Source organism: Prionailurus bengalensis, chromosome A2 (genome assembly GCF_016509475.1).
Source record: "Prionailurus bengalensis isolate Pbe53 chromosome A2, Fcat_Pben_1.1_paternal_pri, whole genome shotgun sequence".
Lineage (NCBI taxonomy): Eukaryota > Metazoa > Chordata > Mammalia > Carnivora > Felidae > Prionailurus > Prionailurus bengalensis.
In genome coordinates, this window is record NC_057348.1 from 15348336 (window position 1) to 15578347 (window position 230012).

A 230012-nucleotide genomic window follows, 5' to 3' on the forward strand; every position below is an offset into this window, starting at 1 on the left:
AAAATTAAGCTCACAGTCACTCTGTGTGGTGATGTGTGTACGTGTGTGTGTATGTGTGTGTGTATGTGTGTGTGTATGTGTGTGTGGATGTATGTGGGGGGGTGGGGAGGGAGGTGGGTATGTGTGTGTGGGTGAAAGAGAGAGAGAGATTCATTATTTTATCAGTTTTCTTGTTGGGCATTTGGGGACTTTCCAACTTGCATCCTCTACGTATGGGATAAACATCCTCGTTCACAAATCCTCATGTGTCCTCCTCCGAAACGGAATTTACTGGACCAGTATTATCACAAGATTTTTTTTTGACACACATCGACAGGGTGCCGCAGTTAAATCGGTTTTACCTCTGCCAGTCAGGTACGAGCCTGCCCACTTTGCCAAAGCAGCACCAAACCAGAATTTTCTTTAAAAGATATCTTGAGAGGGGAAAACACAAGGGTAACTCATTTTAGGTTTCATACCTGATTATTTCAGGAAGCCGAGCGTACATCTTCGTGCTCATTAGCCCGTTGGGTTTCTCTTTAGTAGAATTTTGCCCGTCACTTCTTGTCTGAAGGGTTTTAAAAAAAATCTATCTTAAGAAGAATAAGCCTGTGTCATGTCTGGTGTTCTCATCTGGTTGTAAAATGAAAAGCCATCTCAGGGCTCACTCTCGGCCGCTCTCTCCGTGGAGCGGAGCCCACGACCTGCTGGGCAGAGCAGGGTCTGTGGTGCGGAGACAGAGCCTGACACAGCGCCTGGCACCCAGGAGGCCCGCAGCAAAGGCTGGGTGCGTGCTGTCCTGGCAGATGTGCACCCCCCAGGTGATCCCCGTAAGCCCTCAGGAGGCGTCGCCTTCCTGCGACCACAGGGGACCCTGTACGAAGCCACGAGGATGACGCGCAGCGCTCCTCCTGACCTTGCTTCCCCGCCTCCCACTTCGTCCCTCTCTCTCCATCTGCTCCTGGTGAGTCCAGACCTGTTTGGATTTGCCTTTCGATTTTTCCCTTGGCCGAACTACAGACGCGCTCCCCAGTTTGCTGCGGCCTGATCTGCAAAAGCCCCACCCCCAGAATCACCGGCAGTCAGTCCCGGATGCCTGGCTTAGAGGGTCGCATCTCTGAAAGCTGCTGAGGGTGGGAGCTGTGATGCGTGCAGAGGCAGAGGCAGGCCTCCGAAGAAGGCTCAGTCCAGGCTGATCTGGGGCATGAGGACACCCCGGGCAGACCAATAACTTGGTGTTCTATCAGGTTGATTTTTTTTTTAAGATTTTATTTTATTTTATTTTATTTTATTTTCTGCTTATTTATTTATTTTGAGAGAGAGAGAGAGAAAGTAAACGGGGGGGGGGGGGCGGGGCAGAGAGAGAGAGAGAAAGAGAGAGAATCCCATGCAGGGCTGGATCTCATGAACTGTGAGATCATGACCTAAGCCAAAACCAAGAGTCGGACACTTACCGGCTGAGCCACCCAGGTGCCCCAAGCTTTTATTTTTAAGCAATCTCTACATGCAACGTGGGGCTCAAACTCGCAGCCCTGAGATCAACAGTCGCACGCTTTACCGACTGACCCAGCCAGGCTCCCCCCGGTGGATATTTTTAAAAAACTTCTTTAATGGGAAAGAAAGAGAAGGTAATTTTCTGTTTGAAAACATAGCGTGCAGAGAGAGCTCTTTTCCTCTATGTTCCCGGAGTGGCTTCTCTACACCTTGGTCCTGAGTTTTCTGTGTTGCGATCACCAGCGACTTGTCTCTCGCCTTCAGCGGGACTGTGAATACCGGGGAGGTGTGGGCTTGCCCCATTTGTCTGAGGTCCCCGGCACCTGCGGCCGTGTCTGCCCCATAGAAGGTACTGGAATGAATTGCTGACTCTTTTTCCGTAAAAGGCTGTGGCAGACACATGGGCTCAAAGGGAGGGGCAAGAAACCCACACATTGCTGGTCTCGGGACCCTTTGGATACCGAGGCCCAGCCCTCGATGGCTCGGAGCCACTATGGCTGGGCTGTGGAGGGAGGCTCAGAGGGGTGTCCCTTGCCCCCCCCTACCCCCAGCTGTTCCTGGATTTTCCCGCCTCTGCATCCCAGCTCACATTCAGCTCACCTTGTCCTGGATTAACTTTAAAACGCAGCAGTTCGGCTTGGGAGAAGAGAGGCGGGCAAGCTGGAGGGGATCTGAATGAGGCCTAGGGGCTGGGAGGGTCACCGGCGCGTCGTGAACGCGAACAGCAGAAGCAGGAATTTTGATTAGAAACAGAGCAGCCCGAGGCAGAAGGGGCTCCAGAGGCCACCTTGAACGATTTACTGTTACTGTTCTTTCGCACTCACCTGCATGCTTTAAATCACTTAAGCTCTCTTTAAACATTTTTAAGAGAAAACAGCTCTGTTAGAAACCTGCTGTGGACAAAGCGAAAAAGAGGGAACACGGTTGTTTATTCTCCAGTTTTCTCCCTCCTGGTCCCAAAGTGGCAAGATGCTCTCTCTGAGCCATCCCCAGGACAGATGCAGCTTCTGGGAATAGGATTCGGGGACCAACACACTCACACACACACACACACACACACACACACCCTTCCTGGTCCCAGGCTAAGAGACCATCCCTCTAGGGCCCCTACACCCTGCCCTCACCTTTGCAAATAGCATCTGTACTGAACTCTCCACCAAGGATCTTATTTGCTTTTGCTGCCTTTTATTGTCGGGAACCCTGACTGATACTGTTTTGTTTGGAACTTTTCCAAGGGCTGGTCACCATCTGGGAAAACCATGTCACCAACAGCAATGTCATCGGTGGCATTTGAGTTGCCCACTCAACTCCCCTTGCTCAGTCTGCATTTCAGAACAGCCGCATTCACTTCTGGGTCAATGGTGTTTTCTAGAATAATCACGCTCAAGCAGTTACGCGTTGAAATGAACGCCCTGTGTTTCTTCTTTTCCTTCTCCTTCCCTTCCTCCTCCTCCTCCTCCTCCTCGTGCTTCTTTTGCAATTGGGGCATTGTGTTTATTAAAAAAAAAAAAATCATGTGTCTGGGTAGATTACTAAATTCAGGAGAGCCTCCTAAAATACCTGTTACAAATGGAAGTCACTGGGGCTGAAAGGCTGGGGAACCACTGCTGTAATCCTGTTCCCAGCGATTTCTGCTTGTTTCTCCCATGCCAGAAGCCCGGACTCACACCACTATGCTGACCACAACCACAACAGGCACGTACAAATACAGCCAGTGCCGTTTGTCCGCGTCTTCTGTGAACTCTCTGCTTCACATACGCTTTCTCCTTTTAGCTTTGTCCTGCTTCTGAGTTGCTACTTGATATATAATACCTGTCCTCACTTCCCTTTGCAGCTGTGATAAAAAAAAAACCAACAGGACAATAAAAAGCACTAATCTTGTATAATGAAAAAAACACTATGGATATGATATTAACAGCCCCTCCTGGAACAGGGCGCGGCTGTACTCGCTTCCGGGTTGCCACCGATGGGTTGGCCGCGAAGAAGTCACTGGATTCTGGCATCACATGGACGAGCCTTTCCCACTCCCTCGTCCCACCCCTGTTCGTCAGAAGCAGTCCTGTCTCTTCAACGGCTCGTCTCCCCACGGCTGTCCCATCAGGACTCAACGCTTACTTTTGCATTCGTGTGTTATTTGCGTAATGTTCCCCCAGTTAAAGATACAGTTTGATGAGTCTGAGTGAGTGTATACGATCGCGTAATCACCATCACGAGCCAGACCAGAACCACCCTTCACCCTAAGAAATCCCTGTGCCCCTGTGCACGCGCTCCCACCCCGCCACCAGCGTCGAGCCACTGCTGGGCTGCTCTCTGTCACAGTTTTGCCGTTTCTAGAATTTCACGTAAATACTCTCACCTACGGTCTTCTGTGTTTGACTTTGGTTTCCCTTTCGCATGGTGGAGGGTGTTTTTGGTTTGTTTTTTAAGTTTATTTACTTATGTTGAGAGAGAGAGAGAGAAAGCATGAGTGGAGGAGGGCCAGAGAGAGGGGGGGAGAGAGAGAGAATCCCGAGCAGGCTCCCCACACTGTCAATGCAGAGCCGGATGCGGGGCTTGAACTCACAAACCGTGAAATTGTGCCCTGAGCCGAAGTCAGCCGCGTAACCAACTGAGCCACCCAGGTGCCCTCCCCCCGCATAGTGTTTTTGAGATCCACCTGTGTTGTTCCGTGTGTTGCTATCTTGTTCCTTTTCATTGCTGACCAGCATTCCATCATACGCACCCTCTACAGTTCATTCCTCCGGTCACCAGCTGATGAACACTTGGCTGCTTCCCGTTTGGGGTGGTGATGAATAAAGCCGTTGTACGCATTCAGGCACACACATCTCTGTGCGGACATGTATTTTTTATTTCCCAGGTAGATATCTAGGAGCGGGATGGCTGGGCCATAAGGTCAATTTATGTTTACCTTAAAAAGACACAGCCATGGGGCGCCTGGGTGGCTCAGTCGGTTAAGCGTCCGACTTCGGCTCAGGTCACGATCTCGCGATCCGTGGGTTCGAGCCCCGCGTCAGGCTCTGTGCTGACAGCTCAGAGCCTGGAGCCTGTTTCGGATTCTATGTCTCCCTCTTCCTCTGATCCTCCCCTGTTCATGCTCTCTCTCTCTCTGTCTCAAAAATAAATAAATGTTAAAAAAAAAAAGATGCCGCCATACAGTTTCCCAGAGCGGCCATGCCGGTCTGCGTTCCCGCCAGCAACGTGCAGGGGTTCAAATTGCTCCACATCCTTGTCAGCACTTGGCGCTCTCAGTGTTTGCTGTTGTTGTGTGCTTTACCCATTCTAACAGCCGTGTTGCCGTGTGTGGTTGTGGTTCTGCTTTGCGTTTTCCTGATGACTAATGACGAGTATCTTGTCATGTGCTTATTGGCCATTTGCTTATATATCTTCACTGGTGAAAAGTCTGTCCAAATCTTTTGCCTATTCTTGTATTGGATTGTGTGCTTTTTTTTTTTTTTTTATCATTGAGTTGTACAATGTTATTTTTAATAGGTCAATTTTCCCTGTGGCCCAGTCTGTGGAACGAAAGTCTGATTTCTGTCTCAGTGGCTGTATCTCATTTAGACAGATTGAATAATAGTGGAATTCATTACCTCTCTCCATCCAAGTCATGCTGACCATCACAAAGTTCCTTTCATCCATTGTGCATTTTATTTTATTTTATTTTTTTAACGTCTATTTATTTTTGAGAGAGAGGGAGAGGGAGACACAGAACTCGAAGCAGGCTCCAGGCTCTGAGCTGTCAGCACAGAGCCTGATGCGGGGCTCGAACCCAGGAACCATGGGATCATTACCCAAGGCAAAGTCGAGCACTTAACTGACTGAGCCGCCCAGGCCCCCCCAATCCTTTGTGCCTTTAAAAAAATTTTTTTTAAATGTTTTTATTTTATTTTTGAGACACAGAGAGACAGAGCATGAACAGGGGAGGGTCAGAGAGAGGGAGACACAGAATCTGAAACGGGCTCCAGGCTCTGAGCTGTCAGCACAGAGCCCGACGCGGGGCTCGAACCGACGGACTGTGAGATCATGACCTGAGCCGAAGTCGGACGCTTAACCGACTGAGCCACCCGGGCGCCCCTCCTTTGTGCCTTTTAAAACTAAAAACGTATTTGGAATCTGAACCCTAAACATGGTTGCCATGACTTTTACTTCTCTTTCTCAGGAATATAAACAGGCAACAGTACTCGTGTAAGTCAACACCCACACATAAGCTGACACTTGCCTTTTCTTTTTCTGTGTCAACTGAAGTTCAGTAATCACAAACAGGACTTGTAGAAATCTGCTCTAGAGATATATTCCGTAGCTTCTTGATTCTCTGATGGGCCATTGCTCTGAGTAAGAAAACCCTTACATCGGGAAATTTATACTTTGGCTCAAATCCCTGGAGTTTCTGATTTTTCATAAAATGCCACACATGCCAGGGACCCTTACACACAGTTCATCCCCGCTTCTGTGTCTCACCCGATTCCCTACCACGACGGACACAGAATGAAACTAATAATTTAGATAATTTAATAATACTTACCATCTGTAGACTGCTCGCTGTGTGCCTGGCCCGAGGGACTTTGAATCCATTGTCTGACTTAATCCTCACATAAACCCTGAGAAATGGTGACTGTCATTATCCCCACTTACAGATGTGGAAGCCAAGGGTTACAGCGGAGGGGTAATTAACCAGCCCAAGGCCTCCGCACCAGCAGGGGCACGGCCAGGTTCAAGCCTGTTCCATTCTGTTCCAGCCAGAAACCCGTGGCGCGTGCACAGAGGCCCATGTTGGCCACTTAGGTGGGCCCCCTTCTGCGCCCTTCACTCTATTTGGAGAAGTTGGAGGCTAACTCTGTTTTCTAGACTCCTCGGCTAGAGGTCTGAATGCAAACGAGGTTCTGCTAACGGGCTGCCCCCACGCACGCTTGGGGGGCTTTACAGGTCACATGGTGCTCCTGCAAAAGACGCTGAAGGCCTAACCTCCAGCACCCGGCGAACGTGCCATCATTGGGAAATAGGGTCTTTGCAGATGTAATCGGGTGAAGATGACGTCACTAGGGTGGGCCCCGATCCAACGTGACAGGTGTCCTTGCCAGAAGAGGAAAATGCCGTGTGAAGACAAAGACACACGGGGAGACTCCGTGAGACGACAGAGGCAGAGATTGGAGCCATGCAGCTGGGAGCCAAGAAACACCAAGGGTCCGCAGCCACCACGGGGAGCTAGGGAGAGGCGGAGAGCTTCAGAGGGAGCAGGGCCCCACCAACATCCTGATTTCAGACTTGAAGGCTCCATCACTGGGGGAGAATGAACGTCTGTTTTTAGGCCACTAGCTTGAGGCGCTTTGTCAGGGGAGCACAGGCAAACTGACACAGCGAGGTGGACACAGGGCAGAGGCCGCTGGCGGCTGACCCCGCGCTCACGGTGGCGGCATCTTCGTGGCTGCGGGCAGTCCCAGCAGTGTCCTGACTCCGGGTCTCAGCCGGGAGGCTGGACTCGAAGCCTATGGTTCAGGGGCGGCCCCGGGTCCCCACTTCCCCAGCCCTTCTTCGCTTTGTAGGCGCTCAGTTTCCGGTCTGACATCCTCTTCTGCCCGATTTCCTGTAACTGCCTTAAAAGAGGGGAAGGTTCTCGTGAGGCGATCAGGGCAGGCTCTGCTAGACTGATGGAGGGGCGCAGGGCTTCCAACCCGCCTTGGCCTCCTGATTTTCTCCCCCTGACCTCCAGATCGGGCGTTTTCCGGTCCTCCATCAGCCCGCATCTCTTTTGCAGAGCCCACATCCTACGGGTCACCCCCGCAACCTGAGCCGGATTGTGACAACTCGTTGACTCCGAGAACTACATTTCCTTGCCCCCCCCACCCCCCTTCCCCGTACGGTTCTGAGTTTGACTGGGGCCAGAACTGAGGCTCTGCCAGACCCGAAGGCAGACGTGAAAGCCACGGCTCAGAAGGAAGGTTGTCTATTAGAGGCGCGGAGCGGGGGCAGGGCCGCGGACGCTCGAGCGTGTCCACACCTTCCTTGCTCGAAATTCTCCCTCCTCCACCGGGGATCACTGCCAGATGCTTCACCGTGACCCCGCAGAGCGGTGAGCCACCGCACCCTGGTTCGCACTTAGGATGGCCAATCCCTTCTCTGAACGTGCTGTTTCCCTTGTCCCAGGACCAGGGGCGTCGTGTTTCAGGGCTCTCTGTTCCTGTCCTCTGGGGATTACGGTGCGATCGGGTAGACTTAGTTCCAAGTCTTCCTCTCTCTCCTGTTTGCTTCCCTGATTAACGTAACTTTGACGCTCATTCTATCTGGAGGTCGGGTGCTGGGTCAGGACAAGCAGGGAGTTAAGGATCGTCGCTGGCAGTGGGATCCACTGGGGACTGTTAGGGGCTGACTGATGCCTGCTGTACATTTCAAAAGGCCAAACACCAAGGCGGATTGGAGGCTTGAGAAAACCCCCACCGAGAAATATCAAGCCTCTCATTCTGTCTTGATAGCTTCCCTTTATCTTAGGGGATAAGGGTTGTTACGGTGATAGACTGAATAGAGAAGGGTTTGGTTTTTATGTGATTATTTATAGGCGGGGCCATAGCTCGTGGGAACCCCTGTGAAAGTTTTCTTCCCTTAACTGTGCTGGAGTCGTGTTCCCTTAACACCACGGACGCCACCAGCCAGGAGGAGGTGGTTTTCTATGATTCCCAGAGCCGGCTTGGTTTCGTCTTCTCGGCATTGCCCAAAGGCCCGCAGGGAGCCCACAGCTACTCAAGAAGCCGGGAACAGCCAGGGCAGATGACCCAGCGGCTGGGAATGGAAATGTTTTCTTGGTCATTTTTCCATCCGCTTATTTGGGCTTTAGAATGCGTACATCTTGTTTTTTTTTTTTTAAGTTTTAAAATTTATTTAGAGAGAGAGAGTGTGTGTGCGTGTGTGTTTGGGGGAGGGGGAGGGAGAGAGGGGGAGAGAGAGAGGGGGAGAGAGAGAGAATCCCAAGCAGACTTGTCACTGTCAGCACGGAACCCGACTCGGGGCTCCAACTCGTGGACCGTGAGATCGTGACCTGACCCAAAGTCGGACGCTCAACCGACGGAGCCACCCAGGCGCCCCGCGAATTTGCACATTTTGGAGTGAAGTGCGTGGCAAAGCTCCAGAACCAGTCACAACTCGTTGATGGGTACAAACTGCTTTTGCTTGCCAAAAGGACGCAGAACCTGGCTGGAAAAACCACTTGTCACACTTGAACGATCTGTCCCTAAGGACATTCCTGGACCCTAGGGATCCTTGTCACGTACCCCAGGTGACACTGCCTTTGCCCACAGACTGGAGAGTCCTAGGGAAACCCTCTGAGGAGCCATCCCAACCCTTCCGTCTCCACCTGAGGTCTCCGGGCCACACAGACCTTCCCTCACCTTTGGCTTCCGTGGCGCAGGGACGCAATCACATCTCTACGAGCCCCGGGAAGACTCAGGCTTGCTTCGCACACGCTGCTCTTGACTGCTGGCATTATCCTTGCAGACGGAGGCTGTAATTATAGCAATCACTTTGCCGGATAGACCTGGAGTATCCCCGGTGATTAATGGAAGAGATTCACTCAAAACACAAGATGTCTCATTTTCTAGCTGGGTGTACAAGCACAATGCTGGGGAAATGTAGCCTGAGCTACACCAGATGAAATGTCTCCCCAGGTTCCTTTGAGTCCCGGGCAATTGGAAACAGCAGGGGTGTCTCCTTGTTTGCTTAGAATCCAAAATCATATGCAGGATGGGGGGTGGGGGGAGGTGTTAGAGGTCCCAGGTGATTTTAAAGCAAGTTTTTAGGATATCTAATTTCAAAAGCGATTCTCTGTAAGGTCACTATAAAAAAAAAAAAAGTTGGAAAAGGGGCGCCTGGGTGGCTCAGTCGGTTAAGCACCCACCTTTGGCTCAGGTCATGATCTCAGGGTTTGTGAGCTCAAGCCACGCATTGGGCTCTGTGCTGACAGTACGGGGCCTGCTTGGGATTCTCTCTCTCTCCCTCTCTCTCTGTTCCTCCCCCACTTGTGCCCTCCCTCTCTCTCTCTCAGAATAAATAAATAGGGGCACCTGGGTGGCTCAGTCGGTTAAGCGTCGGATTTCAGCTCAGGTCACAATCTCGCGGTTTGTGAGTTCGAGCCCCTCGTCAGGCTCTGTGTTGACAGCTCGGAGCCAGGAGCCCGCCTCAGATTCTGTGTCTCCCTCTCTCTGACCCTCCCCCACTCGTGCTCTGCCTCCCTCTCTGGCAAGAATAAGAGTAAATACACATTTAAAAGTAAGTAAATAAACTTTTAAAAAGTTGAACATTATAGGAAAAAAATGTGAAAGAAACCAAAAGGCATCCATAATCCCACCAGCCACAGGGAACCCTTCGTGGCATTTTAAAACATCTACTTCCATCCTTTTTCAGGGCATTCATATGATAATAGCTCTTATGAAATATTCTTTTTTTTTTTTTTTAACTTTTTCTCTGCAGCATACCCCAGTCAACACATATGGAGCACCAGCTCTGTACCGGGATGGTTTGGTCACTCTATTGGCATTATCTCATTTAATTCTCTCAAGTACCAGAAGGAAAGATAGTTTGATCTCTCCCATGTTACAGATGAGGAAATCGAGGCACAGAAGCGTGAAAACACTCGCCACCCCCGGGGCGCGCCTGGGTGGCTCGGTTGCTTAAACGTCTGACTTAGACTCAGGTCATGGTCTCATGGTCTCACGGTTGGTGGGGTCGAGCCCCGCGTCGGGCTCTGTGCTGACAGCTCGGGGCTTGGAGCCTGCTTCGGATTCTGTGTCTCCCTCTCTCTCTGCCCCTCCCCCACTCATGTTCTCTCTCTCTCTCTCTCTCTCTCTCTCTCTCAAAAATAAATAAATAAAAAACAAAAACAGCAACAACACTTGCTCCGGGTCACGCAGCCGAGGCAGGATGCAAACCCGCTAGCCTGGCCCCGCGCACCTGCTTGGCTGCTCCCACCCCGAGCCCTGGCCTCCCGCGCGAGCGCCCCCCACCAGCGAGCTGTCCCCCTGCGGGAAGTGCCTGGCACGAGGCGTGCTGTGCAAACCCTTCCTGAGCACCTGTTACGTGTAAGGCGTTGTGGCTACGGCGTTAACAAACACAGGGTCCTGTCCTCAAGGACCAAAAGCGTGGCAGGGCTGGAGGGGACTCGGGGAAGGGCCTCCGGGGGGCCTCCGGCAGGCCACAGTGAGGGCAAAGACCCGCGGTTGGGGTGGCGCGGGTCCGCAGACCAGCTTGATCACCTGTAAAGGGGACGGGGCTTGCTCTGTGGATCCTGGTGAGGCCGACCCGGCCAGGGCAGTGCTCCCAGTCGGGTGGTGGGAGAGCCCTGGCCGCGGGAGGCGCCTTTGTTGCCACGGTGCTGATCGCAGGAGGGGACCTGTGAAAGAGTAGCCTCGGTGCAGGTGCCTTCTGCCGCTCAGCAGGGAGACGTTCGTGGTGGAAGGATAAACCCAGGCAGGAAGCAGAGCCAGGACCAGCCCCAGGCGGCCGGGAGGACATCCCCGCCCACGGCCAGCTCTCACACTGCTGGGCTCTGGGAAGGCTGCGTTCGTCGCGGCGGGGAGGCTCAGGTCCGCCAATGCCACGCCGCCGGCCTTGGCCAGCTCATCCTCGGAGCCTACAACTGCGGGACACCGGGGGCAGGCTGGGCTGCCGCTCCTGCGTCCCTCCCTCCCTCGTCTGTCCTCCGGTGCCGAGGACAGGAAAGCGGAGGTGTGGAAACACTTTGAACAGCCCGAAGCAGCCAGCCGTGAGGTCTAGAGGGGCGCTTTCGCTTGCCAAAAAAGTAGGTTATCGTCATTAAAGCACATCTCTTGAAAATGGAGCCTGTCCCCTCTGGATTGGTGACTGGGCTGTGCCCCTCTGCTGTTAGAGACGGTGTCAGCGTCTGGGAAGCATGCCCTGGCGACCTTCCCCACCCCCCCCCCTCATAATAGCCACGACCACGGCCCCAGGCATTTCCTCCCGGAGGTGCTGGGCCCAGAGTTCCTGATGGGCTCTTTCAGCAAATGCACAGCATCAGGCAGGTTCGAGGATTTCCCTCTTGCTGAACAGATAAGGACATGACCTTTGGAGAGGCCGAGGCCATGCCCAGACGCAGCCACTGAGAGGCAGAGTCCAATTTTAAGCCCAGAGTCACGTAATCACACATGGCCCGCTCGGCCACGTGGTGACTGCGTCCCTTTGTGACCCTTGAAGTTCCCATCGGCCTGGGAACCATACATTTAAATCCTCTAGGCTCATTGAGAGTAGTTTAAAAAAATCTTTTAAATGTTTATTTAATTTTGAGAGAGAGACAGAGACAGAGCATGAGCAGGGGAGGGGCAGAGAGAGAGGAAGACAGAATCCAAAAGGCTCTGAGCTGTCAGCACAGAGCTCGAGGAGGGGCTCGAACCCATGAGCTGTGGGATCATGACCTGAGCCAAAGTCGAAGGCTCAACCTCAACCGACTGAGCCATCCAGGAGCCCGTAGGGTCATTTGGTTCAGGCAAAGCCTTCCTGGGCGGGGGGAGCAGCCACCAGAGAGGCTCGTGGGCTGTTCTGTCTTTATCGCCACCTACTCCAGGTGCCTGGGTTCTGTCCTCGCTCCATCCCCAACGGGCGCTCCAAGGACAGCTCCAGGAGTGGGGGGGAGGGTTGGGCGGCACCTGCCAGCACCCAACGCTGCACCCTGAGCCTGAGGGAGGCGGGGAGGCTCAGGACACTGAGGCTGGAGGCAGAACTCCTGAGCCAGATGTCCCACTCCTGTTTCTCCAGCCGGCTTCCCCCCTCCCCCCCACCCCCGCCACCTGCTATTCTGATGGACATCATCTACACCCCACCCAGTCCTACCTCTTGGTTTTGCTCCTGACACCCTTCTTTCCAGGGACACACTACCCCCAGGTGCAAGGCCCAGCCCGTCTTCCTCCCTCCCACACAAAACACCCCACTAGCCAATGCTCCCTCCTCTCCACTCCTGGCCCACGTGTCTCACCGGTGAACATGGGGGGGGACCCTCCAGAGAGTACCCCTCCTGCTCTGCTGCCCACCCCTCTCCTGTTCCCGCTTGCCCTTTCGTGGTCACCTTTTCTTTTTGGTAAGGGACTGTTGCATCAAAGCTACCATATTGTCACAGGAGGCAGGAAACGATAAAGATGTAACATTTGTGGAAGGACGCTTGTAGAATAATATTAGCATTAGGCCTATTTCAGCTTTTTTTTTTTTTTTTTTGCTTATAAGACTATGCATAGCTTTTAAATTTTTTTTAATGTTTATTTTTGAGAGACAGAGAGAGACAGAGCATGAGCGGGGGAGGAGCAGGGAGAGAGAGGGAGACAAAGAATCCGAAGCAGGCTCCAGGCTCTGAGCTCTCAGCACAGAACCCAACATGGGGCTCGAACCCATAAGCCATGAGAGCATGACCTGAGCCGAAGTCGGACGCCCACCTGACGGAGCCACCCAGGTGCCCCGACTATGCATAGTTTTAAATGCCCATTGAACGCCCGCATTGGCCGGTGGTCCTCACCACCACTGTCCCCACTTTCATTAAGAGCTCCGGCTCCTGCCACAGGGGTTTGTTCAGAGGACACACTGCCTTGTAGGGATCTGAACACAGGAACCCACCCCAGGCCCCCAAGAGTGGAGGTGCAGTGGTCGCGAGGGAAGGCCTCGTTGCAAAGGTGACCTTGGAGCAGCGGGCTGAAGGGGTGGATGGAACCAGTGGTGGGGCTCCAGGTAGAGGCATCAGCGAGAGCAAAGGCCCTGAGGGGGCCTGCCTGGCGCGGCAGAGGTGCTAGAGGGCAGCATGAGTGGCCCGTGCGAGTGGATGGGGGGAGAGTCAGAGCCGAGGTCAGGGGCGGCACTGATCACCGAGGCCTCGCGGAAGGCCTTAAAGGGCTCTGGGTTTTGCCCGGGTGGGCTGGAGAGCCTTCGGAGGGTATTGACCTGTTTTGGACTCACGATTGGAAGCATTTCTCTGGCTGCTGGGTAGAGAACAGACTTGGGGGACAGGACAAAAGCGGATGCAGGGAAACCAGTGTGGAGGAGGTGGGTGGGTCTAGTGGCCGGATTCTAGGTACCTTCTGAAGGACAGGCTGGCGGGATTTCCTGACGTCTTGGATGTGGGATACCAGTGGGAGAAGAAGAGATCAATGATGCCACAGCTGATTCTATAGAGAAACAATTTCCAAAGCGCTCCTGTGCATAGTGTTCGAGTCTCCGCTGGCCCCTGGGAGGTGGGCAGGACTTCTCTTTATAGATGGGACCTCTTGAGGTCCGGAAGGAGAAGAAGCTGTCACTGATCACAGGACCGTTTCTCAGGCCCACGTCACTGCTGCTCATGAGGCATTTTATCTCATTTCTTGTTTTATGTTATGAGAAAGCCCCAGAAGGGGAGCTGTGAAGGGCAGGAGGGGGGCAGCTGGGCTGAGGTCTGAGGGGGTTGCTGCACCAAGGCCAGCGTGACAGGAGTGAGGGCACCGGAGGCAGGGCAGGGGGGCTGTGGTCAGAGTCTGTCCCTGCGGCCCCCACCCTGCACTGTGAATGTCCTTCACCATCAACAGAACGACCATGTAATTCGGCCAGATGATGCCAGGCTGCGTCGCCTACCCTGTCAGCTCCCCTCTGGCACCGGACCGCAGACTAGACTATTCATTCTCCCGCTCCAGCACTTTCTCGTGGTGGGCACGGCATGATTTGTCCTTGACACCAGAAGCCCCACTGGCCTCAGAACAACTGGGAACCCAGATCCTTTGAGGTAATCTCGGGAGGAAATGGTAGAAATGCGATACCCGATCGAGTGCTCACTCCTATGAGCAGCTGTGAGCTCTAAAGAGGCATAAAATACCTTGTCACCCAGTTCATCAGGCAGGGTCCTGGCTGGAACAGAATCCAGCCCTTGTGGTGCCGGAGACTTCAGTGATGGGGCTATTATGGAGTTCGCGCAGGTGAAGGAAACATGGAGAACAGCCACAAAGGGGGGCTGTTGCTCCCTCTGGACCTGAAGGACCTGAGAAGGAAGAAAAGGTGCTCTGGGAGCATGGGGAGAGCTGGAGCTGTAAAGGAAGGGCCACCCCATAGAAGCTGTGGTCATGGGGCCATGGCCATGGCCATGGCCAAGGCAAAAGCGGGGCCCATCAGAGAAGACCTTCTCTGCCTCTCCTCCCCCCAGTGGAGATCTCTACCAGTGCCTTGCATTGGCCAACCCAACCAGAATTTGGAAGGTGAGGGAAACTCTGGTGACGTAGTCCTCAGGACCCGCCTCGTGGTGCACAGGGCAGGGCAGAGAACAGATGAGGGGGGAGGCAAAGAGAATAACCAACACACCCAGAGATGCCTTAACCCCGGGGGAGATGTGCGCTTAAACACCACATCGATTGTTCATTACTGCTCTCCATAGACCGGGCCTTAAGTTGCAGCTGGAGAAAATCAAGTTCTTGGGAAAGAACATCCTGGTAGGAATAGTGATGAGGTATTAAAAACCAGAGACTGAAATCCTGGCTCTTGAGGGTGTTCCAAAACAGACTGAAACAATCACTGACTTCAGATGTCAGAGATCTTCCAGAAGGCAGAGGGATAGACACAAGACCCTGGAAGTCATTCCTAGCTCTAGTATTAATCTATTTTCCAAAATGGCATAGGTAACTTTGATATAATGGAAACAGAAGTCATTTGCAGGCTAACTATATACTAGCATCTAAACTCAGACTACTATTATGTAACTCTTTTCAGGGCAGACACATCATGGTAATTGGAATGGTGTCGATGGTTCTTAAAGTCCTCATAAATTCTAAATAATTAGAATACTTTGGAACCGAAAGGAATTCGTTGTAAACGATGACTAAACACGTTGCCGTCTTAATGTGAAATATTTTTTTAAGAATGACTGCTTTTTTACCTTTCTCTTTTCCTCCAACAAAAATCTAAGTTTCCACGGGAGAGCAGCTGGCCTTTTTGAATTGAGCAGAACTTGCAACTAATTATAAAGCCAAAGATCAATGCCTATCAAAAATCAAGTCAGCCTGGGAATCTATTTATTTTCCTGAGCTGTGTAGGCGGCTTTTTCTGATAACCTACACGCACTGTGGTGTCTGCATTTTGGAGACATTCTGTGTCTGAAAAGCACCCTACAATCCACCTTGCTTCCCAACACCCAGGTGAAGTCGGTGGCATTTTCCTATCAGTCCTCTCTAGTTGCCCCGCGGGACAAAGGTTGGGCCACAAAGCCCTGGGTTCATTACATCTATCCAGACATGGGAGCCTAGACCTGCAGTGGGGCCTGAAGGCTTTGCTGGGTGGTGCCATCTTCACCCCCGTGTGTCTTCCCCTGTGACTCTATGGCTGCCTCATGGTGTCTTTTGCCCATTTTGTTTCCCTTTCTCCTCTGGTGGGGATTTTTTTTAAGAGAGGACTTCAACTCAGAAGGGGTTGCATTCCGCTCCTTCTAAGGGAGGGGGTATTTGGGGCTGCTGGGCCAGCACCCTTCATTTTGTAGAATCCAGGAAACAGGTAAAGAAGAAAGACTAACAATGAGATTTGGATGAATAGATATTAAAAACTAAGGCAGTCGGAGCGGCAGATTGATCTATATACGAGAGTCTGAGAGGAGAGGGAGGGAGGAAAGAAGAGAAGGTTGGGAAGAGAGATGGAGGAAAGACGAAGGAACCAGAACGAGACCAGATCCCAATGGTGTCTGTCTCAAAGAGGTCTGGGAACCTGAGAGGGAGGCATTGAAAGGTCTGGGGAAAGATCTGAAGGAATTTAGCAGGATGTTTTTCAATTATGTTCAACTGTTGGCTTGTTGTTTATTGGAATGCAACCCCACCCATGCCAGGGTCACGCGTGGCTCTTCTGGGTTTATTCGGGTTTGTTTCTTTTCTGTGGGTGGAGGTGGAAGTCGTCCAGCCTTGCAGACTCTTCTCCTCCCCACTTCCTCCAACACTTGGCTCTGTCAGCCTCCCGTGGCTGCCCTTCTCTCTCCCACTCCATTGACCCCTTCCCTTCTGCCCATAAACAAGCTCAGATCTCCGCGCTCGGAGACGGCTTCCTGCCCAGTCTTCTGCCCTACAACCTTCTTCCCTCTTCCTGGTTTCCTCTTCCTCCCACCCTAAATTAGGCTGCAGCGTCGGCTCTCAGGATCCCTTCCCACCACGGCCACGCGCATCAGGACCTTAAGAACGTTGGCAGCGGGCCTCTGGCCTGCTCCTCTCCCCCACACTTCTGCTTCCGGGGCAACGCCTCCCTCTGCCCTGCCTAACCCCTCAGCCTTTCCGGTTCCGGTTGGTACCCGCTCGTGGCCGCTCCCTCTACTGGGTCCTCCCCGCACCCCCCCAAACAGGTTACAGTCAAACCGCTGGGGCCCAGCCCGGCCTTCCTCCTCTGCCCCCCACTTCGGGCACAGCTGCTCCTAAACCTCGTCCAGGTCGCCCAGCCTCCGCCGTCAGCCTGTCCGCCTTTCTCCGTCCTCCTCGGGGTCCTCCTCAACCCTTTCCACCCCACTTGCTGCCATTCCCTTCTCCCCGGCGTCCTCGATTCCGCGTCTCTGCGGTCTCCAGCTGCGTTTCTCTCCCCGGAAGCCCCTCTTAGAGTCCTTTCCCCCTGATTATAAATACGTCCCGAGTCTCAGCAACCGTCTCTCCGTTCTCGCTCCACATTGCCACCCAGTAGGGTCCCCTTTCTAGGGCTCCCGTGAAGGTTAAATAAGGGTGTGGGGAACAGCCTTAGCACGCGACTAGTCCTTAAAAACTGGTGTGATTCTTCTGAAGACGAGAAGGCAGTGTCCCCTGATGGTGGATTCGTGCCTCCCGCTGATGGGTGGCGCCTCCTTCGGTCACTCTCAGGCCCCTGGACACTTCAAAGGAAAAAGCCATTGGGTAGTTGCATACAGTCGAGCGGCTGTGATTTCCACCGTGTTCCCTCCTTTCCTTTTATCGTGCCTTTTCTTTTAGTTCTGACGGCAAGAAAAAGGACGCGAAAGGAATTCCAAGCGTATGAAAAGGCTTGTGCTGATGTATGAAACCAAAGCCTGTCATTCATGCGTTCAGTAATGTGAACAAGGTGGGGCGCCTGGGTGGCTCAGTCGCCCGGGTGTCACACTCCTGATTTCAGGTCACCATCTCAGGGTTTGTGGGATGGGGGACGGAGCGCCGTTTCCCAGGGCTCTGTGCTGATGGCTCAGAGCCTCCTCGGGATTCTCTCTCTCCCTCTCTGCCCCTCCCCCACCTGTGCACTCGCACGTGTTGGCCCTCTGTCAAAAATACATAAATCAACTTAAAAAAAGGGGCGCCTGGGTGGCGCAGTCGGTTAAGCGTCCGACTTCAGCCAGGTCACGATCTCGCGGTCTGTGAGTTCGAGCCCCGCGTCGGGCTCTGGGCTGATGGCTCAGAGCCTGGAGCCTGCTTCTGATTCTGTGTCTCCCTCTCTCTCTGCCCCTCGCCCGTTCATGCTCTGTCTCTCTCTGTCCCAAAAATAAATAAACGTTGAAAAAAAAATTAAAAAAAAAAAAAGAACATTAACAAGGGACACTCCTTGACTATTTCCTCTGTGCCAAACTGTGCTAAGAAGTTAAGATGATTATCTCATTCAATTACTATGAAATTCCTATAAAATTGCTCCGTGGGATAACCGCTAATACGGTCACTCTTCCGCAAGTAGGACTTTTCTTCAGGAAATATTTGTTGTTCCAGGGCCCACGCTAAATGAGGAGGGACGGGAAAAAATTAATATATTGTCCTGGAATCAATAGGCAGAGGACTGTGGAGGCAGAGACAGATGCATAAACAGAAACATGCAGTAAAATATTAGGCGAACGACCAAAAGCAACTGTTTAGGGTCCAGATGGGCACAAAGGAGGGAATGGCCCCTTCTGGGTATCATTCAGCTGGACAGAAGTCCTGGGGATTTCCAAAGGTTGGGAGAAAAATGGACCTAGGGCCACCATCTCAACCAACACACGTTGTTGTTGTTGTTGTTGTTGTTGCTGTTGTTGTCGCTAAACCAAGGCTCTCAGCTACCCTCCTTTCTCCCAGTCACCTCCCCTTGCAGGTTCCTCCCTGCACCCTCATTACCGCGTTATCCCCCCAGGCTCTTGGGTGTGCTCACTCCCACCTTAGAAAGAAAAGCCCAGGCCAGTTGTAAGTCATAAACCCTTTCTTGGCATCGCCAGCACATGCTCACACACGCTTACTTGAGAGAAGGCTACCACACTAACACCTTGACATCTTTGGGGGGGGGACCCAAAAGGCTGACCCCAAAAGGGGGTGAGTGCCCGGTGGCATAGAGCCAGGGACCTAGGTGCAGAGGCAGATCCCAATTTCACGGTACCTGAAATTTCTACAGCTTGTGTGTGTGGGGGGGAGATCCCCTTAAAGAAAAAGAATATAAAAATATCAAACTGTTGACAATTTTGCCCAAGCACATGACCATGTGAACGCTGTGCTAGGGTCTCCCACGGGTGAGTGGCTCTGGAGTTTAAACTTCATCAGCTTCCTTATAAATCTCTCTCTGGGCAGATGTGGCCATGGGAAGACCAGACCCCACTTGAAAATCCGCGAGATCTTGGAGAGGGCGTGGGGTTCCACAGACCATGCAACAGGAGGGTCTGATCCGAATCTCAGGGGCTGGCCAGAGAGACTGACAGCTGGGTTATAATCTGGAGGGAGGAGAGGCCAGGGCGGCGGAGGTGCTAAAGGCAGCTGAGTTGATTCCGGAAAGGCCCGTCTGAGAACTCATGTTTATGGAGGGGTTGGGGAGGAGGGCCCCGGGCCTGCAGGGTGATATGAGCCGGCTCTTTAAAAGCTCTTAAAGCCTTAATTAGAAAATTATGATAGCCAGATCCCCTGCCCTCACCTCCCACCCAGGGCACATGGTAAGATCTTTCTTCCACTCTGATTAGCCTCATTTTGGAGCTTGGAAAGAAGCTAATCAGAGGGCTGACATTGTACGAGCCACTTCAAGTGCGATTCAGAATTCAGCATGATGAAGGGAGTCGTCGGGAGCGTGATTATAAAGAAGTGCTCCAGAGTAATTAAGGCACTGAAGGTACAGGGCTCTCTGTTTAGGGGAGGGTGGACAGGGGCGGTCGGAGGGAATGCGCACAGCTCGGCACCACCCTGGACAGCTCCCACCTCTGCACACGAACCAACTTCCCGCATTCCCTCACGTCAGGCAGCTTCTCTTAAAATCCTTACAACAACCCTTTGAGTTAGGTGGGTTAGTTTCGCTCAGCTGCTGTAACCGATCACCACAAATTTAATAGCTTAAAACAACACCCATTTCCATTTCCTTGAAGTTTTGGATGTCAGAAGTTCGAAAGGGGTCTCACTGGGCTAGAACCGGGGCGTCTGCCAGGCTGTGTTCTTTTCTGAAGGCTTTGCGGGGAATTAGTTTTTCTCGCCGGTTCCGGCTTCCAGGGGCTGCCTTTGTCCCACGGCTGGTGGCCTCTTCCATCTTCAAAGCCACCAATGCCAGGCAAGTCCTTCTCACGGTGACATTGACTTTCCTGCCTCCCTCTTCCACATTTAAGGGCCCTTGTGATTACATTGGGCCCCTCTGGGTAATCCAGAATACTCTCTTTATTTTAAAGGCAGCTGGTTACTTCCCCTTTGTAATATAATGTGACACATTCACAGATTCTAGGAATTAGGGGATTAGGATGTGAACACTTCGGGGGTCACTATTCTACCTACTATGGCCGGTAATATATTTTTTTTAATGTTTATTTATTTATTTTGAGAGAGAGAGAGCAAGAGCGAATGGGGGGAGGGGCAGAGAAGGAGAGAGAGAGAATCCCAGGCAGGCTCCACCCTGTCACTGCAGACCCAGATGCGGGACTCGATCCCATGAACCACGAGATCATGACCTAAGCCAAAATCAAGAGTTGGACATGTAACCAACTGAGCCACCCAGCTGTCCCCCATGGTAGGTAATCTTATTATCTCCTATTTTCCAGGTGACGGAAATGAGGCACAGAGAGGTTATATCTGACCTGCCCAAAGCCACACAGCTCATGAGCAGTAGAGTTGGGATTTACCCAGGGCATCTGATGACAGACTCTCTATTCTTTTTTTTTTTTTTTTAACTTTTTAAAAAAATGTTTATTCATTTTTAAGGGAGAGAGGGGGAGAGAGAGACAGAGCACGAGTGGGGAGGGGCAGAGAGAGGGGGAGCCGCAGAATCTGAAGCAGCCTCCAGGCTCTGAGCGGTCAGCGCAGAGCCCCACGTGGGGCTTAAACTCTCATGACCCGAGTGGAAGTCGGAGGCTTAACCGACTGAGCCACGCAGGCGCCCCATGGACCCTTTATTCTTCACCTTTAAACTGTACTCCTTTCATTTGTCCCTCGTTCTTTCATTCAGTACTTTAGGAAAGGCTAATGTGTTGACGGAAAGAGAAGGATTTAAGGTAAGATGAAGGGAGCAAAAGGCCTACAGACGAAAAAAAGAATGAGGGGCGGTGCAGGGATGGCTGGTGGCACGCATGCGCAGGGAGAGGCGCGCTGTGTACCCTAGGGCAGAGAGCCTTCTAGGTGCCTGTCTCCCTGCGTTAGGTCACAAGGCACCTGGATTCAAATCCCAGCTCCGCACCGATAGCTGTGTGCCTTCCAGCCAGTGTCTTAGCTTCTGAGTTTCCGCATCTGCAAACTCATAGGAGCGGAACCCACCTTGTGGGTTTGGTGTGTTAACGAAAACCTACGTGAATCTCCCTGCTGTGCCTGGAGCCCCGACGGTGCTCCCTAAGGGCTGCTGTTACTCCCCCTCTCTCCTGGCCCCGTCTCCCCAAGGCGACCCAACTTTCTCACATGGGAGTATTCACAGAGGAGGTGGCCGCTGAGATTTGTGGGTCTGAGGAGGCAGATCTGAGGGCAGGGGTGGCTCCGGGTATCCGTTCACCAGGCTAGATGGGGAATCTATTCAACCCCCTCGGTTGCTTTTCAGGAGGCAGAACCTGGTGGCCAGCGATAGGTTACAGGCTGGAGGAAGCTGAAAGAAACAAGGAGCCCTGTTTCCTCTGTCTCCGGTAAGCCACATTCGATTTAATCAGGGGGAAGTGCCTCTGTGGCCAAAACGAATCTTAAAAACACGAACATCATCCTGTCCTCTCTTTCATTTCCCTCCTCCCTTCCTCGCATTTTTGTTTTTAGAAGAAGTTGCAAAAGAGGGACATGAAGAAGACATGAAGTGCCCATGACAGTTAGAATCCCTTGATTGCAAGCAACAGAATCCAGAATCTGGCTAACTTAAATGGAAGTCGCATTGGGTGGAATGATGTGGGGTGACACAGAATTGAAGACAAAGCTGAACTTCTGGGTCTCAGGAAGACAGGAGCAGGGCAGTTGTGGGGATCTGGACAGGAGAGAGACATGGAGGGTCTCTCCGGGGCAGTGATGCCCTAAGGGGGCCCTTCCCACCGACCCCGGGCTGGCACCGGGCCCACTCTTCGTCTTTCCGGTAAGCAGTGTTGCTGGCCTCTCCCAGGACACTTGCTGGCCCTTTATCCCTCCAGAGCATCTGCAGAGGGGCAAGAGGGAGCTCTGCAAAAGAGAACCGGGCAGTGGAGAAGGAAGGAACGATGCCAGGAGGCGGACAGGTCGACCCACGAGGCACCTCCTACTGCGTCTGTCAGTGTATCTTTCATCCCCAGCCCCTCCCCTCCAGAACATTCTTTCACATCTTCATTCATTCCATTTATCCCGCAAAGTACTCTTTTAGTGGCCCACTGCCACACACACACACACACACACGCAGAGGAACAAGAAAAGTGTCATGCTTCTTGGTGCATGGGGAGAGAAAAATGCTTTCTCTGTGTTTCGTGATGGGGCCAACCGAGTTTGGTCAATACAGGACCCGGAGCCTAGTGATCTCTTGCTGTGTCAGCATCAGTCTGAAGAATATGGACCAGTGTGTCCAGTGTGGCATGGCCTCGTGTGTTACAGTCAGCCACAGGCTCAGCAACCTGCTCAAGGTCACAGGGCAATTTAGGGACAGACTGGCTCACTACTGGCTCCTTCCATGAAACAACCCAGGCTTTTGGGGGTCCGTTAAGAAGAACCCCTCTTATCTGTCAGGCACAGCATTGCCCCATCCTGGGTGAGGATGTCAGTGGTACCCCCTGAAAGGGCTGGAACCCAGCAATGGGGGGGGGGGCACATGATGGCTGTTCTTGGGTTGTGCTTCTGGGAGGGGTGGCGCCATGCTGGGAGTTCTGAGCAGACACAACTCTCTCAACAGTCGGTGCCCCTGGGGCTTCAAAAGGGAAAACAAAGAGAAAAAAGAGAGAGACTCCTTCGATCTCTGATCTTCCAGAACAAGGCAAACTTCTCATTTTGAAAGAATCAAAACCCCAATCTGTCTCACCGAGAGACCAATGGAAGACACAAAGTTCAATAGATTATTTTTTTCTTCAACTGTGGGATCCCACTTGAAAGCAAAAGGGTTTCTTTCTTTAACAGAGAGCGACCAGTGCCATGGGAGTGGCCCCAGCTTGGGGAATCCAGAAACGTGGTGTGTCCAAATGCATCCAGAACCTGAGGGAGGGTAGGCTGTTTCAGGGTGTGCTTGGCAGGTCATTTGAGCAGGGGAGGGGGTGCCATACTGGAAGAGGAGTTCGGTTTCCAGAAGAACTGGGGAGGGGGGGGGGTCTCCTGCTGTCTAGTGACTTCCAAATCACATCCTTTTGTTTCAAGGAAGGCAGAGCTGAGCGAGCAACTCTAAGCAAGGTTGGCCCTGCAGTGGCCCCTGGGCCTAAGCGTCCTACTCTCAAGTCAGAGGAATCTAAACCCACACACCTCATTTTGCCTTTATTATGTGTCATTTCTAGGCTGTCCCCACACCCAGGCTTTTCTTCATGAACAGGCCACTTGAGTCAAAAACACAACAAAACAGGGGGCGTCTGGGTGGCTCAGTCTGTTACGTGTCTGACTCTTGATTTTGGCTCAGGTCATGATCTCACAGTTCCTGAGTTCGAGCCCCATGCCGGGCTCTGCACTGAGAGCCTGGAGCCTGCTTGGGAATCTCTCTCTCCCCCTCTCTCTGCCCCTTTCCCGTTCTCTCTCTCTCTCTCTCTCTCTCTCTCTCTCCCCCTCAAAAATGAATAAAACAAAACAAGACACAATAACGTGAGACCAACCAACAACATGAAGCAAAACCAGTAAGGTATTTTGCCAGGATAAAATATCTTAAGCCCAGATGCGCATTGCTTTGGTATCACGTAGAGCCCATTCTATCTTTCTGATACCTTTAGCCATCAGCTGGTGGGAGGTTTTCAGAGCCATGCGCACACATCACCTCCTCGGAGGGGCTGGCCATCCTATTCCGAAGAAAACAGGGCTGAGCACCAGCAGAAGCGCCCCCACCCCGGCATATATTAGGTGTTCCAAAAATATTTGTTGACTAAATAAATGGCAAATGCGTTCGCGGGGGATGCACCCAGAGCCAGTCATTCCACAGCATTTCTCGGGTGTCCCCCCGAGGTGGGTACAGTAGGCACAGTGTGGGAAGAGCTAAAGGAAATAGGTACCTCATGTTGTTTCCCTGGAGGAAACTGCAGTTTCCCGAACTGTAGTTTTTGGGAGGGAAAAAAATGTACTTGGAAGTTATAGGAGTTCGTGAACTTGTAGTAGAAACAGAGCAACAAGGGGACGCGTCTGCAAGTGATTGTATTTATCCGCCAGAAATGCTGTGAGTGCTCAGCCTCACCCCTGCCCTCCCAGAGCCCCGAGTCTGGAGGGGTGAGGGAGGGGGGAGGGGAATGCCCAGAGACAGAAGGCAATTTAGGTTTCAGACTTTATTTGTTTATTTAATTTTTTAAAGTTTATTATTTTGGGGGGGAGAGAGAGAGCATGAGTGTGAGTGGGGGAGGGGCAGAGAGAGAGAGAGAGAGAGAGAGAGAGAGAGGGAGGGAGAGGATCCCAAGCAGCTCTGTGCTGTCAGCACGGAGCCCAGCGTGGGGCTCGAACTCACAAACTGTGAGATCATGACCTGAGCGGAAATCAAGAGTCGGATGCTTAACCAACTGAGCCACCCAGGAGCCCCTAGGTTTCAGACTTTAAAAGAAACCGATTTAATGTGGTTTAATTGCCTTAAAATCAAGGTAGAAATTTGACCTCTAAGACTCAAAAACATAAATTTTAAGTTAACGAAGTTTATCTTATGGAATCGACTTTTGAAGCTGAGGCAGAGAGGTTGGAGATCATCCAGCCCCCCCTACATCTACATTATTATCAGACGTAGAAACCGAGGCGCGGATTAGCCAACGAATAACTTTCCAGATAAGGAAGAGGCTCATATCCCTGGGTGGGGAAGTCTCAATCTCTATAAGGTCGTGTATGGTGGGAAAAGCATCCAACACGATAGCTACTTTGTGATGCCAACCTTAAAGCTTCCAGTTATTTTGGGGCGCCTGGGTGGCTCACTCGGTGAAGCCCCCGACTTCGCTTCAGGTCATAATCGCACTGTTTGTGGGTTCCAGCTGCGCATTGGGCTCTGTGCCGACAGCTCAGAGCCCGGAGCCTGCTTCGGATTCTGTCTCCCTCTCTCTCTCTGCCCCTCCGCCATTCATGCTCTGCCTCCCTCTGTCTCAAAAATCAATAAGCATTAAATAAATAAATAAATAAATAAATAAATAAATTAATTAATTAATTTCATACAGCATTGAAGCACAATGTGAGAGTGGATGTTTATCAAAGTGAGAGTGCACACTTGACCCGGTTCTCTTCGCAAGTAACATGACCACGAACGATACGGAAAGACCGAGAGACTGCACGGATCAGAAATTAAGGAGACGCTTGTGACTACATGCGCCGTAATAGACGTCTCCCGGTTATGTAAGATGTCAACAACAGAGGGACCCGGACGGCGGGCATACGAAAATTTTTTGTACTACCTTTGCGACTCTTACACAATTCTAAAACTATTTGAAAATAATTTTTTTTTTTTTTTTTTAAACAGGAGAAAGCATGGCGTGGTGGACTGTGTTCCTAAAAACGGTTCCAACAACCGTTTGGTTCCATGTGCTGTTCTAAAAGTTTGCCGCTTCCTCAATGAGAGGTGGAGTCTGTGTCTTTCCTTTGAATGGGGACAGATTACTTAACTTCCCTGTGCCTCGCTCAGTCGCCTCTGTAAGACAGGAGAAACACTAACGTTGTTTCAGTGTGAGGGAACACGGGCCAGACACTCAGACAGTGCTTGGAAATGTTGGATGCCATTGTCGTTGCAGGGCACAAGTTAGGAACCCTGTCATCACACTGGGACGCAAGGTCAGAGCTCAACTGGCAACCAGAGTAACTTGATAACTGGATCTCTGGAATTCCTTCAACTCCTGCTTCTGGGGACAATCCTTCCTGGGGGGTAGAGACGCTAAGTCTGGAGGTGGGTTGTGGTGGGGAGGGGGTAGAGAAGACAAGTGCAGATTCCAGGAGTGGACAGTAATGGGTCGTGCATTTGTTCAAGGAAGGAGGAACTCCTTTACGGGGGGCGGTGTCAGGAGGGGGTGAGCTGGAGGGGGTGAGCTTGCACCTTGAAGGTTGGTTGAAGGTGCACTTGTGCAGACAGGCAGGGACGGGTGGCAGAGGTGGAACCAGGGCGTCATCAGGCGTGTTCTCATGATCTGCCTGAAAACAGACGGGGGGATGTGCTGATGAGCTCCAGGAGAGACGGTCAGAAAAGGAAGTTGGGGCCAGACCTTCAATGACATGATCAGGACTTGGGACCAAGACTCTCCTTTGCTTAGAAGGACCAGGCAAAGAATTAGTCACCAGATCGTCTGGCCCCCACTCAGCTTCCTTGTCAATTCCCACCCCCATCTGGTCTCCCTATTTCTGTTCTCTTTTCTCCCAACCAGCCCACCCATGGTCAGACCTAACTTCCCGAAACGTGGCTTCCACTTAAGGTGTTCCACGGAACAGAGTCTGTACTGACGACCGTGTAAGCCTTTAGCTGCCAAAGGTCGTATCTGCTGAGTAGAGAGAGGGAGAGAGCTTGCTTGAGAAAGGAGCTGACACAGAGCTGGCAATGAAAGGGTTGAGAGAAAGATCCAGCCCTCCCCAAAGATACCATTCCATCCCCTTGATGGAGCGGGCTCAAATCTCCCCTTCAACTTTTCAGTTCATAGAAGTCAATACATTCCTTAAAAAAAAAAAGTCTTTAAAAAATATTTATTTATTTGGGGGGCGGGGGAGGTAAGAAGCAGAGAGTGAGGTGGGAGAGAGAAAATCCCAGGCAGGCGTGAAGCTGTCAGCACAGAGCCCGGCCCGGGGCTCGAGCCCACAAACCGTGAGGTCATGACCTGAGCCAGAGCCAGAAGCTCAAGCGACCTAGCCACCCAAGCGCCCTGGAGGGTAACTCGTTTTAAATCCAGGCTCCTTCTAAGTCGTCTGGCGCGGTGCCCCTGACCAATGATTGGCTCAGGAGCGGTCATGTGACCACGTTCCTCCAATGAGATGTGAGAGGGGAGGTCTCTGGGAGGAGCCTTTGGGAATGAGGCTGCAGGAGAGGTAGGCCGTGTCTCTCTTGCCCCTGAGATGGCTTGGGCTGTGACACCTGAAATGGCTGTGTGGTCACAAGGTGCCACTACGCAGTGTGGCCAGCAGAGAAGAAACCTGGGCCTCTGACGACACCGAACGCGGACTGTCTCTTGCTTGAGGGTCACCCTCTTTTGCCTCTTATTCCCTGAAGGAACAAATGACAAACGGGTTTGCGTTGGGGTTTTCAGCTACTTGCAACCTTGATCTTGCAGAGCCTGCAGGAGGCCAACCCACCACCATCTTATTTTACTGAGGGAAGAAAGAAGGCCCAGAGGGACAGCCACGTGTCCAGGTTTCAAAGCTAAGTCATGGCAGTGTGACTCAGGAGACCGGCCATCACTTCTAACACAGCCCTCCTCCTGTCATACCACAGCTTCTAGAATCTTCAGCCTTGCCCTGCCCTGGCCAGCCCAGAGCCTTCTCTGTAGTCAGATGTGTCTATGGAAGCTCACCTGGTTGGAATCCAACAGGCAACATTCCATCTAATTAAGCAACTGTAAGCGGGAAGGCTGTATCTCCGGAGCCTATCTGTGTTTTGTGATGAGTCTTTATAAACCCTCGCTGGCTGTTGTGACGGGTGCCGGGGAGGTTGCTGAGACCTCGGTAAACAGGGTCCTGCTGGGCCACAGTGGGGGCTGTGGCAGTGTCTGTTTATAGAATCCAAAGTCTGCATTTGGATAATTACCTCCATGTAATTGTCAGATTAATGTCACCTGGGCCAGAAGGTCTGTGTTTTGATACTTAAGGAAAGAAAAAACAAAACCCTTTGGAGATGCCCAACGGCTGTGAACTTGAAACAGCCTGACTCCTAAAAATTGGGGAACCCGGCGGCTCGGTGAGGCCAGAGCACAGCCAGCAGGGTGCTGAACAAGCAGGCTTGTGAACGAGGCAGAGGGGAGGCCGACAGAGAACATGTTGATTTTCCTGCTTTCCCCACCCACCCCCACACCCCCAAACACATGCACAAAAGTGTGCAAGTCCTCTGAGAAGCCGGCAGCAGTGGGCTTCTGATCTGGCCCCCTCTGTCATAGGCAAAGTGCACGCTGGAAAATTCAGGAAGAAGAAAGCTGGGAAAAAGCTGCGTCTGAAAAGAAGCGATTTCCTTCTCGAACACCCGAGCCGTCGCTCTTGTTACCCAAGGACAGTAATTTTGCCGCACGGAGGTAAATATCCTTCCCTCGAAGGGCTCCCCAAAGAAACTAAGGCTGGCGGGAGAGGTGCTGACTGCCCCCTACCCACCGCCCAGCCAGACAGAGTGATGCTGATCTGTGCGTGGGGGGCTCCCCCAGCAGGTGCTCCAGGGCGGCATTTCCGTCCAGGTGTCAAGGTCGTTTGGAGGGGGTGAGGTCCTCAGGCAGATGCTCTGCGGACAGGTGTGGAGGGCTGTGTATCTTTATGGCCGCTGAGAGGCTCTGAGGGGTGAGCGGTGAGTGTTTGTGGGGAGGAGACAGTGCGATCAGTCCTGTCCACAAGAGGGATCGTGTGTGTGTGTGTGCATGGGCATGAGCACATGCGTTCTCGAACACAAGACTCTGCAGGGATTTATGGGTCCCTGATTTATGGGTCCCTGGTGCTGCGGGAGGGAGCACTAGACCAGGAGTCGAGTCATGCTCCTAGAAATATAATGTGAGCTAAACACCTAGCTTATAATTTCCTCGTGGCCACTTTAGAAAAGAATGAAATTAACTTCAAGAATATATTTTATTTAACTCAGCCTGTCCCAAATATTATCATTTCAACATACGGTCAATGTAAAAATACATAAACACGGGACGCCTGGGTGGCTCAGTCAGTTAAGTGTCCGACTTTGGCTCAGGTCATGATCTCACAGTTCGTGGGTTCAAGCCCCGCCTCGGGCTCCGTGCTGACAGCTCGGAGCCTGGAGCCAGCTTCAGATTCTGTGTCTCCCTCTCTCTCTCTGCCCCTCCCCACTCATGGTCTGTCTCTCTATCTCTCAAAAATAAATAAACGTTAACAAAAAATTTTTAAAAATGTGTATATATATATGTGTGTGTGTGTGTATATATATATATATATACACACACACACACACATTATATATATATATATATATATATATATATATATATAAATGTGATCCTTTACATTCTTCTTTCTTTTAACAAAGTCTTCGAAACCTGGTGTGTGTTTTACGCTCTCAGCGGCATCTCGGCTTGGGCCAGTCACACATCTAGTGTTCAATAGTCACATGTGGCTCGTGGTTACCATACTGACCGGTGTGGGTTTAGAGACTCGAACTTGATTCCCTGCTCGCTTTCGTTCCAGCTCTGTAGCCCCGAGAAAATTATCTGTGTGGAGCCTCAGTGTTGTCATTGGTATAATGATATTAACAATAGTCCATCTCATGGCAGTTGCTTGGTTAGTGTCTTGTGTGTTGCTGGGGACCCAAGGGGCCAAGTCAGTGCTGCTGGACTGGCTGGTACAGTGGGGTGTTGGAGCCGGCTCATTCTGGTTTCCAAGAGTGCCTTGTTAAATACTCAGGAATTTCATAAATACTCAGGAGTTTCTCGAAATCAGCCAGGCTAAGAAAACATTTACACCATGGAAATGGGTGAATGCTTCCACATCAGTCCCTGCCCCTCCAGGGTGGATTGTTAAATGTGTGCACCCGCTGAACGTGGGTATATTTGCATGTGATTGAAGCGGTGAGTGTGGACCAGAGGCCGCTTCCCTGGCTGTTTTCCCCTTGCCGAGTCCTCATCGATCTCCACTGAGGTGCCCCCGGCTGTGTGAGCCCCTTTCCCACTGCGAGAGGCAGCACCGAGCTGCAGCTGAGTCGGCGCAGTCTGGAGTGAACCCTGGGTCCACTCTTTGCTCATCTTGTAACTGTGGGCAGGGTATTTAGCCTTTCTGTGTGTGCCTAAGTTTCCTCATCTGTAAAAATAATACAAGCTGAATTTCATAATGCATGTGATTGCCGAATCCCTAGGTAGCACACCTGAAACGAATTTAATAGTATATGTCAACTACAATTAAAAAAGAAAAATAATAGCATCCGAGAAATAGGTTGCTCCTGTTGAGGGGTAAATACCATCCATGGAAAGTGAGAGAAAAGCGCCTGGTACATAGTAAGTGCTCTATGACGGTGCCAATGAGTATCTGCGGATTCTATTGGTCGCTTCCGGCATTCCGGAAGGGGCGGGGCTTATGGCAGGTGGCGGCATCCGGAGGAGGCGCTGGTGAGATGGTGGGGCCGCTTTGGGCCTGGGGTGGTCTTTCCTTCCCTCCCATCCTCTCTCTTTCTCATCCTGCCGCAGGAATTGACCACCTACTGTGTGTGTGTTCAATGGCGAGGGGATGAGCCCACAAAGCTGAGCAAAGGCTGATCCCTGTCCCTGTCCTCTTGGAGTTTACAAAAGCTCTTCGGGGGCTTCAGTGATTTTTTAACAGTGTAAGGGGGTCCCGAGAACAAGAAGTTTGAGAACTGCCGCGCCTAGGGTATAATGGACAGGCCATTAACGTGGAGGCCAGAGGGCTTGACCCAGGTTCTAGCTCTGTGACATATTATTGGGTTTCTAATCCGTGGCCTCGCTTCTTTCTCTGTACAACGGGAGCGATAATGTGGATCACTGTCCCGGCCACCTCCAGGGCTATACAGCCTTTGTGATGCACATGGAATTCCATTCTTGCTCTTCTCACCAAAAGTGACATATTTTCCGTATTGATTAATAGTTCTTATATATATTTTTAATGTTCATTTATTTTTGAGAGAGAGAAAGAGAGAGAAAATGAGCAGGGGAGGGGCAGAGAGAGAGGGAGACATAGAATCCGAAGCAGGCTCCAGGCTCTCAGCTGTCAGCACAGAGCCTGATGCAGGGCTCGAACTCACGAACGGCGAGGTCATGACCTGAGCAGAAGTCGGACGCTTAACCGACTGAGCCCCCCCCCCCCCGGACGCCCCTATAGTTCTTATCATTTTTAATGGCTGCTTGTTAGTTCTCCAAGTAGATGAAAATAAGCACATTTTGAAGATAGCGAATTTCTGTACATTGTGGTACTTGCAAAATAGTGACAAGCCAGCCCACCAAGGTGACCTGTGAAGTGTCACTTTATACCTTCGTGGCTTGGAAGAAGGGGCCACTTAACTCAAGTGGGTAGTGGGGAGGGTGTTGCTCTCTTTACCAAACACTTCCACTCCTATTTCAAGTACTTTTGGAAAACATGGGTGATTGGAAGTCAGGTGAAAAAAAAAAAACCCTACTGACTTCAGGGTTCTTATTCAAAATCTATCCCTTTTCTTCCTCCCTGGTGGTAATATTTTTAGGATTGCTGGGGAACTCTGGATAAAGATGGGTTTAGGACTCCATTTGTCTCTTCACACTGATTCACTCAACAAATATTTATTGAGGAACTGCTACATGTCAGGTATGGCAGAAGGCTATTGGGATCCAGAGAAAAAAGGAACATCTTTGTTCTCAGGGCATCGAGGTGATGCAGGTGTATGAACAACCAAATATCATCAGTGCTGTGGTGGTAAGCGTGGGACATAGGAAGGAAAGTGGAGGTCTGACATTCACTCATTCACTGATTGTATTAGCTATCTATTGCTGGGTAACAAATTGCCCCAATAGTTGACTATCTAAAACAACAATGATTATTATTACAAAGTTTTGGTAGGTCAGGAAATCAGAAGCAGTTTGGCTAGGTGGTTTTGGCTTGAGGTCTCTCAGGATGTTGATGTCAGGATGTCAGCCAGAACTTAGTCACCTGAAGCCTTGACTGGAACTCAAGGATCTGTTTCCAAAATGGCCCTCCTCACATGGCTGTTGGCAAGAGGTGTCCGTTTCTCACTATTGAACCTGGACTGCTCCAGTGTCCATGACTTTGGCAGCTGGCTGCCCCAGAGCAAGTGATCCTAGAAAAGGAGGTTGAGGCCACAATATCTTTTATGATCGAACCCTAGAAATCATAGACCATCTCTTCCACCATATTATATTGGTACCAAAGCATAGGAGGGGACTACCTGAGGGGTAAATAACAGGAAGGGAGATCATTGGGAGCCACCTTGGAGGCTAGCTGCCACATTGGTTCATTGAATCATGCAACTGCCATTTGTTAAACACCTTCCAGGAGTGATACTGTGCTCAGGACTGGGGATACCAACATGGTTTCAATTATAGTCAGGGACTGAGTCTGCTCAGTTTTGTATCTCTGGTGCCTGGAACACAGAACGTCTCATTAAAGGCTCATTTGTTCGTCAGAAGGAAGCAAAATGTAGGAGTTGGACCTCCAGAGCCCATCTGTTTAGGTTCAAATCTAGCCTCTTCCTTCCAGCTCTGATTCTTTTCTGATAAATCTTGTTTAGCCGGAGTTGGTTTCTGTTGCCTGCAGCTAAGAATCCTAACTGATACACTTGGTTTTTCTGCTAATCGCCTTTGACTAGCTCAGAATCCAAACCAGAATCCCCATGTTGCATTTAGTTTTTGTTTCCTTAACCTCCTTTAATCTGGGAGAGGTTCTCAGTCTTGCCTTGTCTTTTATGACCTTGGCACTTCTGAAGAGTACTGGTCAAGCATTTTTGTAGAATGTCCCTCAATTTGCGTTTGTCTGAGGTTTTCTTGTGATTAGGTTGAGGTGATGCCTTTTGGACAAGAATACCAGAAGTGACATTGCGAATGCTATCAGGGATGCGTGATATCAACATGTCATTACTGGTAATGTTGACGTTGATCCCTTGGTTAAGGCGATGGGTGTCTGCTTGATTTCTGTTTTCCCCTTTGTATTGAATAATTATCTTGAGTCTATGGAAATATCCATTTCTCATTCATTGGCCCACAGATTTTAGCAGCCATTGATGATACTTTCGGACAACAGTTATTGCTGTGCTGTTTGCCTCTTGGTTTCCTGTTTCTGTCATTCCTTCTACATTTATTAATTGAAATTCTGCTCTGAAGTAGAACTGTCCCTTCCTATTTATTTATTCAGATATTTACTTAATCAGTGTGGGCTTGTGGATGTTTTCTTTTTTCCTATGGGTTATAATCCATTACTATGATTATTCGTTGCTCAAATTATCTCAGATTTGGCCATTGGGAACTCTTTGTTTTAAAAAAATTTTTTTAATGTTTATTTATTTTTGAGAGAGAGAGCAAGAGAGACAGAATGCAATTAGGGGAGGGGCAGACAGAGAGGGAGACACAGAATCCAAAGCATATTCCAGGCTCTGAGCTGTCAGCACAGAGCCCAACACGGGGCTCGAACTCGCAAACCGGGAGATTATGACCTGAGCCGAAATCAGATGCTCAACTGACTGAGCCACCCAGGTGCCCCAGGAATTATTTGTTTTTTTAAAAGTTTATTTATTTATTTTGAGAGAGAGAGAGAAAAAGGGAGAGAGAGCATGAGCAGGGGAGGGGCAATGAGAGAGGGAGAGACAGAATCCCAAATTGGCTCCTTGCTGACAGTACAGAGCCCAATGCAGGGCTTGATCTCACAAACCATGAGATCATGATCTGGGCTGAAATCAAGAGTTGGATGTTTAATTGACTGAGCCACCCATGACGCTCTGGCCATTGGGAGCTCTTAAGTTGGTTCTTATATATATGGGATAATTTTTTAAAATCTCTATTTTTTATTATAAAAGTAATACATGCCTGGGTGGAGGGTACGTGGGACCTTTCTGTACTATTTTTGCAACATCCTATAAATCTATAATTATTTCAAAAAGAAAGTTAAAAATAGTAATATATGCTCATTGTAAAAAAAAATGTTCAGGAAGTACAGAAAAATATAAAAATCGTTATCTCATCCCTTAGACATAATCTCTGTCTGTATTCTCTTTTTTTTTCTCTCCAGACTTTTTCCTTATCGTTTTAAATGGTATCATAACACAATTATGGCAACTCTGAGACCAACATGTTCGTTTTGTAATGGAGAAAATACAGGCCAGGAAGACGGGAATTAATAAGACAGTAACACTACCAGCCCTGACTTCTGTGTCTGCCACCTGCTCCCAGGCCCTCCTGGTGCTCTGCCTCATCTAATTCCTGCCCCTGGGTGGGGTAGGGTGAACAATACTGATCAGACAGGGTATCAGAGGGTCTCGATCTATGAAGTCAGGGAGAAAAAGGTATCAATATTGGTTCGTAGAAACAGAAGGAGGTAAAGCCAATAAATTCAGGAGAATGCACACAGGTCAGGCCGACTCTGCAGAGAGAGGAGAGGGGGGGAGAGAGAGAGAGAGAGAGAGAGAGAGAGAGAGAGAAAGAGAGGTGGGGGAGAGACAGAGATTATTACAGGGAGAGAAAAAAAGGAGAAAAACAGAAAACGTCGAATTTTTACATTCTTGCTACTAGGAGACGAGGCAGCCAAGAACTCAGTGGGTGTTTAACCAAACAGACTTAAGGTTTAGGTCAAGGATGGACTTCCCACCTCCACTCCGGGTTGCCCTGACAACCTCCTCCTTCTGGTATTGACATTATTGCGAGAAAGAAGGAAAAAATAGGCAGATGAAGTCATTAGAGGCGGAACCAACTGTGATCTGGCTTGCTTCATCATGCGGGCAGGTCCAGGGGGAGCCCAGGAGAAGCACAGGGCTCTTGGGCTGGGGCTGCAGACAGGGGCATGGCAATGGCGGACTTGAGCCTGTGGGCTGGACACTGAGGCTTCTCTGAAATTCTGGTGAAGCTGGTCAGTGTAAATTAAATCCCAGTGGTTGTGTATCCTCATTGTCTCTCCTGCTCTCGGAACTAGTCAAGGATGCTTAGAAGAAAACCTATGACCCCAACTTAGGAAATGGCCACCATTCCCTCTTCCAGATGGCCTCAGTTACCACATCAACCTGGACCTCAGAGCCCTCTCTTTGTTTCCAGCACCCAAGAAGGTTGGGACCATCAGAGGGATGGTCCTAACCAGTAGTTACTACTCTCTTCTCTTTCCAGAGAGGGAAACTGAGGCTGAGACAGTCAGTAACTTGCCGAAAATCGCCACGCTAAGAAGTGTTCAGGAATTCAAACCCAGATCCGATCAAGTCAAGGTACGTGCTTGGTAATTACCTCACCCTGTGGTACAGAGCAGTGGTTCTCAAACTGGAGCTTGTGGAAGGAATCCCTGACAGGGCTTGTTAAAGCACAGGGTGCTGGGCCCCCACCCCCGCTTCTGATTTGGTAGATGTGGGGTATGGCTGGACAATTTGCATTTCTCATAAATTTCCAGATGGTGTTGACGCTCGTGATCTGGGGACCGCATTTTGAGACGTGCTTACATAAAGCAAACCATTTAGGGGCGCCTGGGTGGCGCAGTCGGTTAAGCGTCCGACTTCAGCCAGGTCACGATCTCGCGGTCCGTGAGTTCGAGCCCTGCATCAGGCTCTGGGCTGATGGCTCAGAGCCTGGAGCCTATTTCCGATTCTGTGTCTCCCTCTCTCTCTGCCCCTCCCCCGTTCATGCTCTGTCTCTCTCTGTCCCAAAAATAAATAAACGTTGAAAAAAAAAATTAAAAAAAAAAAAAAAAAGCAAACCATTTAGCCCTTGAACCTCAAATACAGTCTTTATAGAATAAAGAGGACTAGATTTGCAGTCTTTGATTGTGTTCTCAGGTCTCTATGTGTTTCCAGAGGTGCTTTAGCCAGGGGGCAGGGATAAGAGGATTGACAGAGTTTATTTTATATTTATTTATTTATTTATTTATTTATTTAATGTTTTATTTATTTTTGAAAGAGAGAGAGGGAGAGGGAGGGGGGAGAGAGAGAGAGAGAGTGAGTGGGGGAGGGGCAGAGAGAGAGGGAGACACAGAATCAGAAGCAAGCTCCAGGCTCGGAGCTGTCAGCACAGAGCCTGAGCCGGGGCTCGAACTCATGAACAGCGAGATCGTGACCTGAGCTAAAGTCGGATGCTTAACCGACTGAGTTTAAATCATGGAGAGTTCGGGACCCCCATCCTTCCCTAATACCTCTTCACATATTGGGGTTCTGTGTGAAATTTTATTAGAAAAGGGGTTCCTGTGATGAGACACAAAGGATTTATCAACTTCTGAACTAAAAAAGATGTCAAAATGCCATTTGTTCCTATTATCTATTGCTGTGGCTTAAAACAACAATTTTTTTTAATATATGATTCTGTGGGTCAGGAATCTGGGCAGACCTATTCCTCGGGGTGCCCACAAAGGTTACTCAGTGCCATACATCTGGTGTCCCGGCTGATCTGGAGGGCCCAAGATGGCGTCATTCACATGTCTGGAGCCTCATTGGGGGTGGCTGGAAGGCTGGGCTCAGTAGTCACTACAGACTGGAACACCTATCTACCTGTGGCTGCTCTAGCATTGGGGTCTCAGGGGTGTTGGACTTCACAATGGCTTAGGGCCCAGAGCAAGTATTCCAAGAGGCAGAAAGCAGAAAGCACCAGTCTCTTTAAGGCCCAGGCCTAGCAGCCACCATGGCATTATTTTGCCATCTTCTGTTTACCAACAAGGTCAACGGAGCTCCCCAGCCCCAGATTCCCAGGGAGGGGACATCCACCCCACTTCCCCATGGGTGGAATGTTTTGTCGCTATCTTTGAACTGGACCTGACAAGCCTCATCCACACTTGAACGTTATTTGGCTGATGAGACCCTGGTCCTTGCGCCAGGTGTGGTAAAGGGATGTGAGTTGCAGGCGTGAAGGTATTTTGCATGGGGAAAAAAATGATAATTGGAGGGTGGAGTTTAACACGTCCTAGAACGCCTGCTTTCGAAGTCAGTCATCTTGCTGGAGGGAGAAGATGGGCTTCCAGCCTCATGGAAAAGCTCGTGGAGAGAGAGAAACCCGGTCCCCCATCTCCACCCCAACAGCCCAGCCGAGCTCCCAGCCCACAGCCAGCACTGACTCGCCGCTGTGTGAATGAGTCATCTCGGAGGGTTTGGTTCCTCCAGCCCCAGGCGAGCTCCTTAGCCGACACCATATGGAGTGACACGACACCAAATCGGGCACTGTGTTGGTTAATGTTATGTGTCAACTTGGTTGGGTCATGGTGCCCAGGTATTTGGTCAGACGTTATTCTGGATGTTTCTGTGAAAGTGCTTTATGGTTGAAATCAACAACTAAATCAATGGACTTTCACTAAAGCAGATTCCCCTCCGTGATGTGGGTGGGTCTCGTCCAATCAGTTGAAGGCCTTTATAGAACAAAGACTGACCTCCCTGAGTGAGAAGGACTTCTGCCAACAGACAGCCTTTGGACTCAAACTGCATCTCAGCTCCATGGAACACCAGTGTTTGATGAATATTAATAAGTCCTCCGCAATTAAAATAATGGTTCCATGGTCAATAAGTTTTGGGGAAACCCTTTGCCAAATGATGCTGTAAGGTCTCTGCATCGTAGAACTTCTCGTAATTTGGCATGGATCTTTCTCTGTATAGCACCTCTGTAGCCTGGGGGGAGGCTGATGTGGGCTTGTTGTGAGCTTTCTGACAGCAAATCTTTATTCTGTTTTGAAAGTGGGTCACCCTGGTCAGTTTCCCCTTCTTTCAGAGGGTCTCATTTATGGGAGAAAAAGGGGGTCTTCTTCTCGGGTGAAGGGAAGGTGGTGTGTTGCTTTGTTCTCTTCCATCAGGGTGGCACTGTGGGCCCATGAGGGAAGACTTCTCAGTGTGAGAGCTGCTGCCCCAGTTCAGCCCTCCCCCAGCCCCTTAGGCCTGCCCCTTCTGCAAAGGAGTTTGGACCACTCCGTTAGATATTCTAGAGCAGAACCAATGAATTATTTACTGTTGTCAAAGGATGCTAATGAGATGCTAATGAATACATTAGTGTAATTTCAAGGCAATTCCTGGAGACTTCTTTCCACTCAGGGCTACTGGCTCTGCCCCCTACTGGCCTTGGGAGGTAGGAGTTGGCAAAAGAGTCAAGGAACTGAAGACTTCCCAGGCAGCTAGCTGTTCCTGACCATGGAGGCCAGAGGACTTCAGAAATTGCTTTTCTTGCCCTGCATCTTCCTAGATGTAGTTTTGAGGATGTGAAGAATGGACATCCAGAAGATTGTTTTACAACCACACAAGCAGGACAGCACTCAAATCACTTCCTCCAGGATGTCTTCCCTGATCTATCTCTATTTCCTGTACTCTCCTTCCTCTCCAGGCTGAAGGATATGTCCATCCTCTATGTGTTCCATACTCCCTATTCTTTTTTTTTTTAAGATTTTATTTTTAAGTAATCTCTATACCCAACATGGGGCTTGAACTCACAACTCCGAGATCAAGAATTGCACGCTCCATCGACTGAGCCAGCCAGGCACCCCCTTAGTCCCCATTCTTACTGCCATCACAGATTAAGGGGAAGGGGGAGGGTTCAATTGTCTGTCTCCACCATTACTCCTGAGCTCTTGAGAATGTGCATTTAGTGTCTTTAAAAAAATTTTTTTAATGTTTATTTTTGAGAAAGAGAGAGAGAGAGAGAGAGCACGAGCAGGGGAGGGGCAGAGAGAGAGGGAGACACAGAATCTGAAGCAGGCTCCAGGCTCTGAGCTGTCAGCACAGAGCCCAACGTGGGGCTCATACCCACGAACCATGAGCTCATGGCCTGAGCTGAAGTCGGACACTTAACTGACAGAGCCACCCAGGCTCCCAGTGTCTTTTTCTCTCCTTATCTGCAGGACAGAAGATGGTGCTTGGTATGTACAAGCTGTTCAGGCATTGATGGGTTGAATTGAATTGTTCATGTGTGGTTAGTTCGATTCAGAAGGAAACTTGGTTATTTTGAGAGGGATTTGTCTTTGCCTTCGGATCTGCTAAGCAAATTTAACATGTAAGCAAGACTCAGGTGGAGAGCTGTTAACATTCTTTAAAAAATCTTTCCCAAGCACTTTGGCAACCTCCGTTTGATGAACAGCTGGCTGATTTCATGTAATTTAAATGTATTTATAAGTAAGTCCAATAGGGCCAATTTCTATTTGGCAAAATCTATTAGCTTGTCTCTTACGGTATGGCCTTAGAAGCCATTTGTTTTCATTTCATTTCACTTCTTTCCTCCCTCCCTCCCCTCTCCCTTCTTTCTTGCCTTGTGTCCTTCCTCCCTCCTCCCTCCTCCCTCCCTTCCTTTCTTCTTCTTAAGGTATTATTATGCAAGCTTGCCACTCGTTCAGGTGGACTTTTGCTCCCAAATTTGACAGAATAAGCAAGTATTGGGAAGCGTATCAGTGGCCATGTTTCTTGTCTTTACTTCTGTATCGCTCTGATGTTATAACTGACTGTGTTACACCAGAGATATCAGTTAGCTCTTGGTACTCACAGGGCAGGCCATGGGCTGACAGCATCAGCATCTCCCGGGAGCCTGCTAGAAATGCAACATCCACCCTAAACTTTCTGATCCCTGGGTGATCCATACGCACGTACATGTTTGACAAGCAGAGGTTCAACTAACCCTATCTCTACCTTCTGGATGATGTGGGGACTGAGCCAGGGGAAAAGTATTGAAAACATACTTCTTTGCGATTTGTCAGCACTAAGCAGCCTACACCTTTACTGGATCTACACACTGGCCACGTTGCCTTGCCTGCCCCGCCCTGAGCTCCTGGGAGGGGCAGCCTCACATACAGTACTAAGGGCTGCCATTACATTGTGCCAACGGCTTTCCATGCATTCTCTCGTTCAGTCCTTACAACAGACCTGTGAGGAAGGTGCCACACACCTGTCCCCCTTGACAGATGAAAAAGCTGGAGATTAGAGAGGTGAAATGGCTTGCTTTCGGCCACCCAGCTTGGTGCAGTACCAGGCCAGTAACAAGGATCCTGTAATTGAGAGCTCTTAGCATCCTCCTCCTCTTTCTGGGGCCAGGGTGGTCAAGATTTAAACAGCTACAGAACAGTCCAGTTGGCTGATAAACCACATCTTGGTGGTCATCCTGTCTTTTCAACCCTTTGTGCCCAAGAGAACGGCATTTCCCTACGTGAGGCTGAGGGCCAGGGATAATAAATATCTCATTGCCTGCCGCATCCCAAGACCACTCGCTCTTCCTCTTCTACATTCTTCTCCTTCTCAGTCTTCTCCTCCTCTTTCTCCTTCTGGTCTTCTTCTGCTTCTCCTCTTCCTTCTGTGCCTCTTGTCAAGCACTTGAACATGGCTGAGCTTCTCTTTCTTTCCCCCTGCCCTCCTTTCCCCCTGGGCTCCAGGTAGAGAATTCAGATGCTGCTGCTGCTGGTGATGGTGATGGTGATGCTCATTGATGATGATCATGGTGATGGTGTGGTGACGGGTGGCCGATGGTGATGTCGATGCTGATGGTAATGGTGACGCTGATGGGTGATGGATGATGGTGCTGATGGTGATGCTTATGGTGGTGGTGATTTTGTTGTTGTTGTTTTGCCAAACGGGATTTTCAGTCCCTCATCTCCCTCCAGCATTCTTATCTTCCACCCTGCTAGGAGAGAGGTCATTCAGTAGAAGAACATGAAACTCTGCCACAAAAGGCAGTCAGTCTTAGGGAGAGAAAGGGTGGTTTGTCGTGTAGATTTAGAAACTCTGTGGGTGGGTGGAGGGTCACGAAGGGTAAAAAAAAGTCTACATGGAATGAGGAGGGAGGAGAGAGGGTGCTAGAAAGGAGGGACTCTAGGTCCTTCTCAGACACATATTCTGCTTGGTCTGAAAGGTGACTAGTAGGAAAAGGATAGATATGTTTGCCACTCTCTCTACTTGGGGTGTGTTTGTCAGCAGCCATTGGGAAGCCACTTCAGATGAAGGACCTGTCAACAAATCCTGCTAGCCACTGCAGGACATTGAGGGGCAACTGCATTATTGTTACCATTAATATCAGCCCACCAGTCCCCGGGCTCCCTGCGTGTGCGCAGCACTTGTTAATTCTTTACGTACAAGATCTGTACACCCCGTAAATTGGGCAGAGTGGGAAACTGAGGCCTATGCTGTCTCTTATTTGTCTGCTGTGTAACTTGGGCTGTAAAACACTAAGCTGGACCTTAGGGAGTAACACACAACTTGTGTTCTCTGTATATAAAACTATACTGATGATCAACGATCAGAGGAGTATGATTGTTGGCTTAGTTAATTTATTGTCTACTTGGGAGGAAAAGACATAGGCACATAAATTCAAGGGCTAGTTAATTGTACAAGAATGCAAGAGATGCCAAAAGATGGTATGACTAAAGGCCAAATTGAAGCCAGAGGTGTAGGTGCTATAAGAGCTTATTAACATTTATTGATTAAAATTGCAGAAACCACCAGAAGATGGGCAAGATACATTTCATGCATTTGCAAATAAATCCATGTCCCCTATAGCCCACTCTTAGACCAGCAATAACGAATTCGAGTATATTCCAGGCAAATTAAATTCAATACAGATCTTCCTGGACTTACTATGGGGTTATGTCTCAAGAAACCCATCACATGTTGAAAATGTTGTAAGTCGAAAAACGCATTTATTTATTTTTTAGAATATTTTTCAATGTTTATTTTTTTTAATTTTTTTAATGTTTATTTATTTTTGAGACAGAGAGAGACAGAGCATGAACGGGGGAGGGGAAGAGCAAGAGGGAGACACAGAATCGGAAACAGGCTCCAGGCTCTGAGCCATCAGCCCAGAGCCTGACGCGGGGCTCGAACTCATGAACCGTGAGATTGTGACCTGAGCTGAAGTCGGACGCTCAACCGACTGAGCCACCCAGGCGCCCCGAATGTTTATTTATTTTTGAGAGCGCGCGCAAAAGCACAAGTAGGGGAGGGGCAGGGAGAGAGAGACACACAAAATTTGAAGCAGGCTCCAGGCTCTGCATGGGGCTCCAACCCACGATCTGTGAGATCATGACCTGAGCCGAAGTCGGATGCCTGACCAACTGAGCCACCCGGGAGCCCCAAGTCAGAAATGCACGTAGCACACCTAACCCACTGAACATCACAGCTTAGGCTGGCCGAATTTAAACATGCTCAGAACACTTACATGAGCCTACAGTCCACTTGATAATATAGTGCTAAATAGCTCATGTGATTTATTGAATACTGTCCCAAAAGTGAAAAACGGGAAGGTTGTAGGGGTGCAGGATGCTTGTCAGTGTGGTGGTTGTTCACCCTCATGACCTCGGGACTGACTGGGAGCTGTGGTCACTGCACCTGCCGGGCATCCTGTGAGAGGACCAGACTGCACAGCACTAGCCCGGGAAAATATCAACATTCAAAATTCAAAGTACACTTTCTACTGAATGCATATCGCTTTCTCACCATTGTCAAGTCAAAAAATCATAAGTAGAACCATCGTATGTCAGGGACCATCTGTACTGTTTTATACATTCAGTATTTCTTCAAATAGGATTATCTTTTTCTAGAAGCAATCACAAGGCCTAAGAAGATTTGCAGCAACAGAAAGGATTCTTTGTCTCCCCTGTAATGAACAGATTAAAAACTTAATCCCAAGGTCCGCTTCTGTGTCCAAGTATAATTGTGGCGTGAGTCACTCCAAATGGGTTTTCTCATGAACACACAAGCACTATTATAAATGGCACTTTTTTGATGGGGGGAAACCCCACATTTAAAAAGTCAACAAAAGAGGTCACTTTCAGCAGACTCTGTACCCTGGAAGGGATGACCAAAATGGGTGCTTTTTAATATCATTTAATCATTTAATATCATTTAAATCAACATCGAAAATGTTGATTTTACTCCAGGCCCCTCAAGGTCAAGACTGCTTTGTGGCAACCTTCGGAAAGACATCGGATCTTAGTTTCCTAGTTTCCTATTTTCTCAGTTTCTTAGTTCCTGACCTCTCTGACGCTGGTTCTGGAAAGGTTATCATGAGTTCTTTGGCCCCTCAATGCTACGTTTGACTTTCATTCAGCTCAGCAAGAACTGTTAAAGAATTATCCATGACACTTGTTAAAATGATGAGGGGGACTTTGGTGAGAGATGTAGGGACCGCTGCAATGGGGTTTTGCAGTACAGATGGGGGACTAGGCTCAGCTGTGACTATAACAAGGAAAAGTGGGAATTTAGAGCCAAGGACAAGGGTGTGAGGGGTCATTGGATGAGCTGAGATATAATCAAGGAAGCCGGCTGGCCTCAGCAGGGCCAGGAAACTAAAACATTTACCCAAAGCCCCATGTGCCAGGCACCAAGGGAGGCATTTTACGTGGGTTGTTGTACTTAATAGTGACACCATCTGGGCAAAGCCAATGCCATTATTGTTGAAGGCGGGGAAAGCAAGGGTAGGGGATCTGTCCAAGGTCGCACAGCCAGCGAGTGACTACACTACGATTCTACCCCGGATCTGCCTCCCTCCTGAGCTTATTCCTTTGGCAAGGTGTCACTGAGGGTGTGCGCAAGCTTCAGTTCCGGTCCTGGGGTGCCTGGGTGCCTCAGTCGGATAAGCTCCTGACGTCGGTTCAGGTCGCGATCTCACAGTTCACGAGTTCGAGCCCCGCCTCGGGCTCTGCGCTGACAGCTCGGAGCCCGGAGCCTGCTTCGGATTCTGTGTCTCCCTCTCTGCTCCTCCTCCACTCCTACTCTGTCTCTCTCTCTCCAATAAATAAAACAAAAACAATTTTTGTTTTTTTTTTAAAGATTCAGTTCCGGTCCTCAAGGAGCTTGCTCTCTGGTGGCAATATCACCGATGCACACGCATCCCATGCCACTTCCTCCTCGCCTGAAGGGGGCCCGTAATAGACAGGAGATCTATTTCTTTCCTGTACCATCTGGGCACTTAGCAGTGTGCATAGACCAACTCCTTACAGTCAATAAAAGTAACAAATGCCATTTGTTGATTGTATACTCTGTGTGGAACTTGGCAAAGCACTTTACATAATAATCTCATTAAAAGATTTTTCATCCTCCGAGCAACCTAACAGGTGGGCACAATAATGCTCATTTTACAGACTGAGCAGCTGAGGCTCAGGGGGGCTGAGGAGCTCCCCACGATCCTTCATCTTGAAAGCAGCGCAGGGCTGAGCTTCAAAGCCGGGCTGTCTCCGCCCCCCGGCACGTGCTCTTGGCCACTCACTATGACGTCACAAAGGCCGGGCCGCTCCCGTTTGCTCTCCATCTACGGTGGACTCATGTCGTTCACGGCAATTTTGTTCTAAGAAGTCACCCGAGGGGCGCCTGGGTGGCGCAGTCGGTCAAGCGTCCGACTTCAGCCAGGTCACGATCTCGCGGTCCGGGAGTTCGAGCCCCGCGTCGGGCTCTGGGCTTATGGCTCAGAGCCTGGAGCCTGTTTCCGATTCTGTGTCTCCCTCTCTCTCTCTGCCCCTCCCCCGTTCATGCTCTGTCTCTCTCTGTCCCAAAAATAAATAAACGTTGGAAAAAAAAATTAAAAAAAAAAATAAAAAGTCACCCGAGCACTGTATGGGCCAAGACTGAAGTTTTGCTCCTAAGGAAGATACAGGGTTAGGTTCCTGAAAGCCTCTGGTCCTTGAGTTTTTGTCAGCTGATCAATTTCTCGTGTGTGGGTTTCTGCTTAGTGACACCTTGTTTCATATACGTTGTTGATTCATTGGCGCTGAACTCCCGGCCCACAGCCCTGTAATTCGGGCCAAAGGAAAGCTGCCTCACACACGTACTTTGTCCATGAGACACACATCCCAGCTTTATTGTGCTCGGGGCCACTAGCCAGCACCTTAGCACTTACTGTCCAGAGCCATTGGAGACAGTGAACTCACCAGCGAAGAGCACAAAAATGCAAAAATCATGGCACGTAACATCCTGGGAAAAGGGCCCTGTGTATAGGACAAGAGCTGAAGCAGGGAGGTAGATTGTCACCTTGTTCCGCCTCAGCTGGGAACGTGCATGGGATTGGGAGGGGGCACTCAAATTTTTCACACCTCTGAGTATGTCTGTGAATAACACAAAAGTACCGTGAGTACTGATTTTGGGGGTTACACATAGATTTTAGGGAGATTTTGTTATTTTTTTCAAGTTTATTTATTTTTGAGAGAGAGAGAGCTAGAGCAAGGAAGGGCAGAGAGAGAGAGAGAGAGAGAGAGAGAGAGAGAGAATCCCAAGCAGGCTCCACACTGTCAGCACAGAGCCCCATGTGGGGCTCGAACTCACGAACCATGAGATAATGACCTGAGCTGAAGTTGGACGTTCAACTGACTGAGCCACCCAGGCGCCCCTGTACTTGCCAATTAAAAAAAAGAAATTCTTAATGTTTTTATTTATTTTTGAGACAGAGAGAGACGGAGCATGAGCAGGGGAGGGGCAGAGAGAAGGAGACACAGAATCTGAAGCGGGCTCCAGGCTCTGAGCTGTCAGCACAGAACCCGACGTGGGGCTGGAACTCACGGGGGTGTGAGATCATGACCTGAGCTGAAGTCGGAGGCTTAACCAACTGAGCCACCTGGGTGCCTCCATGTACTTGCCAATTTTAAAAGATTGCATTTAAGGAGTGCCTGAGTGGCTCAGTCGGTTGAGTGTCTCACTCTTGATTTGGGCTCAGGTCATGATCTCATGATTTGTGTGATTGAGCCCCATGTCAGGCTCTGCACTGACGGTGTGGAGCCTCCTTGGGATTCTCTCTCTCCCTCTCTCTGCCCCTCCTATGCTTGCATGCTCACCCTCTCTCTCTCTCTCTAAGTAAGTAAATATATATTTTTTTAAATTTAAAAAAGATTGCATTGAAAAGACATGTACTGAATACCCACTGTGTGCTGTCCACAGTGGCAGATAGATAAATAGGACATGGTAAAGAGACTATTGCAATGGTCCAGGTGAAAGGGGAGGGGAGCTTCCTCTGGGGGTTGTGCCGGGCAAAAGCGGAGGGCTGGGGAAATCTACCTGAGGGCAAAGGTAACAAAACCTGGAGACCGATTCCATGTGGAGGGAAGGAGAATGGGCCATGTCCTTGTCAGCTGGGTAGGTGGGTATCGCAGGATACTTTCTGTTACGATAAATAGAAAACCCCAGTTGAATGGGCATGAACGACGAAGGGCCTCCCAGGCTCCCGTGCATGGGAAGTTGAAAGGTGAGCGAGCCTCGGGCAGGGCTGGATCCGGCAGATCCTTCTGTGGCAACAGGACCCGTTACCTCTCCGCCTCCAGTCTTAGCAGGCTCTCCTTGTGTGCTTCTGGAACGGTTGAGGCAGCTCCTAAGGTTTTTATTCCCACACAGCAAGAAAGAGAATCCAGGTTCTAGTGTTCCCAGCAGAAGGCTTCTGTGCTGCCCTCTGAGAACTCTGGCTTAGGTCAAGTGCGCGCCTGAACTGTCTCCATGGTCAGGGGACGGAATGAACAGATTGGATTAAGCCAGACCTCAGACCTGAGGGATGAGAGGTCAAGCCCACAAGACTAAATGGCTCAGAATTGGGGCAAGGGATGGTTTTCTCGAGGGATGTCCAGGAGCCACGATCAGCAAAGAGGGAGGAACAGATGCCACGGGGAAGTGTAGGTGAGAAGCCTATCTATCTACACCGTAAGTGATTTAATTATCAGGGCTGGAGCATTTTTTTTTCTTTACCAAAAAACGATCCCTATAGTAGCAAGAATCTTGGGGTTTGCTTTAATCTCCATAATGGATGACCGAAAGCCATTCCCAGAAGACCTGAATCAATGTCTGCCATGTGACAGCTCAGGGAAGAATTTACACGGCTGTCCCAGCGATTTATTTTTGGAAAGGTCACAAAAGCGTGGAAATAAATGTCAAGCCGGAATTATTTATGACTCCTGCACTTCTAGGTCATTTCTAGTAAATTTGCCTTACCTCGTGAGGTAAGATAGAGGAATAGTCTTGTTTTTACACCAAGGGGAAGAAATGGTCAGAGAAATGGAGACTCCCCTTCCTGGAAATTCCTGACACGCAAGCTTTTGTATTAGACAAAGAGAAGGCAGAACAAGGTGGGGGGGGGGGGCAAGGAAATGAACAGAGGGTACAGAAGGGAGGCTTCGCTGATGGAGCTCAGATCTCTTTATTTAACAAAAGATCTTGATTTTTTTCTGCGTACGAAGTCACAGAAGCTGAACTACGAAGCTCCCTCTGGCTGCTGTAACTGATCACCACAAACTTGGTGGCTTGAACATCAGTTTCACTGGGTCAAAGTCAAGTTGTCAGCAGGGAAGCACTCCCTCTGGAGGTTCTGGGAGAGGATCTGTTTTCTTTTTCTTTTTCGTTCTGGTAAAATATTCATAAAACATACCATTGGAAGCATTTTTAAGTGTCCGGATCAGTGGCATTCAGTTCATTCATGTTGTTACGTAACTATTTACCACCATCCATCCTTCTGGGACTTTTTCATCTTCCCAAACTGAAACTTTGTACCCATTAAATAGAAACTCTCCATTTCCCTACCCTCAGCAGCTGGCAACCACTACTTTCTGTCTCTGAATTTTACTACTCTAGGCACCTCATACGGTATCATAGCATATATGGAATCATGTAACACTTGTCCTTCTGTGATTTATTTCTTATGTGTCCTTAAGTGGCTTGCTTCATTTAGCGTAATGTCTTCAAAGTTCAAACATATTGTAGCAGGTGTCAGAATCTGCTTCCTTTTCCAGGCTGAATAATATTCCACTGTATGTATATATCACATTTTATCTCGTCCATTCGTCACTCAAAAACACTTGGGTTGCTTCCACCTTTTGGCTACTGTGACTAATGCCTCTATGACCATGGATGTACAATGATCTCTTTAAGACCCTGCTTTCAATTCTTTGGGGGTATCTGCCCAGAAACACAGTTGCTGAATCCTATGGGAGAATCTATATTCTGTTTCAGTGCTCACATCTCCTCTTCTGTCACAAACTTCCCTCTGCCTCTCTCTTATAAGCACACCTGTGATGGCATTTAGGGCTCCCCAGGATAATCCATGATAATCTTTTTCATCTCAAGACTCTTAATTTAATCACATCTGCAAAGTCTCTTTTGCCATATAAGGTGACATTCCTAGGTTCCGGGGATTAGGACCTAGATATCTTTGGGAGTCATTATTCAGCCTCCCACACAAGCAAATAGAAAATGCAAAAGGAACACAGAAATCTATCATAAGAAGGAAGGCCCATAGAACCGCCCTGTCCCTAGAGATCATCACAGGAAATAGTTTACGACATATTTTTCTAGATTTCTTTCCATGCGTATACTAACAAATGTATTTCTTTTATTTCCTTTCCTCTTTAAAAAATAAAAAGTGGGGTAACTTTCTACACAGCCCAGCAAGTTGTCTCTTTCATTTAATAATGTATCTTTGCAGCAAGCTCTTTAAGAGCAAAAGGGATTTACTTTCATGTTACTGTCTTCTTTGATGTAAAAATAGCAACTTTCCAGTAAAGCAAATGACTTTTAGAAAAATTCTATTTGAAATAATCTCCTAGAAATGTCAATGTTCACTTTAATTCATAAGAGGAAAGAGAGATTTTGAACCAACATAAGGGTGGAGGCTACTTAGAATTTAGCATTTTGGGTAAATTAGAGAAAGGACACTCTGGTTACATATGGATACATCATGACCTACCTGAAGGCTAAATTGCTTTAAGTGTGGCATGTTAATGTGAGAGTCAACGCTTCCATGGTATCAGTTTAAATTAAGCATCTACTATCAGGGGTAGAGAGATCAGGAGATTTGGATTGGAATCCTGGCTCTGTCGTCAACTGGCTGTGTGGCTTTAGGCAGGCAAGCTGTATCCAATCCCTGGGCCTCAGTGTCCTAATCTTTGGACTGGAAGCTGTCCAAACTCCTAATGACCTTCCATTCTGCAACGTGGGAAGGGCACTATTCTGGCAGGCTAGAGATCCAGGGGTGAATAGCAAACCTTCTACTAACTTGCTTATGACCTTGAGCTAGACTGTCAGTTCTGCAGGGTCTCAGTGGATTCATCTGTAAAGTGAGCAGGCTGGTCTAGAGAGTTCTCCAGATCCTTTCTAACTCTCACATTCTAAGGCAGTGAGTCTCAAACTTCAATGTGCCTAAAAATCCCCTGGGGGATCTTGTTAAAATGCAGCAGATTTGGGTGCAACCTGAGATTTGACATTTCTGGCAAGTTCTAAGGCGAGGCTAGTCTGGAGACCACACTTGGAATAGCAAAGTATTTGGATTTTGAACTGTCAGGAAACGTTGCTAAAGACTTGGAAATGGGCAGAAGAGATTCCTGTGAATCCCTTGGCTGGAGTGCTGGTCTGGGGGGTATATATAGAATATGTACCTTTGCTGGTCCTCTGTTGCTCAGCTCTGTAAGAGTAGAAGTTAAAATGTAGAATTACTATCCATTATGGATAGTAATGGGCTGAATCTTGTTTGAAAGAGGTGCACTTGATTTCAGCCCTGTAGAAAAAGATGGTTCTCAAAACATTACTTTTTTTTTTTTGTCCTGTGGGATAACCACCAGTTTTGCGCGATTACCAAACTCATTTCAGTATTCCTGATTGCCCACATCTATACGGTTTTCAAAAATCTCCTTTATGTGGGTTTTACCCTTTTAAAAATCATATGTTAACACCACTGGTCCTTTACAATTCATTCGTGGATTCATCTTTGTAGCAAGAAACACTTGCGGGTGGGGGGTGGGGGGGAGGTTGGGTTGGGGGTACAGAAAACTCTTCAAGGAAAGTGGTTGGTCAGGAATCCTGCCTTCCTGACTCCCAGCTCACCTATGCCCTAATCACGGTCAGATAATTCCCTTCCCAGGGCTATAAAGTCACGGAATATGGTGGGGAAAGCTCTTTAACCACCATTTAAGGATCAAGAGGTCAAACGACCTACCCAAGCCCAGCGGGCAATTTTAGCTAAGCTGGGATTCAAACCCTGGCATCAGAACTCTCCCAGTGCTCTTTACACCACCTGCCATCCAGTTTATTCTGGGGCCACTAAGCTGATGTCCCTCACTCCTCTGCAGCAACTGGAGTAATCTGAGCCCCCGGAATCTGGTTTTGGTGACGCCAGAGACGGGGTGCACTACTGAGCTGGAGGGCGGGGCTTGGAGTCAGGAGGCGGTGCCCGGGAGCGGGGGGGCGGAGCCCGAGGCCGCCGGCGCCGACGCCTCCGCCCCACGGGCTGCCGGGAGTTCGGCCCCGGCCCCGCTCCGCTTCCCCCCGGCTCCGCCCCCGCCTGTCTGTGTCTGCGCCGGCCGCTACCGATAAAGTTGTTGTTCTGCCAACATGGCGGCGCCCATGGTGACTGGCCGGCCCGTGTTCGCTTAAAGGTGGGAATTGAGGCGTGAGGAGCCGCAGGCCAGAGCCTGTGAGCAGGTAAAGTCCAGCCCCGGGCTCAGCGGGACGAGACACCTCGGGCGAGGAGGTCTCTGCCCTCGGATCTGGAGGTTCCGACTTGCTAGGGGCAGCAAGGGAAGGTGCGGGCTGGGTTAGGTGGTTCTGGAGCCGTGCAATTTCTGATCTGGGTAAGTCTCCGAGATCCCGGCCTTCAGACTCTTTGAGCCATGGACCCTGATGATAGCTCTGGACCCTATCCCATTCCCAGATGAATACACGTGTACACGTAGATTTGTACTCAAGTTCCCTTGCTACTGCTCCCCTGCCCCGATTCATCTCTGGATCTTTGCTTCCTGGCCTGGGGATTTGGACTCAGCTAAAAGCCATCCGGTACATCTCCGTGGCCCAGAGGTTATTGTCCCTGCATGTTGAGGCTCGGAGGTTCTCAGAGATCTTGTGGGTCTTCCTCCTTATCTTAGAAGATGAGATTCCCGACAGAAGATAATTTGCCCGAGGCCCCACAGGGAATGGGTCCTTGCAGAAGCCACAATCGGTATTTTTGGTCACAAAATTTGTTTTCTTTAAGATGCACTTTCCCTGGTCTAATTTTGCACATTTTGGGGGGGGGGGGTGCACACAGATACCCTCCTGCCCTTCTTCCATGTGTTCTGTTCTTTGCTTGTACTGCTCTTCCCTTAGGTTTCTCTGGCCATATGTGATTGTCGTTTTGGGTCCAGTTCTCAGGCTTTTCCTCTGACCATCTGTTGGTGCCTCCATCATTCTCAGAAAACAGCCGTAAATGCCCCAAGTGAGGATGAGGTCAGGACCGACTCTAAAGAGGAGCAGAGGAGTGGGGATTGTTATTTTGGAAGGGTGTGGAAGAAGAGACAGGATTCCAAGCATCGAGGCAAGGAACTGGATGAAACAGAGCTAAGGAAGAAAAGGCCAAGTTGATTGAACATACAAGGCGTGAGCCACACCTTTCACATTGACGGACTGAACATAGTCCTCTAATGAAACGGCCGCACCTTGTCAGGAAGAGGCAGTGCCCTTTTTAGGACTTTGGTGGTGGAGCGGCGGAGAGCAGGGCCTGCTGAGCTCCGGGAAGTTCTGTAGTATATTGTCAAGGCAAATTGAACCAACGTTTTAGAATTTCTGAAAGAAAGGAAGTGAGTTTTATTCAAGGCCAAGTTAGGACAGCTGCTGGCACACACAAGCTTCACAAAGAGAGTGCTCCTGTGAAGGAACATTTGGTGTAGGGTTATATAAGCTCTAGCAAGGAACATTTGGTATTGGGTTATATACTTTTTTCTTTTTTTTTACATAAAAAGTTACAAATCCTTAGACAAAGAACATGTTAGAAAGTTGCAGAACTTATCTTACGCCTCTAGCAAATGCAGGGCTGTATAACTTTAATCTTATGGGAACCAGGGAAGTTCTCCTTATGTTTGGAATGCTCCTTTTGGTTCTTTCTTTTTTTTTTTTTTTTCAATGTTTATTTATTTTTGGGACAGAGAGAGACAGAGCATGAGCGGGGGAGGGGCAGAGAGAGAGGGAGACACAGAATCGGAAACAGGCTCCAGGCTCTGAGCCATCAGCCCAGAGCCTGACGCGGGGCTCGAACTCATGGACCGCGAGATCATGACCTGGCTGAAGTTGGACGCTTAACCGACTGCGCCACCCAGGCGCCCCTGGTTATTTCTTAAATAAAGCAGATGTGCGATGTGTGCTCAGGCAGAAATAGAGCCCATACTTTGAGGTTTCGCGGAATCACTTTGACCTTGGTATATGTTAGAGTATAGCTTTCCCCGGGAGCCCAGGAGCAGGGCCCACAAACATTAAAAGTAGAAAATTTCCTTTATTTTATCCATATCATAGCCCTGAGTATACTGTATGCTATGTCCCCCTGAGTCTAGGGGATTCCCCTAACTTGGGGCGTGAACTTTTCTGAAAGAGTCTTAGTGCGTTATTACCGCGCGTGCTCCCCAGAGAGGTGGAATCGGTTTATATTTTCAGCAGCACCGTATAGAAATGCCCATTTTTCATTTAGCAGGTTTTTTGCCAGGCTGTTAAGCAAAAATATTTTCTTGCTGTTTTCATTTGCATTTTATGATTCGTTCTAAAGTTGAACTTTCTCATATGTTTATTAGACATTTACATCTCTTTCTGTTTTTCCTTTGCCCATTTTTTTAAATTAGGTTTTGAATGTTTCTCTTTTCATACGTAAACTCTTCATAGAGTAGGATAACCATTTGTTACTGCCGTTTTGGCAAAGATTTTGCGTCAGCTCATTGCTTGATTTCTACTTTTATTCACAGTGTTTTTGAGATACTGACATTGCACATTTTTAGAGTCAGATTTATTAACGTTTTTGTGAGTTCTTCCATTGCTTTCGTCCTCAGGACAGAACATCCTGCACCTTGTAAAGATGTGTTAGATACTCATCTATATTTTTGTCTTGTTTTATGATACTTAAAAAAGTTCTTTAATCTTTATGGGATTTACACTGGTTTGTGGTTTTGAGATGGGGCTCCAAGTTCTAATCGACTTGTGCTTTTTTCCTTATGAACTTTAAGTTCTTTAAATGCCCAGATCAGTTTCAGGATTCTCTAGTCTATACCACCGATTTATGTATAGAAGAGGTTGTCAGTGAGCCATGTGTTATGTAAACATATTTAAATTTTTTTTATGTTTATTTATTCTTGAGAGAGAGAAAGAGAGTGTGAAGGGGCAGAGAGCGAGCGAGACACAGAATCTGAAGCAGGCTCCAGGCTCTGAGGTGTCAGCACAGAGCCTGACGTGGGGCTCGAACTCACGAACCATGAGATCACGACCTGAGCTGAAGTCGAACGCTTAACTGACTGAGCCACCCAGGCGCCCCTGTAAACATATTTAGAAAGCTTATTCTCATTGGGTAGACAGGGAGTGTTGTATGTGTTGTTTATGATTGGTGTATGATGAGTAAGTTACAGAGACAGGATTAGAATTTTCGGTGAAAGAATGACCTCCCTTCATATGGCTCATATGGGTGATCTGTCTTCTCTCTTTGGGATTTCATTTCTCACGATGGCTAACAAGCATTGAAACCAAAAACTTGTGAGACTGCGGTTCCGGTTAATTTGTATTTTTGTAGTGTTTACTTATTCATTTTGGGAGTGGGAGGGGCAGGGAGAGGGAGAGAGAGAATCCTGAGCAGGCTCTGTGCTGTGATCATGGAGCTGGACACGGGGCTCGATCCCATGAAAACCGTGAGATCATGACCTGAGTCAAAATCAAGAGTCAGACCCTTAACCGACTGAGCCACCCAGCCGCTCCAGATTCATTTGTATTTTTATAGTTTTGTTGTTTCCCCTTGTTTCTGTTGGGGAGAATAGTCCAGAACCCTTTCGTTATGAGTTGTTAGGGAATGCAGTCCAGGAGAGAAATGGCAGGCGTCTATCTATGCCTTCTGCTGATTGGGAAGTCTTCGGCTTGTTAAAGATATGGAAATGATACCTTAGCAAGGGAGCCGTAAAATCCATGACTCCTGTGGATACTTCTAATTATGTAGAAACCCAACCCCTAAAAATAAATGCAGTTACCCTAACTGTACAAAGCGTCTCTATATTAGGTCGGTCATATGGAGTTGCTGATACTCAACCACGTTCATACAGTTCACCCTAATATCTCTAGTCACATCTACGTATTTTAGAATAGCCAAGCCCAGTGGATAGGTTTTGTTTTGTTTTTGTTGTCTTTCTGCTTCGACCCCCAAGGAAGCAAGAGGTATTAAATACGGTGAGACTTGGTCTGTCAAGAGCTTTGGCAGACCATCTTGTAAAATGCCAACACTGGGATGCCATTTTATGGGGATGTGAAACCCACTTGTATAAGCCTATGATAGACTCTCTTGGCAACACTCGTGACCCAGTACCTGTGTGAAAACAGGCCAGACGCTCGTAACTGTGGAAAAAATGTTGAGAGAATCAAAGAATTAACACCAGCTTCAAGTGTCAGGTTCTTCCTTTATTTCTCTCCTGGTTTTACATTCGTGTCTTCAGTCTGGCGCTTTTTTTGCATGGTTATGTAAGAAGGCAGGCAGGTGAGGCTGTTGAGTCATAAATCTTCAATATTTGACGAACTGTCACCTCAACCTCTTAGGGATAAAACGTGAAAATGCCTCCATGAAGTCATTTTTGGAATTCACCCCCTTGGAGGAGACCAATGAAGCATTCCGGCTGAATTTTGAATTGCAGCCAGATGTCCTGGTGGACCCCAGCCTGTGGGTTGTATTCCAGAAACACCACAGCACTCACCACTATTATCCATGTATATTTACTTGTTTTTCTCTTATCTGCTGTTCTTTACTAGTATGTAAGTGCCATGGAAGAAGAGAGTTGGGTTTTGTTCACTGTTGTATCCCCCGTGCCTAGAACAGTGTGTGGACCTAGTGGTACTCGATAAATATTTAGTAAATGAATGAAGAACTAACTGAATAAGCACTCTTACAAATAATAGTTATTTCTTGGCTCAGCTTACGGGTGTCTATAACTTACAATACATATGAAAAATGTTAATAATAGCTGCAAGTCTCTGGACTCTGGAGCTAGAAGGTGGGTGTTCAGATCCCTTCTGACATTTGAGCCTAAGCCCAAGCCAAGATGTGCTCGGAGCTCTTCTGAAGCCTGGGTGATGGGATGGGAAGCCTGCTGGACAGACCCTGGGCTGGGCCTAAAGGAAAGGAAGGCGGGCGCTCCTTGGCCTCCTGTGCACCCTGTGAGGCTGTGGCAGGAGCTGGCCCAGGAGGTAGTCTCCATTCGTTCCTGTGGGAGTTTTGTATGTTTGGGGTGGGAATGTTGACCATGTTATATTTTCCATTTAAAGGTTGTGTTTAGCTCAGTCGACGTTCTTTTCTTTTCTTTTCTTTTTTTAATATTTAATTTTTTTTGAGGGAGACAGTGTGAGTGGGAGAGGGACAGAGAGAAAGAGGGACAGAGGATCCGAAGTGGGCTCTGTGCTGGTAGCAGCGAGCCCAGTGTGGGGCTCGAACCCACGAACCGTGAGATCATAACCTAAGCCAAAGTCAGACGCTCAACTGACTGAGCCACCCAGGCAGCCCAACTCAGTTGGAGTTCTAATGTGACATTTTCAGGGAAGGAAACCGTCAAGAACCTAAGTTGAAAGCATGTGAATGTGCAGGGAATGCTGGGCTGTGCTGAACGGGAGAGAGTTCTGGGCAGTTCCTAAAAGAGCTTTCTGCCCCCTTTCTCAGGGCCTTCCCACCTTCTGGAGAATGGCTTCTGCTTGGCGGAGACTGGGTTTCTATGTCTGTTTCCTGAAAAGCAAGCTAAATGGTGGGCCAGATATCATCAGCAGAGGAAGGAGAGTAATCCCGGGATGTGCCAGAGGTATTTACAGTGCCACAGGGACGTGGACGAAAGAGTACACGTTGCAGACGAGGAAGGATGTCGAGAATTGGTGGCATAAACGAATAAAAGAAGAAACCTGCAAGATATCAGAAGCTGATGTGAGTATTCTGAGGGATTTTGAGGGGGTAGAGAAGAGGAGCCAAGAACTTGGATTCTGAAGTCAGATCGCCCGAGTTCAAATAAGGTATTAAGTGTGTGACCTTGAACCAGCTGAATCTGTGCTTCAGGTTTCTTCTCAACCAGGGACAGTTTGAATAGTAGTGTCCTCCTGCTTCCTAGGATGGTTGTGAGGGCTGAGTGAGATCAGACGAGGATAGTGCTTAGAAGGCATTCTGTGTGGTGCTTATACACAAGGTGCATGCAGGCAGCACCACACTGGGCATTCTGGAGCAGCATTTGTGGGGGGGGGACTCATCAAGAGTGAGGCCCTAGCAGGTGTTAGGTTCTTCATGGTCCATTGTGGGCCAGCGCACCTGGTGATCCAGCAGGGTCAGTTGTGAGGTTCCAGGAGTACCCCTGGACCCCTCACCTGTAGAATTTATTTAAAACATTTATTATTATTGTTATTTTTTTAAATATGAGAAGCATTCTTTAAAAAAAATTTTCTTTTAATGTTTATGTGTTTTGAGAGAGAGAGGGAGAGAGAGAGAAACAGAGAGACAGAACACAAGCAGTGGAGGGGCAGAGAGAGAGGGAGACACAGAATCCGAAGCAGGCTCCAGGCTCCGAGCTGTCGGCACAGAGCCTGATGTGATGCTCGAACTCACCGACCGTGCAGTCATGACCTGAGCCCAAGTTGGATGCTTAACCGACTGAGCCCCCCAGGCGCCCCTCACCTGTGGAAGTTTAATCTGCATATTCTGGGAAGTACCTTCCTCTCCCCTGGCATGATGTTGGCCTCCAGCCATCATGGGTTGGGAGGTACCAGCCCTTCTCTGGTGTGATCTGGGGGGCTGGGACCCAGGCTTGCAGTGACAGATGTGCGAGGTAGTGAATCCTTGGCTTCTGCCCAGGATGTATCAGCGCAGCACCGTACTTGAGTAATTGGGTCTAGTGTTTGGTTGTAGCCAGTTTCCAGGGGGCGCCATGTTGGAGGCTGGCTCCTTGTCTAGGAGTCCAGCCTCTCGGGGATTCCTCTTGGACGTGGTAACCCTCACCTCTTGCTGCTGGTCAAAATAACAAATGGGAGATGTCATTTGTTACATGAAATGGTGAATCTGATCAGAGCCAAGTGCCGTAAGGTCGTTTACTCTTAAATTGTGACCATCCCTTTGTAATAGTTACCGAACAATACAAACCTTCTACATGTAGTTAAAGAGATGGGGCCAAAGGCAAGCAGGTGAGTAAATATAACTGCGCCAAAGTGCTCTTGACTAGACTTGGCTGTTTCCCATCTCCTGATCCTCACTCTTTTTAGACTCATTCCTTCCGTGAGCGTGATCACTATGAAACATGCCGGGGGTAGTTAAACATGCCGGGGGTTATTTGTGTTAAAGCGAAGGATGGTTTCGGGCGTTGGTTAGAGAGAGGTGTGGTGGATAACAAGTGGAACGATAAAAAAGGTTTGAGTATAACGCGTGATTGTACCGTGAAAGCCCGACTTCCGCCTCGTCGGGACGCGAAGAACCTTCACATCAACACGACCAGACTCACGTGCCTAATTGTATCTTGGAAACGAACTAGGGAGCAGTTCGCTTCTGAACGAGGAGAGTAAAATTCGCTTTTCTTTTTGGTTTAGATTATCCTTTAGTGGCTTCCACACGTTTTAAAGTTGGAGCTTACTGATTTTGTGGCGCCTCCTTCTTCTTAAGTACTGTGTGGTTTTGGGGCGCCTGGGTGGCGCAGTCGGTTAAGCGTCCGACTTCAGCCAGGTCACGATCTCGCGGTCCGGGAGTTCGGGCCCCGCGTCGGGCTCTGGGCTGACGGTTCGGAGCCTGGAGCCTGTTTCCGATTCTGTGTCTCCCTCTGTCTCTGCCCCTTCCCCGTTCATGCTCTGTCTCTCTCTGTCCCAAAAATAAATGAAAAAACGTTGAAAAAAAATTAAAAAAAAAAAAGTACTGTGTGGTTTAAAAAAAAAAAATTAGGTGGATCACAAGAAACTGTGTATCCCTAATTGCAGGAGTAGCTGAAGGGACATCGGGGGTGATCCCCTGGTGGCACCCTTTCAGGGTTTGGGTGGGGAGTGGGCAGGTGGAGAAGGTGCTGTATGATCGATCTGGAACCCGGGCTCTGGAACCCGGGCAGTGTTACGGGCTCGGCCTCGAGACCTCCGCGTGCTCGCGGCCTTGTCCCGTAACCTCTTCGATCCTCAGACTCTTCGCATTGTTTATCTCTCAGAATTGTTTTGAAAATCAGATGAGCAGACGTGGCCGAACACATTTTACAAGCGGAAATGTTACATAAATAAAAGGCACAAGAAGGTAAAAATGTGTGGTGTCTCTGTCGGGAACAAAGAATGCAACCGGATGTTGGTGGATTTAAGTTTATTTATTTATTTTGAGAGAGACAGAGACAGAGGGAGGGAGGGAGGGGCAGAGAGTGAGGGAGAGAGAGAGAGAGAGAGAGAGAGAGAGAGAGAGAGACTCTCAAGCAGGCTCTGCACTGCCAGTGCAGAGCCCGATGTGGGGCTCGAATTCACGAACCTGTGAGATCATGACCTGAGCTGAAAGCAAGAGTCAGGCACCTGACCGACTGAGCCACTAGGCGCCCCTGGATGTCAGTGGACTTTGAAGCTTAATTGTCCTCACTCTGGTCTTAGATATATTTGAGGGACACCTGGGTGGCTCAGTCGGTTAAACACCCGACTCTTGGTTTCGGTTCAGGTCATGATCTCACAGTTTGTGGGTTTGAGCCCCGTGTCAGGCCCGGGTGCTGACAACTTGGAGCTTGCTTGAGATTCTCTCTCTCCCTCTCTCTCTCTCTGCCCCTCCCCTGCACACGTGAGCACGCGCGCACTCTCTCTCTCTCTGTATCTCTCGAAAATAAATAAACTTTTTAAAAAAGATCAAAAAAGATATGTTTGAAATACCCCCAGGTGAGTGTCTAGGAGACGAATGTCTTGCCATTATCGTCGGGATCTTCAGTATTAAAAGGAGTTCCACTTAATAAGGATTTTACTCCATGTCAGGCACTATCTTTCCATTCATTACCTCATTTAATCCTGAAACAACCCTGGGGACTTTTTGGAGGGTAAGAAAACAGGCTCACCTTTGATGCACAGAGTGCGAACTGAGCCCAGAGAGGCAGAGGAATTTGCCCAAGGTCTCACGGCTAGCAGAGAGGCCAGGGCCAGAACGAGGGCTCCCGGGTCCTTCTGTCCGCCCCCTCTGGGCTCAGCAACAGCTCTGGAACTTAATCTATAAAGAGGCAGAAGTTCTCTTTGTCCTGACGTCAGAAGCTGACAAAAATAATAGGTCCCACTTAGAAAAACCATCCTCTTCCCATTGCTTGCGATCTTAATTTCTTTTACAGGCTTACATTCTTACACTTTTATATAATTACGAAAATTTCCCTTTCAATCATATTCCTGCTTAGTTATACCGTACGCTCCCATAATTCCTTCTTGCCATCCCCAGAGGATAGAGAGCTCGTTTCATTATCACGGAGGAAAATGACTTAATTCACACAGAACAGCGAAAGGCAGGGTCACTGAATAAGCTGGATACCTTTTCTGCAATAAACAAAAATAGTCACAAATATCAAAGACTTTGGCGAGCACTGCTTTTCTGTATACCTTCCGTAAGCTCAGTTTTGGGGTTTGGCTTCGTTGGTATGTAATGCATCGCTCAATTCTGCTATAAATTAAGTCTTTGTGGGACAGACTTCCAGAAAGGAGACGCTCAGGGAGAAGCTGTATGTGGAAAATGTTTGGGGCAAGATCGAGGGTTAAATAAACATAATATAAAAATAAATAAATATCACTAAAATGAAGGCAAGGTGGTTATAATAGAAGAAAAATAGGCTTAATGTAAAAACTTAAAAGGAAAACTGAGAAATGGTTTATATCAAGGATCTTATTGATTTTTCAGATCCTCAAGAACTCTGTGATAGCTGTTTTCCCACGTCCCTAAATATTCCCAAAGAAAAGGCAATAAACCTAATCCATTGTGAGAAGCAGTGTGATTTGAATGGAGTGGACAGTTTGCTTGCTTCTGTTTCTGCACCCAGTGACGGAGTAAGGCCTTGCACCTCCTTTGAGGGACTGGTTTACACTGAGAGGATTACCTGTCGCTTTCCTTTCCTTCTTCTTCTTTTTTTTTTTAATGTATTTATTTTTGAGAGAGAGAGAGAGGGAGACAGAGCGCAAGCAGGGGAGGAGGAGAGAGAGAGGGAGACACAGAATCGGAAGCAGGCTCCAGGCTCTGAGCTGCCAGCACAGAGCCCAACGCGGGGCTCGAACTCACGAACTACAAGATCATGATCTGAGCTGAAGTCAGACGCCTCACCTCCTGAGCCACCCAGGCACCGCATGTCACTTTCCTTCTTAAAGACGGTCCAAACCGCAGGGCCCGTCTCCTGAGGTTTTCCTGAGGGTTACGGATCTGCGGTTTCCAGTTCAAGTCTGATCAGCGTGCAGCTTTCTGGAAATCAATTTCTGGAAAGCAGATTGATGGAAACCAATTGTGGTTGCCACTTGAGCATTCCATGATTAAAAATGCCCTTTAAAGTATTCTGTGGAGGCCAGATATTAAGCTCCTGCTGGGAGTGGAGGCGGGGGGGGGGGGGGGGGGGGGGGGGGGGGGGGGGGGGGTGGAGGGGATAGAATGAGGGGAGGGGGTTTAGGGAGAGGGAGATGACTGAAACCCAGCCCGTGCCCTTGAAACACGGACCCCTAACTAGGAACCGGTTAAGTGACTGGTGTTCACTCCGTTCAGATGCACGTAGGCTCTTTCTGTTTCTCGCGATGAAGCCGTGTCTTCAGCAGCTAGAAGGTTCTCTCACCCTGGCGTGAGGCTGGCTGTAGCTCGCCCCTGGGAAGACAGAAACTGCCTTGCCTTGTTGTCTGTGGTTTTCTCATCACTTTCTCACTTCAACTTTGTCTGTTGAAAGATGAGTTCACAGTACAGCAGAGAAACCCAGGACCCAAACTGGTGCCTCAGGAGTCCTGCTCTAACTGCTAACTCTGAGTCTGAATGCAACGACAGGGAATTTAGGAAGGGCTCCATTTTTTTTTTTTTTTTTTTTTTTTGAGATGTCACATCTGTGTGATTCAACTACCGTGTCCTTGAATTACATGGAAATGTGTCTTAGAGCTTCATTTAGAAAAACATAAGTTCTTTAAGACCTAGATAGAAACTGTCTTAAAAGAGAAGCTTTTAAAAGAGAGGGAAAAAAGGATTGAAAATATATATGGGTAATTAGCACTTTGGGGTTGTTTGGCATTATTTTGGACATTGTTTAGCTTAAACTTGGGCTTTGGGGGTGCCTGGGTGGCTCAGTCGGTTGAGCGTCCGACTTCAGCCCGGGTCACGATCTCGCGGTCCGTGAGTTCGAGCCCCGCGTCGGGCTCTGGGCTGATGGCTCAGAGCCTGGAGCCTGTTTCCGATTCTGTGTCTCCCTCTCTCTCTGCCCCTCCCCCGTTCATACTCTGTCTCTCTCTGTCTCAAGAATAAATAAACGTTAAAAAAAAAAAAAGAATTATTAAACTTGGGCTTTGGATTTTGTTTTTTGACATGTTTGTCAGTTTATGGGAATATTAAAAAAAATTTTTTTTAATGTTTATTTTTGAGAGAGAGAGAGAGAGAGAGGGAGAGAGAGAGAGAGTGCGGGCACGTGCACGAGCTGGGGAGGGGCACAGAGAGAGGGAGACACACAACCCGAAGCAGGCTCCAGGTTCTGAGCTGTCAGCACAGAGCCCAACAGGGGCTCGAACCCACGAACTGTGAGATCATGACCTGAGCTGAAGTTGGACGCTTAACTGACTGAGCCACCCAGGTGCCCCAGTTTTTGTTTTTGTTTTTGTTTTTTTTTTTAAGGAAACTTTAAAAAATGTTAAATTATTTACCTTGAGTACAGTGCCAAAATACCGTGTGCACGCAGGGTCTCAGTAAATGCTTAAGATATACTCACTGTCATTCTTTGTCATTCTTTCCCAGAAATCAAAGCCCAAGTTTTACGTGCTTTCCATGTTCCCTTACCCTTCCGGAAAGTTGCACATGGGCCACGTGCGCGTATACACCATCAGCGACACCATTGCACGGTTCCAGAAGATGAGAGGGATGCAGGTAAGGAAAGATGCCTGCTGCAAGGCAGCCCCCCCCACCCCATCCGCCCCACTGAGGACGGCAAGAACCTTGTCAGTGTGTTCGAGGCAAACGAAGAAAACCGATTTTGGTTAAGATTACGACAGCTTCGAAGATAACCACAGAAGCTTAGCGTTTCCTTTTCTGCGTCAGAAGACATGATGAAGCATCTGGGTTAATGGGGCCGGTGGGGGGGGTTGGGGGCAGCCACGTGTCTGGTGTTGTGCAGGGATGAGGACGGAGGGGCGTGGGGGTGGGGCTAAATGTAGCTGCAAATGTTGGTAACACGGGACATCGTCTCAGAAGTTCACCGTCCCGTGAGAGTGAAACACATAACAGATAGTCACCGTGTAGGGGGCTGAATCCCCTAGAACAAATATGGATGAAATGCTGTGGGGAGGAAGTGGGGCCACAAGAGATTTTCCGCTTTCTATTTGATATTTGCTGTTCCCTTTGATATTCTTTAATGAGCATGGTTATCTTACAAGGGAAAACTTAAAATTTTTGCAAGGAAAAGCTATCTGGGGAGTCGTGCCTCTGGGACAGTTGGGAAAGGCTCCATTAAAGAGGAAATGTCTGGCATGGGTTTTGAAGGACAAGGTTAAACTTACCGGAAGAGGAAGAGAAAGGCCCTTCCTTGGCTGCTGCGAGTCAGTCCCTTTTACCCCATTGCCCGTTACCCCCAAAGCTTACTCTTTACTCTTTAGCAACGTGTCATCTGTGGAACGAGGTGGGGATGATCGCGATACCTTCTTTTAACCACTTACAGAGCGGCAGGGTTAAAGAGGGGTCGACAACATGGACCACTGAGCCAGATGGCCAGGATTCGAATGCCAGCTCTTAACGCTTGCCAGCTGTGTGCCCTTTGACTAGCTACCCAGCCTCTCTAAGACCTAGTTTTCTCTCATCTGTAAAATGAGAATAAAACGGTACCTGCCCATTGGCCCGTTACAAGGATTCAAAGAGGATAGCTGTGAAGCACTTAGCGCATGCCTGGCACATAGTACGTAACGCATAAATATTGGCGATCGCGAGCGGCTGGCTGGACCCTGTTCACAACATCTCCTGAGAGCCCACTGTGCCCATCTCTGCCCAACTCTGTGTTTACTGGTCACCTCAGTAGCTTGAAATCCAGCCACGGCGGGAGTATTCATACCCCGGGAGTCAGCAAGTGCTCCAAACCTGGGCTTGTTCCTCCAGAGAGGCAGTTGTTAAACATTCACTGGCACTCCCAGTGGCTGCTGCTGTGATTAACCTGCTGGGGCCCATACCTGCCACCTCCCAGTTCTTTGTCACGATTTCAGAGAGGTACGCGCGTCAGTTGTCACAATTGGTTTGAAAATTGATGCTGAACTGACTTTGGCAAGAGGTATTCCTAAAAAGGAAGTCAAGTTATGACGGCTCTTTGTCAATTGAAGAGTTCATAACTTTATGGTGTCAGATGCAGAGATCAGCGTTCCACTTTAATAGTCAAAACTATTCGTCTTCCTGGTTTCTGTCGGGTGTTATTTTCCCCAGACGTTGCTTTCCATCATCGCTGCTGTGTTTATTAGAAAGGGACGGTGCAGAGTGAGCTGGCTGTTTGCCTAAAGTATCATTCTCGCTGAATGATTCTTGCTGTGGTTCTTTAACTAGATTTATCTGACGGGTTTTTTACACGCCAACTTTTTTTGAACAATTAGCGAGTGCATGTAAATTGCCGAAGGTGTAAGCTTTTATGGCAAAATTGTACATTTATGGTAGGGTACAGGTGGTTGAGCGGGTGTAGGTGGGATTCTGATTCCCTTGGATGGGATGAGATGTTCCAGAGGAAGCCCAAGGCAGAGCTCCAGGCCCAGAGCTCCTCAGACCCAAGAGACCAAACAGAGACCCCTATAGTAACTGGAGGCCAAGTCAGGCTGGATCCAGGAGCTGGACAACCTGCATTTGAACCGCATTCCGCCGCCTTCTTGCTGAGTGACCTTGCACAAGTCATTTCATGGCTCTGAATCCTACTCATTTTTAAAGTAGGGATAACAGCAATCCTTGCCTCATGGGGTTGTTGTGTGGGTTAGATGAGATGGTACGTGCGTGTGACATGACAATAATCCCTTCATAAGCGTTAGCTGTGATTATTATTTTATTTTATTAAAAAAATTTTTTTGGGGGGCGTCTGGGTGGCTCGGTCGGTTAAGCATCCGACTTCAGTTCAGGTCATGATCTCACAGTCCGTGAGTTCGAGCCCCGCGTCGGGCTCTGTGCTGACAGCTGGATCCTGGAGCCTGCTTCGGATTCTGTGTCTCCCTCTCTCTCTCTGCCCCTCCCTTGCTCATGCTCTGTCTCTCTCTGTCTCAAAAATAAATAAAAACATTAAAAAATTTTAAAAGAAATTAAAAGAAAATTTCGTTTTTGCTTATTTTTGAGAGTGAGACAGAGTGTGAGCGGGGGAGGAGCAGAGAGAGAGGGAGACACAGAATTGGAAGGAGGCTCCAGGCTGTGAGCTGTCAGCTGAGATGTGAGATCATGACCTGAGCCAAAGTCAGACACTTAACTGACTGAGCCACCCAGGCATCCCATGTGGTTATTATTTACATTGATTTGATTTACTCTGGGAGGTCAGTCACTGCCGTGTAATAAGTGAACCCTACTCTCTTTGGCCTGGAGCACACTGCACCCAGTTACATCTTCAGAAGCAGCTTAACTGCAAAAATTGCTTGCAGTTTGTATTACCCATCCTATGATTTGATGGCTGCCTAATACCACTTTTTTATTTTAAACTTAAAGTCTTTTCTTTTTATGTTTATTTTTACTTTTGAGAGAGAGAGAGAGAAAGTGGGGACAGAGGATCCCAAGCAGGCTCTGCACCGACAGCAGAGAGCCCGACACAGGGCTCGATCTCATGAACTGTGAGATCAAGACCCGACCCAAAGTGGACACTTAGCTGACAGAACCACCCAGGTCGCCCCTAAAACCACCCTTTGCTTTTTGGTTTACGGTGCATCTAGGGCTCGCTTTGTTTCTGACTTTCAGTTGTTCTGTTTAAGATGATGAGCTTTTTGGGGCATCGTCCAGGTTCTGCTGAAATTAACTCCTTGTTAATTTTCATAAGCCATATTTAAGTCAGATCATCCTGTCTAGCACTCCAAACTTGGTGAAAACGTGTCCAGCCGGTTTTTAAGTGATATGGCAAAAGAGAAACAAATCTCGCTGTAATTGTCAACAACATGAAAACCTGTTGAGCTTCCTGTTGTTTTAAAATCCATTCCCAGTGTCAGGACTAGTTCCAGAGATGGAGCAGGGGAGGATTCAGGTCAAGTTCAATGGTCCTCACTCTAGGGAGGGAAGGAATATCTAATCTGGAATAACAACAGGGTCTGACATATGTATTCATTCATTTATTCACTATATAGTCATTGAGTGCCAGCTTTATTCTTTTTTTTTTAATTCTTTTTTTTTAATGTTTATTTATTTTTGAGAAAGAGAGAGACACAGAGCGTGAGCAGGGGAGGGGCGGGGAGAGAGGGAGACACAGAACCCGAAGCAGGCTCCGGGCTCCGAGCTGTCAGCACAGAGCCCGACACGGGGCTCGAACCCATGAACCGTGAGATCATGACCTGAGCCGAAGTCAGATGCTTAACTGACTGAGCCACCCAGGTGCCCTGCCAGCTTTATTCTAAACCCTGGGATTTCTATCGTATTAAATAGACCTATCAGAGTCTTAGGTTCAGCATCAGTCAGTGGGCCTAAGGAAAGCCCAGTAAGCTCTGCCTTTTTCTGGAACTTGTTAACATGTTGATTATTTTGCTTTGTTCTTGAGTGGAAGTATGTGAAATAATTCTAAGGTACACGAAGAACAGTGTGGGAACTAAAAGGCGGAGGGACCCGGGCAGCAGTTCTGCTCTCTACAAGGCCACCAGTGACCTCCACAGAAATGCCTCTGTCCTCAACTTTCTCCACCCCAGCCACATGCAATGCAGTAGAGAGCATTTCTCCTTCTGTAACACACTCTACTCCCGGCGCAAGACCCCACATTCCAGACTCTCCTCCTGCATTTTGGCCTCCCCCTCCCAGTGTATTCCACAGATTTTCCTGCTCCACTCCGTCTTTTGCATACTCGTTATCAGGTTGAGGAAGTTCCCCTTTACTCCTAGTGTGCTGAGAATTTTTATCGTAACTGGGTGTTGGTTTTTGTGAAATGCCTTTTCTGCGTATATTGAGATGGAATATAGTTTTTCTCTTTTATTCTGTTAATGTGATATGTCGATTGATTTTTTTTTAAATCTTATACCAGCCTTGTGTTCCTTGTGTTCCTGAGTTCGTTTGGTCATAATATTATTTTTTTAACGCATGTATTGCTGTATACAATTGGTTAATCTCCCTATGTTCATGAGAGTACTGCTCTGTAATTTTCTTCTTCTTAAAAATTTTTTAATGTTTATTTATTTTTGAGAGAGAGAGAGAGAGTGAGAGAGTGTGAGCACCACACAAGCGGGGGAGGGGCAGAGAGAGAAAGGTAGGGGGGACACAGAATCCGAAGCAGGCTCTAGGCTCTGAGCTATCAGCACAGAGCCCGACGGCTCAAACCCAAGGACCGTGAGATCATGACCTGAACTGACGTCTGGCTGTCAACCAACCGAACCACCCAGACGCCTCTGTAATTTTCTTCTCTAATGTCTTCATCTGGTTTTGCTATCGGGGTTATGCTGGCTCGTAAAACAAACTGGATGTTCCCTTCTTCCTGTTTTCTGAAAGCGTTGTGTATTATTGGTATTCTTTCTTTCTTACTTTCTTACTGTTTAATACTGTTTAATAGTTCGACGCGGGGCTTGAACTCATGAACCACGACCTGCGCGGAAGTTGGAAGTCTAACCGACTGAGTCCGCCAGGCGCCCCGCCTCACTCCATCTTTCTACATGACTTTCCCAACTGTTGAGGCCAGCAATGAATGCCGTTTTAGCCTGTGCTAATTTGTCATGTGGGAAACGGCATCTAATTTTGTTTTTAATTTACATTTTCCAGAGTACTGTCCTAGTGAGGCGGGGATATTTTCATATGTTTGTTGTATTTAATTTTCTTCTTCTCCGAGTGGCTTGCTCGCGTTATTTGCCAAGTTCCTCTTGGGTTGTTGGTCTTTTTCCTGTTCCTCTGCAGAATGCTTTATACAGCCTGCATTATTGATTCTTTGTTGGTTAAACGCAGTGCAGATGTCTTCTCCCAGTCTGTGGTTTGTCCTTGATTTTGTGAGCCTGGCCAGACCACAAGTTGTAATTTGGGGGTGAGAATGGGTGAGAATGATGATTTGGAAAGTTCAAAATAGCTTTTTCTTTGGTTTCCTCTTATAGTAGCAAGTAAGTCGTGCATAGAGGGAAGAAGTGAGACAGGAGGTGAGACAGGTGGGTCGGTGTGACCCCCCCATGCTCTCCCTCATTCATGGAGACGGGCCTAAAAGCCATGGCCATCACCTTTCTCTTGGGGAAAGCTAACGCCACAAAGAGCTAACAAGGCACGGACACACCCAGGTTAGACGCGGACTTTGTAAATGGAGAGACGGGTGGTTTGGAGGTGAGGAATCGATCTGGAATGAGGGCTTTAGTCAATGCGGTGATGACACCCGCCCGTCCCACCTCACAGATTTGTGGCAGGGTTCCCGTGAGGCGATCGTGAGAAAAACAGTCGTGCAGTTTCCTCGTGTAACCCAATTAATGGTAGCGAGAATAAGTTAGTCCTGACGTTTGGATGTTTTAGCAGGGGCTTCTTGAAGCCAGAGATCAGTTCTTCTCTTTCAAAAATCAGAAAAGACTGCACTGCCAATTGGCTTCTTCTTAAACTCATATAATGTCTGATGACACATTTAAAGCTTAGCACAGACGGCGATTTTGTCGTGTTTTCGTACGTTGTATGCACAGAGGATTGGGAAAGAAAACGACCCAGCTCCCACCCCGGCTGGTCTCCTGGCACCCTCTGGGACAGAGGCAGAGTGATGAAGGCATCAGGATGCCCGGTCTCCCCCACAGGCCTGGGCTTGGACTCCTCTGTCTCAGGCCAGAGGCCTCCGGGTGCTGCCCGCGTCGGGTTTCCTGCTTGGGCCTCTTTGCTGTTTGCTGTAGAGGAGGAGGAGGAGGGAAATGGAGGCTCTGGGCCTGACAGCTGCCTGATCCTAGTGTGATGACCCGCAAATGCGAGGAGGCGAGGGGAGTTGTGAGCAAGGGCACAATGACACGTGTGTCATTGGTTTTCCGTCTGCCGGCCGGGCCGCGGGTGTTCGCGAAGCGCCCCGAGGGGCATCGCGTGGCCTTCAGTTTTCAAATTTTCGAATCTCTGTAGCCTCTAAAGAAGTAGAGAGCGGATTTCCAGGGCTCGTCCCCTCCCGGGTAATTTGAAGGGAAGAATGATCGCTGGTCCAGTATCTTGATTAGAAAGTGGCCGATTCATCCGCCTTCCCGGGGCAGGTCTGCCCTGGGCCTCAGTACCGGTACCGTCGTTTGGATTTTTTTTTACTCTGGAGCATTCACTTGGTTTTGCTCCACAGGTGTGTAAAAATGGGGGGTTATTAACACCTGCTGAACAACATTAAATGGTATGTGTCTTCATTTCTTGGAAATAAAGTGTTGAATCTAGTCCAGGGAAACTATGACACTCTGAAAATAGCAATTTTTTGAGCAGCGGTAACCATGGTTGCTCTCAGTTAGAAGCTCGGTTGGTTTCAAATATGAAGTTTTGTTTCATGATGAAAAGGCCAGAAAGCTGGTCCTTCCGAGGGGATTGGCCGGCCCTTTTGTAGTAACAACTGTGCTAATTCTCTTGCCGTCCGGAAGGCAGGCGGCCAGCTGCCCCAGCTTCCTTCTGTGCCACCTTAAAAAGTTTCCTTACCTCGGTTGGATCTTACTTCCTGTGTCGGAGGAAGAACCGTTCCTTTGCCTGTTCTTGTTGTTTTTTTTTTTTTCCTTCTTAAAAACTGTATTTTTAACTTGTACATACAATTCCATATTTCCACCCCCTTGAAAAAGAAGAAATACAGGGACGCCTGGGTGGTTCAGTCGGTTGAGTGTCCGACTTCAGCTCAGGTCGTGATCTCACAGCTCGTGGGTTTGAGTCCCATGTTGGGCTCTGTGCTGGCAGCTTAGAGCCCAGAGCCTGCTTTGGATTCTGTGTCTCCCTCTCTCTCTCTGTCCCTCCCCGACTCACACTCTGTCTCTATCTCTGTCTCTCTCTCTCAAAAATAAATAAACATTAAAAAGAGAAGAAATCTAGCATAGACGAGGTTGTGGGCCCCTTTGACCACCCGCTCCTGACCAGGCCCTTCTGGGCCGTGATCTCTGGCATGTTCCAGGCTAAGTCCCTTGAGAGCCTTATGTTGTCGCATGTAACTGTGCCCTCCCCTGTATGCCTTTCTGCTAGTCCTCTTGCCATCCGTCCGGCCTGCCAACCCTGAGACGCCCACGGCTCCGTTCAGAGGGAGGCGGAAGGCCCTGTCACGGTGAGCCATGGGCATGTGGCCCCGTCCACACCAGAGGCTGGCCTAGCCCTGGCTCCCAGGCCCTGCCTTCTGGCCGGCTCTGGTCTGAGTTGCCAGGTCTCTGACCCCTGTGTTTCCTCCTCTTCAGTAGCTGTCCCTGATTCCCCTTTGATACCCCAAGTCATGGTAGGTTTGTGGCCTTGCTGGAGTTCCTGGGCGGCCCGTGGCCAGTTCGCTGTCAGCTCCAGCCCCTGCTTTGCTTTTCGTAGCACGATGACCCCTGCAGGCCACGTCCCCCAAGCCCTGGTGTCAGCTGGCCTCCAGCTTGTTGGGGACGAAAAGAAACTGGCAAGACTGGCACGCAGGAGGAAAGGAGAAGCCGGAGAATTTCTAGTGTCTTCTTCACCGATCTGGTTCCATCTGGGCAGACCCACCTGTTTCGGTTTCTATACCTGATCTCAGCCTTTCGGCTGTCACCTCCCCTTTCCGCCTTTGTTCCTTTGGTCTGGAGGTGGTGGTGGTGTCCTGCCCTTCCAAGTTTTGGGGATGTTGTGCTGTGCCTCTTGGCGTCAATTAAAAGTGAGAAGAGTTTAGAGTGTTTGTTAGGAGAACGGCAGGAAATGATGTTTTTTTTTTCACACACTGGAAGTTTATTTTCTAGATTTCCAAGTTAGAGCTGCTAGGGCTTTGTCTCTATTCTTTTTTTTTTTTTTTTTTTTGCAGAAAGCACTCCGTCCAGGGGCGCCTGGGAGGCTTCAGTCGGTTAAACATCCGACTTCGGCTCAGGTCATGATCTCTCGGCTTGTGGGTTTGAGCCCCGTGCCGGGTTCTGTGCTGACAGCTCAGAGCCTGGAGCCCGCTTCGGATTCTGTGTCTCTCTGTCTCTCTCTCTGACCCTCCCCGGCTCACACTCTGTCTCAAAAATAAATAAACATTAGAAACAAAATTAAGAAAAAAGAAAAGAAAGCACTCCTATCCAAGAAGAATTAACTCCCAGGGAACTGAGAGAGCCCAGGTGACCCTAACACATAAATCCAGATGTTGGCTTTGTTTTTTAGGCCAAATTGCCTAGTTGGCATGGGTGAGCGGTAGGTATAGTTACTTATTGGAACTGTGGGAGGATTAGACCAAGTTATGGGGCGCCTGGGTTGCTCAGTCGGTGAAGCATCCGGCTCTTGATTTTGGCTTAGGTCATGATCTCACGGTTTTGAGTTGGAGCCCTGCATTGGGCTGTGTGCTGACAGCTCTCATTGGAATTCTCTCTCTCCCCCTCTCTCTCTCTCTCTCTGCCCCTTCTGCTCGCACTCTATCTCAAAAATAAATATTTACAAAAATTTTTTTAAAAATAAATAAACCAAGTTACGGTGATAGAAAGGAATAGGAATTTCAGAACCAAAAAGGAGAGTTTAGAGTTCTCCCGGTGAACGTTGTAGATAGTCTCGGCCATAGGAAACCACAGGCGAGAAAGCGGGCATCCCATACCTGGAATGGAGGTATTTGATGTGGTGTCCAAGAGACCAAGAGGTGAACGAGGCTGGCATAGGAATCACCTGACACGTGTCTTTTTTTTTTAAATTTAAAAAAAAAAAATTTTTTTTTTTAACATTTATTTATTTTTGAGACAGAGAGAGACAGAGCATGAATGGGGGGAGGGCCAGAGAGAGAGGGAGACACAGAATCTGAAGCAGGCTCCAGGCTCTGAGCTGTCAGCACAGAGCCTGATGCGGGGCTCGAACTCACGGACCGTGAGATCGTGACCTGAGCGAAGTCAGACGCTCAACCGACTGAGCCACCCAGGCGCCCCCTGACACGTGTCTTTTACATAGATGGGCTGTAACAATTTGACCAGCACGTAGAATCTGCTGCCTGGAAGGAGGGGACAGGCTCTGTTATTTCATGATCTTGTTCGAGGTCTCCCCTCGGTTCCCTCTTGACGGTAGTGAATCCTCTCTAGCACAAGAGTGAGCTCTGCACTTGGCCCCTGGGTCTCTGGAAACCCACGTACCGGAGCGATGGGACCCTTTCCTCTTCCATAGAGAGTTGGCTCACGGAACCTTTATTCCAGTGATTGGCCCGTGGCGGAAGCAACCGTTCTGACTTCAAGCTGCGGAAAGGCCCTCCCGCGGGCTGTATTCTAGGGCAGGCATTTGCTTTTTGTCAGGCTTTGGTAAGAATGAAATATTAAGAAGCTTTAAGATTTTCTAACTGTGTTTTCATAGACAGCTTGGGTAACATGTGGGCTAAGACTCTTTTCATGCTAATTTCATCTGAAAACAAAAATAGAAAAATATTACGTAAATCCAGACTGGTTTTTGTGACTGCCTCTGTATTGGCTTTATTTAAAAATACGGACAGCATCTAACAGAATGTTAATAGGCAGGAGCGTTGAACCAGTGCCATTTTGGCAGTTCCAACAAAGAAACCAAGTGGTAATTAAGTTTTCCCCTTTCTCGTGGAACAGTTACACAACAGTTCCATTTTTCTGCCAGTGAAGCAGCCTCGGGAGAATTGAAGCACAGCTGGAAGGTGCACTCCTGTGTCGTCCGTGGAAGCATTGCAGAACTTTCTAGTAATCCAGCATAAAGCCCCAAAATGGGACTTCTTCCTTCCTTTCCTCCCTCCCTCCCTCCCTCCCTCCTTCCTTTCTTCTTTCCTTCCTTCCTCCCTCCCTCCCTCCCCCCTTCCTCCCTCCCTCCCTCCCTCCCTCCTTTCCTCCCTCCCTCCCTCCCTCCTTCCTTTCTTCTTTCCTTCCTCCCTCCCTCCCTCCCTCCCTCCCTTCCTCCCTTCCTTCCTTTTCCTTCCTTCCTTCCTTCCTTCCTTCCTTCCTTCCTTCCTTCCTTCCTCTCTCTCCCTCCCTCTCTCTGTCTCTCTCTCTTCTTTCTTTTCAAAAATTAAAGGAGAAGAGAGGAAAGGCTGTGATGCTTAACAGTTGTTACAAGGGAATCTTTTTCATCTATGGATTAAGCAGTGCTAAAGAGAAAGCTATATCCTCGCGAGTGTTTGTTTTACTTAGGATTCTTGGCCACCATGGACTGCAACCCGGGTCAGACCGGCTTAGCCAAAAACGGGGGGTGGGAGGGGGTGGGTGTGTTTTTACAGATCCTGATGTGCCTCACAGAATCAAAGGGAAATGTTGCAGGAAGAGGCCCATGGGGATGGGGACCAGGTCCTTGAAGGCTGCCTGTGTCCCCAGTCTCAGTGTGCACACCAGCTGTGCTTTCTCAGACATCTCCTCCAGGTGGAAGGTGGGCTCACCAGGAGCCCTGGGCTCGTATCCTTGTTCCTCCTGGCCAAGGAGAAAGGAGTCAAGAGTGTGCTGTTGCCCTCCCCGTCTTTGTTGCCCCCACGCCCTACAGACCACAGACAAGCCCAGAGAAGGGTTCAGACACGGGTAACCGGAGGGACGGATTTTGCGACTGGCAGCCCCCAGCAGGACTGTGTGAAGTTAGAGGAGGAGCAGTTTCCAGAAGGGGAGGCCGCTGTGGGGGAGGATGAGGCATTTTGGGCCTGCCACATTTAGCAAGAGGAAGGGAGACCTCGGGTCTGGAAGATCAACGAGATTGGGTTGTGTCTGGCCGGGTTCCTAAAACTTCAAAGAACAGATACTCCTGGGGGAATGTCAGGATGTTTTCAAAAGCCATACACACGTGCTTACACGCACACACACACATACTTATGTATTTTGTACATGATATGTTAAACAAACAAAAAAAAAAAACGCAGGTCATAAAATAGTGTATATCAGGTTCTATTTCCGAAAAACATAACCCATCTGGCTCCCATATATGTGTGCACATATTTGTATATCTATGCTTGAGTGAGAATGACGTGGAAAGATTCAGAGGCTGGTGGTGGTCTCAGGTAAGTCAAAGAGTTGAGAATGGGGGTCGGGGCCACAGGGAGAGAGGGTCAGCTTTGCTTTTGATGTATCACGTGTTGTATCGTTGCATTTGTTAAAAAATTTTTTTTTTTTTTTTTTACATTTATTTATTTTTGAGACACAGAGAGAGCACAAGTGGGGAGGGGAGGAGAGAGGAGACAGAATCCAAAGCAGGCTCCAGGCTCCGAGCTGTCAGCACAGAGCCTGACGCGGGGCTCGAACTCACAAACCGTGAGATCATGACCCGAGCTGAAGTCGGACGCTTAACCGACTGAGCCCCCCGGGCGCCCCGATTGTTTCATTTGTCAAAACGAGCTCGTATTACGGTTGTACCTTGGGAAACATCCCGTTAAGGAGGAAGAAAGGACCCGGTTCAGACTTAGCTCAGGACGGGTGTGGACGGAGGCACCGAAGGTGGCGGTGGGGTCACCTCAGGCCGGAAGTCCAGGGCTTCCCAGCGGGATGCCGCAAGAGCAGCCTCTCCCAGAGCGATAGGAAGCTGAGGTGCCCGCAGGGCTACGTGTTCCCCGAGCCTGAATCTCTTCCAGAAAGCACACCCGAGTGGGTCAGACTCACCACCACCCCCAGGGTGGCCAGGTCCACGAGGCGATGTGACCCTGCTGGGAGCAGTCAGAGGCAGGGCCCGGGTGGCTGCCTCCTCGTGGGCTACCCGGCGACTCCCCCGGCTTCGGCCCGCGTGGCAGGAACGCTTGGGCTACTTTCAAGCGAAGCACCTGATACGAGCCATTGATTTTGCAGGAATGACTTTTCCTTTTATGGAAAAGCAGGCCAAATAGATGACTGGCCCTCTGAACCTCACGGTCTGTTCGGTTCGGTTAAGAACTTCTAGTGCCCGACACCAGCGTGCTGCAGACGGTTGTCACAAGCGGCCCACGCTCAGGAAGGCACAGGGCTGAGGACGTGGGTGAGGTCAAGGCGTCTCCCCGCCTGCTATCACAGCCATCCAGATAAATGTGGCCAAAGAGACCAGCTGAGGTCTTGACGGGGGAGCCAGTGGTGGGCAGTGTTGTGGGTGCTGAAGACCAGGTGGCAGGTGGCCGATGGCCAGCGCTGCCACGTATGGGGTGCCCGTACTGGGCACCGTGCTGGGTGTGCCGCTGACACGGCACGGCACGTCCACGATGCGAGGTGGCCGCTCAGTCACGAGTGGAGTAAGTAAGGTGCCTCGGGTCCCACTGCCAGTGAACGGCAGGCTTGGGTTTGGGGCTGTCCCCCGCCGGCCACACAGCCTCCTGAAGAGCGAGCCTCTCCAGGCATTTCCCACTCACTAGCCAGAGGGGTTTGAGCGGCTCTGATTTGGGTTAGGTGCATGGTCTTTGTCTTTAGATGGGATGATTCCAGCAGACTCCTCAAACCCATTTAAAAAGTAATGTGCCCAGCAGAATGGGGACTCTAGGACAAGTGGCTCTACTCCCTGGAAGGGGCATGCCTGTTTTCTTCCTGCTTCCTGTTAAGTGGGGCTAGGGGGAGAACAGATCTGGCGGCTGGGAGGGGAGACGAGTCCAGTTTGGGACACTTCAAGTCATGGGTGCCTAAGGACCCGAGGCAGAGATGGTCATGGGCGATACTCATGTGCACTTCAGAGAGTTCTCGTGCCAGACAGAAAGATGGAAGAAAGCTCCAGGTGCATGGTGGGAAAGAAATAAGAGCTAAAACAAACAAACAAACAAAAAACCCATACGTAAATAATATGATCCCGATCTCTAAAAATTGGATATAAATTTGCCAAATTTAACTGGTTATGTATGGCCGTGTGGTAGAGTTATAAGTGAGTTTTGTTTTCTCCTGAATATTTTTCTCTGCGTACCCAGTTATTTATGGTGAAAATGAATTACTCCAAATATCAGAGGGATACTTTTTTTTAACAAAAGAAAACCAGACCTGTTTCTCTCGTGGAAAATGTCCTGTTTTGATGCTCACGTGTGATGAGGTAGTGGCAGTAAATGCCTCCGAGTATTGGTCACTGTCCTGAGGAAATGTGTGTCAACAAAAGCTCAGGTCGTCTGTATGATTACAAGCGAGACTGTCCCTTGGTACCACAGTACGTGTGTCAAGCCATGGTTCCTGTTCACAGCATGTAAGTCAGGCTGACGGAACTTGGTGTGGAAGCTGCGAGCTGAGCTACGTAACGGGTTGTCCATTTGCCGAAATGGATGCTTTACTGGCCCATCCTGGCCTAAGGTAGTTAATCACTCCTGGTGTGATCTAGGGAGGCGGCTCACTCTCGCTGGGCCACAGTTACTTAAACTGTCAAAGTAAAGGGGGGCGGGGGTGGAGGACCTAGCTCAGAAACCTTTTTGAGCTCTAAGATTTTAGGCCTCCCTGTTCTTCAGAGAATGGGAACATCTCACAGGAAGTGATTCAAAGTGGCTGCTGCAGCCTTGAGAGGTGGCTAGTGCGACTGAGGAACTGAATTTTTCATTTTAATTAAGTTTAAACTTATACAACGGCATGTGGCTAGTGGCTACCATATCGGACAGCACAGCTCCTTAAGTGGAAGATACTAATATGAGGGGAGCATTTTAAAGGCCTGTACATTTTTATATGTACATACTTTTGAAATCACAAGAAACTCTAATTTCAGGAAAGCAGCTTGGTTTCATTAGAGACAGTACAGGCCAGAAGAAGAAGGAAGTAAAGAGTAATCACAAAAAATAGTCCACTCAGAGAAAATTGCTGTTGGCACCACAGTGTGTACCTTCTAATTTCTCTCCTCTGCATACCTCATAGTAGCCAACTGGCTTTCAAAAGCATCGTTTGGAATCATCCAGAAAGGGATATGTTAGTAGGAGAGAACGCCTATTTTTTGCCCAGAAGACACTGCTGATAGAGGTTTTATTTATTTATTTTTATTTATTTATTTTTTGATAGAGGTTTTAGCAATCTGCCATGACCGATGTTTCTCTTCCGGGTGCTAGGTCATCAATCCCATGGGATGGGATGCGTTTGGACTGCCTGCCGAAAATGCAGCAATCGAGCGGAATCTACATCCAGAAAGTTGGACGCAAAGGTATGTATTTATAGGCGTATTCAAACACACACAGAAACCTTAAACATGTGTACTAATCTGGGTATGAGAAACAGAGAGCCAAGCAAACAAAACATTGCAGTCTGCCAGGCGATAAACAGCGTCATGTATATTGGCGTTTGGCTTTTAGCCTGCTGTACTCTTTGCTGAGAAATGACAAAGAAGGTTTGGGGTATTCATTGATGTGTTCCGTCTGATGCTTTGTTGTTCGCAAAGTTATTCTTCCCCTGAGGATTTGCATTTGGAAGGCAAAAGAAGGAGAGGGCTGCGTTTGTTCAATGTCTACAATGCTTCTCATCTTCTTGACCATAGTGTGAGCTGTATCTGAGTCCCACATTGTAATTTTCTCTGAAAATTCTGTTAATTTTTGCCTTCGCCGTGCTAGAGCAAGAGGAACTTAGGCATTCAATGTAGAAATATATGGCCAATATATTTTGGGTATGGCTTTCTCCGAGGGGGGGGGGGACACACTCCCAATTCCACCTGTGCCTCCGGCTTCCACATATGTGCGTACCGGCAGTGCCCATCCCTCGTACCAGAACGCAGTGGAATGTTCTGGGCTCACTCCATCAGCCTCTTTCACAAAGATCGGCGGCCCTTCCATACCCCATGCCTCTAGAGATGTACAAGGGCAGTTCCAGGGCCTGTGTCCACTGTCTTTCACCTCCCTTCACTTTATCTTGCCAACGCTACATTGTAGAAGCGTCCACTACACCTTTTTTTCCCTCTTTTTTCTCCTAACCCCCAGCTCCCCCTTTTTCCGTTATGGTTAATTCCAGATTAAACGGGAATGATGAAAGAAGGAAGACAAGGTAGTCAAATAAAGTGGATCAGATATGGCACCAAGTTGACGTAAACGAGACCAATGATCGTTAAGTTATGATCCACGGGCCACATTTGGCCCTGCCTGATTTTTATAAATAAAGCTTTATCGGAACACAGCCATACCCATTTGCTTACATATTGCCCGTGGCTGCTTTCATGATACAGGGGCAGAGTTGAGTAGTTGTGACAGACCATATGGCTCACAAAGCTGAACACATTTCCCATCTGCCCCTTTACAGAAGTTTACCAACTCCTCCACTAGAAAATAGCAGTTAAGAAGGCGGGGGCGCCTGGATGGCTCAGCTGGTTAAGCATCCGACTCTTGATCTTGGCTCAGGTCATGATCTCTCAGTTCATGGGATTAAGCCCCACGTTGGGCTGTGTGCTGACAGCACAGGGCCTGCTTGGGATTCTCTCTCCCTCTCTCTCTGCCCCGCCCCCATGCATATTCTCTCCCTTTCTCTCTCTCTCTCTCTCCCTCTCCCTCTCCCTCTCCTCTCTCTCAATAAATAAACTTGAAACAAAGAAAAGACGATGGGCGCTGAATCAGGCCACCTCAGTGCAAATCCTATCTTTCCTTCTTGTTAGCCAATCATCTTGAGGAAATTACTTAGCGTCTTTGTGCCTCAGTTTCTCTCTCTGTAAAAGAGCAATAGCCATAGCCCCTACCTCATCTGAATGGGTGAAGATTAAGTGCTCTCTTAGTCAGTTGGCTGCTTTAACAAAAATCCCATGGTCTGGGTGGCTTATACACAGCAGACGTTTATTTCTTGTAGTTGTGGAGGCTGGGAAGTCCAAGACCAAGGTGCCCGCAGATTTGGTGTCTGTGAGGACCCCCCTCCTGGTTCATAGATGGCTATCTTCTCTCTGTGTCCCCACACGACGGAAGGGGCAAAGAAGCTCTCTGGGGTCTCTTTCGTAAGGCACTGAGCCCACTCAGGGGGGCTCTGCCCACAAGACCCAATCACCGGCCAAAGGCCTCATCTCTAAATACCATCACCTTGGAGGTTAGGTTTCAACATACGAACTTCGGGGGGACACCAACGTTGTCCGTAGCAAGCACTTTCCTGCAAAATGTCTAGAACAAAATAAAATAAGCTATTGCTGGCTAAGCAGAGATCACCTAGAGAAAAGAAAGACATATTACCTTATTTCCTATTATATGAAAGTTGATGAGTTCACTTCTTTCCTTCTATCCGAATTATTGGACAGTTTTTGATTTTAGCTTTTGACTGATAAGCACTAAACCAGGTTTCTTTCGGATTCCCACAATTTGTACATTAGGGGGTTTTCTCTTCAGTCGATTTTAAACTAATTTAAAGATTTTTTTTTAATGTTTATTTACTTGGGGGGGATGCAAAGAGAGACAGGGACAGAGGATCCAAAGCGAGCTCTGTGCTGAGAGCAGAGAGGCCGACGCGGGGCTCGAACTCACAGACCGTGAAATCGTGACCCGAGTCGAAGTCGGATGCTTGACCGACTGAGCCACCCAGGTGCCCCCTGGAAACCTTTCGAATAACCTAGACTTCTGCTGCTTCCTTTCACATTCCCAAAGTGCAGTTTGTGGCTTTCCCCCTTCTGAAAACCTAACCCTCTTCCCTTTGTTTCACAGCAATATTAAACACATGAGGAAGCAGCTTGATCGGCTGGGCCTGTGCTTCAGCTGGGATAGGGTAAGTCCACCCTTTCTCCTGGAAGTTTTTGTTTTAACGGAGGTCGTGGTTGCACAGGGGACGATGCATACTTACTTCATGTTCCTCCTCTTTGGGTTGGGAGAGGGCAAGGGAGGGAGGGAAGATTAGCACCCCACAAGTAAAAAATAGTATTCCCAGAGGATAATCTGCCTGCAAACAAGTAATTTTCTGTGGGATTAAACTAAGAGAGTTAACTTCTTATTTAAGGCCACAGCCGGCTGGAATTTATGTGTGTCAAAAGCTTTACTCAAGGATTTCTCCTCTTCTCTGCAATAATTGAAAAAGACTATTGGAATCTTTGTAAACATGATGAACTATCAACCCACTCGGGTTTTTTGAGGTGATTAGGTGTTAAGTTGATTAACCATTTATTTACCTTTGTTCCAAGTTTGAAATTGAGTCTCATAAGAAGCCATAACAATCTGTCACAAACAGCATTTTGGTGTAAAATACTTTCAAACTGTATATGAAACCGATGGAGAATTCTAGATGTGGGAGGAGTTCATGAAGACCACCTGGATGTTAGGAACACCAGCTCTTAGTTAGGAACACCCAGGTCACTGGGAACTGAGGCCTTCAACCCTTTGGCCAAACGCCCACCCCTTAGACACGGATGGTCTATTAGGTAAGAGAGATTCCTGCCTGCCCCTTCCAATGTCACCGTCCCTTCACTAGGGACCCTTCCAATGTCACCGTCCCTCTTAGCATCTATTTGCTCCACAAAATGACTGAGGTTTGCATTTGCTGAGCCTGTCAAGTTCAAGTTCACACCCTCCTCTTCATGAGAAGTGCCTGGAACAAACCTGAATGCGATCTTTTCCTTCTCCTTCAACAATTTCTTAAATAATTGAGATTCAGTGAGTACAGTGAAAAAAAGCAAAAGTCAAACACATTTGAACAGTCCTTTTTAAATTTTTTATTTAATTTTTTATTTTTGGTCGCTTTAGATAAGGTGATGAGCCGAATCAAGTTCTAATGAGTCCTGCCCAGAGCTCTCCAGAGATGAGATTCTAGATTCCTTGAGGGCAGAGATGTTAATCCTCTAGTCCTGCACAGGGACATCAGCCGTAAAGGGTTCAGGATAGTAGTGGATTGTTTTCCTGATTATCGTAGAAGATTAGAAAATACAGAAAAGGAAAAAAAAGGAAAAAAAGAAAATACAGAAAAGTCTAAAGAAGAACATAGAGTCAGTGCGGCTGATTTAACATCCTGGTATGGTTCCTGCATCTTTTATTCTAGAATTATAAACATCTATGTCATTTACTTTTGCAAAGTGGAATTCATGATGCATATTTTTGTCTTGCCTTTTTTTTAACCTACTATTCATGAACATCTTCCCATTTTATGAAATATTCTTCGAAAAAGTGACTTTTTATAAGTGGTATGGTTTCCCGTCTTACAGCTATATAACTTATGCAACCTGTCCCTTATTATCATAACATTTAGATAGATTTTAATGTTTTTCTATCAGAAATATGGGTTCTCAATCCCTTTTGTCACATCTGAAGTCCAGAAAGCTCTAAAAACGGAAAAATTTTTAACTCATTTGATTGCAAAACGTGACCCGAACTGGTGTTTATCTCACTTAGAATGGATATCCCTGTGTTTTCCTGTAGAAATAGCAATATAGTTGATTACCAGGTACTCTCCTAGACCTTTTTTTTTTTTTTTTGATATCTCAAAAAGCCTTAATTCTGAGACATGTTTGACTGTGAGCATTTCAGATGAGGGATTTTGAACCGATCGTTCAGTGTTACAGATAAATACACCCCACCACTACCACTGTCTGATGGGCACCTTCCATGGGCCAGGCACCCATAATTATCTCTTTGGGTGCCTAAAAAAGCTCTAAAATGCAGATACTTTTATTGACATCATTTTGTTCTGGCCACTCAAGTGGCAGGGCTTGGCCAGTCCACTGACCCAATTTGACTGTTGTGTTCACCCCCTACTCCTAGGGCAGAAATCTTGGTACACACATTTTATTATTTCTTTAATGTGAATTCTCAAAAAAAAAAAAAAAAAAAAGAAAAGCATGGATAAGTTTCAAGACATATAGGTATTTAAACGGAAGCTTAAAAGGTATAATTTGGCTTGTGGTATTTGAAGGTTTGAAGACCATACAAATTTATACTCTCAAGTTAGTACATAGATGTTTTCATCTGTATTTCTTTCATTATTAATGATAGGGAGTTATGGTTTTTTGGGTTGTTTTTTTTTTTCCATGTGTTTAATGGATGTTTGAATGTGTATGTGTGTGTGTGTGTGTGTGTGAATGATATGATCGTGTCTTTTGCCCACACAGGTAAGGAGTGTTTGTTCTTTTCGTAATGATTTTTATTTTGTTACAGATATTTTTCCTCATTTGCCATTTGCCTTGCATTTTGTTTATAGTGAGATCATTATTAGCATACAGATATGTCCTTGGAAAGAACTTCTTTGAGGTAGATGAATACATTAATATTTTCTTCTTAGTCATTTATGGTTTAAGTTTTACACTGAACTCAGCTAGCTGTAATTATGTTAGTATAGGATGTAAGATAAGGAATGAATATTTTTTTCTAAATAACCAACAATTGCTTCTATTTTATTTCTAAACAGTCCTTTTCTCATTAATTTAAAAGGCTACCTTTAGGGGCTCCTGGGTGGCTCAGTTGGTGAAGCATCCGACTTCGGCTCAGGTCGGGATCTCACAGTTTGTGGGTTTAAGCCCTGTGTCAGGCTCTGTGCTGACAGCTCCGAGGCCAGAGCCTGCTTCAGAGTCTGTGTCTCCCTCTCTCTGCCCCTCCCCTGCTCATACTCTGTCTCTCTGTCTCTCTCTCAAAAATAAATAAAAAAAAAAAATTAAAAGACATTAAAAAAAAAAAAGCTACCTTTAGGGGCACCTGGGCGACTCAGTAGGTTGAGCCTCCGACTCTTGATTTCAGCTCAGGTCATGATCCCAGGGTTGTGGGATCGAGCCCTGCCTCAGGCTCTGTCCTGAGCTTAGAGCCTGCTTGAGACTCCCTCTTTCCCTCTCCTCGGCTCGTATTGTCTTTCCCTCTCTCAAACAAAGGCTACCGTTATTATAACTTAGTTCTTTATTTTTTATTATTTTTTTTAACGTTTATTTCTTTTTGAGGGAAAGAGACAACACGAGCAAGAGAGGGCCAGAGAGAGAGGGAGACAGAATCAAACTCAGAGCCTGACGCGGGGCTTGAACTCATGAGTGGTGGGATCATGACCTGAGCTGGAGTCGGATGCCCAACCGACGAAGTCACCCAGAAACCCCTCCTATAACTTAGTTCTTTTATACTGTTATAATACTTAAGTCTGTTTCTGTTCTTTTGACTCATTTATGATATTTATTACTCAACTGTTTTTAAGTACAGTTGCTTTACGATTGGTTTTAATACTTGGTGGCAGAGGTTTCCTCTTATTGTCTGATGTAACAGTGCCATCTATACTGTCTTGTGTTTGTTTCTTTGATATGTTTTTTCCTTTTGTATTTTATTTTTTTTTTACTTTTAGCCCTTATTTGTTGAATTCTTTTGGTACATCCCTTGTAGATGCCGTTCAAACATAGTTTTAAGTGTCTTTTTTTTTTTTTTTTTAATGGTGTCCTACAGTCGGGGTTTTGTTTCCTTTTTTTCCTCTAGAGATTTTTTAAAAATACGAATTCTTTTTTTTTTTTTATTCTGCCAGAAGGTAGCTGTAAGTTTTTATTATTTTATTTTTTAGAGAGAGTGAGCACGTGGGCACACTAGCAGAGGAGGGGGAGAGGGAGAGGGAGAGAGAGAATCTTAAGCAGACTCCAAGCTCATTGCAGAGCCCAATGTTGGGCTTGATCCTAGGACCCTGGGATCATAGCCTGAGCCCAAATCAAGGGTCAGACGCCATTTTTTTCTTTTTTTTAAGTTTTTAATGTTTACTTTTGAGAGAGAGTTCGAGCAGGGGAGGGGGCAGAGAGCGAGGGAGACAGAGGATCTGAAGCTGGCCCTGTGCTGACAGCAGAGAACCCAACCCAGAGCTTGCTGTCACAAACCGTGAGATCGTGACCTGAGCCGAAATCAAGAGTCAGGTGCTTAACAGACTGAGCTACCCAGAGGCCCCTAAGTTGTTTTTGTTTTTGTTTTTTTTATGTTTAGTATCAACATAAAAAATAAAACGCTAAGGAAGTTAGCAGGCAGTGACACTTCCTACTTTCTAAAACCTATTTTTCAGAGGGTTTTTTTTTTTTTTGATATGAGATTTTTAGGCCTAATTTATTCTTATATATTTTGTGATCATATATTATTATTATTACTTTTTTTAGTTTATTTAGTTTGAGAGAGAGAGAGTAGGACAAGGGCAGAGATAGAGGGAGAGAGAGAGAATCCCAAGCAGGCTCTGCACTGTCAGCACAGAGCCTGATGTGGGGCTCGAACTCAACAAACCTCAAGATCATGACCTGAGCCCAAGTCAGACGCTTCACTGACCGAGCCACCCCGGCACCCTGATCGTGGATTATTTCTTAAACTTCATGTTTGATATTTGCTTCTAATTTCAAGATCACATTTATAATCATTATTCAAATTGAATTATTCAAATTTAACGGGTTTTAGTCCCTATCAGTAGCCCTTTCAGAGCATGTCTGCCCATTTGTAAAATTTGGATTTGGAAATTGTGGAAAATTCTGACTGGTGCTTTTTCTGACCTCATACATCGTCTTCATAACTTGAGAATGACTTTCCTTTTTTTTCATCTGGGAACAGCAATGTATTGGGGTATGGAATTTTTTTTTTCTTTCAAATTTCTGTAGTAGACCTTGATGCCAGATGTACTGTCTTTTTTTTTTTTTTTTTTTTTAAATGATTATACACTTACAGGAAGTTCCCATGATAGTACAAAGAGAGCCTACGTACTGTTCGCCCAGCTCCCCCCTGTGATAACATTTGGTAGGACTACGATATAATATCAAAACCAGGGAACTGAAACTGGCATGAAACTTGTAACCAGAGTGCGAATCGTACTCAGATTTCGCCAGGTTTCCTTGCAGTCCCTGGGGGGGGGGGGGGGGGGGTGCAGTAGGAGCCGTTCTGTGCCGCTTGGTCCCGCGTGGAACTGAGGTCACCGCGACCACCTGACCCGCCGGCCTTTGGCGGGGAAGCCCGAGACCAGCCCGCACGGTGTGGTGGTACTTGTCGTCATCGTGGTGCTCTCATTTGATGCCTGTTGGATTCCTCCCCGTCTCTGCCCCTGCTGTTTCCAGTTTTCACCAGAGTGTACCCCAGTTTTAGTCTTCTCACTTGAATTTGGTCCGGTGCTTCGTGACCCCTTTCGATCCGCAGCCGGGGGTCTTTCCCTGCGGCGGTCTTGTGGCCTCCGGTTCCCGAGAAGCCCGGCCGTCGCCGAGTGCTCTGCTCAGCGTCCTCTCTCGGTCGCCTCGTTCCCCTCATTTCCCTGGTCTCTTTGTCCTTCTCTGCCTTTTGGAAGAACTTCTCATGTTTGCTTTCCGCATCGCTGGTTTCGGTCTCTATCGAACCGGTGCTGCTTTGTGTGGTTTCTAATGCACATACCGATTTTGCTGTTGTGTTTTCGGATTCAGTCTTATTTTGTCTTATCTCCTTCCGTCCCCCATTCCCTTTCTGACGCCTCTTCTTCCTTGATTTATTTTCTTCTTCTTTTGCCATCCTATCCCCACAGACCACGTATGTTCAGAAATTTTGAGAATATAAGGAAGTGCTCTTAAAAAATTATGATGTGTGCTTCCTGTGCTGAATCTTTTTAACAAGTAGGAATGCTGTGTTTTCCTTGTCTGTTTCAGAGTCTCTTCATAGACACCTCACGGGTTTTCTCCTGTATTTCCTGAGTGACCTGGACTGATACATCAAGTTAGGGATCCATCAGCCTGAGGGGAGGGGGAGCGGAAGCTCTTTCCTAGTCCCTGCATCATCCATTTCTTTCCGGGCCTGGGGAGTCCACCCTTCCTGGTGCATCTTTCCCTTCCGTCTGATCTTTACCACACTTGGGAGGAGTAAAACACATCCCAGATACCCCTGACCCTGACTTCTTTTAAAAAAAAAATATTTTTTTTAATGTTTATTTTTGACAGAGAGAGAGACACACACACAGAGCATGAGCAGGGGAGGGGCAGAGAGAGAGAGAGAGGGAGACACAGAATCCGAAGCAGGTTCCAGGCTCTGAGCTGTCAGCACAGAGCCTGACATGGGGCTCGAACTCACAGATTGCGAGATCATGACCTGAGCCGAAGTCGGACGCTCAACCGACTGAGCCACCCAGGCGCCCCAGGACCTTGCCCTTTCAAGTGAGACATGGCAGAGCCCTGCTTCTCAAGAACCCGGTCGGTTCTGAAGGATGGAGGGCGCTGTGCTGTTTGGCTTCTGGTACCTTTCTTCAGTTTGGTTCCTTCTGCCAAGAGTCCTTAACATTTTTGGCACAAGTCCGTGGCACCTTCTGTTGTCTCCAGTACTGATGCAGTCATCTTGTCCCCCATTTTTATATTCTGTTGGTCATTTTAATGGGAGTAATGGAAACACATTTAGATGCCTGTGTTCTTGATGCCCTCTTGCCCAGAAGCCCACCAGTGCTTTTTTTTTTTAAGTGTATTTATTTATTTTGAGAGAGAGAGAGAGAGAGCACGAGAGAGCACGCGAGCAGGGGAGGGTCAGAGAGAGAGGGAGACAGAGACTCCCAGGGCTTGATCTCAGGAACCCCGACTTGAGCCCAACTCAAGAGTTGGATGCTTAACCGACTGAGCCACCCAGGCGCCCCCATGGCTTTTTGAGTAAATGTTACAATCCGTTTGGTTATATGGAGCAAAGTCAGGAAGGAGAGGAAGCGTGTATTTAATTGACTAGGCAAACCCGTGCCCTTTACGAGTAACATTCCCAAAGTCTCATAAAAACTGGATAATTCAGCAGATTACCAGGACATTTAACGGGACAAGTAAACAGGATATTTTAAAGATAAGATTGCTGGGAAATGTCACCTTCCACCGCCAGGTGGAGAAAGCCAACTTGAACTAGGGGCATGGTCTCCCTGGTGAGATGTCCTGGAGGAATGATCCTGAGCTGAATCCTCAGGATTCTTACATAAGACGCTTAATTCTCAGGATTAAAAAACAAAACAAAACAAAACATACATTTCTGGAATCAAGGCATGTCTGGTGAGCCAGAATGAGAATCAGGCTTTGCTGTTAACGTAGCACTGGGTTTCGCTTTTTCAGACATTATTCCCGAAACAGCTTGGATCATCTTGAGAAAAAGGAAACTAAGAAACCGAAAGCCGAATTTGAATGGCTGAACAGCTACTTAGGGGAAGACTAGAGAGGAAATAAATTCCAAACTGAGCAGTGAAAGGCAGGGATGTGCTTCTTTGTGGGGCGCGCTTTGTGGCCTGACTGGCAGCCATCTTGTGGAGAAGGTGTGGGCTGCATTCTCCTCTCGGGGGTTCAGGGGATGGCCTCGGTGGTCATGAACTGGTCCTAGGGGACGGCCCCGTGAGTTCCTTGTGACAAATAACCCAGTTAGAGGCGAGTGTGTCTCTGACTTCTGTGCCCTCCCTTCTCATGAGTGCCCTGAGGCCCCAGCTGGTTCTAGAGCAGTCCTTGGCCATACATCTTGATCGCAGTAGACCCTGGGGCCCGAGTTTGATCTGGAATCACCTGGATAATTGTTTTAGGGGCAGTCCCTAGGATTTGCTTTCAAACTCAAGACGAGTATAAGAAGGAAGAAGTTCAAGCCAGATGGGAATCAAAGTAATTCCAAAGTCAGGAATCTGCCAGAGGAGGGCTTTATTATTTGACTGTGGTGCTTGCTGAGCAATCCCCAAACACACTCCAACGTGAAACCAAAGCCAAACAAGACAAAACGGAAACGTATTCTAGGACTTGGCATAAATGGTGTTTGGATTGACTTTTCTTATTCTCCTTTACTGGAGTAATCAAGAGTTGATTCTTGCTGAGTTTCTTTACTGTGGAGATCTAGGAATTGTTGTTTTTGTTTTTAAATGTTTTATTAATTTTTGAGAGAGAGACACAGAGGCAGCGCACAAATGGGAGCGAGAGAGAGGGAGACAGAATCTGAAGCAGGCTCCAGGCTGTCAGCACAGAGCCCGACGCAGGCTCAAACCCACAAACCGTGAGATCATGACCTGAGCTGAAGTCGGTCGCCTAACCAACTGAGCCACCGAGGCGCCCCTAGGAGGTTTTATTTACATTCATCTTCATTGGATGTTACATTCCTTTGTCTGATTTCCTTCTTGTATTTCTGGGTTCAGTCTTCTGTAAATGTTTGTGCCCAGTGATAAGACTGACAGCTGTGGCCATCGGTCCCAGCCAGGCCAGGCCAACTCGGGAATTACTGCCCCCTAAGAAAGCCATCCATTGAGGGACACCTGGGTGGCTCAGTTGGTTAAGTGTCCTGCTCTCGGTTTCGGCTCAGGTCATGATCTCACAGTTTGTGGGTTCGAGCCCACATCGGGCTCTCTAGCTGGTGGCAGGGAGCCTGCTTGGGATTCTCTCTCTCTCTGCCCCTCCCCCACTCACACTGTCTCTGTCTCTCTCAAAAATAAACAAACTTAAAAAAACAAAAAAGTCATCCATTGAAACAAATGCAAATGTGCTTCCCCAGCTTCCGGAAGGCAGGCTGAGTCTCCCGGCTGGTATAGGAGGCACCAACGAATTGCCCTCTATCAGAATTTTTAGCAGAACAGGCTTTTGGTGCCTTCAAGCTTTTGCATGGTTTTTTTTTTTTTTTTTAATTTTTTTTTCAAGGTTTATTCATTTTTGGGACAGAGAGAGACAGAGCATGAACGGGGGAGGGGCAGAGAGAGAGGGAGACACAGAATCGGAAACAGGCTCCAGGCTCTGAGCCATCGGCCCAGAGCCCGACGCGGGGCTCGAACTCCCGGACCGCGAGATCATGACCTGGCTGAAGTCGGACGCTTAACCGACTGCGCCACCCAGGCGCCCCAAGCTTTTGCATGTTTTATCTGTCAGCGCTGCACAGCCTCCATAAAGTAGGGGGGCTGCTGGGGTTTCCATGGCATTTCCACCCCGCGCACTGGTCTCTCCATCTTTCTCCACTTTCACTGTCCTTTTTCCACTCCCTTGTTGGCTCTCACCTCTTCCTTTGACTTCCCTGCTTTCCTTTCCAATGCTGTCCTCCTCTCTTCTCTCTCTCCTCTTTTTTTTTTTTTTTTATATATTTTTTATTATGGAAAAATTCCAGCTTGCGCTCAGAGTGGCATAGAGAGCCCCGAGGCGTTCATCACTCAGCTTCAACAGTAGCTGTTTTGTGACCAGTCTTATTTCATCCTTCCCCTCCGCTCTGAATTACTTTGCAGCCAGCAAGAGGTCAGATAACTTTGTCTGTCAAGAATTCAGTATCTAGGGGCGCTTGGGCGGCTCGGTCAGTTGAGTGTCTGACTTCCACTGAGGTCACGATCTCACTTGTTCGGCCGTGTTTCTGCCCCACCCCCACGTGGTTATCGCGGCACCCTCTTTTCTGTGCAAAACACACCAGCCCTTTGGCCCATCCCTGCAGGCGTGTCCTTCCAAAGGCAGCGTGATTTGTATGATCACAAAGTGAAAATTATGTCTCCTTGCGGGCCCTTGACCATGGCATTTTGTTTACGTAGAGGACCCGGACATCTGATAGGGAGGAGTAAACTCCAGGAAATAATGAGCAGAAAGATAGATTTTTGACGTGTTTTTTTTTAATTTTAGAAGAATTGAAAGAATAGCTTAAAACAAAAAGAACTTGGGGGCAAGTGAGCGTCTTGAAACCCTGGTTGGGAAGATTCCCGTTGCGAGAGCGGGAGCCTGGGAGCCGTGGTTGCCTTGACAACGTGTCGCAGGCGGCGTGCAAAGTGACTCTCCCAGTCTTTCCAGTCCTTCCAGAGGTGAAGCCTCTTGTCTGGCAGAGGGGGAAAATTCACCTTTTTCCAGGGGTTTTCCTCCGGGTGGGAGGGCAAAGGGGCTGGCTGCCTCTGCTTTAGCAGGGACGTTGGTGCTGGGGCCTGAGGGTTAGTGCTCAGGACTGCGGTCACCTCGAGGTTGGGAACCACATCTCTGTGTGACTACGGGGCACACGAGCCTCTGACCTCCTGCAGAGCCACGCTAGTCCGGCACTTACAAGTCTGTCTTCCTTGTGCGTCTTTGGACTCTCCAGCCCTGACTATAGATGGAGGTCTCCTGGGCCCCTCTGTCAATTTAGTTATTCAAGGAAGTCGCTTGTTTTATCGAGTCCCCACGGGTGGTCACGAGCCCAGGCAGGCCATCCCTGTCAGGGACGCACACTCTGGCCAATGGCAGTGGAATTGCCCACTGGTTTCAGAGGCCTGGATCTTGGTGACGGGTGTTGCCGTTCACATGTGGTGGGCATGATCTCTTGCCCCTCTGAGTCCCACCTTCTCTCCAAAGGAATGTTTCTTAAGGTTATTGAAGGGATGACCCTTCGATCACTCTCTAAATGCCTTAGAAAACAAGAGTGCAAAACCTTTCTCTCCACAGGGGCGCCTGGGTAACTCAGTCGGTTAAGCATCCAGCTCTTGGTTTCAGCCCAGGTCATGATCTCGACAGTTCGTGAGATCCGAGCCGAGCCCCAAGCCCCTCGTTGGGCTATGCCCTCCCAGGACAGAGCCCGCTTGGGGTTCACTCTCTCTCGCTCTCTCTGCCCTTCCTCTGCTCACGCAGGCAAGCTCTCTCTCTCTCTCAAAATAAATAAACAAACAAAAAAACCGCCACAAAAAACCTTTCTCTCCACATCTGAATCAGGCCTCCCGATCAGTCTTGCACACCAGCCAGGTACAGCCTTTGATAGAATGAGTGCCTGTAGTTGCATGGACACACTGGACTTTTAAGCGTGTTGGGAAGCAATATCTAGAAGATCTTAAAGGTGAAATTGTTACTCCATGAAATAACAAGGATTATTTATATGTGTACTTATCCAGTGGTTGTTCAACTCTGTGAGCCTCAGAATCACCAAGAGAGCTTGTTAAGCCCAGATTTCTGGGCCCCACTGCCAGGGTTTCTTATGTAGTAGATCTGTGATTTTGTTTTTCTGTTCAGAAAAAAAGGATCTTAGGCATGACCGTGCTCCCAAACCTTATTAGTTAGGAATCAAAATACAGGCCTACCTTCAATTATTTCTGGCATAAAGTAGAGCGTAAGTGAATAATAAAAACAAACTATGGGAAAGCTGGCAATGTTTTTGCAAATACAGGAAGTATTTTTACAACTTCTTTAATCGTGCGATATTATACACGTATAGACTAGAGCCTAAAACATGTTTGTCGAGCGACCACCTAGGTTACAGACTAAAAGTCTGCCAACACCCAGTTCTCTGTGTGCCCTTTTCTTTTAAAAAAAATTTTTTTTAAGTGTTTTATTCATTTTTTGAGAGAGAGAGAGAGCGAGCTGGGGGAGGGGCAGCGAGAGAGAGAGAGAGAGAGAGAGAGAGAGAGAGAGAGAGAGAGGAAGACACAGAGTCTGAAGCAGGCTCCATGTTGTCAGCACAGAGCTCCATGTGGGGCTTGAATTCACGAGCTGTGAGATCACGACCTGAGCCGTAGTCAGACGTTTCATTGACTGAGCCACCCAGGCGCCCCTACACAGGTGTTTTAAATAGTTACGTAAATGAACTCATGTAGTAGGGGTTTCTTTTTTTTTTTAATTTATTTTTTATTTTTATTTTTTTTAAGTTTCTTTAGAGAGAGAGAGACAGAGACAGAGACAGTGTGTGAGCAAGGGAGGGGCAGAGAGAGAGGGAGAGAGAGAATCCCAAGCAGGCTCCGTGCTGCCAGTGCAGAGCCCGACACGGGGCTCGATCCCGTGAACCACGAGATCGTGACCTGAGGTGAAATCCAGAGCCGGGTGCTCAACTGACTGAGCCACGCAGGTGCCCCCATTGCAATTTTTATCCCAGACAGTTCCCCTGTATTGGTTTCCTAGTGCTACCATGAAAATGGCCACAAACTTAGCATCTTAAAACAACACGAATGTATTATCTCACAGTTACAGTGAGGCCAGCAGCGGGGAGTCTGCAGACCTGCGTTCCTTGTCAGGCGTGAGGAGGAATCTGCTTCCTACCTCATTCGGGGTGTTGACTGAATCCACTTCCTTGGTGGTCGTAGGACCAGGTATTCATGCGTGTGCTGGTGCTCAGCCGGGGACCAGGGTTTTCTTCTTTGAGGTTGCCCACACTCCTCCTGTTCCCTCCATGTGGCTCCCCCCGCAACGTGATTGGGTCCCTCTGACTTCCCTTTTTGCTGTGTCTCTGACTCCAGCCAAAGAAAGGTCTCTGCCTTTACCAGCCCATGTGATTCCCTCGGGCTCACCTGCATAATTTAGGATACTCTTCCGATTTCAACTGCACCTGCAAAATTCTTTCAGCTACTAAGCTAACATGTTCACATGTTCAAGGGGTTAGGGAGTGGACATTCTACTGACCACATTACAAGTCTCAGTGGATTTTAAAACGTAGATATCACGCGAGGTGTTTTCTCCGGCCACAAGAGGAAATTAAACGACACATTCTTGAACAAGCAGTGAGTCAAAGAAACCACAGAGACATTAGAAAATACTTCAAGACAAATGCACAAGGGAACACAACCTACCGATAACTTCTGGGATGCACCAAAAGCAGCGCCCAGGGGGACACTTATAGCTACACGTGCTTACATTGAAACATGAAAAAGATGGGGCGCCTGGGTGGCGCAGTCGGTTAAGCGTCCGACTTCAGCCAGGTCACGATCTCGCGGTCCGTGAGTTCGAGCCCCGCGTCGGGCTCTGGGCTGATGGCTCAGAGCCTGGAGCCTGTTTCCGATTCTGTGTCTCCCTCTCTCTCTGCCCCTCCCCCGTTCATGCTCTGTCTCTCTCTGTCCCAAAAATAAATAAACGTTGAAAAAAAAAAAGAAAAAAAAAAGGAACATCAAAAAGATGGCAGATCAGCAGTCGAACTTACAACCGAAGGAAGTAGACAAAGGAGAACAAACTAAATCCAAAGCTAGCGCAAGGAGGGAAATAATAAAGTTCAGAGCGGAGATCAATGAAATAGAGGATAGAAAAACACGAGAGAAAACCAACAAAACCAGAAGTTGGGTCTTCCAAAAGGTTGACACAATTGACAAACCTTTGGTAAGAATTGGTTAAGAAAGAAAAAGAAAGACTCTGATTACTAAAGTTGGGCGATGCAGATGAAATGGATGAAGTCCTAGAAACAAAACCTATCAAAACTGAACACACACAAAAAGTAGGCAATCTCAACAGACCTCTGACTCTGAAGGCGATTGAATCAGTCATCAAAAGTCTCCACACTAAGAAAAGTCTGGATGGCTTCATTGCTGAATTCTGCCAGTGTGAGAGCAGAAGGGTCCAAGCCACAGGAGTTTCTGTCCTGATAGAACTGGAATGGGCATGTTTACCATCGCAGAAGCTCATCGGACCTCCTTGTTCAAGAGTTTTTATGGAGCTTAATCTCCAGCTCCCCCCATCCCTTCTCCTTTCCAGAGGTTGGTGGTGTGGCTGAAAGTCCTAGCCCTCTATCTTCCCCATCCTGAGGCTATCTAGGGTCCCCTCCCTAGATAGTTTATTAGCATAAACTCCCTTATGCTACAAATGACAAAACAAAACAACGATCAGGAAATTCTAAGGATTTTTGGAGCTTTGTCCCAACAATGGGGACAGATATTTTACAAATATATTTCTTCTTTTTTTTTTTTTTTCAAAAAAAAATTTTTTTTAACGTTTATTTATTTTTGAGACAGAGAGACACAGAGCATGAACGGGGGAGGGTCAGAGAGAGAGGGAGACACAGAATCGGACACAGGCTCCAGGCTCTGAGCAGTCAGCACAGAGCCCGACGCGGGGCTCGAACTCACGGACCGCGAGATCGTGACCTGAGCCGAAGTCGGACGCTTAACCGACTGAGCCACCCAGGCGCCCCACAAATATATTTCTTATTATATCACAGATTTCAGTTCTAGAGGTTTGTTTTAGGGCCCAGAATATGATCTGTCTTAGCATCTGTTTTGATAATAATGTGGATTTGGCTATTGTTGGATAAAGTGTTCTGCAAATATCAATTAGGTTCTGTTGGATGATAATGAGTTCTTCCAGTTCCTGTTGAATTCTATCATTTGTTTTGAGAGGAGCACTGAAGTCTTCACCTATAATTGTGGATTTTTCCATTCTCCTCTCAGTTTTGGCAGTTCTTCACATATTTTACAGTTCTGCTGTTTGGTGCATATACATTTAGGATTGCTATGTCTTCTTGGTGATTTGCCCTTTTATCATTGTGTGACGCCTGTCTCTGTCACTGGTAATGTTCTTTGCTCTGAATTCCACTTTACATTTTACTTTGAAGTTCGTGAAATATACTGAAAATATAGTAACTCTTCTCTCTCTCTTTTTAGAGAGAAAGAGTGTGTGAGTGGGGGAAGGGCAGAGAGAGAGAATCTTAAGCAGGCTCCATGGTCAGCACAGAGCCCAGTGTGGGGCTTGATCCCATGACCCTGGGATCATGACCTTGAGCCGAAATCAACAGTCAGACACTCAACTGACTGAGCCACCCATTTGCCCCTCGCCACTCTTCGTAGTCTATTTTATCTTACATTAATAAAGACTTTCTTCCTTTCTTTTGATTAATTTTTACATGGTATATTTTTTTCATTCCTTTGATTTTCATTGTACTTTTTAACAGAATACAGTTGTTTCGTTTTTAAAAACCAGTTCTGCCAAACTCTTTTAATTGGTATATTTGCGCCATTTATACTTAATGTAATTATTGGTACGTTGTGACTCAATTCTGACAGTTTATTTTCTGGTTTCTTCTATTTTTTTGTTTCTCTGTTTTCTTTTTCTGCCTTTCTATGAATTACTTGAGTGTTTTTTAGATTTCCACTTAGATTTATCTATAGTTTTTTGTTTGTCTTTAGTGTAGCGTGTATAGCTTTTTTAGTTGTTGCTTTAGGTGTTATATAACATGTATAATGTATCACATTTCACTGGTATGATCATTTTACCAGTTTGAATGAAATGTGGAAACCTTACTTTCCTTTACTCTTCCCCATTTGTAATATATTCAGAAAACTCAAGAGAAAGTCTATTGTATTTGCCCATCTTTTTGCTTTTTTCTTTGTTCTTCATTCCTGATGTTTCAAGATTCCCTTTTTTATCATTTTCTTTCTACACAAAGAACTTCCTTCAACCATTCTTTAAGTGTAGTTTCACTCATGACAGATTCTCTTAATTTTTCTTAATGTGAGCATGTCTTGATTTCCCGTTCGTTCTTCAAGGATAATTTCACTGGATATCCAATTCTAGGTTGACAGTTCTTTCGGCACTTGAAAAACGTGCCATTTCTTTTTGGCCTCTATGGTTTCAGATGAGAAATCTGCTGTCTTGTGTATTGTTTTCTCCATATAGGTAATGCAGTATTTCTGTCAGGCTGCTTTCAAGGTTTTCTTCCTTATCTTTAGTTCTCAGACATTTGATTATTATCTGTTTTGGAGTGGATTTCTTTTTTTTTTTTTTTTTTTTTTTTTTGGAGTGGATTTCTTTGGATTTGTCTTGTTTGGAGTTTCATTCAGTTTCTTGAATATGGAGGTTTAAGTTGTTTTTCTAAATTTGAGAAGATCTCAACCATTATTTCCTAAAATACTTTTTCAGTTCCGTTTTCTTTCTTCTCTATTTGTGAGATGCCAATGACTTGAATATTAGATCTTTTGTTATCCTCCCACATGTCCCTCAGGCCCTGTTCATTCTGAGGGCTCGGGGAAGGGAGGCTCTGTTTATTTTTCTCCAGTCTGTTATTTCTCTTTTGTTCAGATTAGATAAGTTCTGTCTTCAACTTCACTGGTTCTTTCCTATGTCCCCTCCATTCTGATGGTGAACCCATCCTTTGAGCTTTTTATTTCAGTTCTTTTATTTTCTAGTCCTAAAATTTCCATTTGGTAAATTATTTTTTTAATGTAATTTATTTTTTTTAATTTACATTCAAGTTAGTTACCATATAGTGCAACAATGATTTCAGGAGTAGATTCCTTAATACCCCTTACCCATTTAGCCCATCCTGCCTCCCATAACCCCTCCAGCAACCCTCTGTTTGTTCTCCATATTTAAGAGTCTCTTATGTTTTGTCCCTCTCCCTGTTTTTATATTATTTTTGCTTCCCTTCCCTTATGTTCATATGTTCTGTGTCTTAAAGTCCTCATATGAGTGAAGTCATTTGATATTTGTCTTTCTCTGACTAATTTCACTTAGCATAATACCCTCTAGTTCCATCCACGTAGTTGATATTGGCAAGATTTCATTCTTTTTGATTGCTGAGTAATACTCCGCTGTGTGTGTGTGTGTGTGTGTGTGTGTGTGTATGTGTGACATCTTCTTTACCCATTCATCCATCGATGGATATTTGGGCTCTTTCCATATTTTGGCCATTGTCAATAGCACTGCTATAAACATTGGGGTGCACGTGTCCCTTCGAAACAGCATACCTCTATCCCTTGGGTAAATACCTAGTAGTGCAATTGCTGGGTTGTGGGGTAGTTCTATTTTTAGTTTTTTGAGGAACCTCCATACGGTTTTCCAGAGCGGCTGCACCAGTTTGCATTCCCACGAGCAGTGCAAAAGAGATCCTCTTTCTCCGCATCCTCGCCAACATCTGTTGTTGCCTGAGTTGCTAATGTTAGCCATTCTGACAGGCGTGAGGTGGTATCTCATTGTGGTTTTGATTTGTGTTTCCCTGGTGATGAGTGATGTTGTGCATTTTTCCATGTGTCTGTTTGCCATCTGGATGTCTTCTTTGGAGAAGTGTCTGTTCATGTCTGTGCTGACAGCAGAGACCCTGATGTGGGGCTTGAAACCATGGACTGTGAGATCATGACCTGAGCCAAAGTCAGATGCTTAACCAACTGAGCCACCCAGGTGCCCCTGAAGAATTCCTTTGAGAGCCTGGATCTTATTTACCTTGTATATTAACAAGGATATTCTCTGGTACTGCTCCCGTGGGGAAAGGTGGGGCACTGCCTCTCTACTTCTAGCTAGATGTGGAAGTCTAGGATCTCCAGGTGGCCATCACTGACACTCTGGGGAAGGAGGACCTCCTCGTTCCAGCTAGGCAGGGTTAGGAGTATAGACTCCCCACTAGATCCCTGCTGATACCGCTCTGACTGGGAAAGGAGACATTGTTACTGTCCCATATGGACTCCATTGGCATCATGGAGGGGTGGCCTTGACACCACTGAGCGGGGATGGACTTCCTGACTCTCCAGGAGTCTTCCTGACTCCTCTGACACTCTGCCCTCAGGGAGAGGGAGGGATACTTCATTACTGCTGACTGGGGTAGAAGTCCAGACACCCTCTGTGGTCTCCACTGTCACCGCCAAGGAGGAACGTTCGTTAATGTCCAGTAGGGGTAGAAGTCTCGGCTCTCTACTAACTTCCTCTGACACCACCCTGCCACAGAGTTTGGGGTGCCTTGCTGTAGCCCCCCAACATTGTAAGTCCAGGCTCCCCACTAAGCCTCTGCTGGTGCAGGTGGGGCTGCCATTTTTTTCTGTGGTGGTGGCTAGAGTAGGGCAGTTGTTGTCTCCATTTTCTTTCTTGCTGGGTGGTCTCTTCCTGGTATTCCAGCTGGGGAGAGCAGGCTTTTGTTTTTCCTCTGTTTCTTTTTTTAATTTTTAATTTTTTAAACTTTTGCTTGGCACTCCCCCGACAGCTCTGGGTTACTGGTTTAGTCAGCTGCAATTCTGGGACTTACGAGGCATGAAGACAATCCACGGAGCTCCCCGCCGCGTCATTCCTCGGGTGCTGAGGTCTTTAACTGCTCTGCCTTCTCTTTTTCGGTTTTCAGAGTCTTATGTTTGTTTTATATATGTAACGGGCAGGGTGTTGTACCTCGTGAAAAGAGGAGGGAAAAGTACATCCGTGCCATCTTCCTACAAGAGGTGGCACATAGAGTGTTAAAAATCTCCCCACCTCCTGTGAGACTCTGATCTGTGCTTCCCTGCCCCTTACCCTTCCCTTAAAAATCACCGGACTAAAAGGTATTCAAGATAATTTGCTGCACTGTTTTTTTCTAAGTTTATGGCTTTATTTCTTGGTCTGTGCCACATGTGACAGGTGTCAAGCTGTGACAGGCTTCTACTGCTCATTGCTTCTGGAGCTGGTGGGCAGCAGAACAGCTCATTTTGCACACTGCCCTCACTGTGCTGCATCCGTGGAATTGATGAATTGATATTTCCTCTTCCTCTGGACCCATGCCCGTGTCTAACAAATAGCCTTCCTACTATTCAGGAAACCTGGAGAAGCCACGTCTCAAAATACCTTTCAGATGAACTCCGTCCTGTGAATCCTGAAATTTCCAAAACCGTTGCAGATAAAATTAATGTTCTTTCGTCCCGGGGAAAATGGAACAGTTGTTGGGAGCCGGTTTGGCTCGGATGGTTGAAATTCTGGCAGCTGACCTAGCAGACGGATAACAAATTGCACTTCAAACCCATTAGTCTCATCTGCAGTTGAATGGAGGGCTTTCTGTCCCCAACTGGCTAGTTAGAAAAGCTGTCTGGTTTGTTAGACCGCCGCCACGGAACCCTTGTCGGCTGGCAAAGAACAATTACCCAGAAGTTAAGCAAATTGTTGCTTCTTGTCCGCCCTACTATGGGTAGTTGTCAGGACCTTGTGTGGTTTGTGTCAGGAGGCAGCATTCGGGTTCCCCATGAAAATGATAGCGCTCAGAAAATAATGGTCAAGAAAATAGCTAGACGAGGAGCTCACTGAGCGAGCTGATTTCGGTTCGGAAAGACAGTGCGAGTTGTCTTTAAAACCGCAAAGACTGGGTCGCCTGGGTGGCGCAGTCGGTTAAGCGTCCGACTTCAGCCAGGTCACGATCTCGCGGTCCGTGAGTTCGAGCCCCGCGTCGGGCTCCGGGCTGATGGCTCGGAGCCTGGAGCCTGCTTCCGATTCTGTGTCTCCCTCTCTCTCTGCCCCTCCCCCGTTCACGCTCTGTCTCTCTCTGTCCCCAAAATAAATAAAAACGTTGAAAAAAAAAAAATTTTAAACCGCAAAGACCATGATTTTGCTTCCGTTAATTCTCATTCCCTAAACTGGCCTCAAGAGCACGAAGAACGTGAGCCTTCCAGGTTACGTGAGACTTTAGCCGCAGCCCTCGATTTGAAAAGCACGACCTTTCCAAGTAAACCGCGTGTTCTGGAAAAGCACAGGGCCTGCCTAGCAGTTGCCATCTCCAGTGCTCGTGTGGTGCTCACTTCCAGTGTGAAGCGAGCCCTGCGACGAAGGAGCGTAATTACCCGAGAAATGAGCTCTTAGGCAAATGGTAGGTTCGTGATTAATTAATTACCCTGATATTAACACCTGTTCCCTCAACTCTGCACCAGAGAGAACAGGGAAGGCAAGGGAGGCCAGAGGTGGAGGCTGGGCAAAGGTGGAATTGAACAGACGGTCGAAGGAAGAGGAACCAGAGGGAGTGGCCAGCGGGCGTCTTGGGGAATAACAGTCTGGCAAGGAGGAAGGGGCGGCCCTGCAGCCGAGGAGGGGGAGCCACCGGCCAGGCCTGTACACGACCCCCGGCCTTTCCCTGGTGATGGGAAACGGGCGAAGGAATGGAAATCAAGCAGAACCTGCTGGCAGGGACGGTGCGCCGGGAGTGAGGGTGGGTGGCGGACTGCCTCCCTTTCCCCCCACGCGAATGGGAATGAGCAGGGATGACGTATGAGAGACACTTTGTGTTGAGGGAGGACAGGCCACGAGGAGGCCCGCTGTAGGTGGCCCCCAGTCTTCTGAGCGACGGAGGAGAGGGCTCCGTGCCGCCAACCCAGTGCGGGTGGGTAGCCGGTGCCCGGTAAACGTCTGTGGAATAATTCAGCGAGTGAACGAACAAATGGGACCTCCGTCGGGTGGAAGATCCATCCCTTCTGTTCTCTGTGCCACCATTTTCTCTCTGTCGCCCTGGCCGATTACCCTTAGGACAAGGGCTGGGTCGGAGACCCTTGGCGAGTGGGTTTTCACGGGTGGATCAAATGAGAAAAAAAACATAGAATTCAGAGCCAGCCTTATATACCAGGGAGCTGAGAAACCAATCTCCACGGATTTTTTTGTTTTTAAATCGTCATTTGTTTGACACTGTGGATGTTGCTAATGGAAATAAACATGGTGTGTGTGTTTGTTTTGCCTTGGAAGTTGGAAGGTTCTGCATGCAGGTATCTTATTAGAGCGCTTCGTGTGGTGGGAATTGGGGCATTTCTCATGTGAACCCATACTTAGCAAAACTTAGTATGAATAAACCAGACTGCTTCTAAGAATAAATATGCTACTCTTTTAGAAAGCCTATTATGTTTAAGAAAATTAGCAAGGGCTCTGTCTCAAGGCTTTCTTTCTTTCTTTCTTTCTTTTTTTTAATATAGTGACACTTGACCACCTGAATTTTGTTATATTTGTTGCTTTAATGAAGATGTTTTTTTTAAGTTTATTTATTTATTTTGAGAGCGTGAGAGAGCGCATGCATGTGTGCGTGGGTGGGAGAGGGGCACAGAGAGAGAGAGAGAGAGAGAGAGAGAATAGCTCAAGCAGGCCCCGAGCTGTCAGCGCAGAGCCCAACACGGGGCTCTAACTCATGAACTGTGAGATCCTGACCTGAGCGGAGATCAAGAGTCAGATGCTTAACCACTTAACTGGTTGAGTCACCCAGGCGCCCTGCTGTAATGAAGGTTTACAGAGTACCTGCTGGGCACCCATCCTGAGCCAGACAGTACTGGCAAGGCAAGCTGACCCTTTTCAGATAACCTTGGTCCTCACAACAGTTTCCAGATGAGGAAAGTGAGACCCAGGGGGACGAGCCATTTGTCCAGGGTCACCAGCGAGTCCACAGCAGACCCATGGACAGAGTCCGGGCCTCAGACTGCGGGCTTCAGCCTGCCAACCCCATGCTCCTGCTATCCACCGCCCTCCATCTGCCGTCAGGAGCTGACAGCCTGTCTGGGAAAGTGAACAAAACTCGAAGACCAAACTCATAGGGGCAAAAAGTCCGTTGGGTCCTAAAAGAGGGACGGATATATACTTGGCATTTCAGAGTCAGGTAGAATACAGGGCACTAAGCCTCCCTGGCGTTCCCCGTGGCCTGGGAAGCCCACCGATTGTCCCCCCCCACACTGTGGGGAGGGGGACTCAGTGATTCTTGGATGCGCTCGGGGACCCGCGTTCTCATCTTCGTGCTGGGCGTCTGCCTCGTGTGTCACCTGTGTTTTCTGATTTAGTCCTCACGTCCATCCCAGGATTTGGTCCGGTTATTGACCCCTTCTACCAATGTATTAGTTAGCTATTGCCGCATAACAAACCGTCCCCAAATATAGCAACTTAACACAGTAAGTATTAGTTACCTCACAGTTCCTGCGGGATAGGAATCCAGGTGTGGCTTAACTGGGTCCTTTCCTTGTAAGGCTGTCACCAAAGCGGAGGTGTCCTCAAGAACTGTAAAATTGTAGGCTAGGGGCGCCTGGGTGGCTCAGTCGGTTGAGTGTCTGACTCTGGCTCAGGTCATGATTTCGCAGTTCGTCGGTTCAAGCCCCGAGTTGGGCTCTGTGCTGACAGCTCAGAGCCTGGAGCCTTCTTTGGATTTTGTATTTCCCTCGCTCTCTGCCCCTCCCCCATTCGTGCTCTGTCTCTCTCTCAAAAATAAATAAAGATTAAAAAACATTTTTTTAAACCTGTAGGCTAATTCTAAGTAATACACAGTCACTGTATGAAATCAGTGAAGTTAAGAAAAAATTATTTTAATCTTTATTTATTTTTGAGAGAGGGAGAGAAACAGAGCACAAGCAGGGGAGGGGCAGAGAGAGAGGGAGACACAGAATCTGAAGCAGGCTCCAGGCTCTGAGCTGTCAGCACAGAGCCCGATGTGGAGCTTGAACTCACAAGCTGGGAGATCATGACCTGAGCCGAAGTTGGATGCTTAACTGACTGAGCCACCCAGGCGCCCCTGAAATTGGTGAAGTTTAGAAAACTGTTTATAGTTTTGAGAAAATCGCCCATGGTCAGTGTCATCCTGAGACAACCCCATGTCTGTTTATGTTGGCGTTTTTTTGCCCTGGTATTCTTTTTATTTTTTTCATTATATAATTGGAGCCATAAAATACACTCAATTTTGTATCAAGTATCATATTCTCATGTCATTAAACGTTACATCGAGTTTATGTAAGGATATAATATTTAAGTCATTTCATTTGTTCTAGCTTTAGTGCACCTTGTACAGATATTCAGATAGAAAGACATCTTATGTAAACATTTATAACACAAGTTTAAATATATGTGGCACATGTTTGGTTCATATAGCTCTCCCTGCTTTGAGAACACTCGTCACGAATGTCTTGTTAAAAAAGTCAAGGTGACATTGAGGGGTGCCTGGGTGGCTCAGTTGGTTGAGTGTCCGACTTCGGCTCGGTTGTGATCTCACGGTTCGTGAGTTCGAACCCCATATCGGGCTCTGTCCCGACAGCTTAGAGCCTGGAGCCTCCTTCAGATTCTGTCTCCCTCTCTCTCTCTGCCTGTTCCCCGTTCGCGCTCTGTCTCCCTCTCTCTCAATAATAAATACACATGAAATAAAAAGTCAAGGTGACATTGAGAGGAAGAAAGCATTTGAAACAGTGCAGATACTGAGTCACGTAGACCCGTGTTTGGATCGTCATTTTGCCTCCTTGTAGCCACGCCTCCTTAAACGGGTTACTGTGGGTCTCCATTCTCTGGTCTGTAAGATGATTATTTTGCTCACTCGACAGCCACTTACTAAATATCCACTGCCCCAGGTAGTGTTCTAGGCACTTGGAATACATCAGTGGGAGCAAAAAAGACAACACTCTTTGTTCCACAGAGGAACCTTGAAACCAGTGGCCTGGGGGTCAGGGGAGGAGGGGAGACAAAATGGGTGATACACATAATAAGTAAGTAATGGAGTATGATAGAAGGTCTTAAGTGGGGGCGCCAGGGTGGCTCGATCAGTTAATCATCCGACTCAGCTCAGGTCGTGATCTCCCAGTTCACGGGATCAAGCCCCACGTCGGACTCTGTGCTGATGGTGTGGAGCCTGCTTGGGATTCTCTGTCTCCACCCCCCTCTGCCCCTCCCCCTGCTTGTGCACTTGCTCTCTCTCTCTCTCTCTCTCAAAATAAATCAGTAAACATTAAAAAAAAAAAAAAAGGCCATAAGCGCTATGAAAAGAAAAAAGGTAGAGCAGGGTAAGGGCAGGCAGGAGGACCAGGAGCGAACTGCAGTTTGAAATAGGGGGCTCAGGCCCCTGCTGCGATAACCAGAGAGACTGACTCCTGGCATCGTAATAAGAACCGAACGTCGGGCTCCTGAACGGCCCAGACCGAGTCCCGGTACTCCGTCAGGGCCAGGGAAATGCTTGCCCGCTGTTGTTACTCCTGAAAGGACAGTCACCCTGATTCCTTGATGTGATTCCTTGCGTATTCCCTCATTCCGCTCCCTTTTACCCAGACCTCCTGGGAGCACGTTTTCGAGTCCGTCCAGGCACAGCCAGGCAGGCCAGGGTGTACTTTTCCAGGTGCTGTTTCACTCCCCGATGTCCCTCTGAGTCGAGAGGCCTGGGTTTCAGTTTCCCTTCTGCACGCCCCCCCACCAAGTTGGGCAGTCCCCCCCCCGCCCCGGCCCCCCTGCCCTGGCCGAGTGTGTAAACTAGCGTGCACAGCGCCCCCCCCCCCCCCCGGCCGGGGCTGTGCTGTGCCATCTGAATCTGCTTTCCCTGCCCCGCTCCTGCCTGAGGTCCCTGTTAGAAGCATCTAAGTGAGGACTTGGGCACCTTCCTTGTCACTCTCTTCCCCTTGTTGGCTTGGCACAGCCTTTCTTCCTAGAAGCGTTTCTCCTCCGGGCAGAGAAGTGAGCTGTCAGAAAGTCCGACATGTTTTTAACATTTCTCTTTTTTTAATTTTTTTTTTAACGTTTATTTATTATTGAGAGACAGAGAGAGTCAGAGCATGAGCATGGGAGAGGCAGAGAGAGAGGGAGACACAGAATCCGAAGCAGGCTCCAGTCTCTGAGCTGTCAGCACAGAGCTGGACGCGGGGCTTGAACTCACGAACCGCGAGATCATGACCTGAGCTGAAGTCAGAGGCTTAACCGACTAAGCCACCGAGGCACCCTGAGTCCGACGTGTTTTTAAGCAGCTGAGCATTGAGCACAGCTAGTTACCCAATCTGGTTGCCGTGCCTGTTGTCACAAAGGTGGGTTTCAGGTGGTCATTTTTTTTTTTTTTTAATTTTTTTTCAACGTTTTTATTTATTTTTGGGACAGAGAGAGACAGAGCATGAACGGGGGAGGGGCAGAGAGAGAGGGAGACACAGAATCGGAAACAGGCTCCAGGCTCCAAGCCATCAGCCCAGAGCCCGACGCGGGGCTCAAACTCACAGACCGCGAGATCGTGACCTGGCTGAAGTCAGACGCTTAACTGACTGTGCCACCCAGGCACCCCGAGGTGGTCATTGCTTACTGTGTCCCGACTGTGTCTGTCTTGGGAAGGCAGAGAGGGCAAGGACTGACTGAGAACAGAGGGTATCTGCTGTGGGCAGGACGGGTATCCAGGCAGGCGGGTGGAGAGATCCCTCTTAGAAAAGGACACTGGAGACCTTGCTAGAAATCGCCTATCCAGGGGCACCTGGGTGTCTCAGCAGTCAGTTAAGCATCCGACTTCAGCTCAGGTCATGATCTCATAGTTTGTGGGTTCGAGCCCCACGTCGGGCTCTGTGCTGACAGCTTGGGGCCTGCCTGGGATTCCTTGTCTCCCTCTCTCACTCTGCCCCTCCTCTGCTCCCACTCTCTCTCTCTCTCTCAAAAATAAATAATAAACATTAAAAAAAAAAAAAAAAAAGAAATCTCCTATTGACTCGATTGTGCCCTTGGCTCCCGTCGAAGCTTGATTAAATTCTGTGAAGACAGGAAGGCGGGACTGGATCCTGTCTCTCATGCAGCATTTTGGAGGGAGATGTGTTGGGGGTGGGGGGAACCTCTTTGCGGGGATTCTCAACTCCGGCTGCACGTGAAGTTTCCGGGGCAGGGGTGGGACCCAGGCACCAGGAGCTGCTACCGTTCCTTCCCACGGTGCCGCCAAGTTCAAGAACCAGTGCTAAGTTTGGTGGACTTAATACAGGGGTGGCTGTTAATGTCCCACTCGGGCAGATTTCCCCCCTCTTCCTTTTGCCAGCACGGCAGGTGCACGGAACTGTGGACTGGAGCCTTGAACCAGCACCAGTGAGGAACATCTAATACAGCCTGGATTTTTTTTTTTTTTTTTTTTTTTTGTCTTAAGCTGCACAATACGAATCCTGAGGCTGGCTTCTCTGGCCTTTGAGCTATGCTATACTTTCAGAACCCCTTCCCTCTAGAACTGGAGAAACAGAGAAGGAATAAAAGAGACGAGGTCATTACCATACATTTCCCTTGGCTCCGTTGCAATAAGGACCAGAGGACAAAAATGCCTGGTAGGAAAGATCAGTCTTTCGAAAGGGCCGTGGGCCCCTCTCTCCTCCATTTCCAGCCTTCATTGTTTTGAAGGCAGGAGGCCCACAGACCGGGGAGAGGTGGCAAATGCCTTGTCGCTGGAAAGCGTGACGCGTGGTGGTTGCTTGCCTTTCTTACCAGCGTACGTGGCCTCCAAACGACGGACGAACATGCCGCCTTAGGTTTTTGTTTCATTTGTTGGATCCTGATAGCTACCCTGAATCAGGTGAGGTTGCAAGGCAGACAACGCGTGATGGCTTTGCGTGATGTCAGCTGTTCTGTGATCTGGGACCGATGTCTGTCAGGGACGCCAAGGGACCAAGGAACAGAGACCCAGGTACACCCTGCTGGAGCAGAGGGGCGTTGGGGAGGTGACCTCTCTGGCTCTCCCTGCCTGGGGTGGATGTGCCCTAGAGGTGACAGAACGGCCGCGTGCAGAGTACTCCATCTGGTCATGTGTTGGCCCTTCCCCTCTTAAAGGCCACCTCTTTTTAGTCACAAGGCCGATATTTGGGAAGGGATAGCGATGGTGAGTGACAGTGACTTAGGTCCTCCGCTCTCCCTTTCGCCTTGTCCCAGCGGCCCCCGCCTCTGAGCGTGTGATAACGAGGCCAGTCTCACTGCTCCACGACACGCCCTGGGCCAAGCCAAGGGAAGCGGCATCGGCCACCTCACCCACGTGGCCAGCACGCGCTCCGCAAACATTACTGCGTGTGTCCTCTCAGGTGGGATCTGTTACCCCAGTGTTCTCGACGGGGACACCTGGCTAGAGTCACAAAGCTAATGTCGATATGAGGACTCGAACCCGAGTCGGTTGGCTTCCAAGTGGTACGTCTTTCCCGTAGATCAGGCTCTCTCAGACTCTACTTGTGGTGAGCAGCGTGAGCCTGAGGAGACCTTCCGTGAGGTACATGGAAGGTGACTGACTGCCCGGATTCTTCCTTTACAGACCAAAAGCTGGTGTATGTCACGAACAGACAGGAAAGTAGGCCCAGTCTTCTTAGGCTTCGTCATGGCTAAATCACTGTGTAACAGGAGCTCCTGGCAAGGCCGATTTTGTTATTAACTCGTGCGCCTTGTGCGGTATGGGACGCAGGCCTCAAAGGATGATGTTTGCTTTTTTTATTTTTTATTTTTTTTAATGTTTACTTACTTATTTATTTTTTTTCGAGAGAGAGAGAGAGAGAGAGAAAAAAAGAGAGACCGAGTGCGAGCAGGGGAGGGGCAGAGAGAGAGGGAGACACAGAATCCAAAGCAGGCTCCAGGCTCTGAGCTGTCAGCACAGAGCCCGACGCGGGCCTTGAACTCAGGAACCGTGAGATCTTGACCTGAGCTGAAGTCGGACACTTAACCGACTGAGCCACCCAGGCGCCCCAAAGGATGATGTTCGGAACCTCACCTGTGTTCTGAGGGAGCACACCTCCTGCACTGGGCTCTCTGTTTTGCCGTGAATGTGCAAAATACTTTAATGCTAAAAACCCGGTATCGTAAAATGGAAAATTGCAGCATGGAGGAATGAGTCCAGTTGAGATCCTAGATTCATAAATTTAGTCTCCTGACAGCTAGATTGTGCTTTCCGGAGTTCAGGGGGATATAAAAGTCAACACCTTTGTGTAGATCTATGTGGAGTACGGTTGAATTGCAGCTGTTTTTGGAGCTATAACTTTGAATTACTTGGTTTTGTTATAAAAACGAGTTTACAGCAACATGGGTGTTGGCTTGTTTGGAAAACAGGGCAGAGGAAAGCAGGGGAACGAAAAGGGGTTTGGAACACGGTGAACATCCTTCGCTTGACCTCTCCGGTGGTCTCACGGTGGGGGGAGTTTTTTACCAGGTTGGCACCGCCCCCCCAGCTTGCGGGCATCTATGGTTGACAGGCCCATGGACACAGGGCTCCCCCTTGGGGTCACTGGCAACGCTGGGCCTGGAGGGGGGCCAGATTCCAACAGACGTTTATTTAAACTCTTATTTATTCAGCAACTGTCTCGTGGGAGGGGGTAAACTGATGTTGTATCAAGAAAAACTGTCTGCCTCTCCGATTTCAAAAGAGGAAATTTATTACGTGAAGTCATTACGTGAGATTTGCCAAGTCAGAAAACTACTTGGAGGCATACCATGTGATTTCAAATTTAGATCGCAGAATCAATCACTCGTTTCCCGGTGAGTAGCACTTTGCATACAGAGCGGGGTTGCAGACTCGATAGGTCTCTCTGCCTGTTGGTCTTGGAGTTGGTAGAAGGGTGGGGAGTTGGGTCCCACCGCATAATTCCCGTGTACCTGCGAGGCGTACTTCACAGAGATGCGCTCCCACCAGCTGGAGAGGGCAAGCCAAGTTAATTTACCTGTGTTTCCACTTTTAGGGCTCTTTCTGGAATGCCCCGTAGAGAGCTGCTTTTGTTCACTGTCTCTTCATCTGCCTGCACAGGGTTTCTCCCCTTGGTACCGGTGACCTTCTGGGCTAAATAAGTTTTTGTTCTGGGGACCGTCTTGTGCATTGTAGGGTCCTGCCACCACACTAGAGTAGTGCCGGAGATGTTCCCAGGCATCATCAGATGTCCCTGGGGAGAGGATGGTCTGTGTTGACAACTCTTTTCTTAGGAAAAGGAAGAAAGCAAGGGCTGTTCACAACTGCAATTCAGCCGTACTCCACATAGATCCACATAGATCTACATAAAGGTGTCGACTTTTATATCCCCTTGAACTCCAACCCCCCCAGAAGACCTTTGTCTGCAGGAGTGGGATTTAAGTAAATAGTTCCCCAAACATGAAATTTCTAGCCAGTTGGCCAAAGTCAAAGTTTTTAAAGCGGTTTAATTCCATCAAGATGTCTGTGATAATTTTCACTGAGATGAGGCATCAGACACCCAGAAATAGTTATTGGGATTTGGGGGGGAGGGGGTCTTTTAAATTAGCAAATCAAGAAAGGTTCCAGAAGGGTTCTGTGACTTTTTTAGGAAATGCATTTCTCTTCTTTTTTTTTTTTTTTCCCTTCTTATATTTAGTTTTGAGAGAGAGACAGAGCACGAGTGAGGGAGGGGCAGAGAGAGAGGGAGACACAGAATCCCAAGCAGGCTCCAGGCTCTGAGCTGTGAACACAGAGCCCGACGTGGGCCTCGAACTCATGAACCGCGAGATCTTGACCTGAGCCGAAGTCGGACGCTTCACCGGCTGAGCCACCCCGGCGCCCCTCAGGAAACGTGTTTCTGAGCCGGGTTCAGCATGTTTGTGGTTCTCACGGGCCTGGCTCCTGGGGAAGCCTGGTGAGTGCTTGTTCTGGCGTCTCTTCACGAGCAGAGTGCATGCTATTGAAGGTGCCGGCTGGGCCCTGTGGGCAGCAGATGGGAGTAAACGGGCAGGAGGGCATATCCTGTCCTCAGGATCTCCTCTGGGCAGGCGACGCGGGGGGACAGTGGGAACGAGGTGAACACGCGTTGAAATCCAACTGTCGGGAGTGGATTATGGTCCTTGGAGCAGTGGTTTTCAAGCTGCACTCTTAGCAGCTGACGTTACTTGTTTTTCAAACAATATGCGCGGAAACCCAATATAAATACAATGGATCAGAGCCAAGTTTGAGGCCAAGGGCGCAAGAAGGGGGCCCAGAGTCCCTTATCCCTCGCCTCACCTCGCCTCACCTTCCCTCATTTCTGAGAACACGCCTTGGCGTTACTCGTCTGACTGAAAGGCTAGTGCTTGGTTGGATAGTGATCTTTTTTTTTTTTTTCCCCGACTGGATCTATTATCTTTTTTTTCTAGTAAAAGTAATTTTCAAAACCATAAGCCACGATGAAGACAATAATGATGTTCCATTGCTGTTTAATTTTTCTCTCAACATGGAGGCAGATTCAGGGGCTGAGAACATAACACATGTACATACACATGTATATGTATATATATTCGTTTGAAGTATTTTGATATTCTATTATGAAAAACTTAAATGTATAGAAAAATAGAGGGGCGTCTGGGTAGTTTAGGCAGTTGAGTGTCCGACTTCGGCTCAGGTCATGATCTCACGGTTCATGAGTTTGGTCCCCACATCCGGCTCACTGCTGTCAGCCCAGAGCCGGGTTCGGATCTTCTGTCCCCCTCTTTCAGCTCCTCCCCTGCTTCCACTCTCCCCTAATTAATTAACTAATTAATTAATAGAGAAAAGAGAACTGTCTTTCCCTCAGTGTAACAGTTGTCATTATCTTGGTCACATTTGCTTTATGTCTTTCCTTAAACTAATGGATAAGAATTTTAAAAGACGTTCACAGTAACAAGGTCTGGGAGTATTTGTACCCAGTTCCCCCACCCCCCCACCCGCCCCCTGCCCCAGTTCATCTTGTGGACCATTGTGATTTGAATTTAATTTGTGAAACCTACATGAGGGATACAAATTTGATTCAGCACGCAAGCGTTCTTGGCATCTGTGTAGTTTATTTTTCATTCAACGGTGCTTTGGGGATGCCTCAACCTGAGCAAAATGAAACGTACTAGAACATTGCTCCTGCCCTGGGTTTTGTTAGAAAATGGGAGTTCTTAGGTGGCTTGTCTGGAAAACTGAGGAAAATGGGTTGTGTGTGCCACGCTTGCAAGGTCTGGGGTGGGCAGGTGGCGGGGTGGACAAACGATAATAAAATATCAGATGAATTTGGAGGTTTGGGGGAACAAGCCCTCCCATAGTGTGCTGGTCCCATTCTGGAGTTGGCAGAGTGCTTTGTGCATGATGTCCCTGCAGACCTGGTGTCCTAGGGCCTCGGGACTGTATTGTGTGGGTCACAGCCTTGGCATGGCATGGGGCCAGCCCACCAGGGGACAGCTCTAGTGTGAGCAAAGCCGTTACACCAGTGGGTTATTCACTACCTGCCTTGCAACTGGGAGTGGAGGAGTGATCAGAGTTGAATTCCTTGTTTTCTCAGAGTTTACTGTGCTATTTTAGCACATAAAAGGACCCAGGAATCTTAATTAGAAAAAAATAGCCCATTGGGGGTCCCAGGAGATTAGCTGACACCTTGCCGGGCTCCTGTCACACTGGCCCTCCCATCCTGAGTTTTCAACTCTCTCTTCATTCATTCATTCAAAGAAAGATGGAGTTATATGCACTTTTGATAGAAGTATGCCTTGTATCAGTAGTCCATCCCAAATGGAACGATTTGGCCCTACCCTGCATTCATTTCTACGTTAGCTATTTTCTTGAAGTTCAAGAGCACTAGAAAAGAAACAATGTGGTATAGGGTAAGGGTTTTACGCTTACTTGAATTTATCAACGTAGAGCTTGGTTAATCAGTAACTTATTTTTAAAGATTCTACAGCAAATGTGTTCTCAGGGCAGAAAACAGATTTTTGGAACCTTGGATTTAGGCTTGGAAATACAAGCCAGGTGATTTCTCACTAAGTTTAATTTCTAATAATGATTTTAATGGGTCTTCCTAAACCAGGCAACAGCCTGAGTCACGCAATATAAATGAGTCTGAAGGAGCTTCCAGGTCCCAGTTATACGTAGAAACACAAGATTTGTTTTCAAATGAGCGTCCTACTGAAGCAGGCAGATATTCGTCTTGAATTCTGTGATTGCTTTTAAAATGAACTATGTTCACGAATTAGCATCACGATTCCCAAAATAGGTGCTGACAAAAATGGTGATACCCAATTTCATACAATGTAATTCATCTGTTACTTGCATGGATAGGGGGGAGAGGTGTGCAGAAGACTTTCAGTTTCTTTTCATTAAACTGACCCTGGGAAAGGTAGGGGTGGCGTTTCAGCAACTCCTTTCTTTCCAGAATGAATTGCTTCTTCCCTCACTTTACCAATTGGTAGAAAATATGTAAGTTGGTAAATATTTTTGCGGTGTGATCGCTTTTCAAAATTGAATCGCGAGGCCAACGCATCTGTTGATACTGATGTGAGGGGGAATGTTTACAATGGCCTGTGACTGATTTTTCCTCCTCTTTGGCAGGAAATAACTACATGTTTGCCAGATTACTACAAGTGGACTCAGTACCTCTTTGTTAAACTCTATGAGGCTGGACTGGCCTATCAAAAGGAGGTAAGTTAAAGATAGCTGCATTTTAGTTTATTTTATTTTAATTTTATTATTTATTTACTGTGAGAAAGAGAGCATAAGTGAGTAAGGAGGGGCAGAGAGAGAGAATCCCAGGAGGGACAGAGAGAAAGAGAGAGAAACAGGGCTTGTGTTTTACCCAAAGTGGGGCTTGTGCTCTACCCGACGTGGGACTCGAACTCACGAATTATGAGATCGTGACCTGAGCCGAAGTCAGTGCTTAACGACTGAGCCACGCAGGCACCCAAAGTTACCTGCAATAAAGAATTTTTTTATCTCCTCAGTCTTACTAGAGCACATCGTTGTTAATTAACATACAGACCCTGTTTGCATAGGAGCAATGAAAATGAGCACTACCTCAAGTTCATGAAATCATTTTTAGCAGACCCAGAGAGTAACTACTGCCTGGCTTAGCACGGTGCCTCCAGAACGGGGCTGGGGCTTCTTAATTCTACCACAGAGTATCTGGTGCCGATAATAACATCATGGAGGGAGCATCGGAAGAGCGGAAGTTTCTCTACTCTTAGCTCAGCTAGGAGTGCATGCTGGGCGACCTCACTCCAGGAATTGTGGTTTGTCATCTGCTAAAAAGGGGTGATAGCATCTCCCTCGCATGGCCTTGGGAAGATCAGAGGTGCTGTTGATTTTTTTTTATTTTTTTAAAAATTTTTAAACGTTTATTTATTTTTGAGACAGAGAGCATGAACAGGGGAGGGGCAGAGAGAGAGGGAGACACAGAATCGGAAGCAGGCTCCAGGCTCTGAGCCGTCAGCCCAGGGCCCGACACGGGGCTCGAACTCACGGACCGCGAGATCGTGACCTGAGCCGAAGTCGGACGCCTAACCGACTGAGCCACCCAGGCGCCCCCAGAGATGCTGTTTAAAGAACAGCTATCATAGTGCCTGCACATCGTGGTCTCCCAAGAAACGGAGGGACTTTTACTGCAGGGGCTCAGTAATGGTGGATAAGCCTCAGATGGTGAGAGAGAGGGAAACACTGCCATAGTGTGGCCGGGTGCTGTACTCTCCAGTATAGTAGTCGCTAGCAGCGTGTGGTTGTTGATATTTAAAGTAATTCAGATGGAATAATATTAATAACGGTCCTCAGTCACCAGCCACGTTCATGCGCTAGTAAGCTAGTATTGGACAGCACAGACACGGAACGTTTCCATCGAAACAGAATGACCTACCAGCTGCACCGGTCTAGCCAATTCAGAAGTAACAAGTAGAAAATCCATTGTCCCTTTACGCTTGAGTCCTTCTCCTCTGACCAGAGGGATTTCATGACATAGAATCACATTTGCTTTTCTGCGGTCACATCACACAGCTGGGTCTTGCGGTGAACAGAACTTACGTAAGTGTTCTGTTTGAAGTTGAACAGTTTTTAGGGTCGGTAGGGAGACCAAGGCAGAAGCCTCGTGGTGAAGTTCAGAATAAAACCAAAATGCCGTAAACCTCGACATCAACATCGTATGGCTGACCAAAATCAGGAGGTGAAACTGGGGAAGAGAAGTAGAAGCCAGCGTGAGGTGGTCCCTTTATGGTTCATAACAAGGAGGCATAGATCAGGAACTAGAGCTGTACGTCCGTTTTCTCATAGTTAGAAAGGTAGCTGTGAAAGGTCAAGGTAGCAAAGACCCAAGAATGAGAAGAGGGGTTGGGGGTGGGAAGAGGGCTGAATGACCATGCGGAGTATCTCGTTTCATGGGTCAGTAGAACCGTCTAAAGATAATCTGTCAAAACTGAAGTGTAGTTTTATTAAAGTTACAATGGTAAACACCAGAAGAACTGAGTGGAAGCTGCTCAAAGTGGGGGAATATTTTAATACTCGTTTAAGATCATTACGCATGTTCTTTTTTGATACTCCGCCCAAACTCAACAAGCATTGGTTTCTTAAAGGTGAGTGGCGGTGTTAAATCTGAAACATCAGTGAACTTTTGTACTCTTCCATTATGATGCATCCGTCTGTCCTGCACGCTGGGTGGATTTTATTTTTTTACCCACACATACTCTTGTAACATCACACATTGGTCACTTGGAAAACACCGGTAGGTGTAGTGAGTGACGTAGATCTTCCAAATGTTGACATGTTTCACCCCCAGGAATATCATCAGAAGAGTTTTTAAGTGGTAGGAAGCTGTGAAGTTCATGGTGGCCGGATACAAGTTTTCTAAAATTCTGATTTTCACTTCATAGTTCAGATTTTATCATTGGCAGCAGAAACCATCCGTGGTTTTCCTTGGAGCAACAGGCTTGCTTTGTTTAATTTTGAGAAAATGTTTGTCAGACTCCTCCGTGTCAATAACCATAGTTTATCGTTAGTCATTCTTTACATGGAAACACAAGTTATTGAAAAAAACTGGCTACTCCTTCCTGTTCACCACTCAGACAGTTGTGGCTGTGCTTTTTCCCCGAGACAACTGTCACTTTGTGTGGCCGCGCCTCTTATGCCTGCGTCCCATTGCGTCGCAGAAAATACCAAGAGGACGTGTGTTCAAGTGTTAAAATGTAAGAATGTGAATACGGGGGGGCACCTGGGTGGCTCAGGCGGTTGGGCGTCCGACCTCGGCTCAGGTCATGATCTCACCGTTCATGAGTTTGAGCCCCGCGTCGGGCTCTGTGCTGACAGCTCAGAGCCGGGAGCCTGCTTCGGATTCTGCGTCTCCCTCTCTCTCTGCCGCTCCCCTGCTCATGCTGTGTCTCCATCTCAAAAATAAACATTTAAAAATTAAAAACAAAAAGAATGTGAATACGTTTTGTGGCTTTGTCAAGCACAGTATTAGTGAAACCGACTTTCCCCCCTTTCTGCTGAGTGCACAGTAGGGAAGGATCCAGTGACTGCTGGCAGAGTCTGGTGCCACCACCTTGATTCATGCTGAGGGCCGAAGGTCTCAGCCACCATCACGCTTGCACCATTGTTGCAGATGTGAACACAAGGAGAAAGGCAAACAGGGTGTTACTCTTGTAATGAAAAGAGTTTTGATCTGCGGATCCCTGGCAAAGGGCCACGGGGACCCCCAGAGGTCACACTTGGAGAACCATTGTACAAAGTAAGCAGCCCCTACCCCGGCTCCCATCTTTAAGTTAAGAATATTAAAATGTTGATTATTTTAAAATACTATGTTGTTGAATCGATTGTACTTTTTCGGAGAAAGTGTTGAGTCCCCATTAACGTTTGGGATGAATTGACTGAGAATTTTGTGCGACTGGGCCATCCTGATGTTCAACCACTGTGGACTCTCCTGGGTCCATTTGATTTCTTTTAAAGTAAAGACTTAAGAAAAGTTGTTTAATGTTTATTTATTTTAGAAAGATAGTGTTTTTGTTGCTGGTTGTGGACTGAAAGGCTTTTGGCGTATTGATTTTTTTTGTGTCCACTAAATTGTCATGATCTTAAGAAAAAATCATAAATAGAATACAAAAAACGCACACTTGCTGTATTGTTTGAAGATCAGTGTTAGCCCCAATCCAGGGTATTATTCCATGGGTCTCCTTTTATTGGAAAGCTATTTTCAAATTGGCTTTAACACCTAAAACATCTTGGTGTCCGTTGGCGTTCCATTCCTAGGGTTTATTTCAAAATACAAGCTTTTGAAATTAACATCAGAAAGCTAATTGACTTTAGAAAGCCTGCACATAGCATACTCTGTAAAGCATATTTAGCCAAAAACAACCCGCATATTAATACCTTTCCTCTAATGGCATTGTTGTAACTTTTTTTGAAATAGGAAATAGCCTTAACCCTTAAAGACAGTTCTGCTTAGAAGCTGCACAAATGAACTTAGATTTAGAGAAAGCGTTTCAGCAGAGCATTACTAAACATAACTGGAGTGTTGCAGTCTTTTGTTCTTGACTCACCCCATCCATCAAAATGCTCATTTCCTTTGCAAAAGGAATCTCTTCTTGCTCTTGCCAAACAAAAATATTTCCAGCCAAAAATATGAATATAAAGACCTCCGCTTGGCAGAACGTGAGTTTCACCTCTCTGGTTTAAAAAAAAAAAAAAAATGTGGTGGATGCAGTTAGCGGGGAGGGTGCTGTATTATGCTTGGGAATTCTGGGGAATTATGGAGGCCACCTAATGTGTGGGTTTGTCTTTGGCCTCCTCCGTGATTTCGGAGGCGGCTGGTGACAGTGCTGATGCACCCACCTGTGCTGGGTTTGCCGTGTGGCCTCGCGTTGGGGGAGCTACTGAAGGAAACACTGTACCAACAGGCAGCCTGTCCCGCTCTGCCCCCTCGTGGCTTTGGAAGGTGGTGACGGTAAATAACCGGTAGCCTTAGAAACCGTCCTCTCCGGACTCTGTCCAAGCCCAGGCCCCTCCTGGACGGAATGGAGCGAGATGGATTTTGAGAGTTCAACCTTTTCATGCGATCTGGGTGGCGTTCCTTAATTACACATCGTTTTGTCAGGAAAAAAGCTAATGGACCTTAGAAAATCAATACCCTAAAACATCCTTCTGGAGCCTGAAGCTGCCTGAGAGCACACTCAGGAAAGGTTTTGGGGTAGTGTAAAAGCAGAGCCCGAGGAGAAAGAAGCAAGGGAAATGGTGGAGAGTAGCCAAGCGCCCGAGGAGTGATGTGTGGGTCAGGAGACGGAAGGGTGCTAATGGAGGATGTGATCTAGAAGGGACTGGCACCCTGTGTGAAGGGTAAGACCCAGGAGGGGCAAAGGGAAGGAGCATCCTAGTAAAGGGAAGGAGGAGATTAGAAAGCAGGAGGTTTGGAACAGGAGGCACATTGGGGCGGCAGGTATCACGCAGCTGCCGTACCACAGAGAGGAGAAGTGATACGTGAGAATTCGAGGAGAAATTGCCCCAAGAATCTCCAGCGGAGCCCGTAGTTGCCCACACCTCTAAGAACCCACGGGCCAAGAAGGGGAGGTGGGAGGAGGCAAAAATGATGGGACACCCACCGTTATTGCACAGAATCGATCCTTGTGAACATGGCCGATTGATGTTTATGATTGGGTCACGGTATGCATTTTAAAGAAGTTGTCTTTAAGTGTGTTTATTTTGAGAGAGACAGAGACAGCACAGGTTGGGGAGGAGCAGAGAGAGGGAGAGAGAGAGAGAGAGAGAGAGAGAGAGAGAGAGAATCCCAAGCAGGCTCCACACTGCCAATGCAGAGCCCGATGCGGGGCTCAAACTCATGAAACCTCCAGATCATGACCTGAGCCACCCAGGTGCCCCACGTTGTGCATTTCTACAAGACATTCTGAAAGCTTCCCACAGATCACTCAAACAAACAAACGAGCAAAAAAATAGGAATTCTGGTATTTAACCCTTGATCAACTGGGGAAATTCTCTGATCTGGAACGGTTCCTTCTGTGACATTGTGAGATAATTTATTTTTTTTTTTCAACGTTTATTTATTTTTTTTGTTTTGGGACAGAGAGAGACAGAGCATGAACGGGGGAGGGGCAGAGAGAGAGGGAGACACAGAATCGCAAACAGGCTCCAGGCTCTGAGCCATCAGCCCAGAGCCCGACGCGGGGCTCGAACTCACGGACCGCGAGATCGTGACCTGGCTGAAGTCGGACGCTTAACCGACTGCGCCACCCAGCAAGATCTGTTAGAGTTCAGCATGTTTGCAGATGTGTTAAGGATTTCATGTATCGATTTAATTACTTATTGATTTAAGGTTGATTTCAAAGTACAAGTACAGGCTGTATTTTACAAATAAGGCCAGTTAACTATAAAGGAACACAGAGTTGACTTTTAGGGGGTGATAGCAAGCAGAAGGGCCAACCGGAAAAGGGAAGGAAATGACGATAGTCAAGGAGGTTGTCCAGAAACAATAGTAATTGTAGCCAGACTGTGCTTGCTTACAAACCCGGATGTCCATCAAGTAAATGTTCAAGATGTGAAAATCAGGAATGCCGGATAAGAGAAGATCCTGGTTTCAAGGGAAGCTGTATGATAGAGACAGTTTATAAGAGTGGAGACCCAAGGGGCATCCGGGTGGCTCAGTCAGCTAAGCGTCTTAACTTCGGCCCAGGTCACGATCTCACGGTTCATGATTCTGAGCCCAGAGTCGGGCTCTGTGCTGACAGCATGGAGCCTGGGGCCCACTTGGAGTTCTGTGTCTCTCCCTCTCTCTCTCTGCCCGTCCCCCGCCCCTGCTCACACTCTATCTCTCTCCTTCTCTCTCTCAAAAATAAATAAACACTAGGGCCCCTGGGTGGCTCAGTGGTTGACACCTCTGACCTCAGCTCAGGCCGTGATCTCGCGGTTTGTGCGTTCGAGCCCCACATCAGGCTCTGTGCTGACAGCTCAGAGTCTGGAGCCTGCTTTGGATTTTGTGTCTCCCTTTTTCTCTGTTCCTCCCCTGCTTGCACTCTGTCTCTCTCTCAAAAATAAATAAAGATTTTTAAAAATTAAAAAAAAATAAACAAAAAAAGAACGGAGACCCGATAAAAGGGATTTGGGAAGTAGTTCCTGGGGGCTACGTTCTGCGCATCCAGGACCCCGGGGGCCCTGCATGTGGCCCACCCCTGGGTCGACCACCTGTGGAAAGGCCGAGCCTGAGCCCTGCAGGTCTGTGGGTGGGCTGGCTTGTGGTCCTGGGAAGAAATGCGAACGTGTTCTCCCAGCCGATGCCTCTTCGATTTCAGATCTTACTTCCTTTGGTGCTTCTGCTCTCCCCCCAAGACTTTCACTGGGGGGAAAATTGGTTTTGCGTTTTGCCTGTATTTGTCTTTCATTCAACACCGGGGTTTTACGATAACGCGTACGCCTCTTAGGAGCACATCTCCCTTGTTGCATTTTGTAACCTAGACCCTGAGAGATGCCAGGCCATGTGGGAAATGCTGATAAGAAAATAAAGTCCTGTTTGTTTTTGCAGTCTGTGGTACTGTTTGCTTCTCCCGTCTCCTTGGAGGATTGCTGGGGGCCGGAGGCAGAAGTGCTGCATGAAGGGCTTTTTTTTCTTCTTTCTGTTTTTTAAGTAAAAAAAAAAAAAATTACGTTTATTTATTTTGAGAGAGAGAGAGAGTGAGAGGGAGCAGGGGAGGGGCAGAGAGAGAGGGAGAGAGCGAATCCCCAGCAAGCTCTGCACTGTCAGCACAGAGCCCGGATGCGGGGCTTGAACTCATGAACCGTGAGATCATGACCTGAACAGAAACCTAGAGTCAGATGCTTAACTGACTGAGCCACCCAGGTGCCCCGGGCTTTTTTCCTTTGTTCTCTATACAGTTTTAGCTGTGCCTCTTTCGCGGGTTGGGGGCGGTTCATGAAAGACTTGTCTATGTTCCTAAACAATACTTGGTCTTTTTTTTTGTTTGTTTTTTTGTCTTTTATTTTAAGTGGTACCCTTCTCTCTAGCCCCCAATACAGGAAATAATAGCTATGATACTCATCCTTACTTTATCAGCCTAAAGTTTTTAGGTCTAAGGCACCTTTGTCCTCTATTTTGTCTTTCTATATTTATGGATTCAAGATTTTTCCAGACCCTGAAATGAGAGGGACAAATCATTCCGTACAGATCTTTCCCATCCCGCCTCCACGCTTTGCAGGCTTATTAAGCTTTTCAACTGGACGCCCTACGTGTCAGTTGTCAAAGCACAGCCCACAGATGGGTCAGTCTGTCCTCCGCTCCTAATTCTTAGACATATCTCTGGATCAGTCACGGTCGCGGTGGGAAATAGGGAATACACCGGAAAGCAGTTATTGAAGAAGATGCAATAAAAAGACTGTTTTTGTGTAGAGTTTAGGGAAACCAGCAAGGGGTGATCAAACACCGGACATTGGCACCAGAGGGAAGCCTTTGCCACCCCAGGCTGAGGGGGCCGATACTAGGACTGGGAGAACAGTAGCAGAGGCCTCTGTGATAGAGGGTGTGGCCTTTGGTACCGTGAGAGGAGGCCTGACTGCGAAGTCGCCCCGGGGGCACCTCCCACTGGTTGAGCGCAGCTGGAGGGCAAGGGTCCAAGTTAATGCCGCCGCAGAGGTCAACTTTCTGGGGTGCAGACCACGGCGGAAAGAGGATTTGGAGGGGGAAACGGACAATGCTCAGCATCATCTCGTCTTAGAATTGCTTAGTAAAATTTTACTTCTTTCAGAAGTTTTTGAGGCCCCCCCCCCCCCCCCCACCCCGGGTGGCCCAGTCGGTTAAGCGGCCGACTTCGGCTCAGGTCATGATCTCACGGTTCCTGAGTTCGAGCCCTGCGTCCAGCTCTGTGCTGACAGCTCAGAGCCTGGAGCCTGCTTTGGATTCTGTGTCTCCTTCTGTCTCTGCCCCTCCCCCACTCATTCTCTCTCTCTCTCTCTCTCTCTCTCAAAGGTAAATAAACATTAAAAAAATTAAAAATAAAAAGTTTTTTGAAAACAATGTGTATCAAGTCAGGGTATTTCAGTGCCCAGACACATCTCCCCGTATTCATTGCCTTCTTGGTATTACGGTTTACCTTAATGTCATAAAGGAGTGAACTTTGATGGCAGAGGGATTTATTGTAAATGACAATAGGAACTAATCAGAGGGATTTATTGTAAATGACAATAGGAACTAATCAGAAGTCTGGAGAGAAGCCTCATAGTGGCTAAGACTGCAGGTTCAGAGTGAGCCAGACATGTGTATGGGCATAGATCTTGGAATATTGTTACCTTTCAGGGGCAGATACTGACTTGGGAGAAGGCACCACGGAATTTTCTGGGATGCTGGGGATGTTCTTTATCTTGATAATGAGTGGTGGTAACAGCTTGTTGAGTTGTACACTTCAGATTTGTCCACACTGCTCTCTGTATGTTCTACTTGAACGTAAACAGGAGTTTTTAACGTTTATTTGTTTTTGAGACAGAGAGAGACAGAGCATGAACAGGGGAGGGTCAGAAAGAGGGAGACACAGAATCCGAAACAGGCTCCAGGCTCTGAGCTGTCAGCACAGAGCCCGACGCGGGGCTCGAACTCACGGACCGCGAGATCGTGACCTGAGCCGAAGTCGGCCGCCCAACCGACTGAGCCACCCAGGCGCCCCAAACAGGAGTTTTTAAAAGTTGCAAAAAAGTTTTACAGTTTTGAGAGACCTGAGTTCCTGCCCTTTCTCTGTCACTGACTGCGTGACCTCAGGCAAGTTATTTAATCTCTCTGTTCCTCAGTTTCCTCCTCTGCAATCTGGGGGGGAATAATATTCTTACCTCCACTGGCTGGTCTGTGAACTCACAAGTGTAGATAGTGTGCTGCATGAGGGGCAGGTTTTCTACTAACACCACAAAGGTCTCTCGCCCAGTGAGTGGCATTTGATAGTAATTCTTGCTGCAAGTAAAAATAATAAAGATAATATTCTTACCTCCAAATGTGGTTGTGCAGGATTGGAAGAGCCAACCTTACTTTGGCCCTTAAGCACAGCATCTAGCATACGGCAATCAGTCAGTAAATGTTAGCTATTTCCATTCAAATAAATATATTTGTTTCCCCTAAAACAAACCTGATTCTACGAAGTTCCAGGTACCATGTTTTTTTCTTTTCCTGTGTTTATTAAAATTTCCAATCACATAGGTTCATCTTTTGGCATAAGAAGATACCAAACTTGATTAGACAGATGCTCACAGGCTTCCTCCCAAACCTGTTTGTTTTTTTGTTTTTTTTTAAAAAGATATATTTTGGGGGGCACCCGGGTGGCTCAGTCGGTTAAGCGTCTGACTTTGGCTCAGGTCATGATCTCACGGTTCGTGGGTTCGAGCCCCACGTTAGGTCCTGTGCTGACAGCTCCGAGCCTGGAGCCTGCTCCGGATTCTGCGTCTTCCTCTCTCTCTCTGCCCCTCCCCCACTCACAGTCTCTTTCTCTCTCAAGAATAAACATTAAAAAATAATAAAATGATAAAAAGGATACTGGTTTTAAATTTCAATTTTAGTTAACATACAGTGCAGTATTGGTTTCAGGAGTGGAATTCCGTGATTCATCACTTACATACAACACCCAGTGCCCATCACAAGTATCCTCCTTAATACCCATCACCCATCCAGCCCGTCTCCCACCCACCTTCTTCCATCAACCCTCAGTTTGTTCTCTGTTGTTAAGAGTCTCTTGTGGTTTGTTTCCCTCTTTCCTCTTCCTTTTCCCTTCCCATATATTCATCTGTTTTGTTTCTTAAATTCTGCACGAGTGAAATCATACCGTATTTGTATTTCTGTGACTGACTTATTTCCCTTAGCATAGTACATTCTGGCTTCATCTACATCATTGCAGGTGGCAGAATTTCATTCTTTTTTGATAGCTGGATAATATTCCATTATATACCACGTCTTCTTGATCCATTCATCAGTTGATGGACATTTGGGCTCTCTCCATAGTTTGGCTATTGTTGACAATGCTGCTATAAATATTGGGGCGCATGTACCCTTTTGTATCTGTATTTTTGTATCCTTTGGGTAAACACCTAATAGTGCAACTCCTGGGTCATAGGGTAGTTCTATTTTCAGTTTCTTGAGGAACCTCCATACTGTTCCCCAGAGTGGCTGCACCAGTTTGCATTCCCACCAATAGTGCAGGAAGGTTCCCTTTTCTCCTCATCCTCACCAACACCTGTTGTTTCTTGTGTTGTTAATTTTGGCTATTCTGATAAATGTGAGGTGGCATCGCACTGTGGTTTCGATTTGTACTTCCCTGATGGTGAGTGATGTTGAGCATCTTTTCATGCGTCTGCTGGCCATCTGGATGTCTTCTTTGGCAAAGTGTCTATTCATGTCTTCTGCCCATTTCTTAAACTGGGTTATTTGTTTTTTGCGTGTTGAGTCTGATCAGTTCTTCATAGATTTTGGATACTCACCCTGTATCATGTTGTTCGCAAATACCTTCTCCCATCCCGTAGGCTGCCTTTTAGTTTTGTTGATTGTTTCCTTTGCTGTGCAGAAGTTTTTTATCTTGATGAAGTCCCAATAGTTCATGTTTGCTTTTGTTTCCATTGCCTTCAGCAACGTGTCTAGTAAGAAGTTGCTGTGGCTGAGGTCAAAGAGGTTTTTGCCTGCTTTTTCCTCTAGGATTTTGATGGTTTCCTGTCTCACATTTAAGTCTGTCATCCATTTTGAGTTTATTTTTGTGTATGGTATAAGAAAGTGGCCCAGTTTCATTCTTCTGTATGTCGCTGTCCAATTTTTCCAACACCATTTGTTGAAGAGACTGTCTTTCTTTCCATTGGATAGTCTTTCCTGCTTTGTCAGAGATTAGTTGGCCATATAGTTGTGGGTCCATTTCCGGGTTTTCTCTTCTGTCCCATTGATCTATGTGTCTGTTTTTATGCCAGTACCATACTGTCTTTATGAGCAACTTTGTAGTATAGCTTGGAATCCGGAATCATGATGCCTCCAGTTTTGTTTTTCTTTTTCAGGATTGCTTTGGCTATTCAGGGTCTTTTGTGGTTCCATACAAATTTTAGGATTGTTTGTTCTAGCTCTGTGAAAAAGTCTGGTCCCTATTTTGATAGGGATTGCATTAAATACGTACATTGCTTTGGGTAGTAATAATTTTGACAATGCTTGTTCTTCTAATCCATGAGCATGGAATGCTTTTCCATTTCTTTGTATCCTCTTTAATTTCTTTCATAAGGGTTCTGTAGTTTTCAGAGTACATATCTTTTACTTCTTTGGTTAGGTTTATTCCTAGGTATCTTACCGTTTTTGGTGCAATTGCAAATGGGATTGATTCCTTGATTTCTTTTTCTGCTGCTTCGTTATTGGTATATAGAAATGCAACCGATTTCTGCACATTGATTTTATATCCTGCAACTTTGCTGAATTCATGTATCAGTTCTAGCAGTGTTTTGGTGGAGTCCTCTGGGTTTTCTACACAGAGTATCATGTTGTCTGCAAATAGTGAGAGTTTGACTTCTTCTTTTCCGATTTGGATGCCTTTTATTTCTTTTTGTTGTCTGATTGCTGAGGTTAAGATTTTCAGTACTATGTTAAATAGTAATGGTGAGAGGGGACATCCTTGGTCCCGGTCCCTTTCCCCTTTCCCGGGGAAAGGCTCTCAGTTTTTCCCCATTGAGGATGATATTAGCTATGGGTCTTTCTTATATGGCCTTTATCATGTTGAGGTGTGTTCCATCTGTCCCTACTTTGTTGAGGTTTTAATCGAGAATGGATGTTGTATGGGGCACCTGGGTGGCTCAGTTGGTTAAGCATCTGACTTTGGCTCAGGTTATGATCTCATAGTTCATGGGTTCAAGCCCCACGTCGGACTCTGTGCTGACAACTCAGAGCCTAGAGCCCGCTTTGGATTCTGTGTCTCCCTCTCTGTCTGCCCCACCCTCCCGCTCATGCTCTATCTCTGTCTTTCAAAAATAAGTAAACATTAAAAACATTAAAAAAAAAAGGAAAGAATGGATGCTGTATTTTGTCAAATGCTCTTTCTATATACGATCTATTGACGGGATCGTATAGTTCTTGTCTTTTGTTTTATTAATGTGGTGTATCATGTTGATTGATTTGTGAATATTGAATAAGCCCTACAGCCCAGGAATAAATCCCACTTGATCATGGTGAATAATTCTTTTAATGTACTGTTGAATTCGATTTGCTAGTATCTTATTGAGAATTTTTACAACCATATTCCTCAGGGATATTGACCTGTAATTCTCCTTTTTTGTGGGGTCTTTGGTTTTGGAATCAAGGCTTTGTAGAATGAGTTTGGTAGTTTTCCTTCTATTTGAGAAAAATAGGTATTAACTCTTCTTTAAATGGCTGGTAGAATTCCCCTGGGAAGCCATCTGGCCCAGGTCTCTTGTTTGTTGGGAGATTTGTGATTACCGATTCAGTTTCTTTGATGGTTATGGGCCTGTTCAAATTTTTTATTTCTTCCTGTTTCAGTTATGGTAGTTTGTGACCTTCTAGTAATTTGTCGATTTCTTCTAGATTGCCCAGTTTGTTGGCATATAATTTTTCATAGTATTCTCTTATAGTTGTTTGTATTTCTGTGGTGTTGGTTGTGATGTCTCCTCTTTCATTCATGATTTTATCTATTTGGGTCCTTTCTCTTTTTGAGAAGTCTGACTAGAGGTTCATCAATTTGTTAATTGAAAGAACCAGCTCTTAGTTTCATTGATCTGTTCTACTGGTTTTGTTGTTGTTGTTTCTATATCATTTATTTCTGCTCTAATCTTTATTATTTCCCTTCTTCTGGCTTTAGGCTTTATTTGCCTTATTTGTTCCTTTTCTAGCTCCTTTAGGTGTAAGGTTAGGTTATTTGGGACCTTTCTTACTTCTTGAGATGTACCTGAATTGCAATATACTTCCCTCTTAGGACTGCCTTTGCTGCATCCCAAAGGGCTGGGACTGTCGTGTTTTCATTTTCATTTGCTTCCATGTATTTTTTTATTTCTTCTTTAATTTCTTGGTTAACCCATTTATTCTTTAGTAGGATGTTCTTTAACTTCCATGTATTTGAGAACTTTTCAAATTTTTTCTTGTGGTTGACTTCAAGTTTCAGAGCAATATGATCTGAAAACATGCATGGTATAATCTTGATCTTTTTTTGTACCTGTTGAGGGTTAATTTGTGACCCAGTATGTGGTCTGTTCTGGAGAATGTTCCATGTGTGCTCAAAAAGAATGTGTTTTCACGGGGTGCCTGGGTGGCTCAGTCAGTTGAGTGCCCACCTCTTGATTTTGGCTCAGGTCATGATCTTACCATCTATGGGATCGAGCCCTGCATTGAGCTCTGTGGCTAACAGTGCGGAGCCTGCTTGGGATTCTCTTCCTCTCTCTCTTTCTGCCCCTCCCCCCTCAAAATAAATAAATAAGCATTTAGAAAAAAAGAATGTTTATTCTGCTGCTTCAGGATGAAATGTTCTGAATCTATCTAAGTCCATGTGGTTCAGTGTGTCATTCAAAGCCATTGTTTCCTTATTGATTTTCCGCTTAGATGATCTGTCCGGGCTGTAAGTGGGATGTTAAATCCCCCTGCTATTATTATCAATTCTTTATGTTTGTTATTTTTTTTAATGTTTATTTTTGAGAGAGAGAGAGAGAGAGAGAGAGAGCAGGGGAGGGGCAGAGAGAGAGAGGGAAACAGAGGATGTAAGCAGGCTCTGTGCTGTCAGCGCAGAGCCCGATGTGGGGCTCTGTGCCTCTGAGAGAGGCTCTCACCACGCTTTTGCCAGCTTGTGTGAGGAAAGCGGCCGCAGGACCGCGCAGCAGTTCAGTTTACGTCAAAACAGCAGAAGGCCAGAACCCCTGCTTACTACCCTAAACAGCCTCAGCTCCCCACTCCTGTGCCTAGAAGCAGCATGGCATGTGGGTGCCACCCATCCCTCTTGTGACCAGGGGACCCTCAGACCTTGCTGTCACTCCTAGCATTCCTCCCGCTTTGCCACCCGAGCGCCTCTAAGCCAGGCACTTCCCCCACCGTCACGGACTTCTGCAAGTTAGAATTTTGTGTTCTGCTGCTTAAAATACTTTGCGGTAGCCTCCGTAACCAGGCTTGCTCCCTGCTGCCACACTTGTAGCTTTGTCTCCCCCAGATCAACTCTCCATACGCCGTACCTTCCACAAGGTGGTCGCTTTTTTACCTGCAGACTGGCAGTTTTTGTTCTCTCAGACCTCTGATTGATTCTCGGGTGGTCAGAACGATTCGCTAACCATCTAGCTGCATCCGAGGGACGAGACACGCTTAGGCTCTCCCTGCTCTTCTGCCGTCTCAACTCCCAGGCTCCGGAGCCTGTTCCAAGATGAAAGCATAGAGGTGCTCTTTCTTGTTGCAGGTTGCTAGGGGTTTCCTTGCCGAGCAGTACTCCAAGGAGATGCCCTCAAGCCTCAGAGCAGAGATACAGAGATACCGCACTTACGGATCTTCTCACGTGTAAGAAGCTGAAAATGACCCTCTTCAGGATGCTCACCAGATTTTACCATTTTGTTTTATGGGTTATAACAGGCCTTGGTCAACTGGGACCCAGTGGATCAAACGGTGCTTGCCAACGAGCAGGTGGATGAGCATGGCTGTTCGTGGCGTTCTGGAGCAAAGGTGGAACAGAAGTACCTCAGACAGTGGTTTATTAAGACAACTGCTTATGCAAAGGTGAGTGTCAGCCTGGAGGTGCCCCAGTTAGTGCCGCATGTGTTGGGAGGCAATGCCAAGGTCTTCTGGGTATTACAGAGACTCGCTGTTGAGGATGAACTCTGGCAAGGGCTCTTAGAGCCGCAGGTGTGGCACATGAGACTCAGGACCGCTCATTTAGAGGGTGATGGGTTTGAGTGTTTTAGGGGTACTTCCAGAATGGCCCCTGGAAGTCATCATTGGCTGTTATTTGCTGACCTTCCAACACTCAATCATTGTGTTGCCATACAGGCCAAAAAACATATGACTTTATTTGCAGTTGTAAAGCGAGAAAGGAAAAAAAAAAAAGGCATCTTCGTTGGTATAGTACTAGTAAAACCTCCGGATAGAATGACATTTCAGAGGGTCCAGAGAAGACAGTCTAAAAGGCATGAAGAGATGGTCTCCAGGAAGCAAAGCCAGAGTGAAAATTAACTAAGCCGGGAGCCACAGCTCCGATTTTAACTCCTGTGTCCCTGATTAACAGTATAAACTGGTGTGAGTCGGGAGGCTCCGTTTTCTCATCATTAGAAGGAGACGGTGGGACCAAGTGGTCTCTAAAGTGCCTTTTGGCTTTTCATGCGGTCGGGGATTCAAGGCAAAGCCAGCCATTGAAAGAGGGAGACTGCTTATTAAATCACCACTAGCCTGAGCAGAAGAACCCGTTCTGGGTATGCCAGAACCACTCCGTGCAAGATCCCCTCCAAGGTTACCAAGTTTCAGGATATGGGATTGAGGGATCGCTCCCGGAAACTCCAGAGACAAGTGACTAGAGCATATCCGGGATGTTTCCCGTGGCAGTTAGATCATCTCCATATTTTTCAGCTTAAGACTGGACGTAAACAGGATTTAAAAAGTTAAAGACATCACGAGACGGATAGTTCTATCCATCCGTAGCAGCCCGTGAGGTGCTCTGTCGGAGACAGAGTAGTGGACTGAAATGGACTTTGGGTCAGATCCAATACTGTACTCCCTTTTTTTTTTTTTTAAGTTTATTTATTTTGAGGAGGGGAGGGGCAGACAGAGAGAGGGAGAGAGAGAATCCCAAGCGGGCTCCGTGCTGTCAGCACAGAGCCCGACGCGGAGCTCGGTCCCACAAACCGAGATCGCGACCTGAGCTGAAATCAAGCGGCGGATGCTTAACCGACTGAACCATCCAGGCGCTCCCCCCCCCCCCCAATACTGTACTTCTTATATGCAGAGAAAGCACAAAGTTAAAAATAACCCCCGATCGCTGCAAAACTTGGCTGAATTAGAACGTCAGCACACCAACTCACAATACCAGTGCCATATGGATATGTGACCTCCAGCTTTCTCACTCAAAAGACATGTCTCAAATGAGGCGGTTTTCCCATTATAATTAATCCGGAAGGTAGCAGAGAATAGCATATGGATTTGGAAAACTACCCATTAGAACTTGTTAACACAGTGCCTTGCTCCTTTTAAGCACACAGGAATATTGAGAGACAGAAAAACAAAGCTGAGGACCTTGCTTTGTATAACATCCCAGCCCATGGGAGCCCCTGTCTACTCCACTGTGTTACTGGGAGGGAAGCCAGGTCACCCCAAGCTGACTCTGTACTAGGCATTGTGGGAAGGCCATCTAATTAGCTCTTTTTTTTTTTTTTTTTTGACCATTGCCTCCAGTTGAAAATGTTATAATCTCACTGAGGGACATTATTCTTGAACTCATCAGCTGTGAGTTTTCAACTGTTCAGCGGAAATTGTTAGTTACCATGGTGATTCACCTGGTTCTCGCTGAACTCCTGCACAGGTTTATTGAAAACGCTGTCTTTGGAGGTCAGCACTTCATTTTCCCCGAAAATCGGGAGACCGGGGTGTGGTGTGAGAGTGGTGCGGGGGAGCAGAAACCTGTGTTCACCGCAGGGCCTCTGCTGAGGGCTGCATGTGCACAAAGCAGGACTGTATAAGGCCTAATAGAAAATGGTTATAACAAGATTGAGAGGAGACCAGAGACACGAGCAGACTGCACGGTGCTCAGAGATCTTGGGGTTATGGCCCAGCCAGCAGTATGGAGTTGAGAGCCCCAAAAGGCCATACCCCCTAGCACCAAAGACAAAATCAGAATAGACTCAACTTAATAAAAAATAGAAGTAAGCCTGACAGTTTCAAAAGGAACTCTCAGAACAAAACTCAACACCTTTAGAGGAGACCATATGATCTCGACTCCCTACATGGCTGGTTTTTTACTTGTGTGTCCAACATGTAATAATAATTAAAAAAAAAAAAAAAAAAGTACTAGCCCTGCAAAGAATCAGGAAACTGTGGTTCATAATCAAGAAAGAAAAAGGGGAGGGGAGAGGGGGCAGCCCAGTAGAAATAGATTCAGAGATGACCCAGATGTTGGAATTATGAGAGAAAGCCAGAGACATCTGTTACATAAATGGTCTGGGACTTAAAGGAAAAGATGGTCATAATGAGGGAACAGATGGTGAATCTCAGAAGAGAAATGGAAACTATTAAAAAAAAAAAAAAAAGAACTGGAAATCTAGAACAGAAAAGCACAATATCTGAAACAGAAAGTCACTGTTTGGGCTCCAGAGGGATGAGGAAGGGTTAAAGCAAAGCCATAAAGCTGGAGGGGAGCTCTTTCAAAGGGGACATCATGCGTGGTGGCCCCAAAGTAGAAATGTATCTGATGACGTTGAGAAGCTGGGAAGAACAACAGTATTACCGGAACAGAGAGCCAGGAGGAAAGACTAACTAGGGCTGGAGAAGCTGGAGAGGGTTAGGGGCCAGATCAGGCGTGACCTTTTAGGTCTTAAGGAGTTTGGACTTTATCATGGAGGCCATGGGAAACCGTGGAAGGACTCTAAGAAAGGGAATGACACGGTCAAATGTGTGGTTTTTATAAGTTCACTGTGGACAGGGCAGTGTGGATGCAGGGAGGCCTGCTAAGAGGCTATGACAATAGTCCAGGTGTGTATGACTTAGGCTATGGGTGGGAGTAGTGAGGGGAGATGGGTAGGTTAGAAAAATACTCAGATGGTGAAATTTGCAGCACTTCCTCACCTATTGGATGACAGTGTGTAGGAGATAGTGTCATTAGGAAGGACCCTGACCTGGACACAAAGCAGATGACTGAGCTACTGACTGCGGTAGGGAGCCCGGAAGAGATGTAGTCCTGACCCTTTGAATCGGAGTGGCCCTGAGACTGTTGAGTGGAGGTGTACAAGTAATAATAGGTGCTCGGATAAGTGGGTTTGAAACTTCAAAGATGAGGGGCACCTGGATGGCTCAGTCAGTTAAGCATCCGACTCTTGATTTTGGCTCAGGTCATCATCTCACAGTTGGTGGGTTCGAGTCCTGCATCAGTCTCTGCACTAACAGTGTGCTCTGTCTCTCAAAAATAAACTTAAAAAAAAAAAAAAAAAAGAAAGAAAGAAACTTTAAGGATCAAATGATAAGACATCTACCTTAAAACCTGGTATGATAGAAATAGCGTTGAATCAGTAAGGAGATCATGCTATATAGATCAAGGATGAGGTCTCAGATCAACTGGTAATGCTTTTAGCTGCAAGTAACTGAAAACCTGAGCTATGGGTGTCTTAAACAGATGGGAGTTGATTTTTCCCATATAAAAAGGCCCAAGGTGCTGGGACTGAACCAGGATAGGGCTCTGAGTTGGCATCTTAGGGGTTCTCTCAGCCTTTTCCTTCCTGCCTTATCACCTCTTGGTGGCAAGATGGCTGCTGCAGCTCCAGATATCACATTTCCATGCAAGACAGAGAGAAGCAGAAGGGGGGCAGTGTGACTGTTTCTGTCACCTGGAAAGCAAGAACTTTCCCACAACTCCCCCGACAAAATCCCACTGAGGTTCTTTTCGCCCCAGTTATGTCATGTGGCTACTCCCCAGCTTCAACGGAAGCTAAGGAAAGCAGGTTCAGTCTTTTTAGCTTCTTTGGTCAAGCTGCCTGAGGGAAGGGGATGGCCAGCGGGTGCTGGGATGGTCAGTGAGCTGTGCCTGACGTTGCCTTCTTTAGAACTGTGTGTGTGTGACTGGTTTTGCTGTGCTGGGGGCTGCCTCTGTGCCGAACGGCTGGCGGTCTGCACGGGAGCGTGGCTGTGAAGGGGCCCTCCTTTCATTCATGTAACTTCCGGATTGGCAAACGATGCCTGATGCGCAAATCACTGGGAACCCCGAGATGCCGAAGTCCTTTATTAAGGCTGTTCTGTGATGTTATTGGATTTTTCTCCCCTCCTCCCCTTGCCCCTCCCCGGTCTTGCTAGGACCGTTTGCTTCGTGAAATGTTGAGAAAACTGGCAGAAGGAGTATCCGAGGCACATGAATTAGTCTGGGCAGAGCTGTGTGGGCGGCGTCTCGTGGGCAGCGCCGCGAGGGGAGAGCAGGGGGAGGAGGGAGGATTGCAGGCCTCCCCGCAGAAGGCAAAAGGGGTTCGGGGTCTGATGGAGCGATCGCCTCAGTTCCTGCCAGCAGGGTGACAATTGGGAGGCGAGACAACTCGAGAGCCGGCTTCCCCCTGGAACTTGTCTGATAGATTTGTGGTTTTGATTTCTGCGGCTGCCTCCCGTAGCCCCCAGACGCTGCCTCCCGCAGGCCCGCGGCCGCTGGGGCGCTGTTCATCGGTTCCTCTTTGGACACGATCATGCCCTGATGGTGCTTAGCCAACCACCACATCACATTGGTGGGTATATTTTCCACATTTCCAGGCCATACCTGGCAGCTGCTAGAATAGGAAGCAAGTCTGTGTGCCCCCTCCCGTGTCCTACCTGCTTTTGCCCCCGATCCGATCGGTGCTCAGGCTTTGACCTTCCCCATCTTACTTATCCCTCACATTGTTCCTTTAAGCGTCGGTGTGCCTGTTATCCCCATAATGGCCCTGGGATTCAAATTCGGGTGCTTGCGCTCTTAACCGGCAGTCTGTTCCACTTCTCGGGGAGCGTGAATTCATTTGTTCTTTCCCCCGGTGTTCCTGAGCGCCTGGCCAGACCTGGGCTAGGTGCTAGCAGGGGGCGTGGAGGCCAGTGTGGGAGACAGTCTGAGACTGAGCCGGCACGGCTCCCTGGGATCACCGTGCCGTGCCGACGCAGGAGAGCACATCGGGGCCAGGAGGAGGAGCCCCAGGTTGGCCCTGTGTGGTGAGGGAGGGTGGGAAGTGCAAAATGTCTATTGGGGAACGTTTGATCGCTTTCCCGACGGGCAGGAAACTTGACGTCTCACAAGTATTCCCAAGTAGAATTTCTGCTGGTGAGAAGCGGCTGAGCAAGGACGAGCCGATGAGCCGTCATGAAATCAGGGGAAGTGGGAGGGACTGGCCCCACCTCCCTGCCCCCTTGTGCCCCTCCTCCCCCCGATTTCACCTGTGAGCTTGCGGGTAAAGGTGGAGGTGCCTTTGCCAGAACGCACTGTTTGCGTTTGAGCCTGCAGAGAGTAAAAATATGGGGTCGGAGAGGCAAGGGGGTGAAGGAAGGGGGGGGGGTGGGGTTTACAACAGGAACTTTGCGGGGAGCGGGGAGCAGACCCGAGCAGAAAGACCGCCCCAGAGAGGAGCCGAGGTGCAAAGCTCCAGTCTCCAGCACGTGCCCCTGGGTGCTTAAGGGTCCCCTGCCCTCTGGAGTGGGGACCCCTGGGCACCCTTGTTCCAGTCCTGAGGCCTTGAGATGCTTGTGAAAGCACTTGGCTGTCTTCCGGAAACCGGGCCTGGTGCCTGGCTTTCTGCCCTCAGATCCGCCGTCAGCCCCAGAACAGAGGCTGGCTCACAGGTGACGCCAGAAGATGCCTCTCCGTGACACCGGCCAAGTCACCCCCGTGCTGCTCTGCCCCGGGAGCTCTGCAAAGGGGCTGGTCGGTGGGGTTTGGCACCTGGGCCGCACCCCGCTCCCTGCCCCGGAGAGGGACCCTCGGCGCCAGGGCCGCCTCCTGTATGTGCGGCCTGGGCCTTCACGGCACGGGTGTAGACGCAGATTCGAGGCCGGCTGCAGAGGCGAAGTTTCCGGGAACCAGGAGAAACGAGTGAGAAAGATCTAATGAGCCGTCAGCTTCTCTGCAAGGCCGTTGGGATAAAAAGCTGAGAGGACACCAGCCGGGGCCACACTGAACGATGATGCTGGGGTTTATATACCGCCAGGGTTTCCTCTGAAGAGCCCCGTGGCTTTCCAGCTATTATTGGGTCATCCCACCGTGCTCCTCTGTGGCCAGCCAGGCCTGAGCGTGGCCTTATGCGTCCACCTCAAAAAAATGTTTTATCAGCTGCCAAGTGGTGGGTAGCAGTGTCTGAGCCGTGCAGGCTCTGGGCCCCGGAGCCTGGACAGCAGCACCCGGGACACCCTGAGCGCCAGCTTCCTGCTGGAGTCCTCCCCCAGACCCCGGCTGTCTCTTCTGGAAACCGCAGGCTCGGCTCTCGTCCCCAGGATCTGGCTTTGACACCCTGTCTCACAAAACCAATTCGTTGTTAAATCTGCTCCTCCTTACGTAACGTCTCTTACTTCTCTCTGTTCTCTGTATTCCCCGCCTCTCCAGGATCTTTCCTCTCCTAAGCTGTAAGGTGGACTCAAGTCCCCACCTTGCATGCTGTCCCGTCCGCACTCCGATCGGCGGCCTTCTTACAGGGAAAGCCACCCCCTGCGTCCCTCAGAAGTACTTCTGGGGACGGTGGTGGGCAGGGCTCGGGGCAGGTGGGGGAACAGAGGCAAAAGGGAGGCAGACGACTAGAGGCTGACAGTTCCCCAGCGGTCCCCGGGCAAGCCTCATGCTGTCTGGAGTGGATCAGGAGACTCGTGTCCCCACCACAGCCACAGCCAGGGGTGACAGTGAGACTTCCGGGGGGTGGGGTGGCTGGTTGGTTCTGTGCAGGCCTTGGAGGGAACTTGGGCTTGGAAGGGTTCCCCAGAGTCGGCGCAGCGCAGGGCCCCGGCTCAGGTTCGCGAAGCCACAGTGTTTCTGGATCGTGCCGGGATGACACTGGCAGTTAGACTTCCTCCTAAACCCAGGGCCTTCGTGTTCACCCCGAGAAGGCCCCCCGCCAGCGGCCGGTCACATCTGTATGTGCTCTCCATTAGCCCAGTACCCTGTGAGCTCCCATTTCCCCTGGCCGTGGGGCCTCGCGCCCACCCTGTGTCCCTCCCGTCCGGGACTTGAGGACACCCCCGCCTGCACAGCGTCTCCAAAGCACTCGTGAAGCAGACACACAGGCTTCCGGTTGGCACGCACGGTCGGCAAGCCAGGAGCTTCTGTGTTTGTGTTGTTTTTTGGGTTTTGTTTCTAAGCTAGAAGGAATAGGGAGCTAGAAGGAATAGGGAGACCCTGGGACAAGGTGGCTCGAGGGTCAGTGCCCCTGACCCCTCCCCCATGCAGTTGAAAATTCACAGGTGACTTTGGAGTCCCTAAAAACTTTACTAATAGTCTACTGTTGACCGGAGGCCTAACAGATAACACAGTCAGTTGACGAACACATATTTTGTGTGTTGTCTGTGTCGTATACAGTAGTCTTACAATAAAGTAAGCCAGAGAAGAGAAAATGTTAAGGAAGAAAGGAAAATCACAGGGAAGAGAAAATACGTTTTATGGTGCTGGGCTGTATGGACCAGTGCAGTTCAAACCCGTGTTCAGGGGTCAGCTGTAATATACTTCTTAGTGTATTGACAATGAAAGAAATTGTAAATCTGATTTGGAAACAATGAAGGCAGAATGAACATGATGTGTTGCCCTTAAACCCTGAGTGGGCTTTCTGTGCTCCTGGCCAGGTGCTTTTGGGGGGGGTAAAGACCTCCTTCCTTCTTGAAGTATTAGCCAGGACCCCGTGGGACTAAAGAGATTTATTAGCGCCTCATTGTGGGGGGGGGGGGGGTCCCTGGGTGTGCCAGGGCGGGCTGGGGAGTTCACTGATCAACTCAGGGAGACATTTGGATTTTAAAGCTAGAAGAAACTTGAGCAAACAGTACACAGGTCCCCCACATTTAGCCCACGGTCTCCCATGCTTTTTAAATCCCTGCCCTAATGTGAAAAACAAAAATGTCAGCAAAAAACCCTCATGCTTTTGAAATTACAAAATCAATATGATACCTAGAGACAAATGAAAGGGATCAGGCGTTGCTTTCTCTTAAGCATCGTACATCCCGTCCTCCTCCCGCTCCCCCAGGGGACTCATGGCCAGCTCGAGGTGTCCTGGAAGATTACAGACCCGGCCCATTCCTCATTTTATAACTGAGGCCCCCAAGCCCAAGAAAGCCAGGGCCCAACTTGAGCCTCCCGTGACCCGGGTCTGCCTGCTCTCCACCAGCTCTTAAGCGAGGCGTTTCCAAGCACCCCGTACAGAAGGAGGGCACGTGTGGCGGGAAAGCCGGCCATGAGCCCAGTAGGAACTGTAATGGGGACAGGGAGAGGGCACAGATGGCCAGGCAACGGAAAGCGCCGTGGTCGGCGGTTTTCTGGTTTGTTCTTGCTGGCATTGGCTTGCTGGCCTCTGAGCTGAAGCTGTGTCTTTTTTGTCACCATCTCTGTCTGCCCCAACGTCCTGTCCGTCCCCTGGACCTTCTGAGCCCAGCTGCTGGGAGAACAGGGACACTGATCCGTGACTGCCACGGTCTGAAGGAAGCAGGCGTTGGCAGCCACATCTGTGGTCATACGGTATTGTTGTGTTAGTCAAAAGAAGGGTCCCTCTTATAGAAGGAGGCAGTTTTCCACAGTATCCTTCCGTTTCTCTCTGTATCTTGTTTACTATTCCAGCGTGGCTAATTTTGAGTGTCAGCTTGGCTCGAAATGAAGATTTAATCCTGTCGACAGCTGTAAGACGTTGCAAACTCTGATAAATTGCAAACTCTCCTAGTTCAAAAGGAGTTTACTAATGGCACGATCTTAACTGTGTGAAACGTATACAGGAGCACCCACACCCGCACTACGTTTTTTCAGCCGTCACGGCATTGGCACTACGTTTTATGTTCTGCTAACAAAGAAAAATGGTGTCAGAGGCACCTCTGGTTGTAAGATATGTCCCCACTGCAGAGTTTGTGGGGGAAAATGAGCTTCTTCGAATTAGTGGAAGATAGGGTATAAGTGGATGGGAAAGATATGGAATAAAATATTAACAGTGACCCTCCCTGGGTGTTTATATTGATTGTGGGAAACTGATATTTTTCTTCATCCGTCTCCATATTTTCCATAATGACTGTTATCATTTTGGTAGTCAGAAAACAGAACAGCCCGAGAGCAGGGTTATGTCAGCATTTATTTACATATCTTCTGTAGACCTGAGTGCCTTGGAAGGGATGGTCTTATCTTCCTGCAAGTTTTTAATTTATAGGCAGGCTTCCAACTTGAAGGTAATTTAATGGAATATTCCCTGGGACCGCTGTCCCCATTTTTTCCCCCCCCTTATTAGACCAGTTAAAAGCTTTCAGGCTTGCTCCCAAGACTCTGCCTTCCCGGAACAAAACCGCCTTTTCAGGCAAGGGTATCCCAGGGCCGCAGATTGGGCCGAGTACGCTGCGATGTCTCCCTGCTTGCTCCCCCTCCCGTGGGGTACAAGGCAGCCTCTCTTTTGGCCCCTCGACCCAGGGGCAGTGAGGTCACCTGAGTGGCTCTGGGAATCAGAAGCAGCCTCGTCCAGACAGGTGACTGTCATTGGCGGAGTTTGTCCTCCGTCGTCTGCATTCTTAGGGGCGTGGTGGTGACATTTCAGAACCCGTAGTTACCAAGCCTTGAAATTTCGTGGGATTAGAACTGCTTCGCTGTCAGAAAAGTGCATTGCTTGGGCCTGAAGCCGGGGGGAAAAAGACGGCTAGGTGTGGCCTGAGTTAATGTGAGGATACCTGGATAAGAAGAGACTAGGCAAATTGGTGGCCGCCACACCAGCTGATTTCCTTCCCCACGTCCTTTCCCACATGGCTGGTGATTGTACCCGGAAGGCGCTTCCTTCTTTCCAGCCACTTGGAGGCTGTTTGATAGCACTTGGGGTGTCCCTCTTTCACTTGGCTCTGAGATGCACACGCGACGTATGCGTGGGCTGCTTGGGGCCTCTTTTCCTTCGACCCCTGCGGTCCCAGGTATGCACACCTTGTTGGCAAGTCACATACCATCAGCAGGATGTCTTGCTCAGAAATGATCGTCTCCCTTCTGGGTTAGCAACACCTTCGCTGGAATTGAGATTCCTGGATAGCAACACTGTTTTACCACGACAAATGGATCTTGCTAGAAATACAGATCACATTTCAGAAGAGAGGTTATAAAGTACAGCTATCAGAGGGAGGTGAACAAGGTAAATATTATGCCAGATGAGCTTTTTATGTATTTATTTTTTAAATGTTGATTTATTTGAGAGAAAGAGTGTGAGCAGGGGACGGGGAGAGGGACGCCCACGTGGCTTGATCCCACAAAAGGTGAGACCATGACCTAAGCTAAAATCAAGAGTCAAACGTAACCAATGGAGCCCCCAAGGCGCCCCCAAATGAACTTTCAATGTAGAAATCCTCGTGTGCGACCTCATGCCAGAGTCAAAGCAGGAGAGGGGGGCTAGGCTGTGGGACCGTTTATTCCTCTAGAATATTCTAGAGGGGACATCTAGATTTTTTATGAACACCCTCCTGCCTTCAGAATCTATTTTCCTTTATTACAACTCATATATGCTGTGTCTTTGGAGGGACTACTTTGAAATGATTTCAGAAAAAGAATAAGGAAATCTTGGCAACAAGATTAAGTTTTAGAAAAAAATAAATACAAACTATAATTCAAACATAATTGCTATTCAGGTCACACTGATTTGGAAGTAGGCTGTGTTAAGACTTTTAAAAAGTGTCTGTTTTAATTAAATCTCATTATTAAATCTTTCTCTTTCTTTCTCCCTCAAATCTGTGTCCAGCTCTCAGGGCTCTGGTTTCTGAACTCCCTCTTAGTAGCTAATAAATGCACTTTATTTCTCATTCTGCCTAAACTTTTTTTTTACAAAGGTTTTATAAAGTATCATGTTTTTATTTAAAATTTTTTTTTTATTATTACATGTATTTGTTTTGAGAGAGAGAGAGACAGAGCATGAGCAGGGGAGGAGCAGAGAGAGAGGGAGACACAGAATCCGAAGCAGGCTCCAGGCTCCGAGCTGTCAGCACAGATTCTGATGCGGGGCTCGAACTCAGGAACTGAAATCATGACCTGAGCCGAAGTCAGACGCTCAACTGACTGAGCCACCCAGGTGCCCCTAGTGTATCATGTTTTTAAAACAGTTTCTTCTGGAATTCTTATTTCTGGTCCTGTCGCACCTTGTGCTTAATGCTTTGGCTCGTGTACTGTCCTCTCTTGGGAAGTGTGGGTTTATTCCCAGCATTATTTCTGCTGCTTTGCAGAAGGAGTCTGATCAGACATGTCATATTTAATTCTCTTATCATCCCCAGCCCTTTCAGTTTAAGCTTTGTCTTTCTTATTTCCGATGGTGCTTTGTATCCTCGAAGCTTTTTTGATTGGATGTGCAGGTCAGCCCATCTCTTGTTGGTTCACGTTCTTCAACTCTGGATCCTATTCAGATTCACTAATGCACAGTCGTGTTTCAGCTTCTCAAAGCATCTTCATTCCGATGGTGTACCTACGGGGCAACGGTGGCTGTACATTCAGACCACCCTGGTGGAAATGATCATAAGGGCCCTTTGCAAATAACAGTGCTTATATGTATGCTACGTAATAACCACAGGGAAATGTTACCATTTGACTTCAGGTGAGTATTAGTACAGTCATTGTTGATAAAAACTGAATGAGAAGCTCCTTCGTGTGGTTAATTCCTAGGTTTTGCAGCTGGAAGAAGCTGCCTTTTGTTTAATGAAATAAAGATACCTGAGGTGTGCCTGGGTAGCTCAGTAGGTTAAGCGGCCGACTTCAGCTCAGGTCATGATCTCACGGTGTGTGGGTTCAAGCCCTGCGTCGGGCTCTGTGCTGACAGCTCGGAGCCTGGAGCCTGCTTCGGATTCTGGCTCTGCCCCTGCCCCGTGCGTGCTCTTTCTCTCAAAAATAAAAATAAACATTAAAAAAATAAAAATAAAGTAAAGATACCTGAAAACAGTATAGGGGTCCCAGAACGATATCTGGATAATTCATGATTTTGGGTCTGCCATTGACTTAGTCGAATGAGCCATTTTTGTTTTCATTTATTAATGGGAGTTGAATAAATTAATGGTTGCCAAACTGTGCCAAAGCCTTGGTATTGATGGAGAGGGCTCGGAGGAGAGAGCAGGGCATCTCCTGGAATGGTTCAGCATTCGGCTCTTACATATATATCAGGTTTCCTCTGATTTCATTGGAAAGATGATATGGGGGCACCTGGGTGGCTCGGTCAGTTAAGCGTCTAACTTTTGGTTTGAGCTCAGGTCATGATCTCACAGTTTGTGGCTTCGAGCCCTGTGTCAGGCTCCACCCTGGCAGTGCAGAGGCTGCATGGGCTTCTCTCCCTGCCCCTCCCTCACTCACTCCGTCTCTCTCTCAAAATAAATAAACTTAAAAAAAAGTGATTTCACAGCACTTTTCAGAAGAGTCTCAAAACCTGCTAGTTCCCTAGGTTTGGGATTCTGTGAACCTGTAAGATTTCTACAAGTTGGGGTTGGCCAAGGTGGGGAAGGGAGGCACTGCCAGCTGTTTGCCAGATGTAAGGACAGGACACGAGATAAGATGAAGTCCAGCTACTGCCACCGTAATTGCCCCCAAAAGAAGGAAGGGTACATGAACTCAACAAAAGACCCCAGAGAAACAAAAATAGCCCTTTGGATTGAACAGCAGCATACTATAAAACACTCCCCACATTGTCCCTGATCTGGTGGAGATGGGGGCGGGGGGCAGGATGAAGGAGAGGTCCTTGGGGGTCGTTGGGCTGCGTTCTCTAAATCCCCGTTCGTCAAAAATCAGTGACGTGTAACACACTTGTTTTCCAACGGGAACCAAACGGGGTTTGCTGGGTTGTTCTCAAGATGTTGATTTCATTTGGTTTATTTTTAAAATTTCTTCTGGTTTTTAAAAATATTCATAGATTTGGTAAGGTGTTAAGCAGGCGCCCCCCCCCATAATTAGCATATCAAAACATTCATATTTCATTCTATTCAAACCTTTTGTCCTCACTGAGATTCGAATATTTCAAGCAAAGCACCTCTTCCAAAAGTATCTCAGCCTTGACAATTCAATCTAGAAGAAAAACACGATGAAAGGACTTACATCCTAGTGACTCAGTAATGCAGAGGAAGGCTGAGTGTCACGTGCAGTCACCACTGGAACCTGTCAACTCAGAACTTTCCGTGGCAGGAAGGAATAGAATGGGGTACGGAGATGATCTTCAAATCATGTAATGTAGGTCTTACCACATGGAAAGACACCAGCTCCCATGAGACCACATGTGCGTTTGCTTGGAAGTTAAATGGAATTTATTGATTATTGGAGAGGAAAAGCCATGGGTCGTTTTCAGAGTTTATCATACACTGGTTACGTGCTTGCAGGCATTTAAGAACCCCCTCAATTGTTCCATAAATTAGAAAGCTTTCTAGAACATGCGGTTTCACCAGAAGATTGATTACTAGTTTATTAATATATTGTTTTATGATATGTGATTACTATATTCAAGATTTTATACTTTTGTTACGGTGATGTGTCAAGACAGTACAGTATCAGCTAGTAGAGATAACTATGGAGATGTTGAAACTTTTTAAATCCACTGGTATTAGTTAGGAAACACAGTTGCAAACAACCTAAAGTTACTCGGGTTAATTTCAGCCACAAAGGAATTGATCAGAAGAGGATCAGGTTACTCACCTTTGGGTGGCAAGGCTGGAGACCCCGGCTTTGGCAGGAATCAGGGAGAAAAAGGGCAGGGCTGAGATTGTGCCCAGGAAAGGTCTGACCCCTATCAGTCCCAGAATCTCCGGCCTCTCCCTTCTAGTGCTCCTGTGCCTCTGGGTCCCCCCACAGTGTTCCGAGACTGTGATAGGTTACAATCAATGTTTAGCTTGCACAGAGGGGGAGAGTGGGACTGGAAAAGCTTCCACAGTTGGTGGCACTCACCATCTCGGATTGTCCCCAAGAAAGAAGAGCCTGTGGGTGCTGGGCAGCTAATGCAATAGAAATTCACCGTGCCACTGGGGAGAACAGTTGAGGAAGAGGCTTCGTAGTTAAATGAGGGCCGAGTAATGTACTAAGGACCAGAATTTTTGTCCTGGCTGCAGTTAGCTAAGTGAGGATGGGCAGATTGCTAAGCCTCTGGAGGCCTCTGTGTCCTCATCTGTACAGAGAGGGAATTTTAGTGACATCCTCGGCCCTGTGACCCTATAACCAGAGACTTCTTTCCAGCAGTAAAATTTAAAAAAATAAATGAGATAATAAAAGCAGGCAGAGTCGTAATAGGCATCTCTTCAAAGTTAGAGGATGGTAAGTGGGCACTATGTGAAACCCGGACATGGGAGAGCTGCATTTAAGTGCGTTGATGGCCGGGTGGTCATTCCACAGCAGGTGTGGGAAGGCATGGACTTGTGGGGTGACCCAGGGAAGATCCTGGGGACTTGTGTCCTCATCTGCGAGGTGGAGATACTACCACTGGACCTGCGCTGTTGTGAAGAGGGAATTCGGCATCGATCGTAGAAATGCCCGGCCCGTGGGAGGCTACTTGGAGGTTACTCCCCCCTGCCTGGTGGCCGGGGGCCTGGCCCTGCAGTGCTGCTCGCCCGCCTCTCCCTCCAGTGGAGGGAGTGACGTGGGAATTTAATGAGCACCTGTCCAGCACACGGCACAGTCCTGGGCTCTGGGCTCGGCCGTGTGGGGGTTGTAAAGAAAGCCCAGGGAGTCTGAAGTTGAGTCACGGGGCTTACAGGCCGGCGTTCCCCTGTGCCCTGCCCTCCGGGAGCCTCCTGGGGGTTACAGCTGCCACTTCTGCAGTGCCAGACTTAGTAACTTGTTGTTCTGCTGTTGCGTTTTCATTGCAACACGAAATGCAGATCACCATATAAAACAAGTATATAGCTTATCCATTTATTTTATTTTATTATTTTTTTTTTTAATTTTTTTTTCAACGTTTATTTATTTTTGGGACAGAGAGAAACAGAGCATGAACGGGGGAGGGGCAGAGAGAGAGGGAGACACAGAATCGGAAACAGGCTCCAGGCTCTGAGCCATCAGCCCAGAGCCCGACGCGGGGCTCGAACTCACGGACCGCGAGATCGTGACCTGGCTGAAGTTGGACGCTTAACCGACTGCGCCACCCAGGCGCCCCAATTATCCATTTATTTTAAAGCAGCCTCCTTTGGAGGTCAAGATGCTGAATTTTGCCAGCACCCCAAAGACCTCCCCATACGCCCCTTCCCAATAATAAATGTCCTTCTCTGCCTCCCAAGTAGCCACTGCCCTGACTTTTAGGATAGGCACTTCCTCGCCATTTTCCCTAGTTGTGTCATCCACGTGTGCCTCCCTGTACTCTGTGGTTTATTCTTACCCTCCCTTTAAAAAAAATGTGTTCAAATAAAAAACATGGTTTTCAGTTTATTTATTTATTTTGAGAGAGACAGAGACAGCACGAGGGGGAGATGGGCAAAGAGAGAGGGAGAAAGAGAATCCCAAGCAGGCTCTGAGCTGTCAGCACAGAGCCTGATGTGGGGCTCCATCCCATGAGCCATGAGATCATGACTTGAGCCGAAACCAAGAGTCAGATGCTTAATGACTGAGCCACCCAGATGCCCCTCTCCCTTTTCTTTTCTTTTTTTTTTTTTAATTTTTAAGCATGTATTCATTTTTGAGAGACAGTGGGGGAGGGGCAGAGCGGGAGGGAGACCCAGAATCTGAAGCAGGCTCCAGGCTCCGAGCTGTCAACACAGAGCCCCATGCGGGGCTTGAACTCACAGACCATGAGCCAAAGTCAGACCTGACGTGAGCCAAAGTCAGAAGCTTAACTGACTGAGCCACTCGGATGCCCCTGATGGTGCCTTTTAAGTGTATTAATCTACAGGTTTGCCTCTTTATCCCTTTCTCTTTCTTATAATTTACCAGTTGAATAGCCAGGCTGTGTGGCCCATAGAGTTTCCTGGGTTTTGCTGATTGGACACTCATGGGGCAGTGTGACATGTTCCTGTGTCCTCTGGAGCCCCTGGCTCCTTTTATTGCACCAAACACAATGTCTTCCATAGAGGAAGGAGCTCGGTGACCATTTTGTAATTGAAGTTGATGGGTACGTGGAATCTTTGGTACATGATTCATTCATAATTGAGATACCGCATTCCATTTCCTAATTTCCAGAGCCGCTGGTTACTTTGAAACAACTGACTTCTGGGGCGCCTGGGTGGCTCAGTCAGTTAAGCGTCCGACTTCGGCTCGGGTCACGATCTTGCGGTCCGTGAGTTCGAGCCCCGCGTCGGGCTGTGGGCTGACGGCTCAGAGCCTGGAGCCTGTCTCGGATTCTGTGTCTCCCTTTCTCTCTGCCCCTCCCCCGTTCATGCTCTGTCTCTCTCTGTCTCAAAAATAAGTAAACGTTAAAAAAAAAAAAAAATTAAAAAAAAAAAAAGAAAAAGAAAAAACTGACTTCTAGGAAAGCCTCATTTTTTTTTTTCTTTAAAAAAATTTTTTTAAGTTTATTTATTTATCTTTGAGGGAGAGAGAATGAGCATGAGCAGGGGAGGGGCAAGAGAGAGGCGGGGAGAGAGAGAGAATCCCAAGCAGGCTCAGCACGGAGCCCGAGGCAGGGCTCGAACTCACGAGCCATGAGATCATGACCTGAGCTGAAATCAAGAGTCGGACGCTTAACTGACTTGGCCACCCAGGCGCCCCAGAGAACCTTGCTTTTAGATGGAGTATACACTGCAGTTCTAACCCACTTACTCGTTTTTTGTCTCTCATGCTTCTTTAGGACCGTAGATCCAAGACCGAATCCTGGAATTCACCTTACTCTCTGGGTTATTCTAAAACTAGTCGTTCTGTGTCTCAAGCCTGTGCTGGCAGTAACAGAAACTCTTACGGGTTTCTAATACTTGCTTTTGAGCTTTCTCAAACCACGTGCACATACGTAGCTGTGCGAATTCGCGTTCCGTTTATGTCAGTCAGGAAAGGGAGAGGTGGGGAAACCGTTGTTTGTCTGAAAGAGTCAGGAAACAGGCCCTTTCCATCGGGTCAGTATTCCAGCCAGTGGAGCGTTCATCTGTGCCCGTGATGTGCATGGTTAATCAGTTCCCGAAGCATCCTTATCCAACTAGATACATGCACACTACACGTGGCCTATAATTGAACTTTGCTTTGATGAGTCAAGATCTTATACTTCCTCAAGCCATCACCATCAGTGATTTTTAGACACCCCAGAAGTCACATATAAAGCTGAATCTGGCATCAGGGGCACCTGGGTGGCTCAGTCAGTTAAGCATCCAACTTCGGCTCGGGTCATGACCTGCCTCATGGTTCGTGAGTTCGAGCCCCGCGTCGGGCTCTGTGCTGACAGCTCGGAGCCTGGAGCCTGCTTTGGATTCTGTGTCTCCCTCTCTCTTTCTCCCCCTCCCCCACTCACACTCTGTCCCTCTCTCACTCTGTCTCTCAAAAATAAACATTAAAAAAATTTTTTTAGGGGCGCCTGGGTGGCGCAGTCGGTTAAGCATCCGACTTCAGCCAGGTCACGATCTCGCGGTCCGTGAGTTCGAGCCCCGTGTCGGGCTCTGGGCTGAGGGCTCGGAGCCTGGAGCCTGTTTCCGATTCTGTGTCTCCCTCTCTCTCTGCCCCTCCCCCGTTCATGCTCTGTCTCTCTCTGTCCCAAAAATAAATAAACGTTGAAAAAAAAAATTTTTTTTAAAAAAAAATTTTTTTAAAGATACATCTTGTATCAATTTTTTTTTTTTTGCGGTCTTTTGTAACTTTCTCTTCGATTAGAACGCTTGCTGCGTGACAGTCATGGGATTGAGGCCTCTTGAGATCCCTAAGAGAGGAAAAGGAAGGGACACCAATGAAGTTGAAAGGCCGCCAAAGGGCCCCTTGAAGAGCCAGGCTCATGGTGCCAAGCCCCTGGGAGGATACGGCCACGTGTGCACTATCGGCCGCATGGCCACTGGGACGGGTCTCCTGAAAGCAGAGAGCCTTGGCTATTCCAGATTGTTAGAGACGGGCTTCCTCTTTACTCTCGGGGGGAGGGGGAACAGAGGAAAGGGGGCTGGTCTCTATATTACCTTGACAGGAGGCCCATATCTCAGTTATGCATATTTTTCATGGATTCAAAGGGTCCACTACCCACCAGGAGCTGTGGGTGCTGTGTACCCGGTGGTGAACCCAAACGAGCCCGGTCCTTGCTCTCTGGGAGCTTACAATCCAGAGGACGGGCCCGACCGTCAAGGAATAAGCAAGCAGACCAAAGAAGAGATGGGCGATGAGGGAGGTGGCATAAGGAGAAATGAAGGGGTGCTTTAGACAGGGCGGCTGGGCCAGGCCGGGGCATTGCCCATGCCCAGGCCGTAGGGCAGGCTGGGTGGTTTTTGAGAAAACTGAAAGCATGTCCCCCTTTTTTTTTTTTTTTTTAAGTTTATTTATTTATTTTGAGAGAGATAGAGAGAGTGGGGAAGGGGCAGAGACAGAGAGGGAGAGAGAGAGAGAGAGAGAGAGAGAGAGAGAGAGAGAGAGAATCACAAGCAGGCTCCACGCTGTCCGTGCAGAGCCTGATGCAGGGGTCAGACTCAACGAAACTGTGAGACCACGAACCTGAGCCCGAACCGAGAGTCGGACGCTCACGCGACTGAGCCACCCAGGTGCCCCTGAAAGCACGTCCCTTTAGTTGAAGCATAATGAACAATCGGAGCTGGAGTTCTGCCACCTTCTCAAATGTTCACTCTTGATGCGGAACTTGATGCGGAACCATTAAGTATTTTAGATTTCCCCTGGGAACCTCCCCCCGGGCTATGGTCACAAGAAGTTGGAATGTATGTATGCCATTTGAACATGGTTGATTTGCTCCTGATTCTACTTAAAACGAGCAGCTCCAGGTGCCCTTGATCGTGTCCCGGGATATCGGGCACGCGTTCCTGGTACAAGAGAGTGTCGTCAGCATCCTGTAGTGTCCCAGGCACAGATCACCGGGAACTCTCAAGTTCTAAAACTTACCTTATCACACCTTTTCTGTATCTTCTTTATCAGCTATTTGGTTTTCACGGATCTCCTTTCCACATGACCAGGTGGGCGTTAAAATACGCACAGTTTCTGCTTGATTACATTTCATTATTAAAAGGTATTTTTTTCATCTTTCACGAGGAACAGTCCAGAGACGGGAGAAGCCTAGGAGCGGTCGTTGGAAATGACCTCCAAACACCAGCAGGGTGGTAGGGTCTTGGCGTTGAGGATCGTGCTGAGTGTCCCATCATCACTAGGTTCATTGGTGGCAGAAAGGAAGGGGGCCTGCCTCTATTACGCCTTTGTGCGCTTGTCGTGTTCGAAGGACAGCTTGAACTCACCGAGGCTTTCCGGTGCTCTCCCCCTTCCGTGTGGCACGCACATGTCTGACTTTGGTTTTCATGTCAGTGTAGCCCTCTATTCCTCTTTCCCCTTCTTGTCACTCGAGACTGATGGCCCTGCCGCAGGAAGGCTCACCATGTCACTGAGCAGCCAGCAAGCCCTGTTCCAGAACAGCACTCGCTGTTCCTTGCGCCCTGCTGTGGGCACACACCCTGTCGCCCCACACGCGGTAGGATTTGCTCGTCCCCAGCTTTCGTTCCTTCACCTGCTCCATTTTCCATTACCTGTCTGCTTTCAGATTCCCCTTCACTCTCCCTGTCTGTCCTTTTTGGAGGCTTGCTTTCCTCACTCACTCCTGTGACTTCCCTTCTCCTTCTCAGGGGGTTCATCCACCCACCTCTTCTCGTATCTGTCCCTGTTTCTCAGTCTGCTCCTTCTCTTCCTTTCCTTCCCGCAATTTTTCTGCTTCCTGGCCTCACCTCCAGGACCCATGTCTCACCTTCCGTGATGCTAATTGCATCTGGCATTGAACTTTGATCAGTTACCCGACTACCAGCAGCAGGCTGTGTGCGTGCATCGTTTAGACTTCACGGTAGACTCTGGCACGTTCTGCCTTGCATGTGCGCAGGCCCCCAGCGCCTAGCTGGGGTCCCGGTGTAGAGGGGTGGGTGGCTAATACATTGTGGTGGAGTAGAGAAACGAACGAAAGCCTGGCTGGCCGGCTCGATGGGGTCCATTACATACAGTTTCTGGCTCAGAAGAAATGTCTGGATCTTGAAGCTTCCAGACTCTATCACATAGATGACACAGGATGGGTAGCCAGATGACGGGTATAGGAAATGCCCTGTGTTGTTTATCGCGTGACTGAGTGCGAATCTCTGTGCCGGAGGGGAAAGAATGTTAGTAAGTGTGGGTTGTAGTTCTGGCTCGTCTGCTCCTACAGCCTCGCGTCAGAAAGTATAAGCTCTCTGAGCGTAAGTTCGTTGATTTGAAAGTGAGCTACCCTACCCCCGAGTATGTGGGAAGAGATGTGTAGAGGCACCGTATGAATTACAAAACACTGGACAAGTAAAGCGTTGTTGTGTTGCCTTTATTAATCGTAATACAATTAAGAATTTAAACTTGGACTCTTTGCGGCGCTTGTGTGTTTCAGTCGCTTAAGCATCTGTTGATTTCAGCTCAGGTCATGTTTTCACAGTTTGCGAGTTCGAGCCCTGTGCCAGGCTCTGCACTGATGGTGTGGAGCCTGCTTGGGATTCTCTCTGCCTCTCTCTCTCTCTCTCTCTCTTCCTCTCAAAAATAAATACACATTTAAAAATAAAATAAAGGGGCGCCTGGGTGGCTCAGTCGGTTAAGCGGCCGACTTCGGCTCAGGTCATGATCTCGCCGTCTGTGAGTTCTAGCCCCACATCGGGCTCTGTGCTGGCAGCTAGGAGCCTGGAGCCTGCTTCGGATTCTGTGTCTCCCTCTCTCTGACCCTCCCTGTTCATGCTGTCTCTCCCTATCTCAAAAATAAATAAACATTAAGGAAAAAAAATTTTTTTAAAAAGTAAATAAAAATAAAATAAAGTTAGACTCTTCACAATGTAAGTATGTGATTTGCTTTTAAACCCATCTGTTGAAGGAATGTGTCTCATCATCAAACGCTGAGGGACGGCATGTAGTTGAAGCCATAGAGAGTAACTTATAGAAAAGCCTCCCTTTTATAGGCATTTAGGAGTAAAAGTAGACAAAACAAAAGACAGTGAAAATAGATACGCACTTCTTTAAAAAAATTTTTTTTAATGTTTGTTTATTTTTGAGAGAGAGAGTGAGTGTGAGCTGGCGGGGAGGGGGGCGGCAGAGAGAGAGGGAGACACAGAACCCGAAGCAGGCTCCAGGCTCCGAGCTGGCAGCACAGAGCCTGACATGGGGCTCGAACCCACAAACCATGAGATCATGACCTGAGCCAAAGTTGGATGATTAACTGACTGAGCCACCCAGGCACCCCTATTTATTTATTTTTAATGTTTAGTTTTGAGAGAGAGAGAGAGAGAGAGAGAAAGAGAGAGAGAGAGACAGAGACAGAGTGCCAGCAGGGGAGAGGCAGAGAGAGAGGGAGACACAGAATCTGAAGCAGGCTCCAGGCTCCCAGCTGTCAGCACAGAGCCCAACGCGGGGTTCGAACTCACGGACTGCGAGATCGTGACCTGAGCCGAAGTCGGATGCTCAGTCGACTGAGCCACCCAGACGCCCCTAGATACACACTTCAGATAGCACATATTTACACAAATCAGTGTGATGGTTTCCTTTATGCTGATACTTTTAATGCAGAGATGTAATATATAGTGTTCTATTTCTGATACAGGTGAGTTGTAGAATGCCCATCCCCATGAGCTGCTTATCTTAGAGTTTCAAAATTCACAAACTTGAACTTGCTTTGCGTACTTCCCAGACGGTGGGAGAGAAAAACGCACGCACTACATTCATCAAAGATGTTGATTAAGGTCTTTCTTCCTTAATTTCCTTCCTTCCTTGAAACCTTGGTCCCCTCCGAATAGCGAAAGCAGTCAAACCCATCTCACTGAATTGAGTCGTGCTGAGTGCGTCTGTTTCCGACCCTTGCCGAGCTCCTCGAGCTCCTCGGATTGGCAGGCGGGCAAGAAGGGCCCTGCATCCGGGGCCTCTGTTGGTGTCGTGTTTTTCCTGCCTCAGCCAGACCCCCCCATCGTGTGCTGTCTCTGAAGTAATCCTTCCTTCCTCCTGTCGCCCCTACAGGCCATGCAGGACGCGCTGGCAGACCTTCCAGAATGGTATGGAATAAAAGGCATGCAGGCCCACTGGATCGGGGACTGTGTGGGCTGCCATCTGGACTTCACACTGAAGGTGATCAGGCAATAGCGTCCCCATCCATTAAAGCTCCCAGATGCCCTTCTGCGGTCTCAGAAGCCGCTGAGCCCGTCAGCGGCTCGGGACGGCGCCACGGCCCTGTCGCGTGGAGAAACCCTGCCGGGCGCACGCGGAATCCCAGGCTTCGTGGTGGCCGCATTTTTAAAGCGCAAAGAAACAGAAACTGACTCTGATCACATGCTTCTACTTAACCCACTGTGTGCCGAAAAGTCTCACTTTAGGATGCGACCAGTAACACGTTTCTTGAGGGGTTAAGTTTACATTCTGGTTTTGGTGCAAAGTCTTTGGGATCTGTGCTCTCACACTTTCAGTAATACTGGCCACTTCCCAGGTGCCCCGTGGCCTCATACTGCTAGTGGCCACCCTCCTGGACAGCGCAGATATACAGAGCTTTCTGCGGGTCCACGAGCTCCCGGAAATGACGTGTGCCATGTCGTGTGGGCATTTTCCCGAGCAGCGGGCCCAGGGCTCCAAGGGGTTCATGTCACAAAGCAGGTTAAAAGCCGACAGAGCCGAGGTTACCGCCATCTCGGAACTGGGCACCCTCGAAGCTGGTAAGGACTGGGGTTTACCCAGGGTTCCAGAGAGCTGGCCTGTGCGGAAATGCTGCTCAAAGGTCACCACTCAGGGCCCACCTACTCTGGAAGGTGCCCCTCAAACCTCTTCCTCGTGGTCCCTACAGACTAGATAGTTGTCGTGTTGTCGTGTCTCACCTGGTGGGTTCTGTGTTTGTTTTTTAATTCTTCTGATGTCTCTTTCCTGCTCAAGGCTTTTGTGCTTTTTCCTTTAGCTCCAAACTCATCCCTCACCTTAGGCCAGATCTGGAGGAGGGGACAGCAGCCAAGACGCAAAATTGACCTGCCTTTCTAGAGTCTTCCTACCGGCAGCCATAGTGGTGTCCCCGGGGTGGAGCTCACGCTGCCCTGTGCCATCTCCCCCACGGAAGTGGTCCCCCTCACCCCAGTGGCAGACATGAGAAGCCCCCCGTAAGAGAGCCGGGACTTTGAAAAACAAATCCTGAAACGACCAAATCCTCTTAGCACTCTTCAGAGAAGGTGGTCAGATTTCTGAATTTCAGTCCAGCTGCGACTTTTGTTCCAGCTCTCAGGGCCATCTCATTTGAGGGTCCCGTGCATTCGACTGGGTCTGGTCCCCGTCTCGAAGGCCTTTGCTCCTCAGCCAGGGTAAAGGCCGTGGGCCTCTGAGCCGTTCGGCCGCCTTACATGGGACGTCTTCCGTATTCTCTCCCTTTCCCGGCATTTTTTTTATGAAAATGTTTCTGTCTCCATTCCTGGGCCCACCTAAAAATGAGATGTCTCAGGGGAGGGGACAGGCCTGGCTCCGTAGGTGACACCTGACTGGCACTCAGGCCATAGTGTCGACTTGCATGTCATTGGCGTGCAGTGAGCGCATTCGAAGGATCGTGTAAAGGGGGGAGCATCTGTCCCCTCTAGGTCATATAATTTGCATTCGGTTGATGCCTAATGTATGCCTCTTCCTTAAAAGGCATTTAAGCAGCCCTGGGAACACTCAGTCATGAGCTCAGCTGTCCTTTCTTTCCTTCTTCAAAATGGTATTAGCCTCAGTGACTGTTTTTTTGAGTAGAAAAGTAGATGCCTCGGGGCGCCTGGCTGGCTCAGTCGGTTAAGCAGGTGACTTCGCCTCACGTCGTGATCTCACGGTTCGTGGGTTCGAGCCCCGCGTCGGGCTCTGTGCTGACAGCTCAGCGCCTGAAGCCGCTTCAGATTCTGTGTGTGTGTCACTCTCTCTGCCCCTCCCCTACTTGTGCTTTCCCTCTCTCTCTCAAAAATAAGCAAACATTAAATAAATAAATAAATAAATAAAATTAAAAAAAAAAACCCAACTAATCAGATCATAAAATGGGCATAGGACTTAAATAGATTAGGAAAAAAAAAAAAAAGATGCCTTTAATTTTTTTCCTTTACCTTAAGTCCTGGAGGAAAGTATAGCCCCTTTGTCAGGACAGAAACAACATAGTGTTGATAGTTATTTTTGATTCGTGAGCAAAGGAGCCAGGGAACGGGGAGGGCCTCTTTCCCAGCATGCTTTGACCACCTGCGCTTGGGGGCCGCCGAGCATGCCTGGCAGGGGGCACCAGGGAGGGCTTCTCCAAGAGGAACTGGATCCTCCCCTCTCTTGCCGGTCTCTGCCCCTGCCAGGGGCCGTCACAGGGCCCCACGTGCCTGGGACTGCAGCCAAAAATTGGCCCCAGTGCTCGGGAGGGACAGGAGGGGAGGGAGAAGGGGATGTGGCCGGGGAGCACGGCAGCCCGGAAGGAGCACTGAGGAATGGAATGACTCTGTTTTCACTTGCCAGGTGGACGGGCACGTCACGGGAGAAAAGCTGACGGCCTACACGGCGACCCCCGAGGCCATTTACGGCACCTCCCACGTCGCCATCTCTCCCAGCCACAGACTCCTGCACGGGCACAGCTCTCTGAAGGAAACCTTTCGGAAGGCACTCGTCCCTGGCCAAGGTGAGCTGGCAAGTTCAGGCCACCGCTGGGATTACACCTTAGGGACAGCGCTTCCCAGGTTCACGGTCCTTTCACATACGTCGTCCTGTGTGATTTGTCCTTCACCTGGGCCTGACTTGGTACTATTTTATTTTATTTTAATGTAAAAAATTTTTAATTTTTTTAGGTTTATTTATTTTGAGAGAGAGAAGGGTAGGGGCAGAGAGACGGAGGAGAGAGAATCCCCCGTGGCAGGCTCCACACCATTAGCAGAGAACCCGATGTGGAGCTTGAACCCGCGAACCACAAAACCATAACTTGAGCTGAAATCAAGTTTGGATGCTTCATTGAGCCACCCAGGTGTCCCTAAAATTTTTTTTTTAATGTTTATTTATTTTTGAGAGAGGGGGGTACACGTGAGCAAGGGAGGGGCAGGAAGGGCGAGGGGAGGGAGATTGGGCGGGTCTCAAACAGGCTCCATCCTCCACGTGTAGCCCGATGCAGGGCTCGATCCCACCACCCTGGGATCATGACCTGAGCTGAAACTAAGAGTCGGACACTCAACCAACTGAGCCACCCGGGCGCCCCTGCTTCTTGAGTTTCTGACCAAAAGCTCAATTCTCTTTAAATATAATCTAGATTTAAAACCCTTTTCTGATAGGAATCGAATCTCCCGCTTAATGTATAATTCCATCCTCAAATACAACTCTCCTGATGACGGCGACAGGGAGGAAGCCAGTGAGAATCAGAGGAACCATTTTCAACAAGTTCATTTTAATATTTTAAAGAATTCCCACCGTAATCTGGGCAGATGAGCAGAGCGGTCCTCAGTACACGCCTTCAGTCCGTGGGTCAGGCTGCCCTGGAATCGGCCCAGAAGGTGCTATCGGTCAGTGCGGATTTGGGGAGTTTCTGTGCGTTAGTCCGGATTCTGTGGTTGCACGCAACAGAATCCATCCCTGGCCAACCCAGAGGACAGAGGGAACATGCTGGAGGCTGTGGGAAGCTTGCTGACCGGCAGGAACGAGTCGGGAAGAAGACTTGGCCCAGGGCAGCCGTGGGGTTTTGGCAGCTGGAGCTGACAGTCTGCCGAGCGTCACTGACTGAGTGAATCTGCTCCCACCTCGCCCTCAGTGCTGGGGCACTTGGTCCAAGATTCCTGTTGCGGGGAAAGGTGTCTGAGTGGTGTAAGTGAGGCCCTTGGCCTCTTTCTCGGGCAAGGGAAGGGCGGACACATTCCTTGTTAGACCACCAAGACTATAACCAGTGAGGAGGGGTAGCTCCCCCTCAACAAACTCGGAGGCTCTTACCAGAGGAAGGCGGTACGGGCCCCGGGCAGGCGAAAGGAAGTCCCCCATCCGTTAGAAGTAGGTCTCCGGAGAAATGTAAATATTTCTATAAAGATCTCATCCTTGTTCCCTTTTCATAGACTAAATTTCAACCCAGAGCACACAGTCTGAATTATCAGGGTCTGAATTATTTGACTACAGAAACGATAGTGATGGTGATGTCAAGTTTCTGTTTGTTCGTTTGTGTGTTTGTTTTCATTGCTGTTCTTAAAATAACCAGAATGAAAAATTTCCAGGCTGGAAAGATAGACAATGTCATCCCAACGTCCCTTCGCTTGAGATATAATTGCTGGGGCACCTGGCTGGCTCAGTCAGTAGAGCACACAACTCTTAATCTCAGGGCCATGAGTTTAAGCTCCATGCTGGGCATGGGGCCTACTTAAAAAATAAAAATGAATAGAGACTTAACTGGTTACTTCCAGTATAAAGCCAGGTTCAAATCAGTGAGCACTCAGGAAGAGCCTGCTCCACGCTAAGCACTCAGGGACGCGCAGAGGACCGCAGGTCCGCCTTCTTCCGTGGGGTCACGACAGGAGGGCCAGATGCACGTGCGATTCACTCTGGCACAAGACGGATCTCATCTGCTGTCATCTCTTGTTACATCAAAATGGAAGACAAGACTTGTGTTAAGATTTCGGTCCAGTGTAGCTCTCTCTGGTTTACTTTCTACCTACTCAAAAGAAATACTGGGTTCTTTTCAACTGTTCGTTTAAAGGGAAAACTCTGAGTTTTTCACTCTCAGGAGCATTTTGAGATTCTTTGTGGGCTGTGATGGTTGAATGATATCTAAAATCAAAAGACAAAAAAAAGGTAAAAATCTAGCTCTTGGGTTTTGTTTTCTTATGGTGAATCTAGTGACACAAATGAAAATGAGGTCATATTAACAGGGGCTTAATGAGATCATATATTCTAAAAGATGGAGGGGTGCCTGGGTGGCTCAGTCCACTAAGTGTCTGACTCTTGGTATCGGCTCAGGTCATGATGTCACGAGTCCTGGGTTGGGCTCTGCACTGAGCATGGACCCCCCCTTAAGATTCTGTCTCCCTCTCTCTCTCTGTCTCCCTTTGTTCCTATCCCTGCTCATGCGTGCATGCTCTGTAAAATAAAAATTTTTGAAAAAATGTATATATAGGAGATGGCGTTCCTGACATGAGAGGCACTGTATCAATTCCAGACATTTTAATGTGTAAGAAATTAAGAACTTATTTTAGCAGGTGCAAAGAGTGTTGTTTTTGTGATCATTGTTTCATGATCGTCGTCGTATTTTAACCGTGAATGGTTCACTAGCTTCCTTCTCACCTCTTCTTAATAATCTCTGAAATAATTCCAAATGGAACATTCCGCCCAGCGCTCAATGTTCCAGTTCTAATTTCCAGTGTGGAAATAGCCTCTTTGCAGATATCAACGTATTCAAAGTCTCCAGGTTATTTTGCGCGTCAAGTCTCTGGATTTTGACACGTGGCGTTCACTAGTGATGTCAGGCCAGCGCGGTGCCTTGGGTATGAGGGTTTTTCCAAAACTCACACTTAAAGTCACCACACGAATATGGCTCTGTGCCTTCTTTGGCCTCTGAGGTTACATTCTAAACCCAAACATCACATCGCTGTTGTCATTTGCCATTGCCGGCCGGCTCAAATCAGGCGAGCGGCTTGTTTTTTCCATCCAGCGTCCGTCCGGTTTTGAGGGTGACTAGTGACCACTGAAAGTCAGGGCAGCACTCAGTTGGACGCACTGGATCTCCCTGCAGCCGCTAAGGGGGTCTCTGTCTGTCAGCTCCTACACTGGCACAGGATGGCCAAGGTTCTGGTCCCAGAGCCATCCTGTGACTCAAGGAAGGACACTCGACCGTTGTGAGTTTGGCTTTCCCAGCGGAGAGGGCAGGGCGGTTGCGGAGGCCCTGCGGGTACAGAAGGAGCCCCGAGGGGCTCGGAGGAGGAGGGCGACACACGTGGATGGGGTGATGCTTGGGTGACAGAGTGGCATGCCATGAGTTTAGGTAAGAGACGGTGAGGACAGGAGAAGAGCGGTGGTCAGAACGGAGGGGCCGGAGCAGCTCCCAGAAGTGTCTGGAGGGCAGCGAAGGCAGAGGCTTGGGGACGCCGCCCTGATTCCTGGCCGGGCCGACTGGGTTGCTGATGTCATTGACAAAAAGTACCGTGTTCCACTCAGCCTCCTATAATTTGGCATAGATTCCTTTAAGAGAGCAAAAAGTCAGGTGCTTCCCTCCAGAGTTCTTGAAATTGAGTTTATTTTCATCATTGACGTTGCCGCCTCCCCTCAGCTGACCGCCTCTGACTTAAGTCGTGTTATGTAAGCTCTGACTTGATGGAAGCCACAAACCATAAAAAGCATCAATAGGGAAACATCACCAGAGTTCTAGAAGCTGTTCTGTCTTTTCCTGGCGTCTTTTCTTACATTTCTGATATTAAAATATTCAAACCCTGAGGCTTTGGAACCAAACATTTCAGTGCTGAGTCACCAGTGGTCTACGTGATGCGTGTTTTTGCCCAAAGGGTAAATGAGGTCTCCCCAAAGGGTTCCTCAGAACGCTGTTGTTGTCAACAGCATCAGAGAGCAAGAGCCCCCCCCTCCCCGGGGGCCCCGGAGCATTCAATAATTGCTGTCGTCGTCCCCTCTTTCTGCTTAGTATCTGTGTGGGGACGGAACCTTTGCTCTACACCGTGACTGCCTAAGAGAGCAGAGCAGATGGCGTGTTTCACACTTACGTGACCACACAGCCCTGTTTTCCGCAGAACAGGGCCCGCTTTGCTGAACACCGAAGGGAATCCATCTGCCTGTTTTTTCCCAGAGGGCACGAAAGACCTGCTGGCTTTAGCGGCGGGCCCCGGGGAGCAGCGGGCACCTTTTCTGCCCGGGACATTTCCTTTGCACTGATGTGTTTGGGAGTTAGGGAGCCACTGCAGGAAATGCTTCGGGGACTTGGGGTTTCTCCGTGGCTTCCTTGTCTTCCTGCTTTGCGTTGCCAGCGCCTGATCAAGGAGAAGGACGGAGAGCTCTAGACCTGGTCGAGAGCTTCAGATTTGATTTGATTTTGTTGTTTCTAAGAAATAGGTTTGGACCAGGGACAGCATGCAAGTTGCTGGTCTGTGATCATTACGGGTCTGCCAGTACGGGTCTGTGAACAAATCAGTTCACAGACTGATTTGTTTTTCCTCGTTGAGATATAATTCACATACCATGAAATTCACCCTGAATTTAATTTTTTTCATGTTTATTTTTGAGACAGAGTGTGAGCGGGGCAGGGGCAGAGAGAGAGAGAGAGAGAGGGAGACACAGGACCAAGCAGGCTCCAGGCCCTGAGCTGTCAGCACAGAGCCCGACGTGGGGCTCGAACTCACACACCACGAGATCATGACCTGAGCCGAAGTCGGACGCTTAACCGACAGAGCCACCCAGGCGCCCCTCCCTCCTTTTTTCATTGTTTCACCCTTCAAGTGCACAATCCCGTGGTTGTTGGTCTGTCCACAGAATTACACAACCGTCCGTCAGTGTTAGAACATTTTCATCACCCCAGAGAGATCCCACAGCTCGTAGCAGCTGCCCCCAATCCTACAGTTTCCCCCCAGCCCTGGGCAGCCACTAGTCTACTTGCTTCATGGATTTGCCGATTCCGGACATTTCGTATAAATGGAATCGTGCGGTCTTTGTCCTTTTGTGACTGGTTTCTTTTCACTTAGTGTAATGTTTTCAAGCCCATCCATGTTGTAGCCTGTGTCCGTACGCCATTCCTTTTTCATTTCAGGATAATGTTATGCATTGTACTCATCCGTTCGTCGGTTGATGGACATGTCGGTTCCACTTTCTAGCTGCTGTGAATGATGCCGCTGTGCACATAAGTACAGATTTCTGCGTGGACGTATGTTTTCATTTCCTCATATATGTATCCAGGAGTAGAATTACTGGCTCATATGGTAGTTCTGTGTTTCACTAGTCGAAGTGTCAGACTTTCCCGCAACAGCCGCACTGTTTTACGTTCCGACCAGCAGCGTATGAGGGCTCCGATTGCCCCACGGCTTTGCCAGCACTTGTTACTGTCCTTCTTTTCGAGTATGATCATCCTAGTGGGTAGGAGTGGTGTCTCACTGTGGTTTTGATTTGCATCTACCCAGTGGCTGATGGTGCTGAGCATCTTTGCATGTGTTTATTGGCCATTTGTGTACCCTCTTTTTTAATGTTTTTTTTTTTTTTTGAGAGAGAGAGAGAGAGAGAGTGTGTGTGTGCATGCACACACGCACGTGGGCACGCAAGTTGGGGAGGGGCAGAGAGAGAGAAAGAGAGAGAGAGAGAGAGAGAATCCCAAGCAGGCTCCACGCTCAGCATGGAGCCCGATGTGGGGCTGGAACCCATGACCCTGGGATCAAGACCTGAGCCAAAATCAAGAGTCAGATGTTCAATCAGCCGAGCCACCCGGGCGCCCCCATTTGTGTATCTTCTTTGGAGAAATGTCTATTCAGATCCTCTGCCCGTTTTTTAATTGAGTTGTCTTTCTGTTGTTGAATTTTAACAGTTCTTTACATGTTTTAGGTACAAGTCCCTTATCAGATATATGATTTACAAAGATGCTCTCCAGTTCTGGGGGTTGTCTTTTCACTTCCTATCTTCCATGTAGGTCTTTAGTCCGTTTTTGAGCTAATTTGTGTATATGGCAAAAGTGAGGATCCACCTTCATTCTTTTGCATGTGGTCACGTTTTTGTAATATATGTATTTTTAACATTTATTCATTTTTGAGAGACAGAGAGCAAGCAGGGGTGGGGCAGAGAGAGAGGGAGACACAGAATCCAAAGCGGGCTCCAGGCCCTGAGCTGTCCGCACAGAGCCCGACGCGGGGCTCGAACTCACAAACTGTGAGATCATGACCTGAGCCAAAATCAAGAGTCGGATGCTTAACCGGCTAAGCCACCCCGGTGCCCCTCCATCTTTCTTTTTAAAAATTAATTAGTGTTTTGTAGGATCCAATTAATATATGTATATCACGTGAAAGTCAAAGTCAAAGAGTGTTAGCAACAGCAGGAGCTTCCTTCCCCAGCCCCGTGGAATCCTTTTAGGTGTGTTACTTAGGCTAGGAGTTTGGTGGCTATGACAGAGTCCTGACAACACGGTGACTTAAAAAGACATAAGTTTGTTTCCTGCCCACATGAATCTCAGAGCGAGTATAACAGGTCTGCTTTATGAGTCAGTCACGGCCAAGGCTCTTTCGGCCGTCCCACTGTGCCCTTCAAGGCTCTTGGCCTTCCCTGTGTGCTCTGAGACGTTCAGCACATCGTCTGCATTGCGTTAAGTAACCAGCAGAGAATGAAGGGCGTGCCCCTTCCCTCTGAGAGCATGACCTAGAAGTCGCTTCTGCACGTACCCCGTGGCCACACCGGCGGAAGGGAGGCGGAGCAGTGCTGTCGTGAGCTGTGCAGCTGAGCGTCCAGCTAAGTGTTTTGTTGCTGAGTCGGAGGGAGAGGCAGGTCCGGGGTCAGCCTGTGCCCCACGTGTTTCTCTGGTACAGCCCTCCCTGTGTCTGGGTAATGGGCCTCCCCTGCTTCCCCTCAGCTCACCAGTTCTCGACATTACCTTGCGACTTTGACTGTCACACCTCGTCTCCCGTCCTCCTCCTCACGTTTTCTCGTGACCGCAGACTTCACGTGTGTGCACGTCTTCTTTGAGGAGGGGCAGTACGGAATCGGAAACCCGGGTCTCCCCTTTGGGAAATGGCAGCACTTAGGCGGCTCGGGCAGCAGGTGCCTCCCAGCTGTGGTACCGTGGGTGCTGAACCTCTGCCCTGGAGACCCGTTTGGGTTGCGTGTCACTCTGTCCCCACCCTAGCCCACCCTTTACTTCCTCACCCCCCCCCCCCCACCTCCTGCCGTCAAGGTGAAAGGTGAGAAGAGCCGGTCTAGGTGCCTACAGAGCCTATCTTTCCCTCTTTGAAATGAATAAATCTAGGGGTGCCCGGGCGGCTCAGTCAGTGAAGCGTCCAGCTCTTCATTTCGGCCCAGGTCATGACTTCACAGTTTGTGAGTTCGAGCCCTGCATCGGTCTGTCTGCTATCAGCACAGAGCCCACTTCAGATCCGCTGTCCACGCCCCCCCCCGCCCCTCCCCAGCTCGCACACGTACACGCACTCTCTCTCCCTAAGATACAATAAACATCAAAAAATAAATAAATAAATCTTACTTCCTGGGCATATTCTAACTTTGGGGTTTGTAAAACATATTTCAGATAAATGATAGAAAGTCTTAAAACACGGCAAATACAGGTAGTAAGAGTTCACAAATTATAACTGCGGTCAGTTGCTCCTGTTGCTGTAAGCACAAGTGAGCTCGCTGATTGTTTACCACTCCTCATCCCTTCTTCCTTTGGGACTGCGTTTGTGTCTTCATGCTTCCATTCCTGCACATCGTCAGTGAAGATTCATCTATTAATGGCTCGTCTCCCTGCTGTGGTAGTTGTAACAAGCTTCATTTAAGATGGCACACTGTTTGGATAATTCCAAATTAAGCGTTTTGTTACGACCACGTAAATACCATTCACAACTGAGCCAAGGACACTATGGTTACTTTTTCCTTTTGGTAGTACTTTCTGTTTTGCCTGAAGTTAATGATGTCTTCTTTTTTTTTTCCATCTGCTTTGTGTTCTTTGAATTTCTAAGTCTTCCCACACCCTCCTAGGGGCTCTTTGAAACTCCTCTCAATACAAGTTTTCTACACACTCCAACCTGTCAGATCAAATGTATTGATCCCTCTTTTCCCCCCCGGAAGATGCTTCTTGGGCCCTCTATCCTGCTCAGACCTGACCTGGTCACTCTCTAGGCCTCTGCTGCCCATCTGCTGCCTAGGGCTTCCCTCTCTCTTTGTTCTGAGAGTCTCCTGACCCTCTTTCCTTTGTTGGAGCCTCTGTTTCCTAGATCCCGTTTCTGTCTCTTTCTTAATTTACCCCTTTGTTTTGCTGGAACACATCCTCTGCTGTCTCCTGAGAAAGAGTAAGTGGGAAGAACTGTTCTGTCTTTATATGTCCGGATCTCTCCTGCTCTCTGCTTAGTTATTCTCTACTCTCTTATCCACTTCCGTTTTCAGGTGTAAGGATTTGGAATTCCAGACATCTCCTAGTCATCGTAGATGTTTGTGTTGCTTGTTCTTCTGTATATTTGAGGTATTTTTTTTTAATGTTTATTTATTTTTGAGAGAGAGAGAGCACATGAGCAGTGGAGGAGCAGAGAGAGAGGGAAAGAGGGGCTCAAACCCACCAACCGCAAGATCATACCTGCGCCAAAAATCAAGAGTTGGCCACTTAACCGACTGAGCCACCCAGGGGCCCCCTGAGGTACTTTTCAAAAGGAAAAAGGAGTGGCGGGAACGTCTTTTACCGCCTGGAAAGTAAACACGCCATTTCACTTCTTTGGTTGTGAGCATAGATGAACATTTTTGTGTATTTGCTTCACCTTTTGACTTTCTACTGCTGTGAATTATCCATTGATAACTTCGGAGAACAGATTTTTTTTTGAACCGTTAGCACAAGACACAGAAGTCCCAGTGCTTATTTTTCTCACTTATCTCCTCTGAGACTCAGATGGTGTGAGTACCCCAGCTGTCACTTGCTCTCGTTTTCAGACTGCCTCACGCCCGTGACGGCCGTGAACATGCTCACCCAGCGGGAGGCCCCTGTCGTTATCTTGGCCAAAGCTGACTTTGAGGGCTCTCTGGATTCCAAAATAGGTGAGTAGCTATTAAAATAATATTTTAATATTAATTAATATTAACTTAATATTAATTTTAATATTTTAATATTAATATTAAAATAATATAGGATAATCAGGATAATATACTTAGCAGGCCTCCGATCAAAACCCCAGGCTGTCGTCAACTGCAGTTGCTCCCTGCTGACTCCATGGTCTGTTTTGCCTCTGGAAAAAAATGATATGCCCGTCATTTAAACACCCCTTATTTAATAACTACATTTTGAAAATATACCCAGGAGTCCACACCTTGCTAGTTGCTATTGAGAGTAATAAAAAGTATCCGGCCGGTAGAGCTAGTTGGTGAGACGCATACGTATGGTACGGGGAATAATACAACTCAGATGAACTCTGATTTCGGAGCTCCTAGAACCAACAGCAACTGTGGAGATGGGGGTTCTGAGCACGCATGATGGATTGGGCTGGGTTTTGGCAGAGGTCTGTGGGGGAGGTGAACTTGAGCCCTCCAGGGAAGGGACCGTGACACAGCAGTAGGGCTGGAGGTGCATTTAGAACTGAGCGTTGGATGTCCCCTGCGGCCTCGCTCGTCCCTCGCTCATCCTCAGGTGTCGTCACCTAGCGGGGCTCGGGGGTGAACCAAAGGCTGAAAACTAAATGACAGCGCGTGCAAAATCCGCCCTTCGGATGGGCCCGAGCGCCCCTCTTCTCCAGTATTCTGGCTGCGGATCCCAGCCACTCTCAAAGTGCCAAGAATCTGCAGAGAAAGTTCCTTCCACTCTCGGTTTCGTGGCACCCGGAAGAAATAGCATTTCTTATCAACATCACGTTTTCCCTCCCAATTCCCAGATCGGTTTTTGGCAAAGAGATTTGAAGAACCGGCCAAACAGAAAATGGATATTAAGGCATTCAGGCCATTCCCTTCTGACCATTGGAACCTGGAAAATGTGTTGCTTGAGAGAAATAATTCCTTCTATTTACTCTTACGTATTTTATAATTAGTAAGATTCATTAATACAATCAGCCAAGATAAACAATAAAAGGACCTCTTGTTGACGTGGCTTTTTGCTTTTACAGGGGGTGAGGGGAGGGGTGTATTTTGAGTCAAATTACTGGCACAGTATTGAAAACTCTGGAAGAAAAAAAAAGTCTGATTTTTTTTTTTTTTTTTTTTAGGATGTGCCTGGAAATAATTTTTCCTGTTGTCTTGAATTCCCACAGTTACATTATTAACATTTTCTAAGTTACTGCTTCTTGCCTTCCAAGAAGAGCAATAGAAATAAAAAAGAGATAAAGTGGTGTTTTTGCCATTTCATCTGCACTTTACAGAGTAGTTCATGTCCGGGGCACCTGGGTGGCTCAGTCGGTTAAGCGCCCGGCTTAGGCTCAGGTCATGATCTCACAGCTCATGAGTTCAAACCCCGCGTCAGGCTGTGTGCTGACAGCCCAGAGCCCGGAGCCTGTTTCAGATTCCGTGTCTCCCTCTCTCTCTGCCTCTCCCCTGTTCTCACTCTGTCTCTCTCTCTCTCAAAAATAAAGATTAAAAATAAAATAGTTCACATCCTGCTGAGCCCCACATAACCCACACTGTGGTCCAAGGCATTCTTTATGTGGTCACATGAATTTTTTGGCCACAGTGTCTCCTTTCGGACATTTCTCCTCATTACCCCAAACCATACGCTTTGGGAGGGTAACAAATGGACACTTTCCAGTAGTATTTATTGCTTGCCATTTGTCCTCACCCTTCCTTCAAGTCCACTCTGAACATCTGTCTGCCTCGTTAGGTGCTTTTTGTCAGTAATCTCAGCCGGGACACCACAGAACTTTCCATCACACCACGGAGCGTTCCGTCTCCCCAGGGAGCTTTAAGACATGTCTCCCAAACATTAAATCACCCTCGTAGGGCGGTGTTCCAAGGAGGTCGCCCGTGGAAATGTGACCGAAAGCACTGTATGCGTTGCCCTTAGTTTTCTCTCCCAGTGGCCACATGACGCGTCGTGTCTGCAGGGACGTTAGCAGGTGTCGCGGCTGACCCTCCAGCAGGAGCTCTCCACCAGGGGCGATTTGGCCACCAGGGGACGTTTGGCAGTTCTGCTGTCATTTTTCTGTCACACTCGGGGAATGCTACTGGCAGAGACCAGGGACGCTCCCCAACATGCTACAGTCCTCGGCACAGCCTCACAGCTAAGTCCAGGAGGCCAGCAGTGCCAGGACTGAGAACCCACGGGCAAGCTTGTGTGTATGAATAGCCGAAGCCGACAGTAGGCCTTGGCCCTCTGCACGAGTGATTTACTTATGCTCGACTCCGTCTCCAGGGCATATGTGGGTTGAAGAATAAATTTCTGTTCGGAATGAAGGTACCTTTGCCTTTGGGAACAGAGCCCAGCGTGCAGAAACACAGTTGTCAGCTTTCCACTTCCGGACCAAATGGATTTTTCCAGGGTGCCCGGAAATGCCAGGGTGCCCTGCATCTCAAGAGAATGCCACGGTCCTTGGTCACTGAGGGAATTCAGACAAGAGGCTTCTCCAGATGCTTGTGCTTCCCTGTCTCGGTGACACAAAGCACCCCGAGTCGTGTATTTCAGAATTACAACTCTTTTTGAAGCACAGAATGAAGACTTTAAGAAATAGGGGGGTGGGTTTCTCCAAGGCAGTGCTCCTTTTTCCCGAGGAATGCGCCGTGGTTTTGTAACTTCTGTAGCTAAAAGAGGGTCTCCCTCGGGAAGCTAAAGCCGAGGGTGTTGGTGCTGTCGATATCTCTGACTTGAGCATTTGCAAAGAAGGTGTTCTAGGGGCGCCTGGGTGGCGCAGTCGGTTAAGCGTCCGACTTCAGCCAGGTCACGATCTCGCGGTCCAGGAGTTCGAGCCCCGCGTCAGGCCCTGGGCTGATGGCTCAGAGCCTGGAGCCTGTTTCCGATTCTGTGTCTCCCTCTCTCTCTGCCCCTCCCCCGTTCATGCTCTGTCTCTCTCTGTCCCAAAAATAAATAAACGTTGAAAACCACTCTTTAAAAAAAAAAAAAGAAAAGAAAAAAAAAGAAGGTGTTCTATGCTTCTCCCCTTCTGAATAGGAATTCCCAGCACCAGCCCAGAGGACGCCAGCTTAGCCCAAACCCTGGGCCTCCCCTACTCCGAAGTCATCGAGACTTTGCCGGATGGCACAGAGAGACTCCGCAGCTCTGCTGAGGTGGGTTCCCCATGGCGCGGGCCTGACAGCTTCTCAGATCATGACCTTGGCCTGGATCTGATGAGCTGTTTTCCTTCAGGTGCAGATTACAACCTGCCATTTCACTCATCCCTACACCTAATGGTCTTGCAGCCTCGTTTCTTAATCTTTGAAAACAAAAGAACATTCTTTTCTTCAAGATCTAGAAATTTGTCACCTCTAAATCAAGCCTAATCCTAGGTTCGTGGTTATCGTAGTCATTCTATTCTGGGAATCTCCTGCTGGAAAAAAAAAAAATCTCCCCTTCTGGGAAGACTGATTCCCTGGGAGAGTGACTGAAATTGGCTGTTCTCCCCAGATTATTGACTTGTTTCTACCTCAAGTTGAACTCGCCTATGGAAATGAACACTGAAGTTAAATCGCGTTTATTCATTTGGTCCAGGTTATGTCTTGGCAGGTGGTAGGTCTGGCAGGATTTGACCTCAGCCTTGCAGTTGCCCCAGGCCAGGGAGTATGATGGAGGAGGTAGGGTGAGGGCTAAGTGGGAAACAGCAGAGCTGGTGCTTCTCGAACTTGAGCGCACCCCAGAGTCGATGGGCGCCTCGTTCGGACCCAGAGTGCCTGGCAGCTTCTGACTCAGCGGTCCCAGGTAGAACCCAAGAATTTGCACTTCTAGTAAGTTTCAGGTGCTTCTGTTGCTACTACTGATCCAGGATCCCTATTTTGAGGATCCCTGGCCCAGAACCTTGCTATTCAAAGTGTGGTCCCCGGACCGGCCGCACAGGCATCACTTGCTAGATGTGGAGCCTCTCAGAGCCCCCTGAGTCTAATAAGATCCCCCATGAGATCTGTGTGCTTATTGAGGTTTGACTCTTCTGGTTTAGAGCGCTGTTTCTTAAACTTGGCCGCCCTTCGGAAATACCTGGAAAGTGTTTTAAACTACTGATGCTTGAGTCCCACCCCAGAAATTCTGATTTGACGGTTACAGAGTGGGAGGCATGGATTGAACATCAAGCGTGTTCAGAGCTCCCCACGTGATTCTCTTGTGCAGCCGAGTCTGGGAACTGCCGGTGTCACCTAGTGAGTGCCTCCCTGGCCGTGTCTCTGAATCGCCCAGGAGATGCTTACTGGCCCCAGGCTGGGTGATCCTGATTCAGTTAGACCTGGAATTCTGGGATTTTCAGGTTTGGGAGTCCCTGGCTATGGGCTATTTTGTAGATATGTATACAGATAGACATATACAAAGAATAAGAGTGTGGCCAACTTTTTTTCCTTATGTGAGTGACGTTTTCTGAGTTCGTGTTTGTGCCTTCACTTCGTAAATGGTATCCCCAGATGTGAGTCATGCTCTCAGATACAGAACCTTAAACCTTCTCTTCAACCGTGTTGGGGCAGGCTCCCTGGAGGAGGTGCAGAGCCAAAACCAACGTGCCCGTAGCGGAGCCCTCGATGTCTCAGCAGGGCAAGAGAGGAGGCACTTGTGGCCAAAATTAGGCTCTCCAGGCTCTAGACTGAATATCTAGGACAACAAATGCTTTTTGGCAGGTGGAGGGGGAACAGGTGGTGAGAGGCTCCTGTCATCCGTGAGCCTCTGGGATGTAAAGACAGTGATACGTGGAGGAGGTAGACTTCCAAGAGAGCTTGTGATCGTTTGCCCCGTCATCGTGTGATGGCGGGGGTGTGGAGCATGGAGTGCGGGCCTTGCCGCGGTCACGAGCACTGCGTGTTCTTCGGGAGACCCTGCAGACCCCAAGGACGGGGCTGCTGTTGATCAACAGCTGCACGTATTTCTGCATGTGCCTCATGCTCGTAAGCTCCTTGCGGGCGGGGGGCAGAGCATAATTATCTTCATGCCCCCAGTGCCCGGCAGGAGCCTGGCACATAGTAGGTATGCGGGCCGTCTTCAGTGAACCAATTCCGGGGTCCCCCGAGCCCCCCGTTGGCATTCCATGCCGGTTCCATTCTTACCATTAGTTTGGTTCTGAGAAGGGCATCAGATGAAAAGAGAAATTCTATTTTCAACTTAGAAAAAAATTTTTTTTTCTTTTTTTTTTTTTTTTTTAATTTTTAACGTTTATTTATGAGACAGAGAGAGACAGAGCGTGAACAGGGGAGGGGCAGAGAGAGAGGGAGACACAGAATCTGAAACAGGCTCCAGGCTCTGAGCAGTCAGCACAGAGCCCGATGCGGGGCTCGAACTCACGGACCATGAGATCATGACCTGAGCCGAAGTCGGACGCTTAACCGACCGAGCCACCCAGGCGCCCCAGAAAAATTTTTCTTTAATGTTTAATTTTGAGAGAGGGAGAGATAGAACATGAGTGGGGGGGGGCAGAGAGAGAGAGAGAGACAGACAGACAGACAGACAGACAGAATCCCAAGCAGGCTCCAGGCTCCGAGCCATCAGCCCAGAGCCCGACGCGGGGCTCGAACCCACGAACTGGGAGATCGTGAGCCGAGCCGAAGTCGGACGCTTAACCGACTGCGCCCCCCGGGCGCCCCTCTCTTTTCTACTTGTGTTTCACTCCGCTGTCTCTAAATCGAGAGCATTTAAACAGAGAAGAAGTGGTTCTGGTCCTTCCAGCTGTGGCTCCAGTTCGTTCCCCTGCTTTGCCTGAAATTCCTTCGGCTTCAGGATATTGAACCTTTTCTCTTCCAGATTATGTTTCCCCCAACAGGGGACTGGTCATTAGAAATGCATATCATGCAGTTCTTTGTTGGCAGCTCAAAGCCTTTGATGTCTGCAGTATCTCGGGGCTCAGGTGATGAGGAGAGCCGCGGAACTGGAGCCGGTTTCCCCGTTAGACACAGTGGACACAGGGCGTGGGGCTGACGGTGCTTTTAGGGGGTCCTCAACAAGGTTTGCACTTCTTTTAAAACCAGAGGGAAAAAAGCGAACTTGTAGGATTTCAAAATTTCATTCGTTTTCATTCCACACACTCCTAAAATACAATTTTAACAAATGTTTTTCAAGTTTGTTTATTTTGAGAGACCGAGCACAAGCAGGGGAGGGGCCGAGAGAAAGAGAGACAGACTCCCAAGCAGGCTCCACACCATCAGTGCAGAGCCCAGCGCGGGGCTTGAACTCACGAACCGTGAGATCGTGACCTGAGCCGAGGTCAAGAGTCAGACGCCTAACCCGATGTGCCACCCAGGTGCCCCATAAAATACAGTCTTTGGTATTATCCTAAGGAGGAAGGGGCCACAAAGATAGAGGCACCCGGGGCTCGTGAAAACACAACATGGCCCTGCCCAGACCACACACGAAAATCGCAGTCTGGTGGCATGGGGGTGGTGACACCTTGTCCCTGGGGAGGGAAGACTAGGATTTCTCTCTTTCCCCTTGCAGTTCACAGGCATGAACCGGCAGGATGCGTTTCTAGCCTTGACCCAGAAAGCCCGGAGGAAGAGAGTCGGTGGAGACGTGACGAGTGACAAACTGAAGGACTGGCTGGTCTCGCGACAGCGGTACTGGGGCACGCCCATCCCCATGGTCCACTGCCCGGCCTGTGGCCCCGTGCCGGTGCCTCTGCAGGATTTGCCCGTGACCTTGCCCCACATCACAGCTTTTACCGGCAAGGGAGGCTCCCCCCTGGCCACGGCTTCGGACTGGGTGAACTGCGCCTGCCCGAGGTAAGGGGTCCCCAGCACCCTGCTGGAGTCTCAGACTCTCTGCTCCCTTGACCTGGCACTTCGACCAGACTGGAAAGAATATGCTAGGTCTTTCGGGACGTTGGAGAGAAGGGGCTGGAATCTGAGGCCTGGCCCCCGGGATGAGCACCCTCTCCTCTCCTCTCTGAGCCAGAAGCAGCAGCGGGTGTCCATGCACATCCTTGCCAGAAACACCTGGTCCCATTGATGGAAAGCCGCATGTGTTCAGTATGGCTTTGTAAAAGGCCACTTCCTCCCATTTCATGTTCCAGAGAGCTTCTTGGAAGCAGAGAAAATAGTGTCTCCTCTCTGCCTTGGTTTTCCCACCTAGAGGCTTGGTAACAATGGAGATTTTCTCATAAGTAGCAGCGTGGTAGCTACGAGGGTGTGTATGCTGAGGGGGTTCGCTCTTTAATATACTGAAACACCTGCTCGTTTTGGAAGTAGGATTGTTTCACTGTCCGTTCCCCGGCGTATCTCAGATGTGATTCTTGTGATACCAGACCGGCTGATTAAACAACTAAGTAATGAGTACTGGCTGTGTATCTTCTGCTTCCTTCTGTGGAGAAGCCATTTTTTTCTGGGCCTTACAGATCGCGATGAGGGTGTTAAAATGTAGTCCTCTGCCAGTACAGAGCTGAATTACGAGGTTGGTAATCAGGGAACCATAGTGCAGTTGCAGGGCCCAAGCTGGGGAGTCGGACAGTAACGGGTCCAAGGCCTGGCCCTGCCTCCTAACTAGCCATGCGGCCTTGGGAAAGTCACTTAACTTCTCTGAGCTTCGGTTTTCTTATCAGAAACTAAACCCCCTCGAAGGGCCGCTCGGGAGACTAGAATTGAGACATGTAATCCTGCACAGTGACCCTTACCAGTCAGTGAATGGACGTGTTACCACTGTCCTCCTGGGTCCTCACCCAGCTGGTTTTAAGATAAGGCTTGTGGGCAGGAACATAGGGAGCTCTGGGTCTTTTGGGGATAGAAACGTGGGCTCCAGCAGAAGCCAGCACACCCTCCGTATTGATAAGCGGTGACAAAAGGGTCTCTCTGCCGGAGACACTGGTGGCCTTCAGTGCACCAGCTGCAGCAGCCCAGGGCCCTTGCGGTGGGGAGAAGGTTTCCTCCCCTGGTTGTGGCTTCCTGGAGGTCAGAGCGCAGGTCTTTGGTATTGGTCCAGGCTCCCTGGACGATTCTAGTGAGCATCTAGGGCTGACAGTCACGGAACCAGCGTGTCCAGTGGTAAGGACCGCAGGTGCCCGAGCCCAACAGGTGTGGAGTCCTTACTCTTGAGCTCCAAGACCGTGGGCAGATTGCTTAACCTGTCTGGACTTCGGTTACTCGGTTACTGCAGAATGGGGACTTGAGTAGTACCTACCTCGTAATCCCCGGGGTTCCCGGGATTAAATGAGAGAATGCCTGGGAAGCATTGGGCTCATTGCCTGCCACCCACCCCCGCCCTCGTTAGTACCATTGGCGCTCCTAATGACAATACCATTGTCACCGTCACCAGCACCTGTCTCTCCCACTTACCAAGTAGCCTGGCCACATCACCAGCTTTTCGTGTCGGTCGTAAAATATGTTGGTGTCCTCAAGGCCCAACGTGACCACTAAAAAGAAAATCAACCTGGCAAGCTGTAGGCGGACCTTCCTCCTTTGATCAGTTGAGCCCTGAATTTTCTTCCTGACCTGTACACCTGCACTAATAGTGTGGGAGAATAAGGAACTTTTGTGTTGTAATTATTTCCCCAAATAGCGTCTACGTTCTGGTTGATTGCTTTCCAACTAAAAAGATCTGGCTTTAATTTAGAGATGTGCTGTTGAGGTCGGCGGCTTCTAGTAGCCCCGGGCAGTAGGAAACAGGATTCCCTCGGGCTCCCTCCCCTAAACATCTGCCCCCAGGGCCCACCGCTGTCCCCAGAAGGAGGCCCCTGTGAGTCCCAGAGCCCCGCCAGATCCGGGGCTTCTGTCTCTCTGCTCAGCTTCTATTTAATCAGCAGGAGCTTGGGGGGTGGGGGGGGGGTGGTGGTGGTGATGGCTGTCGCCTTCAGTACTATCTGTAAAGGCAGTATGAACTGCTTCACAGATGCAAGCTCTAAATGCAAGCCTTCTTTTATTTTTAAATTAAAAGCAGACTCATGCCCTTGCATGCAAAATGAGCAGAAGATTCATCAGACCCTCTTGAGGTTCCTCACGTCCCTCCTCAAAATCTCCAAGAACCCCCAAGGACTCCGACTGCCAAAAGGGCAGCTATTTTAGAAGGGTGGTTGGTCCTACATCTGTGTCTCAAAAGGCAGAGCCTGGAGTCAGAACTGTGTTCTCCAGCGGTCCTTCTCCCTGCCACAAAGGGCCCCTGTCCGCAGCTGGTGATAAATGGCGCGACCCATCACTGCTGATCCAAGCCTGGAGGAGTCTTCGGGGATGGGGGCAGGGAGGCTGAGCCCTTCCTAGGCTAGGCCGGACTAAGGGCGCCCCCTCTTGGGTTCCTGCAAGTTGTAGGATTTTTGCACCCGGTTTGTGTGGTTCCGTGGGCCCATCACACTGGGCACGTGCTTTGGAACTGGTTCAGCCGTTGGACCCTTGTGGAACCTTAGTCCTCCCCAGGCATCCCCATCTTGAGGATTGCTTTTTCTTTTCAGCCCTTCACACTCCAAGGATCTCACTTCATTTGCTTTCTTGAATGGTAGGGCTATCTTTACCCTTCTGTATCCCATCCTTCAGCAGGGGGTGTGTTGGAGGGGAGCTTCTGATTTGTGGAGTTTGCCAATTTCTATAGTGTACGTACTTCTGCAAGGGCTAGGTTCGGGCTACTGTCTCGACATGACTTGTCACCGAGCCGGGAAGACGTGTGAACAGTTGATTCTCACAAGCCGGTGTGAGAGGTGGCCCCAGCACGCCACTGCCTTTGGACCTCCAAGGTGACCTCTCTTCCCAAGGTTTCGAATTCTGCACCCCTGGCCCTAGTAGAGATAGGGAAAACCCAAGTTTATTCTTTAGCACATCTACATTTGGTTTTCAACTTCTCTTTATAAGTCGATTTCCTTCACAAGTATCATAAACTAGGCATTGGCTGAAGGCAATTTTGACACGCCTAAAATAGAAGTTAACGTGCAAAAGAGACCCCCCGGGCTTATCCTCTTAGGTTGTTAGATTTTCTACCAGGTAAAATTCAGACAAGTGGAGAATAACGCTTTTACTTGGTGAAGGTTTAAATTTTTATTTGTAAATTTCTTCAAAACATCATGTACCGAACAATACAAAAGGAGAGTATCCTCTGAATTACCAATCCATGATGAAGCATTATTCTTGGGACATTCTAAATTGATATTCAGTTGTCATCGCTTTCCCAAAAGCTGGTGGAAAAACTGCATTAAAATTTAAAAATTTTAAAAGAAACTGATGAACTTCCTTTATTTTTTAGGTGCAAGGGAGCCGCCAAGAGAGAGACAGACACAATGGATACCTTTGTTGATTCTGCTTGGTACTACTTTAGATATACCGACCCGCAGAATGCTCACAGGTAAAGCCTTGCTGAATCCTTTGAGCATGTGTCAGTTTGGGTCCTCCAAGAAGCAGACACCAAGATAGAGTCATAGGTACAAGAGATTTACTGAGGGCAGTGCCTGAAAGGTTGGGGGGAAAGGGGAGCAGGAGCCGGTGGGGAGAGCCCTTATAGACCACAGTGCGGGTCCCATGCCCGAGAGGGGAGTGGGAGGAAGGAAGGAGGGTTGCATCGGAAGAGTCTGAGTGCAGCTCTGAGAAAGTCTTAGCCAGGCCGCCAGGAAGCCCCGAGCAAAGGTTATCCAAGTCCGTCAGTGAGAAATAAGCCCACTGACCCAATCAAAGGAGGCACTCGGAGACTTGGAGCACCATGAAGCGAGGCTTTAATCAACATTCAGCATTTTTGCAAGAGCAGGTGTCTGATAGAAAGGCACGCTAGGGGGCGGTCACAGCAGACAATTTATCTCCTAGCCTGCAAGTCCCTCCCCTGGTTCCTCATTGGCTGAGCACTACAGAGGCAAGTCCCTCCCCTGGTTCCTCATTGGCTGAGTACTACAGAAGTTACCCCCTTACTGGGGGTGGGGCGTATGCCCATGTAAGGCAAAAAGTAGTTCTGATTGGAACAAACCTACTTTCTCTGAAGTGACACAGAGACTTTTAGTCCCTTCTTTGTTCTTTGGAGCATGCTCATTGCAAAGCCCGCAAAAATAAGCCTGAGAAACAGAGAGGAGGGGGAAGAAGAACCCGGAGGTGAAGTGTCCAAGAGTTTGGACTCCATTATGGTGTGGGGGTGGGGGGCTGATATATACTTGCAGTAGGTTGTAAACCTACTGTTAGCTAGACAGCACAGCTTTTATTTGGTATTGAATCCTCTCCCTTACTTCTTACATCCCCTCCCTCTGGGAGAGCAGGGGCTGTAGGGATACTGAATGGTCCCAAAGGCACAACGCCTGGAAGCCACTGGTCAACTGCTCACCTTGACGCCGGCTCTCATAAGCGAGTGTGTCAGATTATTAAATTAGATTCGTCGCAGCCAAGCAAACCCCAAGTACAAGAAAAATTAAAAAACAGACGAAGGAAGAAAATTCTGTCACAATACCCTTCTTGGCCCTGTGGTGAACTGCGTTGTAGGGTTATCAAGATGTAATGTTTTACTTAACCGGAAGTAATGATGGGAGGGAAGGAAGTAGGGAGTGCGAGAGAGCTAGGGAGCATTGCCTCTGGTCACATACACTCGGTAATTTCTAAAATCGATAATAAAGGGTGGAATTGCCGGAAGAAACGGCTACAAGAATTCCAAGTGGCTAAGGGCGAGGCGGGGTGGTGCTCACGAGGGCAGGGGGCCGGAGACCAGTGTTGAAATCGCAGACCTCTCGGTACTGCCTGAGTTTTCAGCCCTGTGCGTGTTTCTTAGGCAAAGAGAAATAAATGAATAAGGGAAAGAGCCGTAGGGAGAGAGGGTAAAGAGAATGAGCAAAGAAGGCTGTCGCAGAGCACTTAAGATCGCACCCACCATGCATCAAAGACCTCGGCAGCCTGCTGTCATCCTCAAGAGAACCATTGCTCTCCAGCCCCGTAGTCTGCATATCAGAACGCCCCCCCCCCACTCCTTTTCCTTCATCATTGAAAAAGAATACATTTCCAGTGAGGTGGGTGCTCTGGCCCTCCCCGTGCCAGAGTCCCGCCCTGCGAGATGGCCAGTCTGTAATTTGAGTTCAGGCCATCCAGGAATGAGCGGACCCTGAGTAAACCATAGCCGGCTAAGCCACGATGCCCGGGGACTGCCGCGGCTGGGAAGAGGGCCCCTTTTCTGGCTCTTCCTTCTAGAAGGAGCTGTTGGCACGATCCGTCCGGTTGCAGCTGCTCAGAATGCCAGGGCCGTCAGGCTCTACCTGTCAGAATGGTTCAAGGAAAACCTTCTTACAGAGGATGAAAGCTCTACATCAGCGCGGACCCTTGACTGGCGAGAGACGCCTCTGGGGCCTTCACAGCCCCCCGATCTGGGAACACCCTTTAGCACATCATAAGAATGCAGCTGCTAGTTTTAGCACGGCTTGAGTGCTTACCGCCTGGCTTCCGGGGTAAATCCCGGGGCAATGACTACTTTCCATGTCTTAATGCACCCCACACTCGTGTTCCCGAGGAGGCTCACCCTTGACCTCCCTTTCTCTTCTGGCACATGGATCGGCAGCTGGATTTTTCTGAGGAACCGTTACTCACAAAGAACAAAAATTGTTTGAGTTTTACCAGAATTCTGGCATGGTGACTGGAGAAAACCCGGCTGCATGAAGGTGCAAATGCGGGCGGTTGGCCAGGTTTACCTGCTGAGCGGCAGGCTCTGTCTTGTGGCCTGAGCCGAGTCCGTGCTGGGGGAAAATATTGTTTTGAGGTGTAGGGAAGAGAATTCACCCATATTTGAAACCACGGAGTACAGATCCTCCGAAGGCAGAGGCTTACTTCATTGGATGAGCTCAAGGAAGCACATTATCTTGGGGTTAAAGGTCCTCAGCCAGGGGTGCCTGGGTGGCTCCGGTCAGTTTAGCGTCCGACCTCAGCTCAGGTCATGATCTCGTGGTTCGTGGGTCCGAGCCCTGTGTCTGGCTCTGTGCTGACAGCTCAGAGCCTGGAGCCTGCTTCGGATTCTGCATCTCCCTTGCTCTCTGCCCCTTGCGCTCTGTGTGTGTCTCTCTCTCAAAGATAAATAAACATTCAAAAAAGGTAAAGGTCCTCAGCCAGCTCTGCTCCCCTCCCCACGACACAGGCACATGCACACCCGCACACACCTCTGCATACACCCAGACTCCCCCCTTCAGGGTCCCAGCCAGAAAATAGAGGGAAGTAGTACTTTCTTTACTCCCCAGGGAGTGTGAGGAGGCCTTTCTTGTAGGATCTCTGTCACTGATAGCATCCGTTAGGTGAGAGAGAGATGTTGGCCCGATTTTGTGATGGTTACCCTAACTATACTCCTTGCATGCAGGAGACCGTATGCAGGCTCTCGCTGACTATCTGTGTTTTAATGCTGCTTTGAAAAGTAAGATTGAATTCCCGTTTTAAAATGTACATGTAGTGTCTACCTGTTAATCTCCTCGTAAATGCCATATTGCCCCCTGTTGGTAAGAACTCACACATCCCAATTGCCTTATCGGAATAAAACCTACAACATAAATCCACATATTCAAATATGCGTTTTACAGAAATACCTCTTTCCCAGAAATACCTTTTTTTCCTGCTATGTTTTCCTCTTGTCTCCATTGTATATGGAAATCGGCATTTGTTAAATTGTCAGCAGCAACTTCTGAAACAGTTTTTATAAATTTCTGAATTTAACACGGACCTGACTTTCCTTTAGTAGATAAGTTTTTCTCTTACAATGTTTTTGAAAAGAAAACAAGTGTTTCTCTGACATAATCTGTTTCAGGGCGTATGCAGATTACAGTGGGTCTGTCTGATTTATGTAATTGAGGCAAAGTGGGTTTTTTTTTTACGTTTATTTATTTTTGCGACAGAGAGAGACAGAGCATGAACGGGGGAGGGGCAGAGAGAGAGGGAGACACAGAATCGCAAACAGGCTCCAGGCTCCGAGCCATCAGCCCAGAGCCTGACGCGGGGCTCGAACTCCCGGACCGCGAGATCGTGACCTGGCTGAAGTCGGACGCTTAACCGACTGCGCCACCCAGGCGCCCCGAGGCAAAGTGGGTTTTTAAAAAAACGACCGTTTCTCTTTCTTCCAGCCCTTTTAGCGCCGCCTTGGCAGATTACTGGATGCCTGTGGATTTGTACATCGGAGGGAAGGAACACGCTGTCATGCACTTGTTCTATGCGAGATTCTTCAGTCATTTTTGCCATGATCAAAAAATGGTCAAGCACAGGTGAGCATTTGTCCCCCTTTGCAAAAGAACTTGGTTCCGTGAACGACAACCGAAAGCAGGTGCCAGTTCTTCCGGGGACCAAGGTGAGTGGAGGTCGTGGCAGACTTCCGGTTTTCAAGTGTACTTCGGAGGTCACTGTCAGCCTTCGCCGCGTGAAGTGCCATTTCTGTTGCTTCGTTTCACTTCTAGCCTGTGAGATTGCAGGTTCGCACAGAATCTTGCCCTCAGCTCTTGTCTGTTTAGCGGAGTTAAGTAACTGAGCCGTTTACTTGTGAGGCAGAGACAAGCGCTCGTAATGTTGCATGGCTTTTTACAGTGTCTCGTTTCAGGTGGTGTTTATCATCTGGCCACACTCGATGTAAGCTCTTTTTCTAAGCCTGACTGAATCCTGCCTGGATAGATGACTCTGGGAAAAGCAGATAATGGATTAAAGCCGGGGAATCCCATTGTAAATCCATTGATAAATTTTCTTCCTATTGGCCTATAACCTATTCCCCATTATGGTCAGCAAGGTATATGTGCGCTTTTTCCCCCCATGAAATACGTCATATATATATATATATATATGTATATGCGTATGCATATATATGTATATACATATATACGCATATACATATATATAATATTGCATGTACATATGATAAATATATATGTATATATTGTATATATGTATATGTACATACGTATATATGTGTATACATATATATGTATGTGTATACATATATACATATATATGTATACATATATATAATATTGCATGTACATATGATAAATATACATTTATATATTGTATATATGTATATGTACATACGTACATATGTATATACATATGTATATGTATATACATATGTATATTGTATATATGTATATGTGTATATACATATATATGTATATACATATATACATATATATGCACATACACATATATATGCATATACATATATATAGCATGTACATATGATAAATATATATGTATATATTGTATATATGTATATGTACATACGTACATATGTATATGCATATGTATATGTATATACATATGTATATTGTATATATGTATATGTGTATACATATATATGTATGTGTATACATATATACATATATATGCATATACATATATAATATTGCATTTACATATGATAAATATATATGTATATGTTGTATATATGTATATGTACATACGTACATATGTATATGCATATGTATATGTATATACATATGTATATTGTATATATGTATATGTGTATACATATATGTATGTGTATACATATATACATATGTATGTATACATATATATAATATTGCATGTACATATGATAAATATATATGTATATATTGTATAATGTCTTATACAATTCAAAGAATAAAGTGAACATCGCTGCACCCTCCTTCTCAGTTTGAGAAGGAGTACTCCAGTCCCTTAGAACACCCAGGGTCCCCTACCCAGTCTTACTCTGTCCCTAACTCACCGCCCCTCCCCTGGCCAACCCCTATCCTGCATTATTCACTTTCTTCTCTTTATAAATTTATCACCTCTGTATGTAGTTTTGAAACAGTGTGTGTTTTTTGGTTTTCTTGTGTGTGAGCTTTATATGTGTAGAATCATATTTCGTGTATTCCCTCTCGCTGTCCTCGCTCAGCATTTTTGGGGGCGCATACACACTGGTGCACAGAGTTACGCTGCGTTTCTGTTTCCCTGCTGTGTGGTATTCGCTCACGTGGCGTGGGATTTCCAGCGCAGAACACGGTTTATGTGTCCATCTGCCACTCGTGGCTGGTGGAGTGTTTTGTGCAACAATGAGCCAAGCCAGACGGTGAGTGTTCCAGTACATATTTGCTGACATGCAGTGTCAGCACGTGTCTGGCGTGTGTCCCTAAGAGCCGAGCTCCTGAACCGCGGGGTATGCACGTGCCCGACCTCACTCAGGAACACCCCGCTTGTTTTCAGACTGCTCACATAAACCTGTGCTCATGCGAGCAGAGGTGAGGTCCCCATTACCGCGCGGCTGTGATGGATCCGTTTGTGGGTCACGGTTGAAATGAGAGACATTGCGCACTCAGTGAAGCTTAGCAGTTATCAACGTGTCTAGGGGACCGGTGTGTTTTCCCTTCCGGTAAATCCCTATCTGTGTCCTTTATGCGTTGCTGGGTTGTCTTCTATTGACTGTAGGAACTTTGAAAATATTCTGGATGCCAATCCTTTTCCAGCTATATGTATTGCAAGTATTTTTTCCCGGGTCTCAATTTCTCTAATTTTTATGGTGTCTTTTGACGAGCAGAAACTCTGAAGTTAATGCAGGAAATTTTAATGATTTTTTTTCCTTTAGGGCTGTTTGTTGCTTTTAGTGTCTCAGTGCCCTCAGCGGACCCGTCCACGCATTGCCTTGCTGATCTTTAGTTGCCTCTCCATCAACGTCATGTTTCTGCGTATATATACAAGGGCCTGTTTATAGGATCTTTATTCTGTCTGTTGGTTCGTTTGCTTTTTGCTCTGCTCGTTATTTATTGGCTTTGTTATTTTAATTTTACGAGTCTTACTGTCTGGTAAGGGTAGTCCTACTTTGTTCTTTTTCTTTAGGAATAGCTTGGCTGTGATCAAATCTTTTGCCCTTCCATATGAATTTTAGATTCACCCTGTCACATTCCACAAAAATATCTGTTGGGAGTTTAATGCAATTGCACGGAGTCTGGATACTTACTGATAGCTTTTTTCTCACTCTTCCTTTTTTTCCTTTTAAATTTTTTAAGTGTTTATTTTTGAGCGAGAGAGAGAGACAGAGAGAGAGACAGAGCATGAGCAGGGGAGGGACAGAGAGAGAGGGAGACAGAATCTGAGGCAGGCTCCAGGCTCTGAGCTGTCAGCCCAGAGCCTGACGCGGGACTCGAACTCACGAACCGTGAGATCGTGACTTGAGCCGAAGTCGGATGCTCAACCGACTGAGCCACCCAAGTGCCCCCTCACTCTTCCTTTTTATGTCTTTGACCTTAACATCTGAAATTATTTCCCCTTTATCTGAAATATATATTTTAGAATATCTTTCATGCTCTTTAGTGAAGGTCCATCTATTAGCTTTTATTTGATATTTCAACCTCATTTCTTAGTTTACCAGCTCAGTGACACCTTTAAAACAATTCTTTTTTTATAACTTGTCTGGCTTTTTCACTTATTTATCAGCAGGACAATAATTTAGGTTATTTTGTCTGCCATACCATCAGCAGCATAATTCCTGGTTTTTTTTTTTCAATTACGGTTGTATTTTGCTTTTTGTATCTTTAATTCAGCATCTGTTACACTATTTGTTTTTAATGTTTATTTATTTATTTTGAGAGAGAGAGCACACTCATGAACGGGAGGGGCAGGGACAGAGGGAATCCTATGCGGGCTCCACGCTTACTCAGTGCAGAGGCCGACCTGGGGCTCGAACTCACAACCCGTGAGAGCACAGCCTGAGCTGAAATCAAGAGCCAGACGCTTAACTGACTAAGCCACCCAGGCACCCCCTAGACTATTTTTTAATTGCAGAGGAAAAAAGGGAAAAAAAAAATCTGATGATCTCTTCGTCCAGATAACCCATGTTAACAACTTAAAAATACAAAATAATAAAGTAACGCATGTCTAAGGTCAAGAGTTTTTTTCTTAACTGCACAGAAACTGAACATCGAAGTCTCACTCCCTGCAGGCCACCCTCCACCCCTCCCCCCCTCAACCTGTTAATGGCTTCTTTTGGTCTCTTCCAGAAAAACATTTTGCATTACCTCCATGTTTCTGTTGATAGACTTATTTTTAAAACATGGCATATATTACACACATGCCTTTTTGCTTTTTTGATTTAATAATGTATCCTAGTGATCTTTCTACATCAGCATGTGCCGACCCCCCATCCTTTGTAATTTACGCACAGTACCCCATCATAATGGATCTCCCGTGATTTATGTAAGCAATCACCTATTTTTCCAATTGCTGTTACAAAAAAAAAAGAGTCAGGTGACTCTCACTGTCTGTGTTCTCAGCTGGTATTTGGGTTTATATCTGTAAGTCCAAGTCCTGACATGAAAATGCTGGGTCAAAGGATATGTGTTTTTAAAATTTTGATATATAAAAAATATATTACTTTAAAAATCTCAGGGGCTCTGGGTGGCTCAGTTAAGCGTCCAACTTCGACTCACGTCATGATCTCGTGGTTCGTGAGTTCAAGCCCCACGTCCAGCTCTGTCCTGCTTCGGATTTTGTGTCTCCCCCTCTCTCCGCCCCTCCCCCGCTCATGCTCTGTCTCTCTCTCAAAAATAAATAAACACGAAAAGAAATTTTTTTAATCAAAAAATAAATAAAGAAAAAAGAGAAAGGAAAGAAATGTCTGAATAGACTCTAAGGGGAAAAAAAGACCAACTTATTTAAAATCTGTTAATAGAACTTTGTGCGTCGCCGCAAACCTTCTGTAGAGCGTGGCAATTGCCTTGTACAAATATCTGACCTACATCATATATCTTCTATCTTGATAGTCAAGAGCATGGCTATGTATAGATGTATGTGTGCGTGTGTATTTGAATGTGTAAAGGATATTTGACTTAAGCATATCTGTTTGTAGCATGCCTGGGTGGGTCAGTCGGTTGAGTGTCCAACTTCGGTTCAGGTCGTGATCTCATGGTTCGTGGGTTCGAGCCCCGCATTGGGCTCTGGGCTGACAGCTCGGAGCCTGCAGCCTGCTTCATATTCTGGGTGTGTCTCTCTCTGTGCCCCTCCCCTGCTCATGCTCTGTCTCTCTCTCTCTCAAAAACAAGTAAACGTGAAAAATAAATAAATATCTCTAGTAACGCAGACTACAGTCTAGTTTCTGCAAAATGAAGCATTATGAAAGCCCCCTCTCTTCACCCCCCCTCAGACCTGCTCCCTCTCTCTGTGCACACACACACAGATTAAGAGTCTATGGTACAGAAAACGCATTTAGTTTATACATCAAATTAAATGCTGAAAATAATTTTCTTCTCATTAGTCCCAGAGCCCTTCATGTGTCAAAATAAACTGATTACATCGGAAGGACAGTGAATACATTAACAGCATTAAGCCTCAGTCGGAATGTTTGTGCCTTGAGACTTTTCCCATTCTGCCTTGAATTTCTTCTCTGTGGAAACCTCTTTACCTCATCAGCTAAAACTTCCCCGTGAGGATGGGAATTGTGTCCTGTTGCTGTGACAGTATCGTGGAGACTGTACATTCTCAGTGGATATTTGTTTAAATTGAGTTTAAGCCCTTGATATAAACAGATAAAAGTTTATGCTTTTCGGGGCTCCTGGCTGGCTCACTCGGTCGAGCGTGAGACTCTTGATCTCTGGGCCGTGAGTTCAAGCCCCATGTTGGGCGTGGAGCCTACTTAAAAGAAAAAAATGAAATGAAAGAAGTTTATGTTTCCACAAGGAAGTGTCCTCCTTGGGCTAGAGAGAAAATACACCATGAGAAACGTTTCCTACTGATGCAGGTCTAGAAACAAAGACCGTAAATGATTTCTGGCCCCAAGGCCCATTTGTGCTTCTGAAGTTATTTGCAGGAGCAGTGAACAAACCAATAAATGAGTCAACGGCTAACTATTTTAAACTATAAGACAAGGCCTGGCTACTTTTATGACTCCTGTACAGTGGTTTGAGAACTACATTCGAGGAGAAAAAAATGTTTGCGGCGTTCGGATGTAATTGTCAAGTCCCGTTTGGGGTAGGACTTGGTGTCTGTTGAAATGAATTTCTAACCCACAGAGCCTCCAGACACCCCTGGAACTTGCTTTTCCATCAGCCTTAAGGGACAGCTGTCCGGTGTACTTCGAAATATATCTGTGCAGTATTTTGTGTGCCTTTTTAAAAGTTCTTTACGAGATAGTAAGATTCTACTCCGTGCCCTCCCTCCCCCCCAGAAAAGGAGACATTTATTTTAAGTACTCAAAATCTGACCTTGAAGAAGTTGCAGGAATTCCCCTTATCTCCGTGTCTCAACGCAGTTGTTAGGGTCACTCTCCTGTGAAATCACATCGGGGCCAGGACGGCCTCTGAACATGGCCTTTTCATCAGGGGTGTCTCCACAAACCAGTCAGCCGTAGACGAAATGAGAGTCACCCGCCTTCTGTGGTAAAATTCAGGATTGTCCAGTCAGAATGTTTGAAGACCTTCAAACAACTTTTTCAAGCTGGCCTAGGAGGAAAATCTGAGACCTGTCAACCACGTGTGTATTTATGTCTCTTTATTTATTAGCTGTTTTTGCTGACACGTATCTAAATCAGAACTTTATTTTTTCGTTCTTTCTTTTTTTAAAAATGTACTTATTGTTTATTTACATCCAAGTGAGTTAGCAGATAGTGCAACACTGATTTCAGGAGGAGATTCCTTAGTGCCCCTTCCCCATTTAGCCCATCCCCCCTCCCACACCCCCTCCAGGAACACTCTGTTTGTTCTCCGTATTTAAGAGTCTCTTCTGTTTTGACCCCTCCCTGTTTTTATATTCTTTTTGCTTCCCTTCGCTTATAGTCATCTGTTTAGTATCTTAAATTCCTCATATGAGTGAAGTCATGTGATATTTGTCTTTCTTAATTTCGCTTAGCATAATACCCTCCAGTTCCATCCACGTAGTTGCAAATGGCAAGATTTCATTCTTTTTGATTGCCGAGTAATACTCCATTGTATCTATATACCACATCTTCTTTATCCATTCATCCATTGGACATTCGGGCTCTTTCCATCCTTTGGTTGTTGTTGATAGTGCTGCTATAAACATCGGGGTGCATGTGTCCCTTCGAAACAGCACACCTGTATCCTGTGGATAAATGCCTAGTAGTGCCATTGCTGGGTCGTCGGGTAGTTCTATTTTTAATTTTTTGATGAACCTCCATACTGTTTTCCAGAGTAGGTGCACCAGTTTGCATTCCCACCAGCAAGGCAAGAGATCCTCTCTCTCCACATCCTCGCCAACATCTGTTGTTGCCTGAGTTATTAATATTAGCTATTCTGACACGTGTGAGGTGGTATCTCACTGTGGTTTTGATTTGAATTTCCCTGATGATGGGTGTTGTGGAGCATTTTTTCATGTGTCAGTTGGACATCTGGATGTCTTCTTTGGAGAAGCGTCTATTCATACCTTTTGCCCATTTCTTCACTGGATTATTTGTTTTTTTGCGTGTTGGGTTTGATAAGTTCTTTATAGATTTTGGATACTAACCCTTTATCTGTCATCTGCAAATATCTTCTCCCATTCCATCAGTTGGCTTTAAGTTTTGCTGATTGTTTCCTTTGCTGTGCAGAAGCTTTTTATCTTGATGAGGTCCCAATAGTTCATGTTTGCTTTTGTTTCCCTTGCCTCTGGAGACGTTTTGAGTAAGAAGTTGCTGTGGCCAAGGTCAAAGAGGTTTTTGCCTGCTTTCTCCTCGAGGATTTTAATGGCTTCCTGTCTTACATTGAGGTCTTTCATCCATTTTGAGTTTATTTTTGTGTCTGGTGTAAGAAAGTGGTCCAGGTTCCTTCTTCTGCATGTCGCTGTCCAGTTTTCCCAGCACCACTTGCTGAAGAGACTGTCTTTATTCCATTGGATATTCTTTCCTGCTTTGTCAGAGATGAGTTGGCCATACGTTTGTGGGTCCATTTCTAGGTTCTCTATTCTGTTCCATTGATCTGAGTGTCTGTTTCTGTGCCGGTACCAAATACTGTCTTGATTACAGCTTTGTAATACGTCTTGAAGTCCAGAATTGTGATGCCTCCAGCTTTGGTTTTCTTTTTGAGGATCGCTTTGGCTATTCGGGGCCTTTTGTGGTTCCAGACACATTGTAGGATTGTTTGTTCTAGCTCTGGGAAGAATGCTGGTGTTTTTTTGACAGCGATTGCTATGTCTATTTCTGTATTACTCTTGGTTAGCGTTTGGTTAGCCCTGTCCTTCCGGGAGGGATTTGAGGCTACTGCCACTCCCTGTTGTTTTCATTTCTCACCCCCCTGGCCACCATCTAAGATAGTTATCTCTAGGAGCACCTGGCTGGCTCCATCGGTGGAGCGTGTGACTCTTGATCTTAGGGTCGCGAGTTTGAGCCCCGTGGTGGGTGTAAAGATTACTTTAAAAATAAACAAACAAGCAAATGAATGTAGTAATGATAGCCTGGGAGCCCGAGGCCTCTGTCCCATGTCCATGTGGGCCACTACCTCGCGTGTGGACGAGTAACCTGTTTGGTTCTCAGGGGCCTCACGTGCGAGGAATTCTGTCGACTCTAAGCACTGGATTCGCTCTGTAATTCTGGCTAAGTTTCATCAACTTACCACAAAGTCTTAGGTAGTTCTAATACTCTTTCCTGCTTTCTAAGTGAGTCCTGGCCCTCTTTCACACTTGCACATTTAGGTCTGTACTCTGAGCTTTTCATGGATCTCTTTACCCTCCACCAGAAGCTGGCCTCCGGGCTGGGTGTGCCCCCACATGGGACAGCACGTGTGCTGTTGTGCATCAGAAATACCAGGTTACTGGGGCGCCTGGGTGGCTCAGTGGGCTAAATGGCCGACTTCGGCTCAGGTCATGATCTCACAGCTCATGAGTTCGAGCCCCACGTCGGGCTCTGTGCTGACAGCTTGGAGCCTGGAGCCTGCTTCAGATTCTGTGTCTCCCTCTCTCCCTGCCCCTCCTCTACTCATGCTCTGTCTCTCTCTGTCTCAAAACTAAATAAACATTAAAAAAAGAGAAAAAGAAAGAAAGAAATACCAGGTTACTGATCAAGCCAGAATTAACGTCTCCGGGAGAGTTGCCAAAGAAGATACGCAAATGATGAAGAGGCCTACCCTAAAATGCTTCCCTCGCTGGTAGTCAAAGAAATACAGTGAAACAGAAGCGAGGCACCGTTTTTCCGTATAGCAGAGAAGCTGGGATGAACAGCGTCCCCTGTGCTGCGGGGAGGCCGTTTGGAACAACCTTTACGAAAAGCAGTTTGATGATATACGGCGAGAGCCTTAGAAACATTCACACTTTTTGGACACACTAATTGTACTTCTAGAAACCTAGCCCAAGGGAATAATCAGAAATGCAAACTTATGCACCCAACTGTACACGTGTTATTTCAAGTAGCTACACGTTTAGATATGCCCTATCGCCCCCACATTCTGAGAAAGAGTAAAGTCTAGCCCCTGTACAACTCTTTAAAATTATATTACGTGGAATGTTTAGTAACACGGAGAAATGCATCTGAAGTACCTAGAACTGAAAAAAAAAAAAAAAAGCATGATACAGAATCATAGATGCAATTTGGCTATATCTCTGTATTTAAATGTACACACGCATATATACACATACGCAGAGCAAGAGAAAAGACTAGAAAAAACTATGCCAGCATGTTAACACTAGTTTTCTCTGGAAGATGAACTTATTGGTGATTTTCTTACTTTTTAAGGCACTCCTGCTTTTTTTCCAGAGTTTTTACAGTGATTGTATAACCTTATAATAGGAAAAAAGAATGAAAAAAAAAAAAAAGCAGTCATTTACAGCCTAGATTCAGAAGCAGGGAAGTACCCGGGAGGAAGTACCCAGGGGAGGGCTTTGGCTGTGGCTGGACGTCCCCGGGACGGAAGCCGCAGGGCACGCTGCAGAGAGGGACGTACCCAGCTCATCCCTGAACTGCAGTAAGGAAGCCTGTCTCTCCCTCTGTAAGGGACAGTGGTGAGGGATGGCGGTAGGCCCAGGAATCCTGTCAGGTTTTGTTGCTCTTAACTGCAACTCTGGGGAGACACGACATTCCCCGAAGTGACATTCTCCCTGTGGTTTGTTGTCAACCAAGAACAGTGGCCTGCTGATCACTGAGAACGCCACGGGCTCCAGTCCCCCAAGCTTTTATGTGTCCCTCTGATCATACCAGAAATGAGCCTTGGGGGCAAAGGAAGGGAAGAGAAACTTACCTTGGGTCTCACCGTATCCGTAAGGGCTCCTTCCATGCTGCTAGCTGGTTGCTAAGAAATAGAAATGGCAGTATTTTTTTAATGTTTATTTTTGAGAGAGAGAGAAAGAGAGACAGAGAGTACAGGCAGGGGAGGGGCAGAGCGAGCGGGACAGAGGATCTGAAGCGGACTCCATGCTGATAGCAGAGGGGGCCGGATGCGGGGGGAGATCATGTGTGACCTGAGCCCAAATCAGACGCTTCACCGACCAAGCCACCCAGGTGCCCCTAGAAATGGTAGTATTTTAAGAATGAGCTATTGCTGGGCGCCTGGGTGGCGCAGTCGGTTAAGCGTCCGACTTCAGCCAGGTCACGATCTCGCGGTCCGTGAGTTCGAGCCCCGCGTCGGGCTCTGGGCAGATGGCTCGGAGCCTGGAGCCTGTTTCCGATTCTGTGTCTCCCTCTCTCTCTGCCCCTCCCCCATTCATGCTCTGTCTCTCTCTGTCCCAAAAATAAATAAAAAACGTTGAAAAAAAAAAAAAAAAAAAGAAAGAATGAGCTATTGCTTAATGCTCAGACCCGGGCTAATTATGTGATTCTGACGGCCCTCAGCACAGGGCAAGGAAGAGGAAGTTTGCAAAATCAGTCTGAAAAAGTTGTTAGAGATTGTTTTCAGAAATCCAGGGCTTTCTGTTTTCTTCTTTCCAGATCTATACAGGGGCCGGCTGACCAGGCCAGGGAGCGGGCAGCGGGCTGTCCAGGGCCTCCTGAGTAGGTGAAATGTCATCTGCGGTGGCTAGTTGGGGCTCTGACGAATCCTGGGATTCTGTTAGCCACATCCCAGTTAGTACATTCCTTTGTATACAGTCATTTTTTTTTTTTTTTTATATAAGGGCACTTAAAATAGCCTATCAATCCATGTTCTGGAATTCCTTATTTATCCTAATAATTACTGACCCTCCCCACCCTGCCCTTCCACCTGCCCCCCCCCCTCCCTTCCCACCTTGGTGGCACAAAGGTGGCTTTCCATGACCAGCCGTCAAGGAAGTACCGAAGAGAACATCACTCCCCATCATTCTGTTCGCACATACCCGTGCTGCAGCAAACGCGGGGTGGTATTTTTTTTTTTAATTCTTTTTTTTACTATATTATTTATTTAGAGAGAGAGAGAGAGAGAGAGAGAATGCAAGCAGGGAGAGGGGGCAGAGGGGGAGACAGAGAATCTTAAGCAGGTTCCACGCTTAGCACGGAGCCTGACATGGGGCTCAATCCACGACCCTGGGGTCATGATCTGAGCCAAAATCAAGAGTCGGATGCTCAACCGACTGAGCCACCCAGGCGCCCCCTCTAGGGGTGGCATTAAGGGCGCAGCAGGAGAGCGGGGCCAGAGCAAAGAGCGCGGCGTTGCCTCCATGACAGTGAAACCAGCCGGGCCCCCGCAGGCAGAGACCCCGCGTGGACGCCCACCGTTGATCCTTCTACGCCAAAGGGGTTTCGGGGTGGTTTCAGATCTTCCACTTCCTTGTAAAGCCCTCGGCTGTACACGGTCACTGTGATGCGTGAGTAACTCAGTTGCTTCTGCAAGTTTGTCCCCAGTGCCATTTGTCGAGTGAATGAATGAGCACGTAGGGAATACGTTACACTGGCTGTGAATCTGAGTAATGAGCTTGGCGATGGTGTGAACGCTGCTCCCGCGGGACCGGGTTCCGAGCTCAGCGGGGGCCCTTGACGTCCTTGTCCCTCATTCCCATGCACCTCGCGCCTCCCTATCACACTAGAGCGTCCTCCTTATGGCGTTGATGGTTATTTCTGAGCATGTCTTGGCCCACCGTTTTACTGTGAGCCTTCTAACCGCAGAGTGCCCTGTACCCGTTTGTGGCTCAAATACACGTTGAATGAATACACAAGTGTGGTTGCTCATTCCGAGCTACACTACTTGTGGGTGGATGTGACCAGCTTCAGCCACGAGAATGAGAACCGGATTCCCAAGGTCCTGTGGATCATTCCCTGGAGCCCTGAAGAGTGGGGGATGGGGGGGACCACTGGGGAATGAGCAGGGAAGTGCCCCTTCCGCCGTGAAATCCAGTGTTAACGCTCTTGGGCTCTTGGGACCCTACCCCCCCCCCCCCACCGACTCGTCCCCTTGCTCCCACCCACCTTCCTGCGAGCTTAAGTGGATGGAGTCTGAAACCGCTCACCGCGCCTCTCCCTGCAGGAAAGTCACGGCCCCACCTGGGAGCCATAATGTCCCGTGCCTGCCCTTTATCGGCCTTTCTCCCTCCACCTCGTGTCCCTCTCCACGTTGTCCCCGCCTCTGCTGCTGGCAGCTTTATTTCTCCTCTCGTGGAAACGGCGTTCATTTAGCTCAAACCAGTGAACGATATCAAGCACCCACCATGAACCCAGCACGGGAAGGAGGCTCGCGGGAGGAGGGCAGAGGAGCAGCCTCCTTGAATACATAATAAAATTTAGTATCTGCCGGGCCCAGCTGCCAGGACCACACCGGACACACCGCCAACGGCCAGCCCTGGGGACAGCCTCCAGTGTGTACAGGCCCCTGGATCCCTCACCCTCACCTGGAAAGGGTTAGAAGTGGTTTTTGAAACAGGCAGAACTAATCGATGGTGTCAGCGGCCAGGCTGGTGGTGACCGCGGTGGGGAGGTGGGGCCTTTGGGAGGTTGGTCACGCTCTGTGGCCATCACAGGTGTGCTTATGTTGTGAAAATTCATCAGGTTTTACTCCCAGGATCCGTGTACTTTTCGATATGTGCGCGGCACTTGATTTCGAAGTTTACTTAAAAAAACAAGAAGAAGAAGAATGGGAACCCATGGGGCCCCGAAGAGCCTCTGGAAGTAGGGCCACGTGCTGGCAGGTGCAGTGCCGTCCGCTCCCAGAAGGTGGCAGCATCGAGCCACCTGATAACCTGCAGAGGCCAGAACAGGATTCCTGGGTTCTCACCAGCCCCCACCCCCCCCATCCGCCCGGCCCCCTCTGGAGGCTAAAAGCTCTGCGGATTTTCACCATACTGCTCATCTTTGTCTTTGGGATCCAGATTATTCCCTCCCTCCTTCCACCCTGATTTTTAATTTCCCCTAAGAGCTACCAAAGCCGTTGCACTCAGAGTGGGAAAGGAAAGGAAAAATCTCAAAAACTCGTGCAGACAGTAACAGAAATTCATCCCACTGGCACCAGGCACAGAGGAGAGAAAGCAACGGTCTGTTTGTTGTTGTTTTGTTTCTGTTTCCTGTGAGGCTGCAGCATGAAAAATTAATCCGAGGAAGGTTCCAGCCTAAGAGGTGACCCGGTGCACCCTGAGTACAGGCGCAGATCGGCCCCATTGACCCCACCGATGCTCCGCGAAGCTTGGCGGGGGCAGCCCTTCCTTGGGGAATACTGGCTCCGTGTGCCTGGTGCTTTCGAATGTGTTTGTGTCCAGTCTGTTTCTTGACCTGCCCAATAAAAAGTGGCCATATGACTTGATTTTGTTTTAAAACTGTTGCCGCAGAGCAAATGGGATGGGGTTAAAATCCTGGAATCGGATGGAAGGCAAAGATGCCTTCAAGAGCCAGCAACAGCAGCCACCCGCGTCTTCCACCTGTGTCGCACCGTCCTTTTGTCTGAATGTGCATATTTATGCGTTCATTCACCCGTCCACGTTTTCACCACATCTCCTTTTGCTGTTGTTGTTGTTGTTGTTGTTGTTGTTGTTGTTGTTTTGAGCTTGCCTGTTGGGCACAGCACTCAGTGCTGGGGACAGAGGGAAGACCAAGGGAGCAAAAGTCCTTACCGTGATGGCCGCAGGGCCGGATGTGGACTGGTCTTTATGTTGTAATCACGGCACAGCCCGGACACGCTTCTCACGTGGTGTGTCCCAGACGCCGCGGGATACAAACGAGAGCCTGGGGACGTGTGCAGGGGACAGAAGCGGCCACCCAGAAAACGGAATGCCTGAGTTCAGAGGTGCAGGGCGAGTCCCGGCTTCCCCGGGAACGCAGGCTGAGACAGCATTCCTGCCAGGGGGCACCTGAACCTGGGGAGCGTGACCCGTTCTGGGGACAGCCAAGTGTGCGCGTGACCTCTGCGAGGAACAAGCAAGTGGGTTTAAAGTGTCAGAGACACCAGGCAGGTAAACAGGACTGATGGCAGAGGAAACCCCGCGCTCAGTCTGTGGGGTGCGGTTCTCTGAGCTTCCTGAGGAGAATGCAGACGTGGGTCCTTGGGCATCAGAACCCTGGCCTGCTCTGGATAAAGCCTGCGTAGCCCGAGGACACAGGTCCCTGTGGCATTTGTGCAGATGTTCCGGGAAGCCGCAGACACAACTGCTCTCCCTTCAAGGTGCTTAGTTATTCAAATGCGGTGTAAGATCCAAGGGCATTTGATTGTTAAGTAATTTGTCCTGTTTTTTCTGTACAAAAGACTCCTATTTCCTAGGAGTCTTGATGGGACGTGAACTGTGGCACCAAAGGATGCCATTCTGCCGATGTGACTTTGCCGGTGGAATGTCATGAGCGTGGTGGGAGGAAGGCAGCTTTCTGAGTCGAATGGGTCTATTATGAAGATGGGTTTTAGAGGCTGGACAATGATATGATGACTTCTGTGCACATGTGGGGTTTGTTCCAAATTCACATGGGAGCGTGCCGGATGGCCCCTGTGACGCTCAACAATAACACTGAATAATTTGCACAATTGTGTTACAGTCGACTTGAATGTTATGCATAGTGGGTCTTTTCCACCGTGGAAAAAACCTCAGGGAGCCTGGGTGGCTCGGTTGGTTGAGCGTCCGGCTGTTGATTCCGGGTCCGATCTCACCATTGTGCAATCGAGGCCCGCGTTGGGCCAAAAAAAGGATAAGAAAATCCCTCACCGCCACCCCCACCCTCGCGTATGCCTGCGTGTATACACAATATACACTCCTGAGATTTTATTTTATTTTTTTTAAACGTTTATTTATTTTTGAGACCGAGAGAGACAGAGCATGAATGGGGGAGGGGCAGAGAGAGAGGGAGACACAGAATCGGAAACAGGCTCCAGGCTCCGAGCCCTCAGCCCAGAGCCCGACGCGGGGCTTGAACCCACAGACCGCGAGATCGTGACCTGGCTGAAGTCGGACGCTTAACCGACTGCGCCACCCAGGCGCCCCCACACTCCTAAGATTTTAAAATACGAAGGCTGAGAATCCCTTTTTCCGAACTGGCCCTCATCTCTTTTCCGGTCGGTCTATCCCATGCTACCCCCTGAGTCCCCGGCACGTTTCCCCTAAACCGCACCTGTCCGCACAGCCGTTGGACAAGGGCCACACAGATACAAACCAGGGGCCCCGCCCAGCAGCCTTACTCAGTATCACGGGTCCCCGAAATCCCACGGCCTTGTGTGAGAAACAAGGGTCCTGTTAACTTGACCGAGCCAGCTCCTGCCTACGACGCCGGAACAACACTTGTGGTCTGCTGGGCCTCTGAGGTCGTGTGGTTTTTTTTTGAACTTCTAAATAGCGGCTGCCTCGCGTCAGTGACCTTGACGCAGCAACGGGTTTGTCTGTTGAAAGGTGCGTTGTGCTGCTGGCGATGCTTGGGAAGAACGGGGCTCCCGCCAAACGTTCCTACCTCTCAACAGACGCGAAACGCGCACGCGTTACCAGCACTGGTCTCCGCAAATCATTCTTGGGGTTTGGAATAGCTCTCGCTCTCCTGCTTTACAACGGAATCAGGTGGATTCTTCAGAATAAACCGTTTCAAATCGGAAATCACGTCATTTCCCCGTCATTCCAGTGTAAGGGTCAGCCTCTCCTTGTCCCCTTCCGAGAAAAAGTTTATATTGCAGGATTCATCCAGTAAAAGTGACTGAAACCATTTTTTAGAAAACGGGCCCTATAAACAAATTAGAACCCATGGGCACCGCAGACTACTAGAGAGCCGTTTAAAACCGAGATAGGTCTGGGGGCGCCTGCGTGGCTCAGTCGGTTGAGTGCCTGACTTCGGCCCAAGTCATGATCTCACGGTTTGGGAGTTCGAGCCCTGCATTGGGCTTGCTGCTGTTATCACAGAGCCTGCTTCGGATCCTCTGTCCCTCTCTCTCTCTCTCTCTGCCCCTCCCCTGCTCGCTCACACATGCCTCTTTCTCTCTCTCTCTCTCTCTCAAAAATAAACATTAAAAAAACTGAGCCTTGGGGCGCCTGGGTGGCGCAGTCAGTTAAGCGTCCGACTTCAGCCAGGTCACGATCTCGCGGTCCGTGAGTTCGAGCCCCGCATCAGGCTCTGGGCTGATGGCTCAGAGCCTGGAGCCTGTTTCCGATTCTGTGTCTCCCTCTCTCTCTGCCCCTCCCCCGTTCATGCTCTGTCTCTCTCTGTCCCAAAAATAAATAAACGTTGAAAAAAAACTGAGCCTCTTTCCATAATTTGACTATTGATGAAAGCTCTGCTATAAACATTGGGGTACATGTGCCCTAATGAATCCGCACTCCTGCATCCTTTGAATAAATTCCTAGTAGCGCTACTGCTGGGTCGTAGCAGTTCTATTTTTAATTTGTTGAGGAACCTCCAGACTGTTTTCCAGGGCGTTGATGGGGGTAGGGGGCGGTGAGATAGGTGATGTGCATTGAGGAGGGCACTTGTTGGGATGAGCGCTGGGTGTTGTATGTAAGCGATGAATCATGGGAATCTACCCCCCAAAACCTAGAGCACGCTGTATATACACTGTATGTTAGCCAACTTGAGAATAAATTATATAAATAATAATAATAATAATAAAACAAAAAAAAGTGAAAACAATTACAAAAGGAAAAAAAACTGAGATAGGTCTATATGGACTGTTGTGGAAAATCCATTCATATAGTTAAATGAAATACCAGAGTCATATATGTGAATTATGATCTATTTAAATCTGCCAAAATTATACAAAACTATATATATGTATATACACACATAGGCATTCAGAAAAGTTTCCAGACGTTTCCAGGTGTATTTACCATGCTATTAATAACAACCACCTCCTCAGAGGGGGGTAGGCCTAAAAGAGGAAGTTCATGTTTGAGTTTGAACAGAAAGTCTATATGCGTGGTTAATCTGTAGGAGTCAGTGTTTGTTTTTTTTTAAGAATGCAAGCAGTCACTGTGTACAAGGTTGATGGAAAAACAGCCTGCTTGAGCAGAGCCCCGACTTAAACCTCCCTGTGTCCTCTCGAGCCCCTCCTGACGCTGGACTCGGCCTGTAGCTGACATTAGTGTGGTTCTTTAAAATTTCCAAGTATCGGGGTACCTGGGTGGCTCAGTCAGTTAGGTGTCGGTCTTCGGCTCAGGTCACGATCTCACGGTTCGTGAGTTCGAGCTCCGTATCAGGCCCCTCTGCTCTCAGCACGGAACCTGCTTTGGATCTTCTGTTCTCGTCTCTCTCTGCCCCTCCCCTGCTTGCGTACTCTGCCTGTCTCAGAATAAATAAATAAACTTAAAAAAAAAAAAAAAGCCGGGGGAGGGGGTGGGGCCCCTGGGTGGCTCCGTCGGTTGAGCGTCTGACTTCAGCTCAGGTCATGATCTCACAGCTCATGGGTTCGAGCCTCGTGTCGGGCTGTGTGCTGACAGCTCAGAGCCTTTTGGATTCTGTCTTCCTCTCTCTCTGCCCCTCCCCTGCTTGTGCTCTCTCTTTCTCTTTCTCTCTCTCAAATACAAATATACATTAAAAAATTTTTTTAAAAAGAACTGCAGCAAATTTAAAAATAAAATAAAATTTACAAGTATTTTCATGCAATCATTTACTGTAATCTTACCAACAAGCCTTTGACAGATTTTTAGCGTTTCCACTTTTCAGATAAGCAAACTGATGTTAAGAACAAGCAAGGGACTTGCCTTGGCTCATAGAATTCATTGAGGAGGAAAGAGATTCAAATCCAGGCCTTCCGAATCTGAAGCCTAGTGTTCTTTCCACTTCGACAAGTAGAAAGTAGCTAACACCTGCCGATCTGACTTCATGTTCTCAGTCAGTTCTTTATAAGGAGCTGTTTGCTCCAGTTGGATTTCCAAGTGGCATTGGCCAGACTACCTGCTTTTATGAAGAGCAGTTGTCTCTATCCATCAGCCGGAAAGGCTTCTATTGCTGTCTTCTGGATGCTTCAAATCCCCACCAATCGATTTCTTTTCCCTTTATCTTTTCTCAGAGAGCCTTTCATAAGCTGCTGGCCCAAGGCCTTATCAAGGGGCAGACATTCCGCCTGCCGTCTGGACAATACCTACAGAGAGAGGAAGTAGATCTCACAGGTGAGAATGGCCCATCGGTCCCTTCTCGGTACTCGGGGAGAACAAGGCCAGGCCTGAGAGCCATTGACAAAGCAGGTGCTCGCCCGGGCCTCGGTGGGGTGGGAAATCCCGGAGAGGGCCCCGTGGGTCTCAGGTCTCCAGGCCTGCTGTGCCTGGTGGCCAGTGCCCTCTGAAGGCTGGGGCTGGGATGGCCACCTGCTCCTCAGCCCCAGCTCCATCCACAGTCCGTTCGCTTCTGGAAGGGTTTTCATTTGTACACAACAGAGTCAGCCCGGGCATCACCTCATGCCCTTGCTTGTGTTTGACAGCCCGTCTCAGGGACAGAGTCCCCAGGTCCAAGAGACACTCTTCCAAGCCTGGGACACTCCCAGCGTTTCTCTCTAGGTGGTCTCTAGGCACGTGTCGGAACCCCGGAGCAGCCCCACCCAGCACTTCCCTGTGGAGCACCTCTCCCCGATCGCTGGACCTCCCTCTTCTTCCAGTGCTCCCGAGGCTTTCCGCTGCCATCCGTGTTTTCACTCTTCCTCAGGGGTAGTTCCCCTTGCCAGATCTTTAGGTGGCATGGTGAGGATGTCGTGTGCACCCAGCATACCCTTGAAATCAATGACATGTTAGGAAATGGGGGGGGGGTGGGGAGACAGAGAGGCAACTGTGAGAAAACCCCAGAACTCTGGCCATTACGTTTAGAAAACCCAGTGCACAATGGATGAGATCATGTAAACCCAACAACCCCCTAATGGTAGGCAGCCTTCCAAACCAAACACTAGAGAGAAGGTTTAGGTGGAAGCCATCAACGGAATTACCTAATTATGCAGTAATTTATCAGGGTTTGGAATGGTCCGTGGGACGGAAAAAAAGCTTGAACAGAAATTGGCAATATTTCTCCAACAGGGACCAGAGGAGAAAGAAGCCAAATCCAGGGGGCATATAAATTTCAGTTGTTAGTGAAGTGCTCTCTGTGTTATGGGCAGGGCTGCCGTTGTACGGCTGTGCAGTTCGTGCACTGCTCAAAGGCACCCAGCCTAGCGGGGGAGCAGGGCCCGAGATCCAGCCTCTTGCCAAACCATATACCTCAGGGCCACATTTGCCAAGAGAGGGCACCTTTTTCTAACTTCTCAACTGTTCTGCCCGGATAGATGCCTCTTTCGTAAGTTGCACAGTAGTGCTGGAAAGAGTAGCTAAGCCCGGAGGAGGCGTGCAGGGTTAACGGAGCAGTGGTTCCCTGAGCCTCACCGCAGCCTGGATACAGCGACTTCAGTCTCCCTCTGCTCTGATGTCATGGGGCCAGGCAGTGTTGTGAGCTCCCTTTCCCTTCCCACGTGGACTTGCCCCCTCGAAAAAACACTTGGGTCAGCGAGGCCAGCCTTCCCTCTCCTTAATGGACGTGCTTCTGCGGAGTTAGCTTTTGGGTACACACATCGGCCCCTTGGGACTTTGGTTGCGGTCAGAGTCTGGGAGTGCTTGTCTAGAAGGAACAGAAACACGCCCAAAGGCAGGTGGACACAGGACTTGGGATATCACCCGAAGCCAGCTGTAGGGGCTCCAGCCGGGCCTCGCCGCGTGCAGGCAGTCAGTCCCCAGGCGCCACCCAGATGCCGGGCCTAGAACTTTCTCTTCTCTCCTTCCCCGCCCCTGTTTGCTCTTCCTCCTCCTCTCTGTTCTTCTGCCCTGTTCTCCCTCCTCCTCCAGGCTGGGCTTCTGTTCCCCCTGACTTCAGGTTACAAGGTGACCTCGGGGACCCGTGTGATGCCACGTCCTGCCCCATCTCCTTAGGACTTTATGGTTCCAGCGCCCAACAACATTGAAACGGGAGCTTCTGTCTCTTAGTTGCGGTTCCTGGGAGAGCCCTTAGCCTTCCCAGATGTCCTTCCTTGTCCCAGCCCCCGGGGCTCGGCCACACGCTCACCTCATCCAAACCTCGCCATGTAAGGCCTTGTCTGGCCCGGTGGTGTGTGGGTGGGGAGGAGACACTCCCGGGCAGCAGGCCATGGCAGACGGGCACCACAGGGCACACCGCATACAACAAGAGCCCGGTGAGGTGAGCCCGCGGTCCTGATGGTGCGAGAGCATGTTTTTCGGTGACTGACGTGACCTCTCGGGCGCTTTGCTGCTCTTGAGACCCTGACCGGTCAGCTGCCGGCTTCCAGGGGAGACCCCGAATCCCTGAAGGAGACAGCAGAAAGTGCGGGCCTCTGTTTCCCTTCCCTTCCCTTCCCTTCCCTTCCCTTCCCTTCCCTTCCCTCCCCTCCCCTCCCCTCCCCCTCCCCTCCCCCCTCCCCTCCCCCTCCCCCTCCCCCTCCCCTTCCCCTCCCCTCCCCTCCCCTTCCCTTCCCTCCCCTCCCCCTCCCCCTCCCCCTTCCCTTCCCTCCCCTCCCCTCCCCTCCCCTCCCCTCCCCTCCCCTCCCCTTCCCTCCCTTCCCCTTCCCCTTCCCCTTCCCCTTCCCCTTCCCCTTCCCCTTCCCCTTCCCCTTCCCTTCCCCTTCCCCTTCCCCTTCCCCTTCCCCTTCCCCTTTCCCTCCCCTCCCCTCCCCTCCCCTCCCCTCCCCTCCCCTTCCCTCCCTTCCCCTTCCCCTTCCCCTTCCCCTTCCCTTCCCCTTCCCCTTCCCTTCCCTTCCCTTCCCTTCCCTTCCCTTCCCTTCCCCTTCCCCTTCCCCTTCCCCTTCCCCTTCCCTTCCCCTTCCCCTTCCCCTTCCCCTTCCCTTACCCTTACCCTTCCCCTTCCCCTTCCCTCCCCTACCCCTTCCCCTTCCCCTTCCCCTTCCCCTTCCCCCCCTTCCCCTTCCCCCTTCCCTCCCCTCCCCTTCCCTTCCCTCCCCTCCCCTCCCCTCCGCTCCCCTCCCCTCCCCTCCCTTCCCCTTCCCCTTCCCCTTCCCCTTCCCCTTCCCCTTCCCCTTCCCCTTCCCCTTCCCCTTCCCCTTCCCCTTCCCCTTCCCCTTCCCCTTCCCCTTCCCCTTCCCCTTCCCCTCCCCTTCCCCTTCCCCTTCCCCTTCCCCTTCCCCTTCCCCTTCCCCTTCCCCTTCCCCTTCCCCTTCCCTTCCCTTCCCCTTCCCTTCCCCTTCCCCTTCCCCTTCCCCTTCCCCTTCCCCTTCCCCTTCCCCTTCCCCTTCCCCTTCCCCTCCCCTTCCCCTTCCCCTTCCCCTTCCCCTTCCCCTTCCCCTTCCCCTTCCCCCTCCCCTCCCCTCCCCTCCCCTCCCCTCCCCTCCCCTCCCTTCCCCTTCCCCTTCCCCTTCCCCTTCCCTTCCCCTTCCCCTTCCCCTTCCCCTTCCCCTTCCCCTTCCCTTCCCCTTCCCCTTCCCCTCCCCTCCCCTCCCCTCCCCTCCCCTCCCTTCCCCTTCCCCTTCCCCTTCCCCTTCCCCTTCCCCTTCCCCTTCCCTTCCCCTTCCCCTTCCCCTCCCCTTCCCCTTCCCCTTCCCCTTCCCCTTCCCTTCCCCTTCCCCTTCCCCTTCCCCCTCCCCTCCCCTCCCCCTCCCTTCCCCTTCCCCTTCCCCTTCCCCCTTCCCTTCCCTTCCCTTCCCTCCCCTCCCCTCCCCTCCCTTCCCCTTCCCCTTCCCCTTCCCCTTCCCCTTCCCCTTCCCTTCCCTTCCCTTCCCTTCCCTTCCCTCCCCTCCCCTCCCTTCCCCTTCCCCTTCCCCTTCCCCCTTCCCTTCCCTTCCCTTCCCTCCCCTCCCCTCCCCTCCCCTCCCCCTCCCTTCCCCTTCCCCTTCCCCTTCCCCTTCCCCCTTCCCTTCCCTTCCCTTCCCTTCCCTTCCCTCCCCTCCCCTCCCCTCCCCTCCCTTCCCCTTCCCCTTCCCCTTTCCCTTCCCTTCCCTCCCCTTCCCTTCCCTTCCCTCCCCTTCCCTCCCCTTCCCCTCCCCTTCCCCTCCCCTTCCCCTTCCCCTTCCCCTTCCCCTTCCCCTTCCCTCCCCTTCCCCTTCCCCTTCCCCTTCCCCCTTCCCCCTTCCCTCCCCTCCCCTCCCCTTCCCCTTCCCCCTTCCCTTCCCCCCCTCCCCTCCCCTCCCTTCCCCTTCCCCTTCCCCTTTCCCTTCCCTTCCCTTCCCTTCCCTCCCCTTCCCTCCCCTTCCCCTCCCCTTCCCTCCCCTTCCCTCCCCTTCCCCTTCCCCTTCCCCTTCCCCTTCCCCTTCCCCTTCCCTCCCCTCCCCTCCCCTCCCCTCCCCTTCCCCTTCCCCTTCCCCTTCCCCTTCCCCTTCCCCTTCCCCTTCCCCTTCCCCTTCCCCTTCCCTTCCCCTTCCCCTTCCCCTTCCCCTCCCCTTCCCTTTCCCCTTCCCCTCCCCTCCCCTCCCCTCCCCTCCCCTCCCCTCCCCTCCCCTCCCTTCCCCTTCCCCTTCCCCTTCCCCTTCCCCTTCCCCTTCCCTTCCCCTTCCCCTTCCCCTTCCCCTTCCCCTTCCCCTTCCCCTTCCCCTTCCCTTCCCCTTCCCCTTCCCCTTCCCCTTCCCTTCCCCTTCCCCTTCCCCTTCCCCTTCCCCTTCCCTTCCCCTTCCCCTTCCCCTTCCCTCCCCTTCCCTCCCCTTCCCTCCCCTTCCCCTCCCCTTCCCCTCCCCTTCCCCTTCCCTCCCCTTCCCCTTCCCCTTCCCCTTCCCCTTCCCTCCCCTTCCCTTCCCCTTCCCTTCCCTTCCCTTTTTCTACGATGTGTCACAGAGCGATGTGTCACAGAGCGAGAGAAAGAGGAGAAAGAGGCATGTCGAGTGAATGAGTGGGATTCTTCGAGGGGACGCTTTTAATGGCTCTTAGTGGACGTGCTGTTGCGAAACCCGTTCCGAGCCGCACGTGCCGTCCCCGTGTGTGATTTTGGTGTCCAGGGTCTGTTCCTGTGCACGCAAACACGAAGGAGACGGTGGAGGTGACGTGGGAGAAGATGAGCAAGTCCAAACACAACGGGGTGGACCCCCAGGAGGTCGTAGGGCGTTACGGCATCGACACCATCCGGCTGTACATCCTCTTCGCCGCCCCTCCCGAGAAGGATATCTTGTGGGATGTGAAGTGTAAGTCCCCTGCCCCTTCCCGGCCCGCCTCCCGTGTCCTCGCCCTCGGTCGCCCAAGGAGTTTCGAGGAAGGAAACGTCTTGGCCGAAGACAGCAGCGAGGGTTCTAGGAATCCGCCCCGTGAAGCGAGGAGCGGTCTGTCCGACACCCTGCACCGTCCTCAGGCCAGCGTCCCCGGAGGTGACGGGCCTCACAGTCACTGGAGGAGCTCGCAGCAAGTGCGGCTTCCCAGTCCTCGCCCCAGACCCGCTGACGGCGTCGGTGGGGTGGGGGTGGGGGGGGCGCCCAGGAACCCACCTCCGCCAAGTCTGTGGCGTTCTGACTCAGGTTCCTCCAGGACCCCTCCTGAGAACGCTGCCTGGGAGCCACGCTGGCTTCCAGGCAACCCCGAGGCCCTCTGTGGCCCACGGAGGTCAGTCCCTTCTCGACCCGCTCTGAAAGGTTTGTTCTGGCGGATGAGTCCAGAAAACCCTGCCCAGGGCCTGCTCCTGGGGTTACCTGGGACTTCCTCCACCGCCCACAGCCGCCGCCCCATCCCCCTCAGGGGAGATTCGTCTCTCCAGAGCTGTTTAGATCTGAAAGGGCATGAGGTAGAATCTTCTAGGGTATCTGGCTATCCCAGCATCAACGGTCCAGGGGTCACTCCGTTTTCTTCCTGTGGTCTGCCCCACGCGCTCTGGAAAGGAGAAATCAGAGGCGCTGGATCACTGTCTTTTTAAAATACATAGATAAAGGGGCGCCTGGGTGGCGCAGTCGGTTAAGCGTCCGACTTCAGCCAGGTCACGATCTCGCGGTCCGTGAGTTCGAGCCCCGCATCGGGCTCTGGGCCGATGGCTCAGAACCTGGAGCCTGTTTTCCGATTCTGTGTCTCCCTCTCTCTCTGCCCCTCCCCCGTTCATGCTCTGTCTCTCTCTGTCCCAAAAATAAATAAAAAAACGTTGAAAAAAAAATTAAAAAAAAAAATACATAGATATATATTTTGGGGGGGAGAGAGAGAGAGAGAATGAGAGAATGAGTGGGGGAGGGGCAGAGAGAGAGGGAGACACAGAATCCAAAGCAGGCTCCAGCCTCAGGGCCGTCAGCACAGAGCCCGATGCGGAGCTCAAACCCATGAACCTCAAGATCATGACCTGAGCTGAAGTCAGACGCTTAACCGACTGAGCCACCCAGGCGCCCCCGTCACCGCCTTACTCGGCGAGCCGTTTCCAGTGATACGTGTGGTCTGGAGCAGTAGTCACAGGTGCCGGTCCCGGAACTGGGTGCGTTGGAATCACCGGGGACCTACGAAGTGCAGGTGCCGAGGCTTAGGTTCTGTGGGGACACCTTTGTGACCGCAGGCCTTCTGAAGCGGGGCAGCTGGGCCCCGAGGCCCAGCCTGGCCCAGGTTTCTGAGCTTGTCGTGGGCCGGGGGCCGTCGGTGGCCACTCTGAGGGGCCCTGCCGTCCGGTGCTCTGAACGCCTGGGGCTCTGGGATGTGGCGGAGTCAGTGCGGGTCTGAGTTCCCGGACTCCGCGAGCCAGGGTGGCCCCTGCAACCTGCCCTCGGGTCACTCCGTCGGGGCGCCGCGAAGTGTGTGTTCAACGCACAAGTGCGACTCTGGGCTGGGGCACGACTAGATCGGTCACTCGTGCGTGTGTCTTTCCCGTTCTCGCTTCCCGGCTCGAAACAGCTGACGCCCTCCCCGGGGTGCTGAGATGGCAACAGCGTCTGTGGGCCTTGGTGACCCGCTTCATCGAGGCCAGGGCTTCTGGGACACTTCCCCGGCCCCGAGTGCTGAGTAAGGAGGAGAGAGCCGAGGGCAGGAAGCTCTGGGAGCACAAGAACTCGGTCATCTCTGAGGTGAGGAACTTTCCGGGGATGCTCGTTCGTTCTGGGCAGGAGCGCTGCTGATGCACTACACGCGAGGTGAACGGAAACAGAGGCTCAAGGTTGAAGGGGCCCGAAGAGACCGTTCTTCGGCCTCCTCACGCCACAGATGGAGGCAGAGCCGAGGCCCAGAGACCGGGCTCCTCCAGGCTAGACGCCCGGCAGAGGGGGGGACTTGGGCGCCCAGGCACTTTGTCACACGGCATCTGTGGGAGCTCTTGTGGCTTCACTTTTGCACACACGCGATTTGTTCGTGTTACCTTCTTAGAGAATAATATTTTATTGTCCAAGCCACCGTTATTTTATTTTTCCGTTTCTAGAGATTTTATTTGTGAGAAATCTCCACACCCAGCGTGGGGCTTGAACTCCCGACCCCGGGATCAAGAGCTGCGTGCTTTACTGACCGAGCCAGCCAGGCGCCCCTGAATTCATTTTAAAAGATGCTTCACTGATAACAAATCCCTTTAAATGTTTTATCTAGGAGTTTGCTACAACACCGTGGCATTTGCCTTTTTAAGAACTTTGTGGAAAGAAATGTCACATGTCTTTGAAAGAAGGCATTTAGGAGATCCAAAGGCATTTTTTAGTGGGTACGAGACACCCCAAATACTCCTTAGGCTGAAGTTTTTCTTTCCTTTTCTTTTCTTTTCTTTTCTTTTCTTTTCTTTTCTTTTCTTTTCTTTTCTTTCCTTTCCTTTCCTTTCCTTTCCTTTCCTTCCTTCCCTCTTTCCCGTCCTCCCTTTCCTTCCTTCCTTCCTTCCTTCCTTCCTTCCTTTCCCTTCCTCCCTCCCTCTTCTTTCTTTCTTTCTTTCTTTCTCTCTCTCTCTCTCTCTCCCTTTCTTTTCTCTTTATCTCTTTCTTTCTCCCTTTCTAGAATTGCTGATTTGAACTTATAAAGTCAGCCAAGGTCACTGGCTTTCCGGACTCTGGTAACTGATGACATTGAAGGCACAGGGTTTTCATGAGGCTCTGGGCCCAGCAGGGTCTCATCCGGTGACACTTCTTCAACTTTTTTCCCGTCCCCTCTTCTCTAGTGCAGAGAAACAGAGCTCACGGAATTGAATTCCATGATGTGAGTGGTGCCTGAACGATTGTTTTCATACCAGAGATTTCCTCTCTGGATCTGGCTCATTCTTCGGTTCTGTCAGATCATAGAACTGGGTCACCTAAACAAGTTGGAAACTCTTAACATCCTTAGATGTGTTGTTTTTCTATATTCTTGGCCATGGTCAGAATTGAAAAACGCACCAACAGGAAGAAGCTGACAAGTCCTATTAGTGTTTCTATGTTGAGTCCACATTTGAAAATGCACAACTCACCTTCCCCTGTCCCCTAATAACCTTTATTGTGAATGAAAGTCACGGAGCCACAGAGGAGCGACATCCTTCACCCCATCTCCGGTCTGCTGTTGTTTTGAGGCCTCCTCGTCAGCGGGTCCTGCCTCCTGCTCGGCTCGTTAGCAGCGTTTAAAGTCCCCACTGCGAGGACCAGCACGGCCCAGATGTGGGGGAGCGGGACGTGCTGAGTAGTGGAAACGGCATTGACCCCGATTTAAAAAATCTTTGTGCCGATGAAACATTATCGTGATTATTCGAGACAGTGAATCCGTTTGTAAATACCTTTGCAAGCTTCATGCAGGTCACGTTTTTGGCGTCGTCCGTTTGTTTTGTCGTTGTCGTGTTGTGCTGGTTTTTGGTGGAAAGCTTAAAGAGATGTTGAAGAAAGTGTGTAATTCAACTTTTACTGATAGGTGACCGCCCATTTCACAGAGGACTTCTCACTGAACTCGGCAATCTCTCAGCTGATGGGATTCAGCAATGCCCTCCTGGTAAGTGGCCCTCTTGTCCTCATCTGATAGCACAGGAGGGCAGGTGGCTTCCCGCCACATGCTGAGGTGGCCTGCAGGGTGCCGGGTTGCGGACAGAGAGCAGCACTGTGGTATCACCCCCTCGGTGCGGCTCTCTTATCTTAAAGAAGCATTTTTTTTTTTTCCCCATAGTCACAACCTAGTTTTAGAGCTGGAAGGTTCTTTTTTTTTTTAATTTTTTTTTTTTTTTTAACGTTTATTTTTGAGACGGAGACAGAGCATGAACAGGGGAGGGGCAGAGAGAGAGGGAGACACAGAATCTGAAACAGGCTCCAGGCTCTGGGCTGTCAGCCCAGAGCCCGACGCGGGGCTCGAACTCACGGACCGCGAGATCGTGACCTGAGCTGAGGTCGGACGCTCAACCGACTGAGCCACCCAGGCGCCCCTTGCGGAGACTTTTTAACATAAAGTCTGTGCTATTACAAAGGCAGTGAGACGGTGTCACACATCAGCAGTGGCCATGGTTGATGTAACTTCTCCAGGAAGCACTTTGACTTTGAGGTCAGTAGTCATGCAGTTGTTTATGTCCTTTGATTCAGGGGTGCCCACTGGCCAGTGACTCGCAATCACGGAGACATAGAACCCCAGCTGTCCTCAGAAGGGAAAATCGGGAAATGACTCCGGTCGTATCAATGAGAAGGAAATACACCACCGCCATTCACACTGTGCTTTCCAGGAATACTTAGTTTCAGAAACTGTTCCCGATACAACAGCAAGGAAGAACACACGATACAAAAGTGTCTATGTGATAAAAACTCCAGTCAAGCCAAAGGGTATATGGGCAGATGTGGAAAGTCCCGTATTTTTGCATTTTTGGAGACCGGGATAAAATACATCAGTTTTCTTCTGGGTTGGACAACGCGTGAGTGATTTCGCGTTTCCGAAATTTTCTTTGCCGAGTGTGTGTGATTTTTTTTAATTGGGAAAAAATGGCAAATATTATAGAAAAAAGAAATTAAAAATGAAATGTCTACTCGCTGACCGTTCCATCTACAGCCCTTCTGGTTGACTCTCTCTGTACCCTCACCCGTGGAATTAGATTCCAATCTCTTAGGCTGTTTTGCAAAGATCATAGAGGCATGTTTTTGTTTTTTTTTTTTAATGTATAGGGGCACGTGGGTGGCTTATTCGGTTGAGCATCCAACTCTCGATTTCAGCTCAGGTCATGATCTCGTGGTTTGTGGGATCGAGCACCGCATCGGGCTCTGTGCTGACAGCATGGAGCCTGCTTAGGATTCTCTCTCTCCCTCTCTGCCCCTCCCCGGCACAAGCCCCCCCCCCCCCCCATATAAATATATAAACATTTTTTTAAATGTACAGTATTTTGTGAGGGGCTTCTGGGTAGCTCAGTCAGTTAAGCATCCAACTTAGGCTCAGGTCATGATCTCTCGTCTCGTGGGTTCAGGCCCCACATCGGGCTCTGTGCTGACAGCTCAGAGCCTGGAGCCTGTTTCGGATTCTGTGTCTCCCTCTCTCTCTCTGTCCCTCCCCCATTCGTGCTCTCTCACTCTCTCTCAAAAATAAACTTAAAATTTTTTTTTAAATGTATAGTATTTTTGGCCTCTCTCTACCTAGCAAGATATATATCATGGGGGCTTCCTACTTTTGATTTTAGCAAACCTCATAAAATTAAACCAAAATTGTTTTTGTCACAATTGTTTTAGTGAACATAGACTGGAGTGCCACCATCTCGCCAGGCTGGTTTTTAGCGGGACTCGCCCAGCGTGCCTCGACAACCGCCAGCCTCTGGGAAACTCAGTGATGTCCTTCCCACAGCCACGCTGGGATGGCCCCCCTCCTTCCCCCCCGTCCTTGGACCACACTCGCCAGTTCACACCCTGCTTTGCTCACCACCGTCCCTCCCCTGCACCCTGTGACACCCTTAAGTCCTCTGTCACTTGTCTCCCCAGTTGATAGTAAACCCCTTGAGGGCAGAGACTGTACCTTTCTGGACGTTTTATCCCCAAAGTCCAGCATAGGGTAGGTACCCCGTAAATTAGATGGGCGCGTGGCTGGGTCACCTGGCTAGCTGCACCGCAGGAAGCAACTGGGTGTTTACAGTAACTGGCAAAGCTGTTTAATAGGAGGAGGACCCCTGAGACCCCCGAGGGGGCAGAGGGACCCCTGTGCCAGACATTTGCACGTTGCGAAACCCGTGAGCAAGCCCGTGTGCGGGTCTCACGGACTCCGAAGCACCCGGGAAACCCAGCAGAGCCGCTAGGAGTTGCACTCTGATTTCAGACAAAGCTGGATGCTCGTGGGAGCTGCGTTGCTTGGTTAGCCACCTACCTGGGGGCAGGTTACTCTCCCTCCGTGACCCTTAGCTGCTTCATCCACCAGGTGGGGGAAAGAACACTGCCCCCCAGCGGTAGCTGTAGGAATCACATGAGTCAGCCTCAGACTGAGGGCGTAGGACGTGCTCAGTTAAGAGTGGTGTCTTTGCTGTTGCTGCTGCTGCCCTCCTTGTCATACTAGAGTTAGATGGGGGACATTCTTCGTCCAGAGCAAATGGATGGCCAGGAGGGTTGCTGCTTGCCTGCCTGTGTCTCTGGACTTCAGATACATGGATGGCCTTCCTTCCCCAGGCTTATTCTGTGTGCCTCGGTGTTCTCACATTGTTCTTTTCTCTTCCCCAGCAAGCCTCGCAGAGAGTCGTTCTCCACAGCCCCGAGTTCGAGGACGCTGTGTGTGCCCTGACCGTGATGGCTGCCCCGATGGCCCCTCACATCACCTCGGAGCTCTGGGCAGGTAGGTGGGCGTGTCCTCGCCTGACCCGTTACTGCTAACCAGGACGTGCTCCAGCCTCTTCTTGAACACGAGCCGGGGCTCAGATGTCCTCAGGCGTGGGGTCCGACATTTGGCATCCGTACCTGGGACCCCTCTGTCTTGTAGTGGGAGTGGTGGGACTTCCGCGTGGTCACCCCCGCCAAAGGGGAGGACACTTCTCCGCTTCGGCACTCTGTGCCCAGACGAATGGGAATATTGGCGTCACCACGGAACACTCTCTCACAACTCAGTATCCTGCTCTCCCTATACCATGACCCCATGTCATCTTTTTAAGGTGGAACCTCGGGTTTAGTCCCACTTTATGGATGGAGAGCAGGGCACCAGGAATTTTGGTTGCGGATCTAAACCTTAGTCGCTTAGACAGGGATTCAGTCTCTCCAGCGGCCCATTATTGCTGAACTGGGCACCGAGGCGTGTCCCCCTGCCCGAGGCTCAGGTGAATCAGCTGCAGAAGCCTCTGCCCCTCCCACCCCCCTTGGAGGTCCTAGTTCTGGAGCCTTGGGGAGTGACTGGAGGGCCTGTTTTTAACCACCTGCTCGGTGATTCTGATGTGCGGGCAAGCGGGGGGACTGTGGCCCTCTGCTGTTAAGACCTGGCCCTTGCATGAAAGCTTAAGGCAGGACCTCATGCACTTTTCCTCTCGTAAGGCAGCCCCATGAGAACGTTTTTCAGGGCCCATTGGTCATTCTCAAAGGCTATCGCTAGAAACACTTATGTCCTCTCCTTTTAAGAAATAATTTAGGGGCGCCTGGGTGGCTCAGTCGGTTAAGCGGCCGACTTCGGCTCAGGTCATGATCTCGCGGTCTGTGAGTTCGAGCCCTGTGTCAGGCTCTGTGCTGACAGCTCAGAGCCCGGAGCCTGTTTCAGATTCTGGGTCTCCCTCTCTCTGACCTTCCCCCGTTCATGCTCTGTCTCCCTGTCTCAAAAAAAAAAAAAAAAAAACACAAAAAACGTTAAAAAGGAAATAATTTAAACATTCTTCACACTAAGCTGCCTTCAGTAGTTATTTCTTTCTTTTCCTTGTACTCATCTCTATTTTTTGTTAATTTTGATACGGGATTACCTCTTCAGGTGGTATATGAGGTTCATGGTGGGTTCCCATTTTCGATTTTTGGACACTCAGACCACTTATAATTATACAATATCGCTTTAAAAGTTGAACAGCTATGTTTGTGTCCACATGCAAAATCATTTCCTTACAACACATATCTAGGCATAAGGCTTGCTCCGAAGGGACGTAAAATACCCCTTGAGAGAGCGCAAGTGGGAGGGAGGCAGGGGATCGGAAGCGGGCCCTGTGCTGACAGCCGCGAGCCCGACGTGGGGCTCGAACCCATAAACCGTGAGATGGTGACCTGAGCCGGAGCCGGATGCTCCACCGACTGAGCCCCCCAGGCGCCCCAAACTACTAAGGCTTTCGAGACGCATTTTCAGATCAGCTTCCAAAAATTCTCTGGAGCGCTGGCGAAGCTGCTCGGACGAGAGCATCCGTCACGATTCCCAGTGTTTTGCAAGGACTTTGCAGTGCCTCTGTGGTAAACTCATCCCGCATGCTGGAACAGCCCCGCCTGGGCCCACTCCGTCCCCCGGAAATCCTGAGTGACACCCTCGCTGAGCCTTGGCTGCCGCGAGGGTGAGCGTCGGGGCCGCACGCCTTCCGTGGCCAGTGTGGGTGGTTAAGTCTTAGAGGGGCTCGGGCCCCCGGGCCTCGGCCTCAGTGTCAGAGGCCTAGTGTGGCCTGCGGGGACGGACTCAAGAGGGAGTGTGTGGCACAGGTCGGCCACCCTCTACACGGGCTTCCTCCGATGAGGTTTCCCCGGGTGAGCAAAAAATTCACTTCTGAGTATTTCCAGTTTGAAAACGAGACACATCTGTCAACATTTTGATTTTTTTTTTTTTAACCCGTAAACGGTTTTCATGACTGCATTAATTGTCCACAGGCATGACTTTGGTAACTGTTCCAGTCACATGTCTAACACTTGTTCCCATCGTCCACTGTGGACAATTCTGTGCGTAAATCTGTGTGCCCGCTTCAGAGGATGTCCTTGAAGCGGGAGGGTTAGGAATGTTCTTAAGACTCTTCATGTATGTCGCCAGATTATTTTCCTGAAAAGTTATCCCCGTTTCCACTCCACGCCTGTTTTTCAAGCGTATGTTCTGTTTCACTGATTTAATTATTGGATTTTTCCATACGGTTTTAACATCTGGTGGGCTAGCCTCCCTTCATTCCTTTTTCATAATGTTTTTAGCTCCTCTCACCTGTTTTTTCTTCTCAGTAGAACTCTGGTATAATTTTTTTTAACGTTTACTCATTGAACATTTTTAATTCATTAAACTATTTGAGTTTATTCATTAAACTCTTAATGTTTATTCATTAAAGTCTTTATTTGAGAAAGAGAGAGACAGAGCACTAGTGGGGGTGGGGGCAGAGAGAGGGAGACACAGAATCCGAGGCGGGCTCCAGGCTCTGACCTGTCAGCACGGAGCCCGATGCAGGGCTCAAACCCACAAACCGTGAGATCATGACCTGAGCTGAAGTTGGACGCTTAACTGACTGAGCCACCCAGGTGCCCCTGATTTTATTATTAAAATGCTTGGATCTTGATTGAAATTTGGCAAACCTAGAATTAATTTGGGAAGGTCTCCCGTTTTTACCCCTTCCAGACTTCCATCTGGTCTGTCCCTCCCCTCCCCCGTTTTCTTTAAATTTTATTTTTAAGTAATGTCTCCACCCAACATGGGGCTCAAACTCACAACCCTGAGATCAAGAGTCACACACTCTACCGACTGAGCCAGCCAGGCACCCCTGCCCTTGTCTGGCCCTTTATTCTAGACTTCCTTTGTGCTGAGTCAAGTTTTGTAGTTTTTTTCATGTAACTCCTATGCATTTTTTTTTTTTAATGTTCATTTCTGAGAGAGCAGGAGAGGGGCAGAGAGAGGGCGGGGGGCGGGGTGGGGGGGAGGACAGAGGATCTGAGGTGAGCTATGCGCTGACAGCAGAGAGCCTGATGTAGGGGATGTGGGGCTTGAACTCACCAACCATGAGATCATCACCTGAGCTGAAGTCAGATGTTTAACCAACTGAGCCACCCAGGTGCCCAGTCCCATGCATTTCTTAAGATTATTCTCAAGTGGGTTTTTTGTTGTCAATTTGTACCAATTTTGTACCAATTTTTGACTGGTAATGGCTGGCATGTAATTTTTTTAAATTTATTTGCATACTTATTCTCTGACCCAGATTCCCTTCCAATTTCTCATACGTTGTGTAAGGGCTAAAATCCTCTTAGATTTTTTAGGATGCTGTGATCAGCAAGTAAGGATAAGTATTGTCTTCCTTTCTAATGGTTAGAAAGGTCTCCATGTGTGTGTACGTACTGCTTAGAAAACCCTACAGGTCGTTCAAGAGTGCTGGTGCCAGACAGCCCTGTCTCACTTCCAGAAGGAAAGGGAACTAATGCGGGGCGCCTGGGTGGCTCAATCAGCTAAACATCCGACTTCGACTCAGGTCATGATCTCACGGTCTGTGAGTTCGAGCCCCGCATCGGGTTCTGTGCCGACAGCTCAGAGCCTGGAGCCTGCTTGTGATGCTGTGTCTCCCTCTCCCTCTCTGCCCCTAACCCACTCGCATTCTGTCTCTGTCTCTCAAAAATAAATGAACATTAAAAAAAAAAATTTTTTTTTTTTAAGCAAGGAAACTCACGCTTCCCTGTTGGGCTTGATGTTGGCTGTGGGTTGAGGCTAGATATTCCCTATAATGTTAAGGAAACAGCTTCCCGTCCTTGTTTTCCAGAACTGATATTAGGAGTGGGAGCTGTATTTTACTTAACATCCATTCTTCCAGTGTTAAGGTGTTTGTATCATTTGCTTTTAACTTCCCCCCTCTGCCCCGTTGATATGACTTAGGTCCAGTTAATCGATTGCCTAATATTAAGCTCTCCTGGGATGGATTTCTCTTGACCGTGGTGTTGTGGACTTTTTTTTTTTTTTTTTTAATTTTTTTTTTTTTTCAACGTTTATTTATTTTTGGGACAGAGAGAGACAGAGCATGAACGGGGGAGGGGCAGGGAGAGAGGGAGACACAGAATCGGAAACAGGCTCCAGGCTCTGAGCCATCAGCCCAGAGCCCGACACGGGGCTCGAACTCACGGACCGCGAGATCGTGACCTGGCTGAAGTCGGACGCCCAACCGACTGCGCCACCCAGGCGCCCCTGTTGTGGACTTTTAATGTACCGTTAAATTCTATCTGCTAGAGTTTTATTTAGAAATTGGCCGTTATTCTCCTGAGGAAGACCAGCCTTTCTCAGTAGGCGTGGTCAGGTTTAGAAATGAGGGTTTCACCGACTTCACCCGATGAAGTGTGTTGGTTTCCTTCTGTGTTTTGCCTTGTCTTAGACTATAAAGGATGAGTCGTTTGCCCGTTCTTTGCGGAACAGACAGAGTGCCCCAAAGGGAGTTTGGTACAGGCCCTGCTATGCTGTTGCCGTATTATGCAGCCTTTTCTTGTCTCCTGGGGAAGGAAACCTGGCTCTTTCATTTAGCATTGGCGGCCACATTACGTTTTTTAAATGGCGTGCTGTTCACTCTTTCCTAGTCTTCCTTTGCTCTAAAGCAAACCAGTCTAACTTGCAATAAACTCCCTCTTATCCTGGAATATACATGTCTCTTTTATCTTCTTTGTCCCGAATTCTCTGTTTTCCTCCCTCATTTCATTTCTCCCACAAAAGAGTAAAGTCAGTGGGATTTGCTGAAACCCCCTCCTTGGCTGCCCCTTCAGTTGCATTGCAGGGTGGTGGGGGAGGGGGCAGGCCGGATCTACTCTCCCCAGGGCCCCCTCTCTACCCGGCAGGTCTTAGGATAGGAGTTTGCACTGTGGGCGTGGCCCTGCCAGTCTGTCCTTCAGCTATGCGACAGGATCCTCAACAGACCTATGCTAAAGTATTAGGATAGAAAGGCCTGTTCTAGACCTTGCTCCATGATTCTCCCTACACAGCACACGTGGCTTTTGTGAGCTGTGTGGCTTTTGTGAGCTGTGTTACAAGTACGTATAGCTTGAATCTTAGTTTTGCTACAGTGTTTCATTCAGTCGGTTTATAGAGCATGTATTATGTGCCACGCTCCGTTCTGGGGCATCTGTGGGAGAGCTGGCGAGGGCCTTCTAGTTAAGGTCTTCCCTCACGCTTTACAAATTCATGGCAACTAATTGTGTTTTTGTTTTTAATGTTTGTTAATTTATTTCGAGAGAGAGAGCGTGCGTGTGCACACAAGAGCAGGAGAAAGAGAGAGAGAGAGACTCCCAACTGGGCCCCGTGCTGTCAGCACAGAGCTCCACGCGGGGCTCAAACCCACGAACTGTGAGATCATGACCGGAGCCGAAATCAAGAGTCAGACTCAACCGACTAAGCCACCCAGGTGCCCCCTAATTTTGTTTTTTTTTTAATTCAAAGAAGTAATGGGAAGCCTTTGTCTCCGGGCTCTCCCCCTGTGTGTGTGTGGCCCCCTCTGAATGAGCAGCTGGGGCCATAACATGGTCAAGTGAGGAGTCCCCGCACCTAGTGTGGCAGTCTGGTCATTGACTCACAGGCTCGGGTCAGGTGCCCTCAGGAGAGAATGGAGATGTGACCCCTCCCCGGCCCTCCCAGAACTAAAGAGGGCCAGCGTCTCCAGGTGTGGGAAGTCCTTTGCAGACAGAAGCCCTGTGTCGCCAGGAGCTTCATTATCGTCATCTCACACTGCCGGTCATTCTTGAGCCAAGGCTTTGCACGGTTTTCACACGCACGTGTCTGTTCTAGAAAACTCAGCTTTCACGTTGGCTTCAGGTTTCATTCCCGCATCTTTGGAAGGTAACTCAGAATGGCTATAAAAGGGAACGCGGCGAGGGGCGGGATGGTCAGAAATGGCCATTTCCCAGAGTTCCCTAGAGAAGCAGATTTTCACAGGACAGGTTCTCTCCCAGAGAGCAGCAGAATTGAGACCGGTCCCCTAGGGGAGGTCCGGAGCCCTGTGGGCTAAATGGCCGCCATCGCTGTGGATAAAAAGGAAACGTTTCAGAGGAGCTTGAATAGTCCCCTACCAGTCCCTTCAAGAGCCAGTGAAGACCTTCAGTAGGAAACAGAACCAATGTCTTGGCAGTGGGCGAAAGCTGTAACAGGATGAGGAAATCTTTTTTCCTTCCTGAAGTTTTGGATCTAAGAAGCTCAAGACACCACGTCTGAATTTACACAGTTCTCTTTTGTGCACCATAATAGGGTGTTGTCCTAATCCAGACAAGGGGTGGTGGCTGCTCGCTTAGGGCAATTTTGTGTATTTGGAGTACTGATACTGTTTCCAGACGAAGGACACAAGGTTTCCTTTGGTGGTGGACAGTAAAAAGGCAGAAAGTCACCCACCAGGGAGCTTCTTGGTGGTACTGTGGTTGGAGATCTAATTTCATCATCCTGAAAAATGACTTTTCTAACCGCCAACAGCGTGGATGGATCCCAAGGGGATTATGCTGGGTGAAAAAAGTCAGTCTCAAAAGGTTATATACTCTGAGTCCATTTATACATAACGTTCTCAAAATAACTAATTTATAGAGAGAGAAAACACAGTAGTGGTTGCCAGGGGGTTAGGGACTGGGCAGAGGGGGTGGTGGCCATGAAAAGGAGAACACAAGGGGGCACCTGGGTGGCTTAGTCGGTTGAGGTCAGGTCGCGATCTCACGGTTCATGAGTTCAAGCCCCACATGGGCTCTTTGCTGACAGTGCAGAGCCTGCTTGGGATTCTCTCTCTCTGTCTCTCTCTCTCTCTCTCTCTCTCGGCCCCTCCTCCACTCATGCTCTCTCTCAAAATAAATCAATAAGCTTCAAAAAAAAAAAAGAATTTAATCTGACACTAGAACTCCATGCATGTAGTCCGTGAAATGTGTATCTGTTTCTATGCAGATGTTGGCATTCTGTATCGACACTTACGGGCGGGTGTACCCGTTCTTTTGTTTACCAGCCACATTGTGTCCCACCCTACGAAGGCTCTGTAAGTCATTTGGGTGGTTTTTCTTATGCTATTTTTTTGTGCTGCTTTGGGGTTAGCCTCTTGTCCAAACTACGAGTTATTTAAAATGTGGCGGTAAGCTCTCTGTTTCTGTTCTTCTGGCCATTTTTATGGTTGCACAGGGAGGTTTCTGTCTGGACTCCGGCCTCAGGCTTTACCTTGTGGGGGCTCCAGGTCTTTCATCAGCACCTTAATTGTGAGGTCACAGCCAGGTGACCCTGTGCCCCCCGCTTAGGCATTCCGAAGTAACTCGCAACCCTCAAAGCCCCAGGCTGCCGCCACGGATCCATTTTTCCTCGTAAAAGTGGCTGTAAAAAAGTGTAGTGTAGCATTTTGCCACACGTATGTGTTATGTTCCTCAATTTCAACAAAATTACAAACGTACAAATTGTGTGTGTGTGTGTGTGTGTGTCCATTGTAAAGGAGAGTAAGTTCTCACTGATGGTCTGAGGGCATTTTACGTACGAATACGCATGTGCGTGTCAGTGTCGTTATTTCAAAAGAAAGTCAGCAGGACCCCTTCTGTGGGCAAAAGCCAAAATCTAGCGGCATCACATCCTGTCCATTTCCTTGGAATCGCCAGGGCTGGATGAGGCTCGGGGGGGATCAGAGGCCATGGAGTCCCCAAGCCCACCCTTACGTGTGTGTGAGAGCGCGGGGCCGGGGTGGCAGCCGGCCTGGTGACAGCCAGCAAGAGAGGCCGCCGGCCGCAGACACCCTGACCGCCCCAGCACTCACTCCTGGCTGCCACGGCGGCGTGGCGACCTTGCCAGTGCTCCGCGCACGAGAGGAGGCTCAGTTCAGCTGTTTCGGTCACTTGCCTGGAAGGTCAGTGACAACAGCTCTCCCAGAGGAGGGGTCGGAAGCGGGTGGACCGTAGGCAACAGCCGGCCCCCGCATGGTAGCCTTGTGCTCCACGGCCTTGACACTTCCCAAAGTGTTCAGACTTTGTCCAGGTGCTAAACCCAGAGGCCAGCTCTCGACCCGGGCTGTGTCATGTAAAGAAACCATTGTTTTTGCTATGCAAATGTTGGGTATTTTTACCTCCCTAAAGAGTAGAGAGGCAAAAACAGGGCCTAGAACCCACCAGGAGTTTCTGTTCCTCCCCGCTGAGCAGGATGGCCCCACCCCTGTCTATAGGGAAACCCTGGCAGGGACCCAGGCTGCTATAAATAAGCATCCTGATCGCTCCAGGAAGGCCGGGCTTCCTCATTTTTTTTTTATTGTGGAATTTGTAACAGCTTCTGCCCAGAACATTTGTGTCCGAGGCCCTTTCATCTCCCAGGCATCCTGTACAATTACCATGCGGAGGGTCTGGAATCCGTCCCGCTGCAGCTGGGTCACAGGACAAGGCAGACTGGGCCAGCCTGCTAAAATAAAGACGTGATTATCTCCCTCCTGTGACCTCTGTCTTGTATTTAGATAGGAGTCATAATAGCACCCCTTCTGAGGAACAAGCAGGAAGCTCCTTTCGGCTTCGGCCAAAACGCACATCTGTCAGGAATGGAGTAGGTCCATTGGCAAGTGCTGGAACCCCGGGGCACAGGGGCCAGCTGGGCCCCAGGAATACATCTTTGATGCCGCTCGATTCTCAGACTCTGGCGGGCGTTCACTTCCCTCAGACCGACTGGCAGCACGGGGTTACAGCGGGAGTGCCAGAGAGTAAAACATACAATAAGCAACACATAAGTGCGCGATACCAGCACAAGAATCACGACAGAGGTGCCCGGAGTCGAATGGGTCAGCGCCGCTCCAGAGTGAGCCGTGGACCTGGGGCCGGTCTGGGAACCGGCTGTGACAACCCACGAGGAGATAAGCAGCCTGAGCTTCCAAGGTGGATCACCTCTGCCTCTACGCACACGTCGGGGGGTAGGCCGACCAGTTTCTTTGAGGAGCACGACCCTCTCGAGGAAGCCGCACGTTGGTCCACGCTCTGGCCGAGCTCTACCGAATCGCGGATGGCCACTTTGAGGAGCTACTTGTAAGAGCTTTGGAGAATCCAGAAACCATCCCGACTACAGGGTATTGTAAAAGAAAAATCACAAACCGATAGGGAAGAGGAGGTTGACTCTGCCAACCAGGTTTGGAAACTTGACCGTGTAATGTTCTTTCACGTTACCCACAAAAGGCACAGCTGATTCAACGGGGAACACAAAGAAACCCTACAAAGAAACCAGAAGAGGGGCACCTGGGTGGTTCAGCCAGTTAAGCGTCTGACTCTTGGTTTCGGCTCGGGTCACAATCTCAAAATTTCGCGAGTTCGAGCCCCGCGTCCGGCTCTGTGCTGGCAGTGCTGTGACTGCTTGGGATCCTCTCTCTCTCTGCCCCTCCCCCACTTGTGATGTCTGTGTCTCTCTCAAATAAGTAATAAATTTTAAAAGGTAAAAAAATAAAAAGACAAAAAAAATTAGAAAAAAACAGAAGAAAAATCTTGAACTGATCTCACAGTGTGGGAAACCTTGATTTCAAAATACCCTTTCAAATTACTGAAGTATTCAATGTTTTTGGTAGAGAATCTGTTAACACATTAAAAGAAAGAGGGCCCCTGGGGAGCTCAGTCGGTTAAGCATCCGACTTCGGCTCAGGTCATGATCCCGTGGTTCCTGAGTTCGAGCCCCGCATCGGGCTCTGTGCTGACATTTCGGAGCCTGGAGCCTGCTTCGGTTTCTGTGTCTCCCTCTCTCTCTCTGCCCCTCCCCCACTCACGCTCTGTCTCTGTCTCTCAAAAAATAAACAAATGTTAAGGAACAATTTTTCTTTTTTTTTTTTTTTAATTTTTTTTTTTGCAACGTTTATTTATTTTTGGGACAGAGAGAGACAGAGCATGAACGGGGGAGGGGCAGAGAGAGAGGGAGAACAGAATCGGAAACAGGCTCCAGGCTCCGAGCCCTCAGCCCAGAGCCCGACGCGGGGCTCGAACTCCCGGACCGCGAGATCGTGACCTGGCCGAAGTCGGACGCTTAACCGACTGCGCGCCACCCAGGCGCCCCAAGGAACAATTTTTCAAGAAAGAAAGATCACCTGTGCTCCCACCTCCCAGATACAGTCACTGCTGGTATTGTGTTCCATTCCCTGTGACCTTTTGTCCGTTCATATAAACATTTACTAAAACTGGAATCGTGTTATGTGTGCTATTGTATATCATCCTTTCCCATGAAATTAATCACTATTTTATTTATTTATTCTTTAAATGTTTATTTACTTTTGAGAGTGAGAGAGAGGGAGCGCACACATGCGCAGGGGACGGGCAGAGACAGAGGGAGGGCAGGAGATCTTAAGGGGGCTCTGAGCTGTCAGCACAGAGCCTGACGCGGGCCTCCAACTCACAAGCCGTGAGACCATGACCTGAGCTGAAGTCGGGCGCTTAATGGGCTGAGCCACCCAGGCTCCCTGATTAATTATGATGTTAAAGTAGTGAAACAAAAGGAATACAGAACTCCATATACAGCATGATCCTGACGGTAGTGGGTTGTTTTGGTGGGGTTGGTTTATATATATCCTAGCCATTAAATACATTACTATCTTCCCAAACAAGAAGCTTAAAACATGCTGTCCAGATGAACATGATTTTCTTCTTTATAGTCTGACCTTTTCTGCCAGAAGCGGGCATTACTTTTGCCATCGGGGAAAATAAAACGTCGTCGGTCCCAACACAGCGTCCCCGGCACACTGGTGTTGGTGGGATTCATTCCCTCTGCGTCGGAGCTGGCTTCAGACCATTCGCTGAGGCTTGGGCTCCTCCCTCAAACGCATCTTCTGGGCTCAAGGCTAATGACGAGGAGGAGGTGTGCAAGGGCCACCCCCGGAAAAGCCAATCACCGCGTGAGGAATGCCGCCACGTTCACGGCCATCCCCCGTCCAGGGCCCGCCTCCAGGAGGACGAGGAGGCGGTCAGGGTGCGGCCGCACTGGTAGTGCCCAGGGATCTGCTGTCTGACGCGTGTCTTTCCTGCATGTTTGGGGGCCTCTCTTGTGCTCATGAGATCGGCAGCGACTTTGCAGGCCAAGCCTTTCCTGCTCAGAAGCCCCCGGCTGAAGTCCCCGGGCAGCCCTGCAGGTGTGGAGCCCGCCTGTGCCTGCTTTGGGGCCGCAGCACGACGCGCTCTGGGACGCAGACTTGTGGGCTTTGATTCCTCGCCGCCTCCTCGGGTTCCACCCACCCGAGCCAAGGCCAGCTCTTTCCAGCTCAGCCCTTGGCAGGAGCCCCTCTCGAGAAGAGGTCGAGTGTGAAGGCTGAGATCCCTCTGAGAAGGTCGAGAAGGAACGCCGTGCTGTTCTCAGCATGTGGGCTCCAGTGATGATGAGTAAAAGGACCCGGCGGGAGGGCCTCGCGGACCACAAGTAAATCACAGGCAGAAAAGGAAGCGAGCACAGCTCGTTATTTTGGGATCCGCTCTCAAGAGCACAAAGGCATTCCTTCATCAACAGAACCGCAGAGACCAGATCAGCGGCCTTGTTGTTCCCAAAATGCACACTTTAGAACCACGTGTCCACCCATCTTTACAGCTCTGGGCGCTGTTGAAAATAGTTGGGGGGGCTACCCATAAACCCAGGCCAGAGTAAGTGGGGGGGCACCTGGCAGGCTGTGAAAAAGCCATAGTGCGGCCTCAGGCAGCTCCACGCCGGGCTGTGCCGGGGCGAAAGCGACTCCCCCTGCCCCCCCCCCCCCCCCCCCCCCCGTGAGCCCTGCGTGTTCAGTGACCCTCTGTGCCTTGGCATTGCAGGCCTGCAACAGGTCCCCGGGAAGCTGTGTGCCCACTATGCCTGGGACGCCGGCGTGCTGCTTCAGGCGTGGCCGACCGTGGACCCGCAGTTCCTTCAGCAGCCCGACGTCGTGGAGATGGCCGTCCTGGTGAGTCTGTCCCGCAGCCCCGGAGGCTGGGAGTCTCCCGGCCCCGCGCGAGACCCACAGCCACTGCCTGGGCCTTTCCAGCCTACCCCGCCCTCAGCCTGACTGTCCCACCCGTCTTTGCTTTGCACACTTCAGTTTTGAGGTCACCGCATACCAAAAGCTTGTGAGCATAAAATACTCAGGGCCCTCCAGGGATTAGAAAGTGGAAAATAGAACCCTGTCCTGCGTTACAGGTTCTGATCGTCTTGTTCTCCAGCCGTGTTCCAGTCTCCTCTTCCGTCTGTTTCGTTCAGCTGCTCTTGGTTCATTTAGGGAGGAGGGTGAGAGTGAGGAGGTGGGCAGAACAGGAGCACCTCACTGAAAAATCTCTTTCAGAAAGGCTACATCAAATTTCTTTTGCGGGGGCGGGGGACACCTCGGTGACTCAGTCAGTGGAGCTTCCAACTCTGGATCTCAGGGTCGCGGGTTTGAGCCCCGCATTGGGCTCCGTGCTGGGCATAGAGCCTACTTAAAAAAAAAAAAAGAATTTTTTTTTGGTAAATTGCATCATTGTAGGTACATAAAAGACATTTTTTATTTCAACCTTTTATAGAGCAGGTAACTCTAATAGTTTATCTTTTATATGATTGTTACATATGTAAGCTGATGTGGCTGAACTGGGGGACCTCTTAGCACACACGTCTCTGAACCACATACGGGGCCAGGTCATTCACATCCAAAATCAAAGTAAACTCTTCTCACTCAGTGAAGTAGGCGTTTCCATTCTCAGTGTTTGCAGTGGAGAAATCAGAGAAGTTGGTCGCCTTGTCCGGGTTTATTGATTCATCAGTAGTTCTCAAGTTACCATCAGGCACAGTGCTAGGCTCTGGGGATACAAATCAAACAGGACACACAGGGTCCCTAATACCTACAGAGCTGTAAGCCGAGTGGGAGAGACAGGAAAGAGAAAAAGGAAAGAAAAATATTACTGCAAATTGTGAAAAAGGCCATGAAGACATCACCCAGGGGCTGAGGGAGAGCACAGCCTCCCAGGGCCCCGGTCTGCCAGGCAGGTGCAAACCCTGCCCTTCTGTGTCTGTGCAAACCCTGGGCCCAGCAGGGGGGTGGACGTGTGGAGAAACGGCTTCATGCGGGAGGCTCAGCCCCTCAGAAGCCACTCTGTCTCCACGCCACCTCCCCTGATGCTTGGTTCCACGCTGACCCCGCTTTGCCTCCCCCACGGAGAGGAGGACATGGGCGTGGCCTGGAGGGCTTCTTCCAAAACTCTCAAAGTCAAAAACAGCTCTGTGGCACAGAGAAGCCATTTCTTCTTTACCTTAAGTAATGTCTGTAAGAAAGATCTCAGGGCGCCTGGGTGGCTCAGTCAGTTAAGCGTCCAACTTCGGCTCAGGTCATGATCTCGCGGTCCGTGAGCTTGAGCCCTGCGTCGGGCTCTGTGCTGACAGCTCAGGGCCTGGAGCCTGCTTCGGATTCTTTGTCTCCCCCTCTCTCTGCCCCTCCCCCACGTATGCTCTCTCTTTCTCTCTCGAAAATAAATAAACATTAAAAAAAATTTTTTTTTAAGTAAGAAAGATCTCGTGGGCCCCTGAGAACACATCCTCTGCACATGGAGAAATGCCAGCTTGAGGAACTGGAGGTTTAGCCTATGCAGTATCATTCCACTTTGATCACTGCAGAAAAGAAATTTCGTTTTGGTGATTGGCGAAATGGTTTCAGATTGTCGTTGAAATGAAAACTCAGCGTTTAAAATGTTTACAAATGGGACTCCCTGCGGGTCTACCCAACTTGAGCACCTCGGGCTCGGGGCACCGGGCCGTGTGACAGACCTCCTGTGGAGGCCTGCATTCTGTGTCCGTGTGATCTTGACTGGTGCCCCGGCCGGAAATGGGAGCTGAGCACCATGCAGTGTAATTCAGCCTGATTCGGTCCGGCTCGAGTTCTCGGTGCCCACGGCATGCAGGGCCGTGCCCAACACTAGGGATACTGAGCCCAGGGGCACCGGCTTCTCTCCATGCAGCGTGGCACCCACGAGGGACGGTCTAGGGGGCACACAAATGCCACACACACACACACACACACACACACAGGGAGTTTCTGGAGACTCAAGGTTAACACGTGGAGCTTGGGAGCGAGACTCTCCTGCCCGTAAGTCTCCGTCTTACAAGATACTTCCATAAGCCTCAGTTTCCTCAACGGCGAAATGGGGGCCACACAGTGGCTGCTCTGTGTAGTTGTTGAAAGAATTAGATCGGATGACGCCAGGAGACGCTTAGCTTGCTTCTGGACACACTAGTGACAAAACCCACTAACAAGCAGTGAGCACCGACTACGGGCCGGGCACTGCCCGAAGAACTTTCGAGATCCTGACTCATTTACCCCCACACAGCTGCCCTGGAGCGGGCCCTGTTTTACCCATGTCACATAAATGACTAAATGCCAGGCTCCTGCCGGTCCGGCTTGCTAGGTGCTCGTGTCGGGATCACCGCTTCGCACAGTCAGGGCATTGACGGAAGGGGACGTGGGACCTTGGCCGTAAAGAGGAGCAGCATTACCCTAGTGCAGAAAGACGATGCCTGCTCGGCAGAAGCAAAGGGGGGAGCGCCCTCGGGGACATTGGGACGGTGAGCCACGGAGGGGGGCTAGAGCACGGGCACAAGCAGGGCATCAGGGCTGGGGGCTGGCAGGGGGCTGACCAGGGGGAGAGAGGATCCATGAGGTCACCCCGACTCCACTTGTGGGGTGGGGCCTCGGGCAGGTGACTTCACCTCTTGTGCCTCGGCTTTCCCATCCGTACGATGGGCACGCAGTGGTCCTGCATGTACCTTATGAGGCTGCAGGAGGATAAGCAGGTTTGCTCGGGTGGATTGCGTAGCCCAGCGCCTGGCACAGAGCGAGAGCTCGGTCGGTGGGGACTTTCCTTGTTCTTCGCTGTTGCGGGGCTGCCTCCGTGTCTCTGTGAGCGGCCGCGGGTGGGGCGAGGGCAGTGCTCATGGTTTCCAACTTTTCAGTTGGAAAAGTCCAAGAGAACAATGCCGAGGCCCCGGCCCGAGGCTGTGGGTGATGGGGGTGGCGGGGGGGGGGGGGGCAGTGGGAAAGATGGAAGGGCAGAAGCTTGTGAAGCCACCAAACAGAGACCAAAAGATTCTTCTAAAGTCAAAGAGAGCTTCTTCCCCTTTGGGCCCCTGAAGGCCAAGTCCGGGGGCATCTGTTGTCCATTTAACTGGTGCCTCATGCCAGGAGGTGGAGCATGATAGAGACCCACCCGCCGCGAAGGGACTGCCCTGGGTAGGGCGACTCAGGGGAGTCCCAGGGCTCCAGAAGCCATGAGAGGGTGCCTGGGGCCGTGTGGGAAGGCCTGCTGGGTTCAGGGGAACGATTCAGCTCCCCGGACAGGCCTCACCAGAGGGGCCAGCCCCCAGGTCCCCAGGGAAGCCCTGGGTCTGGAAGTAGGGTCGTTGTGCCGAGCACATCCCACACCGGCCCCTTCCATCGTGGCCGGGAGTAAGGAGGCGTAAGGCTTAGTGAGCTGGTCCCTTCGGACAGGTGATCTTCCTCAACAGTCCGGAAGATTCCATCCTTAAAGAAGAGAAAACTGAAGGTCCCGCGGCTTGTGAGTCCAGGCCTGAGAGTCAAGCCTGAGTCTGTCTGCGCAAAAGCACTCGCTCTCTCGCTTGCCCCGGGCCCCTCTTCCCTGGGTAAGATCCGGAAGCAGAAGCTGGAGCTGGGTGACTCATTACCAAGTTCTGAGAAGGCCGTGTCCGGGGCCCCCAGGACTTCACGGGGGGGCACGGCTTTGGTGTGACAGGGTGGGAGGTCTCGGTCAAAGCAAGCACAGGGCGCTGGAAGAAGGTAGCTCCCGATGGCTTAGAAACGAGAAGGCGGGTGGTGGGGGGCACAGTCCTTTGAGCAGCAGCCTAGCGCTGCCGTTTTAGGACACCAAAACCCTGCGTCCAGGAGACTCACACTTTTTCATTTTACTTTTATTTTATTTTTTAAGTTTATTTGTTTTGAGAGAAAGAGAGCGAGCGGGGGAGGGGCAGAGAGAGAGAGAGAGAATTCTAAGCAGGTGCCACACTGTCGGCACGGAGCCCGACGTAGAGCTCCAGCTCTTTGAAACACGAGATCACGACCGAAGCTGAAATCCAGAGGCGGACGCTTAACCCGGCTGAGCCACCCCCAACCCCGAGACTCACACTTTTTAGTTGTTCTTTTTTAATGTTTATTTATTTTTGAGATGGTGAGAGACAGAGCATGGGTGGGGGAGGGGCAGAGAGAGAGAGAGGGAGACACGGAATCCGAAGCAGGTTCCAGGCTCCCAGCTGTCAGCACAGAGCCCGACGCGCGGGGCTCAGTCCCACGGACCGTGAGATCATGACCTGAGCTGAAGTCGGACGCTCAACCGACTGAGCCACCCAGGTGCCCCTAGACTCACACTTTTTTAAAAGAGCCACGTTTTTTAAATTAATTATTTGTTCGTTTATTTATTTATTTTTAAGTTTATTTATCTTGAGAGAGACAGAGACACTGCGAGTGGCGGGGGAAGGGCGGCGAGAGACTCCCAAGCAGGCTCCGCGCTGCGTGCAGGGCCCCATGCTGGCCTCGAACTCACAAACCTCGAGGTTATGACCTGAGCCGAAACCAAGAGTTGGACGCTCAACCGACTGAGCCACTGGATGGAACCAATCCCAGGCACCCCCCCCCCCCAAAAAAGAACCATATTTTAGAACATTTCAGGACGTACTATTTTACCGTATTTGGCTCCCGCGCAGTGATACAGGGTGATGCAACCAAGAAAAATGCCACCAAGTTCTACATAAATCTGAAAAAAATGAGGCAGGTGATTAGGGACACCTGATAGGCTTTGGTCGAAACTTCAGAGACTATTCCTGGTAACTTTTCATAATACAGTGACTGCATTTTCCCGGTAAAAAAAAAACCAGGAGCATCAGTGAAAGAAGCGTTGAGTGTTCTTACGGGAGCAGTGGGCTTGGGGATTTGGAGCATGGCTGTTGAGAAGCCACCAGGGCCGTGAGAGCACTTCCCCCCCGTGCCCACATCAGTTCATACTTGCTGTGACGTTTGTCCGTATTGAAAAATCCTCAGCGAATACCCACCGACGTCTGCAACTGTACTGGCCCCTTCTCGGCAAGGAGAGTTAAAGTGATGTGGGCCCAGGTTCCCGGTCGCCGTGCCCGGGCGCCCCCTTTTCACAGGAGCCAGGCCCGTGACAGGGAGGTGGCCTGCCTTCCGCAGGAGCCGGCCCACCCGCGGCCTGGGTAGAATCCTGGGTGACACAGCCCTTCCCCTCCCCCGGGGAGCAGCTGAGGGTGTGTGACCTAACTTCCTGCGCAGCTGGGACGGGGCCACGCTCGGGAAGCACAGGTGCACTGGCCGCAGGTGCCGGGGGCCCCCAGCCTCTCCCTGCCCGTCTGGGTGTGTTGGGAGGCCGGGCACGGACGCCACCCCTCCGCGGGGAAGGCGCCTGCCACTCTCAGGACTTTTCCTCATCGCTTGTCTCGGCTTCTCTCCTCAGATCAACAACAAAGCCTGCGGCACAATCCCCGTGCCCCAGCGGGTCTCGCGGGACCAGGACAAAGTCCACGAACTCGTCCTCCAAAGCGAGCTGGGTGTCAGGCTCTTGCAGGGGCGAAGCATCAAGAAAGCGTTCCTCTCCCCCAGAACGGCCCTCATCAACTTCCTGGTGCAGGACTGACGGCAGGGAGGAGGAAGGGGTAGGGGTAGGGGGGCGCTGGCCCAGGGTGGGGGAACGACGGACGTCTTGAACGCTCACCCTCATCCTCTGATGGACGGGTATGGGTGGCGAGCCTCTGTGGCGGGGCCTGGTGCAGGAGTGGGGACGGGTGTGGGCAGAGCAGAAGGACTCTCGAAGGCGGAGGGGTGGGGCAGCCCCTGCAGGTGGAGGAAGCCATCTGACCCCGCGCGAAGCCACCAGAGGTACGGCCGGGTGTTTGCAGGAAGGCGAGAAGAGAAGTGAGAATGCACGTGTGCCTCTCGAGCAGCCTGGGAGCTTCTGACCCCCAGAAACCGCACGGCCTTCGACACACCCCGGGAGCGGGAGGGCGAACTGAGGACCCACGCACGGCATCTGGGTCGTGTCCAAATGCCCAGATTGTGGCGTGGATGCTGCGGTCTTCAGAAGCCGCTAGGAACCAGAAGGCAAGCGGGGCGGGTCCCTCTACAGGTGTCCCCGCCTCCTGGGGTGAAGCACCACTTCCTACCCTCTCTCGGGGTGTGACATTTGCTGCGCAGTGAGGCAGGACCACGCCGGGTGGGACCTCAGATGGAAGCAATCGCAGGGCCGACCGCAGCCCCGCGCGGTGTCTGCTCGTGTGGGCCCCAGATGCCGCCACCGCCGTCGATGTGGCCCCCGGAGCCCATCGTGAGAAGCGCGAGCTCGCCGGGGCGGAGTGGCCCAGAGCCACCGGGTGTTGCCTTCTTGTTCAGGCCGCCACCGTCTGGAAGCCGGGGAGGCGGCTGGGGACGGACCCCTATCGTTGGTGTCATTAGGATAACCGGGTCCTATGTGATGTCAGCAATTGGGTGCCCTGAGCAGAAGCGGCCAAAGCCACTGATTAACATTTAATGGGGAAGTGGAGGAGAATCTCGCCATTTTGTGATGCTGAAAATCTGTATTTGTTTTCTGATGCCATTTTTCTGAGGTAACCTCAGATGAGGTAGCCTGCAGTTGAACAGCTAACAGATGACTTTTTTTTTTAACGTAATAAAATGTTTGTCATGTGCGACTTTGGGACATATGTGTGATCTTGGAATAGCCACCACATTCCAGTTCTAGGAGTTAATCAGGAACAGACTGAGGTATTCTATCATCGTCGGAAGCCTTGGCCGTATGCCTGACTCCACATGGAAAGTTCTAAAGTGAGGTACGTGTAGGACTTACAGACATGGGAGAGACAACACTGATTCAGAGATACGAGTAACAGCCGTTAAGTTACTGGTTCTTGAATGTGGCTCAACTGAATACCGTTTCTGGTCCCCGTTAAATCAGAAATTCTGATTTAAGTGGTCTAAGGTGCACTTGGGCATCAGGGAATCTTAAAAGCTGCACGGGTGATTCTTTTTTATTTTATTTTTTTAGTGTTTATTTATTTTTGAGACAGAGAGAGAGAGCGGGGGAGGGACAGAAAGAGAGGGAGACACAGAATCAGGCTCCAGGCTCTGAGATATCAGCAGAGAGCCCGACGCGGGGCTCGAACTCATGAACCACGAGATCATGACCTGGACCGAAGTCGGAGGCTTAACCGACTGAGCCACCCAGGTGCTTCTGCACGGGTGATTCTAATGGACAGCAAAGCCTGGGAACCACTGGATTAAGTCGGTGGATTTGAACCGTAATATTTAACTAGTTCCTCCTCTCCCCATCTTCAGCTTCGCTGGGATGAGTTTGGTGTAGGACCAAAACATCTGGAGGAGGACAGCTGGGAAAGAAGGGGAAGCAGGGGCCAGAACTCTCCAGCAGGTACTTGAGATGTTCCCGGAGCTGACTTGGGTAGACACAGCCCCATTCCACAGACTAGCACCTGTGGGTTAAATATAAGCGAGTCGATGAAGATATTTATTTGATCCAGGGAAGGAGGGAGGAGTGAGTGGTTTTGGTTGGTTGTCCTCTTTGGCCCCAAAGTGAGCTGAGTGGCCTTGAACAACAAGATACGGGTAGTGGGGGAAAGTCCTTTATCTGCATGTAATCTGGCCAGAGCAATGGGCCATTAAAGCCTCAGGGCTGCTGCACTAACCACTGTGGCTTTGGAGAACTTTTTCTCCAAGAGGATAAATCTTTTGAAAACAAGAGCTCCGTTGGTACTCCTTGAGATGGTTGGTATAGAGGAAGAAAGGAACGAAAGGCTAATCCCTGGGGGTAGGGAGGAGGGGTGGGGAAGCCTCTCAGGGCTCTCTTAACTGCCTCGATGCAGGGACAGGTAGTGGCTGACTGTCCGAGAGCACGGTGTGGGGTCCACGGGGCTGGAGGCAGAAGTTGTTGCCAAGCCAGTGGGAGATCCAGGCTCACGGGGCGATGGCAGGGTTTTATCTGTCAGGGGGCGGAGTGAAGAGAGTTTGTCCACAAGGAAAGCGGTGCCGGGAAGCCCCACGGCAGGTGCCACTACGGTAGGCGCCTAGGTTTGCCAAGGAAAACGAAACTGATCTCGGAGACCCTAAAGCAACAGATGAGCCGAGAAACGACTTAGACATGCTTTGTCCCAACCTAAGTACACCCCCCCACCCGGAGCTGGTTAAGGAAAATTGGGTGCAGCCGGAGACAAAGCATGGTTTATAAAAGGACGTAAGGCCAAGGATGTTTCTAAAAAACATGTACGATGAAATTTTTCTCACGAATAAATCAGTATACTTCCACGGTGTGATCCTGACCGTGATGTTTTTAAATTCCCACCCTTACAAAGACCGAAGGAAATTTGCCCGCAAATCACTGGCTGAAGAGTCCTACACGTAATTTTTTTTCCTTCTGTTTCCTTTTTTTTTTTGCATTTTCTAACTTGTATTGGCTGTGGGGTTTTTCATTAATGGGGGGGGGATATCAAAATGGACAATTTTTGAAGATCCGGATGAGCTAAAGGCCTACCCCCCACCCCTTGATTTTTCTTTCTTTTTTTCCTCCTCTCACAGTATCTAGTTGCCACTGGGGAGCACCCCAGTTAGGAAGACATTGGCCCTTTGTCGTGTGATGTGGAATCCAAAGCAAAAAGCAGCCCCCGTAAGGTTGCTGTTTGTAGTCAGTCACTCCGCGTGGGCAGGTGTGGGAAGCTCCTTCTCGTCTCGCAGACTGAGGACAAAAGAACAGAAGGTAACATTCCCTTCACGGAACTCTCCTGTTCTCGGCGGATGAACTGCTGGGGCAGCCGAGGGCGTGGGCTCCGGAGCCAGCCAGACCAAGGTTCTGGGACTGTGTGTCCCAGCGACCAGGTCACCTGCCGCCTCAGTGATCTAGGCAAGCCATGGGAATGTCTCTGAGCCTTTGTTTCTTCAACTATAAAACAGGGGTAAAAATAATGCCTTGGGGTATGAGGACAAAGGGAGATTGTGTAAAGCACGCGGCACATAATAAGCTCTCAATAAATGAGAGCGGCTTGTTATGAGTAATCTTGCCCGACTAAGAATAGGCTCATGGTCTAGAATGGGATTATCTTTGGTCAGAAAAAAAGGGAGCATTTAGAAAAAATAGGCAAGCCAGGCCTGTTGAGGAAAAAGGTTGAAGCAGTAAACTTGGAGGAATTTTAATCCTGTTGGCAGAATCAGCCTTTTATATGGTATTTTCACCTCGTGTCCGGAAACCTTAGTGTTACCTGCTTCCCTGATCCCATGCATGCTGGTTAGTTTCTTGGAGCTCCATCTGGGTGACAGTGATACCTCTTTGGGGCTGGACACCCTCTTTTCCTTAAGTGGTAGCTCAGGCCACAGTCTGACGAGGGTCCGGGAAGCTCCCAACCTTCTTCGGGCCCCACTGTGGCCATCCGCTTCTGTCCCAAGGCACACAGGACTGTGACATGGCAAGGAACGGAGCAAGGGACAAAAAGCCAAGAGCTGGAGACCGTACACGTGAGGCTCGCTTCAGCCCTTAGATCAAGTCTGATTTGGGCGGCCTGCCTGTGGTGCCCAGAGCGGCAGGTTACGAGCGGCCTCTGCAACTTTTCCTCGATAGTAGTTATTGGAAGGGGAGCCTGTGACTTGCTAGGGGCGACCTCTTGACTCACTGGAGCAGCCGTCTTTCTTACTGAGTCAGCTTCCTTGGTTTGGGATTTACTGATCGGTGGCCTGAGGCTGCTGGGAGCAATGGCCCAGCGGTGTCAGATGGAGGAGGTCTGGGGCCACGTGGAGAAGTCCACCAGAGACCCTGGCAGGCCTTCCGTGGCCTAGGGGGCCTCTTGGCAGGCCAGCGCTCAGACGAGATGGCCTCCAGACCAAAAGCTGGGCGTCAGAAGTTTTCATTTACAGGCGGTTTGGCTCCTGAACTGAGTCGCAGAGGAGTTATGAGGCCACCAGGGCCCACAGACAGGCCACAGCGCGCAGCTGGCCTCCAACACTCTTGCTGGGCCAGCGTTGGCCACCACGGACCAAGGCCGAGTTAGGGCATGGCTCCCGCACCGACGGTCGCCCTCAGCCTATCTCCTCCTGGGAGGGAAGGGAAGGGGCAGCCACGGCTACAGGGCTGTGCCCCAAACACCATTCCGGGGGCTTTGCGGGTGCTCTGGAATTCGGAATTCCCACCTGGGAGCCATGGTGTGGACATAATAACCCACCTCCTATAAATAAGAAGCCTAGAAAGGCACAGTGAACTACCTAAGTCGTACCCACTAGGGACTGTTAGAGCCGGAGTCAGCCCCACATCTGCCTTTCTGTTCCCAGCTCACGCTCTCTCTACAGACTAACCTGCCTGCCTGGGAGGCAAGAAGGGGGATGTCTTGGGAGGAGGTACAGCTCGTTCTTGCTCTGTCTATCTGGAGAATTCTGAACCGGAGCTCTTGCTCCTGTAGACTCGTCCTTCCTTGCACAAGGGGCTGGGCTTTTGTGCCTGAATCTGTCCGTCACTGGCTGCGGGTCACTTCTGGGGGCTGTGTGTTGGTGGGAGGGGGATGCTAAATAACTTCCTGGGCACGTGGGGGGGGGGGGCTCCCGTCAGCTCAGGGAAATCTCTGGAGAAGGGCACAGCTGAGCAGCCCGCCAGCCTGGAAGAGGACTCATCAGGGTGGAGCACCCAAGGGGACCACCACGAGGAGAGGGGGCAACCGTCCAGGCCTGAGAAGCAGCGAGTCTGTGGGTGAGGACAGGCTCTAGACAGCAGCCGGCCTCACACAAGAGGAGTGGAATGCGAGCTGGAGTCTGAACAAGCCCAGCGGCCTCTGACCCGCCTCGTGCCAGTGTGCCAAGCGGCTCGGGGCAGTGCTGCCGGCCTCAAGGCCGAGGAGAAGACCAACCGGAAGGCGTTATCGTCCCCCTTCCGCTGACAAAACTGTGGCTCCAACAGGCCGGGACTTGTTTGAGGCCGTGACCGTGAGCAGTGAAGACTCCGATCTGTGCCCATTCCGCTCAGAGCGCCCGCCCCTCCCTCGTAGGACTAGCCTGACGCTTCTGGCAGCCAGTTCGGCGCAGGACATAAATCGTCCCCATGGACGAGCCCCACCGCACCCTAGAAGGTCAAGGGACGGCACAGGGTAGACAAAATGGGAAGGGTTTGCTCTCCCCTTTCTCCCTGCGAGACAAAGGAGTGGAAAGAAGGAGCAGAAAACATCTGTTTCGTGGGCTGGGTCCCTGTCCGACCCTCCGAGGGTGGGCGGCCAAAGGCTCTCATCCAAGCCAGTGAGTCTGGAGATTGGAATCTGGGATGACCGGCAGTGAGCAAGCGGGGAGCCCCCCGAGGGTGGGTGGGTGGGCAGTGCTGGTGCCGGCGGGAAGGGGAAAGGCCAGTCCTGGGGGGCAGAGGCCCCAGATCCAAGGGTGGGGCCAAAGTCGTCCGGAAGGATCGACCCGGTCTCCCCCCGTCTCTGGACCGGCCCGCAGGAGGGAGGGGCGCAGGGATGGTGAGGCCCTGGGCGGGAGGTGGTGGCCGGGCCTGCTGAAGTCACCCAGCTGGCCTGCGACCCCACACTGATGACTCACCTCCCCCAGCCTCAAGCCCTGAGCTTGAATTTCAGTTCTTGTTCGGCCTCCGGAAGAGCATCGCCTGTCCAGACGCCCAGTGCGTGGGACCCACGGCCTGTGATCCCTAGATTTCAGCACCAATAATGTTTACCTTGTACTGGGAACTAATCACGTGCCAGGCGCTGTTCTAAGTGCTTCACCACAGAAGGGGCCTTGCTCAATCTACGCAGAGCACACGGCAGAGCTGTGGTTCTGACCCTCTTCCACCAAATCGCTTCCCAACGGCCCACGCACTTCCTGGATTTTCCAAGACGGTCCGGGTTTCTGTTTCCTCTCCAGTTGTCCCCCAAGCACCCTAGAACCTACCAAACCCGCACGTCCTGATCTGTGGCTAGGAAGGTCAGTTCGCTGCGGGTGCACACCTGGGTGAGGTCTGGGCTCTCTCTGAGCCTGGGACTGACCAGTCCCAGGGGGCCATCACCTCTGGGAGGCAGACAGAGCCTCCTTGGGGCGCCATCACTGGGACCTAGAAGTCAGGGAGCCAGCTTGGCTCAACGCCACATACTGCTGGGAAAATCTCACGGACGGGGATGAGGAGACTTGGCCTGGGCAGCCCTCATGGCAGCCGAGGACGGTGCCTTCCCCTGGTCATCCTTTCCACGCACGACAGAAGAGCCTCATCTGGGAGTACTGAGCTTGGCCGGCCTGGCCCCATGCAGAGGAGAACTCACCCACCTCACCCCTGCAGCTGCACCCTCACGAGCTGCCTGCAAAGCCCAGAGAGAACGGCGTCCTGTGGAGGGATTCCCCTTCCTCGGACCGGAAGCCGAGGGGAGGTCTGGAGAGGGTATAATGGACACTGTGCGGACATCTTCGTGAATATGGTAAATCTCCCAGTTCCCCTCTTGGAGAATGTACTAGACCACTTAGCTACCAGTTACTTCATTATTATCTGCAACACCTTCATGGTGCGCAAGTACCTTGACCGGCCGTTAGTATCTCAATTGTCTTGCCATTCATCTTTAGCAATGAAACATTTTAGTTGTCAGCTAACTGATAATGTAACTGTGACACCTAACCCCTAAACCCCCGTGGTCTCCCAGCAAACCGCCTTATTCCTCATTCCCATAAATCTAATCCTCCGCAGAAGGAGCAGGGGAGGAAGTTCTGTTCCATTCTGTTCCATTCCGTTCCGTTCTGTTCCGGCTTGACAGAGGGACCCAGGTCGATGCGGGCTCCGTCCTGTTCAACTCCTGGCTTTCAAGGTTGCTCTGGACGTTGGCATCCAGCCTGCAGATGAGGAGAGAGAGGTTTGGCGTTTCACAGGAAGGGTTTTTGTTGTGGTTTACATTTATTTATTTATTTTGAGAGAGAGAGAGACAGAGTGTGGGGGGGGAGGGGCAGAGGGAGAGGCATAGAGAGAATCCCAAGCAGGCTCTGCACTGTCAGCACAGAGCCCGACTCGGGGCTCGAAGTCACGAACCAGGAGATCAGGACCCAAATCAAGAGTCAGATGAGCCAAAGTCAGGTGCTTAACCGACTGAGCCACCCAGGCGCGCCCCTCCCAAGGAGATTTTTACGTGCCAGGTCTGGAAGGGGCATACATCTCTTCTGGCCTCTCTCTCCTGGCCAGAATGCGGTCACCTGGCCTCAGGGGATCTTGGAAGCATGGTCCCAGCTGCAGCCCCTTCCTGGCCATAACTCTGCACGAGGGAAGGGGAACCTGTGTGTGGAGGCAGCCAGCTGCCTCCGCCACTGTCTTCACGTCCAGACTCTCGGTCAAGTGTACATCTTCGAGATCTTCCCTGTCTGCTACCCCGTGCAGTCACAAGCATCTCCTGAGTGACCACCGTTTACCTTCTAAATCCGTGAGAGCTGCTAGCCGTGGCTCCAAAACTGCTTGTAGTCACAGACCCGCTCCTCCCCTGCCCAGCCGATGCCCGCTCTGCCCTCTGTCGGGGCCTCACTCCACGGAAATGCATGAAATTGCAACCTGCCCGTGCCATCTCGTAAATGACTGTAAAGGTTGGTTGATTGGTCCCCAAGTCTCCCCTGTGAGTGTTTGGAGGATGTGGGACATTTTTAATTTTTGTTTTTTTAATGTTTATTTATATTTGAGAGAGAGAGAGAGAGAGAGAGAGAGAGAGAGAGAGAGAGAGAACAAGTGGGGGAGGGGCAGAGAGAGAGGGAGACACAGAATCTGAAGCAGGCTTCAGGCTCCGAGCTGTCAGCACAGAGCCCGACGCAGGGCTCAAACTCATGGACTGTGAGATCATGACCTGAGCCGAAGTCAGGTGCTTAACCCACTGAGCCACCCAGGCGCCCCGAAGGATGTGGGACATTTTGAAAGGTAGAGAAAGGCAGGCTTTCCAGATGCCCTGCAGGAAACCAGGGAAATTCTTCGGATTCCTGCTTCTGAAGGGTCACATTTGTTCATTCAGAGTGGAAATGTGACACATCCCTGAATGTGTCGCTGTGTTGTGGTCCTGGAGATTTGCACTTCACCCCCCCGCCTCACCCCACCTACACACACACACACACACACACACACACACACACACACCATACATATAGCACACACACGAAACACATAAGGCCATTTATCTTTGCCTGACAGAGGGCAGACTTCACAGCCACGTGACGAGGGGGCTGTGGGGAGGGCAGTTTAGTCTTGACAATGGATCAGAGTCACAGCTTTCGGTCAAGGAGGTGCCTGAGGCGGCTGCCACAGTGGACCATTACGCGTGAAGGCCCCCCATCCGCACCAGTGTTCAGGTGGGACCCCGTCACCCGAGACATCAAATGGCACAGGCTTCCCTCCTCCGACAGCACCCACCTAGGGTGGGAGGCGTCCGTGTTGGTAATAAGAGCCCAGTAACCGTAATCAGGACACCATTCCTAGTGGCCACTGCAGAATGACCATTGCCTTCGTGCCAGACACGGAGCTCGACAAACGGGCTGGCAGGTGAGACAAGACCCCTTGGTCAGAGTCCCAGCTCTGCCATTTCCTGACCCTGAGAACTGGGCAGGTTACTTAACCTCCCCGAGGCTCCGTTTCCTCGCCTGTGCCAATGCGGTGACAGTTCCAACCTTGGCATCGTCGTGAAGATTCTGGTGTGTATAAAAAGGCTCGGAGCTTAGCCAAGTACCCTTACAGTGATACGCTTGATCCCATTTAATCCTCACCCTGTGGGGGGCTTAACAAGCAGGACCCCACTTCACAGACGAGGAGACTGAGGCTGGGAGGTGTCAGGTAACCCGAGATCACCAGCTAGTAAGTGGCCGTAGGTGGGTGCTGTTGAGTTCTGTTTCATGATCTGGGTGCTGACTGCAGACTTTATGTGAGTTATTTGTGTTGTGCCCTCAGTACGTGTGCCTTTTCTGAATCTGTTTCCTCAGATGTTTCCTTTTTTGAAAACGTATAACACCAGATACAAAACCAAAACAAGCCAGTCGTGACCCACCCAGCGTGGCATCGGGTACCATCTACCTCCTCACAATTTTTCCCTTTCCACAGGGTACCACCAGGCTGAGGCAGGGAATGAATGGGCTCTGGTATACAGTAAGTGCTTAGCACACACTAGCTCCCTTCCTTCCTGCTCCCCACGTTCCTGGCAACATGTCCGTTCCACCGGGGTATGATTGCTAAAGTGGTTCGCAAGAGGGTCTCAGCCTGCACGGCCCATGGAGAGGCTTCTGTGGGCAGTTTGGTAATGTCCTAACAATCCGTGCATTTGGGGGGCGGCATGCTCCTATAGACAAGCCACAAAGGTGCCT

General features: G+C 49.2%; 1 protein-coding gene across 1 annotated transcript; it reads left to right on the plus strand.

Annotated features, from left to right (window-relative positions):
* Positions 1-49929: 49929 nt before the first annotated feature.
* LARS2 (leucyl-tRNA synthetase 2, mitochondrial) lies at positions 49930-221371 on the plus strand. Its single transcript, XM_043587211.1, is given in 22 exon segments — positions 49930-50061; positions 55274-55528; positions 61526-61654; positions 75927-76018; positions 78474-78534; positions 110001-110090; positions 124969-125112; positions 147281-147388; positions 149750-149909; positions 158855-158959; positions 162006-162121; positions 165450-165733; positions 169167-169265; positions 172978-173107; positions 173110-173115; positions 191131-191230; positions 196027-196209; positions 197879-198048; positions 199826-199903; positions 202579-202690; positions 214480-214607; positions 220141-221371. Coding segments are annotated over 21 exon segments (2709 nt in total). The 5' UTR covers positions 49930-50061; positions 55274-55294; the 3' UTR covers positions 220321-221371.
* The last annotated feature ends 8641 nt before the right edge of the window (positions 221372-230012 follow it).